General features: G+C 38.7%; 5 protein-coding genes across 9 annotated transcripts; 1 reads left to right on the top strand and 4 right to left on the bottom strand.

The window, feature by feature from the left end:
- The first annotated feature begins 53,922 nt into the window (after window positions 1-53,922).
- RASSF6 (Ras association domain family member 6) lies at window positions 53,923-116,239 on the top strand. Of its 5 annotated transcripts, none has more exons than XM_043448468.1 (11): window positions 53,923-54,040; window positions 66,438-66,536; window positions 91,565-91,643; window positions 96,036-96,175; window positions 102,659-102,756; window positions 104,164-104,348; window positions 108,012-108,113; window positions 108,731-108,782; window positions 114,313-114,431; window positions 114,523-114,620; window positions 114,718-116,239. In XM_043448468.1, exons 2-11 carry the CDS (start codon window positions 66,481-66,483, stop codon window positions 114,791-114,793), a joined length of 1,005 nt encoding a protein of 334 aa, XP_043304403.1. In that variant the 5' UTR covers window positions 53,923-54,040; window positions 66,438-66,480; the 3' UTR covers window positions 114,794-116,239. The 5 variants fall into 5 exon arrangements, with proteins under 5 accessions (XP_043304403.1, XP_043304404.1, XP_043304402.1 ...); XM_043448469.1 differs by having other exon boundaries at window positions 53,923-54,160; XM_043448467.1 differs by having other exon boundaries at window positions 53,923-54,164.
- Window positions 116,240-121,140: 4,901 nt separating this feature from the next.
- On the bottom strand, window positions 121,141-168,544 carry LOC122428383 (alpha-fetoprotein-like). The gene is given in 14 exon segments (XM_043448365.1): window positions 121,141-121,716; window positions 130,496-130,628; window positions 137,287-137,513; window positions 138,835-138,973; window positions 141,897-141,964; window positions 141,966-141,995; window positions 143,792-143,924; window positions 145,345-145,407; window positions 153,910-154,007; window positions 157,212-157,344; window positions 161,262-161,473; window positions 163,185-163,326; window positions 163,465-163,516; window positions 164,852-168,544. Coding segments are annotated over 14 exon segments (1,560 nt in total). The 5' UTR covers window positions 164,937-168,544; the 3' UTR covers window positions 121,141-121,671.
- A 141-nt stretch (window positions 168,545-168,685) lies between these two features.
- On the bottom strand, window positions 168,686-188,508 carry AFM (afamin). The gene is made up of 15 exons (XM_043448364.1): window positions 188,374-188,508; window positions 185,438-185,486; window positions 185,005-185,137; window positions 184,055-184,266; window positions 183,132-183,264; window positions 182,389-182,486; window positions 181,483-181,612; window positions 179,416-179,630; window positions 175,719-175,851; window positions 173,620-173,717; window positions 172,456-172,588; window positions 171,226-171,449; window positions 170,322-170,454; window positions 169,615-169,676; window positions 168,686-168,843 (listed from the first exon to the last, which is right to left on the bottom strand). The coding sequence occupies exons 1-14, from the start codon at window positions 188,459-188,461 to the stop codon at window positions 169,641-169,643; spliced, it is 1,815 nt and encodes a 604-aa protein (XP_043304299.1). The 5' UTR covers window positions 188,462-188,508; the 3' UTR covers window positions 168,686-168,843; window positions 169,615-169,640.
- Window positions 188,509-198,882: 10,374 nt separating this feature from the next.
- On the bottom strand, window positions 198,883-219,877 carry LOC122428352 (alpha fetoprotein). Its single transcript, XM_043448327.1, has 15 exons — window positions 219,748-219,877; window positions 219,216-219,267; window positions 218,138-218,270; window positions 215,958-216,169; window positions 214,603-214,735; window positions 212,950-213,047; window positions 210,046-210,175; window positions 207,996-208,213; window positions 206,280-206,412; window positions 205,658-205,755; window positions 204,740-204,878; window positions 202,516-202,739; window positions 201,203-201,335; window positions 199,620-199,674; window positions 198,883-199,029 (listed from the first exon to the last, which is right to left on the bottom strand). Exons 1-14 carry the CDS (start codon window positions 219,830-219,832, stop codon window positions 199,630-199,632), a joined length of 1,833 nt encoding a protein of 610 aa, XP_043304262.1. The 5' UTR covers window positions 219,833-219,877; the 3' UTR covers window positions 198,883-199,029; window positions 199,620-199,629.
- A 7,152-nt stretch (window positions 219,878-227,029) lies between these two features.
- On the bottom strand, window positions 227,030-246,082 carry ALB (albumin). Its single transcript, XM_043448326.1, has 15 exons — window positions 245,937-246,082; window positions 245,170-245,227; window positions 242,823-242,955; window positions 241,355-241,563; window positions 240,654-240,786; window positions 239,675-239,772; window positions 238,074-238,203; window positions 236,904-237,118; window positions 235,654-235,786; window positions 233,910-234,007; window positions 232,270-232,408; window positions 231,433-231,656; window positions 230,034-230,166; window positions 229,347-229,414; window positions 227,030-227,200 (listed from the first exon to the last, which is right to left on the bottom strand). The coding sequence occupies exons 1-14, from the start codon at window positions 246,013-246,015 to the stop codon at window positions 229,373-229,375; spliced, it is 1,824 nt and encodes a 607-aa protein (XP_043304261.1). The 5' UTR covers window positions 246,016-246,082; the 3' UTR covers window positions 227,030-227,200; window positions 229,347-229,372.
- Between the last annotated feature and the right edge of the window lie 42,276 nt (window positions 246,083-288,358).

Here is a 288,358-nt window from a genome sequence, read left to right as displayed (position 1 = left end):
ATGGTTGGATGGCATCACCGACTCTATGGACATGAGATTGAGCAAGCTTTGGGAGTTGGGAATGGACAGGGAAGCCTGGCATGCTGCAGTCCATGGGCTCACAAAGAGTCCGATGTGACTGAGCAACTGAACTGACTGACTTACGTCTACTTTTGCCTTATGGAGAGAATACTATATCAAGTTCCACTGAATTGTATCTGCAAAGAGAATATATTGCTTCCAAATAAAATTTTAAATAATATGAAAAACTATAAAGTATCTAACAATAAAGAGGAATTTCAATCTGTGTGGTTGTAGACAAATGTTCTCACACAACTCCCCTCATTTAATAGATGAGGAAACAGAAGCAGAGCTTAAGTCCAAAGACCATGATTTTAGCAACAGAGGCAGGGCTAGCTCAGGACAGGTGTGGAGTGATTTTCATTCACTCCTCTTTTTCTCTAGTAGATTACCTCAGTATGGTTCAAATTCTAATATCATTAATAGAAATATGTGCAAAATTATCCTTCTAGCTTAAGAATTTTTCTTTCAAAGGGAAATTTTATTCCTAGTTGGATTATGTGAAGTTATGTCAATGAAACTTTTAATCCTAACTGGATTGTCTGAAATCACTTTTTCATTTTTTTCCAGAAATCTATAATTTCAAGACTTGGCCTTTTATAAAAAATAAAATATACCAACTCATAAATATAACTTTCAAAGGGCCATCACACGTAGTCATAATGTGCTGTTCGTTCTTAGTGTTTGGTTTCTACTGATTGTTCAGTGAGGTTACCCCACCGACACTCTTGTATTTCAGTATCAAGTATACACAAAATGCTCATATTGTGAAAATGCCTTTAATTCCCAAAGAATAACTCAGTATTGTAAACATAAAATCAAGCATTGCATGGAGACAACTGCAAAGTAGCAGCTTTCACATTGAACATGTAAAGATGACAGTATCCACAAGACAGAAGTGGCAAACTCAGCTGCAAATTGTAGACTGAAATGTATTTTGCTCATAAAAATGGTGCTGGTTGGACGCACTTCCTCCCGGCGTTCCCCGCGTTGAGAAGGAGCCGAGCGGGCGGGAGATCGACAGGACCAGCTTTCGTCGTCGAAATCTTTAAAAAAAAAAAAAAAAATTGGTGCTGGTTGAAGTCCTACATCTTGTACCATACACTGATGTCAGCTTTGAAAGAGTTGGAAACAAGAATTTGTATTCGGGTTTCTTGGCTATATGCCTGGCCTCATTGCAGCACTCATGTGGATTTTAGGCTTGTGATGTTTGTTTTTTTTTTTTTAAGTTGGACTATAATTGCTTTACAATGTTGTTAGTTTCCACGGTACAATGAAGTGAATCAGCTATGTGTATACATATATCTCTTCCCTCTTGAACCCCCCACCCAACCCTTCCACCCCCACCCATCCCAAGTGTCTAGATCATCACATAGCACCAAAAAGAACTCCCATGGCTATACAGCAACTTCTCACTTGTTAGCTATTTTACATATGGTACTGTATACATGTCCAGGCTACTCTCCCAATTCGTCTCATCCTCCCCTTCCCCCTCTGTGTCCTCATATCCACCGATCACTTTCTATGTATGAGGCGCTGGAGGTATGGAGATAAAAATGGTGAACTTTGCCTTCATGGGACCGTCTGCTTCTGAAGAAGTGAAAATCTTGTCTTTCCTGTGGAAAGACAGGAGGAGCTGTGCTCCTCCACAGCCTACTTAGTAAGTTTGCATGACATGTGTTCACAGAATTGAACCAAAGATAATAACAAGCATAGTTAAGAAGCAAATAGCAAACATGCTGTTGATAGCAAGTCCAGCAGACCTAGCCCAATCCCTAAGGTCCTTAGATCTTTTCTTGGTGTTTTTGGTTTCTCATAACTTTTTAAAAATAATACCCTGAGGAGGGAATGAGAGAGTCTACCTCCTCCTCTGGGAGACATCGAAAGAGGCAAGGAAATGTTCCAATTTTAGACTATTAACATTCTGGCTTGAACCAAGTCAAAACATTATTATATAAACAAAACTGTAATACACTAAAATAGTGTAGACTCCCTTTTGTACTGTTTACCACTAAGAAAAAAAAATGGATTAATAATGTGTTTCTTTTCTGCCCAAGGATTATTAATGATAGGAGCCCACAGAGTGTCTAAAATGTTAGGACATATCTTGCAGTCATTTCTGCTTTCTTGTCCAGAGGTTATCTTCCCACCTCCTTAATTTCATTCATCAGTTTTCCTCTTCACCTCCTGCCCATAATCACTCCCAGGAGATGAGCTCAAAAGCCTATCTGTCCTTCTCTCCCTAGGAATCCTCTGAGTTGAGAGGTTAGGAGCACACCCTCCCCTCACCTCTGTAACCCCTCACTTTGATGCTTTGGGTCCAGTCAGCCCATCTCTGACACATTTCCATGACTCTTCCGGTCCTAATGTTCACTCATGAAGACACTCTGTGTTCAAATGTTGTCAACCTCTTTCTCTAATAAAATATCATTTGAGATCCGCACCATGAACATAGTAGTAAGTAAACTGTTCTCAACATTTGAGAAGATTATAGTTCTAGAGGTTTGTAAATATTTATATTAAAATAGGTACAATGGCTGTGTAGACAGATCTAGTACTTCTTTCTTACCATGCACACACAGGCGCACTTGACCTACACCCCTATTACTGAAAATCTCTTCCATTGGCTTCACCAGGATTAGATAATTCTGATTCTACTATTACTCTCAGTTTATTTTGCAGGGTCCCCTTTCTCTTCCATGTTTTAAAATATTGCTATTTCTCTCTCAAGTCTTTTTTCTTTTCATTAGAATTTCCTGCGCCCAAGTAACAACAACCTATTTGTTAATAACTCCCAACCTATATCTTCAAGACAGGCTTCTCACCTGAATTGAAGAACTGTGTGTCTTCTATCTTTTGGACACACCTACTTGGATGATTTATGGTTCACCCTAGCCAAGTCAATCCCAAACTAATGCATCATCTCCCCACTGACACTGGATCTCCTCTTTTCTTGTTTGTAAAACAAACAACCAGCTACTTACTTGTATAAGCAAATACACTAGACTCTCCCTGACTTGTCCCTATCTTAATCCTCCAAATCCTATCAATAACCAAGACTGCCAATCCACTGACATCTCACCTGTCTCAGTTCAGTTCAGTTCAGTCGCTCAGTTGTGTCCGACTCTTTGCGACCCCATGAATCACAGCACGCCAGGCCTCCCTGTCCATCACGAACTCCAGGGGTTTACTCAAACTCATGCCCATCGAGTCGGTGATGCCATCCAGCCATCTCATCCTCTGTCATCCCCTTCTCCTCCTGCCCCTAATCCCTCCCAGCATCAGGGTCTTTTCCAATGAGTCAACTCTTCACATGAGGTGGCCAAAGTATTGGAGTTTCAGCTTCAACATCAGTCCTTCCAGTGAACACCCAGGACTGATCTCCTTTAGGATGGACTGATTGGATCTCCTTGCAGTACAAGGGACTCTCAGGAGTCTTCTCCAACACCACAGTTCAAAAGCATCAATTTTTCGGTGCTCAGCTTTCTTCACAGTCCAACTCTCACATCCATACATGACCCCTGGACAAACCATAGCCTTGACCAGATGGACTTTTGTTGGTAGAGTAATGTCTCTGCTTTTTAATATGCTGTCTAGGTTGGTCATAACTTTCCTTCCAAGGAGTAAGTGTCTTTTAATTTCATGGCTGCAGTCACCATCTTCAGTGATTTTTTAGCCCAAAAAAATAAAGTCTGACACTGTTTCCACTTTTTCCCCATCTATTTTCCATGAGGTGATGGGACCGGATGCCATGATCTTAGTTTTCTGAATGTTAAGCTTTAAGCCAAGTTTTTCGCTCTCCTCTTTCACTTTCATCAAGAGGCTTTTTAGTTCCTCTTCACTCTCTGCCATAAGGGTGGTGTCATCTGCATATCTGAGGTTATTGATATTTCTCCCAGCAATCTTGATTCCAGCTTGTGCTTCATCCAACCCAGCGTTTCTCATGATGTACTCTGCATATAAGTTAAATAAGCAGGGTGACAATATACAGCCTTGACGTACTCCTTTTCCTTCACCTGTCTACATACCCATTATACTTCACCTGGATTACTAGCAAATCTTGTTTCTCACTTCATGTCTTGCTTCACCCTACTCCATTCTCCATACAGCCAGCAGAGATGATTTTTTTAATAAATGAAAAAACACAAAACTATTATATTATTTCTCACCTTAAAAAAACTATGATAGCTTTTCTGCTGCTCTTAGAATAAAGACTAAATTTAATTTGGGATTTTTAAGACCTTCTTAAAACAGAGTTCCCTATAGAGTTCTGCATGGTCTACTTCCACACAGATTTCTTATAATGTAAAATCCAGTCACAATGAAATGCTTTCAGGTATGAAAATAGACACGTTCTTTGTCTATATTAGACTTCTATACAAGCTTGTTCCCGTTCCTGGAACACTTCCCTCACTCACATGTGCATACATGCTAAGTCGCTTCAGTCACATCCGACTTTGTGCCTCTATGGACCATAACCTGCCAGGCTCTTCTGTCCATAAGATTCTCCAGGTAAGAATACTGGAGGGATTTGCCATTCCAGGGGATCTTCCCCACCCAGGGATCAAACCCACATCTCTTACATCTCCTGCACTGGCAGGCATTTTCTTTACCACGAACCACCTGGGAAGCCCATTTATACATAAAAGTCTACATTGCTTATATCTGTTCTTGGATTATAGGTGGTTTCATTTTTTGCTATTGTATTATTAAAATCTTGTGCGATGACATGTATTACTTTTATAATTAAAAATTCAATAATTAACATATGCATACCTTCTGACCCAGTAACTCACTCTGGATATATATACAACAGAAATGTAAATATATTTTTTTCACTAAAGATCCGATTACTTGTGAGAGACTCTGTCCTTTCAAATTGAAAGTGAAAGTCACACAGCAGTGTCTGACTCTGTGACCCCATGGACTATAGTCCACGGAATTCTCCAGGCAAGAATACTGGAGTGGGTAGCCTTTCCCTTCTTCAAGGGATATTCCCAACCCAGGGATTGAACCCAGGTCGATCCACATTGTAAGTGGATTTTTTTACCAGCTGAACCACAGGGGAAGGGAATTAATTTGACTTTCAAATTAATTAAAGGCAAATATATTAAGATTTTGTAAAATAATATTTGCTACAAGTGAAGTGTACATGGACCTCTCTATACCATCTTTGCCATTTTCTATTAATCTATTTTGAAATAAAAAATTTTAAATATAATAATCATTGACATAAACAACATGCTCTAATTTTAAAAAACAATGTTCTGAAAATCAAAATCTGGTTTATAACTGAGTGTATGTTGTGCTGAATCACTCAGTTGTCTCTGACTCTTTGTAACCCATGGGCTGTAGCCGACCAGGCTCCTCTGTCCATGGGAATTCTCCAGACCAGAATACTGGAGTGGGTTGCCAAGCTCATCTCGAGGGGATTTTCCCAACCCAGGGATCAAACCTAGGTCTTCTGCATTGCAGGCAGATTCTTTACCATCTGAGCCACCAGGGAACCCCCCAACTGAGTGTATGAAATATAGCAAATCATTGATAAAATGTGTCTTCAGAGTTAATTTATGGTGAATTTTTTTTAAGTAAATCAGCTGAGTTACATACATTTATTGAAATATCAAAGAGGTACATGCTGAACTATTGTTTAATAGGAGCAAGCATTTTCTTTTCCTGGTTCCTAGAACACAGTGAACCCAGGAGTTCATAGATTATGAAGCCTCAATGTGACAACTAGAAGAACAAATCAAGAAGTATAACAGGGTTTCAAAGGCAAATAAGGATTGTAAAGAAAGCATATTTAAAGTAATTGCTATTTTTTGCCTGGGAAGTGCATCATCTCAGTCCCCAGCAAGGTGGTCTGGGGAAGGCATGGGAAAGGAAAAGGAAGGAATGTTTTCTCGAGGGCACATGGCAGAACCAAGGCTGGATTGATTACCTAGAAAGGCATCACCAACAGCAATCGCATCAGTGAGAACCATCTCCTCCACGCTTCTTCCCCCTTCTCTTTACTCATGTCTCCTTCTTGTCCATGCTATCAATTCATACAAATAAAAAATTTTAAAGTATATAATATAGTTTATAAATGGAAGGTGTCATTAGCAGTAATTCTCCACTTGGGAGACTTAGAGATTTCTCTAGCATCACCTGGCCAAAACAGAGCTCTTGATACTCCCCCCACAAATGGGCTCATCTCCAAGACTTCCTTGGTTTGGTAAGTGGTACCATTATCCACCTAGTTGCTCAAGCCAAAAGCCAACTTTTCTCCCATTCCTCTTCCCCTTCTCCCCTGCCACACGGCCATTTAATCCATCAGTAAGTCCTCTTACCTTTACATTCAAAATGCTTCTCAAATCTCTCTGCATTTCTCCATCTTCACTGCTACTATCACTACTACGTTAGTCCAAACTCCGTCATCTCCTACCTGGATACAACATCCAGGGTGATCACTTAAAATGTAAATCAAATCACATCACTGCCCTGCTTAAACACATTCCATGACTTCCTACTGTCACTAGAGTCAACTATTGCTATAAATGACTCTTCACCACAGGCCCTGAGGGTTCTCAAACTCCAGCCTACCTCTGCATCTCAGGTGGCGCTCAGGCTTCCCATGCCTTTGTCTGATCCTCAGACATGTCAACTGTGCCTTAAGGCCTTATGCTCCGCCTGGAAAGCTCTGTCACCAGAGCTGTGCACTGCTTCTATTCATAGTTCAAATATTGTCACCATCGGATGGAAGTCTTTTTTGAACATTCAAACTAATTTAACTCCCTGAATGTGAAATAACTCTTGTTTTCATTTATTTACTCTTTTTTGTCCTACTCCCTCCCAATCCCATGTAAACTCCAGTTGAGTGGAGCTTGAGGGGCCTTGAATAGTCTGACACAGAGTAGACTCTTTTAAAAAAATGTCTGAAGTATTTTTGACCATTTTTTTTCCTCCCTTATCTTCCATCAGGATAACTAAAGTGTAAGGGAGAAAAAAGGCAGATGAATAAGAAAGAGATCAAGAAATAAGAGCCCCAGGGAAAACAAAACTGTTCTAGATTCAGTGTTTGACATGAAATGATGAGAAAGGAGATAAGTAAACTGCATTGGTGGTGCAGTGGTAAAGAATCTGCCTGACAGCGCAGGAGACACAAGAAATGGGGGTTTGATTCTTAGGCAGGGAAAAATCCCCTGGAGTAGGAATGGGAACCCACTCCAGTATTCTTGCCTGGAAAATCCCATGGACGGAGGAGCCTGGCAGGCTATAGTCCATGGGGTCACAAAGAGTCAGACATAACTAAGCAACTGAGCATACACATGCACAAACTGCATATCATGGGTAGGCAGAGTTCAATGGAGTTTTATCTACTGATTTTAGTCAGTATGACTATTATGCAAATATTTATTTGCTTTTATTGCAGGGGTATTATTTTCTACCACAGATTTTGGGTGGAGTATAACCATGCTTTGCAAAGACGTTAAGATCTTACACTTGAAAAAAATGAAATCAAAACATTACTCACTCTATAACTACTGCCACACTGCCCAACTTCCTTCCCCCAGCTGACATAAGTGTCTTTTCATTTGAAGTAACAAAAGTTCTTTCTATTTTAGAAGAAAATGAGAGAAAGAGAGGTGGAGATTTAGATGACCATTCATTGAACACTTTGCATATAAAGTAAGAATATAATTCATATATATTTGTGACCAAGATCTGCCAAAGGACTGGGGGATGTCTCATTCTTTTTCTGAAACATGTATTTGTTCTTTTTGAGTCATACATATTAAAAGTTGGCCATTATAAGACTCCACTCAAAGTGATGAGTCAAATTTTTTTTCCTTTGTTTTTGAGTAGAGGTTTCTGTTTACCTAAGATGTGCCCTTTTCTCTATAGGTAAACAACCGGCCAACATGAATAGCAGTTTTGTTATCTCACTAGCCAAGGCACACAAGAGAATAATGAACTCTACCTAAAATCATTTTCTGAGACTGGTAGGAAAGAAGTTGGTCATGTGTGCGTGTTTAGCTGCTCATTCGTGTCTGCCGTGTATGTTGCTCATTCGTGTATGATCCTATGGACTGTAGCCTGCCAGATTTCTCTGTCCATGGGATTTTCCCTGCAAGAATACCGAAGCAAGTTGCCACTTCCTTCTCCACAGTATCTTCTTGACCCAGGGATCAAACCCACAGCTCTGGCAGTTTCTGCATTGGCAGGCAGATTCTTCACTGCTAAGACACCAGGAAAGCCCAAGAAGTTGGTTACTGTGTTTAAAATATCAACTAATTCATTCTGTAATTCCAGAGGACTGTGGGCCAGCTGCTGGAGAGCTCCAGATAAGTCATTCTTAAGCTTGAAAAGGGCTTCCCAGGTGGTGCAGTGATACAGAAGCTGCCTGAAATGCAGAAGACGCACAAGAGGTGGGTTCGATCCCTGAGTTGGGAAGATCCCCTGGAGAAGGAAATGGCAACCTGCTCCAGTATTCTTGCCTGGAGAATTCCAAGGACAAAGGAACCTAGCAGACTACACTCCTTGGGGTTGCAAAGAGTTGGACACAGCTGAGCACAAGATACGAAGCTCGAAAAGCGTCCATAATTCTATCTAATGATAAAGCAAATCAAGTCAAAAAAGACCTGAACAGTAAGTATAGTGAGAAAGAGAAGCAGTCACTTCTCTTTGTCTGAAATGACTGTTTGGAACACCACTATGCCCTCCTCCATCTAGCCTCAGCCTTGGGCTAAAGTATATCTACAGGTTTAATGAGCACTTACCTGTTGCCCCTAGAATTCCAGATTTTCTGGTCATGTATTTACTGCTTAAGAAAAGGGAAGATGTTTCTGGAATTGAAGCAATAACAGGAAACCATGAATAACAAAATGTTGTCATGGAAAAAAAATCCCAAGCTGAGAATCAGGAACCTTGTTCCTAAGCCTGTATCATGTCTGGTTTATTTAAAATGGCACTACCCTGTTGATCTCTATCCAACTCACCTGTCATACTTTTTTCATAGTCCCAGTAACCCATGATTTATAAATTTATCTAATATATTCATTGCTTGTTTTCTTATGTCCATGTCTAGAATGCAAACTCCCCAGGAGTAGGGATTCCCAATTGTCCATTGCTGTGTCCCAGCACCTATAACAGTGACTGGCATACAGTAGGCACCTAATAGATACTGTTGAGTGAATTAACTAAAGGCACCCAATATATTTGATCATCCTTCAGAATAGGTCAAAGCACTGGGCAGATGGAGAAAGAAGTTGTCAAGGCTACTTTCTACTCCCTAGTTTTTCCTCTGCTCTCTCTTCCAAAGGCCTGATAATGGCTTCCTCTCAGGAGACAGTTACAGATTATGGACAATATGTAAACTTATCTGTTTCTGATCTGCAAATGACCATAAAGCTGTAATTTTCCAAGAGGGACCATTTATAAGGCATGTTGTACACATTTAATTGCCCTGATAACAAATCAATTGGCTATAGTTTAGGGATAGACCTTTGAGGGGTCAGTCAGTCAGTCAGTTCAATTGTGTCCGACTCTTTTCAATCCTGTGGACTGCAGCTCCCCAGGCCTCCCTGTTCATCACCAACTCCTGGAGTCCATCCAAACCCATGTCCATTGAGTCAGTGATGCCATCCAACCATCTCATCCTCTGTCGTCCCCTTCTCCTCCTGCCTTCAATCTTTCCCAGCATCAGGGTCTTTTCAAATGAGTCAGCTCTTCGCATCAGGTGGCCTAAATAGTGGAGTTTCAACTTCAACTTCAGTCCTTCCAATGAACACCCAGAACTGATCTCCTTTAGGATAGACTGGTTGGATCTCCTTGCAGTCCAAGGGACTCTCAAGAGTCTTCTCCAACACCACAGTTGAAAAGCATCCATTCTTCGGTGCTCAGCTTTCTTTATAGTCCAACTGTCACATCCATACATGACTACTGGAAAAACCATAGCCTTGACCAGACAGACCTTTGTTGACAAAGTAATGTCTCTGCTTTTTAATATGCTGTCTAGGTTGGTCATAACTTGAGGGTATAAATTGATATATAAGGTTACCTATACCGTATATGTGTGTGCGTATGTGTCTGTTTCTGTATATACATATATATCTATACCTATATATCTGTATCTATCTATCTGTTTATATTTCCAACCTTGGTTTTGTTGATTTGGCTTAACTGCTCAGGTTCAGGAAACTTGTTTAAACTTTAAAAGTACTAATAAAATCTAGTGATTATTTAGACAGTTCCCCCTTCCTCAACCTTTCCTGGAACCCCCTACTCCCCGGTCTAAATGTTCAGTGCAATTTCCTAGCTTGACAGGTCCTAAAGAAGATAAAGAGAAAAAATAAAGAGGAATAAGAAGAAAACGTTCATTTTCTCCTTCTTTCTTGGATTTGGATGCCAAGTCACCAACACTTCAGAAGCAAGGAGAAGTTGTCTTTTCCTGAGTGATCTTGGATAGAAGACATCCTGAAAGGAGATTTGTCTGATATTTCATTGTGTGTGTGGAAGTCGCTCAGCTGTGTCCAACTTTGCAACTCCATGGACTGTAGTTCCAGACTCCTGTGTCTATGGAATTCTCCAGGCAAGAACACTAGAGTGGGTTGCCATTTCTTTCTCCAGGGGATCTTCCCAACCCAGGGGTTAAACCCGGGTTTCCAGCACTGCAGGCAGATTCTTTAGCATCTGAGCCCCAAGGGAAGCTCCTATTGCATTGAGTTCCAGCTTTGTATCGGAAATCATATCCTATTCAAATGATTTGAAGTCATTATTTCCATTTCACCCACAAGTTTCTAGACAGCCTGTTGTACTAGTCTGCTTGAATGTCCCATGATGATCTTGAGAACTTCCTTTCCCTGAATTAGGCAATGGCGGAACTACACATACTTAGCGTATCCTATGTTAGATAATGCTTATGCCAAGAAAAACAAGTTAGCTTCTTGATCCAGGAAATACTCTTTTCTGGAAGTTAAGACTGAGAATCAAATTAGAAAGTTTGTTTATCAAGATTTAGCAGCTTCTCATCAAGTCAAGTCTTGCTTCAAGATCTGTGCCTCAGTGTGCTCACTGATCCCTACCACCCCTCTCCTTGAAAAATCTACCTTAAAATCCCCCAGCTCAGGCCCTAAAATGCTATAGCTTCCCTGACTTAATGCAGCATTTTGAGACATCCCTAAAACTGGGTAGTGTTCCAATGAACTTAACATTGCTTGATCAGCAGGTTTTTCTGGTTGACTTTTTGAGAATTGATGGTCAAAATTTAAGTGCAGTTTTTTGAATCTGACCTCATTATCTCCTCCCCAAACTTGCTCTATAATCCACACAATATAGTCAGCTAAAGACAGAATTATTGTTGACTATTCCCATTCTAACCCTAACCCCCTAACCCTAACTTTAACAATCTTAAAGTCTTAATCATTTTGTTCCTTAAATATTTCTCCTTTCCCCTTTATTGTTGCTGTCTTCCACTCTTTTTTTCCATCCCCATCCTGAGTTTTCTAAGTAATAATTACACCTACCTGTCTGGAATGATTGAAGACTAGCATCTTGCATGCTGCTTAATCCCACAGATGCTGCTTAATTTTTTAATAATTTTATTTATTATTTATTTATTTTTGGCTCTGCTAGGTCTTCATTGCTATGTGGACTTTTCCTTAGTTGCAGCAAGCAGGGGCTACTCTCTAGTTGTGGTGAGTGGGCTTATTTCAGGGGCTTTTCTTGTTGCAGAGCACAGGCTCTAGAGCATGGGTTCAATAGTTGTGACCCACAGGCTTAGTTTCTGCATGCCGTGCGGGATCCTCCCAGATCAGGGAGAAAAACCTGTGTCTCCTGCATTAGCAGGCAGATTCTTTACCACCAAGCTACCAAGGAAGCCCCTTGCGGATGCTGTTTAAATCTACGTCTCCCAAGATGAGGGTTTGGGATTTTCCATTCCTTCACCTTCATCCACAGATGAAGAAGCAGGATCTGCTGGGCACCCCCTCTCCTGCCTGAGTAGTATATCCCCTCTCAGCAAATACAAGGGATTTTGCCGGGACCATTTTGGAAGGAAGATGAGTTTGAAGCTATGAAGATGCTTTTGAAGGAAGATGATTTTGAAGGTGAAAGCTTTCATCTTCCCAGAGTTCAACATTCCTTCAGAGAAAGCAACAGGCTGTCACCCCATCAATTCCATAGTGGCAGGCAAGGAAATGTACCAAAAAAAAAAAAAAAATGTGGTAGTTATCTATTTACCATGTCAACCTCATCATCTTATGGGCCATAATTTATAACATTTTTACCAACTATATTTTCTTTTCTCTAAAACTGGTGAAGTATTTTCTTTTCTCTAAAACTGGCGAAGTGCCAAGATGATGTCTCAAAATTGAAGTGCCTGGAATGCATAGTTCTCAGAGGAAAGAGCAACTGAGAGCTTCAGTCACTTACCTACACAGGCAGCCCCGCTAGATGGCCTCCTCATCAACAAAATCTGAGCCCCAGGTGAAGAATTCACCAGTCTTGAGGACTCAGAATTATCGACTAATAATATCAGCTCCTGTGGGCTGGGAGAGGAGCCCTCTGGACACCTCTCACCATTTAAAGATCTTCTTGCTGCCCTTAATGTTACATGTGTCTGCTCAGTCACTCAGTTGTGTCCGACTCTTTTCGACCCCAAGGACTGTAGCCCTCTAGGCTCCTCTCTCCATGGGATTCTCTAGGCAAGAATACTGGAGTGAGTGAAAGTCACCCATTCGTGTCTGACTCTCTGTGACCCCATGGATTGCACAGTCCATCGAATTCTCCAGGCCAGAATACTGGAGTGGGGAGCCTGTCCCTTCTCCAGGGGATCTTCCCACCCCAGGGATCGAACCCAGGTCTCCCACATTGCAGGCAGATTCTTTACGCACTGAGCCACAAGGAAAGCCCAAGAATGCTGGAGTAGATTGCTATTTCCTACTCTGGGGGATCTTCCTGACCCAAGGGTCGAACCCAAATCTCCTGTGGCTCCTGCATTGGCAGGTGAACTCTTTGCCACTGAGCCTCCTAGGAAGCCCAAGTGTTACATGCGTGCATGCGTGCTAAGTCACTTCAGTTGTGTCCAACTGCAACCCTATGGACTGTAGCCGGCCAGGCTCTTCTGTCCATGGGATTCTCCAGGCAAGAATACTGGAGTGGGTTGCCATGCTCTCCTCCAAGGGATCTTCCCAAGCCAGGAATTAAACCCACATCTCTCATATTGCTTGCCCATATGAGAAGCCCAAGCATTTATATAGTTCAGTGCTATTTTCAGTTTCATCATTAGGTCAACAGCACACTTGGGCATGGCTTACCATGAGTCAATGTTCAAGGTTTGTTTTTCTTTGTTTTGGGGAGGAGGCCCCTATCAAGTCAGCAGATAACCATTTAAGAAGAAATAGGATTAAATTACATGAAGCTGAAGAAACTAATGCAAATAATCAACTGAAGCATCTTCTTACAAATAAACTGTTTATATTTAATAGTTAAATGCAATCCCTTGGACTGCAAGGAGATCCAACCAGTCCATCCTAAAGGAGATCAGTCCTGAGTGTTCATTGGAAGGACTGATGTTGAAGTTGAAACTCCAATACTTAGACCACCTGATGCAAAGAACTGACTCATATGAAAAGACCCTGATACTGGGAAAGGTTGAAGGCAGGACGAGAAGGGGACGACAGAGGATGAGATGGTTGGATGACATCACTGACTCAATGGACATGAGTTTGGGTGGACTCTGGGAGTTGGTGAGGGACAGGGAGGCCTGGGGTGCTGCAGTCCATGGGGTCACAAAGAGTCAGACATGACTGAGTGACTGAACTGAACTGAAATGCTAACGACAACCACACTTAACAAAACTTTATGAGATACATGTCATTATTAAATTAGTTTTACTGATGAAGAAACAAGAGATGACATAGGGAGTTTAAACACTTTCCTAAAGTCACAAGACACCTAAATGGTAGAGCTTGGATCTAACCCTGAGCCTACATGCAAGGTTCCCTAGTGGCTCAGACAGTAAAGAATCTGCCTGCAATGCAGGAGACCTGGGTTTGATCCCTGGGTCAGGAAGATCCCCTGGAGAAGGAAATAGCAATCCACTCCAGTATTCTTGCCTGGAGAATTCCATGGACAGAGGAACCTGGCAGGCTATGGTGCATGGGGTCACAAAAAGTCTGACATGACTGAGTGACTAACACTATTTAGGTTAATGCCTATGACCAGTCAATGCTACATGCATAACCATTTTTACCAGTTTGTCAAAATGCATTCTGCAGAAAAGTACTTCCTCAATATTCTCCATAAAAAAGTTATTACAGAGTCATTTAAATTACCTGAATTCATTGCAGTTCACCATTAGCATTGTCAAATAAAGACTTGAAGAGATCAGCTTAACTTAGTATTACACACACTTTTATGGCTTACTTGGGCACAGCACACTCTTCTCCGTAACCACTAACATCCCAGCAAACACACAATTGCAGAAACACAAATCCACTGGGATGGCAAAGGGTAGGATCCCAGGCTCCCTTCGCATTTTTTCTGGTTCAGAAACAACATATCACAGAGGCTCGCTCCATATTTCCCAAGTGAGTCACAAACTAAAAATTCTTTCATGCAAATCTCTGAACATCTATGGCAGATTTGCATATGTGTATCTGTGTATATGTGTGGTCTTTCATTTTACTGGGTTGGAAAACCCTCCAAGATAGATAAATCAAAGTCTTAGTGCATAGGATCACTAAGCAAAGTGCTAGACATGGGTTGTAACTGCTCTGTGGCTTCCTAAAAATGGAAAAACAAAATTACAGCCAGTTGGCAGGCCTCTGAGTTTAGCGAAAGTTTCCATAGGCAGGCAGCTCTGATAGAAATGGAATGAAATATTGTGTGTGTGCTAAGTTGCCTCAGCCATGTCCAGCTCTTTGCGACCCCATGGACTGTAGCCTGCCAGGCTTCCCTGTCCATGGAATTTTCCAGGCAAGAATACTGGGGTGGGTTGCCATGTCCTCCTCCAGGCGGAATGGAATACTGTTCAGACACAAAGAAGAAGGAAATCTTGACTTTTGCAACAACATGAATGGACTTTGAAGGCATTATGCTAAGTAAAATAAGTCAGACAGGGAAAGACAAATACTGTACAGTTTCACTTATATGTGTAATCTAAAAAAAGAACAGAAATTAAAAATGAAACAGATGTCAGATAAACAGAGCTCATGCACACAGATTCATGGTTACCAGAAGCAGGGGGTTACAGAGTGGGTAAAATGGGAGAAGAGAGTTAAAAAGTACAAACTGTCAGCTATAAAATGAATAAGTCATGGGAATATAGTGTATAGCATAGGGACTATAGTTAATAATGTAATGTATAGATGAACATTGCTAGGAGAATAGATCTTTGAAGTTTCATAGCAAGATAAAAAATTTTGAAAATATATATGGTGATGGATGTTAACTAGACTTACTGTGATGATCATTTCACAATATATACAAATATCAAATATATATAGTATATACAAATATACTAATCACTATGTTGTACACCTGAAACTGATATAATGTTATATCAGTGATATCCTAACAACCATGTCACAAAATAGGCCTTATACCATACGTACTTTTTGGTTGTTGAGCTAACTTTCATACCACTTGGCACATAATCTCTGCTCTTGTTCTCTGAGTGATTCCCAGCCATCCTGGAAGCCTGAGACAAGCTGGAATTCCCCAGGATCCAGGAGCTAAAAGGTTAATGGCCAGCACAGATGAGTTCCAAGCCCTTTCATTCTTCTATGTTTGGTTAGTATCTTTACTAGTGACTGGGCTTCTCAGGTGGCACTAGAGGTAAAGACCCCATCTGCCAATGCAGAAGACATAAGAGATGCGGGTTCAATCCCGGGCTCTGGAAGATCCCCTGGAAGAGGGCATGGCAACCCACTCCAGTATTCTTGCCTGGAGAATCCCATGGACAGAGGAGCCCGGTGAGCTACAGTACTTGTGAAAACCAGCCAAAAAAGTCCTATAAATCCTGTGCCCTCAAATCTTGCTCTTATTCAGACGTAGGCATCAGTGAGGCTTAAAATGTGATAAACTGGCTCCCACCACTACTGATAACCCTTAGCTATACCTTCCCATGTGGCTCAGTGCTAAAGAATCCACTGCAGGAGACGCAGGAGACGCAGGAGACATGGGTTCTATTCCTGGGTTGGGAAGATCCCCTAAAGGAGGGCATGGAAACCCACTCCAGTCTTCCTGCCTGGAGAATCCCAAGGATAGAGGAGCCTGGCAGGCTAGAGTCCATAGGGTCACAAAGAGTTGGACACAACTGAAGTGACTTAGCCTGAGCACACACACACACACACACACACACACACTACCAGTTGCTAAATATTTTTAATATCAACCCTGCTCAAGACGTAAATTTCTTTTTGAAAAGTCTTTTGGGATCCCAGAGGATGAAGTGGTTAATTCCAATCCTGGAGATTTAGGAAGACTATGGAATGCAGTTGAAATGTGAGTTGAGTCAGTAAGTGACCAAAATAAAACCTTTCTTCTTCTATCTAGTCTGTTTTTTGGTTTTTGCTTTGATGTTTCTAATTACCTCTATATTAATAAATAAAGCCATTACTTAGTTTTATTTTTTTTCCATTTATTTATATTAGTTGGAGGCTAATTGCTTTACAATATTGTAGTGGCTTTTGCCACACTTTGATATGAATCAGCCCATTACTTAGTTTTAAAAAATCATGTATAAATAAAGAAAAGCAAAAAGTTCAACAGAAGTTCATCTTTGCCCTTCCAAAAATGCATACACCCTACAGACCTCAGAGAAACAATTTTTCAGACAGAGTCCTTGCATCCGTCATTGTATAGTGTTCAGAGCACACCCTTGTTCTTCCAAGTTGTGGGGAGTTTCAGTTTCTTAGCGTGCAAATGAGATAATGAAAGTCCCATTGCAAAAGGTTGTTACGAATGTTAAGCAAGATGATGCATGTAAAGTGCTTAACTCAATGCCAGTACAAAGTAGATGCTCATTAAAGTTGGCTATTTTTAAGACAGCGTAGTACTGCAGACACGTGGCCTCACGCAAGTCACTTCCTCCTTCCAGGAACCCTCTGTCATGTGATGACAGCTTTCTCAATAGTTTCCTTGGCTAACCAAAAAAAGCAATGGATGAAGCTGTCTTCGTTAGGTGGAAATCATATAAGAATATGACAGGCAGCTAGTCTCAACCTGACTCACAGGTTCTGACAAGAACAGGGTGGGTATTCGATTACTGAACCTTCTAGTCCCAGGAGTAATAAAAATCACTTAAGGAAACACAAACTAGAGTTCCCTGAATAAGCAGGTCTTGGTACTAATCAGGAAGAGCTTTCTTCTCACCTTGTGTTATTTACCAATGTAATGTCAAGTTGGCAACGGGTCTTCAAATAATAGTAAAAAAGTAATGGTTAAATGTGTGAATTCTTACTATACAGTCTCTGGGCTATATATTCTCAGATTTTATGATTACAGTAACTTGATAAAGTAGGTACTATTTTATGCCAATTATCTGGAAAACAGATCCTCACAGGGTGAAGGAATCAGTCTGAGGTTGCATATCAGTAATGTAGCAGTGTTTTGATCTGATCATAGGAAGTCCAACTCCAGAGCCAGTACTTTTAATAACTCTTCTGCTCTGCTTACCTGGGCCAAACCCACTGCCCTGCTGAAACAATTCATTTTGAGTCACCTACAAGAAACTGTGTACATGTGACATAGATTCAGCTTTTTGATGGCCAGAGAAACAACCAAAATGTTATTTCTTAAACCAGGACACACTGCTATGTTTCACCAACACTTTGCCCATATTGCATAGTTTCCAGTGATCAGAAGCTCTTGTGTTACTTCAACAATGCCAACTGGCTATTTCATTGGTTAAATATATTCTAACTGCTTATGACCTGTTAATGAATGAGTCTTCTAATCCCTACATAGGGATTATTCCTCAAAACTGCAACCTCTGTTGTCAGTCAAACCATTAGTAATCCCAGTATTTCATTTAGGTGAAAGGTAATGATGAGGTTCAAGCAATCTAAAATCTTATGGATGTTAGGTGGGAAGATTATGTGATAAAGTAGTCAGATTAATATACTGAAAACAATGGAATGAACCCTAGAATTTAACTGTCCTGAAACTAGGACAGATTAATATTGAAAACAATGGAATCAACCCTAGAATTCAACTGTCCTGAAACTAGGAGCCTTGTGATTTAATTGGTTGGTTATTTGTTTTGGCATAGTGAAGGACTTACCTCTAAATAGAAGTTTTTTAATTTTGAAAACAGTCCATTTTATATTTGACACATATGTAGCACTTCTGCATTGGGTATATGAAAAAATTGATAGATAAAGTCTAAACCCTTGAAATTTTATATTTTAACCTTGAAAAAAAGAAACCATAAGAAAGATATTTAAGAATAATTAAAACAAAATGTTGTTGAAAAGTGGAGATCACAACTATCACCATACAGATTATTTTAGCACCTGTCTCACGTAGCAGAGCAAATTTCTAAGTTGATGCCACTGGGGTACAGGCTCCATGTATAATTGCTAAAGTAGTTAGAGGTTTGAACTGGGATGGATACAAATGATGATAGTCTTACTTACACAGGGTTTTCTCTGTGGCAGACAGTGCTTTCATTTAATCTTCCTTACTGGAGAAGGAAATGGCAACCCACTCCAGTATTCTTGCTTGGAAAATCCCATGGTCGGAGGAGCCTGGTAGGCTACAGTCCATGGGGCCGCAAAGAGTCGGACACGACTGAGCAGCTTCACTTACAGCCCTAGGACGCTAGGGAGGAGAGTGAGGCAATGAGGCTAAAAGAGGTGCAACAATTCACCTGAGGTCATAGAACTTGCAGAGAAGAAAATGGCAACCCACTCCAGTATTCTTGCCTGGAGAATCCTGTGGACGGAGGAGCCTGGTGGGCTGCTGTCCATAGGATTTAACAGAGTCGGACATGACTGAAGCAACTTAGCATGCATGCACTGGAGAAAGAAATGACAACCCACTCCAGTATTCTTTTCTGGAAAATCCCAGGGACGGAGGAACCTGGTTGGCTGCTGTCCATGGGGTTGTACAGAGTCGGACACGACTGAAGCGACTTAGCAGCAGCAGCAGCATAGAACTTGCAGTTGACAGAGCTGGGGTTTGAAGCTGGAAAATAATGGCTCCAGAATCTGAGATCATCACCACCATACTTGGACTCAGTGTTACTCCTAAAAGATCAGCTTTAAGCCTAAGGCAACCACTACTCATAAGGAAACCTAGGGAGGAAGTTCGTGCTCTCGAAAGATTGCAAGAGTTCCCAGACTGAGAATGATGGAAAAAGCATAAACTAACTGGTCAGAATGACCAGCCCTCATAGAATGGCCACAGACAAAGAGTGAGAATAGGATGACCACCTAGGGGCGCTGCTATGTGCCAATGCCCCTCTGGCCCTGAGTGTTGATGTTTCAGAATAAAAGAAGGGAACCTGGCACATGTGAGCTCTCCTGAGCCTTTTCCCTACAGAATATAAAGTGTTGCATCATGTGACCAGTGGGGACTGAAGACAGAGAAGTCACAGGTCTCTGCCTTCCAGAAAATTACATTCTAAAGTTCCTTATTGGAACCTATCCTTGATTCTCACTTCCCTCAGGCTTTCCTCATCTATCTGTGAGTATTTCATTTTCAAGAAATTTCTAGTATCACTTACACAGTGGTTCCGTCTTTCTCAAAGGAGAAATGAGCTCACTGTCCACATTAATATGTCAACTCATGAAAACCAGCCAGACAAGTTCTATAAATCCTGTGCCCTCAAACCTTGTTCTGATTCAGAGATAGACATCAGTGAGACTTAGGATGTGATGAGCTGGCCCTCAACACTACTGATAACCCTCAGATGGCTCAGTGGTAAAGAATCTGCCTGCCAATGCAGGAGACGTGGGGGATGTGGGTTTGGTTCCTGGGTCAGGAAGATCCCCTGGAGGAGGGCATGGCAACCCACTCCAGTATTCTTACCTAGAGAATCCCATGGACAGAGGAGACTGGCGGGCTATAGTCCATGGGGTCGCAAAGAGTCAGACACAACTTAGCAACTAAACAAGAACAAAAATGGACTCTGGGACCAATGTACAACAACAAACTTGGGACATAAATAGAGAGGGCTTTGTGCTACTAAAACAATCTAAGCCCCACATCTACTCTGTACATGCCAAGTAATGCTAATAATTCAAGGGTTGACTCTGTCAACATCACTTGATATATTCACAATAAGCTGGAGGATCATTGCCAGGCTAAAGCATGGTAACAGGAAAATTAGGACATATTCATTAATGCCAAGACAAGAACTTTGCCAAGTTAACTCTGCATGAAATCATGTATTTTGAGATTACTTTCAACACAAAATTTATTGAACATCACCCATGAGCCAAGAAATGCGTCAACTCATTGGAATACTAAGACAAATCAGACAGTCATTTCCAGTGAAGAACTCATAATACAGTATTAGTGGAAGCAACAAATGTCCATGACACATTAATGCAACAGGGACAAAGTCTGTCCTCTTTCCTCTCTGATTTCAAATTTTCATTGGTTGTTAACTTAGCAGTTGTTTATAAATAAAAACCTCTATGCAGGTCAAGAAGCAACAGTTAGAACTGGACATGAAACAACAGACTGGTTCCACATTGGGAAAAAGGAGTATGTCAAAGTTGTATATTGTCACCCTGCTTATTTAATTTATATGCAGAGTACATCATGCAAAATGCCAGGTTGGATGAAGCACAAGCTAGAATTAAGGTTGCAGGGAGAAGTATCAATAACCTCAGATGTGCAGATGACACACACCAGAAAGAGAAGAGGAACTAAAGAGCCTCTTAATGAAAGTGAAAGAGGAGAGTGAAAAAGCTGGCTTAAAACTCAACATTCAGAAAACAAAGATCATGGCATCTGGTCCCATCACTTCATGGCAAATAAATGGGGAAACAATGGAAACAATGACAGACTTTCATTTTTTGGGTGCCCAAATCACTGCAGATGCTGACTGCAGCCATGAAATTAAAAGACACTTGCTCCTTGGAAGAAAAGCTATGAGAAACCTAGACAGCATATTAAAAAGCAGAGACACTACTTTGCCACCAAAGGTCCGTCTAGTCAAAGCTATGGTTTTTCCAGTAGTCATGTATGTATGTCAGATTTGGACTATAAAGAAGGCTGATGCTTTTGAACTGTGGTGTCCCTACTTTCTTCAATTTAAGTCTGAATTTGGCAATGAGGAGTTCAAGATCTGAGCCACAGTCAGCTCCCAGTCTTGTTTTTGCTGACTGTATAGAGCTTCTCCATCTTTGGCTGCAAAGAATATAAGAGGAACTAAAAAGCCTCTTGACGAAAGTGAAGGAGGAGAGTGAAAAAATTGGCTTAAAGCTCAACATTCAGAAAACTAAGATCATGGCATCTGGTCCCATCACTTCATGGCAAATAGATGGGGAAAAAGTGGAAACAGTGTCAGACTTTATTTTGGGGGGCTCCAAAATCACTGCAGATGGTGACTGCAGCCATGAAATTAAAAGGCACTTACTCCTTGGAAGGAAAGTTATGACCAACTTAGACAGCATATTAAAAAGCAGAGACATTACTTTGCCAACAAAGATCCGTCTAGTCAAGGCTATGGTTTTCCAGTAGCCATGTATGGATGTGAGAGTTGGACTATAAAGAAAGCTGAGTGCAGAAGAATTGATGCTTTTGAACTGTGGTGTTGGAGAAGACTCTTGAGAGTCCCTTGGACTGCAAGGAGATCCAACCAGTCCATCCTAAAGGAGATCAGTCCTGAGTGTTCATTGGAAGGACTGATGTTGAAGCTGAAACTCCCATACTTTGGCCACCTCATGTGAAGAGTTGACTCATTGGAAAAGACCCTAATGCTGGGAAGGATTGGGGGTGGGAGGAGGACAGGACGACAGAGGATGAGATGGCTGGATGGCATCACCAACTCTACGGACATGAGTTTGAGTAAACTCCGGGAGTTGGTGATGGACAGGGAGGTCTGGCATGTTGCGATTCATGGGGTCTCAAAGAGTCGGACACGAATGAGTGAGTGAACTGAACTGAACTGTTGAGGAAGACTCTTGAAAGTCCCTTGTACTGTAAGGAGATCAAACCAGTCCATCCTAAAGGAAATTAGTCCTGAATATTCATTGGGAGGACTGATTCTGAAGCTGAAGCTCCAGTAATTTGGCCACCTGATGTGAAGAGACAGCTCATTGGAAAAGACCATGATTCTGGGAAAGATTGAAGACAGGATAAGAAGGGAACGATGGAGGACAAGATGGTGAGTGACTGAACAAAAAATAAATAAAAATGCAACTTTTTTTTCTTAGTCTTAGATTTTGAAGAGAGCAACAATGATCATACTGTTTTTAACTCTTAGGTGAAAACTTTAAAAAGTTTTTTATGGCAATGCAATAAGAACTCTTATTAGAAACACAACTTCCAAGATGCCAACTAAAGCCATTTTCATATAAAGAAATGAATTATTTTGGAGATAACAAGCCTACTGATGATCCCACATGGGCCAATTATTGTTTAGTCACTAAGTCATCTCCAGCTGTTTGCAAGCCCATGGACTGTAGCCGGCCAGGGTCCTCTGTCCATGGGATTTTCCAGGCAAGAATCCTGGAGTGGGTTGCCATTTCCTCCTCCAGAGGATCCTCCTGACCCCAGGGATCAAACCTAAACCTCCTGCATCTCCTGCATTGGGGCAGGCAGATTCTTTACCACTGAGTCACCTGGGAAGCCTGCTTGATTTTTAGTTATGCATAAACTGCCTTCTTTAAAAACGTTTCAGAGCAGATTTCTGAAAGTGTCCATATTATGCCAAATACTTTTAACAACTGATAAAATTGTGAGTCATCTTGTACTGAAGACAGAGGTATATTTTTTCAAAAGTCAAAGTTATTTTAAGGAGGTTAGAGCAATTTGAAACATGCTTGGAGAAAGAATAGCATTTTCCTATTGTGGCTAAAGATGATGGCAACCTCTGAAGTAAAAGCAATTCCTGGGAGAAATGCATGTCAGATAAAAAATAAGATACCACCTCACTCCTGTTACAATGCCATCATCAAAGAGATGAGAGGTAAGGCTGGAGAGGATGTGGAGAAAAGGAAACCCAGGTACCCTGTTTGTAGGAACATAAATTGTCATAGACATGATGGAAAACAATATGGAGGTACCTCAAAAAATTTAAAAATAGAATTACCATATCATCCAGCAATTCCACTGCTGGGTATTTATCCAAAGAAAACAAAAACACTAATTTGAAAAGATATATGCATACCAGTGTTCACTGCAGCATTATTTACCATAGCCAAAACATGGAAATAAACTAAGTATCCATCAAAAAACAAAAGGATAAAGAAAATACAGTATACATGCATGCCCACGCACACAAATAATGAAATGCTATTCAGCCATGAAAAAGAAGAGAATTCTGCCACTTGTGACAACATGGATGGAATTTGAGCACACTATGCTAAATGCAGTAAGTCAGAGAAAGATGAATACTGCCTGGTATCACTCACACATCGAATCAGTAAAAAAAAAATCATAGAAAAGACAAAGAGAATGGGTTTGTGGTTACCAGAGGCAGAGGAAAGGGGTGTTAGAATTAAATGAAGGTCGTCCAAAGGTACAAACTTCCAGTTAAAAGACAAATATGCTTTAAGGATGTAAATTCCAACATGATGACTACAGTTTATACTGTAGTTTCATGTAGTTTCATGGTATATTTGAAAGTTGTCACGAGTGTAGGTCCTAAAAGTTCTCATCAGAAGGGTAAAACGTTGTAATTACATGAGGTGACAGATGTTAACTAAACATATTGTGGTGATTATTTCACAATATATGTATGTCATCATTATGCTGTATAGCATATAGTGATACATGTCAATTATATCTCAATAAAACTGAAGGGAGAAAAAAAGAGATTCCTGGGAAAGAGAAAGTGTCTTTTGTAAAAGGCTTATCCCCCCCAGAATTGGGTGGTGGTGGAAAGAGAGAGGAAAACAAGCATCTTAGGGCCTGGCTACGCAAAGTGTGGTTCAGGAACCAGCAGCAATGGCATCACCTAAAAGCGGGCTGGAAATGCAGAGGCTCAGGCCCCACCCAGGACCTACAGGACTAGAACTTTGGAGTTAATGAGACCTCAGGTGATTCACATGCACATTACAATTTGAGAAGCAAAAGCTTAGAGCAGTGATTCTCCAGCTTGACTGCACTTTGCATTTTCTGCAGAGTTTTAAAAAAACACTGATGTTTGGGCCCAACTCCCAGAACTTCTGATTTCATTGTTCTGGGATAGGGCTGGGGCCCTGAGGTTTTTTGAAGTTTCCAAGTGATTCATACTGTGCAGCCAGGGACTGCTTCAGCCTTCAGTGGGTTATAGTGGCATTCCAGCTTATTTGTTCTCCTCAGTGACAATCTGCCTGAAATGCAGGAGACCCAGGTTCGATCCCTGGGTCAGAAAGATCCCCTGGAGAAGGGAGTAGCTACCCACTCCAGTATTCTTGCCTGGAGAATTCCATGGACAGAGAAGCCTAACTGGCTACATAGGACACAACTGAGCAACTAACACTTTCAGTAACAATAGGAGGGAAGTTTCTCAGTTTTAGGCCTGAAGCCATGAGATCCTGTGATATAACAATGCTTTATGATCAGATGTAGGACAGTCAACAAGAAGTCATAGAATTCTGAGTATAAACATGCTTTATTTTATATAACAGATCTTTCCTTACAACTTACATGTTCAATGAATCTTTATAAATAAGAACAATTTTTGTGCTCTATCATTCACTGTACTAAACAATTCTTTTTTTAATTATTTCATAAACTCTTACAAAGAAAGCACCATTGTCCCTCTTTCACAGATTGGAAAACTGAGGGCTCGGAGATGGATGTGAAGGCATTTTCCAAGGTCACACTTCTGATAAACAGTGTTGTCAGGATTTAAGGACTGGTCTTTCTGTCTCTGGCCTTTCCAGGTGGTGCTAGTGGTAAAGAAGCCAACTGCCAGTGCAGGAGACATAAGGGACGTGAGTTTGATCCGTGGCTCAGGAGGATCTTCTGGGGGAAGACATGTCAATCCACTCCGGTATTCTTGCCTGGAGAATGCCATGGACAGAGGAGCCTGGCTGGCTATATCCACGGGGCCGCAAAGAGTTGAACATGACTGAGCCCAATAGCACACAATAGCACACAACTTTCTGTCTCCAAAGTTGATGTCTTTTCCCTTGATCCCATTGCTTCCATATACTGATGATCCAATTGCTTCCATATACTGATGATCCCATTGCTTCCATATACTGATGATCCGATTGCTTCCATATACTGAAGCACAAGTCATACACCAAACTCATTGTTTGTCATTTATGTAAATACATAAGATAAATCATTTGGGAAAACAAAGAGCTATCTGAAGCAATCACCCTAATTTATCTACTTTATACTTTATCAAGTTTATATAAATTTTCCCAAAGGAGTGTAGCCCAAGCTCCATCTTTAGACCCTACATGGATGACTTTTAAGACAAATAACTAGGATAACTTCATCTCCTTCCTCCCTGTTCTTCACTGTCCCCACCTCACCACTACCTTCAATGAAAATGCAATAAAGAGTTGCAAGCCAAAAGAAATTACTTCATTATTGCCATACGCATATATTCAGCCTTCCAGTTGCTTTAGCCAAAGGAAGTAAGCAAGGAATAATTAAAACATTATTGCCCTGGATGGGTTTAGCAGGCCTTCCGTGGTGATTTTCCCAACAAGAAACTAAGGAGACCCAGTAAGTTGCTGTTGGTACCCTATATTCAAACAATTTCAGAATGAAACTTATCAAAGGAAAACTCCTGATCATGAACACCTGGTGGGGCTTTCAGGGGGACCATTTATAGCACAATATACCACATCCTGATCATGAACACCTGGTGGGGGTTTTGGGGGGACCATTTATAGCACAATATACCACAATACATCGCTTCTTCAGTATCAGATGGCTAGTCTCTGGGTTAAAGAATTGAGTCTACTTAAATTAGTTAATTGATAAAATGTCCTAAGGATGGGAAGAAAAACCTCCAAAACCTTCTGGGCAGACGGCAGGTACCCAAACAGATAAAAACGATGCCTTAGAGAGGCCATCAAATGGCTGCTTGACTTGCAAATATATTGTTGCAAGTATTAGAAATCGACAAGCATGATGCTAAGTGCTGTGTGTCTGTATCTCTCCTCTGAAAATTCATAGCAGCTCTACAAGGAAGATTCTACTAATTTTATCTTACAAATGAAGGTGTCGAGGCAAGGAGTGGTTCAGCGACTTACATAAAACCACACTGCTTGTAACTGTGGACCGAAGAACTGAATGGTTGCTGCCTAAGTGGTCTTCCTAGATGGCTGAAGTGGTAGAGAAGCCAGCTGCAATGCAGGGGATGCGGGAGACCCAAGAGAGGTGGATTCGACCCTTGGGTAGGGAAGATCCCCTGGAGAAGGAAATGGCAGCCCACTCCAATAGGCTTGCCTGGGAAATCCTCTGGACAGAGAAGCTAACCGGGCTACAGTCCATGGGGTCACAAAGAGTCGGACATGACTGAGCATGCACACTGTTGGCCAAGCTAAGTCTAGGCCCCATGTTTTTAGCCCAATACTGCCACTTATAGGTAAAATGAGATATTACTTCTAATGTGCTTAACTGTTCAGTCATGTCCAACTCTTTGCAAACCAATGGACTTAGCCCACCAGGCTCCTCTGTCCATGGGGATTCTCTGGGCAAGAATATTAGCTTGGGTTGCCATGCCCTCTTCCAGGGGATCTTCCCAACCCAGGCCCTGAATGCAGGTCTCCCAAATTACAGGTGGATTCTCTACTGTCTGAGCCATCAGAGAAGCCCGTGAATACTGGAGTGGGTAGACTATCCCTTCTCCAGGGGATCTTCGGATCCTCCCAACCCAGGAATCGAACCGGGGTCCTCCTGCATTGCAGGCAGATTCTTTACCAGCTGAGCTTCCAAGGAAGCCCATCACTTCTAATAGGGAAATTAAATGCAAAGTCCTGGACAGATCTGACCAGGGACCTATTCCCTCTGTCCCCCTATCCATTAAATCTTTGATTTTCCTTTAAGGAAATACCTGTAGTAAGCATATAGCAGTCACACAATAATCATGATGTAAAAGGGGATTTATCCACTTCTGGGTCCAGGCGATGATCAAGCAACCTATTCTCATATCCATTGCAACTATGGTCAATGTATTTCAGTTCAATCTACATGAAAGAACAGGAAATATCATTTGGTAAGGTGAGAAGTACCATTTTCTACCCTGGAAATGGACAAGGAAGCCTGTCCCCCTTTGGGATCACGCATCTTTGTGACTGTAGGTGACATTCCAGCTTGGGATAAAGCCAGAATGAAGAGCAAGCTTAACCAAAACGTGTCCAATGTGGGATTGTCCTTTGACTTTCAGTTGCATGAGCCAATAAATCCACATTATTGTTTAAATCCCACTGACTCGGGTTTTCTGCAACTGAAAGCTCATCATTGATAAATAACCAGCACTGTCTACTTTGGTGTTTGACATGATTTTAAATGAGGGATTTACTTTCTACATGCTGTAGTATAAGGGCTTCCTTGTGTAAAAGATATAGAATTCTCTCCGGACCCAAGCAGTGATCAGATCATTTTTATGCAGCTCATGTAAATTTTGTCGTTTAAAATCCATTATGATAAGTTCATAAGAATAAAGGCATTCAGGCTGAGTGAATCATAATACTATTCATCAGCTTGTGTAAGTATGTGAAATCCACATGAAGTCAAACTCAAGGAAAACAAGCTTTGTTTTCTGAGAATTTGGAGGAAAATGTTATCAGTCATAGGTACCTTTTAGTCGAAGCACAGGAAGCCATATTGAGAAATAAAACATGACCAAACAGACTGCTTCTCATTTTGTTCAAAGCCATTTCCCCCATGAAATTTTCCTCTAGGAATTCAAAAACTTACATATATGGAGCATGACTCAGTCCCTCCACTGACTTCACTTGTTGACAGCTGGAAACTTTGGCCGCCCCAGGTCAGTACCCTGACACAGCCCGTGCCATCATGACAGAGGCCTCTACGACGCACGTCCAAGTCGACATCTCCACACGCTTCCCCTTGGCATGTGTCCCATGGATCTTTCCCTTCGTGGCCCAAGGATCTTTCCACTTACCTGCAGGGAGGTGGCTCAGAGGAAACCACAACGTTTCAAAATACCTGACAAGCAAATGGCAAGACGTGCACCAGCCAAGCAGAAACTGAACAGTCATCTCTCCATAAGCGTTTCCATGTTTCTATGATAAATAAATAAATGACACCCTCATTTATTCAAACGCTTGGGAACGAGTAAGATTGTCAAGCATTTAACATTTTGTTGACCTATTATTTGTCTAAAGAAAAGAGTACTGAATGAAAGATTGAGGAATCAGGAGAGAAGCTGTTGTATAAATGAGAGACATTAGGGCTTCCCAGATGGCGCTAGTGATAAAGAACCCACCTGCCGATGCAGGGGATGTCAGAGATGCAGGTTCCATCCCTGGGTCAGGAAGATCCCCTGGAGAAGGGCAGGGCATCCCACTCCAGTATTCTCGCCTGGGAATTCCCATAAACAGAGGAGCCTGGTGGGCTATGGTCCAGAGTCCCAAAAAGTCGGACACAACTGAAGAGGCTTAGCACCCATGGAGAGATTAACCTGGAAAGCTGCTGCTGCTGCTGTTTACTTGCTAACTCATGTCCAACTCTTTTGCTGCCCCATGAACTGTTGCAGAGGGGATCATCCCAACCCAGAGGTTGAACCTAAGTCTCCTGCATTGGCAGGCGTGTTCTTTACCACTGGGTCATCTGGGAAGCCCCAACCTGGAAAGCTAGGGTAAGATAAATCAACCTTCTTCTGCAAAGTTCTAGTCAAGTTAAGTTGAAATGATCAATAGGTGACGTAAAGAAGGTGTCACGCCCTCCACTGGGAATCCACTGTGATTGAACAGGCTGTGTGTGCTGTTCATTGTGTGAGGGAGAAGAACTCACACCTTGGAGCGTAAACTCACAAGAAGATGGCATTCATTCAGAAGAATTTCTTTTAGATTTTGGGCTTGTGTTAGGTGATTTGGCGGAGGATTAGGAAGCAGGGCTTTGCTTTAGGTTGGATGTTATTAGGAAGTGGGGCAATTCTATGACTAAAGTGAGGTGAAGTGAAAGTCGCTCAGTTGTGTCCAACTCTTTGAGACCCCAGAAACTATACAGTCCATGGAATTCTCCAGGCCAGAATACTGGAGTGGGTAGCCATTCCCTTCTACAGGGGATCTTTCCAACCCAGGGATCAAACCCAGGTCTCCCACATTGCAGGCGGATTCTTTACCAGCTGAGCTACCAAGGATGCCCTAATTCTATGACTGGGTCTCTTAATAAATCCAACCTAAACAGAGGGATGACTAGAATGAGGCTAAAACACTCACCAGTAAAGAAGCCGCAGGCACGCTCATCGCCTGGATGGGGGAATAGCTGATTATTTTTGTGGCTTAGTCCATGTTCACGGTTTAGTCTGTGCTCAGCTGTGGTTACGGTCTTGTTTGTATCTGGATCCATCATGATCACAGAGCGGCTTGTCTGATGTCAGTGTTCTGTGAAATTGTTTATTTTAAAAGAAGCACATGAAGATCTCGCTGGGAGTATAGCCCAGCTCCTGGAGTTTCAGGACAGATTTTCTCTTGCTTAAAACCATGTGAGCTTTTCAGCAGCAAACCATGTAAAACACTTCTCCCTAGTAAACATAAAACAGATCAAAAAAGACTGAGAAGGAGATTTGTAAGCCCAAAGTCATAAAGTGAGGGAGAAGGAACTGGTTTCATCAAAGTAACAGCAACTTTCAATGGAGCAAACTGATAAAATCTCTCATCCTCATCACTCAAATTTGGGTAAATTTTTTAGACATCATCAGCACAAAATTTCAAAATTAGCCAAATAAATGTTCTTTATGCCAAGAAAAACTTGGCAGAAGTTTTAATAAGAGTCCTCAAATACCTGAGCTGGAAATACTTGCAAGGTGTGAGTTATGCAGAAACATATATTTAGATGTAGGCCCCTCTAAACTTTCCTGGCCCTTTTGAAAAACTATTAGGCCATAGAAGTCAGGAGGTATAAAAATATACTTGTGCTTTGAGTTGTTAAGGCTGATCATAGGGATTTATTCTATGTAAACAATCTTTAAAAAGAGAAGAATTACATGCTTAAGATGCTACCATTAAACTACTAGTAAGAATTAAAATGTAATAGTATCCTAATTTCAGATAATAAGAGAAACTTTAAATAAATTATCTACGGCATAGCTTAACTGATAAGGCATAACTTAAACGATCATTACTGGGGCTGCAATGGCCCATCAGAGTTGTCCTGCTTCTAGTCCAATGGGTCTTTCTATCTCATTATCAGTCACTGGATGTGGGCAGGGCCCAGAAGGGCATGACCTTGGGTGGGGTCAGCTCCCCTCAGCATGTCACCTCAGCAGCTGAGGCGATTGCTGAAGGGTCTGAGCTAAAGGCCGTCTGCTCACGATACTCCAGGGTCTGAGGTGATGAAGGAGACCCCAGGGCACAGCCCTGTCCATTGCAGTCCACTCCACACTGTTGGGATCCACTTGCTACACACACACAAGGAACAGCTCTTCCATGAACCTTGGGATCTTTCTTCCTGGGGGAAACTTGGGCAAGGAAATGAAATGGAAAGAACTATGGTCCCCATCACTGCGACTAACATGGTCTCCCGCCTCCATTATCCATGGTTGCTGCTCAATCGCTCAGTCATGTCTGACTCTTTGTGACCCCATGGATCGCAGCACGCCAGGCTTCCCTGTCCTTCACCATCTCCTGGAATTTGCTTAAACTCATATCCATTGAGTCGGTGATGCCATCTAACCATCTCATCTTCTGTCATCCCCTTCTCCTCCTGCCTTCAATCTTTCCCAGCATCAGGATCTTTTCCAATGAGTCAGCTCTTCGCATCAGGTGGCCAAAGTACTGGAGCTTCAGCTTCAGCATCAATCCTTCCAATGAACATTCAGGGTTGATTTCCTTTAAGATTGACTGGTTTTATCTCCTTGTAGTCCATGGTAGATTCCCTTTCTCTTTAGCTGACATCTCTGCTTGTCTCAGAGGCTTCCTGGTGATGTGATTCAGAAATTCATTCTCAAAAATCCCTAAAGCCCTGACCACAGGATCTTCTCAAGGCAGGATTAGTATCCTTGTCTATATTCCATGAAAACTGAGCCTGGAGGCACCTAGGTGGATCGCCTGAGTTTGCTCCAGTGGTACGGGAGGCTGTGAAACACCATGTTCAATCAGAGGACACATTGCCAAAGGAAGTGAAAGAGTCAGCCCATGACCATGAGCTTCACTGGTACTCAGCACGGTGCCTGGCACCAAGAAAGCTTTCATCATCCTCAGCGAAGATGTGAGGGAGGAAAAGGAGCCTACTTTTCAGATGAAATTGCTTGGCGGGGTGTGTGTGGGGGGTGGTGGTATTTCGTTTAAACCTGAAGCATAGTAGGTGCTCAATAAATATGATTAGAAAGAATTATGCATGTACATTTTGAAAAATAAGGAGTTTATAATCATTTACATTCTCCTTACTATCTCCAAACAACATAGGAGCAGCTGATCTCTCACCATGAAGGAAGATGCTTATATATTAAAGGATGCAGATTTTTTTTCTATTTCTATTATATTCCATATATATTTTATTTTTATATTTCTATTATATTAATCTTTTATATGGTTTCCAACCCTCCTGCATTTGCCATTCCAGTCTCCTATCTTTAGGCTGAAGAGGCTGATTACTATTTTTTCTGTATGTGTCACAAATGAAAAAAAACTGAAAAAAGTAATAGCATGGACCGCACGATTAGCTACTTTAGCTGAGGTGGCAGCTTAGACAAGTCTTTTCATCTGTGACCTCTGTTGTATATTAGGCAGGCTGCTGGATATCAGCTCCTTTTCATTCTTAGAATGACAGTTTTCTCATTAAATGAAAAGTGCATTTGTAGCAGTCACAGAAAAGACTCAGTGTCTGCCACTAGAGGGCGCCACAACCCAAGACTTGAGATGAGGTTGCCTCCAAGGCCCTGTCCCGCAGCTGCAGTGAGATACTGCATTGTATTACAACGCATCCCTTTTTGCTGTCGAGTGCTGCATTGAACTGCATCAAACTGTGTCATGTGAATTAGATTTATATGGTATTTAATTCCACTGCCTTAGAGAACGTCTTCTCTATTTGCTATTACATTTTAAAACTGATACCTATAATTCATGCCCATGATTGTCGTGTTCCTACAAAAACATTACCTGAAACCGAAGTGCAAAAAGCATAATTCATCTCAGGAAATCTTTATCAGACTCATTTAGAAAGAGGAGGCATGTTCTAGTTGAAAAGGCAGGGATGATGCCATCTATTTTGTGAACCTCTTCAGAGCCTTCCAAACATTGCTTGCAGACAGTAGCAACTCAAGAACATATTTCAATGAATTAGACATGGTTCTGTTCCGTGTATGCTTATCACGGTGAACCTGGGCAAACTATTTAATCCAAGATTTCTCAGAGTGGGTCCCCTGTTAGTTGAACCTGTCAGAAAACAGAAACAGGCTCATAGACCCAGAAAACAAACTTAGAGTTGCCCAAAAGGAAAGTGGGGGAGGGATAAATTATGAGTTTGAGATGAACAGAGACGTACAACATAGATATTCATATATATATAAGTCACTTTGTTGTACACCTGAAACTAGCACAGATTATAAATCAACTATACTGCAATAAAAAATATAAATAAGTTTTAAAAATAAGTTCTATGCAGGAAATAAAGCAAGCAAGAGGGATGGGCAGCGCCAGCATGGGGGTGGGAGTGCAATTTTAAGTGAGGAATCTCTATGGAGGTAACAATTCAGCAAAAACTCAAGATAAGCCATATGCACATTTCCTCTGGGGGGAATGTATGTCGGGATAAAGGAAACAGCAATTGCAAATACCTTCAGTGATCATCAGGAGGCCAGCATGGCTACAAAAAAAGAGTGTTGATTTTCCCTGGTATATAAATTTGCTCTAGTGATAAAGAATCCACCTGCTTATCAGGAGACATAAGATACTTGGGTTGGATCCCTGGATCGGGTGATCTCCCAGGGAAGGAAATGGCAATCTACCCCAGTATTCTTGCCTGGAGAACTCCATGGACAGAGGAGTCTGGTAGGCTACAGTCCACGGAGTCATAGTCGAAAATGACTGAGCATGTGCAGAAACAATACATTTGTCAAAGCTCATCCAATGTAACATGTAAGATTTGCACATTTCGTTATACCTTAAAAAAGGGAATAGCATTTGGTTTATACACAAGTAATGAACTCTAGTTAATCATGTTGATAATATGCACGCAGAGGTATTTAGGGGTGAACAAACTGATTTTTATAATTTATTTTAAATGGATCAAAACATAACATGATTAAGAATGAATAGATGGGTGGGTGGACAAATAAATATACCATTTTAAGAAGCAAGTATAATAAAGGGTTAACTGCTAAATCCATAGAGTGAGTACATAGATATTCACTGTAAAAGTCTCTCTACTTTAGTGTACATTTGAAATTTTTCATAACAAACTGATTGGTTCAGGTTTTCCTACCCCAGCAGTAGTTCCAATGGAGATTTTGCTCAAGGGTTTCTGTTCCAGTAAGTCTTGATTCTCTGTCTCTTCAACTTGGTGGAAGTGGTTTGACAGTGACCTCACTTCTCTTACAGACCTAAGAAGAGTCGCTGCATTTTCAGCTGATCAGCATTTTACTTGTTAGAACAGAGCGGGGATTTCCAAGCTCCTTCAGTTCAGTTCAGTCGCTCAGTCGTGTCCGACTCTTTGCAACCCCATGAATCGCAGCACACCAGGCCTCCCTGTCCATCACCAACTGCCAGAGTCCACCCAAACCCATGTCCATCGAGTAGGTGGTGCCATCCAGCCATCTCTTCCTCTGTCGTCCCCTTCTCCTCCTACCCCCAATCCCTCCCAGCATCAGGGTCTTTTCCAGTGAGTCAGCTCTTCGCATGAGGTGGCCAAAGTATTGGAGTTTCAGCTTCAACATCAGTACTTCCAATGAACACCCAGGACTGATCCCTTTTAGGATGGACTGGTTAGATCTCCTTGCAGTCCAAGGGACTCTTAAGAGTCTTCTCCAACACCACAGTTCAAAAGTGTCAATTCTTCAGTGCTCAGCTTTCTTCATAGTCCAACTCTCACATCCATACATGACCACTGGAAAAACCATAGCCTTGACTAGATGGACCTTTTTTGGTAAAGTAATGTCTCTGCTTTTTAATATGCTGTCTAGGTTGGTCATAACTTTCCTTCCAAGGAGTAAGTGTCTTTTAATTTCACAGCTGCAATCACCATCCGCAGTGATTTTGGAGCCCCCAAAATAAAGTCTGACACTGTTTCCACTGTTTCCCCATCTATTTCCCATGAAGTTTTCATTCCAATCCGAAAGAAAGGCGATGCCAAAGAATGCTCAAACTACCGCACAATTGCACTCATCTCACATGCTAGCAAAGCAATGCTCAAAATTCTCCAAGCCAGTCTTCAGCAATACGTGAACCGTGAACTTTCAGAAGTTCAAGCTGGTTTTAGAAAAGGCAGAGGAACCAGAGATCAAATTGTCAACATCTGCTGGATCATCGAAAAAGCAAGAGAGTTCCAGAAAAACATCTATTTCTGCTTTATTGACTATGCCAAAGCCTTGGAATGTGTGGATCACAATAAACTGTGGAAAATTCTGAAAGAGATGGGAATACCAGACCACCTGACCTGCCTCTTGAGAAACCTGTATGCATGTCAGGAAGCAACAGTTAGAACTGGACATGAAACAACAGACTGGTTCCAAATAGGAAAAGGAGTACGTCAAGGCTGTATATTGTCACCCTGCTTTTTTAACTTACATGCAGAGTACATCATGAGAAACGCTGGGCTGGAAGAAACAAAAGCTGGAATCAAGATTGCCAGGAGAAATATCAATAACCTCAGATATGCAGGTGACACCACCCTTATGGCAGAAAGTGAAGAGGAACTAAAAAGCCTCTTGATGACAGTGAAAGATGAGAGTGAAAAAGCTGGCTTAAAGCTCAACATTCAGAAAACTAAGATCATGGCATCTGATCCCAAGCTCCTTAATCATAGACAAAAACCAGAAGTCTCCGTTTTATTCCTTAGAGTTGTGACTGAGGCCATGAAGTGGAGGCATGGTGGTGGCAGCTGAAGGGCCAGCTTCATGGGGGGACTTTCTGAGGCCTTGGACATGGACGGGACACCTGGGGCCCGTGTCAGTGTGACTGAGAGCAGGAACCATCTCGTGCATCTGCTGACACATGGACCACTTTGGAGCCTCCACAGTGACAAAGTTGGAAACCTCAGGATGAAACCCTCAAGCTTCAATCTCTTCCAAAGCAACCCAGCAGCAGTGGAACAGGGGTGACCTCGGATGGTTGTAGATGGAGGTCATGGAGAAGAAAATGGAGGACTCGGTTGTGATCCCTAGAGAAATCTAGAAGCCCTGAGATGGGATTTTGCCAGGACTGAGTTCTGCTGCTGGGTCGGTAGAGAATAAATTACAGTGAACCATGGGGTTATATTTACCCCAGACTGTCCCACAGCTCACCCTCACGAGTGTCCACATCTCCCATGACTGAAGTTTCTGGGTTAAGACAAATGATTAGCGCAAAGAGGGTCAGGAACGCAGCAGATTTCAGTGGCAGAAAAGAAAATGTGTTGAAGTCTACAGTGTTAGCAAGCTCCACATAGGTCGGGTAGTAACATGCTGCTGCTGCTAAGTCGCTCCAGTCGTGTCCGACTCTGTGAGACCCCACAGATGGCAGTCCACCAGGCTCCTCTGTCCCTGGGATTCTCCAGGCAAGAATATTGGAGTGGGTTGCCGTTTCCTTCTCCAATGTATGCATGCATGCTAAGGCTCTTCAGCCACGTCCGACTCTGTGCGACCCCATGGACAGTAGCCCACCAGGCTTCTCTGTCCATGGGATTCTCTAGGCAAGAATACTGCAGTGCGTTGCCATTTCCTTCTCCAAGTAACACGTGTAGAAAGCAAAATTGGAAATGTGTGTCCTGGAAGTACAGCCTGAGTATCACTGAGCATGGGTGTCTGCAGACTCAAGTTCTCCAGCTTTATAAAAAAATGGCAAAGAAACCAGACTCAGAGTGAGAGGTTGGCAGGAATGAGTGTCCCCTCTGGCTATAAAATTGCAACAGAAATGTGAGTCTCTGAGGTTCAGGTTCCAGGAAGATGTACCAATAGGAGCCTAAACATCTGAACGCCAGCCTACTGCTTCTGATAACAACTGATATGGATTTAGAGTCGGGTGGATGGGTTAGTTAAACCCTGCTTGATCACTGGAGGCCTAGAAATACATGAGTCTCAGCCTACGACAGCTCAGCCTTCTGCAAGCAAAGGTGACCACAGGACCTTGGTCTGGATGCAGGAAGCTAAGCTGTACCCAGAATGAAGCGATGGGTTCTCTGCTCCCACCCCTGCTGTCTCTCTCTTTACCTTCTCCCCAGGCTTTAGTTTTGCTGGGCTGAGCATCACGGGATGGGGAAGTAAGACTGTTGCAGACTGCTGGACACACATGAAATTTAAAGGAGGAGGAGCTGCCCCCTAAATAACCCTCCCTCACTTATTTTTCCCTCATGCTCCTTAAGAAACAATACTAGTCCCTAGAAGGATAGTGTAGAAATGAAAACATTCTTCCCTTTGTCTATTGACCTTAATAGCTACAGTATTTGAAAACTCATTAAAATCAAAGCCTTTTTAACCATATGGTGCTGGTGGTGGTTTAGTCTCTAAGTCCTGTCCAACTCTTTTGTGAGCCTAGGACTGTAGCCTACAAGGCTACTCTGTCCATGGGATTTCTCAGGCAAGAATACTAGAGTGGGTTGCCATTTTCTTCTCCAGGAGATCTTCCTGACCTGGGGATTGAACCCTTGTCTCCTAGATTGGCAGGTGGATTCTTTACCAGTGAGCCACCAAAGAAGCTGGTATATAGGTATGCATGTGTCTATGTTTCTATGTTTGCTTTGCTGGTGGCTCAGATGATAAAGAATCTGCCTGCAATGAGGAAGAGCTGGGTTCGATCCCTGGGTCAGGAAGATCCCATGAAAAAGGACATGGCAACCCACTCCAGTATTCTTGTCTGGACAATCCCATGGACAGAGGAGCCTGGCGGTCTCAAAGAGTCGGACATGACTGAGTAACTAACACTTTCAATTTCACTTTGTGTCTATGTTGGAATGGGGAGGAGCAAAATTGGCAACTTCTTCAGGCATTAAAATAATAGCTAAAACTTACACATCTGCACACTCTGTGTGTTCTAAAGGCTTTGCACATTCACTCTGCTTACTCATTCAACCCTCGCAATAATCCTATGAGGTAGATATAACTATTTTCATCATTATCACCATCCCCCAGATAAGGAAACCAGGGCACAGAGAAGTCAAGAGTGGAGACAGGATTTGTATCCTATTAGTGTTACAGGCCCTGGGCCACAGGGGCTGTCATCCTGAGGTCCATTTAAAAGGCACTGGTTGGGTGAGTCTACCTAATTCTACAATTTGGTTCCACTGATACCGCTAATGAGATTGTTCTGTGGTGGGGTTTCCTTGTTCAGAATGTGCTTGCAGGAACACGGTGGAAGACTGGAACCTTTGCCTGTGGCATAGAACGGGACAGATTAAGGGAATGGAATGTCACATTTCAAGACATGTTTGGGGAAAATATTTAGAACATGGAGCTTCTTTGACCTCTTCCCTCCCTCCTTTCAACTTTGCCTTTCTGATATTCCTCTTCTCACTGACAGGCATCTTACGTAGCCCAAGACCACAAGAAAACACCCCACCTTCTCCCTAAACTACAGGTCTGCTTGGTAACCCAGGGACTGACATGCAATTGTCTGCTGGTGGCCCATCATCACGTTCAGCCATGTCTGACTCTTTTTCGACCCCAAGGAGTGTAGCCCACCAGGCTCCTCTGTCCATGGGACTTTCCAGGCAAGAATACTGGAGTGGATTGCCATTTCCTCCTCCAGAGGATCTTCCCAATCCAGGGATCAAAACTGCATCTCTTATGTCTCCTTCTTTGGCAGGGAGGTTGTTTACCACTATTGCCACCTGGGAAGCCCCCACCCACCCACAGTGGCAGGTGGATTCTTTACCACTGGGCCACCTGGAAAGCCCAGAATGTTAAAGGCATGGTTGATTTGACTTATGTGATTCAAGAAGTATCTTCCTTTTGCAGCAATTTTGTAATGATCATTGTAGCCAGCATCTAACTAGTAGCCACTGTTGATGGGCCAGTATCATATGTTCTCACTAATCGATAAGACAACCCTCCATAGTAATAGCTCCAGTTCACAGACAAGGAGACTGAGGCTTCTGCATTCTCCTTGACTGTCTTGACTCCAGAGACCTTTGGTTTCTCAGTCTTTTAATTTTCCCTGTTCCCTCCTGCCCCAGATCTTTTTGTACATGCTATTCTTTCTATCACACTCTTCTCCCAATCCCCTTCAAATCATAGTACAGTTTAGAACTTATCTAAGTTTGCAATTATGCACTTTGCTGTCATTTTAAAATAATGTCTGTGTCCCACCTGATACTCTGAAGTCCAAAAGAGTGGGAATTACAGGTGCTTTGCTCACCATCATATCATCAGAAACTGGTGCAGTACCAGGGTCATGGTAGGAGTTCAATAGCGTAGATCACACTAATTAGTTTGCCCAAACTGGCAAAGCTAAGAGTCAAACATAGTTCTGCCCTTGTGTACTGCCTTCCAGTGTATTCTTTACATTTTAATAAAAGAAATCAACCCTAAATTAATGACCTAACAAGATTGCCAAGGAAAAGGATCCTGGCAAACAACGGCACGACCACAATTGCAAAACATCAGCCTTGGGCTGAATGGCATTGCAAAGTCTTTCAACTTTTGAATTCTTGGAGACACCCCGTCCTTTCTACCTGTCTTTTGTGGTTACCTCTCCATCTGTATATCTAAGAATCTGTGGCTTTGGTTTGCACCACTCTTCTTAATCTTTCCTTGTTCCAGACAATTCAAGCTGCCTTCAGTCTGTCACTTGTAGATGTAGATACACACACACACACACACACACACACACACACACAGGCATATATGTTTGTGCTTTTGGAAAGAATTAAAATGATACTTGAGTCACATTGGAAAAGCCGAAACTTCAAACTAAGTTTCCTTCTAACTTTTTTCATTAGCCACAGTCTCCTTTCATTTTTCCTGTTGTAACTCCATCCTTCAGACACAAAATATAACTTCAGTCTTGGAAGCATCACTTTTGAGATTTTTGCCCTCTCCTGTTCAGCTCAGTTCTGTCACTCAGTCATGTCACTCAGTCTGTCACTCTTTGCAAACCCATGGACTGCAGCACGCCAGGCCTCCCTGTCCATCACCAACCCCTGGAGCTTGTTCAAACTCAAGTCTATCAAGTTGGTGATGCCATCCAACCATCTCATCCTCTGTCATCCCCTTCTCCTCCTGCCTTCAATCTTTCCCAGGATCAGGGTCTTTTCCAATAAGTCAGTTCCTCACATCAGGATTAGGGCAATGCAAATTAAAACCACAATGAGATACTACTATATATCTAACTGAATGGCTAAATTTAATAAGACTAACCATACTAATTGTTGGTGAATATGTAGAACAATTAGGATTCTCACATGGACAGAATGGGGGGCAGGATTACAAACAAACCAGAGGATACTTCTGAGGGTGATAGACGTGATCATTATCTTGAGCATGATGATGACTGCATAGTGGTATACATATATCAAAACTTATTAAATTGCATGTTTTAACTATGTGCAGATTATTATATATCAACTATACTCAATAAAACTCAATACATAATAAAAAAATCTAACTGTCCAAACTGGAAGTTAAAGAAATGTACTCAGAATATTCCCTTCCCTTAACTTCCACACTGCATATGAAAAGTAACATAAACTTCACCTATGAAATCCATATAGCTATGAAATTATCTGCATTGTCACTGTCTTCATCTGCAAAGATAAGAGGGTTGGTGGGAAATGTCTGAGGCCTGATAGGAGCTCCATAAACATTTGTTAAATAAGAAGATAAATCTTCATCAGAACCTGCAGCCATTCCAAGTAAACGTCCAAGCTAAGCTCACTGTGATCACTGTACAGATGCCATTTCAAAACAAGCAAAATTGTCTGAGTTGTAAGGAACAGACCAATACCTGTCTGTGAGTATGAGTGAGGGGCATTAAGAGGCAAGAGAGAAATGTGTGGGCGATGGAAATATTCTCTGTCTCGATTGCAGTGGTGGTTACAGGGTGCGTGCATTCATCAAAACTCAAAACTGTACACTTAAAATGGATGCACTTTTGTATAATGTATAAATTATACCTCAATAAAATTTATTTAACTAGTCCTTTAGATTTCTAGGTTTGTTAGACCAACAGAAAATAAAGCAACAAAACTACAGAATATCAGATGTCAAAAGCAAAGAATATGAAGCTGTGGAAAATAGAAAAGAAATACACAGCCTAAATGACAAAGATTCAGACATACTAATATTAATTCCAGATCAACATTCTATTCTAACTAATAAGCAGACCCTGATAGCTCAGTTGGTAAAGAATCCACCTGCAGGAGACCCTGGTACGATTCCTGGGTTGGGAAGATTAGCTGGAGAAGCAAAAGGCTACCCACTCCAGCATTCTGGCCTGGAGAATTCCATGGAGAATTCCTGGAGAATTCCATGGGGTCACAAAGAGTCAGACACAACTGAGCAACTTTCACTTTCACACAGAAAGTTCATAATAACGTTACTCAAGTGTTTAACCCAATTCTGTCAATATGCTGATTTATGTTATGTCACAAGAATTTACCCCAAGAAGGATCCTTTAAAGTGAACAGGATTTGCTCCACCAGCTGCATGTTGTGGCTGGAACAAACACAACTCAACTGTATCCTATTTTCTGAAATTGCAAAAGCATCTATGCTTAGAGTGTATGAGAGAGTTGTTGTTGTTTAGTCGCTAACTTGATCCAACTCTTTTGTGACCCCATGGACTGTAACCCCACCAGGTTCCTCTGTCCATGGGATTTCCCAGGCAAAAATACTGGAGTGGGTTGCCATTTCCTTTTCCAGGGGATCTTCCCCACCCAGGAAGTAAACCTGCATCTCCTACATTGGCAAAAGGATTCTTTACTGCTGAGCCACCAGGAAAGCTTAGAATGTATGACACAGCAGCTGGAGTTACTAAGGATGGGACAGAAAGCAATTGTGAGCCTTCTAAGAAAAACAGTAGTTAAAAATTCCTAACATTTTAAAGTCAGTCATTATGTATGACATATTTTAAATGAAAAACTAACAAAAAAAATAAACTTGCACTTTGTTACCCCCTCCCATTTATGACTACAAATTGCTAAATGTCATATTTAGAAATATACTCTCACATTCTATTGAGTTTCTTTATTTTTTGTAAACAATTATCAGTTTTCAAAAGCAGTACTGTTCAGCATACTGGAATCCCAGCTGAGCTATTTCAAATCCTGAAAGATGATGCTGTGAAAGTGCTGCACTCAATATGCCAGCAAATTTGGAAAAATGCAGCAGTGGCCACAGGACTGGAAAAGGTCAGTTTTCATTCCAATCCCTAAGAAAGGCAATGCCAAAGAATGCTCAAACTACCACACAGTTGCACTCATCTCACACGCTAGTAAAGTAAGGCTCAAAATTCTCAAAGCCAGGCTTCAGTAATATGTGAACCATGAACTTCCAGATGTTCAAGTTGGTTTTAGAAAAGACAGAGGAACCAGAGATCAAATTGTCAACATTTGTTGGATCATCGAAAAAGCAAGGGAGTTCCAGAAAAACATTTCTGCTTTATTGACTATGCCAAAGCCTTTGATTGTGTGGATCACAATAAACTATGGAAAACTCTGAAAGAGATGGGAATACCAGACCACCTGATCTGCTTCTTGAGAAACCTGTATGCAGGTCAGGAAGCAACAGTTAGAAATGGATGTGGAACAGACTGGTTCCAAATAGAGAAAGGAGTACATCAAGGCTGTGTATTGTCACCCTGCTTATTTAATTTACATGCAGAGTACATCATGAGAAACGCTGGGCTGGAAGAAGCACAAGCTGGAATCAAGATTGCCAGGATATCAATAACCTCAGATATGCAGATGACACCACCCTTATGGCAGAAAGTGAAGAGGAACTAAAGAGCCTCTTGATGAAAGTGAAAGAGGAGAGTGAAAAAACTGGCTTAAAGCTCAACATTCAGAAAACTAAGATCATGGCATCTGGCCCCATCACTTCATGGAAGATAGATGGGGAAACAGTGGAAACAGTGCCAGACTTTATTTTGGGGGTCTCCAGAATCACTGCAGATGGTGACTGCAGCCATGAAATTAGAAGACGCTTACTCCTTGGAAGGAAAGTTATGACCAACCTAGGCAGCGTATTAAAAAGCAGAGACATTACTTTGTCGACAAAGGTCCGTCTAGTCAAGGCTATGGATTTTCCAGTAGTCTTGTATGGATGTGAGAGTTGGACTATAAAGAAAGCTGAGTACCAAAGAATTGATGTTTTTGAACTGTGGTGTTGGAGAAGACTCTTGAGAGTCCCTTGAACTGTAAGGAGTTCCAACCAGTCCATCCTAAAGGAAATCAGTCCTGGGTGTTCATTGGAAGGACCAATGTTGAAGCAGAAATTCCAATACTTTGGCTACCTCATGCGAAGAGCTGACTCATTGAAAAAGACCCTGTTGCTGGGAAGGATTGGGGGCAGGAGGAGAAGAGGACGACAGAGGATGAGATGGCTGGATGGCATTACCGACTCTATGGACATGAGATTGGGTAAACTCTGGGAGGTGGTGATGGACAGGGAGGCCTGGCGTGCTGCAATTCATGGGGTCGCAAAGAGTCGGACATGACTGAGCAGCTGAACTGAACTGAACTGAAGTCAGGGATTACTCCAGCTCTGTTCTTACACCTCAAAATTGCTTTTGTTATTTGGGATATTTTGCTTTTCCATACAAATTTAAAAATTAATTTTTCTAGTTCTGTGAAAAATGTCATTGGTAGTTTGATAGAGATTTTATTGAATCCGTAGATTTCCTTAGCATTTTAGCAATGTTAATTCTTTCAGTCCATGTTGGTGAGGATGTGGAGAAAAGGAAACACTTGTACATTGTTGCTGGGAATATAATTTGGTGGATCCGCTGCGGATTATAGTACAGAAGTTTCTCAAAACACTAAAAATAGAACTACCATGTGTGCATGCTCAGTCACTTAAGTCACGTCCAACTCTTTGCAGCCCTATGGACTGTCGTCTTCCGGTCCTCTGTCCATGGGATTCTCCAGGCATGAACACTGGAGTGGGTTGCCATGTCCTTCTCCAGGGGATCTTCCCTGACCCAGGGATCAAATCCATATCTCTTGCATTGCAGGTGGATTCTTTACCCACTGAGCCACCTGGAAAGCCCAGAACTACCATGCATGCATGCCTGTTAAGTGACTTCAGTCATGTCCAACTCTTTGTGACCCTAAGCCCACCAGGCTCCTCTGTCCGTGGGATTCTTTACCCAGAACTACCATAAGATCCAGCAATTCCACTCCTAGGTATACATACAAAAAAAAAAAAAATACAAAAACTTGAAAAAATATATGCACTTCAATCTTCATATTAATAGAAGCATTATTTAAATTACCAAGATATGGAAGAAACCTTAAATATCTATCAACAGATGAAATGATAAAGAAAAGTGTGGTATATATACATGATAGAATATTACTCAGCCATAAAATGGAATAAAATTTTGCCATTTGCAACAGCATGGATGGACTTGGAGGGCATTATGCTAAGTGAAATACATCAGACCAAAAAAGACAAACACTGTGTGATATCATTCATATGTGGAATCTAAAAAATACAATAAACTAGTGAATATAACAAAATGAAGCAATTGCATATAGAGAATGCTTCTCTATATAGAAACAATCTATATAGAGAACAAACTAGTGGCTACTAGTAGAAGGAGGGGAAACACGGGGGTGGGGAATAGGAGGTACAAACCAGTGGGTCAAGGTTGTAGCGTACAACACAGGGACTATAGTCAATATTTTGAAATAACTATAAATGGAAAGTAACCTTTAAAAGTTGTATAAAAACTTTTAAATAAAGAATATACTTGTTACCAAAAAAAAAAAAAAAAAAAAAACCACTGTGCCTTTTATTTCTTAAAATCTATCAAACACCTTTATGCCCTTCGTTTCTTTCTGTCACTGAATTTTGAAAGTATGTGTGCTTTGAAATCTTTTTTCTTCTGTGTCAGAGACGACTGAATGGAGTCCATCTCAATGTTGAAGATCTTAGTTCCTTGAGGGCAGAGATTGTCTTATTTAACTTTGTAAGACCATCTCGGCACCTGCCTGATACAAAATAGTTTTTCTTTTTGCTTTTCTGTTTTTTAAAAAGAAGTACAGACTGCGTTTGGCAGAAATCAACACAATACTGTAAAGCAATTATACTTCGATTGAAAGTAAATAAATTTAGAAAAAAGAAAGACAAACTGCTACATGCAGTGCCTCATTCAGTTGTGTCTGGAGTCCTGAAAGTGTGACTACCTTACTTTCTCCTGCAAATGAACCTTGAGAGCTTATTGCGTATTTCCAGCAGGGAAGCACAGCAACTCATATACCCTTGACCAAAGAATGGTCCACCTATGTAGGGGAAGGTCATCCTCTTTGACCTAGAGGAGCAGGCAGTGCAGGAAGGACATTCATGGAGGTGTGAGGGAGGAAATTGACGCTGCCTAGCCAGCCAGATCAGTTAAATCAAACCTTGGGATCAATGGGGTGACAGATGTCCCATCCAGATTGATCTTACATCCTGGTAATTTTTCAAAATCTGACTAAGGTGAATGCCCTCCACTGGCCATTATACTACTTGAAAACAGTCCCTATTGACAACAAAAACTGCCTATACAGAGGAGAAAGCAAATGCACTAGGAATGGAACTTATTTCATTACTTCTCAATTACTATAATGTTTTTCATTGTTCAAATTGTAAAAGCAGTTGTGTGGCAATTATTCTCATGATTAGGACAAATCCTGCAGTCTGATTCAAAAGTCAATATAAGTACAAAACATACAGCAACTACAAAAAGGTGAGACTTTTTAAAAATTAAACAACTATATATAAGTTTTAAAATGACCTGTACATCAACAACAGCATTGATTTAATTAAAGCTTTAGGGGGATTTTAGAAGGGAATTTCTTCTCCCTCATCTTATTTTTTCAATATATTTTTCTTTGTTTTCATAAAAAAAAACAATTAAATGTTTCTTAATCTAAACAGGAAATGATGGTTTATTCTTCAAGTTCAAGATAAATGTTGGGATTTTCCCCTAAGAATTAATATTATAATTGTAAATTATTAAGATCTCTACAGCAAAATTGCCAAATGTAAAGTATATTTATTTTAGGCTTTACATATTGGAAAAGTAACTTTTCATGTTGTCTTGTTAACAACATGATGACTTGTGGCTTCCTTATTAAGGCAATTGCTAGTTAGGTTTTTATTGGGAATCCCTTCCTTGTTTGGAGCTAATCTACTTCCTTTTTCTAATTTCATTTAGTGCTTAACCTTGGCTTCCAGTGCAGCCTCGGAAACCTAACAAGGTATAAGGCTATGAAACAGACTGGTATGAGTGGCCCATAGCAACTGGCTCACAGTGTTAAAATCAGGCAATTTGTTGTTTTCTTCCTATTTTCTTTCAGTTGCAATCATCTCTAAATATCTTTCAGGAGTGTTTAAGTGAGATATAGAAATGATCCAATCTAATTATACCCACATCTCTTTCTTGATCCCTTTCTGTTCTATTTCTGTGGGTGATTGAATCCTGGCAGCAGAATTATATTAAGAACACATTGTGATCCTAGTATTTCTCGCACTTTTCAACTGTTAATATACTATTGTATACACATGTTCATGTATGTGTTCATTTGTGTATGTATGTGAGAAAACCACACCAGATATATCAGTCTATGCTCTAAAACAAACCACCCCAAAACTTAGTGGCTTAATACAATAGCTAATAATATAGCGCATAGTTCTGTGGGCTGGTAATTTGGGCCGGGCTCAGCTAGGTAGTTCTGCTTTTCTCAGTTGGACTTCATTATGGGTCTTCAGTCAACTTCAGGTTCGCTTAATGGCTCTGTTTTTAGACTGTCAGCTGGGGTAACAAAGGAACAGAGCAGGTCAAGGGTCTCGCGTCATCCTACAGGCTGGCCCAGACTTGTTCATATGGTTATTCAGGACTCCAAGAGCAATAAGAGGGTATGTCCCAGTGCACGACACATCTTCAAGCCTCTGCTTTTATCACTGGGAACTGACCCACTGACCAAAGCAAAGTCTTACGGCCAATGCCAGAACCAATGTAAGAAAGCCCTTCCAAGGGATTAAAAGAGGCAGGAACAAACCAATGCCCTAAAAGAAAGCACCAAACAAGAAAAATATGTAGTTTCATGATCCTTTATCCCCTAGACCGGAAAAGTCACTGATTGCTATTATGGATGGCATCACCAACTCAGTGAACATGAGTTTGAGCAAGCTCTGGGAGATGGTGAAGGTCAGGGAAGCCTGGCATGCTGCAGTCCATGGGGTCACAGAGTTGGACGCTGAACAACTGAACAACAGTCTGCTGGCCTGGGAGAAAAATATCACTTCAAACCAGGAAAAACTATGACCTATATTTATTTACTCAACTCATATTTATTGTTGTTTTTCAGTCACTAAGTCATATCAGACTCTTTGCAGTCCCACGGACTACAGCATGCCAGGCTCCCCTGTCCTTCACTGTCTCCCAGAGTTTGCTCAAATTCATGTCCATTGAGTTGGTGATGCTGTACAACCATCTCATCCTCTGCCGCTGCTTTCTCCTCTGACCTTCCATCTTTCCCAGCATCAGAGTCTTTCCAATGAGTCGACTCTTCACATCAGGTGGTCAAAGTATTGAAGCTTCAGCATCAGTGCTATGAATATTCAAGGTTGATTTTCTTTAGGATTGACTGGTTTTATCTCCTTGGAGTCCAAAGGACTCTCAAGAGTCCCCTCCAACACCACAGATTGACAGCATCAATTCTTCAGCGTTCAGCCTTCTTTATGGTCCAACTCCCATGTCCATACATGACTACTGGAAAAACCATAACTATGACTATTACAGACCTTTGTCTGCAAAGCAATGTCTCTGAGCTTTTTGTCATAGCTTTCCTTCCAAGGAGCAAGCCTCTTTTAATTTCATGGTAACTGCAAATGGTAACTCCATTTTGCATGGTAACTGCAAATGGTAATTCAATGGTAATTTCAAATCATCCACAGTGATTTGGAGCCCAGGAAAATAAAATCTATCACTGCTTCCACTTTTTCCCTTTCTATTCTCCATGAAGTGATGAGACCAGATGCCATGATCTTCATTTTTTTAACTTTCAGCTCAAGCCAGCTTTTCACTCTCCACTTTCACTTTCGTCAAGAGGCTCTTTAGTTCCTCTTCACTTTCTACCATTAGAGTGGTATCATCCACGTATCTGAGGTTGTTGATATTTCTCCCAGCAATCTTGATTCCAGCTTGTGCTTCATCCAGCCCAGCATTTCACATGATATACTCTGTATATAAATTAAATCAGCAGGGTGACAATATACAGCCTTATCGTACTCCTTTCCCAATTTGGAACCAGTCCGTTGTTCCAGTTCTGGTTCTAACTCTTACTTCTTGATCCGCACATGGGATTCTCAGGAGACAAGTAAGGTGGTCTGGTATTCCATCTCTTTAAGAATTTTCCACAGTTTGTTATGATCCACACAGTCAAAGGCTTTCAGTTCAGTTCAGTTGCTCAGTCACGTCCAACTCTTTGTGACCCCATCCATGGACTGCAGCATGCCAGGCCTCTCTGTCCATCACCAACTCCCAGATCTTGCTCAAACTCATGTCCATCGAGTCAGTGATGCCATCCATCTCATCCTCTGTCGTCCCCTTCTCTTCCTGTCTTCAATCTTTCCCAACATCAAGGTCTTTTCCAATGAGTCAGCTCTTCATATCAGGTGGCCAAAGTATTGGAGTTTCAGCTTCAACATCAGTCCTTCCAATGAACACCCAGGACTGATCTCCTTTAGGATGGACTGGTTGGATCTCCTTGCAGTCCAAGGGACTCTCAAGAGTGTTCTCCAACACCACAGTTCAAAAGCATCAATTCTTTGGCACTCAGCTTTCTTTATAGTCCATCTCTCACATCTATACCTGACTACTGGAGAAACCATAGCTTTGAGTAGACAGAACTTTGTTGGCAAAGTAATGTCTCTGTTTTTAATATGCTGTCTAGTTTGGTCATAGCTTTAGTGTAGGCAATGAGGCAGAAATAGATGTTTTTTCAGGAATTCCCTTGCTTTCTTTATGATCCAATGGCTGTTGGCAATTTGATCTCTGGTTCTTCTGCCTTTTCTAACCCCACCTTATACATTTGGAAGTTCTCAGTTCATGTACTGCTGAAGGCTAGCTTGAAGGATTTTAAGCATAAGCTTACTGCCATGTAAAGAGAGCACGATTCTATGGTAATTGGAACAATCTTTGGCATTGCCCTTCTTTGGGATTAGAATGAAACTGACCTTTTCCAGTCCCGTGACCACTGCTGAATTTTCCAAATTTGCTAACATATTGTTTCTTAAGCTTTTGTCATGGCCCTGGCATTGTTGTAGACACTAAGGACAGAACAGTGGATCTAGAAGTCAAGGTCCCTATTCTCTATGAGCTTATATCTTAATGAGGGGAGATATAAAATAAACAGGTCATCCAAAGCAATAAATACACATTCAATAATAAACAGAAAATAAAATTCATTCAGATAGTGATGATTTCCACTGATGCAACAAAACAGGTGACTCTCATAGAGAAAGACTGAAAGATTTATTTAAATAGAGTGGTCATGGGAAGCCTCTCTAAGAAGCAACATTTGAGAAAAAAAAAAATGCAAAGAAAGAAGCCGTGACAAGAGCAGAGCTTTCTTGGCAGAGACAATACCAAGTTCAAAGGCAATGATTCAGGAACTAGCTTAGTCTGTTCTGGGAACAAAAATCAAACTGGGACAGCAAAAAAGAGTCAGTACTAAGGGAGCAGAGAATTATAAGTTCAAAGACATAGGGAAGAGCAAGGTCACGTGGACCTTGGAGGTCATAGGAAGAAGCTCAGATCTAGATTTTATTCCAGATTTAGGGGACAACCAGCAGGAAAGTTTTCAGCAAGGAGATGAGACAGGACTGTTTTTGTCTTTTGTTTCTAGAAGATTACACTGGCTATAGGTGGAGAATGGACTACTGTGGAACAAGAGTGGAGACAGCTCTCTGCCTCACTTAGGAGATCATGTGTAGTATCTGAAAAAGAATCTAATCTGCTGCCTAATCTAAGGGGTAGGGGAGATGCAGAGACTAAGATATAACTTCAGGACTTGCTGGGAGGGGAAGGACAGAAAGAAAAGACTCGAGTGACTATTAAACATTTGGCCTAAAGAAATAGACTGATGGATACAGAGAAGAAACTAGTGGTTACTGGTGGGTAGAGGACAAGATGTAGGTGAGGGATTAAGAGGTACAAACTACAACCTATAAAATAAATAAGCTACAGGATGTATTATACAGCACAGGGAATATAGCCAATATTTTATAATAACTTTAGATATAGTATAATCTATAAAATTTAGATAGAGTATAATCTATAAAAATTTTAATCACTATGTTGTATAACTAAAATTAATATAATATTGTAAATTGACCCAATTAAATATATCAATAAGTAAATAAGTGAATAAATAAACAAAAGTTTGACCTGAGTAACCACGAAACTGCTAGTCACTATGCTAGGATTCAGGGATAAAATAGATCATAAGACATAGCTCTTCCCCTTCTGAAGTTTACAATCTATAACTATTTACTAAATGCTACTTGGTTAATAGCTAATAGTTTAAAAAATGAATTTAGATTTAAATATCACAATTGTTAACATCATAAAATCCAGATGGGTTGAAATGTTAAATTTAATAAACAATATCTAAATAAACTAGAAGAAAAAATATATATATACATACTTTAAGGATGGGAAAGCTTTTTAACACGGTTTGTGTGCTCAGACGATCAGTCATGTCCGATTGCGGCCCCATGGACTGTAACCTGCCAGACTCCTCTGTCCATGGAATTTTCCAGGCAAGAATACTGGAGTGTGTTGCCATTTCCTACTCATCTTCCCAACCCAGGGATGGAACCTCCATCTCTTGCATCTCCTGCATTGGAGGATTCTTTACCACTGGACCACCTGGGAAGCCCCTTTTAACACTGAAGTGTAAGCAATAAAGGAAAATATTAATAGACTGACTGTTTAAAATTTTAAACTTTTGTAAGTTAAAAATCTACCATAAAATTAAAATGCAAACAGTACTGGGAAATATAGCCATAGCATATTCGATAACATGTTGATGTGATTAATATAGAAAGAGATCTTAGAAATCAATACAGAAAAAATGACCAAAGAGAATAATAAACAAAAAGCAAAAGTACAGGGTCAGTCTAAAAATGGGTTCAATCTTACAGGTTATCAATAACATACATAGCTAAAATAGGATATGAATTTTTTTAAACCTTTCACTTTTATGTACTGTGTGTTAACTTGCTTTAGTTGTGTCTGACTCTTTGCGACCCTATGGACTGTAGCCTTCCAGGCTCCTCTGTCCATGCAATTCTCCAGGTAAGACTACTGGAGTGGGTTCCCATGCCCTTCTCCAGGGGAATCTTTCCAATCCAAGGATCGAATCTGCGTCTCTTAAGTCTCCTGTGTTGGCAGGTGGGTTCTTTACCACTAGCACCAACTGTGAAGTTCAAATTGGTAAATGTTTAAAAAATAAAAAAAAATCCAAAAGTTAGTTTTGGAGTATAAAATTGACACTTGAGAGAAATTCTTCAAAAATGTACATTACCTTTCATTTGGCAACTTCATTTTTTGAAATGTCTAAAAGGTATAATCATGGTTGTGTGTAACTACATACAAACATTTTCTACAGCATTATTTATACTAACATAAATTTCTCACAACAGAGATCTGATTAAATAAATAATGGTATATCATATGGTGTAATATAGGGCAGCTAGTTAAAAATCACATTGCAGAAAAAAAAAAACCTGACATGTGGTAAATTGTTTATAATATGTTCAATGTAGTAAAAGCAGACTATAAAACAATAAGTCAAGTGTAATAGCATTTTGGTAAATATCCGTAGAGAAAGTATATCAATAGTGACATTTACTAAATTGTTCTTGGTAACTATATTTTAGAGATGGAATTGTAAGTGATTTTTTTCTTCTACATGTCTGTGCTTTTCAAACTTTTCACATTGCATAAGTGAAATTATGGATTTTTATATTATAAAATAAAAATTTTGTATTTATAAAAGGTTAAGTACTCCAAAACAAAAAGAATCACTGAAACTAGCAAAAGGAAACCAATTGAAATCAGTCATTGGAGCAAAGTTTTCAAGGATGGTTGCAGATGAAAAAGACAAAACAAGATTTCTCTGATACTGATAATAAACCAATGTAGACAATAAGAGTGCAGCATGGATTTGGACAAAGATGTTCTGGAGCCTAGGATCTGTGGACACTGAAGTTCCTTTTAGTTGTCATTCAAAGGTCAGCCCATACCAGCAGTCAATCACACAAGAGGGTTTGTAGAGCCAGCATGGCCATCAAACCAAGATCCACAGGTAATACCAGGTCACACTGTCCTCATATATGAAGTTGTAGAAGCTTTCATTGTGATCCAATAAGCCCACATGCCTGATTCTGTGCAGCTTATTAAACTAGCCAAACAATGGCCAGTCTGATCATCCCTGGTCTCCACACACCAAAAGTTAACTAAATAAACTGTCTGATCTTTTGAACATAGAGAATCCTTGAAGTATTGACATTATATCAAACTTGTAACCTGCAAATCAGAGTAATGCTCAGTTAAATTGACATTTGCATATATAGGAAACCAGAAATCAACTCTGCCTTTGAACTCATTGTAGGAATTATATTCAATTCCTTTTGAGGTCTCTGAGGTTTATACTTGTAAAATAACCTTTTTTTCCCCCCATCATCAAAGTGCTTTACATGGGAAACAAATAAAGTATCAATGATACCAAAAAGTACATTTGTGGATATGTAAATGAAAGCATTATTTCCAGAGCATTTACTATGAGTGTCTCTAAGTCTTTGGTACCTTTTGGGGGGGAGGAGGAGTCTGATTTTATTAATTTAAATAAATATAAAAAGTTTTGGTATTTGGCAGTTTTCAAAGAGGGAGCTCTTTTTTTTTTTAATAATTTTATTTATTTATTTAAAATTTTATAATTTTGGCTGTGCTGGGTCTTCATTACTTCCCTGGTGGCTCAGATGGTAAGGAGTCTGCCTGCAATGTGGGAGACCTGGGTTAGATTCCTGGGTTGGTAAGATCCCCTGGAGAAGGAAATGGCAACCCAGTTCAGTATTTGTGCCAGGAAAATCCCATGGCCAGAGGAACTTGGCGGGCTGCAGTCCATGGGGTCTTCCTTGATGCGAAGGCTTTCTCTATTTGCAGGGAGCGGAGGCGACTCTCCAGTTGCACTGCGCCGGCTTTTTATTGTGATGGCTTCTCTCATTGTGGAGCACGGGCCCTAGGGCTCCTGGGCTTCAGGACTTTGTGACAAAGAGGCTCAGTAGCTGTGGCTCCCAGGCGCTTGAGCACAGGCTCCATAGTTGTGGTGCAGAGGCTTAGTCGTTCCCCAGCATGTTGGATCTTCTGGAATCAGAGATCAAAGTCACTTCTGCATTGACAGGGGAATCCTTTATCACTGAGCCACTCCCCTTTTTAACTGAGGTTCCTTTATCCACTCCTTTCTTTTTGAGATATAACTGACATTTTATTACATTTGCTTCAAGTGTATAAAATAATGATTCAGTATTTGCATATATTGTGAAATCATCACCATAATAAGTCTAGATAATTAGACTTGTGTCCTTTTTAAAATCAGAGGTATTGAGGGAAAGCAGCTTAAAAACAGAATTCTCTAGTTAGTGACCAAATTACTACTCATTTCCTCCTGTATGCTTTTACTACAGTAGTTTTCAAATTCAGATGTTCTTCTGTGAAGCTGATTTTAAAAGTACCTGCCACCTGCCCCAAACCTACTAGATCAAAGTCTGGAAGATGCTGAGACCCGAGGAGTCTAGCAAGATACAGAGGCGTCTCTGGTTCCCTAGGAAGTGTGAGAACCACTGCTCTGTGTGATTAGGTGCCTGTTCCGAAAGGAAGTGGCAATAAAAACAAGGGGTTATATTTTAGACATTTCTAATTAAAAGACACATTTTTTAAAAAAGAAAGACATGAATGATGACATTCTGTCCTCGTCGGTGTCATCTCTTAAAGACTGTTTCTGTACAGACCAGAGAGGAGAGACTAGAACGCGTCCAATTCAGAAGGTAAAGGCTCAACCAAATTCACTTGTCAATTTACCTGTCCTCAAGGTGTGTGGCAGGACACAGAGGCGTGTCCCGGTCAGCTGCTGCGAAGAAAGTCAACACTCCCAACATGCACTGAGGCGCAGGGAGGGGCTCCCTCCTAACCCTTTCCTGCGGCGGCGACGGGGAGCAATCATCCACAGCCTCTTGGGCTGGATGATCGTCGGAAGGGCCCTGCCAGGCGCAGAGGGGCCCTGCCGCCCTGCTCCCGCCCCTGGCTCCGACCTCGCCTCCACCTCCGGGACCGGTGAGCGAGCGCTGCCTCTCCGGCGATGATCAGAGTTTGTGGCTGAGCGCGGGAACAAACTCTCCGGGGCAGGTTCGGCTCCGCCACGAAGGGGAAAAGTCTCCTCCTATGCACACCGTAGTAGGTGAAAAATGGGAGTAGGGGGTGAAAAAAGCGCTCTAATCCACTCCCTGAGGTCCAGTTAAGGGCAAGTTGTTAGAAAGCAAAATCCATAGGCAGCCAGGTTTGAAGGTGTGCGTGTATCAGAGCCGCCTGAAACCCGGACATACTTTTGCTTTTGATATTTACAGAACACCCCTTTCTGATCAAGGTAAGCATGGGAGGGAGACGGGGCCGGGGACAGGGGAGGGCTTGAAGCTAAGTGTGGCCGCCAATCTCCCCTCACTTTTTAATAGGGAGTGAGCTCATGGTCTTTACCTGAAATTGTGATTTTTGCCAGGAAAAGATACTAGACTTTTGCAGGACTTACTGCTTCCTCTGAGTATCCTTAGGTTTGCAATGTTGCATTCAACCAGCGGACTCAGAAGGTCTTTTTAATTGAGGGTTCAGCTAAAGTTTTATTGTTTTCCACAAATCAAAAGAGACTTCTCTCCTACCAAAAAAAAAAAAAGTTAAAAAGGATTTCTGATACAATTTAGGACTGCACCAAACTTTGAAAGAATAATCATAATTAAATAGGAGTTCATGAGTTAAGGATCCAATTCTGAAGCAGGAGAGCTTTAGGTTCAAATCTTGCCTTTGTCACTTACTGGTTTGTCCCTTACTTAGCAAATGACTTAACTTAGTCAAGCCTCAATTCATCATCTATAAAATAGGCATCGTAAGAGGATGTTCCAAGAGGGCTTTGGTGGGAATTAAACACTGGGCAAGTCTTCAAAAATAGCTATAAATAATTAGCATTAAGAAACTAACAGCTCTGCCAAAGTGTCCATTCAAGCAGTGTGAGCTGAGCTGGTGAGACCAGACAGTATAAGGGTACTGGAGTTGAACGGCTTTCCAGTGAGTGAGTCCAGGATACATGAGCAGATGGCAAGTAGGCAAAGCATTACCTCTGAGAAACAATGAAATTATCTGGCTTCTTGCCACTTTTCAAATAGAGGTTGTGGTGGCCAGTTCAAACTTTTTGCTATGTCAGTCATTTTTATTTTGAAGAAGTCATACTTCTGTTAATCTGTTATTTCTGACTGGAGAAGGGAATGGCCACCACTCCAGTATTCTTGCCTGGAGAATTCCATGAACAGAGGAAACTCGTGGGCTCTGCAGTTCATGGGGTTGCAAAAAGTCAGACGTGACTGAGTGACTAACAATATTAGAAACTATAATTTTTAATAAGAGAGAAACACTCAATCCTATGTTGTGGAACCCATCAATTTTGAGGTTTATTTATAAAAGAGACTGCCCCTGAATAACGTTGATAAAATTATACCATATACTCCATGTTCTTATATTGTAGCACATATTGTATTGTTCACAGTAAAGTGACACAGACTTTTACTTGTGTATAGACAGGAAACATGAAACATAAAAAATTGATGCCTATATTTTGTTGGTCTTTACCACCTAAACTTAAATTACAAGGAAGTGAACTTACTTTATGAATTTTTATTTAAAGGGTATTTTTGTTATTAATAATATTGCTGATAGGTTTATTAATGTGGATAACTTTGAGGTAGGAATAAACTTAGTAGGCGTGACTAACAAAGTAATTCTATTGATGACATTTTATCTTTACTTTATTAATATAAAACATTTAAATATTTTGCAATTGATCTTAGATTAGTATTATCATTGTTTTAACGAATTCTGCCCTCAAATTGCAGAGTTGAAAATCTTCGCTGTATTTTTTTTTTTCTTGAGAGGGGAAAGTAACTTTTTTATCCAGTTTTATTGAGATATAGTTGACATTTAGCACTGTATAAGTTGTACAACACAGTAATTTAACTTAACATATTCATGAAATGCTCCATCATCTCGCATAGATATAAAATTAAAGAAATAGAAGGAAACTCTTTACTTGTGATGAGAACTCTTAAGATTTACTCTTTTAACAACTTTCGTATAGCTCAGTTGGTAAAGAATGCCTACAATGCAGGAGACCTCAGTTCGATTTCTGGGTAGGGAAGATCCCCTGGAGAAGGGAAATGCTACCCACTCCAGTATTCTGGCCTAGAGAATTCCATGGTCTCTATAGTTCGCAAAGAGTTGGACACGACTGAGCGACTTTCACTTTCATATACAACATACTTATTTATTTTATTTGTGGCTCTGATGGGTCTTTATTGCTATGTGGGCTTTTCTCTAGTAGCGGCAAGCAGAGGCTACTCCCTAGTTGTGTGCACAAGCTTCTCATTGTGGCAGCTTGTTTTGTTGCAACCCCGGGCTCTAGAGCACAGGCTCAATAGTTGTGGGCTTATTTGTTCAGAGGACTGTGGAATCTTCCTGGATCTGGGCTCAAACCCATAACTCCTGAGTTGGCAGGTGGATTCTTTACCACTAAGCCACCAGGGAAGCCCTACCAGCATTGATTAAATTTATCATGTTGCATATTACATCCCTAGTACTAAATTTATCTTATAATTGCAAGTTTTACCTTTTGATACTTTTATATGATTCCCTTCCGCACCCGCCCCCCTTTATAATTGGATATTGACTGGACAATTGGAAATAGAATTCTAAATCTAACTAAACTGAACTGTACCACATTACTGTCATCTGAGGTGTGATTGCATTTAGTGTAGTTTAACTAAAAACTTGCAAAATAATGCAATCTATTTAGAAAAAACTATAGTACCAGTGTTCACTAAACATTTTTCAAAAAAGAAATATGCCTTTATGCTAAATAAATATTTTTAGAATTTAAACAAGTCATTTGACTTTTTATTTCATAGTAAACATATATCTAAATAACAAACAGTAGCCCCAACTAAAACAAATCTATTAACCATATTTGAGATTAATTTATTTAGCCACATAAACAGGTATAAATCTTCCTAAAGTTTATTTTAGTATATAGATATATTTCTACTATTTCTAATGTCTATAAAATTTTGTGATAAACTATTAAATGTTTTGGTCAATCAGAAGAGAGAAATAACCAGCAGTGATTAAAACAAATTAACTTTTCTGATTACATTTAAAATAATATAACATATGTGTAATATATATGTAGCATGTAATTTAAGGTTTCATATTTGACACTTGTTTTAAATAAGAGGTATCCTATACTTTTCATTGAAATAGAAATCTAATGCTGTCAATTTACTTATGCAGACTCTTTGATCACAAGGCAGACAGGGAATTTAAGATTGTTAGAGATACATGGGCTTTATATAAAAGTTTAGATTTTTAAAAACAAGTAAAGGTCAATTGAAAGTACAACCTCTGCAAAAGAACTTCTTTTGAATGCTCTCCTTTTCACTAAAGTCTGGACTTAGAGAAGATTGGGATCTGTGGCAAAACTTAGTCTTTTAAAGACTATCAGGTATAGTGATTTCATCATTTCATAACATCATCTCAAGTACCGAATGAACCAATAGTACTGCCTTCAGTAGCTGAGCATGAAAGCGTCTCTTTCTTAAGGGATGAGGGTGTTATCTTAGTAGCAGAGGTGGTTGAAGGACATCTCCATCATCCTCCCGGAGCCTAGTAAATGGAGCTCAAGAGGAAAAAGGGATCATTCTTTTGCAGCCAAATAATGAGCAGGAAAAATGAACCATGATCCCTGTAAAGTCAACCTTAGAATTTCCTCTTGGAAACCTAGATGAAGCAGAGAATCTGGAGCTGGGTCATGGCACCTATTCCAGAAGATGTTGTCGGCAGACTGAGTATTTCCCTCCCAAACAGCGGTGGCAAGGTACTTTAAATCCTGAAGTGGCTTCAAACTAGTTCGCCTCTCCTACTGCTCCTGCTTTGCTCACCTCCCCGAGGGCACTCTGGGGAGAGTGGAGCACCCAGGGTTAGCGCCGTGTAAATGTGCACTCGCATACTAATGGCTTGGCACTTCAAATTAGATTCCACTGGGACTGATGGTGATGGGAGAGTCACATAAAAATCTGGTTGCTTGATCCACATTCTGTTTAGTCCTGTTTTAAAGACTATAACACATTTTTACTTGTATCTCTAAACAAACATTCCCTAACTGCAATCAGTATCACCTGATAAAGTGATAATATTTATAGTCTAATATTGAACTTTTACCATCTCTGCAAATGAAGCACATTCCTTAGAAAAAATATGGTGCCAAGTATTTCCCAGAACCCATATTTTTCTTGACTTTTTTCTGTTTTCTAAGAATTGGATAACAGTTAGAATTACAGATGTTTGGTTTCCTTGAAGTGATACAGTTGTATATGGCTCTGCTCTTCTGTACTATAAGGTTCCAGGTCAGAGTTTAGAGAAAACAGCTTTATTTTAGAGCTAAATATGTATTTGTAACTTTCCATTGTTTCTTCAGGCAAAAATAATGTTTAAAACAAAATCCTCCATGCATACAGCCTTTAGTATAATTTTACTTCATAACTGAAATACACACTTCCTATTCTAATGTGAAACTCTCTAGTCTTTTTTTTTTTTTTAATCAATTTTTATAATGTGTGTTCTGGAGTAAAAAATGGCAACCAGCTCCAGTATTCTTGCCTGGAAAATTCCATGAACAGAGCAGCCTGGGAGGCTACAGTCCATGGGGTCGCAAAGAGTTGGACACTACTAAGCATGCAGGCATGAATATGGTGTGTGTTATGTAAGATATGCTTCTCATATATGATTTAGAAAATATATATGAAATCAAAAAGGAAATAATTATCATTCATAATTTCACAGCTTTCAGTTTTACTGTTAATATTCTAGTACATCTCTCCATATACTGAATGACTTCTCAGGTGGCTCAACGGTAAAGTATCCACCTGCAATGCTAGAGACGCAAGTTCGGTCCCTGGGTCAGGAAGATTCCCCTGGAGAAGGGAATGGCAACACACTCCAGTATTCTTGCCTGGGAAGTCCCATGGACAGAGGAACCTGGCAGGCTACAGTCCATGGGGTTGCAAAGAGTCTAACACAACTTAGTGACTGAGCACGCACATCACATACTGAACATAGAGATCTTCATTTCTTTGTATTAATGTATGTTTTCTCTACATACTTGCATATATACATTCACTCTAGGAGTCAAAAATTAAAATAAGCCATCATCCTGTTCTAAAGGAAATTAGGTAAAATAAAATATGATTAGAGAGAGAAAGTGAAAGTAATTAGAAAGACTCAGATGTTTTGCTGTGAAAGTTCAAAGGAGAAATTCTCTTTGGCTGGAGGACCCAGGGAGTTAACACATGTATTTTTCTAGCTCATTGTAAAATTATGACTGCTCTGACATTTCCTGCACCCAATGGCCTCAGGAATCAGGGGCTGCAGATATAGATACAAATATAGGCCATGCTTCCTGGCTTAGCATGATAGCAGGCCCAGAGAAGGAACTCATGAAATATTTGTTGATATACGGAGGAGCGAACCAAGTTTTCCACTTTTAAACAAGTGACCATTTAATTAATCCATGCTTGAACCTGGGAAGGTACTTTAAATGACTGGTCCTTTTGAGTTTTATTTGGGCTTCACCTCACATCCTTTGGCCTCATTCTGGTAACTGGCCAGTCTAGGCAAGTCCACATCTATGCAGGATGCAGAGCGGGAAGAGGTAAACCACTTCAGATGTTCTCGGATGCTTCCCATCCTCAGCATTGCCCATATACGGGTGCTGACTTATCCTGCTTTCTCAGGGTCCTCATCCCTACTGCCTGCTCAGACTGATTCTATCTTCCCGATCTTCTCTCTTCCCTGTTGTGCCTCCAAGGTCTATTTTAGCCTTGACTGACCTAGTACTTCCAGGACTGTTTATTTCTCCAAGATTTAATTACTTGCCTATTTAATTCTATATTGAGTTGTACTCTCTGTGGACAAAATTTTAAAATAGATAGCCAAACATTGAATAAGTGATCTTATTTCCTACACAATCAAAGTCAATAAGCTCTGGCCCCAGGATGGGAGAGCCTGTAAGATTCTCTCTCGAAGTAAAACACTTAGATTTTTAACAACTACCTTCCTCCTCAAGTCATAGTTTGTGCTTAGTCGCACAGTTGTATCCAGCTGTTTTCGACCCCATGGACTGCAGCACAGCAGACTACTCTGCCCATGGGGATTCTCCAGGCAAGAATACTAGAGTGGGTTGTTGTGCCCTCCTCCAGGGGATATTCCCAACACAGTGTTCGAACCCAGGTCTCCCTCATTGCAGGCAAATCCTTTACTGTCTGAGCCACCAGGAAAGTCCAAAGTCATAGTTAATGTTCTACCAAAATAATTGTGAGCATTCAAAGTAAGATGCTTAGGCTTCTAGACCTGTAATTTTTCTTTTTTTTTTTTCATAAATCTTTTTGCTGATTTAATCATAATCTCTGGTTATCCTCCTCTTAAGCCTTTTGAGGAAACTAGCTCAGACCCTTAAACCTACCAAGTCTTTGTAATTTAGAGGATATTCACAAGGGCACTACCAGATTTTAATTTACGATATATCATGGCTAATGGGAATGGAAAGGGGAAACTGTTTGAATTCATAGATCTATTTCTCACTTTAGCAATTAATAATAAGCTGGGAGTTTTACCAAATCACCTCTTTACCTTTCAAGTATTTCAATTGTTTGATTATTTTGCTTAGGCAACTTTTGGATTCAGTCAATATTATTTCCTATTCAATTAGCTTATAATGCTTATCAAGAAAAATGTTACCCCGTTTTCATCTTCTTTCACAAATTTCATTCAACTGTCCTTCTTTCTAAGGTCAGGATAATGAAAGGACTTTTGAATTCCTTTTTGTTTGTTTTGAAATTTAATTACATCTTCTGAAGCTAGCTACAATTTGCTTCAGCATAGGTCATGAGTGACAATATAATTACATCTCAATTGTTTGCTATCTTCAATGATACTTTACCTAATGTTTTTATGAATACAAAGAGTGGGGACCAATCAGGAAGCCATTGCAATGATTCTTCAGCCCATCATTGTCAATTTGCCTTTGTACTTCAGTTCAGAATATTGCCCACTTCCAGTCCTACCTAAAATACCATATTAACTATGAGGTCAAGGTCAGTCCTTTGGATCACAGGTACAGCTTGACATTTAGTCAGTCACTCAATAAATATTATCTAAGTTATCTAAATAATTATCTAAATTATCTAAAGACAGTCAATGTAACTCAATAAAATCCTTTCAAATACTGATGCATTACCTAGATGAAAATATGGTAATTGGATTACCTAAAAGAAGGTATAAATAGAAAAGAGAGGATGGCTGAGGACAGACTATTGGAACAATGATCTGAATAATATGATAATGACTGAGAGTTACTTAGGGAAAGTCTCTGACAGAGACCAGCATGATGGGAAAGTCTGAGGTAAAGAACTCCAAGGAGGAAGAGCAGAAAGTTCAAATCCCTGAGGCAAGAATGAGCTAAGGGAGTGATTAAAAACCAGAAAGAAGGTCAGTGTAGATGAAATGTAATCAACGAGAGAAGTAATAAACAGAATGAATACTGAATTGATTGACAGGACCTTGAGCGTCATCATAAGGAGGTTCTATTTTACTCTAGCTCATTCTTGGAAGTCTTTATAAGGTTTTAATCATGAAATGACAAGATCTGATTTGCTTTTGAAAATTATCATCCTGGTTGCCATGTGGAGAATGGAATATGGGTCATGATGTGGGTTCAGGGAAACCAGTCTGAAGGCTGATGCAATAATCCAGGAGGAAGATGGTGGTGGGTTGGCTCAGAGTGGTTGCCCTGGAAGTGGAAGCTGTTGAGTTACCTGTTGGAGGTACCAATAGGACTTACTTTTGGATTGGAATCTGGTTATGAAGAGGAAAAAGTAAAACTTTTAGTTTTGGTGCCCTTAAGGTGGGTAGGAAAGAAATGTGGAAGAGGGAATTCTGGAGTATGGGAGAAAGTCAGTTGTTCTGGCTTGGCCATGTTGGCCTTGAGATGCCTTGGATGGACATCCAACTAGAGATTAATTTAGGTAGTAACATAAGTCTGGAGTCGGCAGAGAGGCTGGGCCAGAGCTGGATTAGGTTACCTGGAAGAAAGTGTAGATGGAGAGGAGAGGGTGTTCAAGGACAGTCTATTAGAACAAGCCAGCGTTTTGTGATCATATAAGGGAGGAGCCAGCAGAGGAGACTAAATAACTGAGACATGTGGGAGAGCCAGGAACTAAAGTAAGGTTGTGGTGGTTGCTGCTCTGTCTCAGAGTCTCCAAAAACAGTGTTTCAAAAAGAGGGAACAACCAACATTGTCAATTGCTACCGAAAGGCAGAGAAAATGAACCACTTGGCAAGATACAGGCGATGGAATGTGAAAGGAGAGCTACAGGAGAAGTAAAAGTATAGAAGTAAAAGAATACATTCTCAATAATGGTAAATAATTTGGATCCAGGAAGGAGAAGGTAGTGTTTGACTACTGGGAGGAGTGGCAAGTTGGGGAGGGGGGGAGGGTGGGATCTCACTAGGAAGCCCCAATTACTCTTTTTGTGGGTGATATAATGACAAAATCTAGGGGCAAAACTCAGGTTTTAGAAGCAAGAGCAAAGACTATACAACTAATCAGCCCAGACCAAATTTTGTGACTGACTAACTGGGATTTGTTGAGCTCAGGGAACATGCTGTGTTTCTGTCCCAAGGCAGCCTAAAATACCCTTGTAGCTTCTGACCTACACAGTTAATTTGCCAGGTTGGCTAAGGTTCTGTCTCTTTCAGCACAAGTCCTCCATGAAACCCCCTTCCAATGATGTGCTATGAAAGAGGGTGATGTTTCTAACTAGAGGAGCACCAGTCACAGGAGGACATGATTAGAAAATGAGATAAGGTATAAAACCATCATGGCAATACCAGTGGGAAGCAGAGAGTAACATCACAGCAGTATAGAAAACAGGCCATGGGGAGACTGATATGGTTCCTTCTGAGCAGGGACAAGAAGGAAGTAGAGATCTGAATTTGCAGAGATGAGGGAAAGGGGAATGGTGAGAAGAGATTGGATGACACGTGACTCCGTTAGACTACAAAGCCTGGTGTTAAAGAAAGTTTCAGTGTCGAGTTTGGAAAGGTAGGTTTCGGTGGAAATACAGAAAGCCTGAAAGTCAGGTTATGGGGCCTGAGCTGTATTTGCAAAGAATGAGGTCTCAGGAATATCTGATAGCAGGATGATGTGATGATCAAAATGGCAAAAGCATAAAGGGAAACTAGTCAAGCATTCAGCTTAGAGACCATTATAATATGCCTGGTGGGACATGCTCATAGCTTTCCAATAGATTATATAATTTCAAAGTAACAATATGTTCTAAGGGAAAATATGCATCAGGGATGAATTCTATGAAACCTCTTTTCTTCTTTTCCTTTTTTTTTTTTTTGACTGTAGTGTATGTGTTAGTTGCTCAGTGGTGTCCAACTCTTTGTGACTCGATAGACTGTAGCCCATCAGGCTCCTCTGTCCATGAAATTCTCCAGGCAAGAATACTGGAATGGGTTGCCATTCCCTTCTCCAGGGGATCTTCCCGACCCCAGGTTCGAACCTGGGTCTCCTGCATTGCAGGCAGATTCTTTACCATCTGAGCCACCAGGGAAGCTGTTCTCTTGGAAAAAGAAAACATGAAATGTCTTCCACACACTTTACCCCAGCCAGAATGACCTACTTTAGAATCACTTCCCCTTCTTTTTTAAAATTTAAGAAAAAAATGGAATTTTTCTCTCCAGCCTTTTTATTCTGGCTATAGCCCCTATGATTCTGTAGGCTTGATGCAATGGTAATTAAATATTCAATTTCTGAAAAAGGGAATGACTAGAAAATATTATATTGGAGAAGGAAATGGCAACCCACTCCAGTGTTCTTGCCTAGAGAATCCCAGGGACAGGGAAGCCTGGTGGGCTGCTATCTACGGGGTTGCACAGAGTTGGACAAGACTGAAGCGACTTAGCAGCAGCAGAAAATATTACACAAAATCTCTGGTCACACCCTAATGCCATTTATATGAAGACATAAAGGAGGTTATTATTCATACCTGACCACAGTTTCCAGAGCCTGAAGGAAATTTGAAGGAAGTTATGTCACACTTAACTAACCCCACGGGTCAGAGCTTGATATTGGCTGCCTGGCAACTTGAAACTGTGTTTGTGGAATGGGACAGGTTTCAGTCAGTTTGAATTCAATTGCTGGAATGAAAGGAATATGTTCTCTTGCACAATCATATCAAAGAGAATTCTTTCTAGAAATACTCCGAAAACAGACTTACCAAACTAGCTGACCCTTCTCTGCCTTGGGCCAGTTTTTGTAGTTTTTCCTTTTATATAGTTTTCATAGCTTGATAGTTTTCAGTTTGCACACCTCCAGACATTGCTCTAGAATTTCTTCTCTACTTTAACTAGCTTGTGTTCTTAGGTTGCCCCCCAAATTTCAATGATTGCAAAATGCCTCTTTTTGGATCAGAGAAGCGTTTGGGAATTTAACATCTTTTTAAAGAAAATAACACTCGGCTGCTATATAAACAGAACTTTAAAACTAGATCGATGTTTTCACAAGTCTCTAGAAATTTTACTTTAAAATATAACAACAAGATATTTGATTTTTTTTTTCAAAAATATTTGGAAATTTTGCTACAAAACCTAAAACCAAGAAGACGTCTGAAATATTATTTCAACCAGGCAGAATTCCTCAAGGAGCTTCTCTTTTTTTTCCCCTTTTTATACTTCTCAATAAAGCATAAGCTCTGCATCAGGAAACAGCTTCTTCAGACACCCTGAGCCCATCTGTGCATTTATGAAGACACGGAGCAGGAGGATGGCTTTTAAATCACTGAGACCTGGTAGCGTCAGAACTGTGGATAAATCGAAAAAATGAAGAAAATGCTTCTCATGTATTCCAAATCAACTACTAAAAATTCAGAGTAGGGTTCCTTACAATGGGAGTTATGCCAAATTTAGACATAGTGGTGGGTACATTCATTACTGGGAGCATAGCTAAGTACAGCCATCAACTGGAAAGTGAGTGTCAGCACAACTTTGATCCAGGATCTCACTTACACATTTGCAAATCATTAGCATTTACCGTGGGCCCACATTGTCACTTGTATGGCCCTTTGATGTCCAGCCCCCTGTTCCACCTTTCCCTCTTCCCATTTCTCTGTCACACAGTTTCTCAAATTGATCTCCAAGGGGAAATCTGTATGTCAAGCTAAGTGTTTTTGACTCATCTACTGTTTCCTCATAAGCCCTCTTTATCATCTTTCTTTAGTGGGTCAAAATAAAATTATATATTCCTCTTCCTTCACTGGTTACGCTGATGGCTCAGCTGGTAAAGAATCCGCCTGCAATGCGGGAGACCTGGGTTCAATCCCTGGGCTGGGAAGATCCCCTGGAGAAGGGAAAGGCTACCCACTCCAGTGTTCTGACCTGGAGAATTCCATGGACTGTACGGTCCGTGGGGTCACAAAGAGTCAGACACAATTGAGTGACTTTCACTTCACTTCACTTCCTTTACTAATATTTTCCATAGAGTAAATGAGGAATACATAATTTTCAATTTAAAATAAGAAATGGTTATCAAAAGAGGATAAAAATGGATTTTTCTCTCAAAAGCACATACTGAGTAATAAGAATGGAATGAAACACCTAAATATTTTAAAGCTTATATGGAGGTGGTGGAGAGGAATGGAAGGGACAGAAAAGACATGTTATTACTTGTTTCCAAAACAAATTATTCTGTGAAAAGTGGGTTTACAGGATGCTATTTAATACCCACTCAAAGTGAGTTGTAGTTAAAACTCTGAACTCTAAGTTTATTTTCTTAAAGTTGAAGATTTTGGAGAACATTTTACTTATCCTCAACATTAATTCCCTTAGATGTAGGAAAAAGAGAGCTTTGAAAAAAATCTTCAAATGGGCAAATTTGTAGAAAATCAACAATATTTAATCCATATAACCTTTTTGCAAACTTCAAAAACAATATTGGTGAAAAGGAAAAATAGGAAACAAACATATTCAGACCTTGCTTCAAATGATTTGTTCCACTACTTACTGTCTGAAATGGACATAATAATGCCCCTACCTTGCTAGGAAGGCCAGAGGAGTAAATGAGATACTACCTATCAAATGCTCACATACAGAGTGTGAGATTCAAAGCAGGCACATGGTAAAAAGTCTCTTTACTTCCCTCTCCAATCTAACCTTCATGCCCACATACACAAAACACTACTTAAAAACTCCCCCCAGAATATTTTTACACACTAGGGACACAACAAATCTCAATGTAAGCTAGAGACTAATTTATGAATGTATCCAGGAACATACCATTAATACTATTTTAATGTTCTAGGGTAGCCTCAGATGATCTCAGAAAGGGGCAGAAGAAGACTGTGATGGCTCACCAGTCCTCCTCTTGGATCTTTATCAATGAAAGGACATTCATTACTGGGTAACTATACACCTACAGCTATATGCCTTATATATTATTTTGGTCATCAGTCATTTGTGGGTTATACCTTATGTTTATTATGCATTATGTCATTCTAACCGTCATTTGAAAACTTCAGCTGTATTGAAAAAAACTGGAAAATGACATCATTACGTTTTCTAACTATTCTCATTTTCCTATAAAAAGAATCCAGTGATATATATATTGTAAAAATTATGTGAGGCCTTTGTAAAATATTTCAGAACATATGAGATAAACAGTGTCTAAATTTGGTTTTCCACAGGAATTATAATAAAGTCTAAATGTATATCAATAAAAAAGCATGACATATGATCCACAAGATCAATGATACGAATCATCAGTTGAGACCTTGAATAACAGATTAAGTAAGACTGCAAAGCCATAGCTTATCATGGAACAATCACTCTATTTCATAAGTAGTGGTCTAATTTCACCAAAAGCTAAATTTCTATGTTAATAGTTGGCACAGTTCTCAGGAGCAGCATTCAGTAAAAGATCTAAGACTCATCATAAATGATGTATCAAAGAATTAGCCCACAGGCCTGAACCAAACTTTCCTGTCCTGTCCTGTCCTTCCCTTCCTTGCTCTTCAGGACACACTTCATTTTTTACTGTTTCTCTCTTGATATTAGGTTATGTAATAGACGACCAGTAGCTATAGTTATTTTCTTATACATAGCAAATAATGTATATCATGTTAGTGTAGATATAATAGAGCAGGGATTTGAAAAGTTTAAGAGTAAAGATAAAAATGAACCTGGCTGAGCTAAAGCAGAAGCTGAATAAGAGAAAGACACTAAGGTAAGGAGAAAAAAAAAAAGTGGCCCTGAAACATGACTCATGTCTTACAGGGAAGAGAAACAAAGCCAAATAAATAAATGATCAAGTAGTATAGATGATGCAGGACTGCACAATGGGAAAGCAAAGAGAACAAATGTGGTCAAGATGGAATCGAAGCCACAGGTGGAGGATGAGCAAGAAATGTGCGAAATGGGAAGAAGGCAGAACGCAAAAGATAGAGAATTCACTCATTCATTCCTCAGATACTAGTTAACTGCTCCCTGTTGGATAGGTACTCTTGTGGGCCCTGAGAGTTCAGGAATGAATGAAATAAACCCTTACCCTCATGGGCGTGCTGTCTGTCAGTCGTGTCCAACTCTTTGCGACCCCATTGTCTATAGCCCACCAAGCTCCTCCATCCACAGGACTCACCAGGCAAGAATACTGGAGTGGGGTGCAATTCCTCCTCCAGGGGATCTTCCCAACCCAGCAATCAAATCTGCATCTCCTGCAGTGTCAGCTAGTCAGTCAGTTCTGTCGCTCAGTCATGTCCGACTCTGTTTCACCCTGTGGACTGCAGCACGCCAGGCCTCCCTGTCCATCACCAACTCCTGGAGCTTATTCAAACTCAAGTCCATCGAGTCAGTGATGCCATCCAACCCTCTCATATTCTGTCATGCTCTTCTCCTCCTGCCTTCCATCTTTCCCAGCATCAGGGTCCTTTCCAATGAGTCAGTTCTTTGCATCAGGTGGCCAAAGTATTGGAGTTTCAGCTTCAGCAACAGTCCTTCCAATGAATATTCAGGACTGATTTCCTTTAAGATGGACTGGTTAGATCTCCTTGCAGTCCAAGGGACTCTCAAGAGTCTTCTCCAACACCACAGTTCAAAAGCATCAATTCTTTGGTGCTCAGCTTTCTTTATAGTACAACTCTCACATCCATACATGACAACTGGAAAAACCATAGCTTTGACTGGATGGACCTTTGTTGGAAAAGTAAAATCTCTGCTTTTATTAATGTCTCAGCATATTAATGCTATCTAAGTTGGTCAAAGCTTTTCTTCCAAGGAACAAGGGTCTTTAATTTCACAGCTGCAGTCACTACCTGCAGTGATTTTGGAGGCCAAGAAAATAAAGTCTATCACTGTTTCCACTGTTTCCCCATCTATTTGCCATGAAGTGATGGGACCAGATGCCATGATCTTAGTTATCTGAATGTTGAGCTTTAAGCCAACTTTTTCACTCTCCTCTTTCACTTTCATCAAGAGACTCTTTATTTCTTCTTCTCTTTCTACCATAAGGGTGGTGTCATCTGCATATCTGAGGTTATTAATATTTCTCCGGCAATCTTGATTCCAGCTTGTGCTTCTTCCAGCTCAGCGTTTCTCATGATGTACTCTGCATATAAGTTAAATAAGCAGGGTGACAACATATAGCCTTGACATACTCCTTTCCCTATTTGGAACCAGTCTGTTGTTCCATATCCGATTATAACTGTTGCTTCCTGACCTGCATACAGATTTCTCAGGAGGCAGGTCAGGTGGTTGGGTATCTCTTTAAGAATTTTCCACAGTTTGTTGTGATCCACACGGTCAAAGGCTTTGGCATAGTCAGTAAAGCAGAAATAAATGTTTTTCTGAAACTCTCTTGCTTTTTCTATGATCCAATGTATGTTGGCAATTTGATCTCTGGTTCCTCTGCCTTTTCTAAATCCAGCTTGAACATCTACAAGTTCATGGTTCACGTACTTTTGAAGCCTGGCTTGGAGAATTTTGAGCATTACTTTATTAGCGTGTGAGATGAGTGCAATTGTGCGGTAGTCTGAGCATTCCCTGGCATTGCCTTTCTTTGGGATTGGAATGAATATTGACTTTTTACAGTCCCGTGGCCACTGCTGAGTTTTCCAAATTTGTTGGCATAATTGAGTGCAGCACTTTCACAGCATCATCTTTTAGGATTTGAAATAGCTCAACTGGAATTCTATCACCTTCACTAGCTTTGTCCATAGTAATGCTTCCTAAGTCCCACATTACTTCACATTCCAGGATGTCTGGCTCTAGGTGAGTGATCACACCATCATGATTATCTGGGTCATGAAGATCTGTTTTGTATACTTCTTCTCTGTATTCTTGCCACCTCTTCTTAGTATCTTCTGCTTCTGTTAGGTCCATACCATTTCTGTCCATTATTCAGCCCATCTTTGCATCAATATTCCCTTGGTATCTGTAATTTTCTTGAAGAGATCTCTAGTCTTTCCCATCTATTGTTTTCCTCTATTTCTTTGCACTGATCACTGAGGATGGCTTTCTTATCTCTCCTTGCTATTCTTTGGAACTCTGCATTCAAATGGGAATATCTTTCCTTTTCTCCTTTGCCTTTAGCTTCTGTTCTTTTCATAGCTATTTGTAAGGCCTCTTCAGACAACCATTTTGTCTTTTTGCATTTCTTTTTCTTGGGAATAGTCTTGATCCCTGCCTCCTATACAATTTCACAAATCTCCCTCCATAGTTCTTCAGGTACTCTGTCTATCAGATCTAACCCCTTGAATCTATTTCTCACTTCCACTGTATAATCATAAGGGATTTGATTTAGGTCATACCTGAATGGTCTAGTGTTTTTCCCTACTTTCTTCAATTTCAGTCTGAATTTGGCAATAAGGAGTTCATGATCTGAGCCATAGTCAGCTCCTGGTCTGGTTTTTGCTGACTGTATAGAGCTTCTCCATCTTTGGCTGCAAAGAATATAATCAATCTGATTTCGGTGTCTACCATCTGGTGATGTCCATGTGTAGAGTCTTCTCTTGTGTTGTCAGAAGAGGGTGTTTGCTATGACGAGTGCATTCTCTCGGTAAAACTCTGTTAGCCTTTGCCCTGCTTCATTCTGTACCCCAAGGCCAAATTTGCCTGTTACTCCAGGTGTTGCTTGACTTCCTACTTTTGCATTCCAGTCCCCTGTAATGAAAAAGACATCTTTTTTGGATGTTAGTTCTAGAAGGTCTTGTGGGTCTTCATAGAACAGTTCAGCTTCTTCAGCATTACTGGTTGGGGCATAGACTTGGATTACTGTGATATTGAATTGTTGGCCTTGAAAATGAACAGAGATCATCCTGTCGTTTTTGAGATTGTATCCAAGTACTTCATTTCGGACTCCTTTGTTGACTATGCTGGCTACTCTATTTCTTCTAAAGCATTCTTGCCCACTGTAGTAGATATAATGGTCATCTCAGTTAAATTCACCCATTCCAGTCCATTTTAGTTCACTGATTCCTAAAATGTCGATATTCACTCTTGCCATCTCCTGTTTGACCACTTCCAATTTGCCTTGATTCATGGACCTAATATTCCAGGTTCCTATGCAATATTGCTCTTTATAGCATTGGACTTTTCTTCCCTCACTAGTCACATTCACAACTGGGTGTTGTTTTTGCTTTGGCTCCATCTGTTCATTCTTTCTGGAGTTATTTCTCCACTGATCTCCAGGAGCATATTGGGCACGTACCGACCTGGGGAGTTCATCTTTCTGTGTCCTATCTTTTTGCCTTTTCATACTGTTCACAGGGTTCTGAAGGCAAGAATACTGAAGTGGTCTGCCATTCCCTTCTCCAGTGGACCACATTTTGTCAGAACTCTCTGCCATGACCCGTCCATCTTGGGTGGCCTTACACAGCATGGCTCATAGTTTCATTGAGTTAGACAAGGCTGTGGTCCATGTGGTCAGATTGGTTAGTTTTCTGTGATTGCAGTGTCAGGAAGGTTATTTACTGCTTGCACCACCTGGGAAGCCCCTACCCTCATGGGGCTGAATCCTAAAAAGGGGAAACAGTATGTAGGATGAGTATTAAACAACGTGCACTATGAGATGCTGAAAGATATGAAGAATAAAAATAAAGCTGGAAATGGAGTAATGATCACTGGGGGTGGAGATCAGTGAGTTATGATTTCATATACGATGGCCAGGAAAGGCCTCAGGGAGGAGGTAGTCTTGGGAGAAAAGCCTGAAGGAGGTGAGTGAATAAGCTGTGTTGGTATCTAGCCGGGAGGCTTCCAGGAAAGGGGATGCTAACTTCACAGCCCTGAGGCAGTTACATGCCTGTAAGAGTGGAGGAAGCCAGTGTGGAAAGTGAAATAGGAAGACAGTAGGGGAAGGTGAGGTCAGAGATACAATGGGGCCAGAATATGTAGGGCCTCATAGGCCATTGAGACTTTGTCTTTCCCACTTAAAAGATGAGAAACCATTGAAGAATATTGAGTACATGAGTTTCTGGATCAGTCTGGTTGCTCTGTTGAGGACAGACCAAAGAGGAGACTAGAATAGGAGCAGAGAAACTATTGAGAAACTTGGAGTCCAGAGTAGAGACGATGGTGGCTTGGACCAAGGTGACAGTCAGATTCTAGGTATATTTTGAAGGGAAGGACAACAGAAAATCCTGAAGGATTAGATGTGGGGTATGAGAATAATTAAGGGTGATACCAAGGATTGGGTCTAGAAGGATGGAGTGAACACTTTCGGACATTATAAAGACTACAAGAGGACCACGTTTGGGGTAGAAGATCAGGAGTTCAGTCCTAAACATGTTACTTTTGAGAATTACTAATATCGCCAAGGGAATAAGTATGAACAGAGAAGATTCAAGGTCCAAGAGTAGAAAAGAGCGAAATGAAGTAGGAAAAGTAGAAAACAAGAAGGCAAGGCGTGGGATGAAAAGTGGGCAGAAGAAATGTGGGCACAGGATGGAGAGGAGGAACAGTGATATAGTGGGTATGTATATAAAGCACCACTTAGGGATGTCAACGTAGCTAACATTTTGATGGAGACACAAGAAGGAAGTTGAGGAAATGGGAAATTGAAATGAAAGACAAATTAATCTTTAAAATAAGTGCAGATGACTGATAATGAAACTGAGAGAAGGTAACATCTGTATAAAAACAAAGGTAAGAGAGACAGAACGATCTTAGAGAGAAGTAAGATGGACATTGTTAAAAGTACCTGAAAGATGATAGTTTGGGGAGAGAAAAGGGTGATAAAAGGATGTGAGTGATCTGCAGGAGAAGCAGGAAGCAAATGAGATTCAAGACAGAGAGATGATGGAGAAGATGGGAGATGCTGTGAATAAAAGGGAAGAAGAAGAGGGTGGGCAGAACAGGGTAAGAGCCCCTGACAGCCCCAAGAAAGCCCCCCTACAACATGTGCCTCTTCCCCGCAAAATTACAGAAGCAACAAAGGTGTCTCCAAAGACATAGCCCTGGTCTACACCGCTGTTTCTTTGTGCATAAATGCCTTCCATGCAGCGTAAGTTTAACGAACCAGGAAAACACATTTACCACACCAGGAGAGAAGTTTCAGGAAGAGACGTTACACAGCATAAGAGAAGAATGTAGAAACCCATGTATTTATCTTCCTGTTATTCAACCCTGCCTAACTCAGCTTACTCTGTGAAATCCTGATTTTTTACCCCCCAACCAAGTCAGTTCAGTTCAGTTCAGTTCAGTCACTCAGTCGTGTCCGACTCTTTGCGACCCCATGAACCGCAGCACGCCAGGCCTCCCTGTCCATCACCAACTCCCGGAGTTTACTCAAACTCATGCCCATCGAGTCGGTGATGCCATCCAGCCATCTCATCCTCTGTCGTCCCCTTCTCCTCCTGCCCCCAATCCCTCCCAGCATCAGGGTCTTTTTCAATGAGTCAACTCTTCCCATGAGGTGGCCAAAGTACTGGAGTTTCAGCTTCAGCATCAGTCCTTCCAATGAACACCCAGGACTGATCTCCTTTAGGATGGACTGGTTGGATCTTCTTGCTGTCCAAGGGACTCTTAAGAGTCTTCTCCAACACCATAGTTCAAAAGCATCCAATCAAGTCAGGGCATTACTAAACCACACCTGGGGCCACCTCTCAGTCTGAAACTACAATAATTTTCTTTTCATTTTCTTCAGCTATACATATGCTCTTCAACTCCTGAATTCCCAAGGAAGCAAGGTCCTTTCTCACTCACAGCTTTAGATTTACCCTTGTTGTTTAGTTGCTAACTCATCCAACTCTTTTGCGACCCCATGAACTGTAGCCCACTAGGCTCCTCTGTCCATGGAATTTCCCGGGCAAGAATACTAGAATGGGTTGCCATTTCCTTCTCCAGGGGATCTTCCCGACCCAGGGATTGAACCTACATCTGCATTGCAGGTAGATACTTTACCACTGAGTCACTAGGGAAGCCCAGAATCCTTGTCATAAGATTAAAATACTCTCTAAACAGGCACCACCTAACCCAAATAGCAATCCAAAGTCCCCTTCTGCATTCACTGGCATCTCTTTGAACTTGGACCTCTCTTCCTCTACAAAACCTCAAGACAAATGTCATGGAGAAGCCCTAGTGCCCTCCCTAATTCATGTCTGCTCCGAGGGGCAGTCCTGTTCTTCCCAGGACTTGCTGGGAAGTCCTGCTATTTGCACACATGTGTTTTTCTTTATTCTCAGCCTTGAATCATCTGTTTCTCTAGAACAGCTTCCTTCCACCTTCATGAAACTCTTTGTTCTGTTTTAAACTGACGAATGTCAATCTCATTTGTATCTTAATGATAACTTCTCCTCCTGGACATCATGTTCCTTTTATTCATCTGTCTAATCACCATATGAATATCAAGAATTTCACTGAAATTAACACCTATTCCTTACCCTGGTGGTCACCAGGTCAACTTTTGGTTCCTTTGTAATATTTTAGTTTCCCAGTCTCAGTTCCTTACTTTTTTCATGAAATCCTCCCTGAACTGCATTAAGACTTTAATTAGCCCATTAATTACTTGTGTATTTGTTCTTTTAAAATATTTCCTGATTATGGAAGTATAATTATTTTATAAATTATTGTTTTTATATATTTATTTCATAAACTGAGAAAATATAGAAACATAGACTGAAAGGATAAAAATTATCCATAATTTTACTACTCAAAAAAAAAAGTAGTTTAATTTTGTTATGTTCCTCATCTGCTAAGGATTCTATTTTATACAGTTGAGATTATACTGTATCTTGTTTTACACACCTGGCATTATCAATATTTCCCCATACAATTAAAATAATCTTCCTGGAGATGATTTTAATGACATTAAATCACTCAACAGCATATAATATGTCATAATATAATCATTCCTTTAATTTTGACCCTCAAGATGACTCCAATATTTTGAACACACTAGGACTAGTTCACAAAGAAGTAGAATTACTGAATCAAAGTATACAAGTAAATCTAATATTATTGTTACAGATTAGCTTTCTAAAAATGCTTGATGAGCCTTTTCTCCCACCAACAGCTTAAGGCTTCCTGGCTTGTCTCATAATAGATGCTTGGTTTCCCAAGGTAGAATGTAAACCCTTTGAAGATAAGACCTAGTATCTTTTGCATCCTCTCTCCCAAGGTGAGATACCTAGATGACTTTGATACATGAGATGATTTTAGGTTAAACATAAATAATTGGTTTTTATTTAAACACTTATGGAAAATATTAGAAAAATATAATTAGCACATGATGTCTTTGATTCCACAAACATTATTTCTCAGGACAAATAAAAGCTTACTTAAAGGAAGAATCAACTAAGCAACTTAGTTGGGTGTCAGTCACTCACAACCACAGAGTTCTAACAATAAAAAATACCTATCCTGAAGCACATGCTTTCAGAACACTCTCACTTTATAATGTATTAAATTTTTAAATTTTATTCTTCAAATAAGACTGAACATTTAAGAGGAAAGGGCGGTCCTTCATATATAATTCTGAAAGTATGAATTCAATAAATAATACATGATTGTTGAGTAAATATGTAAAAAAAAGTCAACTAGAAAAATATTAAGTGACCACAGATGATACTTGGGAGTTGGTCAAACTCATAAAAGCAGTCCATGAGTAATTATTTGGAACAGCACAGCCGTAGCCCTCAGCCAGAATGGAGCAATCACTTTCCCACAAAAGTAGCCTTAAAGTCAGCATTTTGTAATTTTTTTAATCTCTGAAAATACTTTTATAAATACATTCTAATAATTTGGAATATAAGAGAAAAAGAAAACTAACTGTATTTGAGACCTTATATGTACTCCCATTTTATAATTGGCCTATAACCAAGTATGACCTTCTTATGTGGCTGAGTGGTAAAGAATCCACCAGGTAATGCAGGAGACACAAGAGACTCAGGTTTGATCCCTGGGTCAGGAAGACCCCCTGGAGTGGGGAATGGCAACCTGCTCCCGTGTCACTGCCCTGGAAAATTTCATGGACAGAGGAGCCTGGTGAGCTACAATCCAGGGGGTTGCAAAAAGTCGGACACGACTGAGCGACTAAGCACCGGTCATGATGAAATATGTCACAATGAAACCACATATTTGGGGGCGGATATTTCTGGAGAAGTGTCTGGATTTCTAGTGACCCTTATTTGCATCGTATTTGAAATTGACTAAATTAGAGACTTGCAGTTTATCTTCTATAGGCTAGAGCCCCTTTCAGGCCCTAGTATCTGCGTATTATTGGCATTCTAGATGGTAAAGTAACATGGCCTTTACACAAATGCCAGACGAGAAAATAGTGTTTCTTAAAATGTAGTCATGGAAAAAAAAAAAATGTAGTCATGGGCTACCTGCCTCCTGATTAAGATATTTGTTAACAGTGCAAATGTTGTGTCCATCCCAGTGTTAATCAGGTGACTTTGATGCAGTACTAAAGTCTAGAAACTACTGCTTAGAAGAGGAAAGGATTAAAGTTTGAGAATTTCTGGCCACCTGAAATAAATTTCTGGAATTCAGGAAAATCTTTACAAAATAGTCACCAGAAATTATAGTGATACGACTGATTACCTACAACATCCAACTTGTCATCGACCTGACAAACACCTCCATTCATTCATTCACTTAAGTAGTTATTCAGGTCCCACTCTGCAACAGGCATTGTTCTGGTAAACAAGGCAGGGATCACCAACTTATTAAGGGATGTTTATTTTCATGCAGAGAAATACATGAAAATGATGAAGACTAATAGAAAAAAAAAGTCCTTAATGAAAATCTTGCTTTCAGCAGATTTCATGAGAACTATATATGATCTGTGAAATAGGAGGTCTTGATTTAATAGCACAGTAAGCAATATAACATTTACGTCTTAGTACTGGATAAGAATTCTCTGAGTTTGGAAACTTCCCTGAGTGAAGGGCGTTGGCAGAAGTTAACTTCATGCTCAAGTAACTAAGGTTCCAGTTGGTATTTCCTTGCCTGGGGTCATCGCTGCTCCGTTGTTTTACCTGGTAAATATTCTAAGTGAGCTGAGTCGTTTAAAAAAAAAAAAAATGTGGTTCCTTATGGTTGTTTTCAAAGTGCTTTCACTTCAGGTCCTAGGCTGAAATCTGGGCATTTTAGGGGTGAGTAAATGCCTATCCTCAATTTTAAAAAAGATATTAAAATCCAGTTTTAGGATATAGATCAGATTTTACCCTCAGAACTTGCTGGATTTTTTTCCCCTCCTACTTAGGAGCCTAATACAAACCCTTGCAAGCTGCAACTCTTCCAAAAGCAGTCACAAGGCACGTGTGCATTCCTGTCCTTACCAACTAACTTTAATTAGCATGATGTAATACATTTTAGCAGAAAGTACATCATTTCAGAGTTTCTTTTTCCAAGGGTGTTGGTCGGCACTGTTTGCTGAAACAAAGGAACCAGCCACCTACGCCTCTGATCACAGTTTCAGCACAAAGGGCCGGTGTTCCTGAGGCTGCCTCCTACCTGGCCAGCAGAGTCAGAGGGTCATGTTTGCCCAGGTCTCGTGGCCAGAGTCTTCTCTGGATCAAAGGAACTGAAACAAACACTGCGAGCCCCAGCGTGCCCTGCGCTAGGTGTTAAAGAGTGGGCCCCGTTGGACTTTTGTCTTTAAGAAAGCAGAGGAGAGCCCTCTCTGACACATTTTTATAGGAGTGAGGATTTTAAAAGGAGCCAAGAAAAAAGTTTGAAACATAGGTAGGACCATTTCCTTTAAAACTGAAGAATATTTTTTCTGTGTGGGAGTTTTCTTTTCTTTTTTTTATTTTATGTAAAAATTTTCTATTATTCATGTTTGGTGGCCTAGTAAAAATACATTTTTATTAAGAGAAATTGGATATCACAGTTTCACAAAAAGGTCAATAATGTCACTCCCAGACATGTGGAAATGGTCATTCAGCTTTATATCAGATATTTTTCAATGAGTATGTATTGCTAACAGTCATTGAGCATACCAAGACAATTGTTATTCGCAATAACATTTATCTACTCCACATTTTACTATTTGATCACTTTGGCCCATTAAAAAGCAAGATCATCTGTCTGCCCAGTACACTCTGAACATGCTTCAATAGACAGTCTGATGAAGTCAGAATTCAAAGACTCTAAAAATAGATGACACAGAGTTGACTTGAATTTCTGGTCATCTTAGCTATGCTGGAAAAAGATCATTCCTTTCTAGGGTTTCCCCAGTTGTCCAATGGTTAAGAATCTGTCTTGCAATGCACAGGACACCAGTTTGATCCCTTGTCCAGGAAGTTCCCACATGCCACGACTTCTGAGACTGCATTCTGGAGCCCAAGAGCCACAACTCCTGAGCCCACATACAATGAGAAGCCCCCATATTGCAACTAGAGAAAAGGCCCCCAGAGCTGCAGCCACTACTGAAGCCCAAGTGCCCTAGGGCCCATGCTCTGCAGGAGAAGCCTCCACAATGAGAAGCCTGTGCACTGCGACTAGGGAGTAGCCCCCGCTCTTCGCAACTGGAGAAAAGCCTGTGAGCAGCAACAAAGACCCAGTGCAGCCAGAAATTAATTAATTAGTTAATTAATGTAAAATAATTATCCCTCTTTAAAAGCTGGTCAGGATTCAGTTTTCCATATTTTATTCCCTAAGCAAATAATTACTAAGAGCACACCATGAGCCAGATGCTATACTAGAAGCTTAGAAGCTGGGGTAGCAATTCTGAATGAAAAAGACCAGAGCCCTGCTTTCATGGAGGTTGTAGTCTGAAGCCACAAATCTCCAACTTTTGAGCCTTCATCAGAGTTACTGGACAGCTTGGTAAAATAAAGATTGCTGGGTCTCATTCCCAGAGTCCCTAATTCAGGAGGTCTGGGGTGTCTCAGGGGTTAAGAATCTACCTGCCAATGCAGGAGATGCAAGAGACGTAGGTTCGATCCCTGGGTCAGGAAGATCCCCTGGAGGAGGTAATGACAACCCGCTTCAGTATTCTTGCCTGGAAAATCCCATGGACAGAGGAACCTGATGGGTTATCGTCCATGGGGTCACCAAGAGTCACAGATGACTAAGCACATATGCATGAACATTTGCACATATGACAAGTGCCCGGGTGGTACAGATGTCACTGCTCTCAGAATCACAGTGAGAACCACAGCTCTAGAAGCCTGATTCAGAAGCCAAAGAACCCTTACACTCCGAGAGAATAAGGATCTAGTGTAAACAGGGAAGGCTAGAGATCTGAAGGAGGATCAAGCTAACAAGTTTAAGGAAGTCAGTGGGAGACCATTCCTAATACAGAAGGCCAGCCCAATATCCTCAAGCCCAGAGACAGCACAGAGTTCCAGCAAGTCAGAGTTCCCAGAGTGGTTGAGGTGCAGAACCCAAGGAAAAGCATCTCTGCCAAAGAGGCTAAAGAGGAAGAGAGACCCAAGTAGGACTTCACCTGCTATGATGAGGATTTCAGGTTTTTATACCAAGAGCAGTGGAGAGATATTTAAGGGTGTTCGGCAGAGCAGATGATTCGCTTACGTGTGTTCTACATAATCTGGATAGAATGTGGGAGTAGATGGAAGATGCCCAGAATAGAAGCAAGGAGGTTGCTTAATATATATATATATTTTTTCCAATATAAGGAGAATCTGTGGTCCTAGTCATGTTGGCATTATCGAAGAGCCGTCAGAGCCTGTGGCTCGGGAGAATCCTGTCTCAGTCTCTAGTTCATGCTCACGTAGGTGGCCCCGAGGATCACTGACCACTTGCTGTGTTTCAGACACTCTAGTGACAGTCCTGATGACCCAAGTGGCTGAAAGACACATCAGTAAAAATAATTGAAAGTCTTCATTAGCTAAATAGATAGATTATTTCCCTATCTCAAGGGAACAGGGACATCAGACTGTGAAGTCAAGATAGTGATCGTTGTGTGTGTGATCAGTCATGTCCAACTCTTTGCGACCCCATGGACTATGGTCTGCCAGGCTCCCCTGTCCATGGGATATTTCAGATAAGAATTCTGGAGTGGGTTGCCATTTCCTCCTCCAGGGGATCTTCCCAATCCAGGGATCAAACCTGCATCTCCCGCATTGGAAGGCAGATTCTTTACCACTGAGCGACCTGGGAAGCCCAATAAGTACAAAATTCCCCCGCTGTTCATACACAGAGGGTGTCCTTTTATGGTCAGCCTGCAACTGCTCCAATCATGACGGGTATTGTGTGGCACACTTGTGTTTACTTTTTAACTGGCTCTTAAAAAAAAAAAATCTATGGGGCATGTATTAGAAAGACTTGAAAGTTTAAATCATGGAAAAATGAGAAGCAAGATCTGAACAGAAGCCAGATACCAACCTCACTGTTTCATTCCCTCATCGCTATACCCAGCCCCACAGCAAGTCCCATTAGCTCCACATCCAATATCCGGCCACCTCTCACCATCCAGTCCAAGCGATCACTATCTCCTGCCGGGACAACTACAACAGCCTCCTAATCAGGCTGCCAGCTACCATTTCCGGGGCCTGCAAGCCATTCTCCCAGCAGCCAGAAAGTCTCTTAACAGAGAAGTCACAGCATCCTGCTTGAACCCTTCAAAGTTTCCTATCACAGACTCCCTGTCATAAGGAGTCTCTAAGGCCCCATGCAGTCTGGCCTGAAGAACCTTTACAACCTCATCTTTAGTCACTATCCCTTTGTTTGTCTCCTTCAAATATGCCAAGTTTAGTCCTGCACACGGGATATGGCTTTGTACCCTCTTGCTTTGTACCCTCTCCTTGACTCTTCACATGGCTGACTTCTTCCTACTATTCAGGTGTCAGTTTAGTATTTCAGGCCTTCTGATCGCCTTTTCTAAAATGCCCTCTTTCAGGTGCTGCATCACAGGATGATATTTTGTTGTTCCTATACCTCTTACCCATATGTAAAATCAGCATATTTCTTTATTTGTTCTTTTTTAAATCTTTCTTCTCCAGAAAGTAACTCCCATCACTGCAGGGGACCCATCAGTTTAAATAATGCAGTCTGCCTAGCACCTATTATTTTGTCTGTTACATAGTAATCCTCCAATAAATGTGTGTTGATGATGAGTGAGTATGGGAGTATCAGTCTCAAGGAACTAAATTAGGACTTTAGTATTTTTGTTTGACGTGTGTGTGTGGGTTAGTCACTCAGTTGTGCCTGATTCTTTGCAACCCCATGGACTGTAGCTGGCCAGGCCCCTCTGTCTGTGGAATTCTCCAGGCAAGAATACTGGAATGGGTTGCCATTCCCTTCTCCAGGGGATCTTCCCAACCCAGGAATCAAATCTGGGTCTCCTGAGTTGCAGGCAAATTCTTCACCATCGGAGCCACTGGGAAAGCCCTTTGGTTTGATGGATGTTACCCTCAAACACTGTTTCATACCGAGTGGTAGGGTGATTATCTACATCAGGGCTTCTTTCCATTTTAATGTGCATGCAGACTTTCCTGGGGATCTTGGTTGAAATACAGATTGTGATTTCTAACAAGATGCCTCTCAACTGTTCAGACGATATTTGGATAGACAGAGTTACTTTTAAGTCTTGTGATAGCTAGAATAATGGCCTCCCAAAGATGTCTACTCCTTAATCCCTTAAACCCCTGAATGCTTTCCATTACATTGCAAAAGGGAATTAAGGTTGCCGATGGAATGGCAACCCTAGCTGTCAATGGCAGCTAATCAATTGACCTTAAATTTGGGGCATTATCCAGATGGGCTCAATGTAATCATGTGCTGTGTGCTAACGGAGAAGGCAATGGCACCCCACTCCAGTACTCTTGCCTGGAAAATCCCAGGGACAGAGGAGCCTGGTAGGCTGCAGTCCACAGGGTTGCGAAGATTCGGACACAACTGAGCGACTTCACTTTCACTTTTCATTTTCATGCATTGGAGAAGGAAGTGGCAACCCACTCCAGTGTTCTTGCCTGGAGAATCCCAGGGATGGGGGAGCCTGGTGGGCTGCCATCTATGGGGTCTCGCAGAGTCAGACACGACTGAAGAGACTTAACAGCAGCAGCAGCTGTGTGCTAAATCACTTCAGTCGTGTCTGACTCTTTGCAGCCCCATGGACTGTAGCCCTCCAGGCTCCTCTGTCCATGGGGATTCTCCAGGCAAGAACACTGGAGTGGGTTGCCATGCCCTCCTCCAGGGGATCTTCCCGACCCAGCGATCAAACCCACGTCTCCTGTATTGGCAGGTGGATTCTGAACCAATAATGCCACCTAGAAAGCCCCAATCCTTTATTGTGGGAGGAGAGAAGAGCTATGTGAGAAGATTCTGTGTCAGAGTGGTGGAGTAGGAAGGACTGTGTGGCCCTGCTGGCTTTGAAGATGGATGGAAAGAGAGCCGAAAGACAACGCATGTGGGCAGGCTGTGGAAACTGCAGAAAGCAAGGGGATGCATTCTCCACCCTGAGGGCTTCAGAAGAAATACAGCCCTGCAGATACCTTTGTTATAGCCAGTGAGACCAACTTTTGACCTGTGGAGCTGTCAGATATACGTCTGTGTTGTTTAAAGCTGCTAAGTTTACAGTAGTTTGTTTCAACAGCCATAGGAAACTAAAGCAAACCTCCTCCCAGAGAATGTCTGTGGGGATGGTGTCCTCCGTCCTCTTACCTCAGTAATAGAGGAGCAGGGGCAGAAGTGTTAGTGGTGGGAATTCCGGGGTGGTCCAGTGCTTAAGACTGCACTTCTAATGCAGGGAATATGCATTCAATCCCTGGTTGGGGAACTAAGTGTTTTTTAATCACTAAGTCATGTCTGACTCTTCTGCAACCCCATGGACTGTAACCCGCCAGGTTCCTCTGTCTGTGGAATTCTCCAGGCAAAAATACTGGAGTGGGTTGCCATTTCCTTCTCCAGGGATCTTCCCAACCCAGGGATTGAAACCACAAATCCTGCATTTTCAGATAGATTCTTTACCATGGAGCCACCTAGGAAGCCCGCTGTGTGGTGTGGCTAAAAAAAGTTAGTGGCCTGATTATATGTAACTATCTTAGTTTCAGTCGGAATGACCACCTATTTCAACCTGCCGTCTGCCACCCTGCCCCTTCCTCAGCACCCTGAGCTCTAAAAGAATGGATCTCAAAGTATGGTCTCTGGATTAGCAGCATCAGAATCACCTGGGAGCATGTTAGAAGTGCAAATTCTCAGGATACACCCCAGACTAACTCAATAAGAAACTCTGGAGGTGCCACTCATGTTCTGTTCCAACAAGCCCTCCAGGCAACTCTGATGCTAACTTCAATTTTAGAACCATTTCTCTAACAGAGTACATACACCACTGCCTCTCATGTTATCCACACATTCAAGGGTACACAATTTTTCTGTAGTTTTCAAACAGTATTTTCCTGGGCACTAAATGTTTCTTTGTTCTCGCCTAAATAATTGGGTACAACAAGAAACAGACAATTTCATCAAAGGAAAGGTAGTTTCAAGTCCCTGCTTTGGATTAGAATAGAAATCTAAGAATCAGTAGTGATTTGTAAATTGTGTCAGGGCAAGGAGTTAGAGACCATACTTCTCTGTGTTTCAGGCCAGAAAGGGAGATGATAGAGCAAAGACTTGGAGATGGAAATGGCAACTCACTCCAGTACTCTTGCCTGTAAAATCCCATGGATGGAGGAGCCTGGTAGGCTGCAGTCCATGGGGTTGAGAAGAATTGGACACAACTGAGCGACTTTACTTCACTTTTCACTTTCATGCATTGGAGAAGGAAATGGTGACCCATTCCAGTGTTCTTGCCTAGAAAATCCCAGGGACGGGGGAGCCTGGTGGGCTGCCATCTATGGGGTCTCACAGAGTCGGACACGACTGAAGTGACTTAGCAGCAGCAACAGCAGAGCAAAGACTTCCCTTTTTCCTGTCCACATTGCTCAGGCTGCCCCTAGGAAGTCAGCTTCATGTGATAACAGAAACTGAGGTCTGACGCAGAAGCAGTTCATTACAGCCACCAACTGGAATAATAGATAACGAATTTTTTTTTTTTTTTTTTTAGTTTTTTTTCAGAAGCTTCTTCAGAAGCCAGACCATAGAAAGAAAGGGAGCAGATATGTGTCTTCCTTTATCTGAGGTTGTTAGAAAACAAGCTAATGTGTTAAAATATCAAATACTTATAAAGGTGTGTGTTAGTTCACTCACTCGTGTCTGACTCTTTGCTACCTCCGGGGATGGTAGCCCGCTAGGTTGCTCTTTTCATGGGATTCTCCAGGCAAGAATACTGGAGTGGGAAGCCATTCCCTTCTCCAGGGGGTCTTCCTGACCCAGGGATAGAACCCAGGTCTCCTGCATTACAGACAGACTCTTTACTGTCTGAATCATCAGGGATACCTAGCTTATAAAGAGATTCTCTTCAGAATCAGATGTCACCTCTAAAACACCTTCCTGTCTTCCTCAGGAGCACAAGTGTTTTAATGAATGATACTGTCCTTCTTTGCCGCTCCCTTTGAATCCTCTCTTCCGTGTCACATCAGCCTCTAGTGACATTGTTCTGAGCAGTCCCAGCCCCTCTCTTTAGCAGTGGGGTTTTCAACATTTGCGGTGCTTTTGTTTTCTGCCAACTCACTAGCCATCAGTCACATCAAATTTCTTTTTAAAATTGTGAAATTATACCTTAATCTTTAGTCCTTCTCTTCTCAACTGATCTCTAGGAGGAGTTAAGGACCTGAGAGAAGCTGACTTCAGGGCCACTGTTTACAGGGGTAATTTGGAGATGGTGAATACCCCCCAAAAGTCACCAAATGGCTAAAAAAAACCAACCAGACTGAGTGCTCAGTCGCTTCAGTCGGGCCTGACTCTTTGTGACCCCATAGACTGGAGCCCACCAGGCTCCTCTGTCCATGGGATTCTCCAGGCAAGAATACTGGAGTGGGTTGCCATGTCCTCCTCCAGGGGAATCTTCCCGCCCCAGGGATTGAACCTGAGTCTCCTGCGGAGCCACAGGGGAAGCCCCAGAGGTGAGATCCGTCTGGTTATATTACCTTATTGATTAGGTGACTAATGGATTGCAGGAAGCTCCCAGGTCCTTTTTATTATCAGTTGTCAGCACTGATAATAGAGTTAGTCTTAAGACAGAACTGCCAGGAAGAACAAGACATTCTCCCAACCACCGGCAGTAATTAATGATACTTGAGCAGAGCTGTGAGGGATGGCAGAAAGGGCAGCGCTTCAAAGGAAGTCAGGAGAGTTTGATTTGGGGCTTCCAGATCATTTTGGTTTTGCATTTTTACTTCAATGGAGATAGCTTCCTCTCCCCAGCCTCTCAGTATTCAAATGATGGAACCCAATCCTTTCATTTGCAATGGAAATGAATAGCCTACTTTGAGAACTGAGCAAAGTCTCTAAGCAAAGGTTGAAAAGCAGCCTTTTTTCCTCATCTTCTGAGCCAGGAGATGAGGCCAAAGGCAAAAAGAACTGGAGCCAGGCTGCTTATTGAGGAAGGACTGAAGGAGTTTGCAATTTTAATTCCAGGATTCGAGCTGACGGTAATGAAGGATAAAGGAAGTTAAGAGAATCTTGCTACTTCTTGCAGATGTCAGGACTATGGAATGATGGTTTGTTTGTCTTGGCAAAGAGCGTAATGATAAGACTTTACTTGTTCTTTTGTCCTCATATTTCCTGGTTCACCTTTCCAAAAACATACAGGACTCTATATTACATTTTTACGGAAGTGAAATTATGAAAACATTGACTGTTTTATGCACTTACTATATGGAGTTTGGAAAGCATATAGAACTACAACACATAAAATAAAATAAAAAATCCCAACCTTAATTCCCAGAAGATGATCAGTTTGCTATTTTACATGTTCATTATGTTGTTTATAAAAATCACTATGAATTAAGTTTTACATTCAGTTTTTTGAAACTGACATTAAATTGTTAACCTCATTGCTGAAATGTAACATTATGAGCAAAATTTGGTGGAAGGGGGTGATTAAATCTGTAAGAGAACAAGCTAGCATTTTGATTCTGCTTTAATTTTTCATCTCTTTGAAGACGCTGTTTCGAATGTTCTAGGTTCCTGCTCTTAAACATGGCAACACATAAGGCAGGATGCCATCTCCAGTGCTGTTGTCTGTGTTGTTCTGTGGCTGCCTGGCCGGGATCCTGAATATTTTTCAGCAAGTCTCCAAAAGGCAGAAATAACACAAACTAACGAAGCACAGCAAATATGCCTTTGGTGACTACATGGGATTGTTTTTTCCACTGAGGTTTATTTTGTGTCATGTGGCAGGCTCTGAAGTTTGTGTTGAGCTACCGCATACAATGGAGAAGGAAATGGCAACCCACTCCAGTATTCTTGCCTGGAAAATCCCATGGACGGAGGAGCCTGGGAGGCTGCAGTCCATGGGGTTGCATAGGGTCGGACATGACTGAGCAACTTCACTCACATCACTTACTGCATACAAGCGTATTTCTGGTTTGCCTTTGTCCAAATTATAGGAATCCCTTAGTAAAGAATGAGATGGGATTTTTTGATTTCCAGGAAGAGGGTTGGAGATCCACTTAGCTATGCTGCAAATCATTACTAAAAGGAAAGAGAATTCACAACTAAAATTTGACTTGCATTCTGTCTATGGATGGAGGGCACAACTCACTTCCACCCATCATGCTGTCCAGTGTCAATATTTATTACAGTTTATATAATTAAATACAAAGTGATTCTTCTGGACAACCAAATAGCATGATAAGATTGAGGAACTCCTTTCTTGCTCAGTCCATTATTCATGACAAACGTCAGAATGTGGGTAATTCCCATCTGCTGCGCAGATGCCATTCAGACCACAAAGGGCAAAGTACACCTAAGCATTTTACAGTCAGCTCTGGACCCACTATTACTCATTAAAACTGAGCCAGGAGCCTTAAAGGAACAGGGACCTTTAAAAGGACAGGAGCCCTGGCATCATTTCCCCTATCCCTGTCGCCCCCATGTTAAGTCTCTCCCTGGTGAGCACTTATCCGGGAGCCTTAATGACTAACTCAAGGTGTCCGTCTGCATCCAACAGGGTCCTCTCTGCACTCTCATGCACAGTACCAGCTTCCGTGCCAGGGAAGCTTATGATTCTATGTGTTCATTTAGTTAGAAGTCCAGTTTATATGGAGGCTTGTTATTCCTTAGTTTTATAAAAACACTATTCATGTTATATACTGTGTAGGAGTGTTTTTTTTTTTAATCCTTGTGATATATTATGATACAGTATTCCATGTTTGAAAAACCAAGCTTTCTTAGAAAATCAATTTATATATCACACATAAAGTAGTGGGCTTCCCTGGAGACTCAGCGGTAAAGAATCCACCTGCCAATGCAGGAGGCATGTGTTTGATCCCTGGTTTGGGAAGATTCCCCTGGAGGAGGAAATGGCAACCCACTCTAGTATTCCTGCCTGAGAAATCCCATGGACAGAGGAGCTACAGTCCATGTAGGTCACAAAAGAGTTGGACACGACTTAGCGACCATACTACCACCACAAAAAGTATATAGGTTGTTGGTACATTTTCAACTTCTTGGATGTCCCTATGCCTTCTAGATGTGACAGATTTGTAAGCTGAGAAGACTGGATAGGGAATCCTTTTCTTATCACCCATTTAATAGTTTTGTTAAGGCAACCGAACAGTTGCTAAACAGTCGGTCTAGGCTGGGTGGAGAATTCTTTGGGGCTGAGAGGAAAATTTACATAAATTATTTTTTCCCTTTTTTTTTATGAGGTAGGGAGATCCATCAGTTCAGTTCAGTTCAGTTCAGTCGCTCAGTCGTGTCCGACTCTTTGCGATCCCATGAATCGCAGCACACCAGGCCTCCCTGTCCATCACCAACTCCTGGAGTCCACCCAAACCCATGTCCATCGAGTTGGTGGTGCCATCCAGCCATCTCATCCTCTGTCGTCCCCTTCTCCTCCTGCCCCCAATCCCTCCCAGCATCAGAGTCTTTTCAAATAAGTCAGCTCTTCGCATCAGGCGGCCAAAGTATTGGAGTTTCAGCTTCAACATCAGTCCTTCCAGTGGACACTCAGGACTGATCTCCTTTAGGATGGACTGGTTGGATCTCCTTGCAGTCCAAGGGACTCTCAAGAGTTCTCCAACAACCACAGTTGAAAAGCATCAATTCTTTGGTGCTTAGTTTCTTCATAGTCCTACTCTCACATCCATACATGACTACTGGAAAAAACCATAGCCTTGAGGTACACAGGTAACATTTAAGTTAAATCCTAAAGAATATGTTGCAACTGCTATTGACAAGTCACCATATATATTAAATCAGTGTCCCCTTTCCTGGCTATGGACTGCTTAGATAACACTTTAGTGATTGTCTTTGGATTTCTTAAACCAAATAATTCCTATACCATTTTTAGGTCTCTTCTAAACTTCAGAGTCTTCTGTATTCAAGGTACATTTGATCACCTTTCTACAGAACTTAGCCTTGACCCTTCACCCCGATGCCATTGCAGTGGTTCCACTCATCTTGCTGCCTTCGTGTTTTTTACCCTGAAATCTGGATGGCTCAGTGGATAAAGAATCTGCTCATAATGCAGAAGACACAGGAGATGTGGGTTCCATTCCTGGGTCGGAAAGATCCCTTGGAGAAGGATATGGCAACCCACTCTAGTATTCTTGCCTTGAAAATCCCATGCACGGAGGAGCCTGGCAGACTATAGTCCATGGGGTTGCAAAAAGCTGGACATGACTGAGCGAAAGTCTAGTTAATCTACCCCGTCTGCCATAAGTTCCCTAGTGGCCCTTAGGAGCATTATATCTTTCTCTACGTGAAAACTCCAGTAACTGCCCATTCCCTGCAGGGTGAATTCTAAACTTCTTTAAAAAGTTCACAAGCTTCTTACCTGCTTTTTCATCACTTACCATACCCTATCCTAAATGTCCTGTTCTCAGAATCAACTTTTTGAGCTTTCTCCACAAAAGCTATGGAAATATCTAGAAGGTCCCTGTTAATACTTTCTTTGTCTGGTAAGCTCTCACACTCTTCTTGCTTATTCCTTTGCCTCCAAAGTGCAAAATAGGCAGCACCAATTCCTTGAAGCTCTCACTCATCCTCAGAGTGAGACCTCTTTATTGCGTTCACACAGCAAGTGTATGAATAAATGATCGTTAGGACAGGTCTTCTCTTAGAGGACAAAATTTGAACCATTCATCAGATAAAAAATGATTAATTTGACAATAATTTCTTCAGTTCCTTGTGGCCTGGTTGCCCAAAAAAGTTGAATTAGAATGTTGTAGGGTATATTGTGTTCCCAGTATTGTATTAGGTCCATTGTTTCATCAGATGCATAAGCTAATCATCTTTAAAAGTTCCTTGGGTAAGGTCCACACAATAAAAACATGATGAGGTTTTAATATTTGGAATGCATTCACCGTTATTATAGCTGTTCACCTAACTTCTGAATTTTCTAATTCCTCACTTTATTGCACCATTAACTTACCCAATTTTATCCCAACACTATTCTACCAAACTCTTCCCTTCTTCTGCATGCCAAAATCCTTCAAAGTGCCATTGTGGTGTCAGAAAGATTCTGCCTGTGGTGAGGAAAATATGTAATGTATCTGTGGTCTTCAGTTACCTTGTGTTACACACAGTTTATAGATTGACCAAATACCTCAGTAAAGGGTCAGATAATATGTACTTTAGGCTTTGTGGACCATATGGTTTGTGTCACAATCACTCAGCTCTGCAATTATAGAAGGAGAGCAGCTACAGACAATTAGCAAAAAATTAGTGTGGCTATATGCCAATAAAATTTATTTATAAAAACTGGTGTCCTGGGAACCAATTTGCTGACTCCTTGGGTCATATGGAGACTTATTTCTGTGGAGAAAGATTTAGTCTGGTTCTTTTCAGATATAGAAACATTTTCCAAAGAGCTTGCTCCCAGAGAATAATCTTTCTAATTAAACATGGTCCTGAGGTAAATACTTTGAAGGATACGTGTACTATTCCTTATCATGCAGTTTTTATCAGAAACAGAAGCTGAGGGAATAAGATTATGTAAAAATCCATTTGCTTGTATTACAATTCTCACAGCTTAGCATATCAGGATTTGCATCCCAAGTGAACTGGAAATTTCCATATGTCACCCTGGCACCATAATGAAAGCTATAAAAGTGTTCATGCTCTTTACCAGTATGTTAGTTTTTAGGAACTATCCCACAGCAATGACTTCAATGAAATAAAATCCCTTGTGTGCTCAGTGATATTTAAAACAGAAATATTCGTCAACACTAGAATTCTAAGGTCAGCCAGTTGGGAAATGGTACAGTAGCATAAAGTAATTCTGCAGAAAAATTTTTGTGGTGTTTGTGTGGAGTATATTGATCCTTGAAAATAGGTACATTAAAAATTACAAGTGAGAAAAGTCAAATGGAATGTACGTTTACATGATCTCAAACATAAAAATCAATATACAATGAATTCTGTCAGTCAGTATTCAGAAGAGCCTACCATTAGCAAGGCTATGCTCAAATCACTGGGAAGACAGCAATGAATAAAACAGACCAAATCCCTATCCTCACAGAACCAGGATTCTTATGGGAGGGAGACAGATGTTAAAGATCAAAGGGATTTTAGCAATTACTATACCTGAAAATTTAATATCATGAGCTATCTCTCCCCTAAAACTGATCATATAAAAGAACTTTTCACCCTTTGATATGTTTAGCTTTATTTTCTGAATAATATTTTTTTCTGATCATTTCATTCAACCATTGTTGAGTTCTTACTATTTGCCACACTCTCTTCCAGGCACATGAAATATAGCATGAACAAAATATAAAAACATGCTTATTCTCTTGGAGCTACAGTCTAGTGGAGGAGATAGAATGTTAGATAAATATGTAGAATATATACAAGGTTAGATGGTGAGCAAGGGGCAGAAGTAAGGAGGAAAGTAAGATATGAATGTTGGGAGAAGGCAAATTTTCAGATTTGGTTATAAAGAAGGACTCTTTGAGAAGGTGACTTTGGAGGAAATAGTTGAAGAAAATGAATGAAGGACAGTGTGATAGCAGGCTGGAGGTCATCTCAAATCTTACCTACTATACTATCCTACCTACCTACTATAAATATATTGATGTAGAAATGGCAACCCACTCCAGTACTCTTGCCTAGAAAATCCCATGGACAGAGGAGCCTGGTGTATGCTACTGTCCATGGGGTTGCAAAGAATCGGACACGACTGAGCGACTTCACTTTCATTTTCATATACTCCAGAATTGTTTTTTCTTTGGCTGAGTCACATGGCTTGTGGCATCTTAGTTCCCCAACCAGGTATCGAACCTGGGCCCCCTCAGCAGTGAAAGCCTGGAGTCCTAACCACTGGACTGCCAGGGAATTCTCTTTTACTCTAGAATTTTAGACAAAGAATATTTTTAAATATCAGTTTGTTACTGTCAGATAAAGAGAATCTATGCTTAAACCATGTGGAGAATGACTCCTTCCTTGTTTATCAAGAAAATCTTTCAAAACAGTGCATAAATTAGCACACATTGTACATGCAAAACTATGTGTCTATATATAGGTTTTTTCCCCCACATAGGGAAGCCAAAGCTTTCATCAGGGTTTCAAAGGATACTGTGACTTAAATAGGTTGAGAACCACTGCTTTAGATTTTATTTTCAATACAAACTTTTGCAGCCAGTCATTTCTTCATTACAGAAAATTTTGAAGAACTTTTAAAAAATCAAATTCAACTTGGAAATTATTAATACATATCTTCACCAAGGGAAAATAACCATCTAAAGGTCAGATTTTGTTTGTTTACTTTGTTTTTCGTTTATGAATTAACGCCTTCAACATTTAGTGATGTCCTAAGAAGTTTTCAGCTTTCAATGACTTTCATTAAAATGATAGAATAGTAAAGATTCCATTGAACCATTACATTCTATTTCATACCTTTATGAATTGAAAGCATCATTATTGCCTTTTACCATTGAAGAGTCTAAGATTGATTGTAAGTGAATGTAATTTATTTTTCAGGGAACAACTTAATTCTTTACTGAAGACCTATAACATCTTTTATAGGAACCAGAAAAATCTGCATATTTTATATGGACAGGTAAGCTCATCAAAGAAATGCAATACAGTTTGAAAGTGAAAGTCACTCAGTCCAACTCTTTGTGACTTTAGTCCATGGAATTCTCCAGGCCAGAATACTGGAGTGGGTAACCTATCCTTCTCCAGGGCATCTTCCTGACCCAGGAATCGAACTGGGGTCTCCTGCATTGCAGGCAGATTCTTTACCAGCTTAGCTACCAGGGAAATGCCAAAACTACAAGTTTTCTGAGGGTGGGCTGCATCTGCTATATTGCCAGCCAGCACCCAGGGAAGTTTCTGGCATATGTATGTGTGTGTTAGTCATTCAGTCATGCTGTTTTGTGACTCCCATGGACTGTAGCCCACCAGGCTCCCCTGTCCATGGAATTCTCCAGGCAGGAATACTGAAGTGGGTAAGACATTTTCTTCTCCAGAGGATATTCCTGACCCAAGGATCGAACCTGGGTCTCGTGCATTGCAGGCAGATTCTTTACCAGCTGAGCCATCAAAGATTGATTCACAGAAAAAAAAAAAAAATTCCGTAAAAGTACAGAGAAGTCAGGATAAGTTGGAGTCCAGAATACAAATGGTCTGAGAAAAACAGGTGAATAATTTTAGTTATAGACTGAAAATCCTAGTTATACTGAAAATCCTAGTCCTGAAACATCTGTAAATTTCTAAGTATTTTTTGGAATGGGCAAACATTTAAAGTAACTTTAATGACATATTTGCTTTCTACTTTAAAAACAGAGTATGAATATCTTTTGAACAGCAATTCCACTAGAACTCTATCTTACAAATAATTCAGCAAAGTCCCGAATCTAGCAAGCATTTTTAAGGGTGTAACTGTTAGGCTACTGTACCAAGTGACCTTAGATTTTCTTTAATACGTTATTCTCTACAGGTCTCCCCACTCAGTCTTGTATCCTAATGGAACTCACTTCACATTTTTACAATATCTTCCTGGTCCTAGGGTACATTAGAACTGTCTACCTATGTTTAGATCTTCAAATGTGATGGTATAGCATTGATTTTATGCCACCCTTGGCATTTGGGACAGAAGGAAATTTATAAGCCTCTTTGTCATTTACTAGTGAGCCTAAATGATTTAGTTTGATCAGACATTTCAATTCCCCTCCCAAATGTAATTTTCTACAGAAGCAAGAAGTAGCTAATCCTTTTATAAAGAAATGGGCCTAAGTTTTCGAAATGGCCTAATTTAAAATTATTTCAATATTGTCCTATATCTTAGATCAGTAAAATGCATAACTGTAAAAATATAAACTTTAGGAAAAGATCAGAACTTTAAGGAAATTATTTTAGATTGTAATTCAACAGTTTCCATGCTTCCTTTAGGAAAATTTTGAATTTTGATGTGACAAGCATATGAATTGAGGCATGCCCTTTCTATTCTGTGAAATGGTGCTCAACTTACAAAAGTCATTTGTTTTTTTAAAATAAAGTCTTGTGTCTTACATAATTTTTTAAACTGCATGAATTAAAGTATATACTGAGAATATCAGACTGCTTAATCTTTTCATCTTTACTTACTGACAATAAAATTAGAATCCAGAATTTTCCAAGTCTCTGATTTAGTTGTAGTATGGACATGGTTCAGAGGGGCGGTGCATGGAATATTAGCTTTCTTAATCTCTGATTAATTAATGCAATGACTATTTATTGTTTACAACACAGCAGACACTGTTCTAAAAACTAGAGACAACAGTGAATAAATGAGAGAATGTCCTGCATTCATTCTCCTTACATTTTAGTAGATAGAAAAGAAACAAAAAAGTAAATTGTGCATTAGAAGGTGAACAGGCTGTGGAGGATAGCAAATTAGGGAAGAAGGCTCAGGAATCTAAGTGGATGAATAAAGAAGAACATTTGACCAAAGACTGAAAGATGTCAGGGTGCTAACCTTGCAGAAGTCTGTGGGACATGCATTCTGGGTACAGACAGCAGTCTGAATCAAGGTCCTGAGCCTGGCTGGTATAACTGAGGAACAGCGGGAAAGCCAGCGCTCCAGGGACCTCGTGAGAATGGACTGGTAGAGAATAAGGTAGCTAGAGAAAGAACTGAGACAGAGAGAGTGCTAGAGAATGTGGGGTCTTGTAGATCACTATGAAGACTTCAGCTTGTGCTTGAAGTGAGGTGAGAAGCCCCTGAGGTGTTGAGATATGATCTAAAGATTCATTTTGAAAGGGTCTCTCGAGCTAGTAGGAATACACAGAGGGACAAGAGAAGAATGAGGTAGACCACAGAGACACTATTGCAATAATCTGGCAAACAATGACAATGGCATAGACCGGAATTGTAGTAGCGCACATGGTGAGCATAGCCATATCGGGGATATATTTTTAAGGTCAAGCTAATCAGACTGGCTAATGTATTGCATTTGGAGATGTTCAGAATGAAAGAAAGATTAACGGTGACTGTAACAATGTTGACCTGAGCAAGTGGAAGAATGGGAGTGGTGTTTAACAAGATGGGGAAGGCTGGGAAAGGAAAATGTTTAGGAGAGAAATTTCAAGAGTTAACTAGGATCATATTAAATTTGACATCAAGTTTGAAAGCTGAAGTTTAGGGGAAAGGTTAAGGTTTGGGTTGGAGATCTAAAATTGGGAGCTACCAGTTTAGAGATGGCATGTAAAGATCACTGAGGTCACCAAGGATATCGGTGTAGATCTACATGAGAAAAGGCCTAACGATTGAGGCAATGAGACTACAGAAGTGTAACCAAACCTTCAGGGATAATTTATGTAGTTAATTTCAAAAGAGATGTTTTCTGAAATTAAAAAATATTCTCATATTCCTCATATGAGAAAACCTCATTGTCTGATTATAGTTGGAGTATTTCTTCTTGAAAGCAAAAATGAGATAACCTCAGAAGATCAATTATTCTATGAGTTTTTGATATAAGGGATTCATGGAAGTATAATTAGGCCAAGGAAAGATGTCATACATCAATAACTAATGTGTAGGCCCTGCATCATGTACTGTCATTTCAGAGAGCAAATTGTGTTTGGTTATTAAGAACTGGGGCTTCCCTGGTGGCTCAGAGGTAAAGAATCTGCCTGCAATGCGGGAAGACCTGAGTTTGATCCCTGGTTCATTCCCTTGGAGGAGGGCATAGCAACCCACTCCAGTCTTCTTGCCTGGAGAATCCCCATGGACAGAGGAGCCTGGTGGGCTGCAGTCCATGGGGTCGCAAGGAGTCGGACAGAACTGAGTGACTAAGCATAGCACATAGCACATTAAGAACTGATAAGTACCTGACTTCACAATAATCTGAAATGTTGACCCAAAAGTGGGAAAAAGAGCAAAACTCTGTTTCAGGAGTGACTCCAAAGTAGGTTGATCAGCCAAAGAAATAATAAGGAACAACATTTACTAAGCACTTTAAATGTCAGCCCCTATGATTCAGGGACTGTTACGATCTAATTTTTCAGAAGAAGCAGCGCAGGTTTAAAGGTGTTTAACTTTTTGTCCAAAATCATATGGCTAGGAAGTAGCAGAGCTGCAGTTTAAACGCAGGACTATGTGATTCTACAGTCTGGAGGCTTCACTACACATTCAAGTAGGAATTGAGTCATTTATGTTTTTTAATAGTTAATTTTTCATAATAACAAGTAGCTATTAGATGTTATAGTAGTTACTGAATAGATGAAATAGTCTTTCTATTTTTCAAATTTTTATAATAATATAACTCTACTTTAATAAAAGACTTTTGCATATACAGGAGAGAAATGGATTAGAAAATACATTCTATGTGAATGTGCTTAGCTATTAATATTTACATTCAGAGAATGAGTAAGTGTTCAATCCTGTTTACTAGTTTTTCTTTGTTTGCATGGAATTTCCTTCTTTTGTTATATTTCCAACTTAAAAGAGAATAAGTGCTATTGATTTTTTCAAAAATATCATGTTAAGCATTTTACACCTTTTTACATACATTATTTCACTTTTTCTGCATAATAAGTATGTGAGCTAAATTTTTCCTCTTCAGAAATGAGAAAACAACCACTAAACTGATCAATGCTGTTCTCATTTCTACTGTAGTACAGCTTTTAATTTTGCTTTAATTTTAAGTTAAATAGAATTAGAGAATTAAACTTCCACTTAATTGAAGAATCAAGAGTTCAGGAAACATTTTAGCATACTGTGCCCTCTGGTGGGCATGTCGTTACCATTAGACTTACTTTGCTGGTTGTCACTGTTTTAAAAAATAAAAGAATGTTTCAGAAATAGGATTGTTTTGTAGATAAATTTAAAAGCCAAATAATCCCACCTGGGAATTTTTTTTTAGCTGTTAGGATGTCTTACAGACTTAATTTCTACACCTTCAGTTAAAACATTTACCTTCTATAAATAATACAAAAGCAATGTTTGAGATGGTTGGCTTCTTCCCTAGACTGAAGATGGTAACCTAATTGTTGAAGGAATGTTGGACATTTTCTGGGGAGTAAAACGGCCTATCCAACTGAAAATACAAGATGAGAAACAAATCCCTTCTTTCGGTGTGCTGGAGTCACCAGAAGCTTTTTCCAAAAGGTGAGCTAGCTTTTATGGTTTTACTTCCTTAGAAAATGATCTTCATAATTATCTTCCTTGTGCACACTCTTGAAGATGAAAGCTCTAAAGCTTATGTCCAATCTTATTTAATCCCCCAGCAACTCTACAAAGTAGGTGTTCAAAAACCAGGGCTCTGAGAGGTTAGGTGGTTTGTGCAAGATACCCAGTTACCATCCAGCAGAGCTGGACTGGACCCCAGGTCTGTGGGCACCAGAGTCTGTGCCCTTGACCTCTCTGCTGTAATTCTTCTCTTCTGGGAGCCTTCATTATTTCACTAGAATAGATAAGCGATACAGGCAAGATTTCATTAGCCTGCTGTGCTTATCAGCAAAAAAGGAGGATGAAATTTAAATTTCCCCTTTTCATGGAACAAAGGGCTTTTCCTGCTTTCTGGAAAGGAGACTTATGTTCCGTCTGATTGCGGTGTCCTGTTAAACAGGATCAGGACAAAGGACAGGTGAAGCACAATCCATGCACGGAACAGTTCCCTGCGCAGGTTTATGTGACTATACCATGAAGACATAAGTAGAGTTGATAGATATTTTCGTTATCCTTTACAATGTTTAGGCTTCCCTGGTAGCTCAGACAGTAAAGAATTTGCCTGCAATACAGGGGACCCAAGTTCTATCCCTGGGTTTGGAAGATCTCCTGGAGAAAGGAATGGCAACCCACTCCAGTATTCTTGCCTGGAGAATATCATGTCAGAGGAGCCTGGCAGGCTACAGTCTTTGGGGTCACAAAGAGTTGGATACAACTGACCGACTAACACACATATAAATCTTGTTTTCTTCTCCCCTCCCTCCCTTTTTGCCTTCATTTTCAATCACTGGCTTTCTAATGCATCTTTCTTTTATGTATTCATGGAGATATCAACCCTTCTCTTCATCCACCCTTCCATATAACTGGATGAGCTGGAGTTCCAGTAGGACAGAGGATGGAGAGAGAGCAGTGAGGACCTTTTCCTCAATCTGACCTTTGGCCATAACCAAGGTGATACCCATATCACTGTCAGGGAAGCCCTACTTTTCCCTTGGAGAAACACAGAAGTCTCACTATTGCAGAGGTTGCACACAAGTTGCACACCTTGCCAACCTTTCTCCAATGTTATGCTCCTGTAATTCTGAACATTCTGTAATTGCCTACACATATCATGTGGTTTCTTACTTCCCTGACTCTGCCTAGGAGCCTACCTGCTTCTCGATATCCACTTGCTAGACTCTTCCACCAGTCTTTTAAGATTCAGGTCAGTAACATTTTCTCCAGAAAGCCTTTTCTGACCCTTCGGTCTGTAGTAGGTGCACTGACAACTTTTCTATGTCACTTTCAGAGCAGGCTGTTAATTGAATTTTCATATACCTGCCTCCCCCTCTAGTCTATGAGCTCCTCATGGATAAGGAGCTTGCCTTACTCATCTTTATCCCCATGCTCAGCAGTGAGCCAGCACAAAGACGGGATTCAAAATATAGTATTGAATGAAACCCTCAGAATCCTGGTGGTTAAATACCTCTGCCCTGCTGTGTGAACTTTCTCTCCATCTACCACTTCTGATTAGTGTCCCTCCCATCCAAGCGATCAAAGGACAAAGAGTCCAACACTTATGAAATGGCAGAAGAGGAACCACAGACTTAGGCAATCTGATGAAATCCTGTATCCTTCACCTTCAGGTACTAAGTGATTGATGGGCTGGTGGTTCTAAATGACTAGGAACATCATTTAAAAGTAGAAATTACCCTGGGTGCTACTTTTAGGAAACTATACAAGATATGAATTTGGCAAAATTAGCTATCATTCCTCATATTGCCTAAGAACCCATTGCAAAGTTCTCCGAGCAGTCAGCTCCTTTCGATGCATTTTAATTAGTCAAATCATGAAAACTTAATTAGTATGAGACATTATGGGGAGATGTCAAGGAAATTCAGTAAGCTACCTAAATTATCACATTAAGCTCTCATGATTTTGAATATGTATCCCAAGATATATTTTTTAATTTTCCAAATTAAAATTCAAAACACTTATTCCTAGAAACCCTGAACTTGAGGATGAGTTTCAAGAGCCCAAGCAGACAAGGTATATTAATGCCTTTCCATATTCTACGGAAGATTATAAATTAATATTCTCATGAGTTGCCTTCCATAAAATCCATTTGCCTTTTTCATTTTTTATCAGAATAATGCTGTGAACCAAAGATAAATTATCTCCTTTAGGGACTTCCCTGGCAGTCTGGTGGTTAAGACTCTGCACTTCCAATGCAGGGGACATGGGTTCAATCCCTGGCTGGGGAACCAAGATCCCATATGCTGTGTGGCAAGACCAGAAAAAAAAAAAAAATCTATCTCTTTTTGTTTCAAGTTGAGATAGACTACCCTTGAAAACTTTGCTTGCTCTTTACCACAGTAATGAGACTTACTGGGAGAATATTTGAAGTGCATATTTGCAGGATATCAGATTTTTCTGGTGAGTAAAATCGTCAGAAAATGACCGCACTCCTCTCCCACAAAAGAGCAAGATTAGATTCAATTGATTCAATTGTGATTAGTTATCCAAGAAGCCTTTGTGGGGACCAGCTGAACAGTTAGCCAGAAGTTGTAGCACAATTTGGAATAACTGTTCCTTGACCTCTTGTTCCCTAGTGGGATACAGTCCCACCTAAAGTATTATGTGTGCGTGAATGCTAAGTCACTCAGTTGTGTCCAACTCTTTGTGACCTTATGGACCATAGCCCATGAGGCTCCTCTGTCCATGGGATTCTCCAGGCAAGAATACTGAAGTGGGTTGCCATGCCCTCCTCCAGGGGATCTTCCTGACCCCAGGCATCGACCCTGTGTCTCTTAAGTCTCTTGCATTTGCAGGCAGGTTCTCTACCACTAGCGCCACCTGGGAAGCCCCTCAAGTATTATACTTTGTTTCAATTCAGTTCTAGACACCCTCACTCTGGTTGCCATCCTTTAGGTGGTATTATTTAAATTTTGAGCCTTGAGTGAAATTGTATAAGGAAATGGACTATCACTACTCACTCCCTAAGAATTTTTATTGCTCCCTTTCTCGTACTGGGCTTCTGCAGGCAGAATTACACCTCTGTTCTCTCAGGTTCACAGACTTAATATCTCCAGTGGTTGGATGTGGTACAAAAGATGTGGACGTTGTGTACTCAGCTGCAGGAAGGGCTATAATCTTTTCTTTCAACTCACCTTTGGAGGGAATCAAGCTACTTTGTTTACATTATCTTTGAAATGAGTCACCTTGAATCAGCTTAATGGGAGTGGTAACAGTTTAAAAACAAATCAGTTTGAGCTGTGACCACTTGTGATCCTTTATGGAAACACTTCTGTGGGCAGTACTTTGATATCTCATAACTGGTCCAAGTATTTTGTTTTGGAAATTTTTTGTAAAAACAACCTTACTGAGGTTATGTTTGCTGGCACCAGTTTCCCATTCTGTTTTCAATGTCTTTCCAAAGTCTGCTTTGACATGCTTTGGACAAGTCATGGCAGAAGGGCATAAAGAGCAGAAACTGGACAGATGTCCATTTGAATAACATCAATAGTGTTTTTCCTTTCTTACCATGTGGGTAGAGAAGTCACCACCTTCAATTTGTCTGTCAAATTTTGACCTCCTTTTTTGCAGCTCATTAGAATACTTCCCCACAGTTTAAATTTGCTAATGGTATTTATCCTGAAACTTGGTCAGAACAAGGCTGACATGCCCATGCTTGGGCAACTTAAACTATTTGATGTTACATAAAGTTCCACCAGTTTTCTTTAGAAAACTTTGGGTCACTGCATTCAAGCTTAGTCAAGTGCACAACTGTATATGGAGACACTTCCAATTACATAGTCTGGAGCTGAAAAGGGGTAGGCTGGGGGTTGGTAATTTGGGGGTGGAGGCGCTTGTTTTTGCTAAGATGGTAAGGAAGAAAAGGGGCCAAACACTGGCTATATTAAGCCATGTTTGTTCCTCTGTATTTGTGTGACATCACTGAGCTGAGAGAGGGTGAGGACAGGTGTCAAGTTGGGCAGGACTACCAAGAATTTATAGCACATCACTGGTCTGGTATGCTTGGGCTCTCTCGTCTTCCCCCATGGGAGACAGCATTGGGTTGCTTTGACTTTTTAGTTTCTATTTTCACTATTATTCTGTTTTGTTTTTTTTTCCGTGATTAACCCACTCCAGTATTCTCGCCTGGAGAATTCCATGGGCAGAGGAGCCTGGCAGGCTACTGTCTACGGGGTCTCAAAGAGTCAGACACAACCGAGAGACTAACACTTTCACTTTCAACACTTTTCTATGATAATCACATCTGCCTTTTAAATTAATCTTCTATACATTGATAATTTTGTCTACCAAAAGAATAACTAGAAAAGGGAACCCTCCTATACTGCTGGAATGTAAATTGGTATAGCCACTATGGAGAACAGTATGGAGGTTCCTTAAAAAACTAAAAATAGAGCCTCCATATGATCCTGCAATCCCACTTCTGAGCATATATCTGGAAAAGATGAAAACAATAATTTGAAAAGATGCATGCACCCGAGTGTTCAGAGCAACACTGTTTACAATAGCCAAGACCTGGAAGCAACCTAAATGTCCATTGACAAATGAATGAATAAAGATGATATAGCATATATATACATACAGTGGAATATTATTCAGCCATAAAAAGAATGAAATAATTTCACTTACAGCAACATGGATGGACTTGAAGAATATCACACTGCATGAAGTCAAAGGCAAATATCACAAATATCATTTACATGTGGAATCTTAAAAATGATGCAAGTGAACTTATTTACAGAACAGAAACAGACACAGAAAACAGACTCATGGCTACCAAATGGAATATGCAGGGAGGGATAAATTAGGAGTTTGGGATTAACAGATACACACTGTTGTATGTAAAATAGGTAAACAAGGACCTACCATATGGCACATATGCTACCATATAGCATATTCATATCACCTAACAACCTATAATGGAAAAGAATCTGAGAAAGAAATATATATACATATGCATACATATATCTTAACCACTTTGCTATACACTTAAAACACTGTAAATCAACTATACTTCAATTTAAAAAAAGTAAAAGGAAGAATAACTAGGGTCTGAGTCAGGGCTGGAATTGTTCTCCTTTGAGTTAAAGTTACTAAGTAAAGTTGTTGGACTTCTGGGACATTTGTTTTTGACTGGTTATATCCTGGATGGTAGAGCTTAATGGAAAATTAATAAACCTGTTTATTAGGATTATCTTATCTATATCACAAGGCTATTACTGTGAGACTCAAATGATGTAGAAGTTGTAAAAAGACTTCAAAGGAATTCAAGGGTCAAAGAAGAAAAGGATCATGTTTATTCGTATTTACCACCATTTGTATGAATAAGCACTTTGTGGTGTTGTTGCTACCAGTGACATTTGGGTAGAATTAATGTCACCAACACCCTACAGGTGAATGTTTTTTGGCCATAAGGAAAACAGACATTGGAAGAGACTCTCAGTAAGAGCTAAGACTAGTCCCAGATATGATAGTTATCTATTAACCTAGAGAGATCTAGGAATACCTTGGGTCCCTAATGGCTGCAGATCCATCATGAAATAGATATAGATGACGGGGACTGTGATGAGGATGACAATGAAGAAGAAGATGACCACGGTTGCTTTTTTAACACATATTGAGTGTTTACTGTGTGTTGGGTACTTTTTCAAGGATTTTACATAAATTAACTCATTTAATCCTTCTCAACAATCCTATCCCACCTCACTCTATGTTCATCCCCATTTTACAGGTGAGAACACTAATGCACAGAGAAAATAAGCAACTTAATTAAAGCCAGAGAGAAAATAAAAAATGAACCTTGGTCCAACTGGTAAAGATAAGCAGTTGCCCAGTTTTATTTATTCTGGGCATTAGAATGCATTGAAAATTAATAGTACACTTTATAAATCATGATGTCCCAGAAAAGGAATCTTTCCCAGAGATTTTCCTGCTTTATAAATTGCATTCTTTGTAGTGCTCAAGGGTCTTAAAAGATAGGTTTTATATCTTATTATACTGGAATCACTTTACCTTAAAATGCTTTGAATACAATAGGAGCTCAATGCAAGTTAGAATAAACACTTTTGTATCTGAACTCACTGAAGAGTACAGTGAGGTATCTGTATAAGAATGGATTTTGTTGATTTCTACACATTCCGTACATTTTAAAGAATCTATATAATTTTTTGTTTCAGTATGTAACTAACGTACTGAAGCACATCCTAAAAATCAGTACAAGAATTAATTAAAATGCATGTTGACTACTCTGGTATAGATATAGTTTTACTAATATAAAAATTGTTATAATTTAGGCTGGTATGTCTACCCACAGAGGCCCATGGTACTATATTAATACTGTAAATCTGGAAACCATCATAGGCCCTTTGATAAATAGAGTTGATATCACTTACACAATTTATTACTTTTCAGGGGAATGACACGCTGGGGAGAATTTGATGATCTTTATCGCATTACTGACTTGGACAGGGATCAGATTCCAGCGTCTGGAGGAACAGGTTCCCAGGAAGGTCAGTATCAAACTCTTATTAATGAGGAGACTTTCTTAGATACTATAATGCATGAATCCTAAATGTTTCTCTGAAATATAACATTTTATATACCATTACTTTTTAAACTCTTATTTTATATTTTAAAAATGTATCTTAGGAGCATACCAACTTAAGTCACTACAATGCTCATATAATGTTTAAGAACCTTACTTTACTATATAAAAGCATTATTTTTTTTTAAAAAATTGTATTAAGTCACTTAGCTTTATTAGATTAGGGAGAACTAATGGTTTGAATAAAGCTTTTCATACATAAAATTGTTCAATATTTCCCCCCAAGGATTAGGATCATTTATAACACTCAGTAGTTGTTTATGTTAAGACCAAGCCCTTCAGGATGAATTCTACATCTTTTGAGAAGCTAAACATTTTAGTTAATACTTAATACGACATGGCTTCTCAGAGGCAGATATGCTGGGTTTCCTACATTTGATAGGGTTGTTTTAAGCATTTATATGGCTGAGTTGCTCTGCTCTGTACCTGAAACTATCACAACATTGTTAATCGGCTATATTCCAACATAAAATAACAAGTTTAAAAAAAGAGAGAGAAATCTACTTAAACATCCAGTGAGTTCATATCAAATTTGACAAACCAATGGAAAATGCCAGCTTCTATGACCTGTGACATCAGTAATCATAACAACAATGATATAATACTGTTACTTTTCTGTCATTTACTGAGACAGGCATGATATCTTGTATTTTACATGGGTTTTCATTATATGGTATATAGAGACCCAAGGAGGAGCTGATGACTGAGACTGGAGTGGGGTTCACATTTCTGAAATGGTGCTATTAGCAAGCTGATTTCAGATTGAACAAGGGTATCATGCTGGCATTATCTTCATGAAGCTACCAGCAACTTCCAATGTGTAACTAATTTTTTTCAAAGCATTCTCAATTCATCCCCTCTACTGTCCTTTAACAACTCATATTCTATAATAAACATGATGCTCCTTCCAGGACTCCCTTATTTTTGTCTTATGACCTTTTGGCATCTTTTATATGATGGTCCTTATATTAATAATTAATCCATTGACAACACTCATTTCAACACAGGGGAATCCCAATATCTTGCCACCAAAGATACAATAAAAATCTATTTGCATTTAGCACCCGTGCTAGAGAAAGATGAAACATCATTTGCTTATACTGTAACTACAATTAAATTAAAATTCCAAGGTAAAATGGAACACAAGTGTCACCAGATGGCCCTATTCTTAAACAAGATCATTGCTATTTTCTGTTTAAAAGAATTTTAGTCCATTGCTTAGCCACATAATTATTTATTAATACTAATGCATCCATGATGCAAAGAGATGAGCAGCTAAATTATATGGGTTTATAACCTTTATTCTTCCCAGACTATTTATCTTATCACAGTAGCACTCTGAAGCCTCATGCAAACAAAGAGCCTGAATCCCCATTCCTCTACAGAACTATGAGTGAAGCAACCCTGGTGAGGAAAAGGATGAAGCCTCCGATGATGGACAGAAAAGACAGACAGAAGCATAGGGCCTCTATTAATGGACACTTTTATAACCATGAAGTGAGTTACAATTCCATTCATGTCATTTAAAAGAATGCTGTCTATTGTGCTAACAATATCACTGTATTGAATTTACAATTCAAACTTACAAAACTATCAGATACACTACTGCTATTATTACTGGGTACTCTCTGCTTATTTGGCATGAAATTGTGTTGCTGGATTATCTCATTACTCACTAAAACATCATCATATGAAGTAGATACTCTTATTTTCCCTATTTTACATGTGAGTTAACTGAGGCTCACAGCTGCTGTTCAATCACCCAGTCATGTCCAACTCTTTGCGACCCCCTGGACTGCAGCACTCCAGGTTTCCCTGTCCCTCACCATCTCCCACACTTTGCTCAAATTCGTGTTTATTGAGTCAGTGATGCCATCCAACCATCTCATCCTCTGTCGTCCCCTTCTCCTCCTGCCTTCAATCTTTCCCAGCATCAGGGTCTTTTCCAGTGAGTCAGTTCTTCGCATCAGGTGGCCAAAGTGTTGGAGCTTCAGCATCAGCCCTTCCAATGAATATTCAGGGTGATTTCAGGATTGATTGACTGCTTTGATCACCTCAGATTCACAGAAATTCACAGAGGTTACACAATTTATCACAGGTCACACTGCTTTTAAGTACCAACTCTGAATTCAAATCCAGCTTTGTCTGATGCCAGAACCCAAGTTCTTAACCAGCATGATTGGTGAACCCTAAGTGGCAGACCCCATGATACACACTGGAAATATACAGACGGCTCAGTTGGTGCCTTTGCCAGCATGGAGCTTAGCGCTTGGGCAAAGAAACCAATACATCCATAAATGTCATTAGAATCATGTAAGTGCTACAAAAGATATTGGTTTAAAGTATATTCAAACATTAAATTTGAAATAAAAGGATTAAGTCAACTATAACCCTGATTATTCTGATCAGTTAAATTTCTAATTCTAGGTCTTACACATATATACATATCACTTTTTACACAAGTGCAATTATAGTTTATATAATTTATATTTTGATTTTTTTCACTTAATATGTGTTGAACTTATATGTGCCTTTCTATAATATTTATAAGACATTTAACTTGGCCGAAAGTAGGAAAGAGATCATTTTTTTTCTAGAACTCAAATTTTTTATGTCATGTATTTTAACGATCATTCATCCATTCATTTAATAAACACTTTAAAACCACTTTATGTGAGGCACCATTTTAAGCTCTTTCATACAAAATATTAATTCATTCATCATAAGCTTTTTCCTTAGAGGGCTTTCTACCTTTTTCCTTCTTCCTCCCTTGGAAGGATATCCATATGTCCCTTTGGAGACTGGTGGGGAGAAATCTCCCCTGTGAATTTTTGGTTCAAATTAGACATTTTTCTGTCTCAAGAATTTCCTCCCTGGCCAAAACATAGTATTGACAGTCCCCTACAGATATGCAACTACCGATAGTCCTGGTTTCTTCTCTTCAGAATTACACTTATGTCAGCACACGGAGGGTGGTTTGTGTTAAGAAAGGCTGTGAAAGCCACGTATTTCTAAACGAGCAGCTTCCAGATTGGTCCGCAGTACTAAGAATGAAATTGGCACTAGGTTGGCAGCACAGCATCATAATTCAAATTCTTGGTCTTTGCAGTTTGATGACGTGATTGCAAGTTCTTGCTGAGCAAATAAAAAATCTCAATCTTCCTAGCTTTCATCCTTCCTTCTTTACAAGGCTGTTCATGGGATTAAGCGGATTGAGGTGAATTTAGCACTTAGCATAGTGTCTGCAGAAAGGAAGAACTCAGTTTACATTAGTGTCATTGCTGTTGATTGAAAGAGATCAAGTGAAACTAAAGATATTTCATACAAATGTCATTCACTACAGTATAATAACTAGCAGAAAATGAAACCCCAAAACCCAAATCACCCTATCAATGGGCATGCAATGATGGGCATCTAGGGATTTAAGTTGAAATAGTTGTAAGATATGTTTTTATATCCTGAAAGCTCTTGATAATGCCAATATTGAATAACACACTTATTAGAGGCTTAGATTGTGATACATAGTCCCAAGGAAATACTTCCAAGACCCCCAGTGGATGCCTGAAACCAAGGATAGTACTGAATTCTATATATACTATGTTTTCTCCTATACATATTTACCTATGATAAAGTTTAGCTTATAAATTAGGTAAAATAAGAGATTAACAACAATATCTAACAATAAAGTAGAATAATTATAATAATATACTGTAAAAATGTTATGTGGATGTGGTCTTTTCCTCCCTCTCAAAATATCTTATAATACTGTATTCAACTTCATAAGGGCAGGAGATGATAAAATGCCTATGATGTGATAAGATAAAGTGAGGTAAATGACGTAGGCATTGTGATGCAGCATTAGGCGACTAATGACCTTCTGGCAATATATCAGAAGGAGGATCATCTGCTTCAGGTGATCCTGGACCATCAGGCTGTGATGGAGTTGATAGATGTCAGAAGCAGACATTGTCAGTGGGTGGGGATCTTGAGCAGGGTGGGGTAGGATGGTGCAAGATTTTATCATGCTACTCAGAATGGCTTCCCTGGTGGCTCAGATGGTAAAGAATCTGCCTGAAATGCAGGAGATCCGGGTTCAATCCCTGGGTCAGGAAGATCCCCTAGAGAAGGGAACAGCAACCTACTTCAGTATTCTTGCCTGGAGAATCCCATGGACAGAGGACCCTGGTGGGCTACAGTCCATGGAATTGCAGAGTTGGACACTACTGAGCAACTAACACTTCCAGCACATTTTCCGAATGCCACACAGGGACTTCCCTGTAAGACTTTGCCTTCCAATGCAGGGGGTGTGAGTTCGATCCCTAGTCAAGGAGTTAAGATCCCACATGCCTGTGGCAACAATAGAGAAATCATAAAACAGAAATAATATTGTAACAAATTCAGTAAAGACTTTAAAAGTGGTCCATATCAAAAAGAAAAAAAAACTTAAAAAAGAATGGCATACAATTTAAAATGTGTGAATTATTTCTGGAATTTTCCATTTAATTTTTTCATCTCAGGATTTTATTTTAAAATAGGAATAAAATTATGAGTAAAAAATTTATGGTTATATGTTTCTTATAATTTTTATGGTGCATTACTAATCCCCAAGAGGGATGTGTCAGACTTATTGGATCACGGCAGCTGTTTACCAAATTTCATCTAAAGGGCCGACTAGTTCCCAAAGCAACTTGTGGGAAACATTGTTCTAAATATTCAATTAGCAGGACTTTTACCCAAATCCTCAGTTGAGATATAAGCTGAATCACATGAAATTGCCAGCATTGGACCGTTTCTGACCAACTGGAAAGGAATGATTTCATATGGTTCAAATGAAAACAATTTAGAACAATTACTCCCTAACAGGAGGGAATTTTGAAATCTTAAATTACAGTAAAGAATGGTATGATTATCTAATGAAAATATTTCAAACATTCTCAAACGATGTTTTACCTAACTTACTCTAGAAGCAATATAAAGCTGCTTAAAGCCATACATAGTACTCAGCAACCAAAACAAAGAAAGTAAAAATAAGAAAGCAAAATTTTAGACTCCTGATCTTGAATTTTTTTGTGCAAAGGAAGGCCAGATTCAAGAGACAGACTCTTGCTAGTTTGTCACATATGTCCTTAAAATTACAACAATCTTTTTTTTTTTTTCTAGACGTCAATTTTCACTCCAGCTTTTGGATCAGAAACTAAGGTCAGAGTAAATAGTAATATGAGCACTGAAGAAGTCATAAAGCAAATTCTCCAAAAATTTAAGGTAATCTTTATCAGTGAACTGAACAATAAATATCTTGTGTATAATTGTAAACACATAAATGGATTTTTTCTGAAAAAGACACATAAGCATGTATATCTAAATTAAATATTCAGTTCCAAAAAATTCTTTCCTATGTATAGTTGACCCTTGAAAAACACCTGTTTGAACCCCAGGGGTTTATTTAAATATGGATTTTTTTGTTAACTTTTTATTTTGTGTTGGGATAGAGCCAATTAACAATGTTGTGATAGTTTCAGGTAAACAGCAAAGGGACTCAGCCATACATATTCATATACATGGATTTTTTTTCAACACGTATATTACTGTTTACAGTACATGGTTGGTTGAATCCATGAATGCAGACCCAAGAGTACAAAAGGTCAACCAAGGGCCTAGAGTATACATGGATTTTTGTATCCACAGCAGATACCAAAAAACAACTATATAACATCTTTTAGTAACTGCACTGAGAAATTACCTTATCCCCAAGGAGCAGAGAAGATTTTATATCTGAAAGTGAAAAATTAAAGTGAAGAAACAGATACATAATCTGGGTCTGGTTGGCTTAGAAAACACTAACAAAGAATTCGTGTCTGTTCATTCTTTTCCATTGACAGATTGAAAATAGTGCCCAGGATTTTGCACTTTACATTATTTTTGCAACAGGAGGTAAGAAAACTTGGTTATTCTTACATGACTGCAATGTGTTGTCAGTTCCTGCCCATTAATAAGGCAGAAAAGCAGTTTACCTCTTTCTGCGGGAGAAAGGGAAGGAGGGAAGGAAGAAAGAAGAGAGGTGGAGTGTTTTAGATTATTCATTCTTTACAGTTTCAAAGGAAGACAACCTAAGAATAAGGGATCCTAGAAGCGCTTATAACACAAAAGACTTTGCTTTTTGGCCAGGCATTAAACTATCTGAATGGTGATCAAAGAGCCCTGGAGCACAGGTGGAAGATTCCCAGGAATTGTAGGCATTTCGGTTGTTGATCTTTGTATTCCTTTCTTTTTCACTTTCCCTTATCATTCTCGCTTTTACTGGAGTCATCATTGCATACCATTACTCCCTGTCTCATCGTTACCTCTTTCTTAGCATAGTGTCTGACACATTGTGGGAGAGTTTCCTCCTCCTCAGTAGAGAAGAATGTGCAGAACCACGTGGTGGGGGTAAAAGTTAGCATCAGGACCCAGAGAGACTATGTGTGGGGCGCGAGGAGCAAAGAGTAAAAGATGGATTAGAGAAACCCTAAGGCAATATTGAAATGAAATTTTTGAGAGCCTTAAAATAGAAAACCCAGAAATAAACCCTTGCACCTATCGTCAATTAATCTATGACAAAGAAGGCAACTACACAATGTTGGAGACAGTCTCTTCAACAAATGGTTCTGGGAAAATGGGACAGTTAGATGTAAAAAAAAGAAAAAAAAAGTTAGATCATTCTTTAACTCCATATACAAAAATAAGCTCAAGATGGATTTAAGACCTAAATGTAAGATTGCATACTATAAAACTCCTCGAGGAAAACCTAAGCAGAACACTCTCTGACATAAATCGCAACAGAACTTTTTTCAATCTGTCTCCCAGAACATTGGAGATAAAAACAAAAATAAACAATGGGACCTACCGAAACTCAAAAGCTTTTTCACAGCAAAGGAAGCAATAAACAAAACAAAACTATAGCCCGCTGATTGGGAGGAAATGTTTGCAAATGATGTGAATGAAATGGAATTAACCTCCAAAAATTACAAACAGCTCATGCTATTAACAGCAGCAAAGCAAACAGCCCACTCAAAAAGTGGGCCGAGGACCTAAACAGACATTCCTCCAAAGAAGACATACAGACAACCAACAGGCACATGAAAAGTTGTTCAACATCGCTAATTATTAAACAAATGCAAATCAAAACTACAAGGAGATATCACCTCACACCAGCCAGAATGGCCATCATTAAAACTGAAAAATTTTGAAGTTAAATTATAGAAATGGCTCATGTTGTAATTTAAGTGTCTGATTGCTTGAGCCAGAAATTGAATAAATAAAATAATACATTTTGATCCAGAACAACTATAAGAAAATGGAAAATTGGATATCCAAACATATACAAAATTAAAGTCCTTACAAATTGAAAGCTTAAATATAAGAAATATATACATATATATAAACTTTTGAAAGTTCTGAGTGTGTGTGTATATTCATTCTGGTTGTTAGGAGAAAACTACAAGATAAAAATGCTGGACTGTATAAAATGTAAAAGATACAAATAAAAGATTATGAAGACTATCAGATGAAAGATTAATACCTACAGTATCCAAAAGTTCTTGCAAAGTGATAATGAAAAGGCAACCAATATAAATATACGAAGAAGTATGATAAAGCAGTTCAGAGAATAACAAAATAACCTGTAAATATTTTTAGCAAAGTCTAAAACTTAAGGGAATGCAAGTATTAAAGGAAATGCAAAGGTCAAGGACATGTATATTCAACCCACAATGCCATATTATCTTTTATCTGTTTCTACTTACTGGCTGGCATGGATAAGAGTAAAAGAGTATGTTCATGCAGTTCTGGAGAAGATCTGACTCCTACTTTCTTGGAACTCATTTTAGCAGTATTAATTAAAAATCTATAATATACATATTCCTTAGCCCAGCAAATCCACTGGTGAGAATCTGTTTCACAAAAATCAAAGAATTATTACCCACAAATTTATATGCAAGGTTATTTATAATGATAGAAAGCTAAAGGCAAAGTTACCCATCATAGAAGAATGATTTAATACATGATTAATATGCAGCTATTAAATGAAATGAGTTAGATCTGTATTAGTTGAATGGAGGGAACTCTACAATACATATTTATTAAAAATGCAACATGCCTATACATGCATAGAGTATGAGTTCATTTTTTAAAAAGAATTATAAATCCCTATTTAAATATGTGGTTTATATGAGTATATGATTAGGGAGAAAGGTATGGAAAGATAAATACCAAGCTATCAACACTGATTGCTTGGTTAGGGGATTGGAGACACAGAAAAGACAATGGGAAGGAGAAAAAGCATAAGACAAAAAAAGCAAAAAATAAACTTTGATATTTAAAAATGTGTACAATAAAAATAGCAAGTGTGATATGACCACTTTTGTGTATTGTCTGTGTGTGTACCTAAATAGACATATGGAGGAGTATCCTCTCAAAATGAAATGCTGCTTATCTCAGAGTTCTGGGATCCCGGGGAATTTTTACTTTCTGCCTTGTGCTTTTCCTCATAATTACAATTACATAACCTCATAACCCAACAGTGTATAAGGGTTTTTAACCTTATTGATGAATAATTAGGATAATTGACAAATATAATTGAATATATTTAAAGTGTACAACATAATTTGACATACACATATACTGTGGACTGATTGCCATGATCAAGATAATCAACACATCTATGAGCTCACATAGTTAACTTTTTTTTAACTATTTTTACTATAAAACTATAGTTCTTTATATTTTGCCTGTGAAAATCACATTTCTTATACATGAAATCCAGAACTGAAGGTAATCATAACTAAGACCTTTTTAGGGACTAAGAATAGGGAAAAGAATGGAGATTAGAGCACCTGTTTGGCTAGTAATGTGGAAAATAGATGGGTGTATTTTTAAAACCTTTTATCTACTAAGCCCATGATCTATAACAGTGTTTCTCAAATTGTGGCACACTTCAGAATGACCTGGAGAGTTCATTTAAAAATACAAATTCTCAAGCCCCTCCAGATCTAAGGACAGTCTGGGAATACATATTTCCAATAATTATCCCAGGTGACCATTAAGTAAGAAACATTGCTTTATATTATCAAGCATAAAACAAATTGAGGATGCAAACCCAAGCTAACTTAAGATGTAAAGTTCAAAAGAGGGTTCTGCCACACAACCCAGCAATCCCACTGCTGGTCATACACAGTGAAGATGCCAGACTTGAAAGAGAAGTGTGTACCCTGATATTCATCGCAGCACTATTTACAGTAGCTAGGACATGGAAGCAACCTAGATGTTCATCAGTAGATGAATGAATAAGATAGTTGTGGTACATGTACATGATGCAATATTACTCAGCTATTAGAAAGAATGCATTTGAATCAGTTCTAATGAGGTGGATGAACCTGGAGTATATTATCCAGAATGAAGTAAGTCAGAAAGAAAAACACTAGTACAGTATATTAACACATATATATGGAATTTTAAAAGATGGTAATGATGACCCTATATGCAAGACAGCAAAAGAGACACAGATATAAAGAACAGACTTTTGGACTCTGTGGGAGAAGGAGGGGGTGGGATGATTTGAGAGAATAGCATTGAAACATGTATATTGCCGTATGTGAAACAGATGATCAGTCCAAGTCTGATGCATGAAACAGGGCACTCAGGGCCAGTGCACTGGGAAGACCCAGAGGGATGGGATGGGGAGGGAGGTGGGAGGGGCGTTCGGGATGGGGACACATGTACACCCGGGCTGATTCATGTCCATGTATGGCAAAAACCACTACAATATTGCCTTCAATTAAAATAAATTAATTAATTTTTTAAAATAGAGGGTTCTGGTGGGCAAATGAGAAGAGCTGAATTATCAAGGTTCCCCATTGCTTCAGAAGTCACAGAGGAATTAAAGCAGCAAACGCTGACTCTGTGGACACAGTAATGAATCATATCACCAGTTGTGGGAAAGCTGGGCTTCCAAGTTCTGGACCCTGTCTTGTACTTTTTTCCCCGGAGAAGTCCAGTCCAGGGGATGAGAACAGTTCTGACCCTTGGAACTTTTAAAAGCCCAAAGAAACACATGATACCAGAGAGGGGACTGACTGGTCTACCTTTTTCCTGTCAGTCTATTTCAACAGAGCAGACAATTCTTTAACCATGTAACTCAGACTGTGTCACACCTCTTAGACCCTCCAGTGATCTCCCTTCTCACAGCAAAGTCAGAATCTTTGTGCTGGTCCCATTGCCTCTTCTCTTCATCATTTAATAGCCCTCTCCTCATCTCCATACCAGCCACCTTGTTCCCTAGCTGTTCTTTGACATCTTTAGGCATGCACTGACTTCATGGGTGCTCAATTTACTTACTTATTCTTTTGACACACACTTCCCCTAAATAGCTTCACGATTCCTGTCTCATCTCCTTCAGGTCTTTGCTCAAATATTACATCTTCAGTGAGGCCTTCCTCAGCCATTCTATCAATAATTTAAAACTTTTCCCTTGCATAAACATATTTGTACACATGAACACTTTCTACCCCCTTCCTTGAGTAATTTTCCCCCTGAATACTTATCACTATATATGTTAGGTTTTATTGCTGTATCTTTCTTATCACCATCCTCTATGAGTGTAAGGTCCATGAGAGAAGTGATTTTACTCTGTTTTCTTCTATAGTGTTCCCAGCACAGAGAACAAGGCCTGGTATATAGTAAGAACTCAAAAATTATTTGAGGAAGGAAGGAGGAGAGAAAGTGATTGTAAAGGCACTGTGTCCTGTTCATGCTTCATTCTGATAAAAATGAAGTCACAGATGTGAGACTACTTAGGCAAAAAATTAGAAATATTTTAATGGTAGAAGTGTTTATAACTTTTGGAAATTTGAAGTTCTGGGAATATACCAAATTGGAAGTTATTTTCTTTCTCATGTCATTATTATGGCTGAATGGATGAAGACCATAGATGTATGAAATAATAAAAAAAAAAAAAAAACTCCTAATATAAATAACAATTCAGAATATATTTTTATAGAAAATCCAAAGATTGGATGTGGGGTGAGCAGGAAATGAAGAATTGAAGATAATTACAGTTTTGTATCTGAGCTACTAGAAGGATAGTTAATTAATGGAACTAGGAAAGATCAATAAATATTTATTGAATGAATGTTTTTAGGTTTTGCAAAGGCATAAATGGGACGGCAGTGTCTGAACATCCAAACCAAAGGCAAGGTTAGAATTCTCAGATAGAAAGTCAAATCTCAAAGGATAGCAAGAGAAAGTTTATTTTTAGTTCATTTAAAGATTTTAATTTCAACTTGCTTCTTTGAGTGAGTAAAACAACTCCTGTTCTTTATAGGTTTTACAAAGTAAGTAAAAGAAGCAAAATGAATGGACAAATTATGTTCCTTTTTTTCTCTAGGATGGCCTCCTGACTGTAGTTGATTCTTATTTTCATTTGCAGAGCAGAAACGGCTAAATAAGACAGACATTCCGCTGCTGCATAGACTCCTACAGGGACCGTCCAAAATGAATGCTCGCATTTTCCTCATGGATAAAGACGCAGAAGAAATTAGCAGTGATGTATGGATGCCGTTGCCCTGAATCTGTCTTTGAGCTCTCCTGACCCAGTACCTCCCACACAAACGCTCTATCTTTTTGTTTTTTCTTTCAGGTGGCTCAGTATATCAACTTTCATTTTTCTCTCCTGGAATCTATCCTTCAAAGATTAAATGAAGAAGAGAAAAGAGAGATTCAAAGAACAGTAGCAAAGTAAGTCAAGAGCTTGCACACTGGGTGCTTGGTTCTTTAGTAGGTTTAATGTAGGAAATGTGTCAATGGTTAATACTCTTTTTCTCCTTATTTTCAGATTCAGTGCAGAAAAGGCAATCATATTGAAATATCTTCGAAATAAACGGGTAATAAAAACAGAGACAACAGTTTAGCAGTACAGGTCACCATTGCTAAGACACTTGAACAAAATTGGGTTTTAGTACTATTTCAGTGCATAAATTCTATACTTGCATTTTTAAAAAAAGTATGTGAACTTGAATCTATAGGAAATTGAATGTAAGGCCTGTTTCTCTCTGAAGTGAAGAGGTTAGGTAGGATTCACAGTTGGACTGAAAGAAACTTGAATTTAGTTTCAGTAACTAAAATAAGCTTGGATACTATGTATTCCAAATAGGTTTTAGAGTAAAACACTCAGTGAACTTGAATTTACATGGTATCTTCAGATACCATGTGGCTTAAGCATATTTAACTTCAACTGTCAAGAGAACTATCATCAACTAGCTCTCAGAAATGATTCAGAAGTAATAGCTTCCAGCTCTTGAAATAAAATATCAGCACATTATTATCCCACCAAGAAATCTGATGGTGATGGTATTTCACAGTTCCTTAAACTCTAGCCTTTTCATAAAACCTAGGAGTGTCTTTCAGTCCTTCGAGCTATCTATAACATCAGAGCTACCTGTCCTTTGGGACAGAAAACATTATGGACTCTGTTAAGAAATCCAGATCATAATTCTCTCAACCTGAGCCCTTCTTTTTTCCCCTCTCTGTTCTACTGATGAATGTCAAAAGTGTTCTTAAGATTTTTCTTAAGTCAATTGAACTAATTTTCTTTATTTTTCCAAGCAAACATATCATAGAGATTTAAGGTATTTCATCAGCTAGGCTAAGACTTGACCCATGATAACCATTTGTTGCTGAATGAATACAGAAGATAATGCGAAGCTGTGGGATCTGAAGTTGGGCAGGAAATCTGGAGCTCTGATCTTTTTCTCCAGAATAACTCATTTACAAGACAGGGCTCAGGGTCCTTCAAGTCCACTTCACCAGTCTGAAAAAGCATTGAGAATGCCACAAGCATCACCTGTGATTTTACTTATGAACTCTGTATTAAAACCGAGATTTATGCAGCTTTTTTCCATTCTATTTCTACTTGCATTCCTCATAAGCGTGGGACTCAATGGACTCACTGACTCAATGGACATGAATTTGAGTAAACTCCAGGAGTTGGTGATGGACAGGGAGGCCTGGCATGCTGGAGTCCATGGGGTTGCAAACAGTCGGACATGACTGAGTGACTGAACTGAACTGAATAAGCATTGGATTAAATTGATTGTATTACACATACTATAAGATAAGGTTGAGTGTAGTAAATCCAGTTGGAAGATCAGTTATCAAAATATGAAACATGTTTAAGACAAAAGTATTACTTCCCAGTGTCACCAGATCCCAAACTGGACGAAAGTAAAAGTGTGCTATGAACTTTTGAGTCCTAGGAAATCTCCTTTATTGAATAAGATAGTGGCTTGCAAAAAAAAAAAAAAAAAAAGATAGTGGCTTGCATCTTTATCCTTTTATCTGTGAGTTAATAAGAAAGTCTCAACTCACTAAAATAAAGCAAATGTAGTGGTTAAAGCTCAGTATACTTATTTAAAGTAGTCTCAAGTACCTGCCATAAACATGACAAAAGATCCATCTTTAATATCTTGAAAGTCTACAAAATGGAAAAAAAAAATAACAAGTAAGACACATGGTTTGAAAAGTAAAATTGCAGAAGAGAAAATGCAAATAGCTACTAAGTGTGTGGGAAAAGTTGTATCTTAATAGTGATCTGTGGTATTAGTCTGTGTCTGAGGAGGAGACAGAAACCACACAGTCATTTAAATGGGGGTTATAATTTCATATAAAGAACTATTTAGCTGTGATAATAGGAAAGTAACTATAAAAATGGAAAGGGAACTCTAAAAGGTACCCTAGTCTGAGGAAGAATACCCAGCTAAGGAGAAGCTTGGAGGAAGGAGTTGAAATGCACTGAAGAAGGTGTGGCTGCAGCCCATCGCATAGAGGAAACGTGCTCTGCTCCCAGGACTCAGCCGGGCCACAGCCATAGGATAAGCAGGAGCAACCCTCTGGAGTGTGGAGCTAGTGGGCAAGTGAGCGCAGGGGCTTCTCTGTGGGCACAAGGCCAGATCACACAGTGTCGGCGTCTGGAGGGCTGCAGGAGACAGAGTCTGGGGCCCAGGTAGGCTGAGGCTGAGGGGTGGGTACCCCGATGAAGCCAGGGGCGCTGCCGCCAGTGCTGCTGGGACTGTGAGCTGCGGGAACCATCTCCGCAGGAACCTAGTACATCTCTATGCATGCCGTGGGCTGTGGCATCTTTGAGGCTGCGTGGGACAGAGATGGGGCAAGTGGCTTACTGGGTGGTCAGCCCCACAGAGCACTCTCTGGGAGCGAGCACCAAGGTGAGAAGGTGTGGAGAGGCATGATCTGCGTTAGAGCCCAGGACTGTCAGGGGCTCCAGGCTGTGCCACCGCAAACCAAATCAAGAGCTACAAAAGGGGTTGCGGGAGCAAATGCTAAAGAAAGCCGCACCCACAGGCAACTAGCGCTGAAGAAACCATTGTGGGAGGAGCCCCGGAGGAAGAAAGTCAGCCTCCCGGGAACCTGGCATGCCAGCCCCTACGAATCAGGGAAGACCTGCCTCCTCCTACTGTGCTTCTCCAGCGCCCTCTACTGGCGAAGCATGATATCGTGTAGGCTGCAAAGGAAGCGTATTTCCATGCTCTCTCCTGCGGCAGCTGGGGCCCCAGTAAAGCCTAGCCTGAAAATAAATAATGGTTTCCACGTCCAGTTTCACAGAGACAACAACAAAAAGTGAATTTGTAACAGAGAGGCAATAAAATAACTGGTATGTCAACAAAATGCAAAGAAAGTGAAATTGGTCTATTAAAAAGATGAAAAAATGATAATATTAAATACTCAACAAATTACAGTGAGATGTACTGTACTCGGTACTTAGACTGCTGGCTCAGTGGCAAAAAATCTGTCTGCTAATGCAGGACACCTGGGTTTGATCTTTGGGTTGGGAATATCCCCTGGAGAAGGAAATAGCAACCCACTCCAGTATTCTTGCCTGGGAAATTCCATGGACAGAGGAACCTGGTGGGCTACAGTCCATGGGGTCATAAAAAGAGTCAGACATGACTTAGCGACTAAACAACAAAAGAGAAATAAATGAATATAACTTTCCTTGAGAGCAAATTTAGTAGTAAGTTCACCCTATAATTTTACTTGTAGGGTAAAATTACTTACTTATACTTACGTATACTTACTTATACTATACTTACATATAAGTAAAATTACTTATATGAAAATAATCAGATGTACAAAGACACTATGTAAAGATGACTGTTATTTATTGTGATAAAAGGAAGTAAATAGCCTAATGTTCAAAAATAGAAAAAAAGATTAAAGGAAAAACATTTACCCATAGAATGTAATGCAGCTCTTAGAATTGTTTTCTAATAAATTTTAATTATAAGAGTAAATTCTCCTTATGTTAAGGTAAGAATATAGATACAAATATCCAAAAGTGTGCTATCTATAAGATAATATAGATGTTTTTATATGAATATATACTATTATTATATATATACATGTATGTCTGTAGTATATATACTACAAACCAAAAGCATGTTAAATGTGGTTGTATCTGGTTTGTAGAATAAGGTATGGGTGATTCATATTTTTCATATTTGTTTATCTTATTAAATAATTTATAATGAACATGTATTACTTTTTAAACCAGGAAATAGAAAATGTATGATTAAAAAGTTACCAACAAAAAAGTAGCAAGTACATGCAATCACAGAGTTCTACTAGATGCAACAAAAGGCAAATAAGCTATTCAAGTGAGACATTAACATCACTGCAGTGGTAGTTTTGAATATGTCTGTGAAGGCTTTGATACTCCGCCTTTCAGAGACTGAGTCTAATCCTCCTCACCTTGCCAATGGGATGGACTTAGTGACTCACTTTTAAGGAGCAGAGGAGAGCACGGTGCCAGCTGTCGCTCGGGGAGACTGGGTCATAAAAGTCACTGCGGTGTCCTCCTTGCTTCTTCTCTTGGATTGCTTGCTCTGGGGGTGCCAACTGCCACATCCAGAGAAGCCCTGGGGAAAGGCCTATGGCAGGAACCGAGTCCTTCTGCTAAAAGCCAGCGAGGAATTGAGGTGTCCCCTCCACAGTCCACAGCCGTGTGAGTGGGCCATCCACTCACCCCAGTCAAGCCTTCAGATGACTGCAGCCCTGTCTAAGAGCTTGCCTACAACCTCATGAGACACCTGAGCCAAAACAAAAAGAAAATACCAGCTAAACCACTCCTGGATTCTTGATCCTCAGAAAATGTGTGAGATACAAAATGTTTGTTGTAATATCCTGCTACATTTTAGGATAAGTTGTTACATAACAATAGGTAACTGATAACAATTTCTGAGACGAAAGTCTGTTCATTTCAAAGACATCTTTCTGTCATTCAAGAATATAAGCTTTTGTAACAGAACTATGCATCTTTGTTTTAAATGGTCCAAATATTTCACTACCAGTTACATATTAGTTCAAATTCAGTTCTAGATAATGTTAAACTGATTAATGGTAGAGGTCCTGTCACATTCATCTTTGTATAGTTTGCCGTATTTAATATTTTGTCCTTTGTATAGGATGTGCTCAATCAATCAAAGAAGTGAATAAATTAATGAATGAATAAAAGAATGAGTGAATAAATTGTCTAAAATATTTTTATAAAATCCCCTGTAAGTATGCTTCCTTTTTCACAAATCTGATCTAGTAGCTAAAAATATATAGAAACTTTTCAAATGGTTATTCTCTAATATGGTGGTGTATTTTATTATCTCCTGGCAGTATGAAATATACAGTTAGGCAGTGTTACTATGGAATTTTGTTTAGGGTTTTTCCACATGGCTTCAAGCACTGAAGGAGAAAGAATTACATTTGCAAGGCAGTTGATGAGGTGGAAAAGATGGCAGATGTATCTATTATATTGAGATATCTACATGTGAAAGGAAAGAAAGGAATAGGATGCAATTCAAGAGGCCAAAACCCTTCAACAGCATCCGTTTGTCTTCTAAATAACAGCTAACCTAGTAGACTGAGACTTGAAACTGTCCATATTTGGCCTACAAAGGCAACAGTTTCATATTGTTCACACTAACCTCACTTAGCCTTTGTCAAGCACTAGTTTAAGTGCCTTCCATAGTTCAACTCATTTAACATTTATTACACTTCCAAGAAGAAATTAACCTTTAAATCCAACTGTAAAGATGAGGAAAGTAAGTCATGGAGAGGTTAGGAGTTTTGCTAAACTCTTTAGTAGAAGACCAAGGCTCTAGAATCCTTGGTTCTACAGCTCCAGAATCCGCACTATTAACCACAAGAGTACATGGCTTCACCCTACACTACACACCTTCAAATGGCAGTCTGTCTGTCTTCATTTGTAATAAAGAAATAACAGTACCTACTTCATTATACAGTTTAGAAGTTACAGGAATAATACATTTGAAGGCTGGCACTTTGCATGTAAGAAGTGTATGATAAATACTAGCTATTGTTATAACTAGGCTTCCCTGGTGCCTCAGACAGTAAAGAATCTACCTGTAATATGGGAAACCCAGGTTCAATCCCTGGGTCAGGAAGAAGCCCTGGAGAAGGGAATGGGTACCCCAGTATTCTGCCTGGAGAATTACATGGATGGAGGAGCCTGGCAGGCTACAGTCCATGGGGTGCCAAAGAGTTGGACACAACTGATATACTAATACTTTTAATTGTTGTAACTAAGCTACAATTGTTCCCACCCTGCATTGTAACCTAGGCTTTCACTGAGTCTTACTACTTTACTCTTGTCTTCAAACCCACCACGTGCATTTTCTAGTCACTGGCCAGGGTCACTCCTTCCATGAACTTTCCTGGTCTCTGGGATAATGTGTGATCTCAAACCCCTGGGTTCTACCTTATCAGTTAGCTCTTGTGACACTGGAAATGTGAAATCTGCCCATTATTACAATTCCTCATGTGATTATATCTTGTTTAAATTCATTAGTGATCTGGTCATATCATATTCATATCATTCCTTGCAATACCTACCACAATTTATTGAACATAATAGATACTTTGATGTTTTTTGGACTTAATTTGCTAATATATATATGAACACATTGAAATTACTGGAATGAGGAAAAACCGAAATCAAGTGTAGAGCACTGAAAAGAGCATTAAACATTTTCTCTAATCAAAATCGTTCATTTAGTAAGCACTAAAATATCACTGCTTTTTTTTTTTTTTACTTAATTACACAAAAAACAATCTGGAAAACTAAGCCCAAAGAATAAGTTCCTTATGTCTTTCTCCCAGGAGTTCTGGGGTAAAAAACTGCTGATACACATCATCAGTGAAAGTTCATGTTAATACGAATATATTGGGATTCCTTGGTGACAATGTCAGCATCACATATCTAGGGTAAAGATGAGCGAGAATACTGTTACAAAAGTAACTTTCTTACAAAACCATTTCATTCAGCTCATCAATAATCATTTTCAGTAGTGGTATGGATAGAAACCCTAAGTGGCACTTTGGATCTTTTTCATTCCAGAAATCCAGCAGCCAGGTTCCAGCTTGATGTGGCATGTGGCTGCCCATTATATCCACCTGAGACCTTTGAAAGCCACACAATCCCCCTCCCCACCCTTGAGTTCATATTTCCATTGCTGCTTCTGAGAAGTAGAAAGTTTAAGAGAAGAAAGGAGTTTGCACAAGAGTTGGAATAAACAGATTTCTCTGCTGAGTAAGAAACTAGAGATTTAGTGTAGATTGGCTAGCCTTCTTGGGTAGCATTGTGAGTGGATGAAAACTGACACTATTGATTTTTATTCTGAGTATTAAACATGCATTTCATTATTCATGAAAAACAAAATGCAGGTCTCAACAAAGACCCTATGATGACATTTTCTGGAATCATTTAGCCTCCCAAAAGAAGCTGGCACTTTTCGATCAGTTTGGACCCCTAAAAAAAAAAAAAAAAAGGCAAATAAGCACATCTGTGAGAAAGAGAAAACAGCTAAACAGCTCTGATCCCCAAATAGAAAATCTTTAAGATTTCCCTGTTGCATGAGCTATGTTCTAATATGCCCACCACTCAAGGTCTTAGAATAGAATTGCTCATAGACCTAGTCCCTTAGCTTAAGGACTTAATTCACTGCAATGACATCTATGTTCAAGACCCCAGATATGGCATAAATAAAAATTTGCTTCCTTCTCACTAAAGTATGGCACTCTTTTGCTGCAGAGTAAAAATGCACAATCATCAGCTTCCCACTGCATTTTAAAACAGCGCTAGGGTAATCCCATATTGCATACGTACTCAGTCGCTGAGTTGTGTCCAGCTCTTGGCAACCCCATAGACTGCACCTTGCCAGTCTCCTCTGTCCATGGAATTCTCCAGGCAAAAATACTGGAGTAGGTTGCCATTTTCTTCTCTGGGGGATCATGTGTGTGTGTGTGTGTGTGTGTGTGTACGTACAAACACATGTATCTTTTTAAAATATTTATTTATTTATTTGGCTTGCCAGATCTTAATTGGAGCACAAAGGATCTTTGATCTTCATTGCGGCATGCAAATTCTCAGTTGTAGCATGTGGGGTCTAGTTCCCTGACCAGAGATTGAAACCAGGCCCCCTGCGTTGGGAGTACAGAGTCTTAGTCACTGAACCACCAGAGAAGTTCTCCTATTTATTTGTCTTAATATTCTTTTCCATTATAAGTTATTACAATACACTGAATATAGTTCCCTGTGCTATACATAGGTCCTTGTTTATCTATTTTATACACAGTAATATGTATATATTAATCCAGAACGCCTAGTTTATCTCCTTCCACCCCCTACTCTCCCCTCTGGCAATCATTAAGTTTGTTTTCTGTGTCTGTGAGTCTATTTCTCTTTAGGAAATACATTCAGTTATATCATTTTTTAGACTTCACATAGAAGTGATACAGTACACTATTTGTCTTTCTCTGTCTGACTTACTTCACCTCGAATGATAATTTCTAGTCCGTCCATGTTGCTGCAAATGGCATCACTTCACTCTTTTTATGACTGAGTAACATTCCATTGTGTGTGTGTGTGTGTGTGTGTGTATATATCCTTTATCCATTCATCTGTTAGTGGGCATTTATGTTGCTTCCATGTCCTGGCTATTGTAAATAGTGCTGCTACGAACTGCGGTGCATGTATCTTTGAAAAATTAGAGTTTCCATTTTTTTCTAGATATATGCCCAGGAGTGGGATTGTGGGTCATGGTAGGTCTATTTTTAATTTTTTATAGTGGCTGCACCAACTTACATTCCCACCAACTGTGAGGGAGGGCTCCTTTGTTCTCTCTCCAGCATTTATTCGTAGAGTTTTTAATGAGGGCCATTCTGAGTGGTGTGAGATGACACCTCACTGTAGCTTTGATTTACATTTCTCTCATGATTAGCAATATTGAGCATCTTTTCATGTGCCAGCTAGCCATCTGTATGTCTTCTTTGGAGAAATATCTATTTAGGTCTTCTGCTCATTTTTCGATTGGGTTGTTTGGTCTTTTGATATGAAGCTGAATGAGCTGTTTGTATATTTTGGGAATTAATCCCTTGTCAGTAGCATTGTTTGCAAACATTTTTCTCCCAGTCGGTATGTTGTCCATATAGGAGACTACTAACCTATCATTCATCTGAACTTTGAAATAAATATTGCTAGTCTATTTCTCCACATCCTATGACATGTTTTTCAAGATTCTCTACATTCTAGATATACCAGAGTATAACAATTTTCCAACATCCTTTCATCTCTTTTGAAACCCCAATTCAATAATAGTAGCAATATACCAGAAAGAATAAAGCCTATTGAAAAATCCACCATCAAAGTAAGAGCTATTGACAAAGTTCTGAAAAACAAAGTTATTGATATGATATTAATCAACATCTCAAAATGCAGAGACAGGAGCTCAGAATAGCAACATGAAGAGATATTCCAGCAGTAAAAGACCAGAAAGTCACTGATTTCTGAGATACTTTGGTTTTTATCTGCTGCTCAGGCCATTTTTTAAAGCTTCCTAAAGATTCCAGAAGTCACTACTATCTTTTCAATATACTATTTTTTACTGACCCTATTATTTACAGCTAAAGAATTCAAACTAACATACAAGCTAAAAAAAAAAAAAAACTGTGTAAATATATGGATAAAATAATGGTTTAAACACATAAGGACCCCAAAAGTTTTTCTCCTGGATGCCCATCCTGAAAACATACATAAATACATACACACTTTAGAATTTAGACCAGAAAAAACTGAAAATAATCCAAGAAAAAATTACAAAATGGAATTTTAGAAATAGTCCATTTTACCCTAAGTTACACTGGGAAGACATTTTCCATGGATAGTCAGTTCTAGAAATAACTAGGTCCAAACTGAAAGATTAAGCCAGAGGACTTTTCAACAACTGTGTGGTTAAGAACTGCTACAACTTAGGGGTGTGATGAAAGCAGATGCTTTGCTTGTCAACATGGAAAAAGAAAGGTAATTAGAACCTCTCAAGAAAGAAATACGTAGGAGGAAATCATAGTCCAAATATGTAAAACTAAGCAAATGTGGCATATTTTTTGCAGTTGACAGTAAGAAAAAAAAAAAAAACTCCATTCAATCTTGGTATTTTTTAAGCCATACAGGATAAGTCATTGAACTTTTGGTCAACCCATTCATCGTATGGCTGTAAAAAAACATTAAAGTTAAACGCACTATTGAATGTCCTATTTACTGGTTTCCAGGTTTTAGCATCAACCTATTGACAAAGTATATACACCTTACACTTTGGAGAAGGGCATGGCAACCCACTCCAGTATTCTTGCTTGGAGAATCCCATGGATAGAGCCAGGCAGGCTACAGTCCATGGAGTCACAAAGATCAGACACAACTAAAGTAACTTAGCATGCATACACCTTGCATTTACAAAGCAGGATTAACAAACCTAGAGCAAGTGGAAATAATGGCATAGCTTTAAAAAGAAAATCTGGCAAAGAAATCAAAGGAAATTTAGACATTAAATATGTTGTGAAAAATCACTATATGCTGACTGAAGTGTAAAGACCAAGGAAGAATATAATCAATAAAAGAAAAATACTTTACTTAAAAATATATTGAAAGTCTACTAGTGGTATTGTTGAAGTCAGCATAAACACACTATATTCTTTAAGTGATATCAATATTTTAAGAAGCTACTAAAGTAATAACGCTAACCACTAGGAGTACTAAAAGTAAAGATTTAAATTGCTTATCTTTTGGGAACAGGAAATGTACCCTGCTTTTCTGTCTGAACTTTTGCCCCACTCGTGTTCATGTATTATGTAATTTTCAAAAATTGTTTAATGTATCAAAAGAAGCTAAATACAGTATCCCAGAATGACTTGATCCATATAATAGAGATATCACATTGCTTACTCTGATCCTTGCTTTTTCTCCAGAAATGCATCCCAGGATTGCAGTAGCTTTAATAGTAGACCCATCAAATTTTAAGCATAGGCTACTTAAAACAGCAAGTCTTTTACATAAACTTGTATTGAGTCGCAACTAAAAGCAGAATATTGCTTTTTTTATTATTAAATTTCATGTATTATTTTCAAACCATCATTTCAATCTGCCCAAATTTCTGCTAATTCTTGTTAACTTTCTTCTATGTTATATTCCGTTGGCTGACAGATAATTATCTCAGGCTATAATTATCATCCCCCACTGACCTGAGTAGTTTTCTTCTTAAAACTGCTGCTGTCTGCAATTCACATTATTACCTCATGAAATATGAGAGTCCTTTTCTTTGGAAGATCCAAATTCACCTTGTATGGCTGAGTTTCTTATTTCATTCCTTCTTTTTGTTTCATTCTTATTCTTATCGACACTCCAACATTAACTTCGGCTCACTTTTTTCTCCTTAGAATTTTCCTGCATTCTGGTTTACTTCTCAGAATGTCTTCCATCTTGCCTAAAAATGTTTTATCTTCCCACCAGTCCTAGCTAGAAGGGCAATCTTCAAGCCTGCCCACTTTCTCTTTCAGCAGGCAGAACAGGTTCACATAATTGACTATTCAAATCTCAGAAAAGAAAACAAAGAAAATGCTTGTAGGTCCCCAGAGCAGTTAGTCTAACTGGAAAATCTACAGACTGCTAATTGGCTAAGCCTCATCACTTCTAAGGCTTCAAAAGTGGCACAGTGGTGAAGAATCCACCTGCCAATGGAGGAGACACAGGAGATTCGCATTCCATCCCTGGGTTGGGAAGATCCACTGCAGGAGGGCACAGCAACCCACTCCAGTATTCTTCCCTGAAAAATCCCATGGACAGAGAAGCCTGGTGGGCTAAAGTCCATGGGGTCACGAAGAATCGGACACAACCGAGCACACACAGACTTCACTTTGGGGACTTTGGAGACTTCTAAAGCCACTAGGAATTATTCCTTTGCACTACAGTCAAACCAAGGCCTCTTCCACAAACAGAAACACACAAAAAGACACACAAATTCTTGCTGATAAGATTCCAAGCTATTTCAATTATATATTCCTATATTTTTGGCTAAGCCTACCAGACCACCTGACCTGCCTCTTAAGAAACCTATATGCAGGTCAGGAAGCAACAGTTAGAACTGGACATGGAACAACAGACTGGTTCCAAATAGGAAAAGGAGTACATCAAGGCTGTATATTGTCACCCTGCTTATTTAACTTATATTCAGAGTACATCATGAGAAACGCTGGGCTGGAGGGAGCACAAGCTGAATCAAGATTGCCGGGAGAAATATCAATAACCTCAGATATGCAGATGACATCACCCTTATGGTAGAAAGTGAAGAGGAACTAAAAAGCCTCTTGATGAAAGTAAAAAAGGAGAGTGAAAAAGTTGGCTTAAAACTCAACATTCAGAAAACTAAGATCATGGCATCTGGTCCCATCACTTCATCGCAAATAGATGGGGAAACAGTGGAAACAGTATCAGACTTTATTTTGGGGGGCTCCAAAATCACTGCAGATGGTGACTGCAGTCATGAAATTAAAAGACGCTTACTCCTTGGAAGGAAAGTTATGACCAACCTAAGCAGCATATGAAAAAGCAGAGACACTACTCTGCCAACAAGGGTCCATCTAGTCAAGGCTATAGTTTTTCCAGTGGTCATGTATGGATGTGAGAGTTGGACTGTGAAGAAAGCTGAGCACCAAAGAATTGATGCTTTTGAACTGTGGTGTTGGAGAAGACTCTTGAGAGTCCCTTGGACAGCAAGGAGATCAAACCAGTCCATCCTAAAAGAGATCAGCCCTGCGTGTTCATTGGAAGGACTGATGCTGAAGCTGAAACTGCAATACTTTGGCCACCTGATGTGAAGAGTTGACTCATTGGAAAAGACCCTGATGCTGGGAGGGATTAGGAGCAGGAGGAGAAGGGGACGACAGAGGATGAGACAGTTGGAGGCATCACCGACTCGATGGACATGAGTTTGAGCAAACTTCGGGAGTTGGTAATGGACAGGGAGGCCTGGCGTGCTGCAATTCATGGGGTTGCAAAGAGTCGGACACGACTGAGTGACTGAACTGAACTGAACTGATTCGGATAACATAAGGTTATTTTTTCATATTCCAGTCTTACCTTTTTTATTTAATGTCCCCAAATTCTTTCACTTTTTTTTTCACAAATAGGTTACTTTTCAATTGCTTCATTATTTTTGTTACTGTCCTTGGTTCCAACTTCTCTCTAGGAGTTAGATATATGAAAATATTGGGAGGGGACAGGGGACTAGTTTATGATTATCTACTTTCACCCTAAAGTGGTTCCTCGAATGTTCTCCAAACCAGTATCATCAGCAGCTCCTGGGAACTTGTCAGATTCCACCCCAGATCTATTGATCTATTGATCAGAAATCCTGTGAGTAGAAAACACTGATTTTGTTTTAACGAGCCCTCCAAGCAACTCTGATGCACACAAATATTCCAGAATCACTGCCTTAGAATAATTATAAGGAGATAAACATCATGAAGCTTTATAGATGATGCATAATTACAGATAATAACCATTTTTTATCTGAAGAAGTTAATCTAGCAAATGACAGTTAATATGATATATTCTTCAGATAACTCTTATTTGCTTCTTTAATTTGTGGAGAAATCCTAAAGCAGAGAGGGAAGGGAGGAAATTTGGGCTTTTCAACCATTAAGTTGAAGATTGCTGTTTGACAAAAAGTGTAGGAAAAAGCACACAGAAATCTTCCTATCATGCTGTTGGTGAAATAGTTCCAGCAAGAAGTATTCCTGTTCAAGAGCAAGAACATGTTAAGAAAATTCTCTAGGGAATTCTTAAGTACAGGCCTTCCTGAAAAAAGTGTGTATGAGCTGACTCATTGAAAAAGACCCTGATGCTGGAAAAGACTGAAGGCATAAAGAGAAGGGGGTGACAGAGGATGCAATGGTTAGGTAGCATCACTGACTCAATGGACATGAATTTGAGCAAATTCTGGGAGATCGTGAAGGACAACGGAAGCCTGGCGTGCTGCAGGCCGTGGGGTTGCAAAGAGTCAGACAGGATTCAGAGACTGAACAACAAGAACAAGCCTTGATCATATTTATCATGTTGCAAGTCATATCCCTGGCATTTGTTTTTCTCGTAACTGATCGCAAGTTTGTACTTTTTGACCACCTTCTTCCCCGTACAAAGATATTACAATATTATTAACTATAATATATACATTATATATAAGATATATAATAATAACTATAATAGTTGCTATTATTACTCTTGTTACTCAGGTAGCGATGTATTTTCTAAATACTTTACAAAAAGTAAAAGGGCTTTAAAATGAAAAAATGGACATTTGTGACTGCTTTCATTTTGTGTATCAGCTAGTCTGGCAGTCAGCAAAGTTTTTATTGTGACCAGCCAGAGAACATTTGGAAATCTGCAGTTCATTCAGTCTCTGTCACAACTACTCAATTCTGCTGTTGTAAAAAGCAGCTACAGACAACATGTAAATAAATGGGCAGGACTGCGTGCCCACACAACCTTATCTACATGAACAGGGAGTGAAGCTAAGTTAGCCAGAGGGTGGTAGTTTGACTACCTTTTTGACAAGGCTATGAAAGTGAAAGTGAAAGGCTCTCAGTCGTGTCCAGCTCTTTGTGATCCCGTGGACTATACAGTCCATGGAATTCTCCAGGCCAGAATACTGGAGTGGGTAGCCTTTCCCTTCTCCAGGGGATCTTCCCAAACCAGGAATTGAACCCAGGTCTTCCACATTGGAGGCGGGTTTTTTTTACCAGCTGAGCCTCAGATTATGGCTATAGTTCAGTCACTAAGTGGTGTCTTGACTCTTTGCGACACCATGGCCTGCAGCACACCAGGCTTCCCTGCCCTTCACTGTCTCCCAGACTTTGCTCAGAATTCATGTCTATTGCATCAGTGATGCTATCTAACCATCTCATCCTCTGCCTCCATCTTCTCTTTTTGCCTTCAATCTTTCCCAGCATCAAGGTCTTTTCCAGTGAGTCAGCTCTTTGCATAATGTGGCCAAAGTAAAGGAGCTTCAGCTTCAACATCAGTCCTTCCGGTGAATATTCAGGATTGATTTCCTTTAGGATTGACTGGTTTGGTCTCATGGCAGACCAAGGGACCCTCGAGAGTCTTCACCACACCACAATTCAAAAGCACCAATTCTTTGTCTTTGACTAAAGATATATGACTTTTAACATAAGCACATGTACAGTTTAGTTGAAAAAGTAGAAAGAGCTAACCGGATTCTTTACCAACTGAACTATGAGGGCAGCCCAGAAAAGAGCCACTGAAGGTAATTAAGGCATTCGTGAAAATTGTTACCTGTGAAAATGTTTCCCTAGGACATTGCTAAACCCCAGCCTTAACTAGCCCCAACCTGTTTGGACTGTAAAGGCTGCTTTATTGTATATTTTTTTAACCATATACTTGGAGTCTTCTACTCAGATACTATAATCTACTACAACCAAATTTCTGTTTCTCATGTCATATCTTCAGGAGAGTGGCCATCCCAAGTCTCCTCCATGAATTTACATGAATTTTCTGTGCCTCAGAGTGATGGTAGGATCACCATGTTATTCTTAGAAATTTAAGTCACACAACTTTACCATCTTATGAAAAGTCATTTGTTTGTTAACTGTATGTAATTAGATGGATAAAAACAGTCACCGGGTAGTCAGTTTAGTGGATATGCACAAAGAGATACTTTTTTCTGACTGTAATTTCTTTTTCTATTCTTCAACCCCCTATTCTAATGATCTGCCACTGAGAAAATACAATCCTTTTTACCTGGTTTCCTAGTTAAGCCCCAAACTACTTTTAGTGACTCTTTCTGACTATGCCTCCAGAAATTTCTCAAACAAAGCTACAGCTTGCCCAGACAGGCCTTTAAACCATTATTTGTTTAAAATTTCTCTGTATTTCCATGGACACCTTTTCTCTACAATGACCAGAGTCTTGCTCGGCCTTCTTCCACCCACCCCCAATCTAAAACATCTCAGTTCATCTGAGGTCAATGACTTTCTGTTTATCTCTTTTCACGTCTAACACACCTAGTTTCTGCAAATGAACATAAATAGTAGTATACCCTCAACCAAAATACTTAGTTACACCAATCCACTGAGACTGTGATTTTCTCCCAATCCATTCATGACTAGAACAGAGAATTTTTTTTTAAACTTAATAACCCCTAAGAGTGCTAAGAGAATAAACAAAGAAACAGGGATACCTCTTCTTGGAAACACATTTCACTTTTCTCTGCTTGGCAGCACATCTCCACCAGGTGAGCAAAATCCACAATAATTGATTGGAACTGCATCTCTGCTGCATACGGTTTCTGCTTCACAAGGTTGCTGAGGAGCCTGAAAAAGAAATAAGTGGCAAAAAAAAAAAAAAAAATAAGCACTCACTGAGGTCTAGGCCAGCTTGCAAACCCGCCTTACTTACTGAAAGCTGCACGCCACCCACGCCTTTGCATAGCTCTCACTCTCAAGCTTAAAGGATCTGCAAAGGACCTGATGTTCTCACAGTTTTCACAATGTCTATCTCCATCTTCATGTTTATTCGACATTTTTATTCAAGCACATCTCATCAATATACCTATTATAGTAAATTTAATTATCTTTATGTAATTATTACTAGGACAAATACTTTTTTCTATTTTTATTACATTGGGTAGAAAATAGGTTATACAATACATTAGCTTTTCCTATAGTATTTTCTTGTGAAGAACGTCTATCCTAAAAAACTAACTTCCCAACAAATATTGCAAATAATAACACACCTGGATGTTGCGTGGGCCCTTTATATGTTATTAATGATAAAGCCAATATACAAATTTGAAACTTTAGTAGTTTGACGGTCAATTCAGATGTCTCTTACAGAATAGTTTCCCAACAACCATATAAATGTCAGTGATTCAATCACTTTGAATATTCAAAATTACAACCTGGTGTCTGTCTATTTAATAAAATATGTTGCCTTTTTTTTTTCTGATCAAGAAAGATTTAACTACAAAGAAAACAAGGTGTGAAGGGTAGGGAAAATGTACCTTAATCCATATTTTATTGCTTACCCCCAAAAAAAAACCTTTGCTTGGTCTTCATTTTCAAATTCAAATTGAAAACACCTAGTGGCCTTATTTGTGCTTGAATAGGTATAATAAAAAATATCTCAAAGCTTCAAGTAGCTATTTCTATGACACTCGAAACCAGGGATCCAACAAATATTAATATTTTAGGCTTTTTCTACCAAGAGGCAGAATTGAGGATATTATACAAGTCTTCTATCACAAGACAGAGAACTCCAGCCCCGCCCCACCTCTAGGCTGGGCTGCCCTGGGTGGCTGGCAGACACAGTTTGTGCCAGTTGCCATCAGCTAGAGATGATGGAGAAGAAGGACCAGCCAGTAGAAGGGCAGGTGTGCACCGCATCAGTCTCACTGTGCAGCCCAGTGACACCCCCTCTTCTCCCTGAGGCCTCAGGGCAGGCAGCTGGCCCCAAGCAAGGTGACTCTGAGTCGCCTGACTCCGGGATTGAGATGCCACCAAGCCTTTGCTGCCTGGCAGTCGTCCACAGTGAGGTCTCCAGTGTGGATGTGGCACCAGCGCAGGCGCCGGGCAAAGCAAGCTGCAGCCCAGGCAGGAAGCAGGAGTGAAGTTGGGAACAGTGGAGAAGCCAAGGTGGCCCTCTGCAGCTCCCAGGCTTGGCTCATCCAAGTGGTGCCCCTGGGACCCACAAAAACAGTCCTGGCCAGATGGCCGTAGAACACTGATCCCATCTAAGCAATCAGACAGACACTTAGCTTAACTGGATAGCCCTCTGAACATGCCTCTGATCTTCAGCTCCACCCTCTCCCACCTCCATCCTAGCCCCGCCTTGATAATGGACAAAGGTGGACCACAGGAAAGGCTGAAAAGAATAAGGAAGCACAAGCCAAGTTTCTTTTCAGAAACTATTACTAATACAATATGAGGTGGGCTTAAGAAGCATGCAATCACTGTATCCTCTGAGCACCAGCAAAACACAGTCAAAGGACTAGGAGATTCTAATTAACTCCATGTTAACTCCTAATTCTAAGTCCTGGGAATCTAGAAAAAAAATCAGAAGAGGGGACAAAGACATATGTACAAAAATATTCATCGTCACAATTTATGACACTTAGAAATTAAAAACAATTTTCATGCCCAGCAGCAGGGAATAAATTCATATTTGTACCCATGTATTGTTGTCATTTAGTCACTAAGTCATACCTGATTCTTTTGCGACCCCATGGACTGTAGACCACCAGGCTCCTCTGTCCATGGGATTTCCCAGCCAAGTATACTGGAGTGGGTTGCCATTTCCTTCTCCAGGGGATCTTCCCGATTCTGGGATCAAGCTCACCTCTCCTGAATTGCAGGCAGATTCTTTATTGCTCAGTCACCATTGTACCCACATACTAGAATATTAAAAAACCATTAAAATGGCTGTTTTGAAGACTAACGTGTACATTATAGTTTTTAACTACATTAAAAAAAAAAAAAAAAACAGTGAAACAGCCAACATCTTTTGAGTGTACTGATATTTGCTAGGTTTCAGACAATGTGCCGATGATTTATAAATGCTACCTCATGTAATGCCCTCTGTCACCTTAAAATAAGGCTCTGTGTCATCTCCACTTTGAATTGGTAGGAGTAGTTTCAACTCCTTGGGAATAGTATAGTTCTGGGCAAATATAACAAGCCAGTGCAGTGAGCGTCTCTCTCAGAAAGTGCAGAGGATTGAGAGCTACTTATGAGAACTTGTCCTGAGACAAGAAGTCAGGTTCACAGACTTCCGCCCATTGAGAAAGGCTGGGCAGTAGCAGACAGGAGTAATTCAGCGGTTGCCCAGCCGGGCCTCCATTAGACTCAGTTCTGAGCTATGTGGAATCAGGATAACGCTTTGAAAGAGGGCTGGGTGAGTGAGTCCTTTCACTAAAGTCCTGCATACCATTAAGACAAAAGCAGCACTGACACGACCCCGACTAAACAAGTACGATCCTGGGGTCTGGGGAAGGTATTAATTTTTCCCTGAACAACAAAACATAAAGTAGTTTTGTCATCCTTTGAAAGGGATGCAGTCTGCTGCTCAACAGGAGACAGTACCTGGAGGGCGTGGCTGATCCCGGCGGCTCGGGAGTGGTGCCAAGGATCATGCCTGGAGAATTCGGGGAGTGAGGCGACAGGAGTTTCCTAAGCGCTCCCCTGAGGACTCAGAGATAATTGCTGGAACTGAAGTTCTGTGCAAGCAGGTAGCAGCACGAGGGTGCAAAGCTCGCATTATTAAGCATTCAAACCATAGACGGCTGATTCAGGTCAATGTATGACAAAACCCACTACAATATTGTAAAGTAATCAGCCTCCAAATAATAAAAATAAATGGGAAAACAAACAAACAAGCAAACCATAGATGGATGGACAGAGGGCAACAGTGGGAGTGTGCACTCGTATACATATATGACATTCTATACTCCTACACTGTATATATATTTATTATGGGTATTTCTGCAGTGTTGGAATAAAAGTAACATGATTTTCTTCTCTTTTCTGTATTTTCTAAATTTTCTGCAGTGATTACGTATTACTTTAAAAATAAAATATATCAAAATTTTACAAAGAAATACAATAGTATAAGCATTCCTTTTCCTATCCAACTGTTCTGCACATATTTGATCTTTTTCTAAATTATTTTTTATTAAAGTATAGTTGATGGATGCACATATTCAACTTTCCCATTAAACTTATAAACTTGATCCCACTTGAGAGGAAACACTGTCTGTGTCTCTGTATCACTCAAGTCTGTGCGATTACATATGCTGCATAGTCAAAACAGTTGATACTATCTTTGAATAATAATTATCAGTTTTTAACACATTTATTATTCAAAGTGAGAAATATAGGCTATTTCCCACTGGAATTTTGGTGAATTCTGTCTCAGAATATATTTTCCCACAGATTCAGTATTGCTCATGATGCTGAAATTCACTGACCAACCTATAAAAGAACAGGATAGCTTCAGTCCCAGGCTATAAAAACTAACCACCACGTGTACCTACATAGTGAAACTACCCTATTTCCAAGCACTTACTGGGGCTGCTATGAATTCGGAACTCCAAATAGCCAAAGCCATAATAGGAGGGGCAGAGGGTTTACTGCCAGTTCATGCAAAATCTGGACTTCTCTTTCCTTCCAATGACATGAAAAGGGCACAAACTTTGCAGTCAAACTTAACTTCGGCTCAAGTTAGGTCCTCCATTCCCTAGTGTGTCTGATGATGGGGAAGATACTTGGCCTCCCTGACCCTCATCTACAAAAAGAGAATTTGAACACCTATAGCATTCGCCTGCCAGTGCAGGAGATGTGGGTTCAATACCTGGTCTGGGAAGATCTCCAGGAAAATGAAATGGAATCCACTCTAGTATTCTGGCCTGGGAAATCCCATGGACAGAGGAGCCTGGTGGGCTACAGTCCATGGAGTCGCAGAGAATCAGACATGACTTAGTGACTGAACGACAACAAACAATACTTTGCAAGGTTTTTGTGAAGACCAAAGATTATACTATGTTAAAAGACAGAGTACAGTAACTGACATACTGGAGGCATGCAGTACATAATGGCAAAGATAATATGAGTAATTATATTAATTATTTCAGCAAATGATGGCAAAGATAATGAATAATTATAGTAATAACACGACTTGCAACGGTCTGTTTCAAATTACTGGTTGTTTCCAACCGTTGTCTCCCTTCTCCCTGATTCCCACAATAAATGGTACATTGTCACAACTTCTTACCTATCTACCCATTTACTCATTCAGTAAATAACGGATGAGCATTTTTATAATTTCCCTGAGGATTTTAGCTGTAGATTTAACAATAATAGAGAAGACAGAGGAGGTAGGAAGGCTCCCTCATAGGTACCCTTCTTCTCTTTCCTCACAAGCTTTGGGGATTCCAGGTGTCTTCATAGCCTGGCTCCTCCCAAGCCCTCAAGTCTCAATCCCCAGAATTTCTCTCCTCTCGCTCACCTATGCCTCAGACACAACTGTTGGGCTCTCCTCAATCCTGCTGGGTCAGCGGGCTTCTGCATGCACTTCCCCAGAGGCACCAGTGGAGGGCCGACCGAGCTTCCAGAGAAGACAGAAGCAGCTTATCTAGACAAGGAGAAACACTCACTGATCCAGGATAGGTAAGTGGGGGGAAAGGCTCCCACTACGAGAATGCAAGTCTGGGAATGAGATCTAGAGCAAAGGCATCGGCATCGTGTTACCTTTCCTTGACACTCCGGATATAAAGGCTGCCTTTTCTATAGCTGGGGACTCTGTGACATTTGGAAGCAAGGCGCAAAGCCTCCCATAATTTGTCACATACTCGTGATCTGCTTGCAGTGAATTTATCTCCTCTCCCCTCCCTCCCACCTCCACCTCCCCATCTCTCTACCTCTCAACCTGACTGCTATTTAAAAATTCCCCCAAAAAATAAAAATAAAAATAAAAATTCCTCTAATTCTATATATTCCTTTAGTTTTCAATATTTCAATTTACCTTTTGAAATCTTAGATCCTATTTTTAATCCTCAACACCAAATTGTTTCCGGCTCTTCATTTCAATGATATTGATCTTTTATTTTCATTACATCTATCCATCCTTTCATTTGAAGCACACTCTAATCTTAACTATCTTAAGTCTAACCCTCCTATCTTAAGTCTTAACCCTTCAACCCTGTATTTTTCTTCACTGTATTTTAAATTCTTTTCTCTTGAACCAGCATTCTCTTTCTATTTTTCTCTATCTTATTGCGCGACTTCATTTCTGCCTTCTCTTTATAATCATGCTGAATTTTGTCTTTTCCTTTCAGGAATCCCTTCATTTTTTTTTTTTTCTTTTCATGTCTATGTGAACTTATGCTTTGGCAATCAGTCAGAACTATATAGGAGAGAACCCCTACCACTTCCCAGAAAATAGAGGGCTTTGTCCAGCCTCGCTCTTAATTCCCAGTATGTATTTTTCCAGAATATTCTAAAAATCTCTACATTATCAGTCTCTATGTTATTACTTTCTCCATACAGGAAACACCATGAATTCACCAGAACAGGGATGCTTCCTAGTATTTCACACTTTTTACTATCTAGCCTTTACACGAAGAGTTTCAAGCTTTAAAAATTGTAACCAGCATTATAGCCCTTTGACGAGGGCACGCTAACAGCTACATGTTGGCTGTTAAGCACACGTGCTCTGAGCCAAATAACCTGGGTACAAATTCCAGCTCAGCAACTTATTTACCTACTGCATGATCTCATACCAGTTCTTCTTGCCTTCTTAGCCTCAATTCCCTCACAATTAAAATGGGGTAACGACATTACCTCCTAAATCTGTGGTCAGGATTTGGTGAGATAACATACATAAAGGATGCCTATTTGTACCAGAAAACTTCCTCAAGGGGAAGCAAATCTTGAACTCTAAAAGTAAAGTATTATATGTTCACATTAGCCTGGGCTAAAAAAATGGTTAACAAAGTGTTACAATGATCATTGGATGCTTACCGAAAAGGTTTAAAGACTAGATTGTGATCAGTTCATTTTGGGAGCTAAGAAAGGACTTCAAGTGTCAGTTGGTTTATGAATTTTAAATACTATGATAGAACAAGTGACAACCCTGTGCTTGCCGACCACGATAACATGCTTATTCTCAAGGCAACAAAACCTTGGCCTCGCTTGGAAAGACGATATTCTCGGACTAGTAATATTTAGACCCTGCAAGAGCAAGTCTTAGAGTAAATAACTCAATTAGAAATAAGCTAGCACTTCTGTTGATCTTGAGGAAGAAAGAACTATGAGGACCAGTCTCCCTTCTCCTGAGGACAAGATGCGGGGTGCGTGAGGAGGGTAGGAAGGGAGGGTGGGCTTTAAAGGGGAACCTGCCCAATGTCAGGAGGTGGAGTGATTTCAATTAATTGTGTCTTTGTCATTGCTGTTGCTGTGTGTACAAAAAGACCCTTACTTTTGCTTTTCAGTCTGTAATTACTCCTCTTGAGCTTTGCACAAGTCTTCTTTAAGGTTGATGACTTGGTCACAGGATAATGGTGGAGAAATGTAAGTTCCATCGACTTGCAGGTCATCAAAACAAGGCTTTCTGAAGGCATACGCGTCATCACAGCAGTGACCCACAGCAGCATTGATGGGCTCCGTCTCGTGCCTTCTGCATAAAGCTCCAAGAATTAACTTTGCCTGCCCCAGAAAAGAATTAAAATAAGAGCCATAAGTTTTGTGGTCGTTAGGATTATTTTTTTTTATCCATAGAAAACTATTCTCAAATTCTACTTTTTGCTAAACTCAGCCTGAATGTTATCATCTGGGAAAGAGCAAGAGTGTCAGGTGAAGCCTAGTTCTCAGCCTTGACCTGCACCTTCCTATTATCCTCAAAGTGAGTTCCCTTGAACCCCACTTCTCAAATTCCTTCCCAGCCCAGTTTACAGACAAGTGTTGGCTTGAGGCAGGAGTTCTTTATGCTGTATCAAGTTAAAATCAAGCCTCTGGTCAACACAACTGCTAATTTGATCCAGATATAAGACTGATGATTGGATTTCTTACTTAAAAAGCTCAAATCCAATGTGTTTCTATGTTTCATAACTGGGCATTGGTAATCACCATCAAACCACCATCAAAGGTATATGGCAAATCCTGTATAAACATTTGTTGAATTATTGGAAAAAATGAATAAATGAATGGTGAAAGGAATCCCTGAATCTTCTTTCGGTTACCTCTTTCATTTTCTTGTCTCCTTCTAGAACAGTCACCTTGCCTTGCTCCCATTGTGGTGTCTGATACTTACTCTAATGCTGGCTGCAAGCCTGCTCTAGGCCCCTCTGAGTATGACCACACAAATGCCCTGTCACTTATGTATGTGGGGATGAAGTGGCTGAAACCATGGAGTACCAGCGTTCAGTTTACGAGTTTATCCATTTTCACAGTAACCAAAAAGATCACCTAAAAGCAAGGTTTTAGGGATATAAACCACGAGTTCCCTAAGGAAGGCATGATTGTTAATAAAAATTTAAAATAAAAGGAAGACAGAGCTGGATAATAAAAATTTTAAATCTGCAACCAAAACAATTATATTTTATCAGAAAAAATACTCACACATCTGGTGCTGGAAGTGTTGTGAGTAGGATAATCGTGTGAGAGTAAAGGAGATACACAGAGGAAAACTGGCTATTTTTTTTACTACATTTTTTATTAGGATGAGTTAGTCTGAAATCAGCAAAATCACTTTTGTTGACTTGAAAATCCAAGGAATAGATCTTGAGATATGATCCAGGCAAAGGTCTGATGAATCTGACATCCCCAGTTTTTGCAAAGTGAGGGTCTTACCCTTGCTGTCAATCAAAGACTATTGGCATGAACAGACCAGAAAGAAATTCTCCCAAGGACAGAATTATTAGGGTCCAGTGACAACTCACAGATGGGTCCGCCGACCTGAGATTGATGCTGGGGCCTGGAGTTGAGAACTTCCCACGACAGGCAAACGTGCAGTCAAGGGTGTGCTTACCGAGTCCTCCATGCAGACAAACTGGGGCTCTTGATCCAGTGGGCAGCACTTGCTGGCAGCAGCTGCCATGTTCTTCGTGAGAACAATCAACTCCTGAGCAGACAGCTGTGGGGCTTTCTTCGTATAAAGGACTATGAGCCTGAAAGTATAACGTTTTCTTATTCCTGGAGATGACTCTGTGCCTCAAATGAAGAATTCTACAAAGTGTTTGTCATCATCTGATATTTATCTGGGATGAGCAAGTTATTAAACTGGGCTTAAGTCTATTCTTTTAGATCCTATTTCAGTGGTCCAATAGCTTCTTCAGTAGTCCTAGAATTCTCTTTCCACATCACACATTGCTCCATGCTGATCCAGTTTTTTCTACATAGGATCAAGGATGCTATGATAGCTAATGTGGGTGACTGCAAAATCAGACTCAGAGTAAACAGCTCCTGAAATAAATATATGCACAGGTCTTTAAGGCATGTATTGGTTGTTTGCGATGTGTAGGAACAGAAGCTACAGCAGCGATCAGGAAACATTTCCTGCTCTCCTGGGCTCATGCCCTAGTTGGGAAGATAAAAGAGTACACTCGGGGTGGTGAGAGGAACACAGAATGCTAGGTGTACATAGAATGGCATCTAATTCCACCCCAGGGAGGTCAGGTAGGCCTACCAGAGGAAATGACATGTGAGCTGAGATCCTGACAATAACTAAAAATGACCCAGGTGAAGGGGAGTGAAAGTAAGGGTGGAGCATTTAGAAAGTCACTGAGTGAGGTTTTGTTTTTCTTAATTGGGGGGATTGGAAATTGAAAAGAGGGGAAAATGGAGAACAGTGTGGAGATTTCTTAAAAAACTGGAAATAGAACTGCCATGTGACCCAGCAATCCCACTTCTGGGCATACACACTGAGGAAACCAGATCTGAAAGAGACACGTGCACCCCAATGTTCATCGCAGCACTGTTTATAATAGCCAGGACATGGAAGCAACCTAGATGCCCATCAGCAGATGAATGGATAAGGAAGCTGTGGTACATATACACCATGGAATATTACTCAGCCGTTAAAAAGAATTCATTTGAATCAGTTCTAATGAGATGGATGAAACTGGAACCCATTATACAGAGTGAAGTAAGCCAGAAAGATAAAGAACTTACAGCATACTAACACATATATATGGAATTTAGAAAGATGGTAACGATAACCATGTATGCAAAACAGAAAAAGAGACACAGAAGTACAGAACAGACTTTTGAACTCTGTGGGAGAAGGTGAGGGTGGGATGTTTCGAAAGAACAGCTTGTACATTATCTATGGGGAAACAGATCACCAGCCCAGGTGGGATGCATGAGACAAGTGCTCGGGCCTGGTGCACTGGGAAGACCCAGAGGAATCGGGTGGAGAGGGAGGTGGGAGGGGGGATCGGGATGGGGAATGCGTGTAAATCTATGGCTGATTCATATCAATGTATGACAAAACCCACTGAAATGTTGTGAAGTAATTAGCCTCCAACTAATTAAAAAAAAAAAGAGAGAAAAAGAAAAAAAAGAAAGAGAAAAGAAAAAAAAAAAGCATAAGGAGTCCAAAGAGAGATTCTAACCATATAAAGAAAATGAAACAAAAAAAAAGAAGCAGCTTTACAATGCTTTTAAGATCGTTACGGTCGCTCTATAAAGAATCAACTGGAGGTGGCAAGAGGCAGAGTCGGGGAAGGAAAAGCCATGTCAGTCATTCAAGTGAGAGAGGCTGGTGGCCTGGACTAGGAGAGTGGTGGTGGGAACTGAGGAATACAGGGGAAAATTTGAATGAGAAAGACTACAGCACCGGACAACAGAATATCAGAATCATTTATTGCATTTATATTATAATGGAGTTAGGGAAATAATGTAGCTGCTTCTTAAAGTATGACCCCTGGATTGGCAGGATCAGTACCCCTGGGTACTTGTTAGAAACATTAATACATATTCTCATGCACCATCCCAGATTTACTGACTCAGAAACTCTAGAGGAGAGCTGTGTTTCAACAAATCCTCCAAGTGGTCTTTTTTTTTTTTTCCCCAGGTAGTTTTGATGCACTCTGAAGTATGAGAGCCATGGGTCTAATCCTTAAATTAGACATTAACAAACACAACAGTTAAAAGAAAATAAAAATAAATATTCTGTCTGAAATGAGAATAGTTTCTCTGGTTCCATTATTCCAGTCATTTAAGTTCAGTATTATGAACACTATATCAAACCGAATTTTTCCCCAGCACTCTGCTTCTAAGTAGACTATACTAGTAACATCTTAAACATTACTGAAAATTGGCCTTTTTTTTTTTTTTTATATCTTAATCTTTAACATGGGCTTCCCAAGTGTCTCAGTGGGTAAAGAATCTGCCTGCAATGCAGGAGACCCAGACAGACTTGGGTTCAATGTCTGGGTTGGGAAGATTCCCTGGAGAAGAACATAGCAAACAATTCCAGTATTCTTGCCTGGAAAATCCCATGAAAAGAGGAGCCTGGTGGGCTACGGTTCGTAGGGTCACAAAGAGTTGGACACAATTGAAGTGACGGAGCACACATGCACACAATCTTTGACATAAATGGGATTTGCCAGGCTCTCTGCACACAGAGTTTTTTTGTGCACTCCCTGACTAATAACTAAGGTATCCATTTATTTCCACCTCTTGATGGTGAAAATACTGTAGTGCTATGGTGACCTGACTTGAAACTGACAAAGCAACCCTATATCAGATCTCTGTTGCAGCCCTGACTCCAAATTGCAGGCAAAGCCCCAAGCTAAATGTACAGGTGAAAGGTAGAGGCTCCTATGAGATTGCAGAAGGGGGTCAGGGCTGCTGGCTCCCTAACCTCTGGGCATTGATTAGAATCTGGAAACTGGACCAAAAAGCAAAGCAAAAGCACACAAAGTTATGTAGTCAAGTATCTTATCAAGATAAGGATAGCTGGGTTAATTTGGAACTGATTTTTTCCCTGGCCTCTGAGGTTTTAAGGTTGAATATAGACTCTTAGCAACTCTTAGCAGCAAAAGTTAACAAAAACGACATAGTCTGGACAACATCTTAGAAGCATACCTGTCGTGAAAGTTACTATCTCCTAATTTCTCACGTACATCACACTGATTTTTCACACGCTCATGGCTTTTCACGAACCACTCTTTGAAACATCCCTTCCTGAAAAATAAAGATAATCAGTGTTTGCCTGTTGTTGCGACAATATATCTTGAGGTTAGATTGCAAAATCATCTTCTGTAATAGTTTAATGTAACTGTTTTACTAAACCCAGGGTTTTATTTACTCAGTGAGTTTGGAAATGTTGAAAAAACACATTTGCTATAACAGGAATGGCCATGTACTTTGTGGAGGAAAAAAGTGGGACAACCAGACTGATATTTAGTTTCCTCTGATATGAACTCATTTGTGGGTTTAAATGGCATATTTTACAAGTATGAAGCTAGTCATTCATCAAGCCAGAAAGAGGTCCTTAAAAGTAATTTATAGATCAAAGTTCAATTGATCAGAATATGCGTGTATATATTGCTTATTTTTAATAACACAGCATTTTTATATAAACAGTACAGATATGGGGATATGGGTGTAGATATAAAAATATAGATACATATTAAGAAGTAAGGTTTAATAAAAACACGTACCAGATGTGAAGCATTCCACAAATACACATTGAAGGAAATCACATGGAATTCTCAGAGCTAAATACAAATTGAAAAAGTTCTTGAACAGTGCAAATAAAATCCCAGTGGGAAGATACAACTGACCTTGCAGACTTAGCCCTTCGCTAGGAACACTGGTTATCATCTTAAGTAATCAGACCCAGTCCACCTGATTCTAATAAGCAGTGTTCAATAGTAAAAATTTTACCCAATTTGCAAACTGTTTGTCTGGATTCAACCCTTCTTGCCTGAGTGGCACTGGACTAGTCACCTGAACCTCTGAAACCCAATACTTTCATCTATAAAATGTAGCTAGTAATTCTGCCATTACCTATCTTACCAAGCTGCCCTGAGAATAAAATAGGACCCTGGTTGTAAAGCTACTTTGTAAACTCTAAACACCCATTATTATCATAATAAGGGTGATTGTGAAATCTACAGGTGATGCATTGAAAGGGTGTTAACCAGATCTTCTAGGATCCAATGCCTGATGATCTGAGGTGGAGCTGATGTAATAATAACAGAAATAAAGTGCACAATAAATGTAATGTGCTTGAATCATCCTAACCATCTCCCCCCACCTCCCCACCACCCCGGTTCATAGAAAAATTGTCTTCCATGAAATGGGTCCCTGGTGCCAAAAAGGTTGGGGACCGCTGTTAACCTACAGAAGACTAAATCACCTTCATTTAGCTTTCTCTCCAGGAACAGGAAGATGCCAGATGTACCTGCTTGGACTCAGAACAAGAAATGCCTTCGCCCTCTATCCCCATCTCTCTGTCAATGCACAAGCCACTCATTAGCATAACAAAAGCCAGACCCTCCTGGCTCCTGGTAACCCGTGGATGATAGATCACCTGGTCAGAGATTTGTAAGGTCACCTGATTTTTCATGTCAACTGCACAACAGGAGCCGCTGCCTGCAAACAGTATGATTTCTGGCTTGAAATAGGGACAGTGTCCAGGCCTGCTTGGTGGAAATGTTCAACCTTCCCTCACCCTAACAGGCTATGCTTTCATGCTACCTGCTACCAGGCCAAGCAAACTTAAAAGAGAAAATTGTACAGAGAATGTTTCATAAAACACAGAATTTATAAGGCAGTGACTCATGCAGAGAGTTGCTGCTGTGTAATGATGTGACCTTTGGTTTAGACAGAAATCATAGTTTTTGTGTAATGCTTGCAATCAGAACATGCATAATTATCTAATAAAAGCATGGTACTACTAACAGCACTGGACTTTTCTCTATTTGTAATCACACCACAAATATGAGAAATAGGTTTTTAGAAAAGGAATTTACCCCATGGCTATAGCATTCCAGAGGATTTTCTAATTTACAGCATCTTCCCAATAAATTTTGATATACTGCATCCACTCTTAAAATGACTGAAACTGCCAACTCTGGGTGTCTTCTTGTGTATTCATAAAGAAACCTGTTTCCACATGAAGCAAATTAGAGAGTAAACAGTTAAGTTTCTGAAGTCATATTTTTCTTTCAAAAGCCATCTATGCGATTTATTCAATATTCTAACTGACTTTAAGGTATTTGAAAATCTTTGGTGACTGGCAGGGAGGTTTTTCTGGCTATGTTTTGAGATAAGGAAACCAAATCAATAAAATTACATGATTTTTCCAAAGTCACACAACAGTGAGTGGCAGACTCAAACTTGAACCTAAAATATTCTGATAAACTTTAGTTCTTGGCTCAGGGTCTCTCCTTACTGTTGCTAGAAATTCATTTCAAGTGTGTAGATGAGAACATTTTTCCTAATGACCTTTGAGGCTAGATTTTATAAATATTACACTTTTTATAAGTATTAAATCACCATCTTCCCCTTGTTCATAATCTATACATTCTTCTGGGTTACAAGAAAGAGAAATTTTCACTCTAAAATACTTCTAAAAGAATCATAGAATTGCAGGAGGGATTTTTGAAGTGCGTTAAGGAGGGACCTTACCTAACTGCCTCAGTTTACAGTTGGAACATAAAAGCCTGGGGAAGTTAAATGGCTTGAACTGCGTTTCAAAGCAGATACATGACTGAATTAGACTGGAACTCAGGTCTCCCAACTCACAGACTAATGTGATTTCCACTAAGTTGTGCCTATCCACTTTTTCAGGACGAAATGCAAGTCTAGGGAAAGTGAGTTCAGATAGTGACATTTACTTTTATAAGCCAATGTCAAATGTAGTTGCAGAAATATCACTAAAGTCACTCAACAGAAAACTTTGAAGAAAACTCAAATTTTTATGCTTTGTTAGAATTTAGTTGCTCCAAATAATACTTTACACAGTGACTTTAGAAATATTTCAATGACAAAGTAATACTATCTTAATATTTCATCTTGAAATCAGTTTGCTTTATGACCCAAATAAATAGTACTTCTGCATGGGCACCAGAGATGTTAGTACTCCATCTCTTTTATCTTGAAATGCTATGCAATAGCTTTGATAGTAGATATTAAAATAATCAGAAGAGCTGGCCATACTAATCTGAGGCCCTTACTTAAACATGACTCTAAGTCTCTCAGAGCAAAGCTTGCACACGCTTAACACTCACTTCATTTTTAAAAATTCCTATATTGGTTGTCAACATTTAGAACTCAAGAGACCTTCAACTCCCCTCCAAAAAGTTGATCCAACCACCCAAAGCCTACATTCCCACATGGCCACAAGCAGTTAGAGCCAAATAGTAGCTGCCACCTTGGACTACACAGAACATATCCTCTTGACCATTTAACCATTGACTGATATCATTGACTAGCCTCTGCCATCATTCAAGTTTGCAACTTCTACCAAAGAATCCATAAATACAATATCCCTTTATTAAGGTTTTAAAAAAAGCCTTATTACTCTTGTAGGAAGAAATCTTGCTTGTCAGTGAATTGTTTGCATACAGACTGATCTTCTGTAAACCTGCGAAGGGGCAGGGGTGAGAGATCAGGTTTGTCATCGTTTTCCGAGTTGATAATGCATTCTCCTCGGAATGGTTCTGGCAGTTCACAGCATGGAGAGAATTTGCTAGATAGAATAGCCTGTTTAGAGCAGATGTAGTTCATAAGCTGACTCTATAAAACAGAAAGGGAAGCAGTTATTCTTGATGACTTCATTCTGAACATATTTATTTTTATTGAGAAAAGCAGAGAAAAACTTGGCCTCATGTTGCTTTTTTCTTGCAAACTGAAAGATCAGAAAGGCCAGTTATACTGACTCTTTCTAATAAGAAAGCTTCCCTACTTGACCTTACTCAAGTGTCACAGCTCTCAAAGAACTTAAAGGAAGATGGACTATATTACTGTTTTCAAGTTTAGCCCAACAAAATACAAATAGAGAGTTTTATCACTTGCTATTGTTATTGTTTTAGGATCCCAGTTGAGAAAACATTTTGTCTCTGTCATTTTCTATATACATTACCATGATATTACTATTACACTTACATATTTACTTGTATGTTAAAAGTAGAAGTGAAAGTGTGAGTCGCTCAGCTGTGCCCAACTCTTTGCCATCCCATGGCCTGTAGGCCACCAGGCTCTACTGCTCATGGAAGTCTCCAGGCAAGAATACTGGAGAGGGGTAGACATTCCCTTCTCCAGGGAATCTTTCTGATGGCAAGAATACACAGAAGAATTATACAAAAAAGATCTTCATGACCCAGATAACCATGATGGTGTGATCACTCACCTAGAGTCAGACATCCTGGAATGAGAAGTCAAGTGGGCCTTAGGAAGCATCACTACGAACAAAGCTAGTGGAGGTGATGGAATTCCAGTTGAGCTATTTCAAATCCTAAAAGATGATGTTATGAAAGTGCTGCACTCAATATGCCAACAAATCTGGAAAACTCAACAGTGGCCACAGGCCTGGATAAGGTCAGTTTTCATTCCAATCACAAAGAAAGGCAATGCCAAAGAATGCTCAAACTACTGCACAATTACAGTCATATCACATGTTAGCAAAGTAATGCTCAAAATTCTCCAAGCCAGGCTTCAACAGTACCTGAACCGTGAACTTCCAGACGTTCAAGCTGGATTTTAAAAAGGCAGAGGAACCAGAGATCAAATTGCCAACATCCGTGGGATCATCAAAAAAGCAAGAGAGTTCCAGAAAAACATCTGCTTTTGCCCTATTGACTATGCCAAAACCTTTGACTGTGTGGATCACAACAAACTGTGGAAAATTCTTAAAGAGATGGGAATACCAGACCACCTGACCTGCCTCCTGAGAAATCAGTATGCAGGTCAAGAAACAACAGTTAGAACTGGACATGGAACAACAGACTGGTTCCAAATAGGGAAAGGAGTACATCAAGCCTGTATATTGTCACCCTGCTTATTTAACTTATATGCAGAGAACATCATTTGAAATGCTGGGCTTGCCGGGAGAAATGTCCATAACCTCAGATATGTAGATGACACCATCCTTATGGCAGAAAGCGAAGAAGAACTAAAGAGCCTCTTGATGAAAGTGAAAGAGAAGAGTGAAAAAGCTGGCTTAAAACTCAACATTCAGAAAACTAAGATTGTGGCATTTGGTCCCATCACTTCTTAGCAAATAGATGGGGAAACAGTGGAAACAGTGGCTGACTTCAATTTGGGGGGCTCCAAATCACTGCAGATGGTGATTGCAGCCATGAAATTAGAAGATGCTTGCTCATTGGAAGAAAAGCTATACCAACCTAGATAACATATTAAAAAGCAGAGACATTACTTTACCAACAAAGGTCCGTCTTGTCAAGGCTATGGTTTTTCCAGTAATTGTGTATGGATTTGAGAGTTGGACTATAAAGAAAGCTGAGCACTGAAGAACTGATGCTTTTGAACTGTGGTGTTGGAGAAGACTCTTGAGAGTCCCTTGGACTGCAAGGAGATCCAACCAGTCCACCCTAAAGGAAATTAGTCCTGAATATTCATTGGAAGGACTGATGTTGGAGCTGAAATACTTTGGCCACCTAATGCAAAGAACCAAGTCATTGGAAAAGACCCTGATGCTGGGAATGATTGAAGGCGGGAGGAGAAGGAGATGACAGAGGATGAGATGGTTGGATGGCATCACCGACACAGTGGACATGAGTTGCTCCAGGGGTTGGTGATGGACAGGGAGGCCTGGTGTGCTGCAGTCCACAGGGTCACAAAGAGTCGGACACAACTAAGTGACTGAACTGAACTGAACTAAACACACACACACACACACAAATTAGTACATGTATATATGAACAAACTAATCTCTACACTTAAGGAACTCACAGGTCTAGTTGGAGAGTTTAAATAATTAAATAACAAAACAATGCATTATAAAATAAATTGTTAGAGAAATATGTATATTATACTTCGGATGAGAAAAGAGAGATTGCAATCCCAACTGGATAAGATCAGAGTAAAGTCTTGAATGATTTCAGTCTTGAATGACAAATATAAGTTAGTTGGAAACAAATGGAGAGAAAAAAGCATACTAGAATTATCCATGTTGGTCTATAAAGAGTCTTAGAGGTGACGACCATGACATACTTGGGAAATGATATATAGGATATTTCGAACTTACTGGGAATCTTTAGTTGAGATGAAGATTAAGGGATCAGGAGAGAAGGAGAATGTGCCAAAAGTCTAGATCTGAGAGTGGTTAAGTAAAAGCTGCTTTATGGGGTCAGGTTGAGATCAATAGGGAGAATGTCTACATTAGTTAGGAGATAAGCCTGCCCTCAGTGGCTTACTAGGATCAAATCTGTTTCAATAAAGTCCTGTTGAAAGGGGAGGCATCAGGCCTGCGGGCAGTAGTTCTGGCAACAAGGCTGGCAAAGGCTCTGACATCATCCACCTGTAGATTCTAACATTGCCTTCAGGTTGGGAGTGTTTTGGCCAGGAGATTTTATAGGCCAGGCCGAGAAATGGCATTGAAAAAGATGCACTGGTAAAGCCCCTGATGCTGTGTAAGAGTGAAGGCAAGAGAAGAAGGGAGCAGCAGAGGATGAGATAGTTAGATGGCATCACTGACTCAACAGACATCAACAGACTCAACAGACTCCAGGAGCTGATGAAAAACAGAGGAGCCTGCCATGCTGCAGTCCATGGGGTTGCTAAGAATTGGACACGACTTAGCAACTGAAAAACAGCAACAAAAGAAATGATTTAAATCACTTCTGATCAGGCTCCACCTATTTGTAAGACTGGAGTCGTCTTGCTCCATTTTCCAAGAACACTATCTTGGAAAAGAATAATAAATTAAACGATCCTTTTGCAAAACTGATTAATTAAAGGAGAAGATATATATACATGAGGGATAAGGAGGTATAGTTACATAATCAATGTTTTTAGTTATCCAATAATAATAATGTCAGGCAGAACTCTATTTCTAAATGAGAAAATACTAGTGAAGGGGAAGTTTTAAAGGAAAACATATGTTTCAAGCCCTGACAAAAATAAGGATAGTTGAGTCTCATTATTCACAGTAGTTATAAACATTGAATTCGTGAATATTGAATCATCTGCCCTAGAGGAAATAGAGGATAAAGTTTCTACAAATCTCTGGCCACATGTTCGTCAACAAATCAAGAGATAACCCTTGTTTTGTGTATGTTTCTGTTTAAAAACTCCTTATTTAATATACAGCAGTCCTCCCACCCCTGTTTACTGCAGGGGAGACATTCCAAGATCCCCTAGTGGATGCCTGAAACTGCAGATAGTACCAAACCTATATTTTTTCCTGTACATGCGTACATATGATAAAGTTTAATTTACAAATTAGGCACAGTGAGAGATTAATAAAAGTAACATAATAAAATTGTAGCAATATAATGCAATAAAAGTTATGTGAATATGGTCTCTCTCTCTCTCTCAAAATACCTAACTGTGCAATTTTAATGTCTTTTCCATCTTAACTAACTAAGCACTTATCATGCACTGTAGCCAAAACTTTGGCAGTTTGAGGTGTGACAACAAAACTAACACGAATTTATTTTTCCTTCCTCACAATTTCACAGATAAAAAGATTTGTTCTTACTATAGATCTTGGTGACCTCAGCATATGATTTTTTTTCTATCCCTATTAAGGAGAACTTTCACCTTTCCACCTAAGGGATGCACTTTACAGTTTCTGTTTGGCCAGCATCATTACGCTTATGCACTGAAATCAATGTGTGACTTGAACCCAAGCACCCTGATCCCAGGGCAGCCAATCTGGTGACCTATATGACTAAGTGACTAATCCACAAAAAACGCTAGACAAAGAGATGATTCATCTCCCAGACGAGACGGAACAAGATGGCACAAGATTTCATCTTGCTGATCAGAATGGTGCCCAGTTTATTTAAACTTAGGAATTGTTTATTTCTGGATTTTTCTGTTTACTATTTTCAGATGGACGTTGACTATGGTTAACTGAAACCTTAGGAAGCAAAGCAGGAAATAAGGGGGACTCGAGTATTGACGATTTATTCACATTGAACTCACAGCCACTAACACTGTTACACATGCATGAACAAAGCTTATCTAAAATATACAGTCTTTCTTCAAGGCACAACACAGCTTCTTGTGCTTAGAAACTCTGGGCAATTCTTCAGTGTTATATGCAGGGCCATTTTAAACAGCTAAATCATCAACAAAAAATGCAGAAATGCAGAAAACATGGCATTAAATGAACTTTTTTTTTACAGCACAAGAGCTACGATGGGAAAGCAAGGACCATCGCCTTGTTCTTTTGCAATTGGAACCATGTGCATCAGACAACTTAAATTTCCACTGCTTTGAACACGCGCAAGTTTCTGGGAATGACCACAGAGTGCTGTGAGTATTGATTTCGGGGTTACAAAAAAATTTTGGCCTGTAGGTGAATTCACAAGTACAGAATTCATGAATAATGAAGATTAGCTGAGAAAACATTTAAATGAGTCCATAACAAAAGAAATGGAGAAGCTGTCGCACCAGGTTATATCGCCATCCCTGTTCCAGTTTCACAGACAAACCCTCACAAAATAGATAGGCTACAGTAGTATTTGTTTCAGAGAATTCGAAAGGAAAATAACTCTAATCCATTTCTTAGAAGTGAGCATAACTGGATACCAAAACCTGATAAAGTATGTGCCAAAAAAGACAGTTCCGGATCCAGTTCACATCTAAACATAAATGCAAAAATTCAACGTATGTATGTATAATATACATAGAGAAAGGCAGAGAGAGAGAGAAAGGCTAGAGATAGAGTAAAATGAGATTGACTTGAGCAATGTAAAGATGGGCGAAAATTAATAAATCTTTTAAGATAATTCACCAATGGATAAGTCAAACAATATAAAGCAAATGATCATCTTTAGGAGATAAAAGAATATTTACTAATGTTCAGAATCCACCCTAATTAAAACAAAGCAAAATGACCTCTAAAAAAGGATTAAAAATTACATGTAAACAATATCTTTGTGAAGCCACTTTGTAAAGGTAACTCTAAACCTGTTACCTTTACAGTCTGGAATACGGCAGGAATGCTAGAAGTACCCATAGTTATTTTATATTGGTTAGAATACTAGCCAATACTATTAAATAACTGGAGGTTGTTCTAGCATGTGGTTTCAGTGGTTTAGTCACTAAGTCATGTCTGACTCTTGTGACCCTATTAACTGTAGCCCACCAGGCTCCTCGGTCCATGGGATTTCCCAGGCAAGAATACTAGAGTGGGAGAAGGAACCCATTTCCTTCTCCAGGGGATCTTTCTGACCCAGGAATTGAACCCAGGTCTCCTGCATTTGCAGGCAGATTCTTTACTGACGGAGCTACGAGGGAATCCCATGTCTGTCATAATATAGACTATAATGGAAGCTGTCCTAGAGTTACCAATTTGGAATAGGTATTGTTTATGTGTTAAAGGACTTAAGCAAATTTGTCTTGTTTTAACAACAATGGATAGGCTTCAAAGTTCCCCATAATTTCCCCCCAAATTCACATAATCTTCATGCAGACAGAAGTCTGAGAGCCTGTCCTGAAGAGCCAGTAGGACTTCTAAGCGTGCAGGACAATATTCCTCCCAGTATCAGTTGAGATTCTTGCCATACAGAAACTAGTCCAAGGAACAACTTCACATTGCCTGTCTCCAGGATGGAATTCACAGTGACAGCCACGCCTTTACAGCTGGTCAAGATGAACATGGCACTGACCTCAGCAAGCAATGGCCAACTGCAATAGCTGCCAAGGAAAAGCTATGGCCTTACCCCACTCTCTGTTCTGGCAAAGTAAATATTTGAGGACTCAGAATTCTAGGAATTTTAGTGCGTGTTCTAGTCAATGATTTTTCTATTTTAACTCCAGTTGTTACCCACATCCCTTAATGTGTTCTGTGCCTGCATGCTCAGTCAATTCAGTTGAGTCAGACTCTCTGCGACCCCATTGACTATAGCCCACCAGGCTCCTCTGTCCATGGAATTATCCAATCAAGAACACTGGAGTGGGTTGCCATGCCCTCCTCCAGAGGATTTCTCTCTGAAATCATGTCTTACTTTGCTTCTGCTTTATTTTTTAATTGTGATGAAAACCATTAGTTTTCAAACTTGCAGAATGAACATGACTTGTATATGATTGTAATTTACTGAACTGTTATTGGGTTTTTAACAGCTGCAATATTTTCCTTCTCGGGGGTTTTGAGACTTTACATTTACACCTGGGGCAGATAAACTCTATGTTGCCCATGCCCCAGTCCTTGCCCCTTGTTGCCATATCTTTGTTTTGGTGGTTTCTTCTTCCCTCCAGGCTGATATGGCCTCAGGGTATAGTCTGCAATTATAGGACTTGCTAGAGATTCAAAGATATATGAAATACAATCATAATATGGGAGGAAATTAGCAATCAACTCTAAAAATTTAAGAGTAAAATAATAAAGTAAAGTAAGACAGGTTGAGGAAGGAGGGAAAGGGAAGAAGGGAGGATAAGAGAGGGAGGGAAAGAAAGAAAAAAAATGTTGCATGAGAAAAGAGAGGCAACATCATTCTACTGGTAATATTAAGAAGTAATAATTACTCTTTTAGATTAATTATATATCATATTTATTATATTTATAAATATATATTATATTTATTTAAGAAATACAAATATTTTAAAAGTTGAGATGAGTTTTAAGAAAAGAGAAAATCTTACCCTGCCAAGTACACACACTACTGCATTTCCTTCACAACAGATCTGATGCAAATTTTTAATATCGGTGGCCAGCTTGGTAATTTCAGAAAAATTAGCTTTAGGTTGCTTTTTAGTCAACAGAACCAATTCCCTGGGGGAAGAAAAGTGCATTTTTAAATTTTTGGATTCAATTCTTTCTAAAATTAGTTCTAGTTCAATGAGTAATCAAAAGAATAGAAGTACATTTGCAAATGTAGGATGAAGATAGTTGCATATTATGTTTTCTATTTCTTCAGTGATATAACCCAGAGCCATCCAAAAATCTAAGTCACAAAATGAAAATTATTCAGTTCATAATCATGTAAGTATGGTCATTGCCATTATTCAGATTATTGCTTAAAGAAGTTGAATTGCTTGGAAAAGTACTTTGGGAATTTATCTGACCTATTTCCAAATAAAATTCTTTTCCATAAAGACATTAATTATAAAAAGATTGGTTCTCCCTTGCTCCTCTTTGTTGACAACTGAACAACATCCCTGAAACTTTTTTTGTTCTGTTGTTCTTTAGTCACTAAGCTACATCCAATTCTTTTGTGACCCCATGGACTGTAGCCTGCCAGGCTCCTCTGTCCATGGGATTTCCCAGGCAAGAATACTGGAGACGGTTGCCATTCCTTCATGATCCAGAGATCGAACCTCTTCCCCTGCTTGGCGGTAGGATTCTTTACCACTGAACCATGAAAAATAGGCTTGCCTTATAAGAAGAACTGAGCTTCCAGGCAATGCAATATTGTCCTTAAATGGGTAAGAAGGTGATATAAGGAAGATGCATGTATTCAGGAGTAAAGAGAAACAAAATCTGGGCCAAGAAAGAGACACGTTGAGTGACATCAAATTCTCCTCCCACCCCACACTCCTCTATCCCCACCCCAAAAACACCACTCAATTTTTTTTTGTTTTTTGTGACATTAGAGCCAAAATCTTTCTTATCTTCCAAGGGAAAAATACCTTTCGTCCTCCAGCCTTAACCATACAGAACAACTAAGGGTATGAATCTGAATATAGAGAATCTTTTGTACACTGGAGAAGAGCCTTAAAAATTTGAGCTGCTGGAAGGTATTAAGACAGGAAACAGTGAGTGAAGACGAGGACTGTGCAGTGTGAAGCATAGCCCAGGGTGCCCTGCTGAATAGCCGAGTAGCACACCTGTAGAGAAAGGAACCAGGTTCGTGCTGAGAGACATTAGTGAACAGAAGATAGATGATTTTTCAATGAGTTCAATCAGAGGGTGATCCAAAGCAGCAAAGTCCACAAATCTAAGTAGGTAACTTACATGGCTGTTGCTACTTTGTGGTTGAATTTAATCCCAATTTCACATAAATGGTGATGCCTCAAAGATATTTCTCTAACGTACTTTCTGATGGGTTCCAGCTGTAATTAGAAAAATGACTCATCAAAGAACTATGGTAATAACTGAAAAAGTTCACCTCATGGTTAGTAAAGAAGAGAAAAAAAATCATGCATCTTCTCAAAATTAGAAAGTCTTTATTGTCTTACCTCTGAGACCAAACATAAAAGCATAATTTGGTGAAGGTTCTGTTTTTTTGTTGTTGTTTTTTGGGTTTGTCTGTTTTTTACAAAATAGCACTCACTTCTCCAGAGATTGTTTGTCCCTTAACTTAGACATTTGATGTATAAATGAGAACAAGACAGTGAACAAACAAGAATCCAGAGAGCCGATAGAATAAATTTCAATAATGTCTTATAGTTGTATTTTGGTTTTATTCAAGTTACTAGCCCTGTCACCTTTAACATGTCTTTAAATGCTTATCTAAAATATATGCTCTAGTTTTGCAATAAAAATTAATGGAGTCCCCCCAAATCTTCATATTCTTTAACTCAGAATTTTGACTTCTGAAACTCTATTCCAAATAAATGTCTCTGAATAAATAAAAATATAATTATTCAAAAAGAAGAATCTGTATGCCTTGCTATGGTAGCAAAATTTTGGACACAAAATGTCTCAAAAGAATAGAGATGCCTAAGTGAATAATGGCACATTGTTTTTGAAAAGATGTACACTTTTAATGTAAAGTACATATGTTTAAGTCTCTGTTCAAAACTATATATTCAATTTGATCACAACAATGTACAAAATAAAACCTGTGAATGAAAAAAAATGAATAAAAGTAAATATACCAAAATTAGTATCTCTGTGTGGTGATAATATAAGTAACATTTTAAAATTTCAGAATAGCTCTATATATTGTCTTAAAACATTATATTGACCATATATTAAATTTACTTTGGGTTACAATACCTTACAATGCTTTTTTAAAGAAAAAGTTTAAAAACATATACAGAGGCAATATTCAAATCATAAATCTGGTCCTATGATAATATTTATATTTATAATTAACTATAAATATAATTATTATTTTATTCTTATTTTGTTGTGTTGCACTTATTTGAAACCAAATACAAATAAGATTATTCTCTTCTTCACAACAGAGTCTGTGAAGGCTTAACTCATAAAGCACATTCTGTGATCACTGACACCACTTTCACATGATTGATTATGCAGTCTTCTCTGGGTAAGGATTAAGAACTCCTGGGAACAGACATTCTGGAGGCAAGCAAGACTGTAACCGTCATAGAGCGAGGGAGAGGAGAAAAGAACTTAGCTAATTCAAAAGCACCAGCTTATGCTTAACATATAGGGACATATAGCTGGACCTAGAGATTATTGTACAAAGTGAAGTCAGACAGAGAAAGACAAATATATGACATTGCTTATATGTGTAATCTGAATTAGTGGTACAAATGAGCTTATTTATAAAACAGAAATAGAGTCAGAGATATGGGAAACAAACCTATGACTACCAACAGGGAAAGTAGAAGGGAGGGATATGTTGATTGGGAGATTGGGACTGATATATACACACCGCTATATATAAACTAGATAACTAGTAAGTACCTAGTGTATAGCACAGGGAACTCTACTCAATACCGTGCGAAGACTTTTATGGGGGTAGAATCTAAAAAAGAGTGGGTCTATGTATATGTATAACTAATTAACTTTGTTATATAGCAGAAAGTAACATAACATTGTAAATCAACTATACACCAATAAAAAATTTTTTTAAATTATAGGGCATATTATACATCAAGGAAAAATTTCCTCTGAAAAGGGTTAAAATTAAGAAAGCTTTGCAACAAATTAGCTGAAAAAACTAACAGTCATGAAAAAGTTCATTCTTCCAAATGCCTGGTAATGAAACATAAGTCTATACAATCACTTGTTTTTGTTGTTTTTAATAATATGAAACCAAAAAGAGAAAAAAAAAATAACTGTCCTGCTTAGGGATTCAGAATTTGCTTCTGAAGAAACTGGAGTTAACTAGGGGAAGAATGGAAGTGAGGTAAGAAATATACATGTGTGTGTGTATGTGTGTGTGTGTGTGTGTAGCTTTAACGATAACTGTGATTATTGCATGCTTAGTATATGCCAGAGACTCTAGATACATTATTTAATTTCTTACACAAGGTAGAAGATAAGGAGCTCAATAGGGATTGAGACGAATATGAGAGAAATTCTCACTGAAGAGATCAAAGAAAACAGCAAGAAAATGGTGGTACTGCATTTAGCCTGGAGGAATTCATCAAAATGATTATCAAACTACTATTCATTTCAGCGTGACCTTCAGAAAATCCATCTGGTGTGCCTTCTAAAGACAGTTATTTTATGTTGGTATCCAGAACCTTTAATGAGCATACATTAAAAAGTACTTTTATCATGGAACTAATCACTGATTTACGTCTATTCAGTGAAGGAGAATAGGCCACATGGTTAAAATTAAATGTGTGGCTAATGGTATTTTCCAGGGTTAGCTACAGTAAAGTCTTCTATCTCATGTTTTTCTTACAGTGAGCTTTTGTTACAGTATATTTACTTTCCCCTTCAAAATTTTGTGGTATTTCAGCCAATAGAGTATAACAAAGGTAACTTTTGAAGCTTGGTCATAAAAGGCCATAGGACTTCTGCTTTATCCGTAAGAATACTCATTCTTGAGACTCAGGCCATATGTCAGCAGTCCAGCTGCCCTCGGGCTGCCACGCTGTGAGGAAGCCCAAACCAGCCAAGTCAGTGAGACCACGGGGAGAGGCCCTGAGGTAATATGAGAAGAAAGATGAACCAGCCCCTAGGTGCTTCAGCCCTTCAGAGGCCCAGATCCAACCACTGTCTGACTGCACCACACAAAAAATCAGGATCCAGAACCATACAGATAAACCCTTCCTGAATTCCTGACCCACTGAAACCATAAGAAATAATAAAATAATTGTTATTGTTTTTGAGTCACTAAATTTTGGGGTGTTTTGCTATGCAGAAATAATAATTGAAGTTTTAAATATGTATTATGAAGTGATATTTGTCCTGGATCATGCTTCTCAAATTTTGAGGACTATATGAATGGCCTGAGTACCTTGTTAAAATGATGTCTTATTCAGCAGGTCTGGAGAAGAGCTTCATTCTGCATCTCTAACAAGCTGCAAGGTGATACATATGCTGCCGGTCCACAGTCCACACTTAGCATAACAAGATCCTAAATAACAGTTGACATGTAAATAGTTTACCTTTGTCTGGAAGCATTCAGTCTTATTTTCTTCTCAGCAACATGACTGAACAGCTGTTTCATAGCAAACAGACATGGTTAAAATAGTGGGTCCATACAAGAATGGATGCTTCCTAGAAGTTTCATAAATGTACCTATAATTTGACAAATGCAAAGTCATAATAATGGAATTATTATGGAATGATATAATTTGGAATTCAAGAACATGTTCTGACACTGTTTCTTAAGAACTTATGATTCATTTAGTTTTATTGACCTGAAACTTCTAGAATTTCATGGTAACAGAAATGGGATACCATTACACTTAAGTGTATCAAAGGTTTACAACAGACAGGTCAATGTGAGGTTAGACAGTGCCCAAGAAGTAATCCACTGTATCTTCTAGGCCAGTGAATAAAGGAAGTCACTAATTGAAAGTGTTCATTTTTATATAAGTAGTAAAAGTAGAAAGTTCAATAGTCTAAACTGATTGTAAATGGAGGATAGTACAGCTGGTAAAGGGGAACTAAATTTAGAAGTTATTGGTGGATGAAGAGGAATCTTTTTTTGTTATTTATTTTTATTTTTTTCATTTATTTATATTAGTTGGAGGCTAATTACTTTACAATAATGTAATGATTTTGCCATGCATTGATAATAGCTAGGACATGGAGGCAACCTAGATGCCTATCAGCAGACGAATGGATAAGAAAACTGTGGTACATATACACAATGAAATACTACTCAGCCATTAAAAAGGAATCTTTCAAGATCATCTGTAAGTTCTTTCTAGACTACGAAAGTTTATGCCATTGTCCTCCAAGATGCGTCACTCAATATTTGGGTTTATGACTAAATCTGAGTATTAATTTGCTTCTCAAATTCATTCTTTTCCCTTTTTTTACACTTTTTAGGTCACATTTTGTAGAATGTGGGATCTTAGTTCTGGAACAGGAATCGAACCAATGCCCACTGCATTGGGAGTTCAGAGTCTTAATCACCACGTGGTGCTTGTATGTTTGCTAAGCCACTTCAGTCATGTTCGATTCTGCATCCCTATGGACTGTCGTCCTCCTGGCTCCTCTGTCCATGGGATTCTCCAGGCAAGAACACTGGAGTGGGTTGTCATGCCCTTCTCCAGGGAATCTTCCTGACCCAGGAACAGAACCCATGTCTCTTATATCTCTTGCATTGGCAGGTGGGTTCTTTACCTCTAGCACCACCTGGAAACCCCAGACCACCAGGGAAGTCCCTCTCAAGTTCATTCTCTACACTCACTATGGAGCCTGGGCACCAGGCCTGTCTTCTATTTATCATCATATCTCCTCACACTATTCCACAAAACTTGCTCAAATTACTTACTCCCCATCCCTCCTCCCATACACAAATACCCAATGAAGGTTGACATCGCAGACAAAAACTGGCTTAAGGCTCAAACAAATCCATTTTCTCTTATAATCACAGGAAAGTTTCTTTTCAAGCCTCCCTTGCAGTTAGGTGGGAACATGTAACTGAGTTCTAATCAATGAAATATGAGTAAACATGCCATATACCACTTCTAGGTTTGGCTGTTAATTACTGTGCACAGTTCTTTGTTCTCTTTCTTTTTTGAAGTAACCTTTGAAACACATGCTCCAGGTGGCATAGCTCCAATATAGAAGCATCTTTCATTTCTGAGTTACTTCTTACAGGAAAGTTGTCAGGAGCTGAGCTGAGCTGGAAAAGGCTGAGAGGCCAAGTGCCAGAGCAGCCAATGAAGACAAAAGCCAAAATGAAAGTATAGTCAGGCTTTAATTATCTTCCGGGATAGTATAATCAAAGGGGCTTCCCAGGTGGCTCAGTGATAAAGAATCTGCCTACAGTGTAGGGGATGTGTGTTTGATCGCTGGGTCAGGAAGATCCCCTAGAGAGGGGAATGGCTACCCACTCCAGTATTCTTGTCTGGGAAATCCCATGGACAGAGGAGCCTGGTGAGGTTCAGCCCATGGAATCACTAAAGAGTCATTCTCAACTTAGCGACTAAACAACAACTTAAGCGAAAAGAGAGAAAGTGGGGTCCTCCCCTCAGCCTTCACCCCAGACTCAACCTGCTTACTCCTAAAAGTTTAATCAACAGACTTGTTTCATTTCAGCAAGGTTTCTTAAGCCTAACTTGTAGGGAAAAAAAAAAAAAGCAGAATTCACATTATTAAGATATAACTGCCACCCACGAAAAGGCAAAATTCTTGGCCAATAGGAAATCTCAATGGAGTCATTCAGTATCTTTGCTCTCTATTGGGTACTAAGTGAAACTAAGACTCATTTTTGTGCTGCAGTAGCTTAGTTCCTTTCAAGAATTTTCAGTACAAGCCAATCTAATTTCAAATCTCCCAAGGCAAAGTTGAACTTCATACGAGGAAAAAACTTTCTAATAATCAGAGCCATTTAAATATAATAGAAAGTCCTATTGTAAAGTAACACAGAGTCACACTTGGTTGGAAGTTGAGTACTAAAGTAAGATATACAATAAAATTTTACCATGATCAAAACTGTTTTTGAAAACTCCTTAGATAATCCAAATGTACAAGAAAGTATACATGTATAATATACTATCTTTTGATAAGACCAAAATAGCTGACTTTTCCTCCAGCTTTGATATAAGTTACTGTTTCTTTGATTGAGAATTAAATAAAGTTGTTGGCTTATAATATGAAGCAAGTAATCAGAAAATTATTTTCCCCTGAATATGTATAGCTGTATGTACTTAAGTTAAATTAGCATATAAGATAACTCCTCATTACTGACTTTGGAGAAGGAAATGGCAACTCATTCCAGTAGTCTTGCCTGGAAAATCCCATGGACAGAGGAGCCTAGAGGGCTACAGTCCATGGTGTCTCAAAGAGCTAGACACAACTTATTGGCTAAACAGTAACTGATTTAATTGTAAATTTTCAAGAAGAGATTAGATTCACTACCTGAGTGTTAGTTAGGCTTTATAATCTCTGAATGTTCAACCCAAACCTGATTTTATAACTCTCACCTAGAATGGCTAGTAAATAGGTAGCCAAGCTCATATTTTATTTTCTCATTTGGTTGCTCCTCATGTCAGACAAGTTAGAACCTGCCCAACCCGCTGTCCCTTAGTCCTTTCACCCTAAGTGACTGGGCCACTTAAGTTCTTCTTGAAGGCTCAGTAACTCCTGGGAGGTTTCTGGATGGTTGAATTAAAGGTGTTTACATTGTTCAGCATCAAGTCACCAGGTCTGTTCATTGATTTCTGGTGTAGAGTTTAATGCCTAAAACCTGAAATTATGAATGATAGAGTCAGCACCATGCTTCTTGCACTATATCCAGCACTCAGATCCTTCCCTTATTCCTGGTGTCTGTCGGTCTTGACCAAATGACCAGAACTGCATTCCTTGAGCACTGAAGGTTTGTATTTCTGTCATTTTTGTCTCTCTCTGGATTGGTTTCCTGCCTCTGAACCCCAGCTACTTGCTTGTAAGTCTCTAAAGATAAACATCTATGATAACTAAGAAACCAAAATATGAGCACACCTACCCATGGGCTATAATGCGATCGACTGTAGGCAGGAATTATCGAATCAGAGTTTTTGGGTAGAAAACTGATCTCTGTCCAATCTACCATTACTGTTTATTCCTAGGTTCCCAATGACAGATTCTAGGCCTGTCAGATATCCCTCCTGTTATACCTTGGTGAACCTCCCAAGTACTGGCCCTTGCCTAAGCTGTTACCTGTGCTCTATTCCCAATACTCTGCCTATTATGCTTTGCCTACTAGATTGTAGTTTTCAGCATCACTTGCTACTGGTCTGATCAATCTAACCTTTAAGGAGATGGGTCTTTACAGATCCTAGTCATTTTTAGCATTTCATGACACAGACATTTTCATGTCCTCCAGGGTTTGCTAAGACCATGTTGTCATTCTGAAGGAAAAAAATAAATTGCAGATCAAATTTTTACTTTATTTTTATATAATAAAGCATTGTGTACTTAGAGGCTTTATCTCAAAATCTGTCTTCAAAATTAGAAAATACTCTTTTTCAAAGACCTGGCAAGGAAAAGTGACTTACCTGTCTTTCACTGGCACTTGATTCTCTTTGCCGATCTCACAGATCTGCTCAGGATTTGAAATCTGGAATATTTCAGTGTAACCTGTATCATCCTTTTTGTGTAATAGGAAACACTTATGTCTTGCTGTCTTATTTATATTGCAACAGTCAGAAAATACACATTTGTCAGCCATTCCTTGGTTATTGCAAATATGCTCTAGGAAGGCAGCCATCTGTAGAAGGAAATAATAACATGAGGGAAGGCACGATGATCCACATTCCTAACCATAGAAAAGTTCAAGAATTATAAAGAAAAGGCAACTGAATGTATAATCTTATACTCCATATCCAGTAGTCCTTGGACGTAGCTCTTTTGAGCAAAAGTCTTTTAAAAGATTGTTAAGTCTCATGTGCTAGACATTGGCCAAATAGAATTTATCATTCTCTCCCTACTTATATAAGTGTTTCATTTTCATACAGCTGAGAGGTGTTAAAATAAGCATAAGCCAAAATGGCCAGGGCCTAAAGAAATCAAGGTGTTTTTAATAAAAATCATCCACCAAGAAACATGTGATGGCTTGCTTTCCTTGTTTCATGATGGCTTTTAGTTGGTTTCCATGGGGACTTATTTTAAAAATTGAGCTCTAAGGCAATGTGTGTTCAGTGTCAAATATTCTAACAGAATTGTAATGATTCAGTTTTCAAATGCCTTTGGATGGCAGTAAATGTGTGGGATGCTGTAAACTTCAAATGACATTCCACATTTAGGGGATAAAGTCAGAAAAAGGTCATCTCTTGAAGTGGAAATAAGAACTCACTGTACAATAAGTGCAGAAGTATTTCATGTAAAGTGTGTTCCTAATAAAGCTAATGACTTTTCTGTGACTGCGTGCGTACCCTGCCAAGTTGCTTCAGTCGTGTCCGACCCTGCCAACCCTTGGACGGTAGCCCTCCAGGCTCCTCCTTCCATGGGATTCTCCAGGCAAGAATGCTGGAGTGGGTTGCCATGCCCTCCTCCAGGGAATCTTCCCGACTCAGGGGTCGAACTCACGTCTGGTGCATTGGCAGGCATTTCTTTCACTACTAGCAAGCACTAGCTGGGAAGCCCTTTCCTATGACAACTTAGATTCTAATAAAAAATAGATAGGTTTTAGCCCAAGAAGATAGAGTGGGAAAAACCTATAAATAAAGAAGAAAACTATTTGTATTTAAATTGTTGATATGAGAATAATTGATCCCAAAATATGTAGATTATAAGAATAATGTTGATATGCTTATCAATGATTTTTCTGAGATTTCTCTGGTAGACCAGTGGTTAAAACTTCACCTTCTAATGCATGGGGTACGGGTTTGATTCCTGGCCAGGGAGTGAAGACCCCATATAACTCACAGCCAAAACACCAGAACATAAACAACAAAAGCAATATTGCAACAAATTCAATAAAGAGTTTAACAAAAAAGAATTTTTATAATCACAAGATGCACACTTTGTAAAAGAAAATAGTAATTTGCAAGATTTTCTACTAAGTGGGTAAAAAAACCTATAATAATATTCACTTTCTTCTTCCTTTTTATATTCTCTTAGACACTTTTTTAAATCAGTATTTTAATTTCCCAGGAATCTTCATATGAGCTGTCAGACAATAGTAGTCTAGTGACAGAGAAAGAGCAATCAACTTAGATGAACAAGCTGACATTCTAGGGTATAATTCATTCTCTCAAGCCTTTGGTTCTCAGAATGTGATCTCCTAGACATGAGCTTAATAAACTGTAGGCTCATAAACCTGCAAAGATTATATCTTGAGTGTGACTCATGTACATATTTTGCGTTAAAATTGCTTGCTTGATTATTCAATCAACCCATCCCACAGCAACATCTTTTGTTTGCAATTTAGTTTGTTTTTTTTTTTTTCAATAGAAAAAGGCAGAACATGATTCACCTACCAACTGGTGACAGGATTCTGAAGGTAATTCATGTGACTTGAGGCTCTTGCACTTTTCTGCAAGATCTAGCAACTCATGAACTATGATTTGTACTTCTTCATAAGTCAGTTTCTGAAGAAACTGTGCAACCATAATGCTAGTGCTGAAACAAAACACTTGTGTGAATGTTGAAGCCAATCAAACCCCTTTCCTCCATCAGTCTTGCTATATCACTGCCCTACTCCCCTACAAAATAATATGAGTGTAAATTTCAAATAAAATTTCTGATAATAAAACTCACACAGCTCTTAAGTTCTCCTCTAGATAATTCTGGCCATTTGTTTGCTGCATGGCTGGAAAAAAAGAAAATGAGATTTTTATTTGCAAAAGAGGAAATTTTCCAAGTTGAAATCCCCTTTTTACAATTCAAATCTACATGTATTCACTCATAAATTTCCAGATCTGTTTTTGTTTACATCATAAATCAGGATACATTTTATAAGAATATATATTTTCTTGTATTTGGGCTTCCCAGGTGTCTCTGGTGGTGAAGAATCTGCCTGCAATTCAGGAGATGTAAGAGACATGGTTCAATCCCTGGGTTGGGAAGATCCCCTGGAGGAGGGCATGGCAACCCACTCTGGTATTCTTGCCTGGAGAATCCCATGAGCAAAGGATCCTGGCAGGCTTCAGTCCATGGGGTCACGAAGAGTTGGACATGACTGACCAACTGAGAACATTTCTTGTATTTAACCTGTATTCTGTGAATGATTTACTTCTAGTCCAAAACATCATGTAGTTGAAATCTGTCAAATATATATTCTTCTCTGTCATTGGCCAACAAATGTTACGCATATCTGTATTGACACTTCTGAGTTAACTAAACTTGAGTTTTTAATTAAATAACTCTTATTAGAAGTTACTAGCACACTCAAAGAACACTAAGAAAATTAAATGCTGGCATTAGGAACAACAATATAAACATTAGTACTTTGCTAGTCTTAATGTGGCAAAGACAGCATCTCATACATCTAGGATTTACTCAACATCTTCATCACTCTCACTCACCATGTACACATACACATGCTCTCATTGAAAATATGTCTTCCTTCTTATACCAATAGCTTCTAAAGAGTTTGCTATTGTTCAGTCGCTAAGTCTAAAGAGTTTAGCCGCTATCTATTTAATAAAGAAATCATATCATTAGCAATATTAACAGGGAAAGGCTTTGGAGACAGTTATTCTGAGTTCAGTTTCTAGCTCTGAAACTGAATATGGCCTTGAGAAAGTAACTTAAGTACTCAGAATTTTTGTGTCTTTATCAATCAAATGTTAATCGCTTTTACTACACTGGATAATGGTTAGGATTAAATGAAAGCCTATGTGTGAAGCAATGAGCACAGTGCCTGGCACATAGTAGGTACTGAATAATGTAGCTCATGATATTAGTCTATAAACACTCAATCTAAATATATTTATATAAATCTAAAATAATTTATCTAATTTTAAACACAAGTTCAAAATATATCATTCTGTCATCTAGACTGGAAGATGTGTGTGTTTCCCCGAGTGTGTTTCCTGCTTGTGTTTCACCAATACATTAATTCTTTTTTTCTATCTATGAAATTTTGTCATGACGTTTCACCTCCTGGCACAAGGATGTATAGGTTATAAACAGAATTCCCTACCTGCATCTAGTAAACTTCTCTGAAGAGTCTGACATCTAATGTAGCTGAAGAAAATAAGAAAAGATATGGATCTAACAGTCTTCATTATTTCAGATAAACTTTATAGAAGGTGTTCTATCATTTGAGAGAATTGAATAATCCTTTTATATTCTTTCCAAGTAATTACTATTAATAATTAAACTTCTTCTGGTGAATATTTTCCCCAGGCCACCATAACCCTGAAAAAATTAAAGAAATTCATGATAATGAAGAAATACTTCTGATAGATAGCATTCATTAATGAATACTGGATTTTAAAATGAGTCATGTCACTCTACTTGTTTTTTCAAGATTACATCACATAGGACTTGAAATAAAGTAATCAATAGATGCTCTTGGTAAATACCTGATTTCCTAGAAATGCCTGTTGACATGTACAAAGTTCTAAACTGGCAGGAGATTAAGTAAACACATACAATGCCAGATTCAGACAAATGATGACTACCCTAGTTCCAGTGCTGGACACATTTTTAGGTCCCTAGTGAGAGTGGGGAGCACAGATTTGGGAAGCAAACCCATGAGAATGCAACCGAATTTACTGAGTGTTTGCTGCAAGTCTAGCACTTTATGTGACTGTATATAGGTAGCAGCATTCTTATTTCTTGAATAATAAGTGAAGACTCAAGCTCATATAATTTGCTCATGGACTCACAGGTAGAAATTCTGGTCTTTCTGATGTCAGAGCTCACACCATCCAAGAGCTAGTAATAGAAGTTGAGATACCAACTTCTCTCAGCTGCTTTCTGCTTTGCCTATAATCCAGTTCTTTAGTCTAGGGTAGGACACTGGTGACTATGAATTAACTTAGAAGTTCAAATTAAACTTAAAGCCCCAAAGTTCTGGAAATGGGAGACCACTGGTTACTACTTTAGCCATTCCTGTCCTCAGTTTCCTCATTTATAAATGGAGGGTTTGGATAAGATAATCTTCAAGGCTGGAAGTCCATTACTTGATTTTTCTACCCACATAATCTCATTTCTGGTTTCCTAGGCAAAAAAAAATATCATAAGTGAGAGAGATACATTTGCCTGACAAACAACAAATCTGTCATTACTTAGATTTGGGACACATTAGCTTATGGTAAAGAATATGGATGACTGTCTTGCCAGTTTTCCATAGGCTTTCCAGGGTTCTCTAAACAGTCCTAATGCTCAGCATCCTTTCTGTCTTGCATCCTTAGAGTGGCTCCCTTGAGATCATACTCTAAGCTTCCTGGGACTACCAGAAATGGACGTATTACTCTAGCGATGACAAACGCTTTGGATGACTGCTTTCAGACTGTCACCCATTGTAGACATTACTCTTTCTCTATGGCTAGGCCTTAGAATCATTCACAGCACCATGCCACAGGAGAGCCACCATTAACTGATTGGAGCTGGCACTTAAAAAAAAAAAAATGTTCTATGTGTGCTAAACTAGTTCCTCTTTTCAAATAAAAATTATTTTTGGACAAAATTAACTTCTCATGGGCATCCTTCTCTCACAGTAAGAGATTCTTTAAAGCATAGAAGGAGATAAATTCTTTATTAGTGACTGGTGGTGGAATTTTAGATCAGAGGAAAGACAGGTTGTGGGGATTATTTAAGCAAAGGCTAAGGAATGGGTTTTGTGATAGAATTCAAAAGATGGCACAGAATTTGTTCTCTAAGAGAAGAAGATCTCCACACTGATCTTTAAGATAAAAAAATGGAAGGTGTGCAAGTATAAGACACAATGATGATTTTTAACAAGTATGTTTACCACAAGCCTAATTCTTGTCCAAGTCATAGAAATAGAGTTTGTAGGAACCTTAGAAAAACCAAGGCTGGATCCCTAGATCCTGCCAAAAACCTGGGTAGTGACTGCTCTTGCATGTGCAGTCTTGGCACCATGAGGCTGATGACATTTACAAACATCTCTAGCACTAGAAGTCTTCCTGCATCGACTGAGTCCAGCTATGTTCTAGTCATTGGCATGAGCTCGGTCTGAGCCATACAGAGTCAGTATGACTTGCTTTTGTTCCAAATCCTCTCTTTCCAGGCAAAACAAGACTTTTGAAAAACCCACTTCTCTCCCTCCTTTCTTTCCATCACACGGGTTACCTGCCTTTTATCACTGTGTTCTTTGGCACATCAGTAGAGAGAGTTGTATGGCAGTTTCCTCTATGATTATAGAGTCTTGTGATGGCAGAGGTCCCTGGGTCTTTGGTTTCATATCTGTGTCTCCTAGCACAGCACTGGACACATAGGAGAATCCACTATCAGGTGCAAAATTGAATTAGCAAACTGCACAGTTTCACTTCTGTTTGCTAAACTTATTATTCATTATTTCAGTAAAATTTTCTTCCTTGTCATCTTTGACAATAAACAAGAGTATTTGGAAAAATGATAGAAAAGAAAAATTACCATCATGAATTAAACACCTACTGTCTGCTGGCCATTGTATTTGGATACTTTATATAGTAATTTATTACATCTTTTTAAAGCCTTTGTGACGGAGTGATTATTCTTCCACCCTACACCAAGAATTGGAGGTCTTAGATTGTAGGCAACTTGTGTCTGAGGCCATACAGCAAGTTAATAGGAGTAGGAATATAACTCCCTTCCAATCCCCCCCCACCTGCAATTTCAGCTTGGATGGAATGCTGTTGCCGCAAGTTCCCACAGCAAGGCCCCTTTTCCATCCTGCACCTAGGACATCATATGCGATTGCTTACTGTCTTCTCCCCTGCCCAGTAGACATAAGAACAATGCCTAATTGGCTTATGTTTGGTTATATTTGCATTATATTGAATTATATTGTACAATGTCTAACACACAGTAGGGTCTAATAATAAGTATTTGTTGAACAAATGAATAAGAATCCCAAATACTGTGCTCGAAATGTTAAACCGAAAGAACTCAATATTTTTATGTATTATATATTAGATGGTCATCATCTTTTATTTCAGACACTGAAACACTAAAAAGCCTTAAGAGTTTAGAAAACAGCCAGGATCATCAAGCCATGGGCCCACAACCAACCTTCACTTCCTGGCTTCCCAGTTCCTACCATTCCCTCTTTAGATGTCACTGTCAATCACTTACAGTTCCAAAATAGCAGCAGTTTTAATGTGGAATAGAGGGAGAAAAAAGCCACCGCAGCTGATGCCCTGGCCCTTTCCCCGCTCTCTGAATAACAGATTTTATAAGGCACCCACGACACAGCCTTACCTAGGAGGTAATGTATACATTGGCTAAGAATATTGTTCTGGAGTTAGAGGGTTCAAATTTAAGCTTTTGGTTCTACCAATTACTAATTATATGACATTGAACAAGTTCATTTATTTCCCCAAGCCTCAGTTTCCCTGTCTGTAAAACAGGAATAAAAAATGTTTACTCCATAGAGTTGTTAGGATTAAATGAGATAATACATCAGAAGTACCCACACAATGTTTTTACAATGAAAACATTCAATCCCAGCTAGTAATAGGAGGAGGAGGAGGAGGTGGAGACATGCTACCAGCCCACAACATCCCATTTTCTCCCCAGTAGCAACAAGAACAGAATCTGTGAGTATTCTGTCCACAGAAGTGCTATTTCAGAGTCCTGTCTCCCATAAAGTCATAGATTAATTCATTTTGCTGTACAGTAGAAATTAACACAACATTGTAAAGCACTATGCTCCAATAAAAATTAATTTAAAAAGAAAAAAGTAAAAAATATTTTTATAAAAAAAAAGTAAATTTAGCCAGTGAACCAATGATGCTGATGGAATGAATGACTCGATTGTTTCGTTGTGTTAACAAGTTGACACATGACATTAGTCTTTGAGAAATAACTTTATAATGTTGTTGTTTATTGCTTGCTGCAATAACATTATCTCAGACAACAGGTACAGAAGAATCTGTTTACTGTGTTCTTTTCAGAAAATGAAATTCACCACAGGACAGCTAGGAAGTAGGTAAGTTGGTCTTCCTCTCTTTTCTGAGAAACCTGGAAAGAAAAAACAGTGTCTTGTGCAGCAAGGGAATATGAAATGATAGAAAGCCATGTACATGGTTATATATACCATATACATGGGCTAGAAAGCCATAAAAAACTCTTAGTGGTGACTATGTTTTGCCTTTTGTAGATCCAAACCTGCCCTCTGGCCAGGTGGTGGGGAGGCAGGGGGCAGTGTCGAGGTCTCTCTTTCCCGACATTGAACATCATGCTATATCTACTCAACCTTTTGTTCCTAAAGTCTGTGAATAAGTCTTTCAGAAACTGCAGGGGAAAAGGGATCTTTTATATACCTTTTTGAAATTACAAACATATCACTTTTCTTTTATGTAAATCCTGCAGTAAGGCTCTTAGAACAAGTTACTGAGGCCTGTCTGCCCATCCCAACACCCTCCTTCCCCTGTGAACTTTCATATTAATAGCTTCTTTGCCTTTCTTTTCTGGTCCAGACATCTGAGTGCAGTAGCAGGAAGGCAGAAGAGTGGATGTCTTTATATTCAGAAAATTGCTGGGACAATAAGATGGTGCTAGCACAAACACAGTAGTGCCATCCCAGCCATCGAGAGTGACTGACACCCAGAGACACATTACAGGACTAGTGCTGAGGTTTGTTAGCGCAAGGCCAGGGTGATAAACCAGAAATGTTAGTGCAAGGCCTAGGGGATGAACTAGAAGTCGACAGTGAAGCATGAGAGGGAAAAGCAAAAACGACCAAAGAAGTTACCAACACATTTAACCTTTGATTGAGATAGAAGGCATTACCTTAGGTGGGTTTTACTTGATGTCTTTCAAGCAGCCTGACTTTTGGCTGCCAATTTTGGACTCTGAGAGAGAAAAAAATAGAAATAAAAACATATAGGAAAATTTTTGAGAAACCTCCATACTGTTTTCCCACGGTGGCTGCACCAATTTACATTCCCACCAACAGTGTACAAGGGTTTCCAAACACTAAAAATAGAACTGCTTTATGACCCAGAGATATATATATCAAAAAAAGAAGAAAAAACACTAATTTGAAAAGGTACATGCAGCCCAGGGAGTTCCCTGGTGGTCCAGTGACTAAAACTCTGCACTTCCAATTTAGGGGGCCTGGGTTCAATCCTTGGTCAGGGAAGTAGGTCCCACATGCCACAACTAAGACCCAGGGCAGCCAAATAAATAAATAAATAAAATTTTTAATGAAAAGATACATGTAGACTAATGTTCATAGTAGCATTATTTACAATTGTCAAAATACGGAAGAAACCTTAAATGTCCATCAACAGATGAATGGATAAAGAGGATGTGGTATGTATGCACAATGGAATATTACTCAGACATAACAAGGAATGAAATTTTGCCATTTGCAACAATATGGATGGACTTGGAGGGAAGCATCGCAAGGAGGAAGCGGGGTCCTGTGGGGAGTTCCATTTTCTTTGTTTGGCTGGGAATACCAGTTGAATTCCAGAGAAAAGAGCTGGAAATACCTCCTCGTTGAAGCAGGCCTCAGGCTCCTGGGCTTTGCAGCACTTCTCCACCACATTCGTGAAATCTGCCAGCAATGACCACAGTTCCTCCCCTTCAAGTTCAGGCTTCAGTTTCACTAAGTTGACAAGAAACCTGTGACCCAATGATGTCAAACAGAATCAATTAACAGTTTCTTTCTGGAACCCCTCTTCTCCAAAAGTCTTGTTACAGAATTGTATCTTTGAAATCTCCATTTAGGTGAATGTAAAAAGTTAAAATATTCTACTTTTGAAAGGAGGTCCTGAAACCTTTCTGCTAAACACATGGGACGGATTCCATGATAACATTCTTTGGAGGCTTATGCAATAATGGACAAAATTGTATAAAATGTGCGAACATATAGTAAGTCTTCACTGTGCACAATATTGTAGAATGTGTGACTTTTGATGTTTCTAGAAAATTCATTTCAAAGCATTCTCTCTTCCTCAGTAACTGAATTCTGTTTTCACTTCACTTGATACAGACACTGCCAACACCCAAAAAAAAATCTGATTCTTTGGCATTTATAGCATTGCCTGAGAAAACAAAAGCAAAATTCCTATCCCCTTTGGGCCTCTCATATTTTCAAACATTAAGAGAGATTCTCGGAGCAAGTATCTATGACATTCTTTCAAGAAAATCTGATTCATTATGAACCTCCTATGAGCCTTTTTATGGCCACCTTCACTCATATTTCCAAATCACAATCTGGACATTCCAAGTCTCCGGAAAGACTACGTTTTATAACTGAATAGACTGGACAATTTGACAGAAGGAACAGGATTATAACATCAAGATCACACATCCATTACGATAAACCTTCTCATTAAAACGTGATGTGTCTTCAGCCTGAAGAAAATGATGAACAGAAGAGAAGGTTGGTACCTGTCTTTTTTCCTCTGGAGTTCCTCGTTATGAGCCTGACACAAGTCTGCATGAAAGGTAAATAACCCTTGAGAGGTAGATGGAGGTACATATGTTTTATCAGCTTCCAAGCTCTCAAAGCAGGACCTTCTGAAGGCAAAATTTGTTTTACAACAGTGGTCCACAGCAGGATTGATACTTCGATTTTCATTTATTCCACATAACTCTCCAAGAACTAAATCCACCTGTACCAATGAAAGTTGCAATGGAGTTTTGAAATACGATAGATGAATTGCTGTTCTAATATCACTGTCAACTTAGAAAAGCCTCTGCAATCATAACATGACACTATGTGCAAAAAACAAAAAAAAATAGAGGCTGAAGTACTAAATGGCATTATAAGAAAAATTCAAACCATAGTAATTTAAATTCCTGTAGATTAAGCTTAATATATATACAAATTTGTGACTTCGAGCTGAGAGCTGCAAACAGCTAACTGAGAACATCAGCAGGACACATTGACCCTTAGATTTAGTCCCCTCCTGGGATGTCCCCCACACATGAGCCAGCCCAGACCCAAAGAGACATGCCCAACCCAAACTGACTGGAAGCAGCAATTCTCTTACTGACCTGGTGGGAGAAGAAGGAGAATTTATAGTGTTACTCGAAATTATGAAGTTTTCTCTGTCATCCTGAAACAATACCATGATTCCAAGTCATTTGCTCTAACAAATTACTTCTAGTATAAATAAGAAGAAATGAGACTTGGCTGTTGGTCCAGTGCTTAAGAGTCTGCTTGCCAATGCACAGGACACGGGTTTGATCCCTGGTCCGGGAACTAAGATCCCACATGCTGCAGGGCAACTAAGCCCGTGCACCCCAACTGAAGCCCATGCTTTATAAACCCTGCTCTGCAACAATATAAGCCACCACAATGAGAAGCCCATACACCACAATCGGAGAGTGGCCCCCACTTGCTGCAAGTAGAGAAAGCTCACATGCAGCAACAAAGCATAAGTGCAGTAAAAAAAAAAAAAAAAAGTAAGAAACATGATCTGGAGACCCCCAAGCAACTATTCCAGACATTCTCTTTAGTTCCTCAAGATTTTGACACAGAGAGCTAAAAATAAAACTTGACATTCCTTGCTTGACAATGTGAAGAGAGGAAGACAGACAATCACTTATAAATCAATGAGTGCAGGTATCCTTTTTTTCTTTTTAGGAACAGTCAGGTATGTGGGCCAGGCTTACCAAATTATCAACACAGGCGAACTCTTCGCTCAGGGTACAGCAGGTGGTCAAAGCTATCACCATTTCCTTGCCAAGAAAGGTCAGTTCTTCAGTGGAGAGCTGGGGGGCTAGCTTTGTGAGATTGATGAGGTAGCTGAAAGAGCATATGTCTGTTCTGAACAAAAGCAGAAGCCCATCTTGCCTTGCTTAGCCACCTGAAACCCCACCTCTGCAAGGCTAAGGACAACCAATGGAAGGGCAATGTGGACCTCAGCTCTCTCATAAAATGGTAGAGATCAGTCTCTTCACCCCCCATTTTCCTGCATCCTGCCTCCTATAGATCTCTGTATATGGGCTTCCTTCTAATTTCATGACAATTCAGAAACTATCAGATTTGCCCATCGTGTGTCATCTGTGATGATAAGAATGCCTTGGCAGCAAGTATCTTGGCTAGCTAGTATGTAAAATCCTATTTGAAATCCCCTGCATTGTAAATAAACATTTCAAAGGGAAAATTTAATAAATACATGTTGGAAAAGGATAATCTGAGATGAAGGAAGCAAGAAACAAAGATCTTTCATGGGCTGAGTTCCCAGATAACAACCCAACTGCAGAAATAGTGAAAACATATTTTTTAAATTATGTTTTGTTTTGAAGATGTTTGGTTTCAATGTACATTAGCATTGTAATTAATTTTTAAAATTCCAAAAAAACCTTCATATTATTCATGAATGTTCATGAAGTACTTAAAAAACAAATATTAAAGTGTTAAGAAAATCCAAAATTATTTCTTTAAACTCCATAATATGGGCTTAAATCTTGGGAAGAGCATCTTTTCCTTGGGAAAATATAACAACCTGAAGTTTGCTGCATTCCATTCCCCATGCCTGAAATGGGGCAAAATCCAGCAATTCTGGGTTGAGAGTAAAAAAAGATAAGTCTAATCAAAACTAAAGCATTAGATAATCAATTTGTCCAAAATCCTGTATTTCTTCCATTTCTAGCCTGATTTCTGATAAAGTTTTAAAATGACAGCTTGATGTGAATTCTTAACTCTTGTGATATTATCCTTTCCCAGAATTTATGAATTCATCACAAAAGGGCTGAGCTAAATTTTTGACACTTTGTGGTCATCTTTATTTTGTCCTGGTCACAAGGGTTAACCTGCTTGTTCAAACAACTTACTGGTATTTCAAGTCATCCTTCCCCAAATTCTGAAAATGTTCACATTCTCGTTGTACTATCTTGAGGCTTTTCTCTGTTGTTTCATTGAATCTACTTTCCTGAAAATAAGAACAATCATGCTTTTGAAAATTTTATCTAATCATAAATTTAATCATAACATTCATGTTGATTTGTCTAATTTCTTTTTTATACTTACATAGTATTTTCAAACTGTAATTATCATAAATTAGTCACTAAGTTGAGGGTATTTTTCTATATATGTATGTTAATATTTGACTCTTTTTAATTATAGTTAGACATACAGATATGGTGTTTGCCAAAATGCAGAAGTTTAAATTTTCATCATCATTACATTGTATATTTTATAGAGCTTTAAAGTCTACAAAGTGGAATTCAAATCTGATGCTGACAATGATCATATAGATTTTCCCTTTAAAGTGGCCAGAGAAGTCATCTGGTCCTGTGAAGTCAAGTGACTTGCCTAGAATTACCCAATAGGCAAGTATTGCTACAGAACACTTTTAATCACATATATCTTTTTTATACCATCTTTTTAATCATTTAGAATTGGAATTTAAAACCTCCAATAATTGTCTTCAAATATTTTACAAACTCTCACATAGCATAAAGTTGGACACCAGCTAAGTGGCCACCAGGGAGAAAACTACACACCAGTGATCGAACGCTGTAGGATGAATTGTATCTTCATGTAATAAAAAGAATTTTCTAGCACTATTTAAGGATCAGAAACAGACTCCTCATTAGGGACAGTGGCAAAGCTGGATGAAACTCAAGTCTTCTTACTTCTTGCTCAAATATGAATGGGTATAAACAGGCATTTTTGGCAAGTGGGGGTAATTTTTTAAGTAAAGCAAAGCAACACATATCAAATGAATGAGAAGCAAATCAAAAATGTCAAATAATTAATTTCTGTAATACACAAAAATGCTTATGAACTGATATTAAAAACACACTAATTTCAACAGGAAAATCAGTAAAAGATGTGAACAAACTGTTCACAGGAAATTATAAATACAGTAGCTAAAATCATATAGGAAAAGCTTAGCTCCATTATAAAATATATTCTTAAATGTTTAATTGAATCACTTTGCTATGTACCTGGAACTATCACATTTTTAATCAACTATATTCCAATATAATAAAAATCAACTAAATTCTTAAAACACAGTCACTATTTAGCAAAGTTAATTTTCATGTGCAGTGTTGGTGAAGGTGGGGGTGAAACGAACATTTTCAACACTATATTGGACTATATGCTGGTAATAACTTTCTAGATAGCAACTTAGTCATTTGTATCAATTTTTTTTAATTTTAAAGTCTATATACTTTGATGCAGTAATTTTCCTTCTGATAATCTCTCTTAAGAAAATAGTCATAACTATTAATAGAGATGAATGAAATGAGATACTTAGGGTCACTTATAAAATTTTTAAAAAGCCAAATAAATGTCCAAAATGTCAAAGATACAGTAGGAGAGCATTTAGATATATTATTATGATGGAATACCATCATGTAAAATAAAGTGAATTTTTTGAAGTCTGTTTAATAATGTAAAATGTTTTTTATGACAATAAATAAAAACAAATCCAAAAATTTCTTCAGAAAATATTATCCCAATCTTATTTTTAAACCTACATATAAATAGATTCATATATGCATGGAAAAGATGAAAAACATGTTAATTAAAGCTATTTATTGAGGACAGAATCAGAAAGGTTTTACTTTTTCCTTTATAACTTTTAGTAATTTCTTAATCATCTTTAATAATTATTTACTATTTTTATAATCATAAAAAATCCAAGCTGGCTCAAGAAAACACAAGAGCACATAAATAAAAATATAAATATTTAATCAGAAGAGTTTTTTGCCTCAACACACAGGATTTGTAGTTCTAAACATTATGTGTAACCCAAAGGGATGATGTTGGCCTTCCCAGGGATCAGCTTACGCTGAATTTTAGATAGACTCAGATTGGTCAGTCACATTTTCTACCCTCTGAACCAGAATAAAACTTTGACAGTTCTTAGGTGTTTGTTGCTTGGTTTGTTTAATTCTCTGAGCCTACAGAATGGACCTACCGCATGACGGTAACACCCAGGAGGGTTTTCCATGTTACAACACTCTTTCAAGAGGTCCTCATACACTTTAGCAATTCTCAACAGCTCTGGTGTGGACAGCTCTGGATGTCTCCTTGAGTACTCATAAAGAAACCTGTGATGTGTAAAATATTTTGTACATTAGAACTTCAAGAGAGAGCAAAACCCCAAATCCTGCTATCTTTTACTCTGGGGAGACCTTTGATTACTGAGTCTGCCTTCAAATCCTGTTTCATCTTTCTCTGGTGAAGGAGTGACTGAAGAGGACATTTTGACAAAAGAGACCATGTTACAAAGATTTTCTTCCATATTATGTTTTAAAATAGCAATGTTTTTCACTTGGAGGGATAGAGTGGTTAGAGGTGTTTATCATTCATTGTTAAAATAATGTTATCCATAAAGCATCAGAAATAGTAGATCATGCTACGAATACTTTAGGAAGTACATATCAAGTATAATTCTGTTGGAAAATGCATTCGACCTCCATCTTGTGATTTGGGGAATATGGCTTATTCTCGCTCCTGGTGCACCTGGGGAGAGATTGTGGAGCAGACTTTGCCCATTACTTCATCCTGTCACTTGTCAGTTATGGGAGTAATCACCCCTGCAGGTCCAAATCATTGGCAGTCATTTCCATGGCCTCAGTGAGGCGTTAAAAGGGTACAGGTGGGTGTGATTAGAGGATAAAGTGGGAAAGAGAGAGGAAGAGGCTAACACTTATTAAGCCCTTAGTAGGTGCGAGGCATTGGATCAAGCTTTGGGCATAGGAGACAAAGATTGGCTTCCTAGCCTTTATAAAACACTGTCGCATTTAACTTCACTTAGCCCTCAAAATAAGTAGTAGTTCACAGCTGAGGAAACTGTCTCAGCCCAGTAAAGCACCTGGCTCTTGGCTTCCCTGGCGGCTCAGACAGTAGAGTCCGCCTGCAATGCAGGTAGACCTGGGTTCAATCCCTGGGTCAGGAAGATCCCCTGGAGAAGGGAATGGCTACCCACTCCAGTATTCTTGCCTGGAGAATCCCATGGACAGAGGAGCCTGGCAGGCTACAGTCCATAGGTCATGAAGAGCCAGACACAACTGAGCAAACACAAATTTGAACCTAGGTCCCAGAGGACGCCTACTTCATTCTTTTTATTTTTTTATTTTTTACTTTTTTTTTTTTTACTTCATTCTTTTTAAACCAAGCTAACTCTTTTCTCAAGAGAGCTGTTTCCTTTAACTACCCTGTGCTATTTACAATTTTCTTCATAGAAATATCATCTTTATTCTTTCGAATTAAGTAAAAATGATCTATGTTTTGTGAGAATCATACGTCACAAAAGTTTTTCAAGTCCAATGGACTTTTGTCATCTCTTTTCATCTTGTAGCCTTTTTCTCTTGATTAATCTTGGCTTTTCTGACATCTCTCCTCTTCTCCATTTACCTTCTCAGTCCCAGTTGTGAGATATAGTCTCATATTCTAAAGCAGTGGTGTTTAACTTCAGAAAATCAAGGGCTCCCCTTAATATTTCATAAAAGCCATGAACTTTTCCTCAGAAATAAAATTGCACCTAAAATCTCACCACCAAAATATTGTGAACAAAAACCCCTGGAAGAAAACCCCTAGCGTGGCAGATCCACTGAGGTCTTGCAACAAACATTGGCATCCAGAAAAACTGCACCTTAAACTGTTGCTGGTTCAGCATGTTCATTGCTGCTCTATCATTTCTCCCCATGCTTCCCACCCTATCTTACTTGTCATGGTGATGATGATGGAGATGATGAGAATGAGGATAAGGAAGAAAACTACTTCCATTTAGCAAGTCTATGTCAGGTACAAGTGAAATGCACTGCATCATTGATTTAGTTTAATTTGACTGAGCATTCATGATTCATGAGAAGCAATAGAGCTCAGTGGTTATAAGAATAGGAATCTGGAGCCACACTGATTGAATTTGACCCCTCGCTCCACCACATATTAGTTGTGTGACTTTGGAGCAAGTTACTTAACCTCTGTGCTGCAGTTTCCTTGCCTATAAAATGATGATTTAAAAAAGTATTCTAACCACAAACGTTTGTTTTGAAAATTAAATTCATTGACATATGAGAAGCACTGAAAATTTGCATAAGTATTCAATAACCTGGTTCTTCAATCCAGACATCCTTCCAGAATTCCAGGTTGATATATAAAATCATCCTATGATATTTCCACTGCATTACCTCACAGGCACCTCAAAGTCAATGAGTGTGTGCTAAGTTGCTTCAGTAGTGTTCGACTCTTTGCAACCCAATGGACTGTAGCCCGCCAGGCTCCTCTGTCTATGGGATTCTCCAAGCAAGAATACTGGAGTGGGTTGCCAAGCCCTCCTCCAGGGGATCTACCCGACCCAGGGATTGAACCCTCATCTCTTACACCTCCTGCATTGGCAGGCAAGTTCTTTACCACTAGCGCCACCTGGGAAATCAGTGTGGTCAGATACAAATAGTTTCTCTTTCCCACAAACCTTCCCCCATACTTCCCATCTCATTGAGTCTGAAAACTACTTACCAACCACCTAAGCCCCAAACTGGGATTCATTCCAGATGAAGTTTCTAAAAGACAAAAGTGATTTTGTCCTTCCTTATTCTTCAATGAAAACCCTTCGGTGGCATCTTGTTACTTAGCATATCTGGATGATCTGACCCCATGTGCCTCTCCCTACCCTCTTCTCTCACTGCAGAAACCCTAGCACAACCACATACACACCATGCAGTTTCACACTTCTATCAGTGTTCTACCCCTTCTATCCAGATTATCAGCATTTCTTCAAGTACCTCCTCCCCATCAAGACTTTTCAGAGTTCCCAAGGACTTCCTCTTCTATCCCCATATTGCCTATGGTCTAGTGCTTTCAGAAATTAAAGAGTGTTTCTTGCCCTCTTTCCACATCACACTTCTGTTGATGAAAGCTTATTGGAGGCAAAAACCCTGTTTCACTTGGTAAAGCCCCTGGATTATATTGAGTTGGCCAAAAAGTTCATTTGAGTTTTTCTATAACATCTTACAGAAAAAAATCTGAATGAACTTTTTGGTCAACCCAGAGTTATTACTGACAAACTTTGAATGACTAAATATTCTCATATGAATTTTACATACAATTCCTAAAATACAGACAGGTTAACTTGTCCAGATGATTCTACCAGGATTCAAATCTAGTCCTTTTTACTTCCAAGTCAGCTAAACAGTGGTGGGGGTTGGGGGAGAAGGCAGGGGAGAGCCTTCTGCCACAGGGGAGTGGCAGATAAGCCTGCAAATTCTTAGGTCAAACCTCCTGGGTCATATCCTTAGTCTGCCATATTTTAACTGTGAACCTTAAACAAATTATTTAACTTCTCTGTACCTTAGTTTGCTCATCTGAAAATTGGGAGAAATCACGCTTATTTTACATGACTGCTGTGAGAATTAAAATAGATAATCCATACTTAGCCCACTGTCTGGCACATATCAAGTACTCAATAAATGTTAGCCATCACTGTCATAGTGCAGTTGCAATTTCTAAAATAATGTAAAAAGATTACAACCTAAAACCATGATTTTTTAAAATTATGTGATATACCCAATGATTTAAATGGTTCCTATGTCTTCCACCCAAGTTAGCCAAAATAGATCAAGTCATAAGTTTCTGTTTGCCTTATAAATGTCAATATAGAGGTATGTTACTCAGCCATGAAGTTCGCTTGGTCAGCATCTCGTTTCTCACACACATTGTCACTTTCAATAAATTTTGCTTCTCTTAAAGATAAGTCGTTTGGTCTATCATCTTTATTGGAGTAAATGATACACTCTCCACGTTCTGGTATTTTCTTTTCACAGCAGTCTTTGATTTTGCTGGAGATGGAATCTTGTTTTGAACAAATATGACTCACAACCTTGCTCTGTATCAAATAAGAATGAGAAATGACTTTATTTTCATAAGTTCTTCAGGGCTAGATTCTCCTTCATAAATGGAATGCACTTATGTATAGCATCTAGAATTGTTTCATCAACTAATTTGATAGCTAATTAAATTTTGTATTGATTTAATACAGTGAACTTTCATTTTAATGCAAGCTTGATTTCTTAGGATTTTAGATGATATAATTACAAAAAACAGACTCATAAATTTATTACATATTAGCTGGAATTTTTTTAAAGGTGGTCTAAGCCCTGCTTCTTCCCCTAGACTCTTCAGAATGAGGCTGCACATATCTCCTACTCTCTGTTCCAGCTTCACATGAACTACACTGAGTTTCATCAAAGCGCTGGACTATTCTAGACACTCGGACTCTGCTCAAGCTGTTCCCCTACCTGGAATCTTCTCCTGGGGAACACTGAAGGTGCGGAATGAGATGGAGCTGTAGGCTGAGATGAAAAATGGAATGGAGATTCGTACCATGTTTCCATCAAACCACATAAAACCAGGGAGTCCATCTTTGCAGACAAATATACATCTCACCTAAGGCCATCGTTATTCAGGGCAACACATCTCTTATTGTCTGAAATTTCATTTCTATTTTGAATGAAGTATACCATTCAATTGCTCTTATTTCTACATAAAGCCATCCAAAAAAAGGATATTGAAAATATAATATGATCCCTTAGTCTCAGCTCCAAACTTCACAGAAAACTCTTCAATTATATCCTAATTCAGTACCTTTTATTCAATATTATAAAACCAACATCCCTATAAATGACCAAATAATACACAAATAAACAATGAGTGAGATTGCTTTTCATTGCAATAAAGTTAAGGACAAAATAATTCTTGGGGACATCTATTGTCCATTACTGGAAATAAAATGTATATATCTTCATACTCCAAAATTCAAATTATCTAATGACCATGATGTTTTGTTTTGAATTTAAAACAGTAAAACTAATTTAAAAAATCACAAAAAAACCCTAATTTTAACTAAGAAATCAGGATTATTTTTAATGAAATTGTGTTACCTTCGTATGCATGAACAACTTCATCTAGGTCACTATTATATTTACCAGTATATGTCCTTAAATAATCACTTTAAAGACTACAATAAGAGTTATTTTAAATGTACATATTCATTTATTTGAAAAGACTGTTCCTAAGTATCATGAAGAAACTCAGAGAAAGCAACTCTTGAAAACATAAAGATCACCAGTCATTTTCTGAGTTTTACTGTTAATTTCTAATATCTCTAAAAGAGTATTTGCAATATTAAAGAAAACTTTAGTCTGGCTGAATGAATGTTCACAAATTCTAAATTCCTGGGGATTATGTCATGTGCATTTAGTCACATAAAATAGAATCGACTAAGTAATCTAAAAGCAATCTCATTCTTTACAAACTCCAATGCTTCATTTGGTCTCATTTGTTAGTATTTTATTTTTTATTTTATTTGGTTCATGTTATTATTTAACAATTGATTTTTACTGAAGTATAGGTGTTTTACAATGTGTGTTAGCTTCCGTCATATATATATACACACACACATATGTATATAACTGAACATATATGTAAGGGACTATATTTTTTCAGATTCTTTTCCATTTCCATTAGAAGCTATTACAAGATATTAAATGTAGCCCCCTGCACCAAACAGGAGGTCCTTGTTGTTTATCTGTTTTATATATAGTAGTGCTATCTGTTATTCCAAAACAATTTATTAACATGATTTTATTGTAGTGAGTAGCCACACATTAAGGCAACTTCAGAATAAAAAATAGCCACCCCGAAATTACTATTTTTGCTTGGTTTTATAGGATATTTACCCTGCCACGGATGCACTGTACAACATCCCCTTCACAGCATCCATCATATTTGGAAGAAACATCTTCTAGAAGGGAGGTAAGTTGCTTAAATTCAATCTTGGGGAATTTTTGACTAAGTACAGCAATGTTTCTGGAAACAGAATTGATAAACCACTAAAACAACTTGAACCGACAAATAGACAAAAGGAAATTCTTTGCTAATACAGTATAGGTAGGTGCAGTAAGCATTGGTATCCTTGTTTTTTCACCACTGGCTTTACCAAATAACTGTTTAAACATTACTTGGCCCACATGATCATTTTGAAAATCCTAGGTTGATATTTTGAGTTCTAGTTCAGGACCAGGGGGAGAAAAAGGCCTGAAAGATATGCCCTCTTCCACAATTGTTATAGCAAAACACATTTTTGAAGGACCGCCATTTCTTCTTGTGAGTCCATGGCAGGCATAGATAATTCATCACAGCAACCTTTTTCACTGATCTGTTTGAAATCTCAGAATTTCTCACAAAACATTGCACTAGTACCCTTGCTCTTTGTCTAAGTAAGATGTGAAATAAAATGTATCCCTAGAAGGTAGTTTCCTAGTTATTAAAGTCAAAGATGGATGGACAAGTCATGTCTAAAGCACTTGGAGGTTTTAAAACTCTGATTGGGAACTCCCAGACCCATTCAGATTCCCAACTAACCAAAAACTAACTCAGAAGTAACCCTCTTTCTCCCTGAGGTCTCTCCACCTTTCAGGGCTTCTCTCATCCCAATCTAACGTCCTGGTTCTGAGCAATCCAAGCAGATTAACCCCCACCTCAAAACCCCTAAGGATCTAAAAAGTCATCAATGATTTAACAAAAATGGAACACAGACCAAAAAAAAATACAAATAGAAACAAAAGATAGATTATAAAACTCACATAAATTGTAAGATTTGTGGTCCAAATTTCATAAGTGCCCCACAGGCATTTTTTTGATAAGAAGACAATGCTTTTAAATAGTATATGAAAGGTTCTGCCTGAAGGATAAAGAGAAAATGTTGTTGAAGCAAGTGGAAAAATCCCACTGTTCTCTTATTTCCTAACCACATGTCAACCAAACAATCCCAATGTTTCCTCAAAAATAGAAAAAAACCTACAGGGTTTTTAATCTCAGGAAATGTGTATAGCAAAATAAATAGAAATGTGTGGCACATTATAAAGGTAGAGCCAGTCTTCCTGATGACCAAATTACACTTGCTGGGAAGTGCCGTGTGCAGTAAGCTTGTCCCTCTCTACCAGGATGATTCACTTATATGGTTAAGGACTTGTCCAAGATAGAAGATAAAATGTCGTTTTTACCCTGGTTAATTACTCACTAGTGTTTTCTTCCAATTTACAAGGAAAACAAAACCAGAAGAGAGACCCTAGAAATGGGCAATTTTTCAAAGGTCTCAAGTAATAAGAAATTTAGATCAGTTAGCAGGTGGTGAATGGGTTGAAAAAACAGTGAAAGTGACAAGAGAACGGCTGATAAGTGGTAAAAAAAAAAAACTCTTTTGCTCTAATTTAAGTAAAGAGCTACAATTTCGGGTGACTCCCTGTCCTTCTAATAAGCGTAATACCTATCTTTGCTAAATGGAATGAATGTATATAATAGTAAATGGAATAAATGGAATGCCCACCTTTGTTCGAAAGCAGTTAGCTTTTTCTTGCTCTTCACAGCATGTTTTAGTCATCTCCTCAAAACGAGCAGCAACAGTTAGAAGTGTAGGAGCAAAAACAAAGGGGTTCCTTCTGGAAACTTCATAGACATAACTTCAAAAGAAAAAAAAGGAAGGAAGAAAGGAAGAGGGAAAAACAGGAAAGAAGTGAAGGAATCATAGACAAGGGAAGGGAAAGAGAAGATTAAAAAAGACAAGATCAAGTTGCGAAAGTGAAGGTGAGAGAAAGAAGGATTTCCCATTACTGAGGCTTCAAAGGAAGGCAACATTACTGAGTCTCCAAAAATGTCACACCACTCAAGTTCCCAATTCCCAAGTAAGAATGATGATTGCAATTCTAATCATGAATGCAAGGCCCTGGCTATTCTCTTTTCTTCCCCATAACGCCAGATGGTCCATAGCTCTCCTTGTCATGAAAGAACAGCTACCTATACAGACTCCATCTGAGATCCAGAGATCGTAATCTCTTACATGTAAAAAGAAAACTTCGTGATTTAAGCTTTCCAGAAAAAGTCTCTGCTTCTGCAACTATTGCACTGCTAAACATCCATTGACTTAATGTTTATCTTTGGTAAAAGCTGCACCTTCCCTTTTGAAAGACCATATATTTCCTCCAGCAGTGATTTCGTACCTTGCACACACTTGGGTTCTGGGGCTTATCCCATTAGAAAATACGCATTATTATTGAAAGGATCTTGAAAGCAGGTTTCATATCTTGTTCATCTTCTCAACAATGACCACAGAATCTGACACACAAATGAATGTTGAATAAACTAATTGATCTGTAAACCCAGCTATGTTCCTTTGAAATAGATATTGAATTTAGCCTAAGAATTGAAGAATTATCTTCAATTAGATGCTTTTTCTACTAAAATTAAACTTACTTATTCAAAAAAGATTCCCTGTTATTTTTGTAAGTCTGGCATTTCTCTTCAGGATCCAGGGTAGGGAGAGGAGGCAAAAGTCCTATATCAGCCTTCTTATTATGGAAGAAACAGAGTCTTCTTTCAAAGTCACCCTTACGGCAGCAGTGTGAAAAGTTATACTTTTGTGGCAGTCCCTCCATGGCACATATATTTTCCAGTAAAACCTCATTCTGGACAACAGAAAAGGAAAAGACACATTTAATTCATTGCAACATTTCTCAGGCTTCTGAGATGACACAATGGAGACAGTGAGTGGTGAGTGTCACTCTTTGAGAAAGAGATTCCAGGATGTTCCCAATATTACCAGCAGAGCATCTCTACCCACAGCCTTGACAACCATCCTACACTTTGGGAAACTCTCTCTATCCTATCCTGAGTCCCCTTAACCTCTTCCTATCTCTCTTCTGCCTACATCTCCCTTACATAGTGACTTTTTCTCTTCTCTCACGAGGTAACAGTGTCAGAGTATAATGGGTTGGTAAAGTATTTAGTGGTAGTGTTTAGTAATAGCTTTCTAGAGATGCAAATGGTTACTCTATTGGGAGGATGCCAAGAAAAGAGAGTATATGTAATGTGTAACATATATGTAATACATATGTAATATGTAACAGAGAGTACATATTGAGAGGCAGGTAAAGAAGGTAACTTTACTTCTGTGCACTTTGCCAGGCTATTGGTGTAGTCTTCCTGCCTGTGTACTTACGGCATGGACCACAAACTCATAGCCAAGTCCTCCTAGGCATCAGTACACAGAATTGCATCTCTCCTAAGAAAGTGCCTTATCCTAAATACCGAAGTCAGGCAAAGTAACAAGAGCATAGAGCATCTCTCTATATTTTCAGGCCAAAAATTCCCTCAGTGTTGACAAATAAGCTTGTTTGTTGAAGAAATGCAAACAATTTACTTACAGCTAATTTTGAACACTCTGGGAGTGTCCTGTCAGCCACGCATTTATCTCTGTATCCTGTCATGGCTTTTAGCAACATTTCTACTTCTTCAAAGGATGCCTCCTGAATATATTGAGCAAATGCAATGATGGTGCTGCAACAGTCCACACAGAGTACACAATGACGACCTGCAGAATTTCCAGTTATGTCCAACCAAAATCTCATAGGATCACCCACTTGCTGACTAACCTTAGAAAATTATCAAACTGTGAAGTCTCTAAGTTTTATAACTTCTTGACAATTCAATTGCCTCATCTGAATTTTTCTTTAATACTGTATTCACTTTTTAATATGGTATTATTTAATTAATATATTAGCATTAATAATTCGGGAAGATGTCAGATAAACTTATAATAAACACCATCATCATCGAAACAAGTTTAGAGGAACTCACACATATCCAATGTTATCCTCTATAAATTTCTGGGTGATTCTGACATCATCTGAAAGCAAAGATATTTAAGTTATTATCTATCTTGGTATTTTAATATTTTACCAATAAATTACTATATGTAACACATTTTAAAAGTGTAAAATAAAAAATGATATAGAAAAAATAGCATGTTTAATATGAAGAAGAAACATCATATGAGCCAAATATTACATCTTAATCACAGTTGATTATGTGCTTAAAAATATTCTTTAAGTTGAAATGGCTTGAATTAATTTCAGACTCACCAGACTTTAGATTTACTATTGATGGCTCCCCAGCCACAAATGTCAAACACAAGCACCATTTCCATGCTAGATAACAGGTATAACTAGGAAAGTACTATGAAGCTTCACTGTTAAGTGATATAACGCTACAGTTGTGCCCAGCAAGAGATGCCAGGCATGCTGACGGTAGTGTAAATTATAATGCTAGTCAGACACAGATATTTAGGTGATCTCTGAACTAGTCTAACACCACTGGTTCCTTTCCAATAAGTATATACTTATCAGAACACATTTATATTAGTTCATACAGGCTATTTTCATGGAGTCTTTACTTTTTCAAAGTACTGCACTGGTTACTATGAGGCAATCAATGATAGGTAAAACATCTCCCCTGGACCTTGGGTTCCTAAATACTCTCATAGTGCAGGTGACTCATGAACGTGACTGTAATCCAATGTAGAATGTATATGATATTCTACATCAAAGTGGGTACTAGACAGCATATTAAAAAGCATAGACATTACTTTGCCGACAAAGGTCCGTATAGTCAAAGCTGTGGGTTTTCCAGTAGTCATGGATGGATGTGAGAGTTGGCCCATAAAGAAGGCTGAGCATCGAAGAATTGATGCTTCTGAACTGTGGTATTGAAGAAGACTTTTGTGAGTCCCTTGGATTGCAAGGAGATTAAACTAATCAATCCTAAAGGAAATCAATCCTGAATATTCATTGGAAGGACTGATGCTGAAGCTGAAGCTCCAAGACTTTGGCCACTTGATGAGAAGAGCCAACTCATTAGAAAAGTCCCTGATGCTGGGAAAGATTGAAAGCAGGAGGCGAAGGGGATGACAGAGAACCAGTTGGTTGGATGGCATCATCGACTCAATGGACATGAGTTTGGGCAAGCTCCAGTAGATGGTGAAGGACAGGAAAACCTGGCGTGCTGCAGTCCATGGGGTCACAAAGAGTCAGATATGACTGAGCAACTGAGCAGCAACCACACATAACAGGAATGCTTATGGTCTCTGGGTAAGGAACCAGAAAAGGATTATAGGAAGAGGGGTATGTAAGTTGAGCCTAAAAAATGTCCAAGATTTCAGCTAACTGAGAAGTAAGGAAGCTCATCTTTCTGTGTGGAGAGAATGATGTGAATAAAAGCACAAAGGTAAGAAATCCTGGGATGTTTGGGGAACATCAATTAATGTATTAATCTCCCACTTTGATGAGAAAGTGAGTCATAAAGAAACTTAATGGAACCAGAGACAGGACCTGGATCCAGATTATGTATGCCTTTCATATAAAGCTGATGAGTTTGGGCCTCAACTGGAAACCATGAAGAGCCACTAAAAATGTTTATATAGAATAGTAATATCATCATTTCTCTAAACTAAGAAATCCCAGCCAGGTAATGGTATGTCTGATGTTCTGTCATCTCTCACAGTACCTAACAAATAGAAAGTAACAAGAACTATTTGTCAAATAGATGTAAGAATGAATGGATGGAGAGGGGGAAATCAAGAAGCTCATTAGGAGACTTTTGCAACTGTCCTGTTGAGAAACCAGCTGGACATGAATTTTGGTAGGAGTAACAGAAGTGCAAAGGAAAACGTGGATGCAAAAAATATTGGAGTCAAAAATCAACAGAACTTTTTTTAAAACAAGTTTTTACAAGGGGCAAAGGAGAAGGAAAACTCAAAAATGACTATCTTTCTTTAAGCCCTGTGTCTGGGGTCACTAGCAGGCACTGTGGTGGTGGTGGTAGTTGAGTTGCTAAGTCGTGTCCAACTCTTGTGACACCATAGACTGTAGCCTGTCAGGCTCCGCTGTCCATGGGGATTCTCCAGGCAAGAATACTGGAGTGGATTGCCATTTCCTTCTCCAAGGGATCTTCCCGACCCAAGAATCGAACCCAGGTCTCCTGCATTGCAGGCAGATTCTTTACCGACTAAGCTACAAGGGAAGCCCCAGCAGGCACTGGAGCGGGTACCAAATTAAGACATTATCCACAACTTCAGGGCGTGGAAACACTTATAGCACCTTGGTGAACTGCAAAAAGATGGTCTTTCCGGGCAGAGGGATTACAAAAAAAAAAAGAAAAACACCTCCAAACAGATGAAGTTCAAAATATTCCCTCTTTGAATAGAAGAAATATAAAAGTCACACTTTCCTCCAGGCTAACACTGCTTCAGCAAGGCTTGAGGAAATATACAGGCTTGCAGGGATTTAAAAATTCCCCAAGTGTGTACAGTTGGAAAGCAGGGTCTGCATACTCTTAAGGTGTTTACCACGTAATTAGGAAATACAACGAACGACCAAAGTTCCAATAAAATCTCAACTCATGTCTAACATTCCACTGTTTCCGTACACTACACATATTTGCAAGAAACATTAATATTTTCAAATCCAAATTATATCTCCCAGCAACACTTCTTGTATTACCATTATGCTGGTGACCGATTGCTGGGTGTGATAATTGTCTCTGTCAGTAGATAAGGTAATATGATCCAAAATACAATATCTGGCAAGGTTAGATCAGGGTATCTGATCAGTATATACAAACTAGGGAGAGGGAGAAAAAAAGCAAGTGAAAATTTAAACTGAAAGAGACCAAAGTTAAAAAATAGAAATTAGCCCAACTTAGTCATTCCTTAGGGGATAGACAAGTAAATTTCTTACCTACGTCTTGAGGCTGTGTGGGCAAGGTTAGGGATTCAGTCAAAAAGAAAAAGAAAATAACAAAACCTGTAAGTTTTAACTGTTTCATTTTTTTAAGAAATCACATTCACAAAAGAAAAGTAACATGAATGAGGAAAATCAAGTTTTTATATTATTCTTTGACACTATTAGTAAAAAAGTAACTTGCTTAACCTATTTCTCATATACCTCATATTTGATTTTTATTTGATCACTCTGCAGAAATTTTTGCTAATTATTAACCAGGAAAAAAATTCTTTCAGTGTTTTACTGGAAAAATCTATTGAGTTAGAAAAAGAAGTCCACAGGTTAAGTATGCACAATACCTAGTCAAACAGACAACCAAAAAAAAAAAAAAATCTTGAACTATTGCAAATGCTAAAAGAGAAAGGACAAGAATAAATAATTCACCAAAGAGGAAGCATAACTAAAAAGATGCTAAACTTCTCTGATAATCAAAAGGAGTTGAATTTACAATAAATAATTTTATATACTTGATAAAATTAGGGGGAAAATAAGATGTTATTCTAGTAAACATATAGCAAAGCAAGTACCCACAAAATCAAAGTTTCTGAACAAGTTTATTATAAGAATTAATAGCCTTAAAGATGTTTGTGTTTTTCATGTTGATGTCTGACAGAAACCAACAAAATTCTGTAAAGCAATTATCCTTCCATTTAAAAATACATAAATTTTAAATTTTATAAAAAAGATGTTTGTGTTATTTCAACCAGTCACTCAAATTCTCGGAACCCATACTAAGATCATGATCCTAAATAAGGAAATATTTTTAGTACATGATATGAAAGAAGAAATCTATTTCTTAGTTACGGCCACTAAAAGGACACAAAAACAATAGCTACCAGGAAGCTCTTTGGGGCCCTTGGAGCCCATTTTGTGCCTCTATCAGATTTTAAACACTCTTCTCCCGTGTAAGAATCCTGGACTTCTAAAACTAAGGAAATTTTCAAAAACAAATGGGGACATGTCTAAAAAAGATAGAAATCAGTGGGACTATTTGACAATAAAGTAAATAATGAAAGGAATGCATTATAACACATTAATTTTTTTTTTAATTCCATGAATCTATACCAATATAAAATTAAAATAAAAGGAGAGGGAGCAAAAGCTCTTCTCTTTTTAAGAAGATCAACTAATAAATGTAAATAATCGTTTGTAACTCTCACAGTAGCAACTGATCTAAATCGGTTTCACGAATGGATGCTAAAGTTACTGGTGAGAAATTATCAGACAAAGGCACATTTACAGTTTTAAACTATAACTCCATAAATTAAGTATTAATTACCAAGGAAAAAGAAATCTTTACAGATGGATAAGTAAAGAGTGGTATAGAGAAAGAGAAGTGGGGAGAGAAAGAGACAGAGGTAGATAAAGTAAAAGGGAGAGAGAGAGAGAGACTGAGGTTTCTGCAACTGGCTTGGTCAGCATCTTTGATTGCAACCAGTAAATGTCACTGATCATGCTGACCTCTAAACAGCCTTTTGTCATTTCAACTATTCAGCTATTACATCAACTTGCTTTTCATTTTCTTCTCAGCTATGTTACTTATGACTTCTGATTACTGGTTCATGCCTGGCACTTATGTGAAGATGGCTTCAGTTCATCTAGTTCACAAGTTTAACCCCCCTATCACTGATAGGAATGTGAATTTTTTAGTGACTGTATGAGATAAAAGAGCAGTCTATGCTGAGTTAAAAACGTAATGTATTTAAGCCAATTTTCTTCCTGGTCATTTTGAATGTGTCTGGAATTATCTAACTGCTAACTCCCTTGTTAACGATAAATAAACTTTGACGCTTACTCAGATAAACATGCCTAAGAAGTCTGGCTTTAGCTATATAGACACATTCCTATACATAAGGATACTGGGGAAAAAAGAGGGAGGTAGCCAGCAGAATAGTCAAAATCTTGAGAAAATCTCAGGAACTAGCACAGATGAGATCTAGTTGATAGAGAAAATAAATAAGAAGGAAGCTGATCTCCAAATATGGAAGATAAGACCAACCATCCCTAGAAGCTCTGAGGCTAAAGAGCGATACAGTCTATAGGGCGATAATCAGGAGAACAAGCTAGAAAGCTGCATTGGGAACAGTTCAATTGGAAGGCACCACTTCCTTCTCTCTTTCTTTACCACCACACACATGTAGAGAGCAAACTCGGGTCTCAGTGGTTACCTCTAAGTCAAAATCTAAAAATGGCTTTTTCTTAATTTAGGTTTTCCAAAAGCAGACCTCCAAAGACCTGTAATTTATTTTGAAGATGATTGAAGGAGGCACAGATGAGGAAGTGAGACCAAGAAGTGAAAAAAGCTAATAAAGGAGATGTTAATGAGAAGAGTAACCATGCAGGCAACTGGGTGTAACCCTGTCTGAGGAGTGGAAGATGATTTCCTAGAATTGTCTCAGCCAGAGACTGGGAAGCTGGAGCATTTACCCGCTGACTGAGGGATGACCAAGTAGTATAATTATAAAAACCCTAAGGAGAAAAAATACTGGGCTATTTTTTTCACAATTTTAAAATTTATTTTTTTTATTGAAGTATAATTGACATATAGCATTGTATTAGTTTCAGGTATACAACACAATTCATTATTTGTCTACATTACAAAATGCTGACCACAATAAGTCAAGTTAACACTCATAAGCATATATAGTTACAATTTTTTCTTTTTATATTGAGGACTTATAAGACCTACTCTTAGAAACTTTCAAATATGCAATAAAATATTATTAACTATAGTCACTATGCTTTTGACCCTCCTGTTCATTTGGTTTGTGCATCTCTGCTTGCCACCCAGCAATCACCAATCTGTTCTCTGTGTCTATGAGCTTAAGCTGTGTAGTTGGTTGGTTGGTTGTTTTTAGATTCCATATATAAGTGAGATCATATGGTAGTTGTCTTTCTCTTTCTGACTTACTTCACTTGGTATGATAATCTCTAGTTGCATCCATGTTGCTGCAAATGGCATTATTTCATTCTTTCTAATGGCTGAGCAAAGCAGCGCTACTAGATAATAAAACATTCTAAACTAGCATAATAATTAAAATAGTGTATTATTGGCAATCAAGAGAAAGATACATACAATTAAAATTTTTTAATTAGGTTCAAATGCCTATCCATGCACTAGGAAAATTCCAAATAGATCACAGATCTAAATGTTAAAAGGGAGTGGGGAGAGTAAATGTACTAGAAGAAACACAAGTGCACTGGAGACAATTGTCCTATGATACTAAATTCAGAGGCAGTAATAAATTCAACTACCCCCAAAAAGTTTTTAAGACTGTATATGGAAAAATACTATACAGAAAGTCACAAATGCAGAGGAGAAACTGAGAAAAGATAACTGCAATCTATCAATATACAAGAGACCCTGAAATAGGAAAGAAAAAAATACCAACAATCTGATAGAAAAATAGCAAGATCATAAGCAGATGGTATGCAAAAAGAAAAAACATTTAAAAGGATCTTTAATCTAAAAAAGATGCTCATAATAGGAAAAATGAACATCTAGCAACACCATAGCACCATTCCTCACCTATCTGACTGGCAAAAATCTAAGAGTTTGACAACATACTTTGAGGATAAAACAGTGGAGAAATAGGTCATCTTATCCAGAGCTTCTGCAAATGCAAAATGGTGGTGCAATACCTGTGGAAAATTTGGCAATATCTAAAAAAATATGTACTTCCCATGTGGTTGAGTGGTAAAGAATCCGCTAGCAATACAGGACACACAGGTTCAAACCCCAGGTTGGGAAGATCCCCTGGGGGAGAAAATAGCAACCCATTCCAGTATTCTTGCCTGGGAAATCCAAGGGACAGAGGAGCAGGCAGGCTACAGTTCTTGGTGTCACAAAAGACCCAGACACGACTTAGCAACTAAACAACAACAAAAATATATGTATTTGTCCTTTGAAATTTAGAAATTTGTTAGAAAGAAATTTTTAACATGTACAAAAATAAAAATAAAATGGGCTTCCCTGGTGGCTCAGACGGTAAAGAATTCACCTGCAATGCGGGAGACCTGGATTTGATCCCTGGATTGGGAAGATCCCCTAGAGGAGTACATGGCAACCCACTCTCGGATCCTTGCCTGGAGAATCCCCGGGGACAGAGGAGCCTGGTAGGCCCCAGTCCATGGGGTCGCAAAGTTGAACAGAACTGAGCTACTAAGTACACACATGCTAAAAATATGCTACCAATATGATTAAACAACTAAAGCATTAGGTTTTTCTCTGTGGCATTATTTGCATTAGCAAAGGATTAGAAATTATCCAAGTGTCAATACAAGGTCAATTAAAAAACTATAGCCCTAATCACACAAAGAAATTCTGTGCAGCTGTTAAAAAATTGAAAAAAAAGAAGTATGCATAATATGAAGTGGTCACCAAGATTATATTTTTAAGTGTAAAAAGGTGCAGAACAATATATGCAAGTATGTAACCCCTTATGTAATATAGGTAGAATGGTGTAATAGGAAAATTATTTATATACATATTTGCTTAACTGTTAAAAATAAAGAGGATGGATAGCCAAGCCCTGAGAAAAGCTGTTATCTATAGGAGGAAGGGAGACCAGGGCAGAAGGAATACAGTGTCTAAGTTACTTCAAGCTGCTATAACAAAACACCATAAAGTGGGAGGCTTATCAACAACAGAAGTTCATTCCTCTCAGCTCTGGAGGCTGGGGATCTGAGATCAGGATGCCAGCCTGATCAGGCTCTGGTGAAAGGTCTCCTCAGGATTGCAGGCTGCCAAAATCTGGTGCTGGCCTCACACGGCAGGAAAAGGGTATCAGGGTAACACTGGCCTCACAGAATCAAGGTCCCTTCCTTTCAGTTTTTTGGAAGAGTTTTTATAGAATTAGTATACTTTCTTCCTTCAGTGTTTAATAGAATTCACTAGTTTTCTGGAGTTTTATGGGAATGATCTCAACTAAATTTTGCATTTCTTTAATGGATATAGAAATAATAAGATTATCTTTTTTTTTTTTTAAGGTAGCTTTGGTAGTTTGTATCTTCCAAGGCATTTGCTTATTTCATCTAAGTTGTCGAATTTATTGGCAAAATATTTTTCAAAATATTCCCTTATTTTGATATCTGAAGTGATGTCACCTCTCTCATTCCTGGTCTTAGCAATTTAGGTTTTTTTAAAAATTATTATTCCTTGAAAAATCTAGCTAGAGATTTATCAACATTAGTGATCTTCTCAAAGAACCAGTATTTGGCTTTATTGATTTTTATCTATATTTTTGTGTGTTTTCTATCTTATTGATTTCTGTTTTGATCTCCATTACTTCCTTATTTGGCTTGCCTTGTTTTAATTTGCTCTTTTTGCCTTAAGGTGGAAGCTGCATTCATTGGTTTGAGATCTCTTTCTTCTTCAACAAATGTTAATTGAAGACAATGGAGTGCTATAAATTATAAAACAGAGAGACTTTGGTACTATACATTTTCTTTAAGTGATATTTTAATAGTATCCCACAAATTTTGATATGTTGCATTTTCATTGTAATTCAATTTGAAATATTTTTAATGCCCTTTTATTTCCCCTTTGATTCATGACTTCCTTAGAAGTATGTTATTTAGTTCATGAACACTGAATTTCCAGATATCTTGCAATTATATATTATCAATTTAATTTGATACCATCAAGCAATTTTCCGAAATCTCCCTTAACTCTTTGAAAGTGGCATCATTGGGAAGAGACAAATTCTTTGTACAGTAATCCGCCAGTCCTGAGGCAGTAGGGAGAGGTTGGAAGAGTCATTTTTTTAAGAGTGACTGATCTACACTCCGGGTTTCTCTGGTAGCTCAGATGGTAAAGAATCTGCCTGCAATGCGGGAGACCTGGGTTTGATCCCTGGGTTGGGAAGATTCCCTAGAGGAGGGCATGGCAAGTTACTCCAGTAACTTGCTGGAGAATTCCATGGACAGAGGGGCCTAGCAGGCTACAGTCCATGGGATCACAAAGAGTCAGACACACAGATTCAATCCCTGGGTCAGAGAAATCCTCATGAGATCATAGCAACCCACTCCAGTATTCTTGCCTAGAGAATTTCCATGGACAGAGGAGCCTGGCAGGCTACGATCCAAAGTGTCACAACGAGTCAGACAGGAGTGAAGTGATTCAGCATGCACACACAGTCTATATTCACCTGCTTTCAACAGTTTGTAGCCTAGCAGGAAATTAGTCCTATCCTAATGTTATCCTGTAAACGTCAAACTTTTGGATTTTGCAGATATGATTAAATTAAGGAGCTTGAGATGAGGATTATCCCAGTTGGGGTCTAATCCAATGAGAAATGGTTTTAAGAGAAGGGCAGGGGGAAATTTGAGACAGAGAAAAGGAAGGAGAAGACACAGACAGATACACAGAGAGAAGATGAAGGGAGAATGGGAGCAGAGACTAGAATGCAAGCCCAGGAACGCTGAGGCACCCTCCAGAAGCTCAGGGGTGCGCTGCCCTGGTAGTGACTGCTGGCCTCCAAAACTGTGAGACAGAGAACACTGTTGTTCCAAGCCACCCAGTTTGCAGCAGTTTGTTACAGTAGCCGCAAGACCCCAACACATCCTCATTCTACACCCTAACCAAACCTGAAGAATCTTTAACCTCCTCATTGGTTTCTTATGTTCTTATGTTAATTTCTCAGACCCATGCTTCTGCTTCTCCCCAGTGTGACTTTTAGATAATGGAGCTAGTGACTCCTCTAGGTTACCACCATGTAAGAGAATACAGCCCATGCATGTGTGCTCACCTATATACCCATCAAATGTGACCTAGTGCCTATTATGTTCCAGGCACTATTCTTACATTGAGAATAATAGAAGTGAACAAAGCAGAGAAAAAGCCCTGTCCTCATGGAGTTTACACTAGTGAGGGTAGACAGAAAATAAATAAAATCTACTGTATATGAGAGGGTGATAATTTGTGTGGAGAATAAGGATAGGGTTCTGATTTAAAACAGGACAGTTGAGGAAGACTTATCCAGCAGATGACAATGTAGAAGCCTGAAGAGATGATGGAGTTTGCCTCCCACATATCTGAGGGCACAGTTTCCAAGCAAAAAGAATCACAGTGGCAAGTTAATTGGAAATTAATTGGTAACTTGAAGAACATCCAGGAGGCCACTGTACCTGAGCAAAGAGACTCAGTGGAAAAGAAGAAAGAGAAAAGAGCAGAAAGCTATTATCATGCAGAATCATTGTAGAGACTTTAATCTGAGTGAGATGGGAAGCTACTTAGAGATTTTTTTTTTTAAAGATTTTTTGATGTCTTTAAAGATTTTTTTTAAGTCTTTATGGAATTTGTTGCAACACTGCTTCTTTTTTATGTCTTTGCTTTTTGGCCCTGAGGCATGTGGAAGTTTAGCTCCCTGACCAGGGACCGAAACTTCACCTCCTGCACTGGAAGGCAAAGTCTTAACCACTGGACCCCAGAGAAGTCCTGCTACTAGGAATTTTAAGTGAAAAAGTGGCATACTGTACTTCAGTTAAAGATCACTACAATTACTACGTTGAGCTGGCAATGAAGCAAGTGTACCTTGTAAGGAGAGCAATTAAGCTGTGGCAATGATCCCTCTGTGGTGGTTTCCCAATACCACCAGTACAAGGACTGTGGCTTGTACTGGTGGTATTGGGAAAAACTCAAATTTTGGGTGTACATCGATGGTAGAGTCATCAGGTTTTGTTCATAGATTGATTGTAGGACTGATGCAGAAAAGTGGAATTACAGATGACTCTAAGGTTTCTGGCTCGAGTAACCAGAAAGATAGATAAGACAGAGGGAGACATAGATTTGGGAGTTCAGTTTAAATTGTGCTAAGTTTGGATTGTCTTCACATTATCAACATGGAGATGTTAGGGGGGAAGCTGACACAAGAGCCTGGAAATTAAGGGGAATGAAATCCAGGCTGGAGATATAAATATGTGTTGTCAATATTTAGATGATATGAATGTACCAAGTCTATATGAGATTACCACTCCAGTATTCTTGCCTGGAGAATCCCATGGACAGAGGAGCCTGGTGGGCTACAGAATAGGGTTGCAAAGAGTCAGACAATGAAATGACTTAGCACTCAGAGAGTAATTTTATATTTGGGAAGAGCAGCTCTGAGACACTGCAACATTTAGAGGTCAAAGAATTGCAGAAAATGTAGTGAAAAATATTGAGGAGATTCAGTCAATAAAATTGGAGGAGAATCCAGAAGCCAACAAGAAAAATGTTTCAAGGAAAAGGCAGTGATGTATTGTGTCAAATTCTCACAAGAGAAATCAGGTAACTGATTTTACACCATGGAAGCCATTGGTAGCTTTTGGAACTAGAAAAGTTCCTACCTAGTGTCTTTATTTATTGTTTGCTTAACTTTCTTTTTTCTAAGAGGTAGAAATGTTCTAAAATCTCCAATTTTTTGTTGTATTTATGTCAATTAGTCCTAATGCTTCAAAATTTTTTTTCTTTATATGTGTCCATGAAATATCATTTGGCTCATATGTTTTCCAAACAGTTTAATCTTACTCAAATTTTCCTCTTAACAATAAAAAAGTATTTTCCTGTTAAATGCTTTTATGTTGAATTCTACTTTATCTTACTGTAATCTTTAAGTTAATACCTTTTAGAATTACACCAAAATCAAGCAAAGTCCACAGATATTGCAACAGAATTGAAAGAAAAGTGTGAAGAACAAAGCAACTGAGTTAGAACCAAAAGCTCATTTTATTGCTCTGAGCAAATGTTTTCTCCAGCAGCAGAGGCCAAAACATAAATACACCTTTTAGATTTCTATTCAAATCTAATACAATTAACAACCTCCCTACTCATGGGCTGATCTTTTTGTCACCGCTTACTGACCTTGCCCCCTGCTACGCTTTTCCCTGGCCCCACTCCCCATGTGCTGGGCTGGATGAAGCATAAGCTGGAATCAAGATTGCTGGGAGAAATATCAATAACCTCAGATATGCAGATGACACCACCCCATGGCAAATAGATGGAGAAACAGTGGAAACAGTGGCAGACTTTATTTCTTTGGGCTACAAAATTACTGCAGATGGTGACTGCAGCCATGAAATAAAAAGACATTCACTCCTTGAAAGAAAAGTTATGACCAACCTAGACAGCATATAAAAAGCAGAGACATTACTTTGCCAATAAAGGTCCATCTAATCAAGGCTATGGTTTTTCCAGTAGTCATGTATGGCTGTGAGAGTTGGACTATAAAGAACACTGAGCACCAAAGAATTGATGCTTTTGAACTGTGGTGTTGGAGAAGACTCTTGAGAGTCCCTTGGACTGCAAGGAGATCCAACCTGTCCATCCTAAAGGAGATCAATCCTGGGTGTTCCTTGGAAGGACTGAAGCTGAAGCTGAAACTCCAATACTTTGGCTACCTGATGCGAAAAACTGACTCATTTGAAAAGACCCTGATGCTGGGAAAGATTGAAGATGAGAGGAGAAGGGGATGACAGAGGATGAGATGGTTGGATGGCATCACCAATTCAATGGACATGAGTTTGAGTAAACTCCAGGAGTTGGTGATGGTCAGAGAGGCCTGGCGTGCTGCAGTCCATGGGGTAGCAAAGAGTTGGACATGACTGAGCGATTGAACTGAACTGAACTGAACTCCCCATCTTCCATATCTTATAAGATATCTCCTTAAAAACTAATTACTCTGCTTAAATATTATGTTCATCCTCTGGTGCCCGTAAGACTTTGTTCAAACCCTTTGTAGCAAAACCCATGAGAATCCACTCAATCCTATATAGTATGCATGTCTTGTTTGACCTTCCATGTCTATACATTCATTCATCATGGTTCATCATAGGTTTTCCTTTTTCATGTATTTGCCTTCTTCTTTACCCATTCATCTTCTGAGACACTTAAATGTTTGTTTCTTCCAGTGTGACTTTCCATAAGTCACAACTGGTCTCACCTACTTTCATTCTCTCAACAATATGTTGCCACCTCTATAAGGGCCATAATCTTGTTACATTGCTGGTAGTTGCTTCCTTTTCTTGAGCAACTTCAGGACGGTGACTGCACCCAGGACAGGACCTGAGACACAGTGAGTGATCAACAAATACTTGAAGAATAAAAAGAAATAATAATAACTGGTGACAGTGTTAATTACTGTCAATCAAAATAACTACAGTATACACTATGTTTTAAAAGGTCTATGAATAGAGAACTGAACAAGATTAAGAAAAAGTAGATGTTAAATTAGAATACTTAAGTGATATTTAATTAACAGTATGCCCTGGAAGCACCAAATAGTGCTTTACTTGGGAACATTTTTTAGTTCATCGTATAATTTAGTCTTCAGTGTCATGAATCCATCCCTGAGTAGCTTTAATCTCCTTCAGAGACCAATACTCAGTGCTTTGTGACCAGAATCTGCTTCAGACAATGGTACACAAAATGATTTAAAGAAATTATCGACATGTTTTCATAAATAAGCAGGCTAGGAAAAAGGAACGATTTGAAGGTATTTTATTTCTGTGATAGGGAAATCTCACATAAAAGTCCTTATCATTTCTTTAATTCACAAAAAGCACAAATCAGTTAGAATTAAAGGGAAAAATTCACACCAAACAAAAATAAAGACTTGTTTTCTTCTCTTCCTCCTGTAACAAGAATAAAAATATTATATAAATATTAATTAAATTAATAGGTGCAGTAACTGGTTTTATTATTTTGCATAAAAGGGGTGTGTGTGTATATATACGTGTGTATATATATATACACATATATCAGATCTGTATCAGATATACTGATAGGAAGGACTCCTGATGGCATTCTCTGAAGCCTGTGAAAAAACCTAAAAGAATTTTGAGTTATTCAAATCACCAGTTTAACATTATGAACATTATTGTGTTCCTGAGTTTTTAAATATTTTGTTTTTTTACTGAATTTCCCTGATGCTGGGAAAGATTGAAGGCAGGAGGAGAAGGGGATGACAGAGGATGAGATGGTTGGATGGCATCACCGACTCAATGGAGATGAGTTTGAGCAAACTCTGAGAGTTGGTGATGGACAGGGAGGCCTGGCATGCTGCAGTCCGTGGGGTTGCAAAGAGTCGGACACAACTGAGAGACTGAACTGACTGACTGACTTAAGAAAGTATTGGATGTTAGCTCTTAGGATGCATTTCTCTATGGATCAATATTTGGGGGGAATCAACATGATAGTTAGCCTTCTCTGAATTTTTTGTTACCTGAAGTAATTTAGACTCCCAAAGCAGCACGAGTTTTTGAAATCAGTGCAGGACCCTGCAAATCAAAAATAAAAGAGAATCATCAACAAACTAGTGACTATAACAAAAAAGAAGCAGATTCACAGATATAGAGAACAAACTAGTGGTCACCAGTGAGTAGGGAGAGGAAAGGGGTAGGGGAGATAAGGAAGGAGGGGAATAAGAGGTATTAGGTATACACTAAGCTACAATGATGTATTGTACAACCTGGGGGATATAGCCAATACTATAAATGGAGTAGAACCTTTAAAAAATTGTGAATCACCATACTGTATACCTGTAACTTATATAATATAACTGTACATCAACAACTAATAAAAAATGAAAAAATAAAAGTAAACTCAATCAATAAAACTCATCAGATTAAAAAGTAGATGACTGTGCTAGTCACAACACAGTTAACTCTCTACTAGCTAGGGGTAAATTCACAGGTTTATAGATTAAATGGGTTAAAATAAAGATATGCAACTCAAGTCAACAAACTGGGACAACGGAAGCCAGAGGTGGAAAAAATCCTCCATTCTGATCAACAGTAGATATTGTATTTCCTATACCAAACTCCAGATTCTTACCAAGCCTCATCCTCTCTCCTTTCTCTAAAAATCAGTCACAGAAATGGAAAGGTTTGCAGAGAAAATACTGCTATGCTACTATTTGTTAATGTTCTCTACCTGTAAATTAATGTCTTCTCATAACAAAGGACATTAATCTTTTTGTATCATATTTATCACAAATAGTTTACATAAAATCTATTTTATCTAGTTTTATCTGATTTTACTATCTGTCCCACCCACTTCTATCAAAAACACAAAAACATCCTAATAAGTACACACATTGAAACACACATAATTATATTATTTATTAAAAAACTCAACATTTCTAAATACTATCAAAAGCAAAACATATAAACCTATTGTGACAGTCAAATAAAAGAGCAAAAGGCTGAAATATAGAATATCTTTTTAAAAATAGTGATCCTATATTCAAATGTATTTAGTAATACAAACTTAAGGCTTACAAAGTGTAACCAATTTGTAAATCCAGCTAAAATTGCTAAATAATTATATTAAGATAATTTTTAATTACTACTCTGTTAATATTCAAAGGCTTGCTCCTAAATGAGTTCAATATACTTCCTATAAATATTCCCCCAATATCCTGTTTGCCCAATTAATTTGCAACTAAATCCTTTTCATCCATTTGCTGAATTGATAAATTTTAGGCCAGAAGCCATCTAAATTATCATCAGTTAATCATATATTCACTCTACAGTTTTCTCCAGTAGGAAATAAATTAAAATTACTAACTCTCATTATACATTCCAAATTGCACTTCTACCTAATATTTAGCAAGAAAACTATGACTATTTTTAAACACTATAGTCTTTCGATCTGTTTCTAAATTAAATATAAATATTACTGGCATTATTTTAAAATTATAAATTAGTGAGCTATTATTTTCATTTTTCATTACAGAAAATTCCAAAGAAAAAAGAAAGAAAATTCCATACCAAGTGTTTGAGTACAAACATGAGCTGCACCTACCTCTTCTGTAAAGCAGACTTCCTGCTCTTGGCTTTGGCAGCACTTTTCCAGGAGGCCGGAGAAATCCGCAACGACAGCCTCAAGTTGTTCCTCTGTTATCTGTGGCTTCTGCTTCACAAGGTTAATGAGAAACCTATGTTTCAAAACAAAACAGTATATAAGAGAAGTCTGCTTTGTGATGGTATTTTTCTAAAAACTTCCTAGTAGAGAACACAAAAAGCACAAATCCTCGCTCTACATCCTCATTCCATCAATTATCGCCAGACTTACCACATATATTTTTGCCTAATATTTAATAGAAAGACTGAGGCTAGAACCATGCTAAATGTTCCACTGATCTGGATTTGGGCAGATTATAGATGAAACACTACTTCATAGTTCCACCATACTTATATGTAGTGAAATACAGTCTTCTTACTTGCCTAAAATATTCTTTCTGATTGGTTTTCTCTTCTAAAATCTGTCTTATCTACACTCAAAGGCTCCAACTTCCAAACCCCTGCCATTCACAGTTATCACACTCCTACCTGAACACTGTCCATCCTAAGTGCCTATACTACACATGTAGTGCTGAAATCCAGAGGGTCGCAGAGAGTCAGACACAACTGGGTCACTGAACAACACCACCACATTTAGTAATATATTCATGTTGGAATTAACATTAACTGAAGAAATGGGAGAGGCTTGCCAGGGGAGGCAGCATTCTTACATGCCTCAGATTGTGACAGAAAAAAGGGAAGAACAGCTTTTCCAAAATGAAGGGAGACCTTTTACAAAGCATGGGAGTATTAAAATGCATGGAAATTTGGAGAAATGAATTCTACTTTGCATTACTATCATCATTACAGAATGCATCCCACGATGAACTGAAATGTGCATTCCATTTCTTAACACCCACACTTCATGGTTGAATCAAATATTACGGCTATTTTCTTCAAGGAGTAAATAGTGTGGAAAAAAGGCAAAGGCGCTTTTTCAGTGCTTGTGTTGCAAGTACCCAAGACTTCCTATAAAGCTAGATCCTAATTAACCCTAAACAGATTGCCCCCTTTTTCTCAATCCCAAAACGCATCACAACGATAGTTAAAATGGAGACTCTTTTTACAAACAGGAACATCTGCCCCCAGTGAATTTTTCCAGTCTAAAGGCTATGAAGACACTGGGACATGACTATTTTGAAAGTCACTTTAAGTGCTTTGGAGTAATAACGATCTCCTGGTGGAGCCCAAGAGTGTTGGGAGCGTGAGGTAGAAATCTCCACCACTATTTAGAGTTGTCAGTCTTCTGCACAGTAGCAAATAACCAGTTCTTACTGTTGCTTCATTGTCTGCAGCGCTACACCCTGAACTTGGCAGAGATCCTTATGGAAGATGAACTTGTCATCGGAGAACGGCGGAGGCACGTATGTCTCATCCACCACCAAGCTGCTGAAGCAGGGCCTCCTGTTGGAGTATGAAGAGGTGCAGCACTGGCCGACTCCAGAGTTGACGGGGCTCTCCTCATGTCTGATGCACAAGTGTCCTATGATAAGGTCAGCCTGGTTAGGGGGGTAAGGGGAGAAAGCCAAGAGACGGAGCGTCAACCAGAGAACTGGCCCAGGGAAGTCCTTGCAGTCACGTTTCATGCCCAGTAACATTAACATTACAGGAAGGCGTGTTGCCGGGATCAGCGCATGTGCTGCCATATTTACCTATGTACCCACTTGCTTGGGATAAACTTCAGCTTTTAGTCACCAATGTTCTACAGGTGATGTGGAAGACAGCCCCTTCAGCTATTTGTGTCAGCTATTGAAAACGCATTTTCAGCTACATACAGACGTCCGCAGGGGAAAAGTCTCTGCTCTGACCCAGGAAATCATTACATGGCTTACATTTTCCATGTCTATTTAGTTGAACTTTCCATTTTCCTTTTGGGATTCAGAGAATCACTTTCTGAAGGTAAGAATAGCAAAACCTAACCTCTTTACATAGTCAATACACAAGTGTTAGTCGCTCAGTCGTGTCCGACTCTTTGCGACCCCATCGACTATACAGTCCGTGGAATTCTCTAGGCCAGAATACTGGAGTGGGTAGCCTTTTCCTTCTCCAGGGGATCTTCCCAACCCAGGGATTGAACTCAGGTCTCCCGCATTGCGGGCGGATTCTTTACCAGCTGAGCCACAAGGGACGCTCATAGTCCTAACTGAAAAGAAATAAGGCCTCTGTGTGTGTGTGTGTGTGTGTCCTTAAGGCTTTCTTCTTGTAGAATTCACCTACCTTCCACACTTCAGAGATACCTTTTTTTATTTCAAAAAAGTTTTTATATGGACCAATTTTAAAATCTTTATTGAATTGAATCTTTTGTGATAATGTTGCTTTTGTTTTCTGTTTTGATTTTTTGACTGTGAAGTATGTGGGATCTTAACTCCTCAACCAGGGATCGAACCCACACCCCCTGCATTGGAAGGTGAGGACTTAACCACTGGACCACCAGGGAAATCCCGAGAGATATTTCTTAAGCACCTAATAATAACTTGTAATAAGGGCCAACATATTTTGTATGCATACTATGTATCACGCTAGTGCTGAGCGAGTCATACTGATTATCTCATTTAAGTCAGTCATTGAATGAGGGCACAACTTCTGTTCTCAGACGTCAGATAAAAATTCTCAAGCTTAGTGAGATGACCAGCTTTCCCAGTGTGACAAGACTAACAAGTCGTGAAAAGGGACAGGAATGTGGGCAGAAACCCCCCAATAACTATACCCCTGAAGCATTCTACCACCCTTGTCCCTGCACCCTCCTAACATGTGGGATTCCATAAATGACAAAGATGACAATGCTTAATTACAGGAAATTTTCTTTTTACTTCTAACCTTTGACAAAAAATTCCAGGATGTGAAGACTTACTAGCGATTAACTCCTCCTCATACAAAAGAGGAAAAATGGGGGGGGGAAATACACAATTTTATTCACAATTGTGACTTTAAGGGAAAAAATAATGAAAAAATAAACCTGTAATCATATGTATGACACCAGTAGTGTTAAAAAGTAAAGGTTACTGGCCTTACCAACTGGAAAGTCATTTTATTATTCAGATCGTGGGGCTACCCTGTTCTATACCCTGTACCTAGTTAAGGGGGATAAATTGTCCCTAATATCATCACCACAAAAATTAAACTACAAAAGACAAAAACATAGATATGGCTAAAAATAAAATAGAGACTCTGAATCTGTCAAACCTGAAGCTTTTTCAAAATTAGGTATTTGGCGAAATCATGAATCTAGTGATGTGTCTGTCTTTCTGTCATCCCTGTTCATAAAGCTCGCTCAGACATTGTTGAATTGACTCACTGCCATTCTAGAAGGACAGGAAGCCTGCCCACATGCCAACCATTCAGAGCTGAGTCCTTACACCCCTTCAACGGCAACTAATCCAGCAAGTCCAGGAAAGCTATCTCCACATTGGCTCTTAACCATTTCCCCCGAATGGGAACCATAAAGGCTATTTCGAGTCCAACAGAGCAGAAACAGGAGGAGACCAACCAAAACACTCACCACTCCCTCGCCACAGGCCAGTTGTTTGTCCTCACTGAGATGGCAACAAATGGCTCCCGCGTTCGCCATTTTCCTGGTCAAGGCCATCAGCTCAGGTGAGGTCAGCTGAGGAGCCTTCTTTGTGTAAGCAACAAGAAACCTGAAAGAAGCATTCCCCACCAAATCTTGCTGAGTCCTTCACTTGTTTCTGGACCCCCACTCCTTCTCAAAGACCCTCTTCTGGCATCAGAAGGCATGAATTCAGCTCATTTATTTCATCCACATGGTGCCTAGACCAGTACTGGGGATGCATTCACTCTGACACTCACTCCCTACACTCCCGTTACACCAGCAGATCACAGTGGGAAAATTAACACTGGGCAGCAGGCTGACTCTATTCCCACCCTCAAAAGTTTCCTTGAAATGAACTTTGAACTTTTGGTGTTTTAACTTTATGACAGAAGGGGTATCTTTACTGCAAAAATCTGCATGGTTTGGGCAACCCAAAGCCAGACTTTTGGAGGCCCTCTTTACAGGCCCTCTGTTGTTCCTTAAGAGAGGGGCCTGGGGAAGGCCGCCTGCTGGAACAGGAAACTGGGTGGTGGACAGTGGAACCTGGAGGGCTACAGTCCACGGGGTCACAAAAACTCGGACACGACTGAGCAACTGAGCACACAGGTCCAACTAGGTGATGGAATTAGCATAGCCATGGGTGGTTAATTTAGATGTATCTTTCCCTCATCAGTTAATGATTTTAAATCACTTATGTGTTAGTCACTCAGTCATGTCCAACTCTGACCCTATACCCTACGCACTGTAGCCCACCCGACTCCTCTGTCCATGGGATTCTCCAGGCAAGAATACTGTAGTGGGCTGCCATTCCCTTCTCCAGGTGATCTTCCCATACATCACTTAAAATATTGTTTAAACAAAGCATACGCATTTTGTAAGTAATATTCTCCTAATTTCTGAAAGAGACCACAGCTTCGCTTTGCCAGGGCTTGGCTCTCCTGGATATATTTCTCCAATTCTTCTTCCTGAAAATACAAGCATTATTACACACATTTTTTTCGGTCTGTATATGCAACTTTATATGTGAAATTTGACCAAATAATATCTTATTCTATTATGATAGCAATCTTATAGAAATCACTTTTAGAGGTTTTTTTTAATATTAAAGATGAATTATGAGGATTAAAGCAAATGGACTTTAGGGATTTAAGTTTAAAACTGTGAACCACAAGTTATTGTATGACAGAACTCAATCCTTGGGTAAAAAAAATACAATTCTTTCTATACAAAATCCTTGCCTTTCTGGAGCTATTCAAAAGGAATATTATTTTTATTCTGCGTATAAAAGAACTTTTGGTTAAAACATTTGTATTTCTAAAATAAGTCAAAAGTTGTTGACTACCAGTTAATCACTAGCTAGATAGCTATTTAATAGATATAACCACCTAACAACTCATTAGTAACTAGGTATTTTCAAACAAACAGCACTTTCAATACATGATATCAATGTAGTTTTTCAGATTTTCCTTAAAAAACTGGAGCAATTTACCCCTTTATCCTGGCATTCAGAAGGGTTTTCAGACTGGGAACACCTCTCCAGTAATTCCTGATATCCTTTAGCAACTCTTAGAATAATTGGAACAGCAAGCTTAGTGTGTCTTCTTGAATATTCATATGTAAATCTGAAATATGTGTGGAAAAAAACAAGTTATTGGAATTAAGAGACAAATTATTCCTCTGCTATGCAACATGCAGAAGTTAACATTGAAGTAACTAAACCTAGAAGTCAAATATGATTTCAACTATATGCATGGCAAAACTATTAATGGAAATTATGACCCCTCAAATTGGTCTAAAATGGTATTTTGCTTTCTTTTGCATCCTTCGCTTTGGCTTTTCCCTTATGGACTTTAAATGTATCCATCCAACAAATATTTTTCCACTGCCATCTCTGTGCAAGCATTTTCTTTAAGCAGGAAAGTTTCAATAATGTATAAGATAAAATGCCTGGCCTCTAAAAAGCACGCATTATAGGGAGACAGAAACAAATAAGAAATAGGTCATCTAATTTAAGTATTGCTAAATCAATGAAGAGAAATAAAGGAAGAGGGAAAAGGGTGACAATTTAGAGTGTGTGGTCAAGAAAAGTCTCTTTGAGCAGCTCTTTCAAAAGAAAAACCTAGTCGAAGGAAGCCACACAGAATGTTTGAGGAAAGATCATTCTTGGCTGAGAAATTTCTACTGTGAAAAACCTTTTCAATTGAAGAACTGTTTCTATTAAATGAACAGCTTCAGAATGTATGATGGGTAAATTTAAAGAGATTTCTTGAATTTGCTGACTGTATTCCCAGATTGTAGAAATAGGTTAATATTAGTTCTACCTCCAATAATATTGTCCCTGAGTTTCTGAAATCTAGACTTTGTTCTTGTTTGCATAATTTAATTTAGCGGTGCAAACAATGTGTGCCTGTCTAATTTTAAGGCAACAATAGACTAATATCCTCTGGAATTATTAAAAAGAAAATTGTACCATTATTTTCATTACCACATTAAAAGCAGACTCTTAAATTTAGAAAGACCTTTGGAGATCATTAAGTATAATGTCCTAAGAGATGCACAATTCTCTAATAGTGTCCATTGATACACAGTGTACAATAAAGGGAAATGTACTAACTTAGCTGCTCGTTCCCCTTAAAGGCAAATAGAATGAGAACATATCCTGTAAATTACAGTTATTAGTGCCATACTGCAAACATCTCTAAATGCATTTTTATTTCCTTAAAAAAATAAAACAGATATTCAATAAATAGCAAATAAACTGTTACAATAAAGGCCCTTCTATCTAGCACTATCTATTAAGTTATACTTGAGGGAAAAGTTTTTAAAACATGCACATGAAAAAGCACCTTCTTAATTATGAGCCCTTCTTATTATAAAAATATCTATAACCTATTTGGAAAACCAACGGTGATCTTTATATGAGCAATCCATACAGGGATGATAATGCTTCTCTTTCCAGATAAATTGATACAAAACAAAATGCATCCTCATAAGCAAGCCAGTGAGCAACAGCAAGAGTGACAGTCTCATCAGTATAAGAGATCCCATTCTTTATTCCCTTGTTATCTGCCTAACTATATTTTGGCTTAGAACCTTCTGGCATCATCCTCACATACTGAGTTCAGAAACCATTTCAACAACACAAACCTGTCAGTCACATCATAATTCTTATTTGTGTGAATGTAATATTTACAGAGTGTGTTACCTTGCCATGGAGAGGTCTTTCTCCCTTGAAGAAAGTTGGTTGAAATCTCTCTCTCCTAAAAACCTATTTACATTTGGAGATAAGCCTTCAGGTTTGTCATCATTTTCTGCATGAATTATGCACTGACCAAGTTCAAGTGTGGTGGGCAGCTTGCAGCACTCTGCTATTTGTCTTGACAGAATATCTTGTTGAGAACATATGTAGGACATAACTCTTTCCTGCAATAGAAAAACAAAGTCTAAGTTTTAAAAATTTTATTCTTTAATTCAGGATCTTAAGGCCAATCCCAGGAAGGAAAGAAAGAAGGAAAAAGACGTTTGCCTTGTCTCCCCTTTTATGGTAGTGCTTTCCCTTCTGTCTCTCTTCACGTCTTTCCACCTAACTTTGTTCAATTCTTCTTTTCATACGTGTCAGCTAAAATCTACTTTACCCTCACAGCAAGTTTTTAAAAACAAAAGACAAATGTATGCCTCAAACTGAATGACATGTAGGTTGATGCATATCTTTCTATTAGTATTGAAATATGTTACTAAACATTTGTTATTGATGGCTTATCATGGAAAGCGTAAGATTCATTTTTTTAGCAAAACTATCTGCAGTAATCCATTATGACCTCCAGAGGGCAGTCTATAGACAATGAAATGTTCAGGGCATGTAAGCGACCAAGAAAGCAGCTGAGCTTACATGTCCCTCTCAAAGTCCTGAAAATTCTGTGCATTCTTATCAGGAACAATTAGAACCCATTATTCAGCTGTTAAAATCCAACTAATATACCATACTTGAATTATTTTTTCCATCTTAAAGGAAAAGGATGGTTATGCACTCCAAAAACTGAAAAAACTAAACTTTAGGAAATGACCACACCACTTGGTAAAATTGTCAGCTAAAACTGATACAAAGAGAAAATTGTTCTTATTACCATTCTTAATATGAAGGTAAGTGCTTCTAAAAGGAAAAATAAATGAGATAGGAAAATCTGCCTTGGAGGCAGCACCCCCAGTTCACTTCCCCAATTCCTGACACCAAGATTCTCTGCCTGGGCTCAGAGAGTCACGCTCAGGTCTCCCCAGCAGCCTTGGCTTCCTGATGACTTCCAAGTCTATCCCAGACTAATTGCCGTTGGACTGGTTGAAATGAGCGTTTTACCCTCACTTCCAACCTTCTGGAAACCACGTTCCAGCCCTGGTTTCAAGCCATCTAAATATCCAGGAACAATGAACTTAAGCCTCCTTGAAGAAGAAGGTGTATCACAGGGAACCAGAGAGGGAGAAATTTGGAGATAGACAGGCCTATTGCACAACATCTAATAAGCCAAGGGTAGCCCAAAATAGATCAATGCCCCACTGCTTAAAGCTCAGGTGACTATGGCATGCTTGAGGGTTCTGTTTTGGGTGTATTTATTTTTAATTGGTTTTTAAATACCTTAGAGCCCTTTATTCACACCTCCCCTTGCTGGCTAGATTTTTTACTTTGTAGAACAGTATTTAGTGTTGTTTTTATGTTTCTTATATTATTTTGTTGTATTCATGTAATAGCTCTATGAATATAATGTAGAGTGCCTTCCATGTGCCAGGCATTGTGCTGGTGGCCTACAGAAATAACAGTCAACCAAAGATAGTGCCTAACCCCAATGAGGTCACATGTCTTATCTATCCTATCAGACAGTAAATTCCTTGAAGTCAGCTTGTGTCTTCCTAATAGGTGACCCCAACAGTGGCTAGCACATAGAAAGTATTCGATATATACTGTCAATTGAAAGTACAAATGGATGGAAAACAAATATATTAACAGTAAAGAGTCTGTCCCCCTCCCCCAATTCTATGTGGAGGGCTCACGAGAAGTTACCATCTCCTTTCAAAGTAAAAATGAATGGTCTAGCAAGAGGAGCCTATGCTTGAAGTAAAAAACAAAGTCAGCAAGACGGTTTTTCACTGTCAGCTAGCTACCACACCTATGACCAACTCGCAACAGGCTTCTCCCATTTAGAATGAGAGCAAAAGAAAGGAAAGAGAGTTGAAATATCTTTTTTATAGGAGGCAAGACTCTTCACCCCATCCTGCAGACACTCCAGCACGTTTCCTTTGCAGCATTCCTCATGTATGTGGGCCACATCCATGACCAGTTTCTGAATTTCAGTAAAATTAGCTTTGGGAAACTTTTGACTCACTTTAGTAACAGTTCTAAGGGAAAAAAAGAATTAGAAATCAATCATGGCTATCTATCAAGATGAAATAACATGCATAGAGTATTCATCTAATTGCACTCCAAGGAGAAAAGGCCAAAATGTTCCTGTTTATAAAGAAAAGGGGAAGTGTTACACATCTTATCAATTCTACCCCAGTCTTTCAAGGCAGTGACTCTATAAAATGTGATCTAGCTCTACAAATGGTATGGAACTAATTTATCTTTTCCTAAAATCTTTCCTGTGATTTGCAACAATATGTATCTCTTTGTTGTTGGACCCTGATGCTGAGTATTTCAGATCCTTCTTGTGAGAAGGTAGAAAAAAACTGGAAAGGATAAATAATTAAGAAATGGAAAATTCTTTGAGAACAGTAATCATTTTTTTACTTGGGAGAAAAAAAAACGACTCCTAAGAATGTGGGGAGGGTGCATGTGTGCGAATCAACAGGAACAAGAAAGCAAAGCCAATAAACACTTAGATGTGTCATCATGCCAAGACACATAGAATGACCCACAAAGGAAGTCAGAAATAAAAGTTCTCATTCCTTCTGCATATTTGATGTAAATTTTAAGAGCTGTCTAGTTGAGACCACAGCACTTGTTTCTGCTACTAGTCGACAGACTTTCTTTTTTAATTGAGAATATTTAACTTTATTCACTTATGGATATCAAATGATAAATAATGTCATTATAATCATATCTTTTTCCTTTGGTTTTTATTCTATTTTTGGTTTTGGAATTTAAAGAATAATTTGTTAACTTACATTGTTTTACTAAGGTAAATTTAAATAAAGTAGGTCATGAATTAATCTTTAAGTTTCTAATAGAGTTGGAGGGTTGTTAAAGCATAATCTGACCTCCTCCAAGGAGAATCAATCAGTCTTGGAACTAAATCCATGACTTAAAACTTTACGTTTTTACCAAGTGCAGTATTTTTAAATGTGTCATTTAACAAACAAGCAAATAAATATACTTTACATGCATGTACTTGGTACTCTTCAATTAGCAGGCCAGATGTTTTTCTATACTAGAAATGCTTCAGTTTAAAACTGAAGACTACTTTGAACCAGTTATATAATTTAAAATTTCCTAGCAACCATACTAAAAAGTCAAAAGGAACAGGTTAAATTTGCTGTAATAATATGTTTTTTAGCACAATATATAAAAAATAATATTTCAATCAAGGTTAAAAGTCATTTTTAACTACTTTTTATCGAAATATATTTATGTGTTAGTTTCAGGTGTACTACTTGCAGAGTGACTCATTTTTATATGTTTTTTATACATACATATTCTTTTTCAGATTCTTTTCCATTACAGGTTATTACAAGATATTGAATATAGTTTCCTGTGTTATACAGTGGGTCCTTGTTGTTTATAACAGTAAGCCTATTACTGAGGTATCACACATTTTCTTTTTCACACCGAGTCTTTGAAATCTGGCTTTACACTTAGAGCACAATTCCTCATTTACACTAGCCACATTTCAAGTGCTCGGGAGCTTCCTGGGGCTAGTCATTGCCATACTGGCTAGTCCAGCTCTAAATCACTGATAATTCTGATTCCCATATTTGACCTCAAAGTCTCAGTTGTCAGGATTCAGATGATTAGAGATTACTGACATAACAGACAAGCAGATGTGATGGAAATAAATCATGACAAAGACCTAGAAAAACTTGGTTCTGATGACCAGTAATGTGGTCTTGGGTAAACTGCTTTAATCTGACTGGACTTCGGGTTACTCATGTCTGAAAATGAAGAGGTTGAACTACATGATTCAGTTGTTTGGGTTTTGTTTTTTTAATATTCCTCTCATTCTAACAACAAAAAATAGATAAATGAGATAAATTAGATACGTAGATGATAGATTAGATAGATAGATAGATACACAGATACATACATACATACAATCAAGGAAAGAAAGAGAGAGCAAATATGCTAAGTATAACAGTCAATTGAAAAACTCCCAGTTTGCCTCTGAGCTTTTTTAGCAGCTGGGACAAGAAAACAGACTTCAGTGAGTTATTAACATATGCTTTCATCAGTTAGGAAAATACATGCCAGTTCTTCAGAAATGACAATTTTGTTTTCCTCTGGACAGTAGATTCTAATATTATTGCTTCAAGTGGATATTTTATGAAGAGCAACAATTGACATGATGGACTTTTATAGCAGAGTAGGAAGCAAAATTAATATAAAAAATTTTTTGTTAAGCCAGAAATTTTAAATGATACTTAGAGAAGGCTAATCTACTTTGTAGAGAATTCAGGAAAATAATTATAATTATGAGGCATAAATAAGTTGAAGTCCAGAACTTGAGTATCTAGAAGAACAGGTAAGTAACATAAATCTCTGAAGCCTTCTCTAAGCATTATCTCGTCTAAACTTTAGAAAGTTTTAAATAGCAGACTGATCTGTTCCCTGCCCTTCCTAAGATTTCATGATTCTAATCACAGTGAAAAGTGAAAGTGAAAGTCGCTCAGTCATGTCCAACTCTGCGACCACATGGACTATACAGTCCATGGACTTCTCCAGGCCAGAACACTGGAGTGGGTAGCCTTTTCCTTTTCCAGGGGATCTACTCAATTCAGGGATTGAACCCACGTCTCCCACATTGCAGACAGATTCTTTACCAGCTGAGCTACAAGGGAAGCCCACAGTAGTAGCTCTCATCAATGGAAACTTCATTCTCTACAACAGTAATAAAAAGTGGACTCAAATTACAAAATGGAAGTTTTGAAGATATCTTCCAGAGAGAGCTCAAACTTACATGGCTCGGAAGGTCCGGGGTCCAAATTTTCCCATTACTGCACATGTATGTTGATTTAACAAACTGCTTTCTCTTAATTCTTTTGTAATTGATGTTACCTAGATAGGAAAACAAAAAACCAAGGTGTTAAGAAAGGATGCATTTTCCCTGTTAGACTCTGATAATTAGAAAAACAACAGATACAGCTAAAGTATTTATTGTTGTTGTTGTTTAGTTACTAAGTCATGTCTGACTCTGTGACCACATGGACTGTAGCTTGTCAGGCTCGTCTGTCCAAGGGATTTCCCAGACAAGAATACTGGAGTGGGTTACCATTTCCTTCTCCAGGGGATCTTCCCAACCCAGGGATCGAGCCCAGGTCTCCTGCATTAGCAGACAGATTCTTTATTCCTGAGCCAGCCACCAGGAAAGCCCACAGATAAAACATGAAACTCTACAAAAACTTTTTCCTAACAATTATAAATGTCATATATTCTTACAAAACTTTATTCATGCTTTTTTCCTTTAGATGGGTTTATATACATCTATGCCAGACAGATTTATTAAAAGTAACTTGAAACAAAAACACTGCAATTTTCATACTTGAGAATGAATAAACAACTGTAATTTTGAACAGATTGAAGCCTGATCATTTCCTTTTTTTTTTTTTTTTGCAATTAAACTTTTATTGAAGACTATCCAGTGGCAAGAATACCTTGTGTATTATATTATGTTTTAGACATTCAATAAATAATTCATTGAGAATGATTTTCACAATGCATTCATCAAAACAGCCTTAAATATTGTTAAAAGCACATTCAAGCGCCTGTCCTGAGTTCTAACAGGTTTTTAATTTTAGGTCGCCGATCATATTTTTTGTTTTTTTTTTTTTTTCTTCTGATCATTTCTTAAGTGGCTGCTCAGTCACAAAAAGTGAGATTGCATCACAGCCTAACATTCTAGGAATAGTCACTGTTCTCAGGAAATTTTTTTTATAGGACTTTCAATTCAGTTCAGTTCAGTCCCTCAGTCATGTCTGACTCTTTTTGACTCCATGGACTGCAGCACAACAGGCTTCCCTGTCCATCACCAGCTCCCAGAGCTTGCTCAGACTCACGTCCATCGAGTTGGTGACTTTAAGCAACAAGTAATGAATTGTGGATGTTATTCTAGCTCTCCAAACCTAAGAATCATTCACACCTCTAAATTTAAATTTCATTGTTTGTTAAATGACAGTGACACTTCCACTTCAAATTTATTCTAAGGTTTAAAAGAAATAAAAGCATTTATCATACTTCTCTTTCACTTTTCTCCCTCTTTTCCTGATCTTTTTCTCCTCTTGCTCCTGCCCCATCTTCTTACACCTTCTACTCCTCTCTTTCATTTATGATATCACTTCTACCTCTGTCTTTATCCCACCAAACTTACTTCCTTAATAATAAAATCATCATTGGCTGAATGAATGGATGGATAAAGGAATGAATTTAAAAAAAAACAAAAACCCAGCAAACCCAGGTTTTTAGCCCAAAGAATAGCAGACTACTGAAATATATCCTATTCTGAAAATGATACTCTATACACAGAGCATATTTCTATTTTTGACTTTTTTTTTGGCTTTAGTCAGTCATAATCAGATTGAAGTTATTGGTCCAGATATCCCTACAAATATAATACCTTTGTTTCAAAGCATTCAGTGGCATTTTCAGCTTTGCAGCAATGTGGAATAATTTTATCATATTGAGTAGCCAAAGAAAGAATTGTAGGTGCATACAGTACAGGGTGCCTTCTTGCTATCTCATAGATGTATCTGAAATGAAAAGGAGCAGTCAGATTTACAAACACATTAAAATAGGGCTGCTATGGCTTGGAACTGGACTCTGGAATTGTTTAAAGATCAGGAAAATCATCATTTTTTCCACTTGCTGTCAAAATTTTCCTCACTAAAGATCCTCCAGGGGGAGGAGATATATATATAGATATAGATATAGATATATAAAATTAAGACTGCTATGCATTGATGTACAGCAGAGACCACCATAATATTATAAAGCAATTATCCTCCAATAAAAATAAATAAAGATCCTCCAGGAAAAAGAAAAATCTGACAGCCAATCCTACATTCTATTATGAGGACAAACTAGGCAGAATCACTGGCTGTGATTCTTATTAAAGTATCCTTTTCAAGAAGTCTCCACAGACATGTTTCCAGAGTCAGAAAGGCCAGACTTTCACTAAATAAAGCAGAAAAGTAAAGTAGTTTTTCTTCTCAGTGCAAAATGAGATGATCCACCCTGGCAATCACTGTAGCAGAGATATTCTAAGGGCAGGTTCTATATTTCTCTGGATCAGGCACTACCAGGGAAGATAGAAGTGACCAAGCATTAGACACAGGCTTTCCCAACAAAGAACCTGGCCTCAAATGCCCTCTTGGGAATGTACTAGCTGTATGCCCTCATTCAATTGCCTTAACTGTCTAAGCTTCAATCTCCTCATCTGCAAAACAAGATGAAGGAAAGAAATCAAGAGGAAGAGGACAAGGAGAATTGATGGGCTGTTTGTAAGCATCAATATGATCATATATGCCAAGCACACACGTGCCTAAAACATACTAAGAGTTCAATAAATGCTAGACGTGCTTACATATCTTAAACATTCCTGGATGGCTAATTTTTTTTTTCCAAGCAATTTGATGAACACAAAATACCAAGTGTTTGGCTCTAGAAGGAGTCATTTGTGCCATAGAAAAATTGGACAAGCTAAATACTATTCTTGGGCAAGCTAAAATTAGGAAAAACAAGGTGTGTCTAAGAGACTAACAGCTGGTGGGTCTCCTGTGTGGTCTACACCTATCTATTTACCTGTTGTGGAGACAAAGTTACATTTAACATTGGTCACTTAATTTCACAGGGCAAGAGTTCAGAAGATGCCACACAAAACATTTTTTTTTTTTTCTCCATGCACTAGACTACCTTCACAAATTGCAGAATTTCTCGATTCTGCTTGGCACTGCCCCCTTTCTGGGGTCTTACCTGTTTATGAACCGCTCTCTATTTTCCTTGTACGATTTACAGCTCGTGACTGGTTCTGGAACTGGGAAGGGCAGAATGGAAGCTGGAACGGCCTTTTTGTGCGCTAGGAAACAGTCATGTCTTTCCTCTCCAGTTCGGCCACAGCAGTCTGAAAGCCCATACTTTTCAGGAATTTCCTTTTCACGGCAAATTTCTTCCAGAAAGGCAGATACCTAGAAGATTTATTTGTAATGAAAGACAACTAACTTTACCTAAAAATGCTGCAAAATACATGAAAAGTTTTCTAATATCTAGAATCAAAACTGTGGATGAGGAAAATAACTCCCCCCTACAAATTCCAATATAGTTAGTTTCATCCTGAAGGAATAGTTTTCTTTGATGTGTTTGGGAAATGGAATTTAGTTGCCAACCTTGAGTAATACACATGACAAAATTATTTTATCTTAAAAGGAGGGCATAGATACTCCATCTGATAGTCTTGTGATAAGACACTGATCGAAAAGTTGGAGATTATTTTCAGACAAAAATCAAAATATTTTGAAATGGAATAAGAATAGCCTCAAATACTTTTAATGGGTCTAATTATACATTTAGCTAAAATGTTTTAGGGAATTTCCTGGCAGTCCAGTGCTTTAGGAGTCAGCGCTTTCACTGCTGTGGGCAGGGTTTGATTTCTGGTTGGGTAATTAAGGTCCCACAAGTCCCACAGTGTAACCAAAAAAAAAAAAAGTTTTAAAATGTACATTTTAAATGTTTAAAATCCTTCTTTGTTGCCTTAATTTTACCAAAATCAGGTGATGACACAAATAGCCTGATGAATGCCTCTGAAAATTATGTGTGTTTCATTCACTTTGGGAAACTTTTTATTTAGCTTTTAAAACTACTCATATTTAGAGAATCCTGGAAATCTTAACTAAGACTTCCAATTCCCAGTTTACATAAAAAGTCTGTCTTTAGGTTTACAATGATAAATCACTATTCTGTAACATCACCTTGGTTATCTCATTGGATGTAAAGTTGTGATATAAAATGCATTTTGCTTATTTGGCATACATTTTTAGACTATCAGGTCAAGTCAAAAATAGAGATGCTAATAAGGGACTTTTATTAAGTCATCAATTTCAGAGTTATAAATACTTTATATCTTTAAAAAAGTATAATAATGTAGATTTTAATATAATTATAATAATGTAGATACATCATCTTTTGGCTACTTCATTAGCTCCATCATGACAGGATTCTCTGGGCATTTTGTTTCATAATTGGTAGCTCTAATGATTTTAAAGTTTTTAGTTATTTTCTATATTAAGATAATAATAACCAACAATAACTGTCATTTATTGATCTTCTACATTAGGGTATCCTATTCTAAAAAAAGTAGTCACTGTTAATCTGAAATTCAATTTTAAGAGGGCTTCCTATTTTTTTGTTGTTGCTCATTTGTTGAATCTGGCAACCCTAATCTGTGCTATGCTCCTCACATTTGCTACAGTGTGGAGTCTAATATAACGAAGCCATTGAGGATGTTAAATCCTGGTTGTTAGTTGCCTTTAAGAAAATTATCTAACATCTCTGTGCTTTGGCTTCCCCAACTGGAAGACTTCCATCTGCCCTCTAGCAAATATTTAATAAATTAGCATTTGCAAGCAAAGCTGATACTGTGCCAACAAGGCCTACCCAAAATCTCTTGGCTCACTGAACATTCATTCTGATTCATCAAAGCTATGCTCCACACCACAAAATATTTTGACTATCAATAGGTACATAACATTGCCAAGAAGAATGGCTGTTACACTGTTTGCTTAATAAAAATGAGCTCCTACTACTCATCATATCAATCTCCATGGCAATCCAGAAATGGAAGCTATTATTATCACTCATTTTATAGATAAACTAAACTCAAAGAAGTCTAGTAATATGCCCACAGTCACCCAGATACTCTGATTTCAGGACCTTAGTTCTTAGTCCCCATGCTTATAGCATCTCTTTACAATAGACATCCATTGTTTTCTCCTCTGCTCTCTCCAGCGAATCAGAATTAAACCTCCTCTCATACAACAGGATTTCAAATAATTCAATGTATTTATTTCTTAAGCAGTCCCTGCATCTTCTCTTCTGCATGCTGAGTTTTTGTCAAATATCACAATAATTTTTTTAAAAAATTATTGCTATCCACTCACCTGGTTTTCTAAACACCCAGCAGGTTGCTCACTGCCAGTGGATTTCTCTATTACAGTCAATACATCTTTCACCATGTGACTTACTTCCTCATAAGTGGCTCCTTGAACAGACTGGGCAAAAAATATGGTAGCTCTGAAACAAAAATATATATGAATGCTTAAGAAACAGACTTATATCATTCTTTTTCTCAAGGTTAGTTTTTGGTTTCTTTGCTGTCTGCTATATTGTAATCTGCTTAGGGGATGACTTTTGCTAAAAATATATGTTAATTTTAGCCATCCAGAAGAAATGTCCATCTTCTTCTTGTCCCTTTCCCCCATGAATACACATATATCTGTTAACAAAGAAAATAAGTGGATTTCCCCTAAGAATGGTTCCTCCTTTTGTGGTCATCCACCCACTGCAATGTCTCCATACTTGAAGGTATCTATATTCTTTGTAGTTTTTTTGTTGTTGTTGTTTTTTAAGCAGAGAATTAGTCAGTAGACCTTTGCCTGAGTCTACTCCCAGGGTGATCAAGGTCTGATCATGGATTAACCCAAAGCATTATTATCACAGGTTTTGGTGTGCAATCAATATCTGTAACAAATGCCTTTAAAATCATTATTAGAAACTTCAGAAGTATGGAACAGAAAGACAGCATTCAAGAGAACAACATACCCTCTACAAATAACCAAAAATAGAACATTTTACCTTCTACTATTTGTTACTAGGATTAAGCAGTATTCAGGTTAGAAAATATGGTACTATCATCCTATTGGTACTGACGAGAAAAATTATTGAATTGGTATAGAGTTACCATCAATCAGACATTATTCTTAAAGTTCTAAAATCTGATTCTGTTTGTCCTATAGATTTACAAGGAATCTAGAGGTTGAGGTTAACGTCTAAGGCATGGGTCAACTGTTAAACCTCTTCAATATTAATTTGATATTCAACATAAATAATTTTCTTAACATTGTCTAGTTTGTTTTTACATTTTAAAAACTCATAGAGCTATCCAATTTTTTTCAATTATCTAAATTAACTTTTCATTGCTGTACATATTTAAAGTGCATTTATACAAGCGAAACTTACAGGCCAACTAAATTTGTCCCTGAAGAACATGGGGAAGAATCCAATATGGAATCTGGAAAGCAAGATAAATTTCATGAGAAACGGTGTTTTCAACTGCAGTCAGGAAAGGCATCATTGCTAGATATAATGTTTGTGTCTCAGTTAAAACTATACAATTTTAGAACTGAGAAAACATTAGGAATCATCTATCCAAATATCCTAATTTTGTACTTGGGAAAGCAAAGAAACTTAGAAAGAAAGTTAAGCAGAATAATTTATAGTAGACTTAACACTAAAATTCAGATTTTATATCTTCCAGTGTTTTAACACTTACTGAACTAGTCACAGATAATATTAGACACTGCCATGATTTTGTAAAACTCTTGTACTCTTATAAAGATATAAATTTATCATTCATTTTAAGCTATTCACCAATGAAATATGTATCCTCTATGTGGAGCAATATGATAAATAATTCAAAGCAACTGAATAAATACAGATTTAAGAATTTTCATGTAGAAAAAAGACAAAAGAAAAACATAAAATATCTTACCTATTCCATATGCATTTTTATGCATTGTTCTGGAATCGCTAAAATTTAATAGAAAAAGTAAAAAGAATGCTACCACCCACTTCATGCTTGCTAGTTATTTCGTCCTCGGTGGTGATGATTGGGGCAGAATATTGAGAACTGAACTGAAATTCTTTTATAGTCTTCTCTAGCAAAGCCTGTTAACTAGTAATCTGTTGCCAGTATATCGGTTACTTGATTTCCTTACATTCCAAATAGGATGACTTGCTAATAATTAACAGCACAAGGATTATTTGCTTTTTATGTTCAAGGACACAGACCTTCTTTGGGTGGAAAAAGGGGAGGGGGGATGAAACTTGCAAACTCATCCCATTTTGCAAATATAACAAATATTCTTCTCAAACTACAGGCATTCAAGAATGTGACTTTTCCCTAAATTGCACAACAGAAGTTAACAGGGCCATAGACAAAATGGCATCAGACTTTGTATGAAATTCAACTAAATGCACAAATTCATTACTGCCTTATAATCAGAAGGACAGTACAATGTCATGGTTCAACAGGAGGGCTTGGGGACCAGGTTTGAATTTTTGTCCTGCCACTTAGCTACAAAACTTTGGACAAGTTGTTTAACTTTTCTGGGCTTTATTTTCATCATCTACAATATAAAGAGACTGATAGAATTCTTTCATGATTAAATAAACTATGGAGCATAAATAGCTAAGAAAAGAGCCTTGCGCTGAGTGGCACTTAATAGATGGAAGTTTTATTTATTCATTCAACAAAAAGATGAAGTGGGCATACCAGGCACTGTTCTTTGGTGGGAATAATTAGCAACAAGTAACATGTATCACCCCTGTTCTTGCTGAATTTATCATCTAACGGGAGAGACAGACAGTTATCATCAGCAGTCACAACATGGTGCAATGTGCTATGCTACATCACTCAGTCATGTCCGACTCTTTGCGACGCCATGGACTGCAGCCCACCAGGCTCCTCTGTCCATGGGGATTCTCCAGGCAAGAAGACTGGAGAGGCTTGCCATGCCCTCCTCCAGGGGATCTTCCCAACCCAGGGAAGTCCACACGGTAGAATGGATGCAGTGGTAAGCAGAATGAGAAGAGAAACCTCTGACATGTTTGGAGAGCATCAGGGAAGGCTGGAGAAAGCAATCTCTTAGTAGGGACCAGTAAAAAAACTGGAGGTGAGCCAAAGAAAGGGAGGTAACACTGGGAGACCCGTTAGGAAGTCAGGCAAATGTAGAAAGCAGTGAAAAGGCCCGCAAGGGAGGGCCACCACGGCATATTTAAGGAATTGGAAGAAATGCAATTGCAATGGAATACGAAGTTAAAAGATGAGGGAACATACTCTATAAAGGGACTTCCTGGCAAAGTGAGCAGGACCACATCTCAAAGACATTTTAAATCAAGTTTGCACCTCATCCCAAAATAACAGAGTCTGCAAAAGGGATCTAATAAAAATCACATTTGTGTTTTGAAACAGTCTCTTTGTTACAAAAGGAGACAAGATTGTGATAGGGTGATCCGTTAGAAAGCTTTTACAATAATTCAGCCCAAGAAGTGTCCTGGATGAGAATAGTGCTAATTAGAAATACTGTTGTGGATGAAAGCAGGTGATGTGAATGAGCTAACATTAAAAGGACTGACTTAGGAACGTGCGTTCAGTTTTGCATGTACTGAAGTTAAGACAGAGGACCAGTTCACTCTGGTTTATGCCTGGTGCCATGCTAAGCTGTCTCAGTCTTTGTGACCCCATAGACTGTAGCCCTCCAGGCTCCTCTGTCCATGGGATTCTCCAGGCAAGAACACTGGAGTGGGTTGCCATGCCCTCCTCCAGGTGATCTTCCCAACCCAGGGATCGAACCCACATCTCTTTATGTCTCCTGCATTAGCAGACAGGATTTTTAGCACTAGTGCCACCTTAACTTAGAATAATTATTAAGCAGAACACCCTGGTTTGCAAGTTTGAAATAAGATCTATGCTAGAGGAGTTGATGGGCAGTTGAATAGTAATCATCGGCTTATAGATGGTTATCATAACCATGTGATGGGATGAAAAAGACAGATTGTGGTGAAAAGAAGTACCCTGAGGAACACCTAATTTTAAAAGACAAGCCATAAAGAGGAGCTGTGGACCACAGTTTTTCTGCTAACTGCAAACAACCTTTGATGTATATGCGTCATTGCTCAAAGTGTCATCCAAAGTACACAGTTCATGTCAAATATTTCCATTGCTCTAATTTTGACTCTATTTGCTTTTCAATAAATCTATAGTATTGCCCAGAAACAGCATAGCATGGTAAACTGGACTTTTGTATCAGGCAGATGCTGATCTTGGCTATAACATTTATTAGCCATATGACTTTGGGCAAATAATTTAATCCCTCTGATTCTTAATTTTCACACATATATAATGAAAATGATAATTTTCCCCTCAAACTATTTTGTGTATAGAAGGAATAATGTATTTACAGTGTCTTATACCTAACAGATATTTTTAAAAATAATTATCATCATTGATTCACATTATGATTAGTGTTAAATATTAGAAGCACTTTTCTTCAAAGTAGTTAAGCTGTACATGAGGTTGCTAGAAAATGCCTTCTATTCAGATGACACTGGCTACTTACTCCTGGGCTCTATTTTGCTGTTTGTTGATTTGACTGGCTAGTTATTTGAAAGTTGAGGGGGGAGCTTAACCTCTCTTCCTCTTCCTCACTGATGCTTGTAAAAAAAATTTATTCATTCTTTAAGGTCTGTATTGGGCTTCCCAGGTGGCGCTAGTTGTAAAGAATCCCTTTGCCAATGCAGAAGATGTAAGAGACCTGGGTTCAAGTCCTGGGTTGGGAAGATCCCCTGGAGGAGGGCATGGCAACCCACTCCAGTATTCTTGCCTGGAGAATCCTCATGGACAGAGGAGCCTGGTGGGCTACAGTCCATGGGGTCGCAAAGAGTTGGACACGACTGAAGCAATTTAACACACACACCCTTACAAGGTCTGTATCAAATAATCTTCCATGAATGTATATCTGATTACCCCCTAAGGAGAGAAGAATGTGCTCCCTTTTGGCAACCTGTAACACCTTTTAGGTTGTTTTCTCTTGGCACTTCTCATTTGACCTTACACAATGGGCATTTGCAAGCTTACAAAGTTCTTCCTAAAGAGTGGGCTTCTTGGATTCAAAGACTCATCTTCACAACTCCTGCAATGCCTGGCACAAATCAGATCTTCACGTGTAGAAACTGAGGGCCATGGAATCAGATTTCCGTAGTCAGGGTTTATGCACTAACTGTAGTCACTCACTCATTTTGACATAAATGAATGGCACATCTCTCATACCCGTCCAACCAGACAGCATTCCTGAAATGTTTACATTCATATGTTCTCTGATGGTCAGGATCCAGAGGCCCTGGGTCAGATTTGGGAAGAGGACAGTCCCAAAGATCCTGGTGAGGAAGCTGATAAGTCTGGAGCTCATTTGTGATGACATATACTTTCTCTGATGATGAAATGCTTATGACCCATCTCTCCCCAGATGTTGTAGCCAAGGCAGAATATGAGCAATGACAAAGGGGCTCTCTGACCTTATGCCATCATCAGCCTGACTGCGGGACACTCCCTGTCCTTAGCAAAGTGGAGTGATGGCTCATTGTCTTAGGAGCTTCAGAAAAATCCCCTGCATGGTCCACAGGTTTCACACACTCTAATAGACTGAACTTTTCTATCGTCTCAAAGCTCATATGTTGAAGCCCTAACCCACCGCTGTGATGGTATTTGGAGACCGGGCCTTTGGCAACTAATTAGGTCTAGATGAGGTCACTAGCGAGAGGGTTTAGTGTCCTTATAAGAATCGACACCAGAGGGCGCTCTTGCGTTTATGGTCCCTCCCTCCCTATCTGATTCTATTTGTTTCTCTATTTCTCTCTCTCCCGCTTGTGAGCATGCAGTGAGAAGGTGACCGTCTGAAAGGCAACTAGTGAGCGCTCACCTGAAACTGAAGCCTACTAGATATTTATCTTGGAATTTCCAGCAGTCAGAATTATGAGAGAATAAATTTCTGCAGTTCAAGCCACCTAGTTTATGGTATTTTGTTATGGCAGTTCAAACTAAGATATATATATACACACACACACAGACACACACGTGTAAATATGCAGTCTTCTCATAAGACATGCATAGGATAAAAGTAGAATTATTGTCTATTGTTCTTAAGCCAATCACACTGCACCCCAGAACATAGACTACCTCTCTCTAAACAGATTCTCTTTAGAGAACCGTGCCTTTGTTTTTGATGTTCCTGAAAAAGAAGAAAAGTATATGTGCCCTCCAGTACTCTGTAGGAGGTAAGACATTTGTGAGTGGATTGTGCTGTGGATTCATAATTTCTCTCATGAGAAAGGTAATAAAATGGGTCACAGCACCTTTGCATTCCCATCCTCAATATCTCATGATGGTTCTTGCACTGAATCAGTTTTGCTTCAAGCCATGCATCTGTTGTCCACCCCATCACAAAGTGAGGGAACCCAACTCTCTTTTCCAGGACTGTTCTATGGTAGAAGAGCCGATCCCTCAGCACTGGGAAGAAGCGGTGGAGTGAATCTCTGAATAAGGTTGTGGTGTTCCACATGTTTTTCCTTGTTGCAATTTAATAAAGAAACCAAGGGAACATCTTTCCAATAGCAGAGGCATTTGTAGTCTGGGCACATATTCTTCCTGCCAGCCTCTAGCACTAACTCGGCAGTCTGCTCCCTTTTAACTTCTGCTCTAGTGCCTCATGCTGAGCCCAGTGACATGGGCCAACCCTATTTGAAACTTCGGGGTGTTCATCTGCCTTATTGGTGTCCCCTTCATCCCTGGAAGATATTTGTGACTCCTAATACTCGACTATGTGGCGTCTCAGATTATTATTCCATCCAAGGTCCTGCTTTGCCTTCCCTCTGGCAAAGGGTGAGATTTGTCCAGGGTCCTGTGACTGTGGAGAGGGGGCATGAGAGACACTGAGGGCCGTCTGTGGTTGAGTAGGACCTGCTGCTGACAAGGACGGTCGCCCTCAGGACTCTGCTTCCACCCCAGTGGCGGGGCACTGAAGCTGAGGGCAGAGTCTCTGGTCCCCCCTCCCGCCAGCTTGGGACCAAGGAAGCCAGCAGGACCCAAGACCATTTCCAGAATGTCCCTCCCAGGCTCCATCTCATCCCCTACAGCTTTTCAGCTGCTGGCCGCCTACGGTGTCCCCCATCAGGACAGACTTGATCCTACAGGGTGTTCTCTGCCATAGCCCAGCCTGGCCCCACCTCGCCACCAACCTCTTGTCCCCGACCTCAGGCTTAGGGGAGTCCCACCCTGGTGCTCCTGGGGGCCCCGGCCCCAGGGGGAAAGCAGTGTCGGTCACCAGGGGTCCCCTGGCCAGGCTCCCACTCGCTTCGTGCACTCGGCTGTGACGGTCATCTCTGACACCAACCCGACTCATGAAGGCCACAGAGCTGCCCCCGGCGTCCAGACCCAAGCCTTCCTCTCTGAGGAGGAGAGGATCCTGGCCCTTCCTGAGTCCTGACTCCCAGAGCAGGGCCTGCAGGTATGTAGTCTTCCTCTCAGCAACATGGGGCTCACTTTACTGATTAAAAAAAATAAAACGTGCTGTGCCATTATTTTTTTTTGTTTGTTTTTTTGCCATTATTTTTATAACCGCATCAGTGTTTGTAATTTAAAGTATGTGTTGTACGGAAAGTGTGTATTTCAACAAGTGGTTTTCTGCACATCTGGGAAAAAAAAGTGCCACATTATTCCACCTGAAGTGGGTGAAAGTTCAGCCCATCCAAACAGGATGGACTTCTCTCTGTCACTTGCAACACCCCCTGGGGCCCCAAATGCTGCTCCTAAATTCACTTCTCTTGAGAGTCTTAAGGCCAGATTTTTTAAGGAACTAGTTCCTAGGGTCCAGATATCAACTGACTAAGTCAATGAATGAAAGTTCAGTACTGTGTATAACATCTTAATTTTTTACCAGAAAATTTCACCTTCTAACTCTTGCACTTCTTCAATCCAATATATCTCATTTACTACTTGACTTTTGTCAAGACTTCCTATCTTCTCTTCCAAAAATGCTTCTCCACACTTGTTAAAATTCTTACACACTTCTTGTATTTTCTTCCTAAACTGTCATTAAATTTCTTCAGGATCAGGTTTTTTCTTTTCTAATTCAGTTAATTACCCTAGTCCCTCATCCATGGCTTCACTTTCTGAGGTTCCAGTTACTCAGATCAACTATGGTCCAAAAATATTAAATGGAACATTCCAGAAATAAATAATTGTATGTTTTAAATTGTACACTGTTCCCAGTACCATGACAAGGTCTCATGCCATCCTGCCCCAGACGTGAATTATCTCCTTGTCCAGCATATCCCACCCGTCACATCTAATAACCCTCTCAGTTATCAGGTCAACTATCCTGGGGTCACAGTGCTTGAGATCAAGTCACTCTTATTTTCCTTAACTATCCTACAGTGCAAGAATAGTGATGCTGACAATTGGGATCCATCAAAGAAAAGCCATTAATGATTCCTGAAAGTGAAAAGGTAAAAGTTCTCAATACGGTAAGAAAAACAATCGTATGCTGAGGGTGTTAAGATCTATGTTAGGGATATATCTTTCATCTGTGAAATTGTGAAGGAAAAAGAAATTCATGCTGGGTTTGCTGTCACATCTCGAAGTGCAAAAGTTGTGGCCACAGATGGAAAAGGCATAAAAGTAGTACAATAAACTATTTTGAGAGTAATAATTTTTATTACTGTTAATCCCCCACTGTGCCTAATTTATAAATTGATCTTTCTTATAGGTATGTAAGTACAAGAAAAACCCTAGTATATATAAGAAATATTAGTATATATAAGATATATCTGTAGTTCAGTCATCCACTGGGAGTCATGGGATCTATACCCTGCAGATACAAGGGGACTTATTGTATCCTTACAATCATCTCTATCTTCTTGGTCTCCACATTTATTCTTCAGCCCTAGGATATAGGCAAAAGCCATGCTTTATATGCCTTACCTATACCACAGTTCCTATTCTTTTATCCAGAATTATCATAATATTAAAATATTACTTCGAATGCTTAGAATCCACAACTCAGAACAGTATTAATGCTTCTTTTACGTAATTAACCCATAAGGAACTAGAAGTCCTGCACTGAAATGGGGAAGAGAGAACAGTGGGACTTTTACACACCTACACAATTTTCAGATGGCAACACATCTTTGAAAAATAACAGTCATGGACAGTTATGTTAGATTCTTTTCATTTTTTATTAATTGTAGCACACACAAAAGAAGCAAAATATTTAAAGAAATTTATGTTCTTTAGAAAGGGTGTTGGTTTAACACCAACAGAAAAGAAAAACAGATGGATAAGCTCCGAGTTTTCATTTCTCTTTTTTTCCTCTTACTCTCAGGGTAGGCTGAAAAACAAAAGATAAATATAATTACTATTTATAAAATGGCATATGCTTTTTCAAATATATTCAAATGAATGCCAGATTGCTTAGATTGTCTTTCTATTTCCACCAATGAAAACAATTCAGGCCTGTCCTAGACTCATGGCAGTTGAATTCTTCTGCTGGGCAAGGGGAAAGGACAGAGCAATAAGGTTTGTAAAACTCTCTCTTCGTCATGATGTCATCAGGGTTGAACGTTGTAACACCAGATTTTCATCATTAATTCCCAGAGTCATTTACTTAACAACTACTCTTTTTTGGCCACACCATGCATCACAGCTTGCGTGATCTTGGTTCCCTAACCAGGGATCGAACCTGTGTCCCCTGCAGTGGAAGTGTGGAGTCATAAGTATTGGATCACCAGGGAATACCTGACACCTACTTTTTACCTAAGTTAATTACAAACAAAAAAGTTGCCTTCTCAAAGTTAGACCTCTAGGAAGAAAATCTCGCCATTTAGGACTGAAACAAATCACATTTTGAAATGCTCCCATTTGCAAAGATATGAAGCTGTTTCCTGTCCTGAATGCACAAAATATAGGTATTACCATATAGGCAAAGAACAAGTTAAAATCTAATAGTGGAATAAACATCACAGTCAGTTTGAAAAATATAAAAAATAATTCATGCTAAAGAACAGTTGAGCAACTTTGTTTCAAAAATGAAAGTTCCATTCTATTTTTTAACTTCCCCCACCATACTATACTAAAATGGGTTAAACACATTTATGTTCAAACATCTGAGTTTTATAGTGAGCCTTTTTGTCATAAGAGAAATTCTCTTAAGACTTAGCATCTTGACACATTGGAAACTTCGTAGCAAATTATTTACTTGTAGTAGAAGTTCACACAAGGTAGACCTCTCATATTCGCCAATGAAATGAATTTGCTTTTGAGCTATTTGGTTGAGCCATGTGAAGTCATTGATATGCAACTGTTTTTGTGCATATGAAAATGCACTTTCATACAATTCAGCCTATTACCTACAGGGTCCCATTGCTGAGCCAGTACTTAGTAGAATGACTCTGTCTTCCATGTCATATTAGGGTAGAACAAGATAGTGGTTAATTCTCAAGCTCTGGTGTGGATTTTTAATTTTGGCTCCACCTCACTGATTGGATGGTCTTTGGGTAAATTACTTAACCTATGCCTTGATCTATATTTTTCTTTTCTCATCTGCAAAATGAGAATAACTATTATATTACTAATATATAATATTATATATTATATAACTCAGGCAACTATTTTGAGAATTAAAGTGTATATATATAATATATATATATAATGAGTTTAGAATAGTGGCCGGCATTAATCAGTTGATCTTTGCTATCTGAATAACTAAGGGCTTCCCAGGTAGTACTAGGGGTAAAGAATCCTCCTGCCAATACAGAAGACATAAACAGATGCAGATCCAATCCCTGGGACGGGAAGATTCCCTGGAGGAGGAAACAGCAACCCACTCCAGTATTCTTGCCTGGAGAATCCCTTGGACAGAGGAGTCTGATGGGCTTCAGTCCATAGGGTCGCAAAGAGTCGGACACAACTAAAGTGACTTAGCATGCATGCCTGCATTATAATTACTTTTTTTTTTTTTAATAATTCCATTCACTTATTTATTTTTGGCTGTGCTGGGTCTCTGCTGCTCAGGCTTTACCCCAGCAGGGAGGCGGGGCTGCTCTCTAGTTGCAACGTGCAGGCCCCTCATCGCAGTGGCTTCTCTTGCGGAAGCGCAGGCTCTCGGGTGCATAGGCTCCGGTGGTTGCGGCATGGGGCTCAGTAGTTGCGGCTCCCAGGCTTTAGAGAACAGGCTCAATAGCTGTGGTGCACGGGCTTAGTTTCCGCAGCACACGGGACCTTCCTGGATCAGACACTGAACCCACGTTTTCTGCATTGGCAGGCAAATTCTTCGCCCCCGAGCCACCAGGGAAGCCCTATATAATTACTTGTTTAAAAAAATCTAAAGTATAGTTCCTGGAGGAAGGCATGGCAACCCACTCCAGTATCCTTGCCTGGAGAATCCCCATGGACAGAGAAGCCTCGTGGACCACAGTCCATGGGGTCGCAAAGAGTCAGACACGACTGAGTGTTTAAGCACAGAAAAGTATAGTTACCTGAGATGCTTGTGGTTGTGTCGTGGTTAGGCTAAGGCTGCTTGAGTTGAAGCAACAAGTTTTGGACCCTAAATACAAAGAAATGACAGATACGGGGGAAATATTAGCATCACTGTTAGGATTTTTTAAAAGTAACATTTATACAGCCATTGGTGATTACAAAGTAATTTTTCGTATATCACATCTTTTAATAACAGTTCAGTACTAGACTCTCTAGAAGGAGGCTCCCTGATATGCCCCCAAAGGAATAAAATACTGTCAAGTCCTAGGGGGAAATATTAAATGATTCACACATTTAAATAGAAATTTCCCCTGTAACCTGTAAAATCAACTATTCAAATTCAACCAAACCACAAATTACCATTTTCAAGAAAATGTTAAACTAAATTAAGTTTTGGTTTGATGATGTCTCTACCAAAAGATTTCAGGCTTTAGAAATATTTCTTTCTAAATTCATAAACAGACAACTTTGGAAACAGAACAAATATTAAAACACAACTACAGTGCAGCAAGAGATTTTTAAAAAAAAAGTATTTCAGTCATTTGGTAAGACAGTTGTATGAAGAATAAGATTTCTGTTCCACACACACATAATTTCTTTCGGGTACTTAGAACACTAACCCCTGGCTTGACCAAATGCAACAGCAAAGGAAATTAGACATATTAAAGTGAAGACAACACCAGTACCTCCACAGCGAAGCAGGCCTCTTTGTCAACAGCTGCGCAGCACTTGTCTACAAAAGCCACGAAATTCTCCATAACGGTCTTCAGTTGTTCATCCGTGGCCTTGGGCTTGTGTTTCAACAGCTCAACAAGCGCACTGCATTTGAATAAAAACAAACAACAAAGACCAGAAAGAAATGCACTCACTGAAGGAAAATGGAGACAGTAAGAATGGGAGCAATGCTGCTTAATATTCTAAGTCTTAGAGCCAGACAGCTCTGGATTCGAGGCCCAGGCGTACCATTATAAGCTTCAATGTTCTCACTTGCATAATGAGAATAAAATCCACCTTCACAGGGTGGGTGGAAGGATCAAATTAAGTAATCAATGGAAATTGCTCAACATTTGTAGTGTCAATATATCTCAACAAATGGTTCTTCAGTAAATCACTGGAAAGGATGATGTCATTGCACGCATACGTTATCTGATTTGGGGAGTTATGCCATATTGAATTGTTTAAATTTAAGAGCTAAAAATAATTCTTAAAAAATGTACTCATCCTGGATTCCATTTAAAAAGTTTCTAATCTGAGAATCTTTCTCTTGGTATTTTCTAATTCGCCCCATTCAAAGTTAATAACAATCCTGACCCAGGGATTGAACCCAGGTCTCCTGCATTGCAGGCAGAGTTTTTAACTCCTGAACCACCAGGGAAGCCCTAATAATATAGAAGCCATAGGAAATGAAACTATCCAATTCAAGGGAGCTGGTGGTTCTCTTTCTTTGACATCTGCAGAGACAATAGTGCTAGAGAAAGAATCATATGGGCATAGTAGGTTTTACAATATTACTTCAAAGTCTAGATCCATGATCAGAAGCCACCAGAGGGAATAGCAGCTTCATGTTGCTAAATTTCTTGCAGTTATAACCCCTTGTGACCTCAGTAAGGAATCAAGGGAATCAAGCCTCTGAACTTGAAATGCCAGATGTTTTTAATCCAAGTTCCATTCTCAAAGTTAGATCTTAAGGGGCTGCCTTATCTGTAAGTCGACACAGAACAAACTGAAAATAACTATTCATGCCCAGAATTAAATTCTTATATAATTTCTACTGACTAATTTGCTATCTACAAAATTGCATCAGTTAATTGTTCAGCTTATTCTACTGGACTAGCCTAAGATATAATTCTGCTGCAGCTTTTATCCATTATTCTGAATGGTCTGTGGCAAGATGGTGAGGTTTTTTTTTTTTTTTTTCTTTTGCTAAGAAAACAAAAGGCTCTCCATTTTATTCTTGACACTTTTATCTGCTTAACATGGTCAATACTTTTGTACTTCAGGTGTATAATCACTATTTCAGAGAAAGCTGCTCGTTTACAGTTCTATCAAGACTCCCAACACAAAGAGTAGTGAAATACTCCTCACGTTTGTTTCTTGATTTGTTTCTCAGCATCGGGAACGGTGCATATATCTGCATGGAAGGTGAACAATTTCTCGTCAAAGGCTTTGGGTACATATGTTTCGTCAAGTGTCAGAGCAGAGAAGCATGGCCGTCTGTTCACCAGCGACTCCGTACAGCATTTGGTGACTTTTTCGCTCACTGGCGTCTTCTCATGCAACACGCACAACCGGTTGAGGACCAAGCTCAGCTAAAAACAGGCAGGAACACAGAAGCTCAAAGAAAGCATAATGAAAGGTTTTCCACGAACTCCTCCCTTCCCCTAGACCAAAACAAATGCTATCTTTTAACTCACGGCATTGAATCCAAGGTTGATTTGAGGCAACAATTTACTTTAGAACTACAGGTAAAAAGGGACCTTGAAAAATCTTCTCAGTTAAATATGTCTACATTTTAGGAATAATGTATTTGAGAAAATAATTGAGTACATAATTTAAGATGAGTCCTGAGATACGTTTTGGAGTAGGGAAGAAATAGTCTTATACTGATCCATTAAAGAAAAAAAAAAACCCAAAAAAGTTAATAAAAATTTAGAAAATGCCAGGATGGAACATTAAAAATTCATGACATTTTTTCAAAACAATTTATCACTTTTGGAATCTTACTTAAATCCTCTGATGGTCAAGATAATACAGGCAACCAAATCCTGGTTGCTACTACCAGATACACAACACACACACACACACACACACACACATACATGCACAGGTAAAAGCCAGCACTTTCACTTGCTTCCGAAAGTTTTGTCAACATTTAAAGGCAAAAATTCATCCCTATTGACAGTTCTATTCTAAAAGACTCACATAGTCTTCAGTACAGGACATTCTTTCTGATTCAGGCTTTGTACAACACTTGGTGCCCACTCTTCCTAGGTTTCTTGAGATCTCCACGAGAGTTGGAGTTGACACTTGGGGTGCTTTCTTGGTGTAACGAACTATGAGCCTGTAACAACATAATCCATGTGTTTTCAGTCAGACAAGAAACTCTTTTTCTAACACATCAGGTCAAGCAGAGAACACTTAGCCAAAATCCGGCAAGATGGTTTCCAGGGAAGACCTATTCCAGTCATAAATTGTCTTCATCGTCACATGGGCGGAATAATGTGGGTGAAGACCTTGTCCTGAGCAAATAAGTAACCTAGCTTTGGATTCCACTTGTGCTATATAATCTTAGGAAAGTAGCTTACTTTATTATAATTCAGTGACATGAAAATACTTTCTAATTGCTTCTTTCTTTCAATAAAACCTACTAAGAGCTTAATACACATCAGTACTATCCTAAATTTGAAAGATACGGATGAATTTTTCTCACCTATAAAACAGAAGGAAATACATCTGACTCAAAAGGGATGGTGCAAGGACTAAATGAAAAGAAACAAAGTATGCAATCAGCCTGACATGGTATCTAGCATGTAATAATCACTTACTAAGAATGCTAGGTCATGTATGGATGTGAGAGTTGGACTGTGAAGAAAGCTAAGTGCTGAAAAATTGATGCTTTTGAACTGTGGTGTTGGAGAAGACTCTTGAGAGTCCCTTGGACTGCAAGGAGATCCAACCAGTCCATCCTAAAGGAGATCAGTCCTGGGTGTTCATTGGAAGGACTGATGCTGAAGCTGAAACTCCAATAATTTGGCCATCTCATGCAAAGAGTTGACTCATTGGAAAAGACCCTGATGCTGGGAGGGATTGAAGGGAGGAGAAGGGGACAACAGAGGATGAGATGGCTGGATGGTATCACCGACTCGATGGGCATGAGTTTGAGTTAACTCCGGGAGTTGGTGATGGACAGGGAGGCCTGGCGTGCACGATTCATGGAGTCACAAAGAGTCGGACACGACTGAGCAACTGAACTGACTGACTGACGGAAGAATGCTAATCACTATTGAAAGTCAATGTATGACCATAATCTACTCAAGGGATGAGACTATGTCTTGTTCATTTTTGTTATTCCAAGCACCTATAGTTAAAACAGTGGTAACAGGTGTAAGTTGAAAAATAAATATCAACTAAATGGTGTGCCCCTTCCTGTCGTAACTTCCACAGATAAGGCTCTATTTAATCAGAACATTAGTCTATCACCTTATTGAGCTAGAGCCACTGAAGACTTATTTTCTGCTCTGTAAAGCATTGCTTTTATTTTGTTCACTCATAAACTATTTCTTAACTGTCAAACAGCATCCTCAGTTCCTATAACCCAATATTTGATATTTTTCCTCCAAGATTTGAGCCCAGTTTTTTAAACTTCACTCAAATATAGGCTCTTCACCCCATCAACTATTTTATCTCATTTTCTCTGGTCTTTTTTGATGGAGAATGATTAGAAATAAGACTTTACTTTCAAAACTAAAAGTTCTATATAGGTTCATAGAATATCTATGAATATCATCTTAAATATTTACTAAATGAACAAGAAAAGTTAGCCAATAAGCAAATATACTTACGCATTTTGGAATCCATACTCTCCAACTTTTTCGAATAGGTCACAGTTTTGTTTGATTAAATTCTGAGGCTCATCCACAAGATGCTGAAGTTTGTCAAACTGAAAAAGAAAAGAATTGTGCTTACAACATTCTATATGAGGAAGAGATGCAGGTCATTTTTCACCCTTCTAGGTAGAATGAGATCCTTCCTCTTCTCTGCCCAAAGTCATGCAAATAGCTTTTTGATGCCAAACCTATTATATGTCCAAACTGCTTATTTGGTAAGGCTGTATGAGTGATTAAGAACATTCAGACTCTGGAACGCAACTTCTAGTGTTTAAGCCAGAGAATTGCTCTGTAAACCTCCTGAGCTCATGAAATTAAAACAGAGTCTGGGATATGGTAAAAACCTAATAAATGGTGGCTATGGGCTTCCCTGGTACTCAGTCAATAAAGAATTTGCCTGCAGTGCAGGAGACCTGGGTTCGATCCCTGAATCAGGAAAATCCCCTGGAGAAGGAAATAGCAATTCACTCCAGTATTCTTGCCTGGAAAATCCTATGAACAGAGGAGCTTGGGGGCTACAGTCCATAGGGTTGCAAGAGTCGGACATGACTTAGCAACTAAAGCATCAAACCACCACGTAATTATAAATACTCATCATTATCAAGCCATCTCTGCAGTTGCATCCCGAGCTCTCTGAGGTAAGAGATTTTGTCTTGGTCATCAGTTCTTGTGTGCTGCTAAGTCTCTTCAGTCGTGTCCGACTCTGTGCGACCCCACAGACGGCAGCCCACCAGGCTCTGTCGTCCCTGGGATTCTCCAGGCAAGAACACTGGAGTGGGTTGCCATTTCCTTCTCCAGTGCATGAAAGGAAAAGTGAAAGTGAAGCTGCTTAGTCATGTCCGACTCAGCGACCCCATGGACTATAGCCTATCAGGCTCTTCTGTCCAGGGGATTTTCCAGGCAAGAGTGCTGGAGTGGGTTGCCATTGCCTTCTCCAACTCCATGTACTAGGAGTGCTAAATATCTCAAACACAAGCTATTTGCTAAATATTTGCTGTTGCTATTGTTTAGTCACTCAGTCGTGTCTGACTCTTTGCAACCCCATGGACTGCAGCACACCAGGCTTCCCTGTCCTTCACCATCTCCCAGAGTTTGCTCAAACTCATGTCCACTGAGTCAATGATGCCATCCAACCACCTCATCTTCTGTCACCCCCTCCCCCCTTTGCCCTCAATCTTTCCCAGCATCAGGGTCTCTTCCAATATGCTAAAATCTTATCTTAGCATAGCTAAATATGCTAAAAATTCTTGAAGCAGATTTCTTCCCCTTATTCAATTTCTTTTAAAACCATTCCTAAACTGTTTCAAAAGAGATTTGAAAATATTCTACATCAATAGATTTCACCATCTTCCCTAAGGTATTAATTATTGATTATTTAATAAAACTTGAAAACAGGTTAACCTTCTTTATATCTAAGTTAAATTCCTTTTAATTAACATCTAAGTGTACTTTATTTTGTTCTCAGGAGTCTAAAAAGGGAAAAAATGCATGGTCAAGATTTTGTAAAATTAAGAGAGTGCTCTCTTTGACCTTTCTTTTTTATTAAAGGTTATTATTCCTATTATGTTTACAGGCACAGAACTGAAATCGTCTTAAGAAGAGATCTACATTGCACGATATGACAATCTGGCATCATTTTTCTTTCCTGTTATTGGAATCATCAATCAAAGAGCTACATATTTTCCTTCCAGAAACTTACCACTGTGGCATAGCATGCATGTGGATCATCTTTGGCACAGCAGTCCTCCAATGTGGCTTCATATTCCTTAGCAACTCTCAATAACACTGAGACAGCGTACTCAGGATGCCTTCTTGCATATTCATACAAAAACCTAATTAAGATGACAATAAAATAGATTTTGTTGGACAAGTGAGCAAGAAAAACCACATAATTAACCACAAATGTAAATCATATCCTAGAGGTCTGAATTGGGCTAAACCCTGTGCAGTCAAGGACTAAGGGCTTGAAGGTTCAGAGTTAAAGCTATCAAATCCTGACTCCACCACTTGTTTTATTATATCTCCTTAGATGACTTATTACAATTATTGAGCCTTGGTTTCCTCCTCTGTGGAATAGGGATGATAACAGAATGTCTCAGAAGGTGAACTGTGAGAAATACATGATGTAATCTATGCAAAACACACGCTGTTGGGCACATATTGTTTAATGAATGACACTTGTTACTATTAGGTACATCTTGTCTGATGTGGACTACACTTCAAAAATGTTCTGATAGATAACTAGAGATATATTCTTAATTTTTCTCTTCTCTGTATAAATAAATTCTTTATGGGTATGTAATTTTATGGAAGATTTGGTGCACAGGATACTATAATTGAGCAATAAAAATTTAAAGTTTATCACCACACTTACTGATTTTTTATGATCATTGATTTTGTCATTTAATTGTATGCTACCTTGCATGCTACTGGACTCTGGTCTTTTCAACCAAATCTGACTCATTTTCATTTTAAAGCACCTGGTAACAGATTCCATACTTTACAGTTCTTTGCTGGCATAAGATAGATAGATAGATAGACAGATTTAGAGACATAAAGATGTATTACATATATTCACACATATATAAGTCCTAGAAATACATTTTGAATAAATGCATGAATGAATAATATATATAATTTACATGTGAACAAAATATTTCTATATGTATTTCCAGAAATATTCCTAAGGAGTCAGGAATGGGAGTAAAAGTAAATTTTTATTATTCCATTGTACTCTATTGATAGAGCATCTGCCATAAGCATGTATTATTTTATGACAATTTTTTAAAGTCAGTTTTTCCAAAAAAAGTTTAAAGGCTGGGAGAGGAAAGAATAAAAAACATTGCAGGCGACATGAAAATTGTACCAATTCCAAAGGAAAGCCTAGAATAATTTCCTAAATTCCAAGATCGTATAAAACTATGAAAGGATCATTTCTTATCCACTTACGTGCCCAGGAAGACATCTTTTGCTTCCTGATAGTTTTTGCAAACCTCCTTGTCTTCAGCAAAGTCAGCAGTTAATGGGGGCAGGTTTTCAGGTACAGCATCTTTTTCTACCTCAGCAATGCAGTGGGATTTTTCCAACACAGGCTTATCACAGCATTCCTTCAGTTTACTAGAGAGTGTATCTTGATTATCACATATGTACTTGGCAAGATCTGCCTACAAGCAAGTTGGTGAAAAGTGTTCAGTGTAAATTGACATTCCTATGCTTCCTCCCCAGACTTCTACTATGTTGACAGAGCACATTCATTGTGTTCTAAGACCACACTTATACCAACATGCCTTCTGTGAACACTTTCAGTCTGTTGCTGCTAAGCCTAGAGGCACAGATAGAACTACTAAAACATGATTGGAGAAAAACTAGTCTTAATAGAGGCTCATGTCAGTTATTTATTAACTTTATATTCCTACTTTTAAAACACTTAAGTTTTTATTTTACTTATTTATTTTTAAACACTTAAATTTTTAAATTAAAACTCAATAGGGTCTTTCCAAATATCCCCTTAAATTAAGTGCAGGCATCTTGAAACCAAATAACGGAATAAAGTGCTAGAGATTTTTGAAAATTTAGTCAAGATCATGGTCACAGACCCCACTTACACATGTAAAATATCTGCCTTAACGTTTTCAGAAAGTGTCCTGCAAGGTTAGGATTTTTGCATTTTGTCAGTTTGAGAGAAAAAGATATTCCAAATATTGTATTTTTTAACATAGGGAGTTAATTAAGAGAGAACATAGAGGGGAAAACTGCATGATTTCCAAAGCTCTCTTAAGGTTCCAGCCTTTCTCCAACTCCTCCCACCTCCTCAAAAAATCCTCTTAGAAATCTACCTTTGTGACTGTCCTACTTCAGCTTTAACAATTTGATCTCAGAATTTGAATGGAAGGGATTACAAATTATAAATGAGTTTATTAGATCATTTAGCTAATAGGATATCAGAGAGAAAGAAAGAAAGAGGGAGGGAGGGCAGAAGGAAGGGAAACAGGGAAAGGATTGAGTAGACCGATCAGAGAAAACAATCTCAAACCACTCTCAGTTGTTCTGATGCTAAACAAACTGATTCTACCAACTTAAGCAAGTATGTTACCATAAAGTATACTGCGGATTCCTTACCCTGTCATCTGCACATTCAAGTAGGTCCCCATGGCAGCATTCTTTGTGGACTTTTGTGAGATCTGTCACTATCTTGGTAACCTCTGCAAAGTCAGCCTTGGGAAATTTCTGGCTCAGGCGAGCTACTGTCCTAAAAAGAAAATTCGCCCATCAAAATATTATTAACAGACAACATTTTATGTGAAAGCACTAGGAAAATACTACACATAACTAGAAAATTTAGGCTCAAATAACATACAGAAATAATTTGTAAGATATATTAGCTCTTATTTTAATGCTAATTCTGAACCAAATGTTAGAGCAAAAGGTTTCCTTAGGGCAGCACATATGGAGGTTAAAAGTCCAGCAATTCATGAAAACAGAAATCAAAGAGGGATTCTAAAAAAGGCAACATGCTGAGAGGCCCCAGGTTTAGAGCCCAGGAATGACTTCCAGATCTGGCTTCAAAGCTTAATAATCATGTGACCCTAGGCCAGTTACTTAGCCTCTGTGAGCTTCAGTCCCCACAGAGTCACAACAACATGTTAAGTCAAAGCATTGTTGTGAGGATTAAATGAGATAATCTATATGAAAGCATTTTATGAACGGGGAAATGCCATACAAATTCCAGTTACCCCTTTTTAAAATTATTAACGAAAGCACATTCTTCCTGACTTCTAAAAGCCTCTGAGGAAATAAATTTTGTTAACGTCTAAAAAAATTAGAGAGTTGATTCAGTGTACTTTTACCAAGAAATTGATTCAGCATAATCTCTATACTCATTGATAAGATGTAAAATCTAACATCCACAAGCTTTCTCAAATCATTTCAGAGTCACTGAAATCAGACAAAAGACACTTCCTACCCAAAACCAATCATACCCTGTTTAACCATGTATCATTTGATGTTAGAGTTGTTTTGTTTAGTGATTTTGTTGACGGTAAGGATGACAGGCAAGATAGTTCAAGCGACAATTTCTTGAGAGCTTCCAAAATGTCTGTTTTCAATTGATTTTCTGCCCAATGTTGATTTATTATTGACTAGAAAGTAAGGGATTGGTGGTGGGGATGGCAGAGGGTTGCAAAAGGGATTCCTTGGTCCAAATATTGAAGGATGCTTCTAGAGCTAGCTAATAATATCAAAACAGAGGGCCAGGCAAAAGCAAGAGATTAACAGCAGAACTGGTGCTACCAGAAAATGAGAAGAAACTTTGATGACTGAAATTAGTTATCAGAACGTAAAAAGACAAGCAGACACCTTCAGATAATTGGTTGGAGGGATGGAGATAAAATTAGATAAAAGACCCTGACTATAGATCTATAAAAACAGTGGATTATTATACTAAATCACAATCATTAAAAAAAACACGGGAGTCTAAACACCTGTCCTGGAAGAACAAAAAAGTTGTCCTCTAAATTCTCTGACTACTTAGGGAAAAAAAGGTTAAAAATAATGACAAATTGTCTGTGATGCTCTGGTTTTCATCTCTGTCAAATGTCTACCTTTCAGACAACCAAAAGAATGAATGTGAAAGCACTGTGTAAAATGACATATGATGTACAATTTTGTCAACTGAACCATCATTTACATCATGAAAAAGATGCAAACTAAATTTAACACACCATGCTTTTAAAGCTCTTTCTCCAAATTTTTGAATACTGGCGCACTTGAGTCTCTGTCTGGCAGATGAAGCCAGTACTTTTTCTCTCATAGTATCAATCTGCAAAAAGAAATAATTTGAGGAACATTAGAAAAGAAAATTTATGTGCAGACCACCCCTTCTTGAGCTCAGATGAGACTACGCCAAATTAAATCTTAAAGAGAAAATTTAAACCTCAATTCCCAAGTATTCATTATTGGCAGATGATTATTTTGTTCTATAGAAAAAGGAAAAGTCAGTCTGGTCATAGTGGAACCTCAGGTGGTTAAGAACCAGCGTGGAGGTATTGTCAGGGAAAAGGGAATGAAAAGGAAAAGCAGAACAGTGTACACAAATATCCAAGGGAATAGAACTTTGCTGACTTCTTAATTTTGCACGTAATGCATTTTAATCCTTCCTCCACAACTCCCATAACATCAATAAACTCCCTAGAAAAGAGAATGCAGTGTAAATATTTATGGGATGAATCAATAAACCTAGGCTTCTAGATGCAGTTAAATTCTCCCCCACTTTGAATTCTGCCCCCCCCCCAAAAAAAAAAGCCTCATGAAAAGAGAAACAAAAATGATGTCCTCTTACTGTGCAATTTGAAAAATGAGTTTCTGCATTTCACTATAGCAATTAGCACTATAGAAAGAGGCAGGATATTTAGACACATACACAGTGGTTCCCTCTACCAGATCCACTTTGTAAATCTTATTAGAAGAAGGAAAGTGGAAGACATAAGCTTTTCAAAAAAGGTGAAAAGACATAGCCCTTAGTGAAAAAGACGTAGCCCTTCAAAAAAGGTGAAAAGATCTTTGTTTGGGGAAAAGTGGGAGGAGATTAAACCATGTAAAGAAGTTTCTACTGGAGGCTTCAGTTTCCTAAATTTAGCCATAAGATGTCCCAAAACTGAGGTTTGATTATGAATTGGTTCTTCTATTCTTTCTGAAGAATACCTTTGGTAGCAGGCAGGCAGCTTTATCATCAGCTTGGCAGCATTCTTGAAAAACTCCATTATATTTATTAGCATAGTAAAGGAGTTCTGGGGCATAAAAGTAGGGATGTCTTCTGGCAACTTCGTATAGGTATCTAAATTTTTAAACAAAGAAAACAGTCACTTTTCTATGGCAGGAACATTTGTAATCTACCTTCTCCCCAGAGCCTTCAAAATTCAAAGATTTCTAATTAACCAATTAAGCTCAGTTTGCAAATGATGAACTTGCCTTTGTCATTCTTTAAGTCAGTGAAAAGGCTAAACTCATACATATATATACATATAAATATACACGCATGCATAAAATAGTTTAATTTCAGTGATATGACTAATTTGAAGTAAATTCTAAGAATGCTAAATATATACATATATCTTTATAATATCTTAATACATGTCAACTTCAATTATTTTCATACAGATCATATCCTGTTCTGCAAAAGATCTTTGATCAACTTTTTCATCATGTAGAATATTGTAGTATGTTATTTGCTACATAAATTACTTATTACATAATAAATAACAATATTTCTTTGAAAATTGTCATTAGGACAAAAACTTCAAGTCCTAATGTTGATAATAATTTTCATAATAGTAATTGTTATAGTGAATCTTGACTTATTTCATAATTTTTAATTTTGAAGTTTTAAAAATCAGATTATTTACTTTCCCCAAAACTTCTTTTCATCTGCCTTAAACTCAGCACACAAAGTGTCGGGGTCTGGTTTCAACTTAGGGAGGTCTGGGTTGTCGTCTTTGTGTTTCAGGAAGCATTCGTTTCTTTCAGGCTCTTGCTTCTCGCAGCAGTCGGCCATGTCACCATAGGTTTCACGGAGGGATGCAACTTTACACAATTCATCTCCAAAGAGAGTGTGCTACATGGGAGAGAGCAGGCTTCAAATTGCTGAGCAGCGTTTTACTTCCCTTACACCCAAAGAACAGTACAAGAAATTAATACCTTGGTAAACCTCGGTTAGTATGTCATATAAAAATCCACTTTTTTTTCCCCTCAGATTTAGAGAGTTTCCCTTGATTTGACCATCTATGGGTGATTACCATAAGAATTAGGTGTCACACTATTACTTATAGTGGATAACACAGAAGGGCAAAAAGAATGCCTTTAAGGAATGAACAGAACTCCTGTTTCCACCAGAGGCTAAAGGCCAGGAGAGAAATCATTATAATAAAAACTCAAGGGAAATTATCCTCTAAGTAGCAGTGAATTCACATGAGGGAGGACAGTGTTCAGATAGTTTCTCATTTGATCTACTCCTTTTCGAGAGGTCCAAATTTTCAGTAGAGACCATTCGAAACTGAGGAGTAACACAATCTACTATATATTAGTTGCTACTGTATTAGAATATAATTTTTTTGTTCTAGAAATATTTGCCTCAATGCACAGTCCATTAAGTGAATCTTTTCTGTATCGATTAATTTTGATTATGAAGGTAATTATAACTTCAGGGGAAATAGGCTCAAGACAAAATTTATTAATTTCTTTTAAAATATATTTTTAAAAATTCATATTTAGAGTAATATTATTGTGGGTAGTTAAAGAACTGATTCTGCCTTGAGGCAGAAGTACATATACAGAAAAACAAGGAGGAAGCTTTCTGTGATAAACAAAAAATTGCCTTGTCCCAAGAAAGGTATATATAAAGTGGTAAGAAAAATATAGACTTATCTTTGTATTAAAGATCTATCTGAAAATATCACAAGTTCAAAGTCCTGATTTTTTATTGTATGTAAAAATATGAATATCCCTAAAACAAGGAATACATAGCCATACTGTTGTTTTTACCTAGATAACAAGGTAAAAACTATCCTATCATTATTAGTGCCTATGAAAAGAAATTAAACTGTAAATTTAAAAAATGAAATTTCTAAAAATAAAAAATTTCCAAAAACACTATGACTTTTGTGTGTGGTTTCAGTAAAGAAACGTTTTTTAAAACTGTGAGTACACTAGAACATCTCTATCATCAAAGAAATGCTATACCCACTTTTGAGTTTTGCTTACAAATACAGTCTTTGATAATAATTGAGAAAACTAAAATGAGATATTTTTACTTTTTAAACATTCAAGATTATGTTATAGAAGAAGAAATAATATTCAAAATCAGAATATACTTACAAGTGACTTTTCACAACCTGCATGTGACTCGTCAGCAACACATTCTTTTGCAAAATCAGTTAATTCCTTCACTAATTTTACATGTTCATCAAATGGACACTGCTGGAGATACTGAGAAAAGGCAATCAGTACCCTGAAATAAAGAACACAAAAAAATGTAGTATAATAAAATTTTAATATACACTAGGTTCCGATCCCAAAGAAAGGCAATGCCAAAGAATACTCAAACTATCATACAATTGCACTCATCTCACACACTAGTAAAGTAATGCTCAAAATTCTCCAAGCCAGGCTTCAGCAATACGTGAACCATGAACTTCCAGATGTTCAAGCTGGTTTTAGAAAAGGCAGAGGAACCAGAGATCAAATTGCAAACATCCACTGGATCATAGAAAAAGCAAGAGCGTTCCAGAAAAATGTCCACTTCTGCTTGATTGACTATGCCAAAGCCTTTGACTGTGTGGATCACAATAAACTGTGGAAAATTCTGAAAGAGATGGGAATACCAGACCACCTGACCTGCCTCCTGAGAAGCCTGTATGCAGGTCAGGAAGCAACAGTTAGAACTGGACATGGAACAACAGACTGGTTCCAAATAGGAAAAGGAATATGTCAAGGCTGTATATTGTCACCCTGCTTATTTAACTTATATGCAGAGTACATCATGAGAAACGCTGGGCTGGATGAAGCACAAGCTGGAATCAAGATTGCTGGGAGAAATATCAATAACTTCAGATGTGCAGATGACACCACCCTTATGGCAGAAAGTGAAGAGGAACTAAAAAGCCTCTTGATGAAAGTGAAGGAGGAGAGTGAAAAAGTTGGCTTAAAACTCAACATTCAGAAAACTAAGATCATGGCATCTGGCCCCATCACTTCATGGGAAATAGATGGGGAGACAATGGAAACAGTGGCTGACTTTATTTTGGGGGGCTCCAAAATCACTGCAGATGGTGATTGCAGCCATGAAATTAGAAGACGCTTACTCCTTGGAAGGAAAGTTATGACCAACCTAGACAGCATATTAAAAAGCAGAGACATTTTTGCTGACTTTGTCAGCAAAGGTTTGTCTAGTCAAGGCTATGGTTTTTCCAGTGGTCATGTATGGATGTGAGAGTTGGACTGTGAAGAAAGCTGAGGGCCAAAAAACTGATTCTTTTGAACTATGGTGTTAGAGAAGACTCTTGAGAGTCCCTTGGACTGCAAGGAAATCCAACCAGTCCATCCTAAAGGAGATCAGTCCTGGGTGTTCATTGGAAGGACTGATGCTGAAGCTGAAACTCCAATACTTTGGCCACCTATGCAAAGAGTTGTCTCGTTGGAAAAGACCCTGACACTGGGAGGGATTAGGGGCAGGAGGAGAAGGGGACGACAGAGGATGAGATGGCTGGATGGCATCACCTATTCGATGGACATGGGTTTGAAATTTGGGTGTTGGTGATGGACAGGGAAGCCTGGCGTGCTGCGATTCATGGGGTGGCAAAGAGTCGGACATGACTGAGCGACTGAACTGAACTGAACTGAACTGAGGGTGCTATGTTAGAAAACAGTGTGTCTGTATATGTTATATATTTTACACACCTTTCTCACCATTATTCAGAGATCCTATTGACATCAGCTGTGATCTGAGGCCTAAGCAGGTATATGTGGCTTTCAAATCAAAGAAGATGTATATTTCCAACATGTTTAAATATATGTGTGTGCAGGTCAATATATGCATACTATCATCTATGTGAGCAAGCAAGCAAAATGTATTCTAAATAGACCTATTGTTAACCAGGGCATTACACAGGTCCTTCAACTATTTAAAACAAAAAACAAAAAGCATACATACATACACAAATATCTTATTTAATCAGGCAATAGGATGAGACAGACTTTGAAATATGAGCTATTTCCTCACCTTTTACTAGATTAAAAAATATTCAAAGTGTCTCAAAAAGTCACAGAAATATTTTCTGGGTAAAGGATTTAGCAAACAAGTTGTGAAAGGAGTCACATAGCAAAATGTTTTCTACCATGTAGCTTATATAAGAGTTCCAGATCTACACTGTCCAAACAGTTTTCATTAGCCACAAGTGACAATATATATTTTAAAAAATTAAAATTAAATACTGTTTATATTTTTGATTCTCAGTTGCAATTGCCATATTTAAAGTCCTCAATAACCACAGTGGCCAATGGCAACTATATTGGTCAACAGTGATACAGACTATTGCCATTGATGCAGAAAATCCTATTGGAGAGTACTGTTCTACGATCTTTGATGATGGGACTACAAGGACTTCAAAATTGTAACCAACACTATTAGAAACATTAAATTTAACTCTTCAATATTTTAACTTACAGGCCTTGGAAATTGTCTTCTCCCAAATCTTTAAACCGATGAGCAATCTCACTCTTGTCTGGAGGGGGAAATGGGAGGGAAAAAAAAGATTTGCTTTAAATTCTGAAGAAACAACTGGTTACGATATTATTTTTTATGTTTCTCTCCATTTGACTTGGATATTCATTTGCTCCAAGATATTGAGCTCTGGTTCCCTACAGAAAGTCTTAAGATGGTGATGAAATATTTCTTCTGCATTTAAGCAGAAGAGTTATTTAATCACCAATGATACTACTTGAAAAATCATTAAAGTCATTACATATTTATAGCTTTATATTCAAACTTGGATAAGACCTAATGCTTTTGCAGTGTCTATTAACTGAGAGGATAGTCGAAATGGAAAATATAAATACAAGTTCTATTTATAAGATTAAAATCACAAATTTTGTATTTTTTGTATAAATTAAAGTACAGCAAACAGGCCTTTGGAAACTTGGATTTTTAAATTCTATCTTCAACTATATTTTGTGAAGTTTAAGTCACTCTACAGAAACTCCTTCATGTGCAATAGGAAATTACAGTTTCTAAACAATTCTCACTATCTTTTTCTCCTAGGATGTTAGAAATATATTAATAAGGTATCTTCCTAAGGGTTCACAAAAACACAATATAGTAATAGTCTAAAAATAAATGCTAAAGGAAAACTTTCTTCATTAAAGATTCAAGGTTTACTGAAACATTTTTGTCTGGGAAAGAAAAGTTGAACAATTGAAAAATAGAATTCTTACGTGTATCTCGACGAAACACACCCCTGGAATAAGCAGAGCTGAAGAGAAGGAGAAGGGAAATAAAAGTTACCCACTTCATTGTGCCAAAGTTTTGTGGGGTTGATAGAAGAGATAGTATGAATAGAGGGAAATCGGCACTAATATACTCCTTTGGCCAATAATTGTAGATTATTAACTAGACTCATCTTTGTATTTCATTGGTTCATAAGTGATTACAAAATTCATAGCATTCTTGCCAAAAAAATTGTTTGACTGAATCCCTTGTGTATGTTTGCCATCTGGAACTGATTTTTCCACAAGACTTTGTCAATTCAATAGTTGTGTAAAACACCTTATCAAATTTTACATAAGAGTTTAAACGATTTGTACCATTACTGTGTTCTCTATCTGTGATTTACTATTTGAACATTTTAGTTTTCAATATTTTCAAAAATTTGACCAAACCAATAGCTTGGAAATAAGATATATTAAATAATATATAAGATATATTAAAAGAGCCACCTATGGCTGACTCATGTTGATGTTTGACAGAAAACAACATAATTCTGTAAAGCAATTATCCTTCAATTAAAAAAGTAATTTTTAAAAGTTAAGCTCTTAATTGTATTATTACTAATTCAAAGTATACTTTAACTATCTGATAAATAATGAAAAACACACACACACACACTTGAGTGATTCAATGTCTTTTCATTCTTCTGAAACTGTTCTGTCTGAAAAAGCTGATGTCTTGGTTGCAAATTAAGGAAAAGCCGTAGCAACAATAACAACTAAAATGGATGTACATTTTCTTCTCAGCTCTGGCCCACGTGTGATTCAGCCCCTGGGACAAAGTACTTAGAGGAAATGTGGGTATTGCCCATGAAGCTTTCCATTAAACAGACATGGGGAAGAAAATGGACACAACGGCTGGAGCCATCACAATATACACAAGACAAGCTGAGCCTGATTACACCTTTAGTGGTTATAAGAATCCTAGATCTTCTTTACCAGGCATCGTATCCTTTCCCATCCCTATTTCACACTTTTTTCCCTCTCTCTCTTTTAATAAAAAGTCACATGCTTTTCTTTAATGTTACTCTAAATTTCAGAATAAATTTAATTTGGGGTCTAAAACAAAGCAAAACAAAGATAATTTTTCAAAAATGTTTTTTCAAAGTTCCTTGCTTATTCTCCCCACCCAAGATTTGATCTCTACCTCTGAAAAATTATGTTCTCTGCCCTTTTGCTCTAAAGATAAAGAACTATGGATTTCAATCAGTAGGAAAACTGACTTTCTCTGATACTACTTTCTCTAGCTCCAATTATTATCAATCCAGATATTTCACTTAGTTAAATAACTGAATCAATCAAAACTGTCAGTCATGTTGCCTATGGCACATATAAGCACAGAGACTAGTAAATACTTAAGAGAAGCATTATTTTTCCTATTCAGTCATGTGATGCAAGAAATACACTTTCTATGATCTTATTTTATTTTTAGGAAACTGATTAAGTAATCAAGCACAGAAAAGGAGATAACAGAAAAACAAGTGATAGATATTTAGATACATGACAGAGATGGATAATATACATATAGATGATAGCTGGCTAGCTAGAGCTAATAAAAGGTTTTTTTTTAATGGCTTAAGGGAGTTCTGAAGAATGGAGCCAAATATGTTTTTCTGGCCATAGCTGAACAGAAATAAATTAATATCTGCCTATGGAATTATTTCCACTGGAGAAAAACATTTCTTTAAAGTCTGAAAATGTATATTGTAAAAGGAAAAAGGAAACTATGCTAATTTTCTAAATAAAAATATAATGCCTTTTGAGGTAAATTATGGCATCTTTTATTTGAAGTCAGTATTAAACCCTGGCCTTTTCCTTAAAATGTGTCTTCTGGGAAGACTTGATCAAATACACAGTCCTTATCATTGGACATAATTGTGTTACTAATTCCCAAAATCAGGCCTTTGTCATTCACACATATACTTTGTGCATATTTTTTGTTTAAAAAATGAAAAGAATATTAGTTTCTTCACCTACTTTGCACTGTAATACTATATTGAAATATAACGGTAATATAGAAAACAAAAAAATTAAATTCATTGTGATTCTGGAAACTTAAAATTGATATTCCTATATTTAATGAAAATCTCATAGTTTTCAAATAAAAACTGAAAACACCTGAATCTTTCCTTATAGTATCAATAATGCATTTTCCATGGGTGTACCCTTTTGAACAATTAGCAGATGTATGAGAAATTTAAATATTTAATTTTCAACATTATCTGCTTAAAATTTATCTTAATCAATCTTAATTAATAAGCAACAGTTCCCAAAATAAGGATACCTTATCCCAAAATAAGGATAGTTTTCTTTGATTAATTCTGCAGGTACATTGTAAACTGAGAAGAATAAAACTACATATTTGTTGGTTATTTCTAAAAATTCTCTTCTTCGAAGCTTTTAAACTCATATTTAGTTAATCATCAAAGGAATCTGGCATGGGAGTAAATGCAAATATTTAAACCAAGAGTTATAAATATGGCTTAAAGAATCTAGTTTCTAAGTAAGTAGGAAACTAGCTCCAATAATTTTTCAATGCTTTCCCATTTTTAAGGAAGAAGTTTAAAGAGAGAGTGGTCAAGATGACTTCTGGACTTCCCTGCTAGGACAGAGGATAAGAATCCATCTGCCAATGCAGGGGACACAGGTTTGACGCCTGGTCCAGGAAGATCCCATAGATAGCCGAGCAACCAAGCCCATGCATGACAACTACTGACCTGGTGCTTTAGAGCCCACCAGCCACAATTACTGAGCCCACAGGCTGTGCAACAAGAGAAGCCACCGCAATAAGAAACCCACACACAGCAATGAAGAACAGCCCCTGCTCTCCGCAACTAGACAAAGCCCATCCAAAAGCAACAAGGCCCTGGAGCCACAAGCCGCAACTACTGAAGCCCATGCACCCTAGAGTCTATGCTGCACAAGAGAAGCCACTGCAATGAGAAGCTCCAACTAGAGAGTAGCCCGACTCTCCACACCTAGAGAAAAGCCTGTGCAGCAAGGAAGACCCAGCGCAGCCAAAAATGGATTAATTAAATTTTTTTAAGAAGAAAGAAGATTACTTCATATGGAAATATTAATAATGTACTGATCATTTAGAAGAGAAAAAATACCTTACTTGAAATATAATGGGGAATTAAACCTGAGCCTTTTTTCCCTTTTGTTGTTTGTTTTTGCATTCACTTCGACACGATAGAAAAAGCAGTTTTGAAACAAATGACATCTCTCTTGAGACCAGTCCCCCACTTGTTTGTCATGCTAACCATAACCTTAAACTTACACCTTCCTACTAAGCTTAGGATTCCTGAAGCTTCTCATCAAAGTCATCCAAACCAGGTTTCCTTTCATCTGTTCATTTTCTGGGTCCAACCCTTATGCTGTCTCCTTTTGTAATAGATTACTACCTCTTGGTTGCCTTCTCTCAGAAAAAAACTGAAACATGTGCATTAAAATGCAACAACAAGAGGATCTTGCTGTGATTTATGTCGGAGAGTGTTTTGCCTATGTTCTCCTCTAGGAGTTTTATAGTTTCTGGTCTTACATTTAGATCTTTAATCCATTTTGAGTTCATTTTTGTGTATGGTGTTAGAAAGTGTTCTAGTTTCATTCTTTTACAAGTGGTTGACCAGTTATCCCAGCACCACTTGTTAAAGAGGTTGTCTTTTTTCCATTGTGTATCCTTGCCTCCTTTGTCAAAGATAAGGTGTCCATAAGTTCGTGGATTTATCTCTGGGCTTTCTATTCTGTTCCATTGATCTATATTTCTGTCTTTGTGCCAGTACCATAGCAAGATCCTCTATGACCCACCTCCCAGAATATTGGAAATAAAAGCAAAACTAAACAAATGGGACCTAATGAAACTTAAAAGCTTTTGCACAACAAAGGAAACTATAAGTAAGGTGAAAAGACAGCCCTCAGATTGGGAGAAAATAATAGCAAACGAAGCGACAGACAAAGGATTAATCTCAAAAATATACAAGCAACTCTTGAAGTTCAATTCCAGAAAAATAAATGACCCAATCAAAAAATGGGCCAAAGAACTAAACAGACATTTCTCCAAAGAAGACATACAGATGGCTAACAAACACATGAAAAGATGCTCAACATCACTCATTATCAGAGAAATGCAAATCAAAACCACAATGAGGTACCATTACACGCCAGTCAGGATGGCTGCTATCCAAAAGTCTACAAGCAATAAATGCTGGAGAGGGTGTGGAGAAAAGGGAACCCTCTTACACTGTTGGTGGGAATGCAAACTAGTACAGCCGCTATGGAAAACAGTGTGGAGATTTCTTAAAAAACTGGAAATAGAACTGCCATATGACCCAGCAATCCCACTCCTGGGCATACACACTGAGGAAACCAGATCTGAAAGAGACACGTGCACCCCAATGTTCATCGCAGCACTGTTTATAATAGCCAGGACATGGAAGCAACCTAGATGCCCATCAGCAGATGAATGGATAAGGAAGCTGTGGTACATATACACCATGGAATATTACTCAGCCATTAAAAAGAATTCATTTGAACCAGTTCTAATGAGATGGATGAAACTGGAGCCCCTTATACAGAGTGAAGTAAGCCAGAAAGATAAAGAACATTACAGCATACTAACACATATATATGGAATTTAGAAAGATGGTAACGATAACCCTATATGCAAAACAGAAAAAGAGACACAGAAATACAGAACAGACTTTTGAACTCTGTGGGAGAAGGTGAGGGTGGGATGTTTCGAAAGAACAGCATGTATATTATCTATGGTGAAACAGGTCACCAGCCCAGGTGGGATGCATGAGACAAGTGCTCGAACCTGGTGCACTGGGAAGACCCAGAGGAATCGGGTGGAGAGGGAGGGGGGAGGGGGGATCGGGATGGGGAATACGTGTAAATCTATTGCTGATTCATGTCAATGTATGACAAAACCCACTGAAAAAATAAATAAATTAATTAAAAAAAATAAAATAAAATAAAATGCAACAACAATATCTGATAATAGCCTCGGTATTTAAATAGAGACTTTCTAGAAACTCTTAACTCAAAGTCATTCCAACACAAGGGAAATTTGGATCTATTTGAAGAGAAATTTAAGAATAGGAAAATCTTTTCTTAGTATGATTCCTACTATACTGTGGACTTGGATGTCTGTATGTATGGATAGGTGGGGTAGATCCTACATCATGAAGACCCTGGATTGCTTTCCAAAAAAATACAGAAGGGTAGAAAAGTGAAAGATCATTAAACATCAAACTAACTAACTGAAACATGGTAAACAATTTAACTTATTCACTTGTGAAGATACATTTCCCATTAAAAAGTAAGAAAATAAATTGTCCAGATTGCATGAACTTATATAGGCATTTCGAGTACAAACAAAAAATTGTAATATAATTCAAATATCAATTGTCCCCTCACCTCCTTCCGTAAACACTTGATTAGTAAGAAAATTCTTTGCTGAAAATTTTGTAGGGAACAAAGAAAAGAAAATTTACATTATAAAACCCACACTAGATCACAATTGCTGGCTTGTCCCAGCTCCCAAGACCCTCTCTCTCCAAAGCTCCTATGGCAGGAGGGTCCCTTGTCTCCCTATCCTCATGTTACTTTGGGCCTCTAGAATTCAGTATACCTTCTTTCAGATTTCCTAATCGTTTTTCAAGTTCCTCAACTCTTTACTATCTATGCAGTTTAATTTATGTTAGTGTCCATTTGTAGCTCCAAGCTTGAACACACAAATCTATTTATATCTTTATGCCATATGGGTCAAGTTGGATTAACTCATTGTTAAGGACCCTTCTAGCTTGAACCTTCTGTTATTCCATATAGTCAGTGAAAGAGTCATCGTGGGGCTCCGTGGTAAAGAATCTGCCTGCCAATGCAGGAGACACGGGTACGATCCCTGACCTGGGGAGATCCCACGTGCACCACAACTCCGGAGGCTGAGCTCTACAGCCCGTGAGCCAACAAGGACTGAAGCCTGGGCGCTCTACAGCCCCTGATGCCCAAGAGAAGCCACCACAGTGGAGGCCTGCCCACCACAACGAGAGCGGCCCCCACTCACCACCAAGGAGACAAAAGCCTGTGCACCAATGAAGACCTAGAACAGCCGAAAGATAAAATGAATAAATAAATATGAAAGAAAGAAAGAGTCATAGCATGAGAAAAGGGCCTGGCAGAATGAATATAACAAGTTAGGGAATTGGGATACAAAGCTGAGAACCGGTCCACTGCTAAGCTGCCCAGTGGCTCCTCAGACATTACTTTCTATCTAGTTCTCTAGATGGCTCCAGGCTGAGCATCTGAAGTTTGCTCCCTGTGGACTGATAACTCCCAAGATGAAGATAATAGCAGGAGCAAGAGAGAAGCTGGACCCTGCCCAGATAAGAGACCACATATTTCTCATTCTCGAGGTCAAGGAAATCTTCCCAACTATAGATGCACAGAAAGGCTCCTCAGAGGTCAAAATGGAGGGGCCATCACTTCATAGTAAGTGATGTCAACCTACCCATAGGCCTCTTTGCTGGACTCCATCTTGGCGAAGAGATGCAGTTCACACATGAAAGAAAGCTGACATAGACCAAATACAGACTCAGAACCAAGCAAAGCAAGATGATTGGCCAAAGGAAGCCAGAAGAAATGCCCCAGATAAGTGATTCAAACTCCCAAGGGTATAGCACTCTCCAATCCACTCATATTCCGCTATTCACATGTACACTCTGCCTCCAAATAAATACTTCACTTGTTTCACTACATTCCGTCTGTTTGTAGGAATTCAATTCTGCAAAGCCGACAGGTCAGGTCTTGTCACTGGCCACTGGCCCTGGTGGTCCAACGGCTAGAATTCAGCACTCTCGCTGCCATAGCCTGATTTCAATCTCTGGCCGAGGAACCAAAATCCTGCTTCAAGCCACTGCAAGCTGAGGTCATGTGAGATCAGTTCAGGTTAACATTTTTAAGAAATGAAAAGATCATTTAGCTTGTCTAAATTATAAAATGACATATCTTCCCATCATTTTTCCAAACCAAGAAAAACATAGCTAACGCCTGAAATCCATGTTTATCGATGCTTCATGTAAGTTAGCAAGAAATAGTCTACAGATATAGAAATTGAGGTTAATGCTAGTAACTCCTCTCTCACAATAGTAGCTACAGATTGAAATCAAACAGAAATTAATACACTGCTGAGAGTTTAATAGTGCTTACTCTCTCCATATTCTATACTTTTTTCAAAAGTAATTCAAGAGACAATACTTAAAAAGGAGATTAAAGTTACAAAATGGAACTATTTTTAACTTCCTGTAAAACCACAAAGGTTGTGTAGCTAAAATATTCCTAAATTAAAAGGTCAGTGGATCAATTTAGGAAGTTTTCATTAGAAGATAAAAATTTTTTTTCTCCTTGATGTCTTCTAAAGCTTAAAATTTAGCAGATGTTTTGCAATATTGCAGGGCTGGACTTTAGCTGAGACTTCTCTGGCATGCCACCCAACTGAGCCATGAAATTTCAGTCTTGAAATTCTTGTCAACTTTTTAACCATCTGTGTATGGGTTAACATCAAGAAATAAATAATTTGACTTAAAAAAATTGTAGCTATTAAGAAATATGTCACATAAATAATTGGCCTAATTTTCTCTTTTTAAATAGAAATTCTTCTCTAGCCTAATTCTAACAAATTAATGTAAATATTTTAAATGATTTTAAATATAATTATTTCACATATAAGCACTGAATTGTTCAAAGTTGGTTTTTCATTATGTAGATACCGAATAGAACAAAACTCTTCTGTTAGAATAATATGTATAGGTTCGGAGTTTCTGTTTGTAAAAATAGTTATTTGATAATAATATATTTCAATAAAAATATGCATTCAAATGGCATAAAGAAGTAATTTCAGTAACATATGACGTTGACAATGGCTCTCCCTTGGCTCTTCATTTACAGTTGTGAGATATTCGGTATATTTAGAACCAACAGTTTATTATATGAAATATATACAATTACTATTTTGATTGTAATTTTATACTAGATATTCATTCATTGATTAAAATTACATAAATTGGTGTCTCAGCATTTACTGTCTTGAAGGCAAATACTGTTATTGATGAGTTCAAATTTCTCTTTGTTATTACACAGAAGATTGGCAAAAAAAAATACACATGGAAAATCATGGTATCTAAAAGCAAACATTGTCCTAGCATCAACAAACCCATTATTTACTTAGGAACACCAGTGTTCTTGCTGACAGGGCACAATTCTGATAACAATGTTTCAGACTTATTTTATTACTTATTATTTTAAGCAGCACCACCTAGTCTTTCATTTATGCTCAGAATGTACTGAATGCTCACTAAATGCCAAGCATTTCCTAGGCTACTAGAATACAAAAGATTAATAAGATATAGTCCCTGACTTTTGAAGTTCTTGAAGACCTCCCTAGGTCTTAAAAGCCACCATTTAATAGGGAAAATACATACATGAAAGATAATTACAATGCAACATTGTAAAGTACTGTGTATGTAGAACAGAAAGTACTCTTGAGCTGATAAAGAAGTATCAGAGAAGTTCTAAATCCATGGGCAATCTTATCGGTAAATAAGATGTGTGGACTCTAGCCTTTTCAGGTAACTATGCAACTGAACAGACTGTAAAGCTTCAAGTTTGCATTCTCTCTGTTCATGTTTGCTTATGAAGGAAATTTGCCTGAAGAAATGGAATGAGTAGGTATAGGATTGAGGGAAGGAAAGAAGGTATAAATATGTGTAATTTCTAAATGCTTCATAAAATACAAAAACGCAGGAAGCAAAGAGGATTCAATTTAGAAAATAATGAAATTCCCTGTAGAAGTGAAAAAGCAGGCTGGCAGTCAGAAAAGAAAAGCAGAACTTGCAATAAGAATTACAGGCAAAGCTAAGGATGAGATTGGTCATTTTAGTAGTATAAGCCCCAGAGAAATGTACTGTCCTTGTAGAAAGCTACAGAACCTCTGTGGGGAAATAGTTCATCTAAGATGATTGACAAAATTAGAAGACTTCCCAAATATTTAGTGATAAAACAGTGTTCTTGATCCAAGTCGTAGTAATTTAACAATATTGTGAGTCTGGAAGTCTGAAAGGGATTTCCAGGGATATGACTTTTAAACTGAGAATTTTTTAAATGAGCATTAAAAAAGATGAAAGAAAATAACCTTCTAGGCACAGGGTACAAAATGTGCAAATGCTTGAGAAAAGAAAGGGCATGAAAGAAACTGAGAAAGGATAGATAAAGGGTTAAGGAAGATAAGATGTGAGATAAGTGTGATATAAGATACAATATGAGATAAGATACATGAGTAGATGGTTTGTACGTCATCTTAGATACAGTAGTATTTTTGGTTTTCAGTCTAAAAGCAATGAGACATTGAATGATTTTATTAGCCCAATGATAAAATCTGATTTATGCTTCAGGAAATTACTCTGGTTGAAGTCTCGGGAAGAGATTAGAGAAGGCAAGAGTATTTTTAGCAAGACTAGTCTTGGAACTAATGCAATAGTCCCAGTAACCAGATGGTGAGATCTTGACCTATATCAATGGTATAGAAATGGAGAGAGATGGGCAAATTGAAGAGATATTTAGCAGCAGTACTGGTCTTGGACCCAAGCAAGAGATCCTCTTCTCTAAAATTCATGCTTTAGAAGGCCTCCTCTTGCTTCTTCCAGCTATAATCTGCCTCAGCTATGTCCTGCTTCTAGCTATGCTCTGCTCACAAAATCAAGGGTATGTCTTCCTCTTTTTCTAGACCATGATTCAGGTACCCGACCCTAAAACTACTTGTCCAAACAGCTCTGAACCTCACTGAGAGCCATAGAGCCTCTTACATGAGTACATCTTCCCCTGGGCAGACCACATCACTGATGTATTTACTCCAAGGCCTGAGAAGTGGCCAAGAGGCAGTTTTTTGAAGTGGTATGGACAAAGCTGGGATGTGATGAATGCCTTGTCCACATGTTGATAAGTAAGGCCCCTTCACAGAACAGGATAGAGGCTAGTTCTCTCCAGCACAAAACTCCAAAGAGCTAAAATTAGCAGGACTGGATGGATTGAAAATGAGTAGTGAGAAAAGTAGAGGTGTCATGATAACTTCTAGATTTCTGTCTTATATAATCCAATGATTGTGGCATGACTCACAGGTCTAAGGAGCATTGGACAAAGACCAGAGCTATGTAGGAGTATCATTAATATGATTTGGACATGTTTGATTTCAGATATCTCTGAGACATCTAAGAAGAGATGTCAAAGACAAATAAATACAAGGAATCCAAATTAGAAAAGAAAATGTGAAACTGTTAGTTTGCAGACAATATGATACTAAACATAGAAAATCCCTAGAATGCTACCAAAAAATGACTAGAGCTCAACAATGAATTTGATAAAGTTGCAGGATACAAGATTAATATACATAAATTTGTTGCATTTCTATATAATAACAGTGAACTATCAGAAAGAGAAATTAAAGTAACAATCACATTTACAATTGCATCAAAAAGAATAAAATACCTAGGAATAAAGCTAAGAAGGTAAAAGACCTGTGTCCAGAAAACTATAAGATATAGATGATGACATAAACAGATGGAAAGATATACTGTGTTCATTGATTAGAAGAATCAATATTATTGAAATGATCACACTACTCCAGGAAATCTACAGATTAAATGCAATTATTATCAAAATATCCATGGCATTTTTCAAAAAACTAGAACAAATAATTTTAAAATTTGTATGGAACAACAGAAGGCCCTGACTAGCCAAAACAATCTTGAGAAAGATGAGAAAAGCTGTAGGAATCACACTTCATGACTTCAGACTATACTACCAAGCCACAGTAATCAAAACAGCATGGTACTGGCACAAAAAACAGACACACAGGTCAATGAAATTGAGTAGAGAGCCCAGAAATAAACCCATATACTCATGGTCAATTAATCTATGACAAAGGAGTCAAGAATATATAGTGGAGAAAAGACTGTCATCAAGAATACCACAAAGAAAACAAATGTTGACAATGAGAAAAGGGAATAATTATACATTGTTGACTGCACTGTTAATGCAACCACTGTGAGTAACAGTATGTAAGTCTTCAAAAACCTGTAAGATTATTATATAATCCAGCAATTCCACCCTTGGGTGTATATCCAAAAAACAATAATGTGAAAAGATACATGCATCCCAATGTTTATAGTAACATTATTTACAATTGCCAAGATATGGTAGTAACCTAAGTGTTCATCAACAGAGGAATGGATAAAGATATGGTATATATTATACAACGAAATACTACTCAGTCATAAAAAAGAATGAGATTTTGACATTTGCAAGAACGTGGACAGACCTGGAGGGGATTATGCTTAGTGAAATAAGGCGGACAGAGAAAAACAAACACTGTACGCTACCATTTATATGTGGAATCTAAAAAAATAAAACAACTTAGTGAATATAACAAAAAAAGAAACAGACTGAGAGATATAGAGGACAAATTAGCGGTTACCAATGGGAGGAAGAAAGAGAAGAGGGACAAAATAGGTATAGGGGATTGAGAGGTAGAGACTACTTTGAATAAAGTAAATAAGCTATAAGAGTGTATTGTACAGCATGATGATAATAATTCATTTTCTCTAGTGACTATAAATGGAGTACAATTTTTAATTGTGAATCAATATGCTGTACCTCTGAAATTTGTATAACATTTTAAATCAACTATACATAAATAGATTTTAAAAATTAAAGGAACACTGTAAAAAGGAGATGTCAAGTGAGACAGAGTTTAGAGGTCAGAGGCAAGGCCTGAGCTTGGAATACTATTTCTGAGTCACAAAGCAGTGCAAGATTGAGATAGTCTGGTAAGAGAGTAACATAAGACAAGGAGGGGCCCATTATGGAGTGGAAAGAGCAGAGCTCAAATAACAGGTGGCCAGAGAAGAAGAAACAAGTCAAGGCACTGTTATACCAGGGAATGTAAGGGAAGAGAATGTTTATGTTGGAATAGGTAGAGTTCCAAATGTTACTAACAGGGATGGTAGACAAAAGTTGAAATTTTACCTATTGCAAGGGCTTTACTAATGTTCTTAATACAGGCTGTTTATTGGAATGATGACACCAAATATCAGACTGTAGTGGCTGGAAAAGTACATGGGAGGAGAGGAATAAATAATACAGTATAGTTAACTCTTCCAAGAAACTTGGATGTGAAAGGGAGCAATGGAAGAGGGTTGAGGGTCAAAGAAGATTTTCACTGATGAGCATTTAGAACCAGTGACCAGGGTTCCACTGATTGTGGCTTTTCTCTATAAGGAAGGGATTAGTGAAAATTAAAGGCTTGGAATTGAATATTTGAGGGAAATTGAGAATGTTGAAGTACTCATAAAAAACGAGGGCATGCACTGAACAGAGAGACTTATTACCTGGGGCTAAATTGAAAAGAAAGAAAAGTCTATTTCTGGCATTCACTCCCTCTTCATTTCTCACAAAAGCTCATGATAAATCCTCCCTCCCATTACACTGTCCTCAGCTCAGTTCAGTTCAGTCGCTCAGTTGTGTCCAACTCTTCAAGACCCCATGGACTGCAGCACACCAGGCCTCCTTGTCCATCACCAACTCCCAGAGTTTACTCAAACTCATCTCCATTGAGTCGGTGATGCCATCCAACCACCTCATCCTCTGTCGTCCCCCTCTCCTCTTGCCTTCAGTCTTTCCCAACATCAGAGTCTTTTCAAATGAGTCAGCTCTTTGCATCAGGTGGCCAAAGTATTGGAGTTTCAGTATCAACATCAGTCCTAACAATGAACACCCAGGACTGATCTCGTTTAGGATGGACTGGTTGAATCTCCTTGCAGTCCAAGGGACTCTTAAGAGTCTTCAACACCATAGTTCAAAAGCATCAATTCTTCAGCGCTCAGCTTTCTTTATAGTCCAACTCTCACATCCATACATGACCACTGGAAAAGCCATAGCCTTGACTAGACAGACCTTTGTTGGCAAAGTAATGTCTCTGCTTTTTAATATGCTGTCTAGGTTGATCATAACTTTTCTTCCAAGGAGTAAGTGTCTTTTAATTTCATGACTGCAGTCACCATCTACAGTGACTTTAGAGCCCAAAAAGATAAAGTCTGTCATTGTTTCCATTGTTTCCCCATCTATTTCCCATGAAGTGATGGGACAGGATGCCATGAGCTTAGTTTTCTGAATGTTGAGTTTTAAGCCAACTTTTTCATTCTCCTCTTTCACTTTCATCAAGAGGCTCTTTAGTTCTTCACTTTCTGCCATAAGGGTAGTGTCATCTGCATATCTGAGGTTATTGATATTTCTCCCGGCAATCTTGATTCCAGCTTGTGCTTCATCCATCAAGCCCAGCGTTTCTCATGATGTACTCTGCATAGAAGTTAAATAAGCAGGGTGACAATGTGTAGCCTTGATGTACTCCTTTCCCTATTTGGAACCAGTCTGTTGTTTCATGTCCAGTTCTAACTGTTGCTTCTTGACCTGCATACAGATTTCTCAGGAGGCAGGTCAGGTGGTCTGGTATTTCCATCTCTTTCAGAATTTTCCACAGTTTATTGTGATCCACACAGTTAAAGGCTTTGGCATAGTCAGTAAGCAGAAGTGGACATTTTTCTGGAACGCTCTTGCTTTTTCAATGATCCAGAGGACATTGGCAATTTGATCTCTGGTTCCTCTGCCTTTTCTAAATCCAGCATGAACATCTGAAAGTTCACGGTTCACATACTTTTGAAGCCTGGCTTGAAGAATTTTGAGCATTACTTTACTAGTGTGTGAAATGAGTGCAATTGTACAGTATTTTGAGCATTCTTTGGCATTGCCTTTCTTTGGGATTGGAATGAAAACTGACCTTTTCCAGTCCTGTGGCCACTGCTGAGTTTTCCAAATTTGCTGACATATTGAGTGCATCACTTTCACAGCATCATCTTTTAGGATTTGAAATAGCTCAACTGGAATTCCATCACCTCCACTAGCTTTGTGCATAGTGATGCTTCCTAAGGCCCACTTGACTTCACATTCCAGGATGTCTGGCTCTAGGTGAGTGATCACACCATCATGGTTATCTTGGTCATGAAGATCTTTTTCACATAGTTTTTCTGTGTATTCTTGCCATCTCTTCTTAATATCTTCTTCTTCTGTTAGGTCTATACCATTTCTGTCCTTTATTGTGCCCATCTTTGCATGAAGTATTCCCTTGGTATCTGTAATTTTCTTGAAGAGGTCTCTAGTCTTTCCCATTCTATTGTTTTTCTCTATTTCTTTGCACTGTCTTCTACACACCTCAAATGAGTGTCTTAGAGGCACTTCAGTGTTGCAGTTCTGTTAGGCTCATCGCCCCCAGTGGCATCCCACCTCCATTCTGTGTGCCTCCCTCTGGGTGCCTCCTTTCAGAATGGCCAAGTTCTGAAAGTGTCATCTGTGACTTTCTGAAACTGTCATCTGTGAACTTATGGGCAAGTTCGGGTGAGTGTTAAAATTAACTCTGTAAAATCTGAGTCTCTCATTACCTCAACCCCATGGCTTCCCTGGTGGCTCAGATGGTAAAGAATCTGCCTGCAATGCAGGAGACCCAGGTTCGATCCCTGGGTTGGGAAGATCCCTTGGAGAAGGAAATGGCAACCCACTCCAGTATTCTTGCCTGGAGAATCCCATGGACAGAGGAGCCTGGGAGGATATGATCCATGGGGTTGCAAGGTGTCAGACACAACTGAGTGACTGACACACACATGGTCCTAAAACCCTCAGGACTTTATTTTCTCCACAAAACTGTACATAACCTTCTTAGAAACAGAGGCATTTTAGATGACTGTTGTTCTGTCTGTGAATTTCTGAGTGGAATCTCAGACAGGTAACCAAGTGAAGAACCTGAGACAGTGGTTCAATAGTTCTCAACTCTCACCCTGCAGGTGCCATCCCACTAGGACAGAGGTTAACTGACTTGTAAATAGCCTGTAAGACCTGAACTTTGGTGCATAAACTTTGAAATCTCTATTTGGTTGTTCAGAAGTTTATTTTGTTCTCTCTCCCCCTCTCTTTTTTTAAATTTTTTTTGATCATTAAGATTGTTAGATCAATGTTTCCTTACAATTAAAATGCAGCAATTTGTATCCTACATGCTCAGTATAATAAGGTCCTTCAAGGCATACACCATGTATTATGTTCACTATACCTAATACCAGATTCAGTGCATGCCTAAGGTATGGAAGCAATTCAAAACTTTCACTCACTGTCAGTTTAGTTTGACTGACAGAGAATCAAGTGCACTCATGTGATAAGAAGCCATGAGCAACCTGATATTGATACTGTATGTCCTCCCACATTTTTTTGTTTCTCATTGGAATGTAACCTGGGAATCAGTTTGGTTGGAGGGATAAAATGGAGGTGAACATACTAGCAGTGGACTTCAATTCTGGCCAACTGAAAAAGCTGAGACACTCTTGCCATTAGGCATGTGCAGATACATATCAGTAAATAGCCCAATGATATATCCCATTGACCCTGCAGCCAAATTCATTGCCTGGAGTGTTGCTCAATTCTCAGCCTGTTTCTGTATGCCCGACACTTCTTTGTACGCCCTATCCAAACCCAAGCCCCAAGTCGCCACTGACTCCCATTCATAATCTTTCGCATGCAGTTTAGGGGAGTAAACAAACAGGGTGCTAGAAAAGTTCAAATATGAAAATCTTTCCAATGACTCTATCACCCTGTGACACAAGGCCGCTTACTACCCTGGTACTGCTGTGTCTTCATTAACCATACCAGACTGATAGTTACAATAACCTAAAGCGGTCCATTCAGAGGTTGCTTCTTTGGTTCATTTAGACTTCACCTTAAAATTGAGAGCATATTCCTGGGAAATATCAAATATGGGATGTGTCTGCAAGTATGAGGAGAGAAGGTGTGAGTAACATTCCTTTACTCTCTAGGAAAAATCTGGTGTGGTCAAACATTAATACAGATACCCTTTTTTTAAAAAAAACTAAAATGCAATTTATAGCAAAAAAAAATATGATTAGGTTGCATTCTATTTTTAATATTCTTTGCTATCCATATCCTGGGGTATGTCTAACTAACTTGTTGGGGTCTGTCTGTAACCATGATCATCTAGGAAGAATTTCTGTACCCTGTGAAGTTGAAATTATTTCCTAACATCTGATGGCACAATCCAAAATCAGTATTAGCTTGCTCCTTATTGCCAAAAATCTCTACAATGCACCAACTCCAACAAGATCCTGATTTTCAGCTATCTTTAGGACAGTTTTTCATAAAGGGTCACAAAATAAATTTCATGTTGTGACCAGTATTTTTTAGAAAAATGAAGTGAGCAGAATGGAACAGAGTGCATTACATATAAAGGGAAAATATCACTTTGCGGAATGTTTGCTAAATATGTGTATATTAGTTCATTGTGTAAAATGTATTTCTTACTATGGTCACTGTTAAAACACTTGAAGATCTATTCCTTCCCTTACATAAGCTCAGTATGTGAGTATATTCAAAATTGATTTGTCATCTTCCCACCACAACCCTCATTTGATTTTTTTCCAAATTTATCCATTTGACTTATTATTCTTAATTCTCCATGTCACTCATTTTTATAAGCTTGTGGTAATTTTAATATCTTTCTCCTTAACCTGAAGTATCCAATCTGTCCCTAAGTAGTTTTGATTCATTCTTTAAATCTCACATTTATCCTTAACCCCAAAATACTGACATAACTGGTTCAGGCTCTCACCAAATAATGCCTGATTTATTATAATAAACTCTTAATTAATGTTCATATCTCATCTTTATATATTCTAATTAATCCTAAGACATTTTTTCCTTGAAATATTTTAATGTTTCCCTGTTACATTTTAACAAATTCCTGGCTCCTTACCTTGGTATACAAAATGTTCAGAAACTTGATTCACTAGTTTATAATATCCATGAAAGCAGAGGCTCTATCTTTCTCCATTCCTTCAATATCCTCAGGGAATAACACATGATTGGCATATAACAGATTTGCAATAGTATTTGTTGAATGGGTGAGTAAATGAACAAATAAATAAATGAAGGAATGGTCTCTGTAGCATAATCTTTTACTTCTCTTTCACATGCGAGTTCCCCTACTGAGTCAGGAAAATTCAGTGTAACATTTTTCACAACTCTATGAAGTATATAACACTGTAATGTGTGAGAAGACTGTGCAAGGGGCTGCAAGGTCATCTTCATCTTATCCAGCCTACCAAGTTCATGTCCAGACCAAGGTCTCTGTTTATTAGACAGTCTTCACCATGATGACTTTCCTCTGCTTTCTAATTTACATAAATCCTCCTCCTCTTCAGAGCATACCTCAGAACTTTCTCTCCCCAAGTCTTATAGTCTTGTCACTGTCTTCTAACAGTTTCTGCTACTTTTATTAGTTCTTAATCTACCTCATGAATTTTATGGTTTGATTAAATTTTCATTTTTTGTAAGAGTAAAAATTTGTTCCCTGGTGGCTCAGTTGGTAAAGAATCTGCCTGCAATGCAGGAGACCTGGGTCCGATCCCTGGGTTGGGAAGATCCCCTGGAGGAGGGCATGGCAACTCACTCCAGTATCCTTGCCTGAAGAATCCCCATGGACAGAGCAGCCTGGTAGGCTACAGTCCATTGGGTCACAAAGAGTCAGACACGACTGAGTGACTAAACACATTGCATTCTCCACAAAATCTCGGTCTAGTACTAGACACCCAGTTCAGTTCAGTTCAGGTCAGTTGTTCAGTTGTGTCTGACTCTTTGCAATCCCATGGACTGCAGCACACCAGACCTCCCTGCCCATCACCCAACTCCCAGAGCTTGCCCACACTCATGTCCATCAAGTCGGTGATGCCATCCAACTGCCTCATCCTCTGTCGTCCCCTTCTCCTCCCAACTTCAATCTTTCCCAGCATCAGGGTCTTTTCTAATAAGTCAGCTCTTCGCATCAGGTGGCCAAAGTATTGCAGTTTCAGCTTCAACATCGGTCCTTTCAATGAATATTCAGGACTGAACTCCTTTAGGATGGACAGGTTGGATCTCCTTGCAGTCCAAGGGACTCTCAAGAGTCTTCTCCAACAACACAGTTCAAAAGCATCAATTCTTTGGCATTCAGCTTTCTTTATAGTTCAACTCTCACATCCATACATGAATACTGGAAAAACCGTAGCTTTGACTACACGGACCTTGGAGGCAAAGTAATTGTCGGTAAAGTAATGATGCCGCCTGCCTATAAATGCCATTTAAATTCACCAGAACAACAGGGAAAAAATATAGCCCTACCCATCAACAGACATCTAGTAGAGAACTGTTAAACCCATTAATTAAATTTAATTTTAAAAATGTATGAAATGATTGTATTGTGAGAAATAGGAAGTGTTATTAAATATCCATCTCTAGCAAATTTAAGAGACATACAAGTAATTGCATACATTCTTCCATGTAGTATTTGTGAGTATTCACTCACAGTGTTTGTTGGGTGAATGAATAAGTAAACAGACAAACAGTTTCTAGTCTAGGGTCTATAAACCCTTTGATATCCATAAAAGCATCATGAAAGTCCATGGGTTTATTGTCAATACTGCAAATAATAATAATAGGAATTTTGTATTCACTCATGATGAAATTTCAAATATTAAGATCTCAAGTGCCTTTACACTAGGTTAGAGCTAGTTCAACTATACTGAAGCACTGCTGGGTGTGTCAGGAGGAAAATGCAGCAGTTTATTTAACAAACATTTATAAAGTGCCTACTGTGTGCCAACCCCTGTTCCTAGCAGTGCTCAGATTAGCTCCTTTGCTCCTCAGAAGAACCTTACAAGGGCAACACTGTTATTATCTTTATTCTACAACTGAAGAAACGGAGGTAAGGTATCTGAGGTTACGTAACTAGCCCAAGGTCAACAGTTACTGAGCAACAGGGCAAAGATTGTGAACAAAGATATGTAGAGTTAATTGGTAATGTCATTCAAAAAATTAGGGCAGTTGTCCTCCACTGAGAGTCCTTAAAAACTTTCATTATACTTGCAAAGCCACATACACTGGCATTGGCAGCAGAAATATTTTTCCTTCAGTTTGAGCTGCAGAAGCTCCCATAAGGATCTACCCTTCACATTTTATGCTTTATTCTTTGTTCTCCTAAAATCAAGTCTCTGTCATAGAGGCCTGGCTTTTTACCTTTCCTGGAAGAATCCCAGAGGCTGCAGCAGCAAGACAGACAACTGGTAGAAGTGACAGTGCAAGATAAGCAGGAAAACAGACAGTGGCAACCACACTGGGGATCAAACACGAAAGTATCCATAAATATTTCAAATTTCAGATGATCCAGCAAAAAATTAAAGCTGGAATCTACTATTTTATTTTATTTTACTATTCCAAAAGCAAGCACACAAATCTTTATCTTAAAATATTTTCAATCACTGCTCTTCCACTTCTAGAAGACCTGTAGAAAGGATACTCTTCCATAATTCTAAAAGCCAAAGTCCTTCTAAGCCACACAAAGTCCTGCTCATCCTAGCAAGATTGGGTTTGAGGTTGTTTTCAATTTAGTTTTACTAACAATTGCCTTTCAAGCTCAGTGGGTTAGATAAGACATCTGTGGAATTTGTTTGAAGACAAAGGGATGCTCAGATATAAAGCTGCTGGGTTAAGCAGAAGCAGAGTGGACTGGAATGATAAATACAAATACAAGCCATGTGAAGGTGATATAATTGATATTTGCACTTCAACTCTTGAAAGTAAAGTTGCTCAGTCGTATCCGACTCTCCAACCCCATGGGCTGTAACCTACCATGCTCCTCTGTCCATGGCATTTTTCAGGCAACAGTACTGGATTGGGTTGTCATTTCCTTCTCCAGAGGTTCCCAATCCAGGGATCTAACCTGAGTCTCCTGCACTGTAGGCAGACACTTTACCATCTGAGCCACCAGGGAAATCCAAGGGGGCAGCCTAAAAAAAAACAAGGTATTTGTGGTAATGTGCATCCTCTCGGTAATAATTATTTGGGAAATTTCTGGACGAGATCATATAGCCACGACATAGAACTGTTACTGTACATTTTTCTCTTTGTTATTTATTCATTGTATTCCCCCTTGTATTCCCCACATATTTCTAGAGTCTCTGTTAGGTACTATATGCGTCAGTATCACGTATTGAGCATAGACTTGGGAACAGATTTCCCAAGTTTAAATGTCAGTCCCACAATCAGTTATATGGAATTAGGCAAGTTACTTCTGCTTTCTCTGCCTTGATTTTTCTCTCCTCCAAACTAGGGATAAAGTTAATTTATGGGATCATTATGAGGGTTAAATTAGTTAACGCATGTCAAGAGTAAACAGGGCATCTTTTCATATGTTTGTTAGCCATCTGTATGTCTTCTTTGGAGAAATGTCTGTTTAGTTCTTTGGCCCATTTTTTGATTGGGTCATTTATTTTTCTGGAATTGAGCTTCAGGAGTTGCTTGTATATTTTTGAGATTAATCCTTTGTCTGTTGCTTCATTTGCTATTATTTTCTCCCAATCTGAGGGCTGTCTTTTCACCTTACTTATAGTTTCCTTTGTTGTGCAAAAGCTTTTAAGTTTCATTAGGTCCCATTTGTTTATTTTTGCTTTTATTTCCAATATTCTGGGAGGTGGGTCATAGAGGATCCTGCTGTGATTCATGTCGGAGAGTGTTTTGCCTATGTTCTCCTCTAGGAGTTTTATAGTTTCTGTTCTTACATTTAGATCTTTAATCCATTTTGAGTTTATTTTTGTGTATGGTGTTAGAAAGTGTTCTAGTTTCATTCTTTTACAAGTGGTTGACCAGTTTTCCCAGCACCACTTGTTAAAGAGGTTGTCTTTTTTCCATTGTATATCCTTGCCTCCTTTGTCAAAGATAAGGTGTCCACAGGTTCGTGGATTTATCTCTGGGCTTTCTATTCTGTTCCATTGATCTATATTTCTGTCTTTGTGCCAGTACCATACTGTCTTGATGATGACACATATTGACACTTAACAAATTTTAGGAAAAGCAGGATGGGACTAGAACAGGCTCTTACTTTTGAGTGTGTTAAAATGAAATTGAACCTATAGACACACAGGCAAGAGCACTTTAACTATGAAGACAAAGTAGCATAGGGCTAAGGGCCTGCAAACAGGCCTTGAGACACTCTAATGTTATCCAGACAGGAAAAGCCATAGAGAGCTCCTCAGAGCAGGCTGGAGGCTGGACATAGGATATACATGTTCAAAAGAGTAGGACACCGCTGAGCATCTGAGCATATAATATATACTACATCCAGCCTCTCTTCTAGGTGCTGGAGATTCAGCATTAAGCAAAACTTAAATATACCTTCCTTGGCTTCAAGGAACTTACATTCCAGTAGAAAAGACAGCAAATAGACAAGTAAATAGATAAATCCTTAATACTATGTACTGATCAGTTGATGATAATAAAGTCAGGTACTGAGAGCGTGTGACTTGTGAAGGGCTATAGCTTTACAAAAGGATGTCAGAGAAGACCTGTCTGAGGAGGTGACCTCAGCTGAGATACCTCTGATGACAAAGAGACAGGCATGGTGAGATCGGGGCTGGGGCACAGGGCACCCAAAGTAAAAGACACAGTCAGTGAAAAGGCTAGAAGAGGTCAGAAGGACTATAGCACAGAAAACAAGGGGCGAGTAGGAGAAGATGAGGTGTGGAGAAGGAAGAAGCTGACTCTCTTGACCTCAGTAAGTAACTTGAACGTTCTTCTGGTGATTGTCCAGAGTCACAGATCAATTCTTAAGCTGCAGCATGACAAGCTCTAACCTAAGCTTTAGCAAGATCACTGTCTGAATGCAATCCATGATGTTGGGCAAGTGTGCAGGTAGAGAAGCCAACAGGCTTGGCAGTAGCCCAGCGAGTGATGATGGTAGTGTAGATCAGTGGTCAGATTCTGAATACATTTGGGGAGTAGAGCTATCAGCTGTTACTGATAAGTTGGAAGTTAGGTGTGAGGGGGGAAAAAAGACTCAGTGATGACTCTGAGGTTTTGACCTAAAGAACTGAAAGAATTCTGGAGCTGTTTATGGAGATGGGGAAGGCTTGGGGAACAAATGGGGGAGACGATATTCAGGTTTAAGGAAGGTAATTGACAGTTCTGTTTGGCCTTGTTAAGTGAGATATCTCTTAGACACTCTGGTAGAAGTATAACCAACAGTACTTAATAGAGCTGAATATATGGTGAGAATTCACTAAGTAACTGTTGATAGATTATACACACATGTGGCTTTTCAGGTGGCTCAGTGATAAAGAATCATCCTACCAATGCAGGAGAGGCAGGAGACACAAGTTCAATCCCTGAGCGAGGAAGATCTCCTGGAGAAGGAAATGGCAACCCACTCCAGTATTCTTGCCTGGAAAATTCCATGGACAGAGGAGCCTGGTGAGCTACAAGTCCACTGGGTCGCAAAGAGAGGACATGACTGAGCACGCAGATACACATATATGTGACAATCAAAACCAGATTTACCTTGATAAAAAAGATAATAAATTTCTACTTCTACTTATTTGCAGTCCCACTAAGTTGCAAATGGTATTTTTGTGTAATATTGCTTGGTTATCCTTATGAATAATTCATTGGTTAGTCACATACACTCTCTGATTTAATGATATAATACCTGTCTTGGCAACCATACCTATAGATCTTGACCCTACAACTTTAAATATTCTTGTGCAAACATAAGATAGACTTATAGTTGCATTTAATTTGGACGAATTGTTAATTCAAGATCTTTCTTGAGAATATATGTTGTATTATAATCAATTTGGGGCCTTTATGATATGCACAAAAATATGACTATGCACAGAAATTTCTCCCAAGGATTTTACAAATTAAAAAGCAGAGAAAAGCCAAAAAATCTATGATACGAGACATTTAGCCATGAGGGCTAAATAAAGATACAGGCAAAAAGCACTTCTGTTCATTCAAAGTTTGGTTTCACATTTTAATATATAGAAATATCTCATCCTTTAAACTTTAGAATCACCTCTGACCATAGTTAATTTCTTTTGTGTACAACAAAGCATCCTGTAGAGATCTTTCAATATACTAAAGAATGAAATCATCTAAAGATTTTTTTTAAACTATAACATCACGCCACATCACGTTGAAGGGCAATAACCTGATGTTTCCACTTTAATCCTTTACCACAGATAATTTGCAAAACCCAGGCAGACAGCAAATACTTTACAACTCTGATCAACAAAGAGTGAACTATGTCCATTGAAAAGTATACTCTGGGCAAATGAATTACAGAAAGTCCACACAAAGAAATGACCTCCAGGGAGTAGCCTAGCTTTGGGGAGAAGGAGAAATGCTGAGTCCAGCATTTGTGTTATCAATCAGGGAGACCTTACCTGGTAGATATTTAATAAACATCTCATCATTCTATAATGTGGTGACAATGAGCAATTGTGAAGAACTCCAATGGTAAATACAATAAAAGAAGCACTAACTTAAAACATAACAGTGATCTAATTTGGAGAGATATTTTAAACTATTTGTTATGTCTCACATGTTCTGCGGAGTCCCCTTAACACATCAGTGAAGAGGCATTTGTAAGCGACAACCTGGTGAAGTAAAACTAGAGATTCTGGTGTCAGTTTTCTATAATACCTGACATCACTTTACCTCTCCCAGTATGAAAAGTCTTGAAAGTATGGCTGCGGGTGCCATGCATGTGAGCATGCTCAGTCGTGTCTGACTCTTTTGCAAGTCCATGGACTGTGGCCCTCCAAGTTCCTCCATTCATAGAATTTTCCAGGCAAGAATACTGGGGTGGGGTGGGATTTCCTATGCCAGGGGAGTGGGTGCCATCCTACACACAAATTAGCGAATGATTCCAGGGACATTAGACTTAGTTTGTTTGTAGAAGTTCTTTTTCCCTCTAACCTGCTGTCAAAACCTCATAATGTGTAATATAAGAAACCAGAGCTCTTATAAAAACACTCTCATGTTCAGAGAGAAGCAGCTCAGCGCACAGACTGTCTCGGTGTGATCTTCCCTCCACCATTTACTCACTTTTTGCCATTGGACAGGTTACTCCTTTATGCCTCAATTTCCTCAACTATAAACTGGGGACATGAGTTTGTTTTAAAGGATTCAGTGACTTAATACATGTAATGTACATAGAAGTACCAGACACACAGCAAGAACTCATGCTAAGTTGCTTCAGTCATGTCTGACTCTTTGTGACCCTATGGACCTTAGCCCTCTAGACCCTTCTGTCCATCGTATTCTCCAGGCAAGAACACTGGAGTGGGTTGCTGTGCCCTCCTCCAGGGAATCTTCCCCACCCAAGGATCAAACCCACATCTCTTATGTCTAACCGCACTGACAGGCAGGTTCTTTACCACTAGCACCACCTGGGAAGCCATAAGAATTCAATAAATGTTGACTATTATTATTATATCTTTTATTACTGCTATTGTGTTATAAACACACAAGTACATGTATATGTGGAAATTATGGTGTCCAAAAAAAAAAAAAAAGGCAAACAAATGGGAATGAAGAGTCCAAGATGTTTAGTAAACAGGATATGCTTTAGGTGTAGAGAGATAAAAAATGCACACAGCAACTCACATATAGCATATTTTTTTATTACTGTTATGTGCCCAGATGACTCCAGGAAATGTGTGCAAGGTTAACCTACACAATCTTTGTAAATAACTTTAACATTCTCCCTGTTTCAAAGTCTTAATACAGTTAAAAGCAGCCAAGATTAATCTGGGGTCCCTAAGGGGAAAACATTTTAAAAACCACTAGAAATTTTTTAATTTCATTTTAGATATACATGTTACATGCCTAGAATAGTGCCAGGCACTGAGCAGGACCCTGATATGAGTGTTAAAACAAGAGTTAAGAATCAGTTTTGAACTCTGCCACTAACAGGCTGTGACCTTGAAGTGAATTACATTTCTGTCTCAGTTTCACAGCTACAAATGAAAGAGATAATAGTTACTACCTCTTATTCTTAAGTGTCCTCTGGTGTTCAGCACTTAAAATTTTTTTAATGAATTGTCTCATTATTGAATAGTCTTACCTTATCATTCTCCAAAACATCACAGGAGAGACATTTCTCTAAAGATTCTTACCTTTTGTCTTAATCTGACCAAAAACAAATTCCCCAGGATGCCCTTGTTTTATATGAAAATTCCCAAAATTTGGGGGGGGAGGTATTTGTTGACACTACGGTCTCTGATTATTTACTAAATACTCACTAACTGAAGATGGTCTGACTCCGTAAAATAAAATATCAGTACCTATGTGGTGGGATAATATTTGATCTAGTAAATTCTCCTTTCTACATAAAATGTTGATTTTTGTCAAAAGTAGTTAAGGTGTTCTATGCTAAATGCTTTGAAGGAGGGCTATAAAAGGATGGAGAAAGAGTTCACTTTAATGTTGGCTTCTAAAACTTAAGCTCTTAGAGGAGCTGAAACTATTCCTGAAGTAAACAAAATGTTTGGGAGAAGTGCTTGAGGGAAAGCCTTAGGACAAGAGATGAGACAAGAAATAATTGATTAGGCTGGGGAGAGGAGACAGACATGGAGAGAAATATTAAAAATACGGTCCCTGGCAAATAACATATGAAGGGACTCATATGTGGAGTCTAAAATATGATACAGGGACTTTCCTAGTCATCCAGTGGTTAAGAATCCACCTTCCAATGCAAGGGACGTGGGTGTGATCCCTGGTGAGAGAACTAAGGTCCCACATGCCAAGGAGCAACTAAGCCCTCCTGCCACAGCTAGAGAGAAGCTGGCACACCATAGCCAAGAGCTGATGCAGTCAAATAAATAAATTTTATAAATGATAAACAAAATGTGATTCAAGCGAATATACATACAAAAGAGAAAGAGACTCAACAGACATAGAAAGCAAACTTGTGATTACTAAAGGGGAAGGGGAAGGGGGATAAATTAGGAGTTTGGGTTAGTGGATACAAACTACTATATACAAAATTTTAAAAGTCCTACTGTATAGCATAGGAAACTTCATTCAATATCCTCTAATAAAACATAATGGAAACAATATGAAAAGAAATATATATACACATATGTGTGTACATATATACACTGAATGTACATATATGTACATATACAAATATACATATATATATATGACTGAACCACTTTGTTGTATGCCAGAAACTAATATAACAGTTTAAATCAACTATATTTCAATTAAAAAAAAAAAAGAATATGGTCCTTCAGAGTCAGAGAGAAAGGCTTGTCTGAAAGATTCCTTTTCTTCAAGAGTGTAGGAAAGATACAAAAAAATTAGTATCTGGAGAGAAGGACATACCCTGCATTCTACTCAGGAAGGGTTTGGGAGGGAGCAAGACCCTAAAGGGGAATAACTGTAGGGATGTCTTAAGTTATCCCAAAGTGAGGAAGATGAAAGCAACTCTACTTAAGCAGGTTCAAAATTGAAATAAATTTCACTTTAAAAATTTAAGGACATTTGCATTCTTACTGCTTTATTTACGAACACTAATACTAATACAAATACAAATGCTAATTTTTCTTTGAAAATTGATCTATATCCCCCAAATTTTTAGGAAAAGTCAGGGGTATCACAAATGCATGATGCATTTAAGAGCCTAAGATAGCACATATAATTTTAAAAATAATTTAAGTGGATTAATTATTCAGACTTGTTTTTGCTATTATTTATAAATCATATAATTTTATGAAGATAAGTTCTAGTACAAAGATTTTTCAGAAGAAACTGGATATAAGAGCCATATTCAAAATGTCCTTCATCTTGATTAAATTATCAATATCTCTAAATACATGTTTTTTCAATATATAGTCACAATATTGCATATATTTGCACATATTCAGAAGCTTCCCTCGTAGCTTGGTAGGTAAAGAAAGCATCTGCCTGCAGTGCGGGAGACTTGAGTTTAAATACAATTTTTCAATAGCTTCTATTAGTTATTTTCTTTAAACAATGGAAGTCAGATTTATGATTCAATCTGACAACCTGGATTTGCGACATTTCTTTCTGTTTTTATATCACTGTTAAGTATATTCACAGAATTTAATCATATACCATAGTAGAATTTTTAGATAACTCTTTAGCTAACTTTGAAATATACTAAGCATTTAGTCAGTCATTCCACAAACTTTTAATGAGTGCCTACAGAGTACTAGGAATTATGCTAAGGTATAAGCAAAATACCTTGTTACCAATACACCACTGTTGAATAGTCAATAATAAATATTTTCAACATGTAGCTTTTAACACATTTTCATAAAATCCGATGTATGAGTGGAGATTATAGTGAGGTGATTACACTACTAGAATTCCGTAGTTTACAAAAATCTTGGGAAATTAGAAAATTTCATCAACATGAAAAATGCATAGGAATAGCTAATTTATTTTTCAATTACATATCTTACATGAAATTGAAATGAAGCAAAAACTTATCCTCTCATATTCCATTTGATTTACATTTTTCATCCATAGTAATATATCAGTTATAGATGTAATTTGACAATTTAGTACTAAATTTTCAGAGGAGAAGAAAGAAGGAAAAAAGAAAACCACACCTTGAAAAATACATACCAGTTGCAAGATGCTTCCTAATTTAAGAAATGCTACAATGATAAAATAAATATTCATTTTAGATTAGGAAACTAAAGTATTTAAAGACCATTTTGAAGTTAGTATTTTATTTCAATTCAGCAGATTCTTAGCAGATTCTACTAAGAATGCAGAATAGAAATTTAAATGGACTACTCCTTGAAAATTAATAGACAACTTTTGCCAAAGAAATATCTAACTAAGTATCACTACTTCGAATAACAAATCTATCTGAACATATCAATTGTAATCAGAATTTCTCAGCTAATTTTAATATCGAAAATGTCACACATAGCTTCTCATACATTCTATCAATTCTGCATACACATCAAATTCATAGATCATTGTAGTATCTGATGTCCCGGTCTCAAAATTCAAAAAATAAAGAAATTTTATAATAAATTGTAACAAATTTTACATGTATAGTAAACTTCCATATAGCACTGAAAGTTTGCTATACCAACAGAGAAATTATAGAGTCAATGAATTCAGGATGTATTTTAAATGAATTTAATTTAATTTGATTCAAATTATCACCAAAGATGGTATTCTGGGTGCTGGGAAAAATAAACTAAGAAGTATGTGATATCAGTCCAATTAGAGAATCAATCAAAGTAGAAAAGTATATCAGACCTAATTCATCCACCTAGTCTCAATGACCCTTCCATGTTATATATCGTTTTAAAGGTTGAAATATATGAGAGAACATACAATCAGTCAGTCAGTCAGTTTAGTCACTCAGTCATGTCCAACTCTTTGCGACCCCATGGACTACAGCAAGCCAGGCCTCCCTGTCCATCACCAACCCCAGAATTTACCCAAACTCATGTCCGTTAATTCAGTGATGCCATCCAACCATCTCATCCTCTGTTGTCCCCTTCTCCTTCTGCCTTCAATCTTTCCCAACATCAGGGTCTTTTCAAATGAGTCAGTTCCTTGCATCAGGTGGCCAAAGTATTGGAGTTTCAGCTTCAATTTCAGTCCTTCCAATGAATATTCAGGACTGATCTCCTTTAGGATGGACTGGTTGAATCTCCTTGCAGTCCAAGGGACTCTCAAGAGTCTTCTCCAACACCACAGTTCAAAAGCATCAATTCTTCGGCACTCAGCTTTCTTTATAGTCCAACTCTCACATCCATACATGACCACTGGAAAAACCATAGCCTTGACTAGATGGGCCATTGTTGACAAAGTAATGTCTCTGCTTTTTAATATGCTGTCTAGTTTGGCCATAACTTTCCTTCCAAGGAGTAAGTGTCTTTTAATTTCATGGCTGCAATCACCATCTTAGTGATTTTGAAGCCCCAAAAAAACAAAGTCAGCCACTGTTTCCACTGTTTGCCCATCTATTTGGGGAATACAATAGGTTCTTAAAATTGTCTTAACTCAAAAAAAAAAAATTGTCTTAACTCTGAATTTGTTAATACCACAGTAATGAGTTACTAGACAAAGTAACTAGAAACCTAAAAAGCAATACTGAAATATCCATGGGGCTGGCTAGACCTTTTAGGTGACAGCCCGGCTTACAGTAAATGCACAACAAATATTTCATTTATTTGGTGAAGGAGAGAATAAGTGAGTGACTCACTCAACATCCCAACATCCTCAGTTAAAACATAGGTCTCAGCAGAAGTATCAACTTGTACATACAAAGGACCTTCAGAGTTGCTTGAAAGTAACAGAAACTGTGAATGTTAATCTGCAATTTCTAAAGATCTATCATTACAGATAGGTATTGAATTTAGGAGCAAGACAAAACTGAGAATTAAAATATCGCCTGCCGTATCAGTAAACAAAAGATGTTGCAGCCATCAGATCTTTAATATCACAGCCTCCAGATGGTGAGCCCTGAGGGAACTCAGGGGAGAGACCAAAGGGCTGTTCACTCCCAAGCCCATCTAGCAGTCAGCTGCTGCAGCCACCAGCAACAGCCTGCCTGAGAAGACAGAATACTGGCCCAGACAGCTGAGGTACATTACCAAAGGAATGATCATGGTAAGCCCAGACTCATGCATCTTCTTATACATAGAAAAGCACTAAATTCTTCAACTTGGGATATCAGGGTTTCTTTTAAGAACTGTAATTTTTCGATGTTCCACCTACCTGGTCTTTGTTGCAAAAACTCCTATCCATCCTGCTCCTCCCTTGCTGCTCTGGAGCAGTCTCTGAGTTACCTGAAATGCTATGTCTCAGGCTTGAGTTATCAGATTTGCCCACTGAATAAAACATAACTCTCAACTTTTAGGTTGCACTATTTTTTTAAGTCGACATAACAGTAAACTCATTATCTGAAGGTCAACGAGTGACTCAATTGGCTCCAACAAAGAACTAACATAAATCAAAATCTCAGGGAGAAAAAGACTTACTTCCCTGGTGGCACAGAGGATAAGAATCCCCTTGCCAACACAGGGGACGTGGGTTCGATTCCTGTTCTGGGAGGAGTCCACATACTGTGGAGCAACAAATTCATTGTACCACACCTACTGAGCCTGCATGCTCTAGGGACCGCGAGCCATAACTAATGAGGCCTTGTGCTGTAACTACTGAAGCCCGCGCGCCCTAGAGATAGCAATTAGCAACTATTAAGCCTGCATGTTGCAACTACTGAAGCTCACGCGCCTAGAGCCTGTGCTCCACAACAAGAGAAGCCGCTGCAATGAGAAGCCTGTGCACCACAACAAGAGAGTAGCCCCCACTCTCTGCAACTAGAGACAGCCCGCATGGAGCAACGAAGGCCCAGCACATCCAAAAATAAATAAATACATAAATATATCAGTGTGTACCTGTCAGAATAAAGTGTGGAAATTTAAACTGTGGAAAATTCTGAAAGAGATGGGCATACCAGACCATCTGACCTGCCTTTTGAGAAACCTGTATGCAGGTCAGGAAGCAACAGTTAGAACTGGGCATGGAACAACAGACTGGTTCCAAATAGGAAAAGGAGTATGTCAAGGCTGTATATTGTCACCCTGCTTATTTAACTTCTATGCAGAGTACATCATGAGAAACGCTGGGCTGGATGAAGTACAAGCTGGAATCAAGATTGCCAGGAGAAATATCAATAACCTCAGATATGCAGATGACACCACCCTTATGGCAGAGAGTGAAGAACTAAAGAGCCTCTTGATGAAAGTGAAAGAGGAGAGTGAAAAAGCTGGCTTAAAGCTCACCATTCAGAAAACTAAGATCATGGCATGCTGTCCCATCACTTCATGGCAAATAGATGGGAAAACAGTGACAGACTTTATTTTTTGGGGGGCTCCAAAGTCACTGCAGATGGTGACCACAGCCATGAAATTAAAAGATGCTTGCTCCTTGGAAGAAAAGTTATGACCAACCTAGACGGCATATTAAAAAGCAGAGACATTATTTTGCCAACAAAGGTAGGTCTAGTCAAGGCTATGGCTTTTCCGGTAGTTGTATGGATGTGAGAGTTGGACTATAAAGAAAGCTGAGTGCTGGAGAATTGATGCTTTTGAACTGTGGTGTTGGAGAAGACTCTTGAGAGTCCCTTGGACTGCAAGGAGATCCAACCAATCCATCCTAAAGGAGATCAGTCCTGAATATTCATTGGAAGGACTGAAGTTGAAGCTGAAACTCCAATACTTTGGCCACCTGATGTGAAGAACTGACTCATTTGAAAAGACCCTGATGCTGGGAAAGATTGAAGGCGGGAGGAGAAGGGGCAACAGAGAATGAGATGGCTGGATGGCATCACTGACTCAATGGAGATGAGTTTGAATAAACTCTGGGAGTTGGTGATGGACAGGGAGGCCTGGCATGCTGCAGTCCATGGGGTTGCAAAGAGTCGGACATGACTGAGCAACTGAAATGAACTGAATTGAACTGGATAAGCAATTCAACTTCGTTGAGTCTCTCAGGTTTCTCATCTATAAAATGAAAGGACAGGTCTGGATGATTCATAAAGTTTTTTTCTCCAATTGGATCCCTCTGAAGCCACTATAAAGTGCAGATTTTTTGTTCCATGTCTAAAAACTAAATCCCTAAGAGTAAGGTTGTATAGCATTAGCCAGAGGAAATAAATGTTTACTCCCTCAAACATGAAATAGCATTTATGATGAACCTTGCTCTAATCACTTTACCCATAAGCACACTTTTAATCCTCACAAGCAAGACAGGTATCATTATTATGTCCAGTTAATAGACAAGGAGCGTGAAGCATCAGGTTAAGCAGTTCAGCTCGTTCCAGAGTACATAGTTAGTAAATATTGGAAACAGGATGCAAACCCATGCTGTTTGGCTTCAGAATCAGTGCTCTTTACACTGGCTATTTCAGACTTGCAGAACTTTTCCAGATTCCCTACACATTAACTAAGGTCAAGGGACAGGATTGACTAGATGTGTGTAGGAGTTTTGGAAGGATATGTGACTTGAAACTGCTGATGTTGCAAATTTAACAGTGGTCAAAAGTAGCCTATCCTTGGGGAAAAAAAAAATTATGATAACCCTGAAGTTCCACCTAACATTATAATGATATTTGCTATTAATTCCATGCAATATTACCTTTAGTTGGAAACATAACTGAATATGATTTAATTTTATATACTATACTTTAAGTCTTGCCATTTACTCACAAATTAAAAAAAAATAACTTCTTAGACTAAGCATGTATTTTTGTTTGAAGTATGATCCACATAATTTAATTGAACAGGCCCTGGTCTTTTATTCCAGGACTTTGTGATGGTTGTAATAATGCTGTACATCAATGCAACACAATTTCTCATGTAATGTTAAACATAATTATTTCAATGGCTCTTAGAGACAATTAAAATAGTCCAGAGAAAAGGACAAACACAACCAAGGTTAAAATTTGGGTAAGTAGTAGCAGGACATAAAACCTAGTTCTTCTAAGTTGGGGTCTAGCAGCTTTTCACTATCCTAGTCCTCATTTAAAATACCTGAAGTAGATAATCAGTTAAAGAATAGAAAGATTTATCAATTACTATCCAAATATCCAAAAGATACATATGTCAAATAAAACATTTTCAAAGCAACATTTACCCAAAGAAAACAAAACTACAACAACAACAAAAAAAAAAAACATGATTTATTCCGTATTTTTGGGCAGGTGAAAGAATGAAAATGGGAAATAACAATAACAATTGTGGTTTGATTATGCATTGTAAGGTAGAAAGGCAAGTTTGTCCTTTTAGGAACTTTAAAAGAAAACTGAGAACCAATCACAATAAAACTAGGAAAGAAGAACCTAAGTGAGCTTTAGGAGGTACTTACTGAGTTAATGTGCTTGCACACTAAGCATCTATTAAATGAGTTTTCATGAAATTCAGTCTCAACCAATTATGGTTTATATGGTCTCGTTGAAAAAGCAGTCATTGTTGCAATGCACAAAAGATCTCTTCAATTAAAAACAAGATATCTGATTTATACTGTTGACTTAAAAAAATGCACAATGTGAGAGTTGTGAGTTAAGTTTTTTGGGGCATAAAATGAGGATTGCAGCCCAGGAGACAGCATTTCAGACAGCTCTGAAAAACAGCTCCAAAGAGGAAGGGGGGGGAGATCATATACATGTGATTAAGGTGAAAGGGTAATCCATGCAATCAATACATATTTTTCCAGAAAATTTCTGCTACTCTGATGAAGCTTTATGCTAGCCACGAGGAACAGTCATTACCCTGAAGGATTTTAGTGCTTTTCTAATGAAATGCAAAGGAGAAAATGAAAGATAAACCCATTTGAATGCAAAGCTCCAAAGACTAGCAAGGAGAGATAAGAAAGCCTTGCTCAGTGATCAGCACAAAGAAATAGAGGAAAACAATAGAATGGGAAAGACTAGAGATCTCTTCAAGAAAATTACAGATACCAAGGGAACATTTCATGCAAAGATGAGCGCAATAAAGGACAGAAATGGTATGGGCCTAACAGAAGAAGAAGATATTAAGAAGAGGTGTCAAGAATACACAGAAGAACTATACAGAAAAGATCTTCATGACCCAGATAATCACTATGGTGTGATCACTCACTTAGAGCCAGACATCCTGGAATGCGAAGTCATGTGGGCCTTAGGAAGCATCACTATGAACAAAGCTAGTGGAGGTGATGGAATTCCAGTTGAGCTATTTCAAATCCTAAAAGATGATGCTGTGAAAGTGATGCACTCAATATGTCAGCAAATTTGGAAAACTCAGCAGTGGCCACAGGACTGGAAAAGGTCAGTTTTCATTCCAATCCCAAAGAAAGGCAATCCCAAAGAATGCTCAAAATACCGCACAATTGCATTCATCTCACACAGTAGCAAAGTAATGCTCAAAATTCTCCAAGAAAGGCTTCAATAGTACATGAACCATGAACTGCCAGATGTTCAAGCTGGTTTAGAAAGGCAGAGGAACCAGAGATCAAATTGCAAACATCCACTGGATCATCGAAAAAGCAAGAGAATTCCAGAAAAACATCTATTTCTGCTTTATTAACTATGCCAAAGCCTTGGAATGTGTGGATCACAACAAACTGTGGAAAACTCTGAAAGAGACAGGAATACAGACCACCTGACCTGCCTCCTGAGAAATCTGTATGCAGGTCAAGAAGCAACAGTTAGAACTGGACATGGAACAGACTGGTTCCAAACAGGGAAAGGAGTACATCAAGGCTGTATATTGTCACTCTGCTTATTTAACTTACATGCAGAGTACATCATGAGAAACGCTGGGCTGGAGGAAGCACAAGCTGGAATCAAGATTGCCGGGAGAAATATCAATAACCTCAGATATGCAGATGACACCACCCTTATGGCAAAAAGTGAAGAAGAACTAAAGAGCCTCTTGATGAAAGTCAAAGAGGAGAGTGAAAAAGTTGGCTTAAAGCTCAACATTCAGAAAAGTAAGATCATGGCATCCAGTTCCATCACTTCATGGCAAACAGGTAGGGAAACAATGGAAACAGTGGGGGAATTGATTTTGGGGGGCTCCAAAGTCACTGCAAATGGTGACTGCAGCCATGAAATTAAAAGATGCTTTCTTGCTCCTTGGAAGAAAAGTTGTGACCAACCTAGGCGGCATATTAAAAAGCAGAGACATTACTTTGTCAACAAAGGTCCGTCTAGTCAAGGCTATGGTTTTCCCAGTAGTCATCTATGGATGTGAGAGTTGGACTGTAAAGAAAGCTGAGTGCTGAAGAATTGATGTTTTTGAACTGTGGTGTTGGAGAAGACTCTTGAGAGTCCCTTGGACTGCAAGGGGATCCAACCAATCCATCCTAAAGGAGATCAGTCCTGAATATTCACTGGAAGGACTGATGTCGAAGCTGAAAATCCAATACTTTGGCCACCTGATGCGAGGAACTGACTCATTTGAAAAGACCCTGATGCTGGGAAAGATTGAAGGTGGGAGGAAAAGGGGACAACAGAGGATGAGATGGTTGGATGACATCACCAACTCAATGGACATGAGTTTGAGTAAACTCTGGGAGTTGGTGATGGACAGGGAGGCCGGGCATGCTGCAGTCCATGGGGTTGCAAAGAGTCGGAGATGACTGAGTGACTGCACCGAACTGAACTGAGGTCTGAGGAGATACAAGAATTGGGCTCATAATATCGGCTCCTAAAATATCTAACTATCTGAAGACCTGTCCTACCAGTCCCCCCGCCACCGTCTGCCAAGCTGAGAATGCCTCATTTCTGCTCTCCATCTTAAACTCCTTTCAGGGGATGTTGAAGGTCAGCATCTCAGCAGCTCATGATTTAATCCTTGTAGAGTTAGATGGCAAGTGCCCATTTATAGTTGACAATAGATACCTTTGTTTCAGCAGCTAAGAGACTAAACAAGAAAAAGCCTAAACTTGAGTTTAGCAATCAAGTTGTGAGCTTAATCCTGTTGTTTGCACAGAGAATGTTGAAGACCCCTAACAACTGTATTAGGCCACCTGACATTTATTAATAAACAATTAAAGTCAAACTCCAAAAAGAATAACCTAAAATCATGGGGTATGGGAAAAAGCAAGCAAAAAATATAGTCACCCATCTGTAGAATCAAGGAACCTATAGTGGAATATGATTACCTGAACCTCGAGATAAACATTAATTCTTAAAATATGTATGAGGGGTCCCCAAGATAATAAACTTTTGCTTGCACTGAAAGAATGTCAAGGTTATCACTGCTTTTCTCTAAACAAATTCTAAAACCCACGCACGGTAACCTTTGAAATTTTAACAGAGCATCACCAGACTTGCACTGATTGCTTCAGTTTACTTGCCACTGGTCATAGAACTTTGAACTGATCATTTTGTTTGGAAAACTTGAAGATATTGTATCTCTTTAAGTTAAACAAACCCTTGGACATACACACATGCTGTTTAATGAGTGTGGTCCCCCACAAATGGAAAATTTTCCTGATAAAGAATTGAATGGAATAGTACAAACCAAATTGAAGAGTCCCCAAGTTGTAAAACTGCTCAAATTTCCATCTTTTCTCTCATCTATATATTATATATTTATATTTTTAAAAAACTTTGCCTTTCTGTTTCATTATTCAAGAGAATGATCCTTTATAATCTAAAGCTATACCTATTTGGACTTAACATTAAAATGTCTTATTTAGATATCATAGATATGATAAAACTTCATTTTTGCTTTACAATATCTTTATTCAAATACAGAGATGTTTATAAGCAAATTTCTGATAGTTCAATTCTATTTTTCTGCTAAATTTCATGAAAATAGCATATTTTATAGAAAAAAGTAGAGCCCCTTGGTAAACCAAATCTACATTTAATTAAATAGCAAAGAAAGTTTAAACCATTTAATTAAATAAATGAAAATAATTTCCCACAAACATTGACAAAAATGTTCTGAATACTAATAATTTTATTGTATGTAATTACTACATCTCAGAATAAAAATATCAAACAGAAAATAAACAGCTGTGTTAACTCTGACAGTATTCACTTATTTTTCTTTTATTGAGGTTTTAAATACATTGGTATGTGATTTTTGTCTAGATTTTTCTACTGCTTCAGACTAGGCTGAAAGTGGGTGGAGGTTAGCATACATTCAAGTACTTGCTAACAATGCAAAAATTGCCCAGTCTAAGTTCTACAATGAAGGCTGATCATAGTGACAATTCAGTGAAGTACTTCTATTGTCTTTTCATTTCCCAAACTTTTAAGTCAGTCATGAGCAAAGATAATATAAGAAATCTGAAGTTCAACCTATGTATCCATTTGACACAGGGCAAAGTTGTATGACTAGCCCATGTGACAGGAACAGAAACTCAATGAGAGACCCTTCTTTTTATACCTCAGTTTAATAGAAGCATTCTCAAAACACGTTGTTCAAGTGCATTTAAACTCACATTGCTTATCCTGCAGCAATGAGCTTTTTAAAAGCCTCTCAATTTGCATACCATTGGGTGAAGCACACCCTATCCAGTTTACCACAGGAACCTCACTCCAATAGTCTTATACCTAGCCTCATTCATGTGTTTGTGTTCTACCTGTCTGGTCTTGGTTGACAGTAGATTTTCTAACCCTGTGTTAAACTGGCGGGTATCCATGAGAGCAAAGAGAACTTCGGGAATGTCCTTTTTTATCATGACAAATAACGAGAAAATGATTGTTTTAAAGTCTAGGAACCCTTACAATCTTGTAATTTCCCCAACTGAAAAAAAAATAAGTATAGTCAAGCTGATCAGGGAGCGTCAGGAAGCCTGGAGCTCTGCAAGCCTCGTTTCTCCTCTGGCGAAGGAGTCCTGCTAGTCCTGGGTACCTGGACAGGAGCAGAGGCAGGCTTCCCTACGATTCCCAGAAAGATAAAAGAATGCGAAGTCGTGAGGCCTCCCACCACTGCGCTCTGTACGCTCAGTCATGTCCTGCTTTTTGCAACCCACGGACTGTAGCCCGCCAAGCTTCTCTGTCCATGGAATCTTCCAGGAAAGAATACTGGAGTGGGTTGCCATTTCCTACTTCAGGGAATCTTTCCAACCCAGGGGTTGAACCTGCGTCTTCTCTGCCTCCTGTGTGTGCAGTGAAATCTTTAGTAATGAGCCACCTGGGAAGCCCACCCCTGTAAGGCCTGTGAATGTAGAGTTCAGTTCTTAACAGGAATTTTCAGCACGTCTTGTAGTGAGATCCAACCTAAAGAAAAGTGTGTCATAGCCATGGTTCTCCCATAGGCAATTCCCTCATAATGACACTAAATGAAACGACTCATTCCTCTCGGTTTCCTCAAATGCTTTCCACCTCTACCACAGCTCTGAATTGCCTCTCAAGCAGAGTATTCAACCGTAGTAGGAAAATACTTGCTACATGTTTCATGCATAAGAGAAGACTCCGTCAGTGGCATTTGACTGAGCTCTTTTACATTGATTCCATAAAACCACATTTTTCTAGTTCCTCATTTCCTTGAGCCAATTGTTTTCTTTTTGATTTGCTTACAACACTTTTTTTATCATCTAACCAAGGGCTTCTTTACCTTCTATTGAGTCAGTCAAAATCAGTTAGTTCTTTCTTCTTTGGGTCTTTCTACTTACTCCCTCTCTCAGTTTCATTGCAGTTAATGTATTATAGGCATACTTCAAACCACAAGTAGGACCTGAATATTACTTCCACAAATATCTTCCTAGAATATCACATGCAATCATTACTCTCCTTTTGCTCAAAAGTTTGTAATGATTCTCTATTGCTTAAAAAATTAAATCCAAATTAACAATGTGCTGGGCCCTGTGCTTGGTATACAAAGGAATTGGGGACAAGGAACGTCACCTGTAATATCAGTAAACAAGGGTTGCTGTGGCCATTGAGCCATCAGCCAATGCAGCCACAACTCCACCCCATCTCAAATATGCAGAAATGAACAGAATTGCATGATGAGATAGAGTTCTTTAATATGATCTACCACACTGTGTCTTACTAATTTATAATCATATGTTACACAAACGAAGGAGAGGTAGGACACTAAGCTGACGGGTGTGAAGTCAAGGTAGGACCACCCTGTTTGGTGAATTCTGCTTTGCTTCCGAGTGTAGCCATATATGGTGCCACAGAGCTTTATCATAGTTATGTGCATACAGTTGAATTTTAGCATTTTCTCCCCTGTATAGAGAGTATGCTGTAGAATCTTGTGGAATAAGAAAGTTAAATGCAGGAATACTGAGAAGACTACACAATACTTCAGATCAGTGAAAGTTAAACACATATATTCAGCAGATTTGGAAAGCTAAATCTTAATCATTTCTTCAGGTTAACTCTAAATCAGAAAAGAAATGAGGTGCTGAACAGTGATCATCACACTGACCTTCTTGGTCTGTCTTGTGATAAGAACATGGTACTCTGAACAGGTCGCAAGCAGAGTGGCCCAAAATGTCAGGGGGTAACAGTCCCTTTGGCAATAGTTTAATCACTAAGTTCAATGTCACATGGAAAAGTAATCTAGAACATTCACACTGTGTCTTATCCCAGAGAGCCCACCCACACATGTTTGTCTACTACGTGCTCTACACAAAATTTTACCGCTCCTACTGAGAGCTTGCTTGTTGACCCAGCCATGAAGCACTAAGATCAGGATTAGAAGTCACACATTACCAAGATAGAACTCACTCCCCCAACAAAAACTAACGGAGGACAAACATCCCTCCCTTCTACAATTTTCCGTTCTTATTCCAGTGTTTTCTCACCACTCTCAACAAAACACCATATCTCCAAAACACCAAACAAACCTTTGGCATTTACTTTCAGACAAGATACAAGAGTCACTAACTTCCTTGTTTTTTTTCTGACATGGGAGTTCTTCTCACTTGCATGGAGAGAATTTCCTCTCTCTAGCCTTTTATTTACTTCTAAATTTGATGTTCAATGGGATTTGAAGATATCTGGCCTTGCAGGAGAGAGTATAAATGGGAAAAAGCAGTATTATTTGCCATTCTGAAGTGACCAGGTAAATGTGAACCCAAGAAATACATGTGAGATCCCATTACCATTCTAGGGGAATAGGTCTCAGTTGTTCATGTGTTTAAAATCAGCAGTGGGGTAGTAGGATATCTCCTACTAAACCATATTCTTTCAACAACATTCCACACTAAGAATGATTTAATCCAAATTTTCAAATGATAAAATTTGCACAGGTAAAATTGTTATTATATGCAGATGACATGATGCTATATATAGAAAAACCTAAAAGACGCCTAACTATTAAAACTGATAAATGAATGCAGCAAGGTAGTAGAATGCAAGATTAATCTACAGAAGTCAGCTGCATTTCTTCACACTAACAATGAAATATCAGAAACAGAATATAAACAACATCCCCTTTAAAATCACATCAAGAAAAATACTTAGGAATAAATCTCACCAAGGAAGTGAAAAGCTCATATGCTGACAACTACAAGACAATAATAAAGGAAACAAGATGATTCAAAAAATGGAATGATATCCCATGCTCTTGGATTGGAAGAATTAATATTGTTAAAATGTCCATACTACCCAAAGCGATCTACATATATAATGTAATCTCTGTCAAAGCGTCCATGACATTTTTCACAGAACTAGAACAAATAATCCTAAAATTTATAAGAAATCATAAAAGACCCAGAATTGCCAAAGAAATCCTGAGAAAAAAGAAGAGAGCAGGAGGGCTAATCCTTCCAGACTTCAGACAATACTACAAAGTCACAGTAATCAAAACAGCATGGTGTTGGCACAAAAACAGACACTTGGGTCAATGGAACAGAACAGAGAGCTCAGAAATAAACCCACACACCTATGGCCAATTAATCTTCAAAGAAGGAGCCAAGAACATACAATGGGGAAAGGTGGTCTTTTCAGAAAGTGGTTTTGGGGAAGTTGTACAGCTGCATGCAAATCAATGAAGTTAGAAAACTCCCTCACAGCAAACACTAAAATAGATTCAAAATGGTTTAAAGACTTAAATATAAGACATGACACCATATAACTATCACTGTTGGTGGAAATGTAAATTGGTGAAGTTATTACAGAGAACGCTTATAAAGGTTCCTTAAAAAACTAAAAATAGAGCTATCATATGATCCATTAATCCCACTCCTGGACATATATCCAGACAAAACTATCAATTGAAAAGATTCATGCACCTTTATGTTCACAGTAGCACTATTTACAATAGCCAAGATGATGTATGATATCATATGTGTGTGTGCACGTGTGTGTATACAACAGAATATTATTCAGCCATAAAAAAGAAGGAAATAATGCCATTTGCAGCAACATGGATGAACCCAGAGATTACCATACTAAGTAAAATCAGAACGAGAAAGACAAATATTATGTGATATCACTTATATGTGGAATCTAAAATACAATACAAATGAACATATTTATGAAACAGAAACAGACTCACAGACATAGAGAACAGAGTTGTGGTTGCCAAGGGAGAGAAGGTATGGGAGAGAGATGTATCAGGAGTTTGGGGATTAGCAGATGCAAACTATCATACACAGGATGAATAAACAACAAGGTACCATTGTGTAGCACAAGAAAGTATGTTCAATATCCTGTGGCAAACCATAATGGAAAAGAATATGAAAGAATATGTATGTGTACAACTGGATCACTTTGTTGAACTGGCCAGACTCCTCTGTCCATGGGGATTCTCCAGGCAAGAATACTGGAGTGGGTTGCCATGCCCTCCTCCAGGGGATCTTCCCAACCCAGGAATTGAACCCAGGTCTCCCACATTGAAGGCAGATGCTTTACCAGCTGAGCTACCAGGGAAGCCCCTTTGTTGTAGAGCAGAAATCAAAACAGCATTGTAAATTAACTATACTTCAATAACATTTTCTAAATATGATCATCCACATCTAAGTGTAATACTGCATCAATTCAATGGAATATGACGCCTCATACAAAGAAAGAAAAAATTCTTATAAATGCATATGAAATTATCTCTAAGGTATATTTCTTAGGAAAATAACAAAGTATAATAAAATAAGAACAGGAGTTTTAAAAAGTAGTGTGTCAGGAGGGACATATAGGTATTGACTCGTCATGGTAAAAAAGGTCTGGCTTGACTCAGACAATCTGGAAGGATGTGTAATAAGATGGTAACACTTGTTGAGTCCTGGGGTGCTGGAGCTGGATGACCATGGAACAGTTATGGCATGGATACTTTCCACTGAAATATTTGTTTATGCCTTTGTAAAAATGTGAGTCATCTTAGTGTATTATTTATTCAAAAATAATTGAAACTAAAACCAAGCAAATATTTAAGGCATGAAGTAGTCTTATGAATCTTAGTACTGGTAAATTTTGCTGTCCTCATTGTTCAGTCACACAGTTGTGTCTGACTCTACAACCCGATGAACTATAGCACACCAGGCTCCTTTGTCCTCCACTATCTCCCAGAGTTTTCTCAAATCATTGAGTCAGAGATGCTATCTAGCCATCTCATCTTCTACCACCCCCATCTCCTTTTGCCTTCAATCTTTCTCAGTATCTGAAAGTGAAAGTGAAAGTCACTCAGTCGTGCCCAGACTCTTTGCAACCCCATGGATTTCTTCAGGCTGGAATACTGGAGTGGGTAGCCTTTCCCTTCTCCAGATGATCTTCCCAACCCAGGGATAGAACCTAGGTCTCCTGCATTGCAGGTGGATTCTTTACCAGCTGAGCCACAAGGGAAGCCCAAGAATATTGGAGTGGGTAGCCTATCCCGTCTCCAGCAGATCTTCCTGACCCAGGAATCGAACCAGGGTCTCCTGCATTGCAGGCGGAGTCTTTACCA

Source organism: Cervus canadensis, chromosome 26 (assembly GCF_019320065.1).
Source record: "Cervus canadensis isolate Bull #8, Minnesota chromosome 26, ASM1932006v1, whole genome shotgun sequence".
Taxonomy (NCBI): Eukaryota; Metazoa; Chordata; class Mammalia; order Artiodactyla; family Cervidae; genus Cervus; species Cervus canadensis.
Note: the sequence above shows the minus strand (reverse complement) of the source record. Positions and strands in the feature narration are given on the sequence as shown.

What these genes read in the sequence shown, in the direction of transcription:
- AFM (XM_043448364.1), bottom strand. Translation starts at nt 188,461, where the DNA reads ATGAAACAGTTAAAACTTACAGGTTTTGTTATTTTCTTTTTCTTTTTG. An exon ending in CCACAAATCTTACAATTTAT is followed by an intron (nt 181,613 to 182,388) that starts GTGAGTTTTATA and finishes TTCTGTTTCCAG; the next exon opens with AAACATTGCTGTACTTAGTC. An exon ending in TCGCCTGTGTTGATAATTTG is followed by an intron (nt 171,450 to 172,455) that starts GTAAGCCTGGCC and finishes TCATTGGTACAG; the next exon opens with GTGGATTTAGTTCTTGGAGA.
- RASSF6 (XM_043448468.1), top strand. Translation starts at nt 66,481, where the DNA reads ATGGCTCACCAGTCCTCCTCTTGGATCTTTATCAATGAAAGGACATTC. An exon ending in GAAAGGACATTCATTACTGG is followed by an intron (nt 66,537 to 91,564) that starts GTAACTATACAC and finishes TTTATTTTTCAG; the next exon opens with GGAACAACTTAATTCTTTAC. An exon ending in CCAGAAGCTTTTTCCAAAAG is followed by an intron (nt 96,176 to 102,658) that starts GTGAGCTAGCTT and finishes ATTACTTTTCAG; the next exon opens with GGGAATGACACGCTGGGGAG.
- ALB (XM_043448326.1), bottom strand. Translation starts at nt 246,015, where the DNA reads ATGAAGTGGGTAACTTTTATTTCCCTTCTCCTTCTCTTCAGCTCTGCT. An exon ending in GAAGACAATTTCCAAGGCCT is followed by an intron (nt 242,956 to 245,169) that starts GTAAGTTAAAAT and finishes TCTTTATTTCAG; the next exon opens with GGTACTGATTGCCTTTTCTC. An exon ending in TTGAATGTGCAGATGACAGG is followed by an intron (nt 237,119 to 238,073) that starts GTAAGGAATCCG and finishes ACTTGCTTGTAG; the next exon opens with GCAGATCTTGCCAAGTACAT.
- LOC122428352 (XM_043448327.1), bottom strand. Translation starts at nt 219,832, where the DNA reads ATGAAGTGGGTGGTAGCATTCTTTTTACTTTTTCTATTAAATTTTAGC. An exon ending in AGAGAGCGGTTCATAAACAG is followed by an intron (nt 214,736 to 215,957) that starts GTAAGACCCCAG and finishes TTTTCATTTCAG; the next exon opens with ATACATCTATGAGATAGCAA. An exon ending in GAATATTACTTACAAAATGC is followed by an intron (nt 204,879 to 205,657) that starts GTATGCTTTGTT and finishes TGCTTCTTTCAG; the next exon opens with GTTTCTTGTTGCTTACACAA.